The following is a 288,358-nucleotide window of genomic DNA, read 5'->3' on the forward strand; positions in this document are numbered from 1 at the left end:
AGTAGAGAGAATAAAAATGCTAGACTCTGCTTTGTTGAGGAGCATGTTGTGTAAACAGAGGATCCGATGGGAAAAATTCAGTTCGTCGACAAACTGGAAAAGACTGAATGCAAAGAATTCAACAAAAGGTGGTTGACGAAGTGTTCTGGTTTGGGGATTCTTTCCTGCAGCAGGAGTTGGACCATTCATACAGTTACATGGCAGAGTGAATGCAAGTGTGTATCAGAATCTTCTTCTACAACACATGGTTCCTCCACTAAACCTTCTACCACAACACATGGTTTTTCAATTGATCACCCAGCAATTTTCATGCAAGACAATTTTCATGCAAGTTGTAACACAGCAAAACAGGTAAAGCAGAAACCTACCACAGTCACAGAACTGTGGAAGAGACTGGAAGAAGAATGGACCAAAATCACACCAGAGCAGTGAGAGAGAGATAGGGGGTCATTTACTAAGGGCCCGATTCATGTTTTTCCGGTGGGTTACTCAAATTTTTCCGTTTTGCACCGGGTTTTCCCTAAATTGCCCCAGGATTTTGACGCACGCGATCGGATTGTGTCGCATCGGCGCCGGCATGCATGCGTGCGTCAGAAATCGGGGGCATGGCCGTAAAAAACCCGAAGGATTCGGAAAAAACGCTGTATTTTTTTAAAGAAGTGTCGCTGGACACGCGCTTACCTTCACTCGGCCCGGCTTGGTGAACTCCAGTGCATTGAGCGCAGCAGCAACACCTGGTGGACGTCGGAGGGACTGCCTTAGTGAATCCCGGAAGAACCCGAATCCTCCGCAGAGGACACGCTGCTGGATCGCGAATGGAGCGGGTAAGTAAATCTGCCCCATAATGTCCTGTGCACTTCATACTGACTGGTGATTGTTGTAGCCTTCAGAAAATGTCATTATAATCTTTTACTGTGCTACAGTCATTGATGTTCATTACTTAGTATCTTATATGTGGGTATAAACAATTTTTTGTTGGCATACAGCAGGGCACATAGAGCAGCAGCGCCAAACTGTTACAGGATGACACTGCTGTTCCACTTTTCATCATGGTGCTCAATCCCTGGAATTGGACCAACATGTGGTCTGGTTTCAATGGACTGAGCACATTTGTACGCAGCTAACCTAACAATAAGACTTCAATATCTAATTCCTCTACAGCAGCCATTTTGGATTTTGATGTGATTTGAGTGTGCAGACCTTTAACCCTATAGCGATTGGCCTCTGGGGGATCTGGTGAAGCCATAAAAAAGTCAAGTAGGTGAGGGTTTAGCCCACCTGAAGGTACCTGGAGTTTGAGGAGGTTGCTTGAGGAGGTTATAGATCTGCAGTCTCAAATAGGTGGGAAATGTTAGTGATATATTCCTCTGCAGCGGCCATTTTGGACCAAGCCAACCAAACAGACACCATTTTGGAGATCAAGCGGACATTTTAGTTTTAGCTGGGGGTGCTTGATCCTTCTGGACTAGAGATGGGACAATATTGTTCAGTCTTTTAGCGAGGATATCTGTTAGCAACTTATAATCGATATCCAATAGGGAAATAGGTCTATAGTTCTTAGGGGATGTGTGTTTTTTTGGGGGGGTTTGGTGATTACGGTGATATAAACCTCCAGGAAGGTATCTGGGGGCGAATGAACCTCTGTTAACCCCTTCCCACCGCAGCCCTTTTTCGTTTTTGCGTTTTCATTTTTCACTCCCCACATTCAAAAATCTGTAACTTTTTTATTTTTCCATGTACAGAGCTGTGTGACGGCTTATTTTCTGCTTAACAAATTACACTTTAAAATGGTGGTATTTGATATTCCATGCTGTGTACTGGGAAGGGGGGAAAAAATTCCAAATGCAGTGAAATTGGTAAAAAAAAACGCATTTGTGCCGTATTCTTGTGGGCTTGGATTTTATGGATTTCACTGTATGCCCCAAATGGGACGGTACGATTATGGGGATAACAAATTTATATAGGTTTTATGTTTTCATACATTTAAAAAAATTAAAACCTCCTGTACAAAATTTTTTGCCATCTTCTGGCGCAAATAAGTTTTTTATACTTTGGTGTATGGAGCTGTGGGTGGTGCCGTTTTTTGCAGATTTTGATGACGTTTACAATGTTATCATTTTTAGGACTGTACGACCTTTTGATCACTTTTTATAGAATTTTTTATTTTTTTTTAAATGGCAAAAAAGTGCCATTTTCGACTTTGGGCGCGATTTTCCGTTACGGGGTTAAACGTAGTGAAAAACCATTATTATATTTTGATAGATCGGGCATTTTCGGACACGGCGATACCTAATGTGTTTATGATTTTTACTATTTATTTATATTTATATCAGTTCTAAGGAAAGGGGGTGATTTGAATTTTTAGCGGGGGGGGGGGGGTTATAATTTTTTTTTAAACTTAGACTTTAACCCTAGGTTGTCTGTGCGATCCTATCATATACTGCCATACTACAGTATAGCAGTATATGGGGTTTTTACTCCTCATACATTATAATGTGCTGATAGCACACTGTAATGAATGGGTTAACCTGAAGTAGCTTCGGGTCTTTGTGAGACCCGACGCTACCATGGCGACGAATCTCCGCTCCCCGATGGCGTCACGGGGAGCGACGATCCTCGGAAAGATGGCGGCGCCCATCTGCCACCAACTTTTTGAAGGTGCCGGCACCGATCGCGGGTGTTACCGGTAAGCCTTTGCTGCAATTTCGGCCTGCGAGCCCTCTCCATGCACCGGGACCCGGCATGTGACGTACTAATAAGTCACATATCGGTAAGGGGTTAAAGCAGGGAAGGTTTTCTGCAAGGGCTTTAACTGAGGGAACTTTTTATAGTAGAGGGCAATGGGCCAATCAGGGCCTGGGGCCTTGCCCAATTTGAGTTGAGAGACCACCAGTTCTACCTAAGGAGATGGGAGGGTTTAGGGTCTGGAGTTGGTTTCCAGTGACCTTTGGGCGTGATGCTTGGGCCAAGAAGGGAGAAATAGTAGAGGGTACAGCAACTGGAGACTCAGAATACAATTTTGTGTAGTAGCCAGCAAAAATATTATTTATTTTAGTAGGATGCCATGAGTATGGCATGAACAATACTAAAAGCTTGGGTGCTACACAGTTTCCTAGCCAAAAATTTGTCCACTGAAGTTGCCTCTCAGTCCGCTGAGAGCAAGTCTAGTTGAAGCTGAGTATCTGCCATCAGTTTACCTAGGGTCCTAGAGGGGGAAATCTGGTTTGCAATGTTCAAGTTTTTTAAGCACCTCTCTAATTGCAGCAACTGTGCCAATTTTGTTTTATTGCGGTGGGCTGAAAGTTTAATTAGTCTGTCTTTGATAACCAATTTGTCATCCAAACCCACACAGGATCAGAGCCCAGGTGATCATTTTCTGCAAAGAAGGTGCTCAACTCCCAAGCAATTTGTGACTTGGCCAACCACAAGGTTTAAGGCAACAAAAGGAACTGGGCCAGCAGCATGTCATTGTCTGACCAAGGACGAGGGATGTATCTTGTTTGAACCAGGTTGTATTGATTAGGAGCAAGTCTATTCTTGTATATGTGTTTTGGGCAACTGAGCAGTAAGAATATCCTCTCCAGACCTCATAAAACTCCCTCCACACCTCAGCTAAACCCAGGTCACGCAATGTTGTGGTTGTGTATGTTCTATTAGCGGCATTCAATCTATCAGACGTAGGGTGAGATCTATGAAGTTTCGGGCCAGTACCAAGTTAAAATCCCCATTCAAAAAATCCTATCCACAGATAATACCATTAGGTCTCTGGCAATCAGTCGGAAGGTGCTGACTGGCCTATCTGGCGTTGCATAGGAGTTGATCAGGACAATTTTAGAGCCTCTGAGTTCACCTGTGAGGATCACAAACCTACCATGGGGGTTACAGGTGGCTGAGGTCACCTGAAATGGCAAGAAATCAGGAGGGAGTATTACTACTCCTCTGTGTTTTTTAGGGGTGAAAGAAATCTTTTATATTGTGGGTGCATGTATGCTGGTGAAGAGAAGTTCAAAAATGTGATTCCTGTAAACACAATATAGATGGTTTATGTTGGAGGTATGCCTTCCTCCTTTTAGAGGGGGAATTAAAACCCCTTACATTATGGGACAATATCTGTATGTTATTTAATAATGACCCTGATCACAGCAAGTTTGGAGTGAAGAGACGGGGGAAGGGAAAGTAAACAAGGAATAAGGGCACACAGAAAGAAACAAGACTGGGGATGATAGAAAGACTAAACAGATACAGAGGAAACCAAAGGACGAGTTAAGTGAATTTAAAGACAACTGTTACAAGTGTTCACCCTGTGACCCAGGCTCATCTTGAATCCAGGTGTGGAAAGTCACCAGTACCTCACCTACTGGACTTGAGAAGAGAGAGGCAACAAGTGGTAGGTTGATTAGATTGTGAGCCCCATTGGGTACAGTGACCTATTTGGCATTTATTATTGCTCAGTTCTGGCCTGGACTGATCGGATCATTAAAAAAGCATGAAGAGTACCCAACTGGATCTGCAATCAGGACTCAATCAGCGTTATCCATTCAAGGGATTTCCAGATCAGGAGGTGAACGCCGACCTCGATTTTGCTCTCGTTGCTGTCGCTGATGTACGGGAGCATCCTCAGCAACAATTCCCTCCACTTCTAGAATACATTTCCCTTCTTCCAGAATACAGATGACATGGTTCCGGTTCCTCAGTGAGAACAGAAGAGAGAAGGGGTAGCCCCACCTGTAGTGGACCTCTGCATGCTGGAGGGCCAAGGTTAGAGGATGCAGGGAGCGTCGCTTCATTACTGTGGAAGGTGCTAGAATACCGAATAGTTGAACCGATGAAGGCACCCCAGGTAGATGATCTAGATTATGTGCCACTTGCAGAAGAGAGTCTAGCATGGTCGAATAATGCATTTTCAGCACAACTTCTCTAGGCAGGAAAGGTTCGCCAGTTTCGTATACGATCAGTTGGAGAGACTTATGGTAAGAGAGCCGAGAAAATATTTAAGCCAGCTTCACGAATGTTGGTTATTGCTTCCAAGAGTCCCCATATATAGAGATTGCCTCTCCTATTGTGATTTTCAAGATCTTCACATTTAGCCTATAATTAATCTAGTTTGTCCTGCAGAGCATTAGTTCACCTCTGAAACGTCACATAGGACTATCCGGGCGTTAGCGTCTCAGTGAACGGCCATGGCCTCCTAGTGTGCAACTCTCTCGTAGACAATTGGCACATCTCGCCGAAGGCTTGGTGATGTAAATGTGTTTTATGTCACTGAATGTTTTTGATATATTGCATTTTTTGAGTCCGGTTATCTGTTCAAAGACATTAGTTCTTCCTCACTATGTCTCTAAAGAGGCAGTCAGTTTGTCTGTGCATTGCTCAAGATCTGATGTACGATGGCTAACGTCCTGAAGCTGCCCTGTGATGCTTGTAACCGTTGCTGCTAGTTCAGTCCTGAACATGTCCTGAATCTTATCAAACAGCCGTATTTCAGCATGAGGGGTGATGTCATCTTGAGTAGGTTGAGTGGTGGAAGCCTATACAGGAGAACTGTCTGTGGCAGGTGAGGCGGGGGGCTGTTCAGGTGTGCCATCTTGCGCACTGCTAAAGATCTGGTTTTTGAGAACAGGTCTGGGATGGAGCCCCAAGGTGGTGTTTCTTGCTACTTGGCTGGTTTACCCTGGCATCCAGACATCTTTTGGGCTCGATGCAGGGTCCACCGATTAACACTATATTCACACTCCGCTATTAATAGCCAGTATCAGGCCAGGAGGGCGCGGAGCTCAGCGGAAGGCAATCATCTTCTTTATTGCCGCGTATGCAGCCCTTTGCAAACTACTTAGGATGGGGGGGTGGGATGGCCTCTGTAGCAATCAAGAAATGTACAGAGAGAGCTGGAGCATACCCAAGCACCTTGGACAGCTGAAGTTGTATGGTGAAGACCTGCTACCAGCCCTGACGACCTATTGGTTGTGTATCAGAGGGGTACGGGAGGTGTGGAAGACCGCTGAGATGTTAGGGCAGGCAGCAGCAGGTGGGTTAAATTTGGTTTGGTGGGCCTCACCCTTCCAAGTCCTGTCCAGGTGACCATAATCTCCAGAATGCCTTGGTGATAGTTGTGGGGGAGATTGGGAAGTCCCCACTAGTCCCCACTCAGCAAAGCCTTGCTAGGAGTAAGCGGTGGGCGGCCCGCAGAGGAGGCTCCTCGGCGGGTGCCATAATCACTTGAGGCCAGAGCTTTTCAGACCTAATAGGCCATAGCTTTTCCAGCATTCCTGATCCAAGCCTTTGATCATGGTCGATCCAGCTGGAAGTGAGAAGGGCTTACGCGATCCAGCGGGGGAGCGTTGACTTCCTATCCAGGTGCACCTTTGGCGGGTACTCCCGCTACTCGAAGTCGGTGATCCGGAGGTTGTGTAGGCCGTGATCTGAGATGTTTGTTCTTGGACCCTATGGCCTCTCCAGGGGTCCTGAAAGTGGTGCGGTGTTCTGGTCAGGCTACAGGGAAGGGAGGCAAGTCCTCCCTGTGCCCAAATGGCTGTGAAGGGGCTCAGGCCTAGGCAGTGTCAGGAGGTCCCGACAGATCTGGGCCTCCAAAACGTACAATTTGGGCCAGCAGGAGCGCGGTGCTCAGCGGAAGGCAATCATCTTCCTCAGTGCCGCATATGCGCCCCTCTGCAAACTACTTAGGATGGCGGGGGGTGGGGTGGCCTCCGTAGCAATCAAGAAACATACAGAGAGAGCGGGAGCGTACCCAAGCACCTTGGACAGCTGAAGTGGTATGGTGAAGACCTGCTACCGACCTCGCCAACCTATTGGTTGTGTATCAGCGACGTACGGGAGGTTGTGGAGGACTCCTGAGATGTTAAGGCTGGCAGCAACAGGTGGGTTAAATTTGGTTTGGAACTCCTCAAGGACTTGCTAGGGTGTCCAGACTTCCGTAACAGTGCCCTGGTTCAGATGGTGGATGTTTAGAGGTTCAGTGGGCACAGATGGTGAGAGATGTAGTTGGATTGAAATGGATTGGGGTTTCAGAGCTCTCCAAACATGTGTCCCGAGCTTCTCCTTTTTTTTTGTCCCCAGAGATTTATATGCCTTTGATTGTGATTTATACCTCTTAGACGCATTCGCTTTATTTCTTTTTATGAGAAGGTTTTGTGAATCTTTAACTGTAATTACCTTCTCCCCTGTGTCCCTTCCCCATCCCTATGTTTTATTGTTTTGACTTTTTTATATTATCTGGATGTATAATTATACATATTATACAATAATATACACATACTTTTACATTGTATCCCCCTGCATAGGGTTATCCTCTAGCCTTGTCCTATTGTAAGGCATTAATTACATTTAAAACAATACAACTTTTGTTGAAACTAAAAGAAACATCAAAACAATGTTTTTGTAGTAATCTAAGCCATTAAATATGAGTTTCACTATAATGTCTCAATATTTGCCAGATTTATCATCCAGCATTAGTCACTATTCTAGATTCAGAATGTCTATCTTCACCAATGTCTTGCACCTTTAAAATACTATAGTCAGCTACACTATTGAGAAACAGAGAATGACCTGTATTCTATGCTTGTGAGATCACGTGTTGCAACAACACAATCTGATAGGCCGATCAAACACTCATATATTCACCTGTGACCCGGATGACACCACCCCCAGACGAAGGCTCATTTGAGCCGAAACGCGCGTCGGGGCTGGAGTCACCAAGGGTACAGACACCAATGCAACCTACAATATGGGTAAGAAAGCATCTTTTGTTTCATTTTGGCTGTCCACACTGATGCACTTTATACAATGAAGCATTGTTAGCTTCAGTTGGTACACTTTATACTGTAAGTAAGTGTGGTCTAAGCCCCTACTAAGTAACATTTAGTGTTTTGGTTTCTGTAATGCCCTGAGGGTTGATTCCCTTGTCCGTGTATCAATACCTGGTGGCTGCACATTTTTATGCTTTGTCAATCAACATTGTTTTTGTATGTTTAATTAATAAAGATTTTCTCACATTATCCTTTCTATGTGATTTATGCTTTGGTCTGTTCACCCTGCGTGGACACAATAGGTTATTTATGCTTGTGAATAGCAGAAATCACATGGCTTACAAAGAAAGAACACGTCAAGCCTCGACATCTAGGCGGTTAGACCCCTTTTACATGCATATATTTCTGATGTTGCATTGGACTCTGACCCAAATTGTACCTCTGCGAAACATTTCCAATTCCACCAAGGAGTGGAGTTTGACTTGTGTCACAGACATGCTACTCTTTTCTCCCCTCCCCATCTGGTGTACCCCTGCCATGATTTCATTGTATTTTTTAATAAACATTTATGAAAACTTAAGAAGAGGGCACTGGAAACATTTCTTTTTTCAATTTTATTAATCTGATGATTAGTCCATTTCTCCGGGCAGCCCACGATAGTTGTGCAAGTCCTGAAGTATTAAGCTAAGCATACATTCATAAGGAATGGAAAGATCACAGAAAATTTCAAGAGCTGAGGAAGAATTAAAGTTATGAAGTAAAATCCCAAAAGTCAATGCACCAATTTCAGGCATCTCAAAGAAAGCATCACTACCTTTTGAAGAAGTAGGATTAGATCTGACGGACAAAAAACAATTAAAAATGAAAATGGTCAAATAAGCAACACAACTTCTGCAAAATAGTCAACTTCATGATCACCGTGTAGCTAGAGGACGCATATTTCCATGATCCAATCCACCAGAAGTTCTCCAGACTAGTAACATATATGAATGGTACTCTTCAACATTTTCAATTTAAAGCTCTGCCTTTTGTATTATGCACAGCCCCAAGAACTTTTACTATGCTGATGGCGAACATGACGGGGTTCTTACAAAACAGAGAAGTCCATACCTAGAGGATTACCCCCTAACAGCGAACTTGGCATCATTACTATTAAATAAATATATTGATCTCTGGAGTAGAAAGTAAACAGAGCCTTATCCCCAACCTGTTAGCCAACAAAAACGCTTTTTAAGCATCATGATGGATATCCAAAAGCAGATGTACTTTTTTACTGGAAGAGAAATTATACTTAACCCCTTAATGACTTGGCCTTTTTTATTTTTTTCACTTCCATTTTTCACTCCCACCTTCAGAAATCTATAACTTTTTATTTTTCCACATAAAGAGCTCTGTTATGGCTTATTTTCTGCGTAACAAATTGCACTTCGTAGTGACGGTATTTAATATTCCATGGCGCGTACTGGGAAGCGGGAAAAAAATTCCAAATGCAGTGAAAATGGTGAAAAAACACATTTGCAACGTTTTCTTGTGAGCTTGGATTTTACAGCTTTCACTGTGCACTTCAAATGACATGTCTACTTTATTCTTTGGGTTGCTACGATTACATGGATACCAAATTTGTATAGGTTTTATAATGTTTTCATACATTTAAAAAAATTAAAACCTCCTGTACAAAAATTTCTTTTTTGATTTTGCCATCTTCTGGCGGCAATAACTTTTTCATACTTTGGTGTACGGAGCTGTGGGTAGTGTCATTTTTTGCGACTTTTGATGGCGTTTTCATTGCTATCATTTTTAGGACTGTACGACCTTTTGATCACTTTTTATTATTTTTTTTATATTTTCCAAAATGGCAAAAAAATGTCATTTTTTAATTTGGACGCTATTTTCCGTTACGGGGTTAAACGCAGTGAAAAACCATTATTATATTTTGATAGATCGGACATTTTCGGACGCGGTGATAACTAATGTGTTTATGATTTTTACTGTTTATTAATATCAGTTCTAGGGAAAGGGGGGTGATTTGAATTTTTAGGTTTTTTTATTATAATTTTTTTTTTAAACTTTTTTTTACTTTTACTATTTTTCAGACTCCCTAGGGTACTTTAACCCTAGGTTGTCTGATCGATCCTACCATATACTGCCATACTGCAATATGGCAGTATATGGGGATTTTACTCCTCATTCATTACAATGCGCTGATAGCACATTGTAATGAATGGGTTAAAAAGAGACAGATTCCGGCCTTCGTGAGACCCGAAGCTGTCATGGCAACGGATCACCGTTCCCCGTGACGTCACGGCGGCGATCGCCATGAAAGTAAAAAGACTTTTATGGGATAAAAATGGGAAGATGATGACTATACCGGGTATCATAAAAGACTGATTATGTCCACACTTCCCGCAGTTCAGTGATTTTGTGACATAAAAAGGTCACCTCTAAAGTCTATCTCAGAATATAGAACACTTTTTTAAGGTTTCTTAGTCAGGGATATCTACAGATAATCACAGTATACCAGCATAAGGATTTAAGAACAAACACTGCCAATCCAAGTGTTGGCACTCAGCACATTTCTGGATACTAGACTGGCAAAAACCCAGTTGTAAAAAAAAAATACCAGACAATTTCCATAGAACTAGCAAGGTAAAAAATGGAAGTGAGAGAGGTCTACAGGCCCTAAACTCACTTACAACTCCTGTCACCTACCTAACCAGCCTCTAAAAATCCTCGTGGTCAGGCACTTCTGGTCGACAGAATGAATGAGTGTGAATGAGTGCACAGAAAATATGACAAGACACAGAGGGGCAAGATTTGAATAACAAGAGAATAGTCAAATAACATACCGTAGTAAGGATCAGATACACAGTGTAGCAAAACAATAGCAAAAGGTTAGAGATACGGACAACAAGTTTTAGAAGACTGAAAATTAACCAGCAATTTGAGATCAGAACAACTGGGCAGAAGCCGCGCCCACTAGCAGACTGGCTCAGCCATCCATCACTCAATCCACAGCTGAAAACAAACTACCGGTAAACTCAAAATGACACACCCAGCTTTCCAAATTAACAGATCCTGAAAGGCAGCTATAGAAAGCAGTCCTCGGAGTGGTTTTCAAGCACAGAATCCTGAAAACCTATCCCATTCAAAGGGTTCTGACATACGGTACTATCTGGAAAACACAAAAAAAAATCCAAAAATCTGAACACCTACTAATACAATTCCAAGGAAAGAACAAGGGGGCTAGTGTGAGCAAGACCACAATAGCCAGGTGGATAAAATCTGCAATCTGAATATCTTACATTCTTGAAGGGAAGTCACCGCTGGAACATGTCACAGTTCCATAAGAGCAGTCGCCATATCATAGGCAAAAGGAGCATGAGCTTTATTAGAGCAGAAATGCAAGGCTGCCCCCTGGAAAATTCCATAAACATCTAGGTCTAGATTTGGACCTATGCTTTGACATGTAGGTGCTCTCAACAGTATTCTGTCTTAATCGGATTACTCCTATGTTACTTCTCCTGTCAGTGCAGTTGTGGAGGTGGTGGGAAAAGATGAAAGTCACGGTTTTCTGTAACCTCCACAATGGTAGATTTTTTCCTGCCCTTTTTTTATATTTTATTTTTTGAAAAACATCTTTTAAATTCATCCTAATACTTAAGGTATAAACATGGGATTTAGGGATTTTCACATTGTTTCCTGTTCCTAGGAGGCAGGGAACTCCTCCTGTCAGTACTGTTGTGGACGTTACAGAAAGTTCAATTACCTGTAACAGTAATTTTCATCTTTAGCATACAATTTAGTGTCCGTTCCTTTCTGACATTTCTTTCCAAAGGTTTCTATAGGTGACCATGATCAGAACTTTGCTTATTCTATGGTCTCCTAATTTGATTTCCATGTTTAAAAATAGCCGTGAACTAATTGGTACTTAAGAATTTGTGTCAAGTACTAAAGAACACTGGTTTCACTCGTCAACAAAAATAGATTAAGAATTCCAGTTACCATAGCAACACAATTACTTGCAATGCAACTATACTTAGTAACTGAAAGAAGACACTGATGATTCTTCAAATTTACAAATTCCTATGAACACCTACGGTGTAAAGAGACAAGAACAGAAAATGTACATGTTAGGCTTCATTAAGACATCCGAAAGATGTGTCTGTGAGCTAGCCGCAAACATGGCAGCTAGCTCACAGCCGCTATAGGGGTGTGTTATGCATGGACACCATGCAGTGAGCACATTAGGGCACATTTACTAAGGGCCGTGAGTTTTCTGCATGTTCTTTTTAGTGCAAACTGCTTGCATGGGTATTTAACCATGTATAGAGCTGTGTGATGGCTTATTTTCTGGGTAACAAATTACACTTCAAAATGGTGGTATTTAATATTCCATGCCGTGTGCTGGGAAACGGGAAAAAAATTCCAAATGCAGTGAAATTGGTAAAAAACTGCATTTTTGTATTCTTGCGGGCTTGGATTTTACGGTGCGCCCCTGATGACAAGTCTTCTTTATTCTTTGGGTTGGTACAATTACTTTGGGTTGATACCAAATTGGTATAGGTTTTATAATGTTTTCATACATTTAAAAAAATTAAAATCTCCTGTATAAAAATTTTTTGGGGGGATTTTGCCTTCTGGCGCTAATAACTTTTTTATACTTTGGTGTACGGAGCTGTGGGTGGTGTCATTTTTTGCGGATTTTGATGACGTTTACAATGTTATCATTTTTAGGACTGGACGATCCTTTTGATCACTTTTTATAAAATTTTTTATTTTTTTTTAAATGGCAAAAAAGTGCCATTTTCGACTTGGGGCACGATTTTCCATTACAGGGTTAAACGCAGTGAAAAACCGTTATCATATTTTGATACTTCGGGCATTTTCGGACGCGACCTAATGTGTTTATGATTTTTACTGTTTATTTATATTTATATCAGTTTTAGGGAAAGGGGGGGACAACCCTAGGTTGTCTGTAAGATCCTACCATATACTGCCATACTACAGTAATGCATGGGTTAAGCCGACGTAGCCTCGGGTCTTCAGAAGACTATGCACCGCTGATTTTAAAAATGTCTTGGTCGGCATTCTGAATCATTCAGTACTTAATAAAACATTATTTCACAATACTTGGCTCCTTGCCAGCATCAGGTGGTGAGTCCCAGGGGTTCAGGGCAGCTCAGTCTATTCATGCTCCTCACCACCAAGAGGGGAGGGAACTGTGTAAGTGTGGAGGAGAGTGGGCTCCAGGCTGCTTCTGCAGCTGCCCAGTTCCACTCCACCCTGGGACTCCCCAATCACTTCTGTCAGGGAGCCAGAAATCAAGTTTTATAAAGAACTGAAATGATTCAGAATGCTGACAGAGGCCGTTTCAAAATCAGCATAGCATAGTATATTGGTACCTGACACCAGGTAAAATGACATTGCCGGTAACGGATTTGGTTTAACTTTATTTAGCTTTAATGTATATTATATGGAACTAGAGTAGGATGAGTTCTCCATTAATTCAAAATTGGTGATAAAACAATGCTTAAAACCCCAACAATCACCTGATTTTGGGTTATTAAGGTCTATCATCTATAACATGATCGAGCTGTGTTAATGTTATGCTGCAGTTATTGGGCTAACCTTAAAGGGAACCTGTGATGAACCTACAGGTATAAGGGAAATTCACAGGCCAGATATTGTCCTGTTCATCAAGCCACCCATATCTCTCACCTCCCCCCAGCCTCAGCTTAATTGGCCTAATTGAGCTAGGTCTTTTATGATCACTCCAGTATACAGCCAGTGACAGGTTCCTATAGAGCTCATTAGCTGACTGACACCCTTACATTCACATGTGACACACTTACATCCACATAAATCACCTTTTATCTTATAATACCTGGCATCAAAAGGGTCTTGTGCTGCTCTGCTGGCCCCTCCCATTTAATCCTCCTCAAGTCTTATGTCTCCTCACTGGTCACAGTTCATGTCATGTGACCAGAGTGACATCATCTCGGGTTCTTTAGCTTCTTCATAATAGCAAACTGTACCCCATGCATGTATCTGACCACATGAAGTTACAACAGCTTCCATGGACTTCTACTCCTCTCCATCCTTTATGGAGGCTGCTGTGTTTTCATGTAATCACATACATGGTGTACAGTTTGCTATTCTTAGAAGGCTGAAGGACCTGCGGTGATGTCACTGGTCACATGTCATGAATGCAACACTAGGCACTGTGTAAAAAAAAATTGACACAAAATTTCCCATCTGTACATAGAGCTTTATATGTCTGTAGTTGAATATTATTAGATGGTCCCTAAGGACAAGGAGGCAGAGCAGTTATTTGAAGAGACACAGAGCTGTCAGTCAGAATAAGGGGGCGTGTGTCAATGCCAGTATGAGAGAGCGATAAGTCAGAGATACCAGAGATGAGTCAGAAAAGCTAATATGCATATCAGAAAAAACATCTGTAATTAAGGTACAGTGCCCCACTGGCAGCTAATTATAATTATTTATCATTTATTTTTTGCCACATGAGATGCACTTTTCTAATTGATGGGATTCTATTAAGTCTTTGTTGGTGGAGGAAATGAAAATCATCAATTTTCGGGAAGATTTTTTTGTTTTTTTTTGGCCGTTCACCACATCATAAAAATAGTATATTATTTTTATTCTATGAGTCACCACAATTAAGAAAATACCTAATTTATATAGATTTTTTTTTATATTTTCCCAATTTTACTGAATAAAAGGTAATTTGGAGAAAATGTTGTCAATTTTAGCATCGCCATCTTTTCAAATGCATAATGTTGGAGCATGTAACATTTTTTAAATCCCTTTTAAGAAGCAATAGTTTTTTTTACAATATGAATTAAAAATTATGTTTTTTCGTAACATTTTTATTTTTTTATTTTTTTGCTGCATTCACTGTGCGGGTCTAATATCAATTCTGTTTAATTATACAGATTGTTATGGATGCGTCAATACCAAATATGTGTGTGTGTGTGTGTGTGTGTGTGTGTGTGTGGGGGGGGTTAATACTTTATTAAGTGTGTTGGAAAGTAACATTTTAGGGGATTATATTTTATTTATTTGTTTTAATATTTTAAACTTTTTTTTTTCTTTCTTTACTTTATAAAAGCTTGATCTTGCAAGGCTCTCATCTCTGGTTCAAGTCAAATACAATGCTCTACAATACTAATGCATTGTAGAGCAGTGTAAACTGCTCACGCATGCTCAGACAGTTTACAGTCCGACCCGAATGGGATCTAACTGTAGGACTGCTCGGGCAGCCCCGGGGCACTCGACGCACCTTGGGGCTGCTCCTATAGGATTCCCCAGTAAGCGGGAAGAAGGGTCCTATCCTTAGGGGGAACATTTTTACACGCCACGTTCATGCTTGATTGTGGCCTGTAAGGGGTTAACACTAGTGATCAGAGAGCGTTGTCAACTGCTTAAAGCCACTGCTTCTTGTGCCGGCTCCATTCATGAGCTGGTGCCACAAGCTGGGCGTATTATCATGTCCTGATGTGGGAAGTATCTTCCCGCAAAGATGTACTATTACGCCTATGTGCACGTAGGGGTTAATCTTTTCTATAATGGAATAGACACTACTAGCAGTGTTATGAACTATGCCTAACAAAGGTGTAATATTATTATATAAAAATGTAAGTATATTTATAATGGTCTGACACATGCATGTATCATAACATTATAATCTGTCCAGTTTATTAAGGTTCTGACAAAAAAAGGGTTCTCCAGCTTTATTTTTTATTTCCCCATTGCTGCAGCACAGAAAAAAAAACTTTAGTGATCCCTTTCCAAAAGTGCAAAAGCAAAGCAGGACCTATAAAATTCAGTAACTATGAACCTTACCTCATATTAGACAGTTTTTTTTTGTTATATTATTATCTTCATTAATACATCTGGTTATTTCACCAGATTTATCAATGAAGATAATAATATAATCAATATCACATTCTTATACATTTTATATACAACATCACATCAAAAAAATACAGATGTCTTAGTCTTAACATATCTTACCCCATAAACACAACCCACCCTCCCACCGACATTGCAAAGGGACTTAGAAAGAAGCGGAGAGAAACGAATAAGAGAAAGAAGAAAAGAAAAATAAACTGTATAACTCTGGCCACTTTAATATAGCACTCTGCAATAAGAAGACCCCATCCATTTCTTCCATCTGTTTTCACATTTTTGTTTACATCCTCTGGCCCCTCACCAAATACCTGACAGCCTGTATAATGATGTGCTTCCTGGTGCTGGCGCCGCCTGCAGTCTGTGTGTGCATAGGAGAGATACAACAGCTCCAGGCAGCCATGTTATAGCAGAACATGTCAGGTAGTTGTGTAGCTGATGTCTGTGTCTCTCACACGTGTGTATTAGGAGGATGCAGCATGTCAGCAGATGCAGCACAGACACTAGCAATGCTTTACTACATGAGCAGGGGGAGGAGAGGGAGAGGTAACAGGGGTGACATCACTGCCTCTGACCATGTGACCAGACTCATTTACATAATAAAGAAAAGATGATTTTACAATGATTAATGTATGAATTGACTAGATTAAGGCAGGGATGGATCCTTGTGAACTGCCCCAACGGGTAGTAGTGACAGGACTAGTGACAGAGATCTGATGACAGGTGTCCTTTAAGGGGCTTTGAACGTCAGGTGCAATTTTTCACAGTTTCATAAAAAAAAGCAAAATCCTGCTATTGAGGGATCTGTTCAGGTTTGAAGTCACTTTGAAAGGCCTAAATACAAGTAAAACCCCATAAATTACTCCATTATAGAAACTACACCCCTCATTCACGTAAAACAACTTTTATAAAGTTTGTTAACCCTTTAATTAGTTTACAGGGGTTAAAACAAAATGCAATTTCAAAATAAAATTTTTTTTGGCTAAATGAATGTGTTTTTCATAAAATGTACAAATTCTCAGTGGATAAAATACTAAAACGCTCCACAAAATTTGATACCCAATCTCTCCCATGTACAACAATACCCCATATGTGGTGGTAACCTGCTGTATGGGCACACGCCAGGACATCGAAGGGAAGCTGCGCCATTCAGAGCAGATTATGTATTGTCACTTTATATTGGCTATACAATGTTTATTTTTTTGGCAATTTGGACATATAAGGGCTTATTTTTTGCGACATGAGATGCACTTTACAAATACTTTATTTTAGTGGGTCTGTAGCTTTTTGATGACATTTTATTAACTCTTTAATGTATGGACGAAAAGAAAATTGTCAATTTTGGGTCTCTTTTTTTTTGTATATTTTGGGGGTACACTAAAAAATACTATAATATTTTTATTCTATAGATCACCACGATTATATATTTTACAATTCCACTGATCGCTTGTTCAAGCTATTCTTCACCTAATACAGTGTAATACAGATGTATTACAGTGTATTATGTGACACACTGTGCTTAGTGTGTCACACCCGGGTCCTGCCAGAAGGCAGGACTCAGCTCCCCGGAAGGAGATCCCGTAGCCCTGGGAAATGGCAGTCCCGGGGCTGTGATCGGAGCCACGGACCCCCCCGGTAAACGCCGTGGGGTGGGGGGGTGGAGTGGTCCCCGATTCCAGTTAAATGCCCCTGACACGCTGCGGTCAGCGCGACCGCGGCGTGTTAGGGGTTAACACCCGCAATCGAGGCGGGTGTCGACTACTACTAGTATGTTGTCAGTGGAATACATTCTAGTTTTTGTTTCTTTCATAGTCTAGTGTGGTAGCATCATCCAGAAAGTCAACTTTTAAGTGAGATGTAAATTTGTTGGGTAAAGTCAAGGAGGCGGAGAGTTTTAAGGACATCTACCAAAAAGACTATATGCAAATTAGCCTGAGGGGCTCCAGGCTCCATTAACACCTATGAATGCATACAGTCATTTATACTGGTGGTAGATGCCCTTTAACTGAAGTCAAGGTGGGGATCTCTGAGCGCCTCCTCCTCTAGGAATGACATCATACATGGGGCTTCAGTAGATATGTTTAGTGAGGTTGCAGGACCTACAAATTACAGTGAAGGGGGCTTTCTGAGGAAGAGATAGCTTGACTTCAGTGTTAAAAAGTCCCACCTCCTTGACTTTATACAACCAATTTACAGCTCACTTTAAAGTTGATTTTCTTGATGATGCCACCACCCTTCGTCATGAAAGAAGCACGATTTTCTAGGTGTTCAGCTACTTGGCAACATGCTGGTAGTGGTTTATTAGATCAATTTCTACTGACAAGTTTTCTTTCAGCTGGAAACAAGCGTCTGTGGTAGGGGTTAAAAGCCACACCAATATTCCTTGGATCTGCATGTAGTGTAGCCTTTAACCCCTTAATGACCGCCCTATCGGGAATCTACGGCGGTCATTAAGGGTACTTCTTCTGATGCGACGCCTTTCTACGGCGCCGCATCAGAAGAAGATTTCAGGACATCGGGTTATTATAGTGCCGGTGTCGGGCTGTGATATCACAGCCCAGACCCGGCACTAACACCCGGGATCGGAAAAACTCCGATCCCGGGTGTTTAACCCCTTACACGCCGCGGTCAAGCATGACCGCGGCGTGCAAGTGTGTCCCCCGTGGATCGGACCCCCCCGGTGTGCTTACCGGGGGATCCGATCCCTCCTGCCGCTGCCCCGGGTCCCGACGAGTGACCCAGGGCTGTCGGCTCCTCTTCTCGCCGGGTTCTGCCTTCCTGGCAGGACCCGGCTGTAAGTAACTGAGCATAAATCACAAAAACACACAAAAAAATGTACATATTTGGTATCACAGCGTCCGTATTAATCTGTACAATAAATCTAAATCAATATTGAACCCGCTCGGTGAACGATGAAAAAAATAACTACGAAAAACTTCCCGTAATATACAATTTTTCATCAAACACTATCACAAAAAATGTTCTAAAAACTGATAAAAAAAAGCTACATTCCCTAATATGATACGACTGAAAAGAACAACTCTTTTCGCAAAAAATAAGCCCTCAACCAGATCTGACTACAGAAAAATACAGAAGTTATGGCCCTAAAAAGTTGTCAATAGTAAAAACAATGCGATATTCTCCAATATTGGTTTTGCTCAGGAAAATTGAGCAAAGATAAGAAAAACTATATAAATGAGGTATCACCGCAATCGTAGTGAACCAGAGAATAAAGATAAAATATTATTTTTACATTACGGTGAACGGGGGGAAAAAAATGCTAAAAATCCAAAATAAAAATTGATGATTTTGTTTGTGTCCCCCTTTAAATAGTTAATAAAATCTCATGAATAAGCTATAGACCCCCTAAATGAATTATCTATACATTGTATCTCATCCCGTAAAAAATAAGCCCTCATATGTTTGTATTACCAAAAAAAAAAAAAATTTATAGGTCGTACAATGTGACAATACAAATCTGCTGTGAATGGCGCCTCCATTCATTCTATACTTGGCCGTGCGCCTGTACAGCAGTTTACCACCACATATGGGGTATCAGTACACTCGGGAGGAATTGGGCATCAAGCGTTGCAGTGCGTTTCATCATTTAATTTATTCTGAAAATGTCAGTTTTGGCCTAAATGAATGTATGTTCCAAAAAAATTCCATAGTTTCTAAATCGCAGGTCCATATTGTTTTAACCCATGTGAAACACTTAAAGGGTTAATGGACTTAATAGAAGTTGTTTTACATACGTTGAGGGGTGAAGTTTCTATAGTGGGGTAATTTTGGGGTTTTACTATTACTTAGGCCTCTCAAAGTCACTTGAAAGCTGAGTTTTCCCTCAAAATGTGAGTTTTGGCAATTTTCATGAAAATGAGAAAAATCGCACCTAAAGTTCTGCACCTCATAACATCCTAGGAAAGTGAGAGGATGCATAAAATATCATCCCAACATAAAGCAGACATCCCGTAAATGTAATTTATCAAGCTTTTTGGGTAGTTTTATTTCCTGTCTGGAAAGCAGAACATTTCAAACTAGGAAAATGAAGAATTTTTACAAACTTTTGCCAAATTTTCACTTTTTTTCAGAACGAATCGCTAAACTTATCACTTAAATTTTATAACTAACATGAAGTACAATGTATCACGAGAAAACATTCTCAAAATCACCGGGATATGTTAAAGCGTTCCGAAGTTATAACCAATTATCGTGAGACATGTCAGATTTGAAAAATCGAGTCTGGTCATTGAGCTGAAAACTAGCGTCGGTGATAAGGGGTTAATGTCACAGCATTGTGGCATGGGGCAGTCCGATTTCAATAAACAAATCAGGTTTTGTGGATTTACTGTCACCCGCTATCGTTGTTAATAAAGAGCTCCTTGAAAGAAAAAAAAAAAGTCAGACTGCGCATGTGTCAAACACACCCAGGGAACGCGGTCCGTAAAGTGCGAGTCCTCTTCCTCTGCTGCAATGAGGGTTGCGGGCGCGTTCCCGGCGTTCATACGTCTTACCCTGATGTTTACCATTCTGTCCACGTGAGCGCGCACGCCACCCCCAACCCTTCCCTCATTCCGTTTGGCGCCTCCGTGCGCGGGACCGCTGACAGCCTCCTCCTCGGTGCTCGCTCCCGGCTGTGGGGGAGAAGGCGAGATTGAATGAGACGGAGGGAGGAAAGAAGGACGCATCGGTGCGGTGGCCTCGTCCCCTGACACAGCAGCCCGGGCGTGTAGCCGAAGCGGTGACCGACGCAGTGGCCGGAGAGGAGGGTGTGACAGCACGGTGTTTGTGACAGGAGGCGGGGGACTTGTGTCGTATTGTGTGTGGCCCGGGGGCGCTCGGGGAGCCGCAGGACATGGAGGACAAGACATTCACCAAGGAGCTGGACCAGTGGATCGAGCAGCTGAACGACTGCAAGCAACTGAACGAGAGCCAAGTGCGCACTCTGTGCGAGAAGGTGAGCGGCCTGTCATAGCGCACCGCAGCGTCATTCACATGGCTCGGCTTCCCACACATCGCACATTGCCGGTATCCCGCTGACTGGTGCCTGTCTTGTTGTGCATATGTGTGCGCGGCCTGCCCCTGTGTCTAGATGTCATCATGGCCAGTGAGAATGGCTTTGGCCCCGAGTCCCGTGCAGTCTGTGTTAGGATTCCAGTTTAGTAACACAAATGCTTCAGCTCTTTATACATGGAGCACCATCGCTCCTCAATGATTGGCTGTAATCCTTGTGTCAGCCAGAGGTCAGGGAGACCTGCTACTAGGCCCTGGCACAACTTTGTTTTATTCCCTTGCAGTGAAAATAGAATAACTTGAAATTCTTCTGAGAATGTGTATGATCTGTGTGGATGTTTAGGGTGGTGAGATGCTATACCCTACCTCCCATTCCTAATTAGTAAGTGACTACTTGTCCAGGGTCACACTCCTTTTGAGCTTAAGAGTAGAGATGAGCGGACCCGAACCTCCCTTTTGGTTGTGACCCGCACACATTGCTGGATTTGCTGCCGAACAGCCAGTCCAAATGGGCGGGGTTGAAGAGGAGTATATTCCCCCCCCCCATCCACGGGAAACGTCTCCTCAGTGTCTCATTTTCAAATCAATATTACTGCCCGTCATCCGCCCTCACCTACTCACGTCCCGCCTGCTTGCCACAACTCTCGCTGACCGCGTCTGGCATTCTCGCGCCTGCACGGTGAGTATTGCTTGTGCTGTGCGCACAGACATGCGCAGATGAAGCAGTGCCGGCCGCAAGATCCCCGAATTCATCTGCGCATGCGCCACACTACCTAGGGTGAGTTGTCGGCATAGTGTGGCGCATGCGCAGATGAATTCGGGGACCTTGCGGCCGGCTCTGCTTCATCTGCGCATGTCTGTGCGCACAGCACAAGCGATGCTGACCGCGCAGGCTCGAGAATGCCAGACACGGTCAGCGAGAGCTGCGGCAAGCAGGCGGGACGTGAGTAGGTGACGTCAACAGTAGGTGAAAGGTTCCCTTTAATGGCCTTGGCAACTAGCCATGTCTGTGATCGGCCAGGTGAGCACCCTTGGCCAATCAAAGCCCTGGCTAGTTGCTATGTCCGTTTATTTGCCAGACTGGCTTTTCGGCAGCAAATCCAGCAATGTGTCCGGGTTGCATGGTGATCTTCTCTATTTAAGAGAGTTGCAGAAAGAGCAGGTTGTTCCCATCTCATACTCTGAGTGATTCTTCTTTATTATTCACCTCAATAAAGTGGGTGTCCTGAAGCACCCTTCCATCTGATGTAGCATCTAATGAATGAGCTATGCACAATACTAGCTGAGTGGTTGCCTTGGCAAATCGACTACAGTTGTGTCTCAATGCCTGATGTCAGATTGGATGTGTGAGTATACAGAAGCTAAGAACTTCATCTAGGAGCAAGTTATTCCCCCTTGGAATGTTTGGGAAAATGAACGGATGGAAATTTGTATGCTCATTGTGACAATGAGCCCTGGTAGCATAATATTAGACTGTTTAGGGGCATATATTATTGTAAAGGTAAAAACAAATAACAACTGTTAATGCATTTTCAAGAGAATTACACCTCTTAGTTCTAAGGAAAATCTTATAGGAAAGAAAATTGTATCCAACAATTACTGACAGGTCTTCTTTATCTCCTAAATAGCTGTTTTTAAGGAAGCTTCTGATGCGCTGGGTTCTATTTCATTGCATCAGAAGAACTTTACAGGAGATCATGTCCTACAGCTTTTTAGCCCTGAATTGACACTTATAAATCATCCATCACTCAAGAACATTTTAAGCCCTTGATTTATTTAAAGAGAACCTGTCACCAGGGAACCCCCTTACAAACCCCACACAATACCTTTTTAGATGTCTTTATACATGTTCCACTAATGGTGGAGGGGGATATTGACTAAATACTGCCTACACATCATGGTGAAGTTTTAACGAATACAAAAAATTCCTTGGAGTGCTGGAGCCAAAAGTTTTTCTTTGCATAGTTGTGAGTTGATCAGGGCTGCTGGGTCTGACATCCGCTCCCACAGGTTGTTTCCCACTGTAACTGGGGCTCATAGATACCTGAGTTCCAAGTGAAAACCAGCAAGAGGAAGAAAAAGTGAAGATGCCCCAGGAGTCTTTAATGAAATCATGGGGGGCATATAAAGTAAAACACACACACACAAAATATTAATAGATCTTTATAAACAAAGATTAGCACCTGCAAACCCAACAATCACGTGACCACAGAGTCTACAGAATGTGGGAGCAGTAGAGACTGCAGCAACACCAAAAGATTTGGGACTCATGCCTGCTGACCTCTTTTGCCAGTGGGTGATTGGGAATGAGTTAATATTAGGTTTAAATTCAACACTTCTGTATTGAGCTGTTGTGGCCATGGGGTGAGAGATTTCCTTAAGGAGACTTCGCCAATTAAGGCTGCCTCCAGGCTTGTGGAGACTTAAACCCATTGATCCTCCACTAGGGGATTTTGAGAAATATTCAAATGTTTTTACGGATGGGATAAGGAATGCCTCTTGGCTACCTTGTTAGCAGCCCCCCTTAACATCAAGCATGACTTTCAAGAAGCCTAATGACATGATGCAGGGTTAAAGCCAAACCAGTTCCAAACTCCACACAGTTCTGTTTTGATGTCTTTGCATCTTGTCAGTACAGTGAAGGGAACTGGTTTAGCTGGGTGGAAGGCTTTTCACTAGGGTCGGGAAGCAAAAGGTCTCCTTATGGAGACTTAGCCTATTAATGCCGCCTCCAGCTAAACGAGTTTCCTAGACTCAGACATTGCAACAGTGCTTTCTAGATTTGGGAATCTGTTCCTTTTGGAATAGATATACTGGCTGTCCCTGGGTAACATAGAAGATAAGAAAAAAAACTACGGAACCCAATGTGAATTTGTATGTAAGCTGGAACAGGTATATTTACTAAGTGTAATTAAAGCCAAATAATTTTTTTTTGTTTCCTGTGACAATGGGATTTGAAACATTTTGGATAACAATAAAGGTTAATTTCAAACACTTTACAGTTGACCTTTGTAGCCTGGGTCCAAATTTCAGTAAATTACTTGCATCCAGAGAGGTCACAGTGGGCAGAGACGTCAGTTTGTAACTAGGGGTTGTTTGTAGGTTGGGTGTCCTTAAGTCGGGAACTGTCTGTACAGGTTTGGCTTTTATCCCGTGCGTGATAAAGCTTCTTGAAAATCATGCTTAATGTTAACCCCTTACCGACATGTGACGTAGTACGTCACATGACTGGTGCGGGAGTATGCCTGTGAGCCCTCTCCATACAAGGTGGCTGTTTGCTGCATACTGCGGTAAACACCCACCGGTGCCACCACTGATCGCAGGCGTTAACCCTTAGATCGCCGGCGGCGATCACTCCCTGTGATGTCATCGGGGAGCGGCAATCTGTTACCATGACAACCTCAGGTCGTACAAGGAGACTGTTTTGTTGTAGCCCATGTATTACAATGTGCAATTTACATATTGATGAGCAAAATCCCCATATAGTGCCTATAGTAGTATGGTAGGATCAAGCAGACAATCTAGGGTTAAAGTACCATAGGGGGTCGGAAAAATCATAAACATGTTAGGTATTGCCACATCCCAAAATGTCCGATCTATCAAAATGTAATAACGGTTAATCACTGTGTTTTTGCCATTTTGCATAATGTAAAAAAAATCAATAAAAAGTGATCAAAAGTACACAAAATCATAGCATTTAAAATGTCATTAAAAGTCACAAGAAATGACACCACACACAGGTACACTAGAGAATCAAAATGTTATTAGCCCCAGAAGATGTCAAAATGAAGATTTTAATTTTCAGGTTTTCATTTTTGTAAATATCTGATATCATTTAAAAACCTATTTTTCAAAACCAGCATATGTCACTTTATCTGGTTATAACTATGGAAGGCTTTAACTTACCCAAGTGTTCTAGCTTTTGTTTTTACGTTACATTTTGAACTTCAAAATAGTGGGAAATTTTGGCTGATATATTTAACATTTTTATGAAAAAAGGTGAATTTTGTAAACTTTTTGAAAAAAATTAGCTATTTTCAAACTGAAAGTCTTACTACCCAAATTAGTTGCTAACATTTACCATATCTTAGCTTTGTTTTGGTGTAATTTTATTATTGTCTTTTTGTTTTATTACAACACTAGAAATATCACAAATCAAACAGCATTCTGTCAAATTTTCAAGAAAGTTTTTGAATCAATTATTTTAGGGACCATTTCATTTCTATGGGGATTTTGGACAGCAGGTAGGAAGCATGTTGACACTTTATGTATTTTACAGAAATTCAAACAAAATGAGGGTTTAATTTGGAATTCACTAATCTTTATCACTAAGACATTCATTTAGCCTCAACATTTACCCACATTAACTGACTAAAAGTAGAAAATGCATCTAGGAATATATTGGGCAGTTTTTTCCGAATAAGAGGAATTTTTATTATGTTTTTTATGTGTCGCGAAACTGCAAAAAAGTGTCGTTTCAGACATTTGCGCGCATTTTTCCGTTACGGGGTTCACCGCAGGGAATAACAGTTTTTGATATTTTTATAGATTGGACATTTTGGGACTTGGTGATACTTAACATGTTTTTTTTTCATAATTTGATATTTTGTGTGTTAGGGGCTTTTAGGACATTTTTCTGAATTTTATTTTTCTTTTAATTTTTTTTTTTCTTATTTTATTTTTACATTACTATCATATGGACCAATTTGGTAAGCTCTGTCCAGCGCTGCGTAATCTGTGTGCGCTATATAAAGGAATTATTATTATTATTATTATTACTAGTGATCACTAGTTCATATTAATGCACTGCAATAACCATGTATTGCAATGCATTAGAAGTGTCAGTCTATGCATCTGGCAGTGAAGACTGCACCCCGTGATCCATCGTGGGATGCTGGGAGGAGAGGGAGGCAGCTCCTTTCCTCTAAAGGTACTTTAATCCCGCGGTCAATGCTGTGAACAGCCGGGTTGGAAGGGAGTTGAAGGTACCTGGCTGTCAGAGAAACTGAGAAACCCATCAACCTTGCTGACCAACGGAGAAATTCATATGGGTTGTCACTAAGAGGTTTATATTCCTTTAAAGTAAAAGGAAATGGGTTGTTTTCATGAACCTATTGAGATAGACTGACAGTGTATTAGCTCTCTAAGCTATATTTCATTCACTTGTACACCTGGATGGTGATGTGATGAGTACAAGGAGATGTGATACAAGGAGATGGATCAGTAATAGGTGTTGGATGAAGGGCTTTCCTTGCTTACTGTGCAACACTGTGGCTCTGCCCTCCCTTGGTTATGCTAACCCAGGCCAGATGAGATCTAGTCACGTATCCTACTGAACTGCGAGATAATACATAGTTGTCCCCAGCTTGAGTCGCTCTTTACTTAGAATAAATGTGATATTGTGTTGCTTTGGCATATTTATAGATTTAGGCAGTCAGTAAGCTCCATGACAACCCATATGCCAGATGCATGTGTGCTCGCTGAGGGTAGTGGCACCACTGAAGCAGCTTTTTATTTGTAGAAATCATTTTTTTAAATTGTCAAGATGGAGTGAAGAAAGAATCAGAGGATAGAAATTATTTTGTACAGTGACTACGTTTGGAGTTGCACAGCTGGATTTTGTATATTGAGGCTTTCACCATTTTGTTGATGGTAATTTATGATACCAAGCTAAAGGTATGAGAAGTTCTCTCCTACTCACACCTGAGCAAGCAAACTGCTTGCTCAGGTATTTAAGAAGCGCAGACACTTCTTAAATACCTAAGCAAGCAGTTTGTGCCTAAAAGAATGTGCAAAGTCCGACAGAAAACTGGCGCACAGCCCTTAGTAAATGTGCCCCAAATGCATGTACCCAATATACTTACACATATATGAAGTGATGTGTACAAAATGCATACAGAAGATAAATGCTGCGGTTTTTCTATATTTTGACATGTTTGCTGTCCATGTTGTACATGTCATTCTGCATCATACATGTCAATCACATGTAAGGGAGGATGGCAGATATAACATGTTAGATGAATGAATGACAGGGCTCTGCAACTTACCAGATGGAGTTCTTGATCTTCTGTTGCAGTGCACTGGCCTCTGTGCCCTAAACTCCTGTCATCAGAGCTGGCAGTGCCCCTGGTGAGCTACAAGGTGATGTCAGACAGGGCCATAGACGACACAGTTTGCTGTCACCATATTGACCACAGAATATGTTACAGTACTGGGCACATTTTTAGATTATAAAGAAACCCTTGTGTTGGGTTGTTATGAAGCCCATATCCCTAATGAGGCCTGTGTAGCAGGATTCTTACATTAAAATGTATATGGCTACCTGCACACAGTTTTTATTTCTGTGGTTTCAAATTACCGCTCTCATGTGGTCAGTGTATCTTTAGTATTTTTCTATTTTTTGAGCTATACGTCCACAAAATCGGGCTGTATGTCATCCATATTTGCAAATCTGCAAAAAACACAGGCTGGTAAATGACAGCTAGGGCGACAAGCACACATCTGCAGCAGGGACCTGAGCGACTGCATTACAAATCTGGGCAGCAAACACACCTGACCCATCTTCAGCGCAACGGATGCCCGGCTGACACCATGTGCTCACCGTGTCTGCGCACTGCTAAGGCACGTGTATGTGAAATCTGTGCGTGAGCCTATAGAAATACATGGGCACATGAGCAAGTCACAAAACCATAGCTGTATCTCCTGAGGAAAATAGGTTTGTGAGCAGGTCGCCTAAATGTTGTAGTGAATCAGCCACATTGAATTTCCCTTATATTGGCTTCTTAGAAATCCATGTGAAGTTTTTTTTTAATCATGACAATGGGATTCCCCCGTGCCCCCATGTTAATCCAGTACAATAGGACAATAATACAATAAGTCTGAATGTAGACACATCATCACTAGTGATGAATAGCTACATGTGCATATTAGCATTGATCTGCCATTAGTAAGGCAAGATCTTATAAGGCTGAAGACTGGCATCAGCTACAAACTTCCATAACATCTGCCATCACATACTGTATGCCTATACACTCACCGGCCACTTTATTAGGTACACCTGTCCAACTGCTCGTTAACACTTAATTTCTAATCAGCCAATCACATGGCCACAACTCAGTGCATTTAGGCATGTAGACATGGTCAAGACAATCTCCTGCAGTTCAAACCGAGCATCAGTATGGGGAAGAAAGGGGATTTGAGTGCCTTTGAACGTGGCATGGTTGTTGGTGCCAGAAGGGCTGGTCTGAGTATTTCAGAAACTGCTGATCTACTGGGATTTTCACGCACAACCATCTCTAGGGTTTACAGACAATGGTCCGAAAAAGAAAAAACATCCAGTGAGCGGCAGTTCTGTGGGCGGAAATGATGCCAGAGGTCAGAGGAGAATGGGCAGACTGGTTCGAGCTGATAGAAAGGCAACAGTGACTCAAATCGCCACCCGTTACAACCAAGGTAGGCAGAAGAGCATTTTCTTGGCACTCTTTGGGCCCCTTGGTACCAATTGAGCATCATTGCAACGCCACAGCCTACCTGAGTATTGTTGCTGACCATGTCCATCCCTTTATGACCACAATGTACCCAACATCTGATGGCTACTTTCAGCAGGATAATGCGCCATGTCATAAAGCTGGAATCATCTCAGACTGGTTTCTTGAACATGACAATGAGTTCACTGTACTCAAATGGCCTCCACAGTCACCAGATCTCAATCCAATAGAGCATCTTTGGGATGTGGTGGAACGGGAGATTCGCATCATGGATGTGCAGCCGACAAATCTGCGGCAACTGTGTGATGCCATCATGTCAATATGGACCAAAATCTCTGAGGAATGCTTCCAGCACCTTGTTGAATCTATGCCACAAAGAATTGAGGCAGTTCTGAAGGCAAAAGGGGGTCCAACCCGTTACTAGCATGGTGTACCTAATAAAGTGGCCGGTGAGTGTATATCATGGGGGTAGTTCACAGCTCGCTGACCTCCAATTATACATATGTGTAAACTCTTCTCAGTATAAAATACCAACGGCAAATGGAGTCATAAGTTGCACCTAAATAATATGTTACTTTAATTCTTTTTATACATTAAGATTGTCCACTATACGAAGTAATAAAAATATCAAGATTCCAACTCTGGTAAGAAACACACTCTTAATGCAAAGTTACCAGTCACTTGTAGTGTATGGATATGCTCAATCTCCAGGTATATAATAGACCATCTCTCCAACCCCATAGCGTGTATATCTCCCAATCCCATCTTATATATATATTTTATCAGATCATCCTTAGCGGGGATGTTCGACTTTGGCAATCTCCATCGGCTTCGTAGAGATGAATGGAGCAGAATGGTCATGCGCGGCTGTATGCTCCATTACTCTCATGAAGAGGGGTTTGACTTGAGGTATTGTGGAACCCCATCAGACCCCTCGTTTTCATGATCTATGGAGGTCTCATCATGGAGACCCCCACCGATAAGCAAGTTAGGCCCTATCATGTGGGCATAGTACATTTAGGGAATACATAGGTGCTGCAGAGAGGAGCAGGGGATGAAAGCAGCTCTTCCCCACCCCTCTCCATAGGCATATACAGCGCACGGCGCCCTATCACATGTCCTATCTTTTTATGGGCTAGTGAGCGGTACGGTGCCGTGAGCCCATAGAAGTGTATGGGGACGTATATACGTCCCCCATACATGTGTGTGAATGTAACCTAAGAATACAACTTGATACAACCAGTGCAGCAATAAATGGGCATGTATAGACTTCAGAGTCCTGCATTATAACTGTGTGACAGAAGCCTTAGCGACTGCTATAGATGTTTGTTTGATAAAAATAAGAAATTTTAGTTTTGGATGGCATTGGGTCTGCATTATCATGGGTGAGTTGGAATACATTGTACTAACTTTTGGAAATGCATAGTAAAAAAAAAATGAGTAGATGGGATTGCATAATTAGATGGTATCCAATAGTGTCAGTAAAAGGCTTCTGTGTCCATTGACAGTAATGACTATGTTGTGATCCTAGAACAGTGGTGGCGAACCTATGGCACGGGTGCCACAGGTGGCACTCGGAGCCCTTTCTGTGGGCACCCAGCACAGAATTTACCAGATAGGACTCAAGGCCAAGACAGTCCAGGACGTGCCATGCTCAGTTCTATTTTAAAGTGATACCTCCTTGGCTACTAGGACTACAGGCAGAGCAAGAAGGTGTGAACAGAGATGGATTACCTTTGGAGCTCCTGCTTAGGGTCCCCTGATTCTTCCTGTTCAGGGGAGCCTGGAGGGAAGCTACAATCCAACTGTCTCCTGTTTTCTATTGTATTGGTGTCCTCAGGATGCCAATATGATTGAAACTTGTGATACAGCAGAGATCAATAGGTTACTGCTCAAATTGTCATGTTGGCACTTTGCAATATAAAAGTGGGTTTTGGTTGTAGTTTGGGCACTCTGTCTCCAAAAGGTTCGCCATCACTGTCCTGGAAGATCCAAGTAGAGAAGCAGCACTCCATAAGTTTCAATCATAAGTGTCATAGAAGCTTATGGAGTGCTGCTTCTCTACTTCGATCTTGTGATATCTGTAGAGGCCTTGAGTCGGACCTCGTGAGCCTGCACCCACAACAGATTGTAATCCTACTTAAACGCACTGTGCCACCTTTTTTTTTCTTGAATTTTATGTTGTGATCCTTATAGAACATGTTCCTTGCTGCAAAGCACATATAATCTCCCCACATACAAGAAGCTAAGTAGTTTTTGCCAGGTCCTACCTTTCTTTTATTCTAATGGTCTGCATTACCTATTTTATGTGCTGCATCCAGCTGAGCTAAAAATGTTAATCACATGGACCCCACCATCCAGTTATTGGAGAATTCATTTACTGGGACTTTTTGCATATAGTGATTTTTAATTATTTTTTAAAGAGGATTACTCTGTACCGTCTGTTATTCTCTTGGCATAGTTTGTGTTTGTCGTCTTAAAGAGGACCTGTCATCTCTTGTGCTGTTCATATTACAAAATATTTCCCATTAATGGGGTTGTCCAGCAGCATAACAAAACCTATTGGCGTCTGGAACGGGGCTGGTTAAAAAAAATATAAACCTTTTTGTGGTCCCTCCCAGCGAACCCGCACTGCTAGCACTCCGTTCCGTGCCCCAAGTAGACAAACCATCCACGAAAGCCATGCGTTCAACCCCCTCCTGGCCACCAATTGTTGTTGTTTTTTTTAATGCAGTCGAACAACCCCTTTAAATAACAATTGTGGAGCATCTGTATGCATTAGTCTTTCATAAAGGGGTGTTACCATTGCTCTGTTTTGGGGCCATGTCACCACACAATCTAATAGTGGCACCTTATTGAACAGTGTCATAGTGTGCAAGAATGCAAGCCTTGCTGGTAACGCCAAAAACAGCAGTGGGTCAGGGGTGTTGCCTAATATATTTATTTCATACGCTGCCCCTCCACCATTAATTCTTTTCTGATGCCCCTCCACCATTAATTCTTTTCTGATGCCCCTCCACCATTAATTCTTTTGTCTGATGCCCCTCCACCATTAATTCTTTTGTCTGATGCCCCTCCACCATTAATTCTTTTGTCTGATGCCCCTCCACCATTAATTCTTTTGTCTGATGCCCCTCCACCATTAATTCTTTTGTCTGATGCCCCTCCACCATTAATTCTTTTGTCTGATGCCCCTCCACCATTAATTCTTTTGTCTGATGCCCCTCCACCATTAATTCTTTTGTCTGATGCCCCTCCACCATTAATTCTTTTGTCTGATGCCCCTCCACCATTAATTCTTTTGTCTGATGCCCCTCCACCATTAATTCTTTTGTCTGATGCCCCTCCACCATTAATTCTTTTGTCTGATGCCCCTCCACCATTAATTCTTTTGTCTGATGCCCCTCCACCATTAATTCTTTTGTCTGATGCCCCTCCACCATTAATTCTTTTGTCTGATGCCCCTCCACCATTAATTCTTTTGTCTGATGCCCCTCCACCATTAATTCTTTTGTCTGATGCCCCTAGCCGCCACAATCTATTTGCTGCTGATAACAAAAAAAATCCTGTGTCTTCATTCTTCTGGCTGCTGCCGAACAGGAAGGGGTGTGCGGCCGCGTGATGACGTCATCACGCGGTCGCGCCTTCAGGTTCAAGGAGCGATGTGCGCCGGGGTTGTCTTCCAGCCACATCCCTCCACCTGCAGTAATAGTGCTTGAGCGGACACATCGGCTGCATCGAGCACTATTCAGTGACGTGCAGGAGCTTACTGTCCGGACGGAGGCTCCTGCCCGACTGCCACGGCGCTCCAAGCCCTGGATGCGGCGGGGGCCGGTAAAAAACGGTCGGCCTGCGGGCCGTAGTTTGGGGACCACTGACCTAGAGGCAACATTAATTCATACAACGCACTGGGAAACTGGAAAAACTTCCAAATAAAACTTTCACACAGAAACACAGTTACGGCCAGAGGTTGCACTAAAGTTTATTTTAGTAGAGCAAAAATACTCTCCTTTTCATGCAGAGAAATATTTGAGGCCAAGAATTCGTACAAAGCAAATATATGCAATATGTATATCCAAATATAATGTTTAAGAGGTCATTATTCATCTCTTTAGAAAGTGGTGACATACTCATTGCACAAAGTCTAATTGTTATGAAGAATTATTCTGGCGTTTCTGGTTTCTACGGCTGCATTGTCTTTCTAGTGGTGCTATTTCTGTAAAATGACAGATACTAGGATAGAACCCAATACGATTTATTATAGGTCTGGCCTAATGAGTTTAGTCATGTGATTTGCCCATCACATCAAATTTTATCTGCTTTTTTTAAATCGGAAAACTGGTGTAAAAATCCGTCATGTGAACTAGCCTTAAAGTCTGTTACACAAATGGCCTTTGAGTTGTGAATGGAAATGTCATTCAACTGATTTAGCAAACTCTGTGTATTGCTGCGTCGTCTGTGTGCGCTATATAAGAGTCATTTTATTATTAACCCCTTAAGGACCAGGCCCTTTTTGTTTTTACTTCTTTATTTTTCACTTCCCACCTTCAAAAATCTATAACTTTTTTTTATTTTTCCATTCAAAGAGCTGTGTATGGGCTTGTTTTTTTGCCATCAATAGTGATAGTATTGAATATTCCATGTCGTATACTGGGAAGTGGGAATAAATTCTGACTGCAGTAAAAATGATGAAAAAACACATTTGCGCCATTTATTGTGGGCTTCGATTTTATGGCTTTCTCTGTGCGCCCCCAATGACAGGTCTACTTAATTCATTGGGTCAATACAATCACGGGGATACCAAATTTGTATAGGTTTTATAATTTTTTTTCATAATTTTCAAATTAAAACCTCCTTTACAAAAAATAATTCTGCATTTTGCTGTATTCTGGCGCAACTAACTTTTTGATACTTCGGTGTACAGAGCTGTGAGGGGTGTCATTTTTTTGTGACTTTTAATGACGTTTTCAATCCTTCTATTTTTAGGACTGTCCGACCTTTTGTTCACTATTTATGGAATTTTTAAATATTTTTCAAAATGGCAAAAATAATGGCATTTGCGACTTTGGGAGCTATTTTCAGTTACGGTGTTAAACGCAGTGAAAAACAGTTATCATATTTTGATCGGGCATTTTCGGACGCGGCGATACCTAATGTGTTTATGATTTTACTGTTCATTTATATGACTTCTGGGGAAAGGGGGGTGATTTGAATTCGTAGGTTTTTTATTATAATTTTTTATTATAATTCAGACGATGGGGATTTTGCACACCAAATCGCACATTGTAATGGATAGCCTAAATCATGATAGCCTTCGATCTTCATGTTACTCGAGGCTGTCATTCATGCTTCATTCGCTGATTATGGGGAGTGGTCAGATATAGCCGTCCTTCCCATAAAATTGAATGAAGCGGCAGGAAAAATGTGGGTGCTGATCTTGTGATCTGTGGGAATCCGAGCAAGATCAGCTTGTTATCGCTTATCCAACGGATAGTCACCTCCTCTTTATTTAGGTATATTTACATAATAATTTGGTTCTTGTTATGCTCTGCCTTTACTTCTTAAAGAGAACCTGTCATGCAAAATAACCCCCCTAAACTAAATATATTTTCATAAACTGCCATTAGAAAGCATTGCCTCTATACCTTCATTGTCCCTCTACATGCCTGTAAACTTAAGCAATGAGGTCCTAAAGCTGTATGCAAATGACCTGTGAAATGTCCAATGAGTCATTAGCATATTCAAGCTGTCCAGCTTATTCATTAGTGGGAGGCACAGCCACACCCCCAATGCTTGACTGACAGCAGCTCCATGTAATGGCTGCTCTATGTGCTATCTGGTGGCCACGCCTCCTGCAGCCTGTGTGTGCGTGTGTGTATAGGAGAGATACAACAGCTCCAGGCAGCCATGTTATCGCAGAACATGTCAGGTAGTTGTGTAGCTGATGTCTGTGTCTCTCACCTGTATATTAGGAGGATGCAGCATGTCAGCAGATGCAGCACACACTAGCCATGCTTTATTATACATTACACACAGACATGAGCAGGGGGAAGAGAGGGGAGGGGGAACAGGAGTGACATCACTGCCTCTGACCATGTGACCAGCCTCATTTCATGATAAAAAATAGAGGATTTTACAATGATTAATGTATGAAATAACTAGCTAAAGGCTGGGATGGGATCCTTGTGAGCTGCTCCAACAGGTAGAGGTGACAGGACAAGTGACACAGACCTGATGACAGGTGTCCTTTAACGGCTTTTTTTTGCAAACTGAATGTGTAAAGAGGGCATCATGTGGAGAATAGCAGAAGACAACCCATTATATGGACAGTGTGAGGAATCCCCCCCTACCACAAAATTTGTGATCTTTGCTGCCTTTTATATGGGCTTTGTAGCCAGAGTGATAGAAGACTAAATGGCAATAGTCGTCATATATTCTGTGTTAATGAACTGAACCCTCAATCACGAGTATCAAGATATTTTGCTCAGTGTCAATATAAAGGAATCCATAAAGGGAACTCTGCTGACTGGTTCCTTCTATGAGAATATATGATGTATTGTAAATCTTACATTAAACTCCATATTTTATGTGTGTGTACGTGCAGGGCTTCACGGATATGAATAGTGCAGACTGGCCGTCTTTATTTATTGTCTATACAGTACTTGTTTATGTGCTGCATTGCTGTCCCCATTGTAAGTTTGTACCATGAAGCTTCTGCTTCTACATTTTAATACATTATGTAGAGGAAGGGAAGAGATTTTGCAGGTTTCAAATAGTCCACTTGTCTTTCTGAATAGTGTCTTATAGAGAATGGTCATATATGATGGCATTTCCCTGACCATAGGATTAATTGGTATGAAACCTACTACTTGATGTGTACTTCAGACCTGGTTCATATAGTTCATACAGGGTATATTTGTGGAGGGATTTAGTGATGTCTGTAAGATTGGCCAGTGGATGTCCCTGGTGATTAGTCCTATTGTAATTGGAGCTTAACTATGGAAGACAGAGGCTGTTCTTTTTGTTTTCAGTAGTTATTAGAAGTTATTACATTCTATAAATCGGACCAATCATGGTTATTTCAATTTTCTTGTGTTACTGTGTACCTATGCCTAATTTTTAATATTTGCTTCTCTATTTGTACTTTATTCAGGCAAAAGAAATCCTTACTAAAGAGTCAAATGTGCAGGATGTCCGCTGCCCTGTCACCGTATGTGGAGATGTCCATGGCCAATTTCATGACCTCATGGAGCTATTCAGAATTGGTGGAAAATCCCCAGACACCAACTACCTGTTTATGGGAGATTATGTGGATCGGGGCTATTACTCTGTGGAGACCGTGACTCTTCTTGTAGCGTTAAAGGTAATGTATAAATATATGTCTTTTCTATGATTGACATTTTTGGTCACAATTTCACTCATTCCAAGTGGGCAGCCCAGATCCTGGTGCAGGTTATACTGCTGACCTGGCTTAGAATTCATTAAGCCATAAGAGCCTCTTAGTATATAACTGGTCTACTCGGCATCCAAGTAGTTTCTGGGGGGAGAGTTTCCCTCTCACACCTTGTTATCTCCAACAAAGCAAAACCAACAAATGCAGGTCCAATATGTTCACAACATACGATATATTAATGCCCCGGGACCGGAAATGAATCTACTGCCCATTCAAACCTCGATCAGAGCAAGAAATGTCATATATATAGAAATTCATTTTAAAAATCTATTTTTATTGACAAAAAATTACACATGAAATTCATCACTAAAATCCTGGTTACAAAAACCCATAGAAAAAGATTAAAACATAACCATACAACAAGCGGACAGTGTGTGGATATCACTGGAAAGGTGAGATGCATATATACGAATAGCAATATTGGCCCTGGCCTCAAATACAGCTTACAGAACATCTACCATCATTTTATTACATATGCAAATTAGCCTGCGGTGCTCTGCAGGACAACACCAGGCTCCACTGTAATATAATATATTCACACCCCGGGTCTGCTGGCTCTGCCCTAAGAGCGTTTTGCGAGTCGGTGATATCACTGGCTCTTTTTAAATCTTGCTATGCGCTGCAGTACAGCTAATGCTAAGGCACTGCCGCCTTGCTGCCCAGCGCTAGACTTGAAAAGAGCCAGTGATGTCACCCCTTCTCAGAACGCTCTCAGGGTGGTGCTAGCTGCCTCTGGGTGGGAAAACTACATTACAGCGCAGCACCACAGGCTAAGTTGCATATGTTATAGAATGATTTTTCTCAGAAATGCGGCTGTACAAAGTTATGAGAAATGTAGCTTGGTGAATGCGGGGACGGGAAGGTAAATAATAATCATCTGCCATCGGGTAAGCTGATGGCAGATGTCCAAAAGCAATTCTTGCCAGAGGATCACTGCATATAAAAATCAATGTATCCCATATACCAATAATTACTGCAAGTACCCTTATAGCTAAAGCCACAAAAATATCCAAGATATTATCCACCAGATTCCATACTCCACAAACCAGTTCAAACAGCACTACTCGCGGTATTTATTCCCACCTGTGTATGTTGTTTAAAATGCCTTGTTGCACATTATCCAGACACCCCCTGACAAAGCAGGATACGAAACGTACATTGGGTTGTTGGACAGTGTGCGACAAGACCTGTTAAACAACATACAGAGGTGGGAATAAATACCGTGAGTAGTGCTGTTCGATGGAGCCTGTCCGGAAGTCTCTTCCGCTCCAGTATCCCACTATCGGTGTCACGGGTCCCACAATGCATTGAAACACTACAAGATCCTAAAAGACACCTCCTGGAAGTAGAGTGGACCCAAACATCCGGTCATGCACACTGCACAGAAAAATCACGACGGCTATTTTGGTAAGGGGCAAGTGAAACTAAAGGCAAAATACTGAATATTTGGGACTATCATAATACAGATATTTACTATATACAAATGTTTAATTTATTTACACGTAGATAAAATTAAATTCTTGTAAATATTCAATCTTCATGCATGTATTCCTAAACACTATCATGTCCCCAAATACTTGCACTTTAATAATATTTACCTGAAATGCAATGTGCATGCAATTCATACGATGTTACCTATAAACAAGTCACTTACTAAAAAGTAGTGAATAAATGGAAATCTCAAAAACGTGCATAAAGAGTATTCTTGTATTTGGGTCAACCATTCCCAAAAAAGTGAAATGATTGCAATCAATAAGTCTTGTGTGCCGAAAGACATTACCAGTGAAAACTATACCTTAACCCCTTACATTTGACGAAGTAATATGTCATGGGCGGTAGGGACTTGCCGCATCGTGACAAACTACTATGTCCCACTTCTGGTGAACTGAAGTTTATTTTGCCGTTATGACTATGTGTTGAAAAGTAGAACATTTTGAATTTCCAAAATCAAGAATTTATGCAAATCTTCACCAAATAGCTGTTTTTTTCCCATAAGTTTTGGTGGTATGTGGTGGTATGTTTTGCATTAATTTATCAACTAACCTGAAGTACAAAGTGTCAAGAGAAAAGTGTTTCAAAATCACTTCTTATGTTAGTGTTCCAAAGTTATGACCACTTGCAGCGACACAGGGCAGATTTAAAAAAAAAAAAAAAAAGGGCTGTATCAGGAAGTTGAAAAGTGGCTTTGGCAGTAAGGGGTTAATATGCAAAAAAAACCAAGCCCTCACAATGCTTCATTGCAAAAATTTAACTCTGAGGTGTAAAAGGGGTCACAATACCAAAAATGTAAAAAGCTTGTTTTTGTTCAGTTCTTGCTGGAAAGAGTTTCTTAAGTGCAAATTAAGTTCTGCAAAATATGTATATATTTTTTTTTCCAGGTCCGTTACCCAGAACGTATCACAATATTGAGAGGAAACCATGAATCCCGACAAATCACTCAAGTTTATGGTTTTTATGATGAGTGTCTACGGAAATATGGAAATGCGAATGTATGGAAGTATTTCACAGATCTCTTTGACTACTTACCATTAACGGCTTTAGTTGATGGCCAAGTAAGTGTTTTATTGCTTTTTCAAAGATAGAAAAGTTGTCACATTCCTCTGGAATGGGAGAAGCTAGACAGCCAACACTGTATGATGCTTAGTAGGACTCTGAGACAGAATCAGTGTCCCTGGAATCAATGCTGCAGCCTTGGCTCTTGGTGACATTCAATGGCAACAGTGGCTGTTATAATAATGATCTTTATTTATATAACGCCATCATATTATGTAGCTCTTTACAACTCCGAGGGGACATATACAGTCATACGTAACAATACAAGCGAGGTCCCTGCCGCAAGAGCTTACAGTCTGAGGATGAGAAGATGACACAAGAGGTCTAATAGCTTGTATAATGGTCCAGCCATTCATTATTAAATTATTTTATTATTGTGTTATCAGTATACAAAATCCAAGATCAGTTGTACTGCAGAGAAGCCAGGAGCTTGGAACAGGATGGGTTAGTGAAGAGAGAGTTGAAAATTCATGTGGTAAGAGAGTGTGGGTTTTAAGAGCACAATTGAAACTTTGGAGGTTGGGTATTCATCTGATATTCCAGAGAATTGGTTCAAATGGATAGAAGTCCTGGAGACATGAGTGAGAGATTCAAATGTACGGAGGTGTAGCATTGTGCAGAGCTTTGTGGCTGAGGGTGATTATTTTAAACTGTAGTCAGAAAGAGAGGGGCAGCCAGTGCAGTGATGGCACAGGCTGGAGGCATCCATGTAGCGTTTGTTCTAAAAGATGAGCCTGGCTGCTGCACTGAGTGGTTTGTAGAGGAGAGAGTTGAGTGAGTGGAAGACTGATTAGTTTGGAGCTACTGTAGTCCAGTCGAGAGTGAATTGGAGCAACAATTAGCATTTTGGAGGTTTCAGTGGTAAGAAATGGGTGGATTCTGGAGAGGTTTCTAAGAAGCGGACCTGAGATGGAGAGGTCAGGGTTGGGTCGCTAAGTTTTGTTGTTTAAAATTTTGCTTGAAAAACCCATAGCATTTTCGTGAATAATAATATTAAACTATTTAAGCTCCATTTTGTGACTTATGCCATTAAGTTTTGTTATATTCATTTATTTATAGCATTATGGAATTTTTTCTCAGACCTTCAAATTCCTGGAATACTTCTTTAAAGGGGTATTCTCACAAAGACAAGATTCTTACATGCACTCAGGATAACAAAATAACACATTCTCTAATTCATTATTATCAAAGGTCCAGAATTTCACAGATCTAATTCCAACCTGTCTCTATTAGTCCTGCTGTACACAATTTCAGTTGCCCCTAGACACGACCCTGTAACTTCGGACTTTAGGGTCGGCTGCCATCTTGCCTGAGGCTTCATAGAGCTTGTCTCTCGGTCTCTGCACTGTAGCTCCGCCCCCTGCAGGCAGCACGGAGCTCACTCACTGCTGCACACTGAGACACAGAATCTGATTTCCTGAGGAGGCAGCAGCATGGGGACAACTACAAACTACACACAGATAATTAGCTTATCAGGGGAGGCACAGCAGATGTATTGTGTAGTGGAATAGCTGAGATCTAGTAGGAGAGCTGACTGTGTCATTAAATAGGCAACTAATGGATCTCCTCATCTCTTATGTCTCCTCCGCTTCTAAACATTGTACTAGTATCTGACACAGAAACAAAATGAAAGTGTATATAAAGCACATTGTCTGCTCACAGAACTAGATGGATTATAATGTGTCTGCTTAGAGAGTCCCCGCCCACACTCTGAAATTTAGCACTGACCAACCTAGGGAGTGATAGGAGCTAAAACAATAAAACTGAGTAAATTGTGAAGTAAAGGGTTAAAATGATCTTTGTGTTAACATCACTAGGGGATTACAATTTGAGAATTTTCCTTCATTGGAAAATCTCTTTAAATTTCAAGAAGAGAGAGGTCATGATGTTTGAGACAGCAGAGAGACCATGTTCTGAAGTAAGGTAGGGGTGTTACGTGCAGCATACAACTGGGTATCATCAGCATAGAGATGATACTGGAAGCCAAATCTGCTGATGGGGCAGTATAGAGGGAAAAGAGAAGAGGGCCTAGGACTGAGCTCTGAGGAACAGTGAGCAGAAGTGTGCCCCAATAGTTAGAGGAAGATGAGAAGAGAAAGATCCAGAGAAGACTACACTGGTAATGTAGTCAGAGACATAGGAAGATGGCTACAGCCTGCTGTAATGGCCTAAAGGACACTGTGTACTCTCTTGGTTTGTTTCCTGACACTACAGTGAAACAAAGGCACTCCTCCAGTCACCGCAGAGCATAGTACATACACTGACAAAGTGTTTTTGTATTAAAAATAGGTTTTACAGAAAAAAAAAGATCTGTTATATTGTACCTTTCATTAGCATGTGCTGTGTGACTAGGCAGTTGCCAAATGGGAGGGGCTGGAAAGGAGAAGTCCCCCCCCCCCCACCTTTTGGGGAACAGCTCCTCCATGTGACCTTTTCAAATATATGAAAACGCCCATCACTGGGCTTAGCGACGCCCCCTGCTCCTCTACAGCCAATCCCGAGTGAGGGGAGTTATTCATATATTTGAAAAGATCACATGTTTCCCAAGGGTGGGGGGGAACTGCTCCTTTCCAGCCCCTCCTATTAGGCAACTGCCTAGTCACACAGCAGATGCTAATGAAAGGTACAATATAACATATCTTTTTTTTTTTCTGTAAAACCAATTTTTTATACAAAAACACTTTGGCAGTGTATGTACTATGCTCTGTGGGGACTGGGGGAGAGCTAAAAATGGGTCTCCTGGTAACAGGTTCCCTTTAATATAAACTATTGCCCATCCATTTTAAGATCTTTATCTACTGTTGTCATTTTGATAAAACTAAGATGTCATGAAGGAAAAAAAGTTTTTTTTTCTTCATTTGCTATAAAGACCTTAGCCCAATACTTGTATAAAAAATAAATAAATAAAAAAGTGGTGCTCAATGTTAATACTGGACTTGTGTTGAATTGGAGAAATCACGGTTTTTTTTCCCCCTTTAGATTTTCTGTCTTCACGGAGGTCTTTCACCATCTATCGATACCCTGGATCATATCCGTGCTTTGGATCGTTTACAGGAAGTTCCACATGAGGTATTACTTTAGGAACCTGTTAAAGGTCTCTAGCAGCAATTACTGCAAAGCATCAGGGTGCATGGGCACATTGGTAACATTGTTCCTAGCAGTTCTCCAACCTGTTGTGTATATGTGCAATAAATAAGTGAGAAGGTTGATAGCTGCAAGATAAAAGGGGAGATTTATCAGGGCGCGTCTCCAGTTTTCTGGCATACAAGCCCTGAAATAATTGTAATTAATGTCACACGGCCAGTAATTGAGATTATTACCCCCTTTATGTCATCTCAACAAGTCGGGATAAATGGGCTTTGGAGAACGAACTAGTCCCCCGCAGGATGCAGACACCAGAGGGGAGAGAGCTATTTGCAGTAAGCAGCTGCAGAAAAGCAAGTGCATGATAAATGTCCCCTAAGGTGTTCATATACCCTTCATAGCTGTTTGCCAAATACTCAATAGCTTACTTTATACCTATGCCTGCTTAGTTCAGCCTAGTGATGCAACATAATCTGTCAGGGAAGACGCGGGAGAGGCCCTCATCCAACTTGCTGCTGGATTTAGAGCTAATGTGTGGAGGGCTCCTTCAACTAGTGAGATACTTGATACTACTAAATGTTTTGTGGTATGCCTGCTAAGAATATGCTATGGATTATTTATCATTTTCAATTTGGTTATTTCACTTCCAAAATTGTCAAATATCTGTTTACCTTATTAACATGTAATGCAACATGCCCAATATAGTGTCTAAGGTAAGTTTCCCTACTGTTTCCATCTCTCATTGGGATTGTATTTGTAAGCTTTTCCATGGTGTGTTGCCTTAACCCCTACGGGACACAGCATCTTTTGGCCTAAAGGACGCGGACCCATTTTTCAAATCTGCCCTGTGTCACTATAAGTGGTTATAGCGTGGGAACGCTATGAGAAATCCAGGGGATTTCGAGATTGTTTTCTCGTGACACATTGTACTTCAAATTAGTTTAAAAATTTGGATGAAATCTTTTGCGTTTAGTTATGAAAAAAAACAAAATTTGGCAAAAAATTGGAAAAATTCTATATTTTCAACGTTCTAAATTCTCTACTTTTGATGCAGATAGTCATAGCACCCAAATAAATTCATAACTTACATTTCCCAAATGTCTGCTTTATGTTGGCATGGTTTTTTAAGATTCCACATATTTTACTAGAATGTTCTGAGGCTCAGAATTTAGGTATCATTTTTCACATTTTTTGTAAAATCACCAAAACCTGTATTTAGATGGACCTGCTCAACTTCTAATTGACACTGAGAGGCCTAAATAATAGCTAGACTCATAAATTACCCCATTGTGGAAACTACACCCCTCAACGTATGAAAAACCACTTTTAAGAAGTTTGTTAACCCTTTAGGTGTTTTATAGGGGTTAAAACAAAACGGAGGTGCAGTCTGAAAATTGTAATATTTTTTCACAATACACTCATTTTGGGTGGAAAATTAAACATTTACAATGGATTAAATTAAAAAAGGCTCCACAAAGTTTGATACCCAATTTCTCCCGAGTACACTGATACCCTATATGTGGTGGTAACCTGCTGTATGGGCGCACGGCTGGGCATAGGAGGGAAGGAGGCGCCATCCAGATCCGATTTGCTATGTCACATTGTACAGGCTATAATTTTTTTCTTTTTTTATTGAGGACCTATAGGGGCTTATTTCTTTTGCCACATGAGATGCACTTTTCTGGTACATAATTTTGGGGCATCTATAGCTAATTGGTGAGATTTAATTAAAGCTTTGTTGGTGGAGGAAATGAAAATCGTCAATTTTTAGGAACATTTTTATGTGTTTTTTTTTTGGCCGTTAACCATACCATAAAAATAGTATATTATTTTTATTCTATGGGTCGCCACGATTACAAAAATACTTCATTTATATATATTTTTTATTTTTTCCCATTTTTACTGAATAAAAAGTAATTTGGCAAAATTGTTGTTAATTTTAGCATCACCGTCTTTCATATGCATAACTTTTTTATTTTTCACCTCACAAATCTGTTTAAGGGCTTATTTTTTGCGAGAAGGATTGTTCTTTTTAGTGGTCTTATTTTAGATTGCGTAACTTTTTTAAATCACTTTTTAGAGCATTTTTAAAGGGCATTAATAAAAAATCATCTTTTTTTCAGAGAGAGTTTTTTGAGGTTGTTTTTTACGGGGTTCACTTTGCGGATCTAATAACGATTCTGTTTTATTATGCAGATTGTTACGGACGCAGGGATACCAAATATGTGGGGGTTTTGTGTATTTTATTCAATTGTACTGAATAAAAACTAATTTGGAGAAAATCTTATTCATTTTAGTATCACCATATTCATATGCATAACTTTTTTATTTTTTGGCTGACAAATCTGGTTAGGGGCTTATTTTTTGCGAGAACAGTTGTTCTTTTTAGTGGGCTTATTTTAGAGTGCATAAAATTTTTTAAATCACTTTTTAGAGCATTTTTTATAGGGTATTAATTAAAAATTATCTTTTTTTCGGAACGTTTTTTGCGTTTTTTTCCTCCGGCGTTTACCGTGCGGGTCCAGTAATGATTCTGTTTTATTATGCAGATTGTTACGGACGCGGCAATACCAAACATGTGTTTTTATGTTTTTTATACTTTATTAAGTGTTTTTATGGGAAAGTGACATTTTAGGGGCTTATATTTTTATGTATTTATTTTTTATTTATTATAATGTGTAGTGTTAAGTGTTTTTGCATAATTTTACTTCTACATACTTGAACTTAAACCAGTGATACTCTGATCACTGGTTTAAGTTCAATACACTGCTCTACAATACTATTTTATTGTAGAGCAGTGTAAACTGTCTAAGCATGCTTGCGCATGCTCAGACAGTTTGCAGTCAGACCCGGAAGGGTTCTGGCTGCCATGGAAACCGGGCAGCTCCGGGGCACATGCCAGTCCTCGGAGCTGCCCAGGAGAGGATCGTATCCCCCGGTAAGCGGCACGGGGGATCCGATCCATAGGGGGAAGACCCTTACACGCCGCGGTCATGCTTGACCGCGGCGTGTAAGGGGTTAACACCCGCGATCGGAGTCGGCTCCGATCGCGGGTGTTAGCGCAGGCTGTCAGCTGTACTAGACAGCTGACAGCCGCTGCTTCTGGTACCGGCTCCGTTCGTGAGCCGGTGCCAGAAGCAGGACGTTATAGTGCGTCCTGGTGCGCTAAGTATCTAGCCACCGGGACGTACTATAACGTCCTGGTGCGCCTAGGGGTTAAAGAGGATTCCAAATAATGAAATGTATTATTACTTTTTTAAGTTTGTATTTTTTTTCCCCTTTAGGGGCCAATGTGTGACCTTTTGTGGTCTGATCCAGATGATCGTGGTGGTTGGGGCATTTCCCCTCGAGGTGCTGGCTACACTTTTGGGCAGGATATTTCTGAAACTTTTAACCACGCCAATGGACTGACTTTGGTGTCACGTGCTCATCAGCTTGTAATGGAGGTATGTTTTCAAGAATATTTGGTTATAATGCTTCCAAACATGTGGAGTAACCCAACTAGTGGGATTGGCAGCAATTATGAGAGAGGGGGTTGTAAAGACCCCTGGTTCAATAGTGGTAGTTCATATACACAGCCATGGCACCCATTCACTTCCATGGCAGATCCTGGTGGTTCCACTGCATTTGTATTTGAGTATTCTAAGCCAAAGTGTACAGTGCCAAAAAAATCATATACCAAGAAAGCGTTTTCTTTCCCAGCATTGACATCACTCCATTCTCTCCCAGGGCTACAACTGGTGTCATGACAGAAATGTGGTGACTATTTTCAGTGCACCTAACTATTGTTATCGTTGTGGAAATCAGGCAGCTATAATGGAACTGGACGATACCCTAAAATACTCCTTGTAAGTAGCTTTATGTAACTTGTCCTGTGTCGGTAATAATAATTTAAAAAAAAAAGTTAAAATGCTTGTAAAGATCAGTTTTTTGCCAAGTACTAACCCAGGTACTTGCTGTATAGCTTAGTCTCTGGATAATAACAGCTGTAAAGTAAGGCTAGCTTCACACAAATGAGTCTTATCCTGTGCAATCCCTGAGATCAGATCATACACAATAATGATGCAAGAACTCCCATCCAGGGATTGGACCAGCATGTGGCTTTTGAAGCGGTCACATTGGGGGGAAGCGGTTTATGACACGGCTGAAAAACTGCCTCACAGAGATGAGGGTGGCTTTAAAGTGGGCAGTGCCTACTGGTTTACAGTCTCAATTTATTACTAAACAATGTTTATACTTCAATAGTATGGGTCTACACTGGCTTAGAGTTAGTGTAAATTTCTGTTTCTGGCAAACAGACTTGCACCATACTACTTAAGAGATCAGTGCATCTTTCAGCAGTGTCCTTCTTAATCCAAGTTGTAATAAATTCCCTCTATCACCTTTTTGTTCTAAATAATTGCTTTTATCTTTTCAGTCTTCAATTTGATCCTGCTCCTCGGCGTGGAGAGCCGCATGTTACTCGACGCACTCCTGACTATTTCCTATAAGCAATCGCCTTCATCTGTGCAATTATACTTGGCATTTTAACACCATACATGTGTCTGTATATAGACAAACCAACAAAAAATACCAAAATAACTTAAACATCAAGGATCTGCTTTTACATCACCTGTCCTTACTGTCCCTGAAGTACACTTTTCATTTCCCCAGTTTATATCCCTAAACAAGCTAAACTACCATCATGGACCAAAATGTGCCATACTGTTGATGAAGCATTTAGCACAATTTGAGACTGGATAAGAATAACACATAGCTAGTCCATTAGTCATTTTGCCTGCTGTATTTGTATAAGTTATGATTCCTACCAAACTGTTGTAAGCAGTTGGTACTGGGGAAGTTGCAAGGCCTTTACCCCCCACACCTGTTGCACCTACTTTGTAAATTTTAGTTGTAGTGATCAGCTGGCATGACAAATACCATTTGGAGTTATTTTTAAGAAAATGCACAAGCAAACATCCACTTTTTTTGTTTTTAAAAAGTACAAATATATTGGACAGATATGACCTGCGTGTTTGCCATAACATTAATGTATGTTTTTCTGTATATTTGTCAAGAAAGTGCTTGCTGCTCCTTTGGTGTATTTGAACAAATAAACTTTCAATTGTAGACCTACAATTCATATTGAGAGGATTTATTAACTTTCAGAAGGGGTGGAGCTAAAACATATGTATCAAATGTTAAACCTTAAAAAGAGGTTGTCCACTTTCTTACACAAACCATATCAATTATTTGCTGAAAGTTATACAATTTTTTCAATATACTATATAAATTCCTCATGGTTTTCCTGATCTCTGCTTGCTGTCCTTCTATATACAAAAGTTGAAAGTTAACTTCCAGTGGATAGAAACCTGTTTATGTGATAAAGCTGGATAACAATAACGGTTCATGCACCTATGTGTCCGATTACTCAATTGCTGTGATATTAACAGCTCCTGCACCTGTGTGACATCACATGATCAAAGACAACATTTTTATCCACTGGAAGTAAACATAGGAGCTTTCTAAAGCAGGAGATCTAGAAAAACCATCCTGCTTGTCCTGCTGTCCTGCTTTAGAAAGCTCCTATGTTTTACTTCCAGTGGATAAAAATGTTGTCTTTGATCATGTGATGTCACACAGGTGCAGGAGCTGTTAATGTCACAGCAATTGAGTAAGATCTAGAAAACCATGAGGAATTGATATACAAAGTATATTGGAAAATTGTAGAACTTTTCCTTACACAAACCATATAGATTATTTGCTGAAGTAAACCTCAGTTACACACAATTCTGTCTGGCAGGATTATGGGGCTCATCCTCTATTCATAATATGCTAAGAGGGTATATTCGTGAGGTATAGTCGGAAAAACGTTTTAATGTACTTGCTGGTGATTTTTTTTTTTTTTACCAAATTAAAACTGTGGCTAGTTGTAGTCTTCTTAGTTTGTAGTAAGGTTATCCCGATGTATACCCTCTGATACAGGCTCTTAACAAGTCAACTGATTATTAGTTGTTTGGAATTCTCTGAACATACAGATATTGTTTGTTCTGAGATTAGAAATCGTCATCAGTTACTTCTTAAAAGTATATAAAAGTAGAACATTTTACCACTCTGGTGTTAATTCTGAAAGTGACGTATTGCAAACAATCTGACTTCATTGAGGGCTCTGCCATCTTGCCACTAGTACTTGTTTGCCTGCTGCTCAGCTAGGCATTCCATGAAAATAGGCATGCATAAATAAATGTGTATAAAAAGTGACCATTGAACTGATCTTTTCTGACATATCTGACTAGAGAAGTCACTGTGGCCATATTCAGGTGTCCTTGCTTTCATCCGGAACCTGCCGTAAGTTGTGGTCACACATTTACAATGTATCTTTTTCTTCAATATTTAAGACTGTGTGCCCTGTGATGCCAATATTTTCCAGTGTTGCATTCTCTTTAAGTTCTAGAGGACATCTTGGAATAGGTGTGCAAATTGTATAAAAGACTGAGTGATAGCCAATTTTCATCATCCAGTCCAGCAATACCTGGTAATAGAAAAAAAAAAGATTCCATAAGGTGCATCCCACTTAAAAATAAACCCAGCTGTTCCCCAGAGCATGATGTACATCCTTCTTGCAACCAGGCAGTTCTAGGGCAGATTTTGCCTGGTGTAGAACAGTGCTATAACCTGCACCAGCGTACAGGGCTGGAACAGAAAACTCATAAACAAGCGGTGATAAATTTATAACTGGAAAAAGTCTCAATTTGACACTCAAGTCTCTGCTTAGAAGTGTCTTTATGAACTATCAGACACACACAAGAAGGCCCCAATCATTGGGATATGCTCAGGTTGGCCATTTCTGCAATAGTTCATGTGCAACATTTTATGTGCACAAAACTTAATACAAACAAAATTCTCTTCCATTCAATTACCGCGTTACCTAAAAGCACTTACAAGAGAATTGAAGGACTTGTAAAATCGTCTTCTATAAACACGACCACTAGGGCACCGTAAGGCAATGGTGACAACCTTAAGAAATAAAAATCAATTAGCTCAGTAAGTCTTTGGAGTTATGAGAACCCAAGCAAACATGGGGAAAACATAAAAACAATTCCATGGACATGGTCTCCAAATTAATTTCCACAGTTATGGTATTTATGGCAGCAGAGAAGTATCTTTCGTCTAAAGCAGAGTGATATTTAGTAAGCCCACAATTCCCAAGATGCAGAAATTTTGCTGTACTTCCAATGAGATTACTACAAGTAAATCCACTCAACGCTGCTTATTATACATGCCATGTAGAAAGTGTCTAGAACAGAAGGTGTATGACTGCTTGAGAGAGAAAGTTCTTTAACACCAGTGAGAGATGCCTCCATCCCAGTCTGTGATGCTAATCTGTTAAATGATGCTATGTGGCCATGACAGCCTGGAGTCCCAAAAATCCTAATCAAATTTAAAAATGGTTATTCCCATTGGTGAACTTCATAAGGGAAAATGGCAACCAAATGGACACCTTTTCTCCATTTTGCAAATCCTAAAAACAAAAAATGGTAGCAATGAAAGCATTTATGGTGCACAATGAAAGCTATAAAAACCTACAAGAAAGTAGCGCAAAGGTGTACTTTCATCAATGTTATTGCATTGATACGGAATGGATACGGAATGGATTATTAAATGCCATCACTAGGAAGTACAATTTACGCATTTAAAATGTATAGCTTTTTATATTTTGTTTGGCAAATATAAGAAGGGGAGTGGCTACACTATTCATTTCTGAATAGGAAAGACAAGGAATGGAAGTTTTCTTTCCATTATAATTTCCAAATTCAATTTGGCCCTTTTTATTTGGGATTTTTCAGAAGTAAATTGAGTAAAGCAAGTTGAAGGCAGATTAAAGATTCAAAGTGATGAACACTGCAAAACCAAAGGTGTCTATAGGTTCCATAGGGCCACAGAGTCACACAGCAACCATGGTTTGTGCCAGTATTGCAGCTCATCTGTATAGAAATGAAGGAGATTGGTTGCGATAACTTTTGAACACTTATCTAAGCGATTATGAGATTTAATTTTTTCCCCCTCACATGTTCTACTTCATTTTAGTGGTAAATGTTGGCTATTTTTTGCATTTATTTACAAAAAAGGAGAAAAAAAAATTATGAATTTTTTGAAAAATGTGCCATTTTCAAAATCATTGCGTTTTCAGGCAGATAGATTTACCACCTAAATAAATTGCTGAACAACATTTCCCATATGTCTACTTTACATTTTCATAATTTTTGGATATTGTCTGGATAATTTATTTTGAGGTCATGTGGCTTACAAATCAAATAATCAATTTTCCGTACTTTCAGAATTTACTATTTTGGGGTAAATACTGTTTTGAATTTTAAGTATTTTGCATTAAAACCCATTTTCAAATCTGCACCCCTCAAACGGCTTTAGGGAAGATTGTTAACCCCTTAAGAGCTTCATAATAATTGAATCAAAATGGAGGTGAAATTTAGAATGATCAAATTTTGGGGGTTATACGTTCATTTAGTCCTAAAATTTACACATTTCCAAAAGATAAAAAGAAAAACTCATCTTTCATGTTTTATGGGTGCACAGAGAGACGCAGGAGGGAAGGAGCACCCTGCAGCTGCCAGGATTTTAGTTTCCTCATTGGCCCCTGTTGTAGGCTAGAAAATATCAATTTTTTGTTATTGGGCCATGTGATGGTATTTATTTTGCGGGATGAGATTTTTTTTAAGGGCAGGAGTAGAAAGTATCAATTCTGTACTGGATTTTTTTCTTTTTTTTTTTTTTTTGGGGGGGGGGGGGGGGGGGTTTCACCGTATAGCCCAGTGGTGGCGAACTCGTGCCGAGTGCCAGAGGTGGCGCCCAGAGCCCTTTCTGTGGACACCCAGGCCATCGCCCCAGCACACCAGACAGGAATCTTTCTGCAGTTCCAAGCAACTTAAAAGATGCTGCTTTCAGTCATATTTTGATACTTACTTTGTTACTAGGGACTGTAGGTAGAGGGAGAATGAATAGACAGGGCTGAATTTTTGGAGGACCTCCTGCTGGCCCCACAATTCTCTGTGTACAGAGGGACACTGGAAAGAAGCTAAAATGATGCAAATTTTTCCATCTTTCTACTGTGTTTCTGTCCTCAGAAACCAATATGATTGAAAGTTGTTGAAGAACATGGATCAATAAGTTACTGCTTTAATTTTTGGTTGGCACCTCGCGATAAATAAGGGGGTTTTGGGTTGCTTTTTGGGCACTCGGCCACTAAAAGGTTTGCCATCACTGGTATAGCCTATTAATCATGTTATCTTTATTCTATGGGTAGATATGACTATGGGGATACCATACATCCGTGGTGGTGAACGTATGGCACAGGTTTTTGGGCACCCAAGCCATCAACATGGCACTCGACAAACAACTCAAAGAATCATCCTGCAGTCCCAGGAGACTCAAGAAATGCTGCTCTCAGTGCTATTTTAAAGCAACAGATTCTTGATTGCTTGGGACTGCAGGAAGAGGTAGACCATGTGGAGGATTATCTTTAGAGCTCCTCTATGCCTCACATTTCTTCCTGTACAGGGGGATCATAGCGAGATGCTACAACAGTCAAAATTTGCCCTTCTTTAAACTGTTTTGTTGTCCCCAAGAGGCCAATATGATTAAAAAATTTGTGGTAGAACAGGTAGCAATAAATTACTACTTAAATTGCCGTGCTGGCAATTTGTTATAAGTGTTTTGGTTGTAGTTTGGGCACCCGGTCTCTAAAAGGTTCGCCACCACTGCCATACACGAATATATTTTCTTAGATTTTTTTTCCCCACATTAGGTTTTATTTGGCAAATTTAGTAAAATCTATCATTTTTGTATCGCCATCTCCCAAGTGACCTAACATTTTAACTTTTTTGGCTACAGAACTCGAAGTCTGCTGCACAACGGGACAAAACAATCATTATTGCACAAAAAGAGATTGTCCAGTTTAATATGACACAATAATTGTGGTTCTAGATGCCAGGGTCATCGACGCACAAGTGTCGAAACACGTTGATCTTTTAAGCTGTAACTGCATGTTGTTCCAGAGATGTGAATGAAGAGGAAGAAATGTATTTAAACCAAACCTGGTGGCTTCATGTGAGTGCCGAGATTCCTTGAACCTTTTGTTACTTCAAAAATGTTATGTATTTCTTTGCAACAATGGAATTTTTTTTTTTTATAAAAATGTTAAGTGGCCAATGTGCTTGTGGCCTAAATTAACTTCTTATTACCCTACAATACTTACATCTTCCTCCGATTCACTTGGTTCATCAGGTAAAACGATCACCTATCAAGACAGATAAAGAAAATATTATAAAAAATATAGTACTGTTTAGTTAGACCATGGCTGGATGGCGAATAACATTTTCTATGACTAAATAAGACAATTCTATTGAAAGGCTGCCTGATCTGAATCATGTCACTGTGCAGGTCCATAACACAGATGCATAGAGTTGCTCATCTGGTACTATTATCTCTATATACCGTATATACTTGAGTATAAGCCGACCCGAGTATAAGCCGAGACCCTTATTTTTACTATCAAAAACTGTGAAAACCTATTGACTAGAGTATAAGCCGACGGTGGGAAATGCATTGATCACAGACCCCCCCCTCCCCCCCCCCCCCCCCCCCCCCAGTATATAGCCAGCCTGCCCCCAGTAGTATACAGCGAGCCCTGCATTAAAAAAAAAATAAAAAAATAAACGTATATACTCACCCTCCGGTGGCCCCGATGCGTAGCGCTGCTCCCCCGATGTCTGCGTGGGTCCTCTTCAGGCGTCCGCGCCCGTCTTCTTTCTTCTGCCGGGCGCCGCCATGTATGACACGTCGCCTAGTATGACACGCCGCTGCTGATGTCATATTACTAGGCGCCGCTAGGGAGAAAAACAATGGCGGCGCCCGGCAGAAGAAAGTAGACGGGCGCGGAAGCCTGAAGAGGACCCGCGCGGACATCGGGGGTGCAGCGCTGCACGTCGGGGCCACCGGAGGGTGAGTATATACGTTATTTTTTTAAAATATTTTTTAAGTATGCATGTTATGTATTGACCCGTGTATAAGCCGAGGGGACGGTTTTCAGCACATTTTTGTGCTGAAAAACTCAGCTTATACACAAGTATATACGGTAATTGTTATTTAATCCAAACTAAATAATGAAAAATACAGCCTAATATCCTAATTGTAAAAGACACCTCTGTATTTCCATCTTTGTGTTAATATAGTATCACAGTGTAATGTATGTTTTGCACCAGTATCTACTAGTGTGGATTGAGGTTCCTCACCTTTACACTGTTCCGATGTCAGTCAATAAATCTATAAACCTCTTTTTCTGTCTGGTTTCAAAAAAACAAAACAAAAAACTACTGATAGGAAGAAAACATGTCTTGTTTTCTCAGCACTAGGTATACAGGATGTTTACCCTTTTAGGTTGTGGCTGCTCACACTGTGGTAAAAGTTTTGTGACACACTCTGGAAGTTTTCTTTTCCTTATGGCTTCTTCATTTGCAGTTTCCACACAATTGTTCACTCCAGTGGAATCATCCTGTTGATCTTCTGTTCCAGGCTGCCAAAAAGAAAATAATAATAAAAGAGAAAAAAAATTTACAAACTGATTTTTCCTTCTCGTCAGGTGTTGTACTGCACCAAATATATGCCCTTAATATGTGCCTGTAAATGAAAATTAAAAAAAACAGCCTATACTTTCCTGTCTCCACCATAAAGAATGGCACTGAGATTAAGCCCTGTGCAGCCAGTATATACGTGCCATTTGGTGGCACGATCCCACGGATTACACGCTGAAAATATAATGCATATGTTCCCTTTGCCGGCTGAACAGCTAATACAGTTTTGGCACGGATGTTCAGCCAGCAGAGGGAACGTCCCTGCATCGTATGTCTAAATAATGCAGGAACTCCCACCCTCTGTTTTGGGTCCAGACCGAGGGATTGTGACACCATACGGCACATATACGCTGGCTGCACATGTTCGTGTGTAACCGGCTTAAGTGTGATGGACCATGGCACTGGAGGTCAGCTCCCGAGAGGGTGCGCATTAGTAGTCATACAACAAGTACTGCAGTCATCCTTAAAGAGGTATTCCGGGAATATAGATATCTGATATAAAACCCCATATTGCTATAAATAAATGGATAACAACATAACTCAATGTCATTAATCACCAAATAAAGCTTAAATATTTTGATTTTATTATTCACAAAATTTCATGGGCTTTCTAAAGTACCGGTAGGTGGATTTATCTCCAAGATGGCCACCACAGGATATTACAGCTCCCATGATCCCTCAGTTCTTAGGAACAGCTCCTACCTCTCATGCTCTACTTCCAGACTGTCTTGCTCTGTTACAATAGTAATGATGTGTGTAACTGCCATCGTTAACATTATCCCACTGAGATGGTGTCTCGCCACAACATTGACCAAGTTTGATTGCATAGCATGGAGAATTAAAATACCGTCACTATGAAGTGCCGTAGAAAAGAAGCCCTCCTACTGCTCTTCATAAGGGGCAATCGTTAAGAGTGCAGTTACAATACAAACCTCTCAGAACAGGGCTCAGAAATCACGAGAAAAAAAATCCTCCCATTGACAACCAGTAAGCTCATAGTCTAGGCAGCAGATGGAGGTGCTGTATCTTTATGGCAGGAAGAGAGAGGAGATTGTGAATTCAAATCCCGGCTGGGCAAAAAAATATTTAATTGAATAAAATGAAATAATTTAGAGCTTTGTGTCAGGGAAGAATTGGAGATATGGACTCCAGCAGAGCATTTCAATTACATTGGCGTCTGGACTATGAAATAAAAAAAATAATAAAAAGGCTGCAATTTAAGTTCACACTTGCATTAGCAGTGGGAAAAAAAAGCATAAAATGTCTGCATTATTTTTTGCAATATAAACAACAGAAACAACCCTCCTGTTAATTTAAATTTATGGGGAATGAAAAGCCTATTGTATTTTATCTTAATCCCCAACACAAGGTCCCCTTATCTTTTGAGGCTACAATGCCTTTGTATATAGTTCATGGCTGACTCAATGAGGGTGATATATGAGCAGAACTGTTCTAGTCGTTCATGGCAACCAGAACAGTTTTGCTTTCAGACATTTCTGATAGCTCTTCCCCAATGACTGTAAGTTGCCCAGGTCCTGTGAATTTTGGCCTAATTTCTGTCAATGCCTTCATGGCAAGGGCATTGTCAGTTTGTTTCTGCTTTTAACTTCCAGTATCCTTTAATCATTATAAATGTGAAATCATTATAAAACAATGCAAGGAGTGCCTGCAAGCCTCTGTGATAACTGTGCTGCACTGAAAACAGGATTACAGTACAGTGTGGTGGTCCCACTGGTCTGTGGGGTTTTCAAATAAAATTGCCAGAATGTGTGTTTTTTAAAATCTGCTCCAGAAACCATTTACTGCAGATATAAACATTCAAATAAGGCACCATTAAAAAATAACATTTTAATTGAAAAAAACAAGCCATTCAACCAATTGTATTTACAGAAATATTCAAGGCTTTAAAATTCAACTGAAAACATGCCAATAAAAAAAACACTGCAGTGCAAAAAAAAAATAGAGAAGGGGTTATTAGGACCCATGACTAAATAGAAACTTAAAAATAAATAAATTACATAAGACTTGATTTTCATGGGGCCACTTTTAGTTTTAACAGTATACCACTGCAATTTTCAAACTGAAAAAAATTGTGCAATACGGAAAACATCTAACCAAATACAAGAAAATATTGTGACCTTTTATATAAAATGATACATATTACCAACTCACTACTTACACCAAGAGCATGGCCTTCAGTTAATTTCCAGGTTTGTCCTGTCATCCTGTAGAAGCGCTCCTCGAGCTTTTTTAATTTTTCTTCTTGACGTGGTTTTAAAACATTCTCACTGTATTCACTTACCTGTCATGGAGAGTAAAGTCTTGTTAATGATAATGGAAAAGGCAAAACTGCTTTTTATTTAAGGGGTTTTCCTCAAAAAAAAAAAAAAACACATCACACTGCATCATAGGCAGGATTTCCTTACTAGAAGTCAGTTACAGATATCGATATAGTGAGTTGCAAAAGTTGTGTTTGTACCCCTCGATGTTTTCCCATTTTTAACTAATGAGGTATTCCCATTACAACAATTGATATTGTTTGAATAATGGAAAGTTATACACATTTCCAATATACTTTCTGTATCAAATCTTCATGATCTCTGCTTGCTGTCCTTCTATAGAAAGCTTCCATATTTACTTCCAGTGGACAGAAATCTGTCCAAGGTCACACAGGTGCACGGCACATTATAACCCACAGCTCTGATTACTCTCTGTGATATAACGAGCCTTTGTGACCATGGTCAGATTTCTGTCCACTGGAAGTAAACATAGGAGATTTCTATACATGACAGGAAGCAGAGCTAGAAAACCACGAGGAATTGATACAGAAAAGTATATTGGAAAATTGTATATTTTTCATCATACAAACAATAACATTAATTTGCCAAAGTGGGAATACCCCTTTAATGCCCTTTCATTTTCCAGTTCATTTTGTGTTTTTACTCCCCACCTCCCAAATGGCAAAACTTTCTTACTTTTAGGAATTTAGGAGACTGGAAATAAGTCCATTGTGGTGAAATTCATGAAAAAAATGCATTTGCTCCATTTTCTTACAGGCTGTGTTTTTATGATTGGATCTTTTCCATTGGGCTTTCACCAGATGGGATAATTATTTTAATATTCTGACAGACTGGAATTTACCCAAAATGTTTCAAGTTACATTCTTGGGTAGGGTGTTTCAAAGAACTTATCTAAATTTATAGGTGACCTGAGGGGGAGGACTGTAAAGAATAAATAAACTTCTGCTTACCTTCTCCAATGCTCCCATTGCCCTCACGCCTAATACTCATCTAAACTAATCCTGTATCAGACATGGGGATGGGTGGGCATGCTAGGCAGGTGAAAGTAGTCTGCCTCGGTAAACAAACAAGAACGACGGCACAAACATACGGCACAGGATAACAGGAGCGCCAGAGGCAAGCATGATTTATTTTTTTCACAGCCCCCACCCCTAGGTCACTTATAAATGTTTAAACTCTTCGACAACCTCTTGAGGTGTTTAGGATTTTTTCTGATTATTTTAGGACCCTTTAAAGGAAACCTACCACTTTGGATAGGGCTTATAAGCAGGACATGCCGTGCACCAGCCAGCTCAGGGTGAGCTGGTGCCGGCGCTTATCTCCGTTATTTTTTTTAAACTGTTTTAAAGTGTTTTAACAGTTTATTAACGTTTATATCCTTACTAGCTTCCCCGCACGGAGGTCCGTGCTCGGCGCACCATGCACGCGACCGTGTGTGCATCTGAATAGGAAGTGGTAGCACACATGGTGTGCCGAGTGCGGGGAAGCTATTAAGGATATAAACATTAATAAACTGTTAAAACACTTTAAAAACATAACGGAGATAAGCGCCGGCACCAGCTCACCCTGAGCTGGTGCACAGCATGTGCTGCTTATAAGCCCTATCCGAAGTGGTAGGTTTCCTTTAAGTGCTTTAACTTAAGGTCATCCGGTTGTTCTAAATTATGACTGGGCCATTTTACAACATGATTATTCTCAACATGGGTACAGAAAGTATTCAGACCCCTTTAAATTTGTTTCATAGCACTTTGTTTCATAGCAGCCAAGTAGCAAGATTAAAAAAAAAAAAGTTTCTTTCCTCCTTTATGTACACTCTGCACCCCATTTTGACAGTAATGTAGAGATTTTTGCTAATTTATTAAGCAAGAAAAACTGAATTATCTCATGGTCAAAAGTATTCAGACCCTTTGCTCAGTATAGAGTAGAAGCAACTTTTGAGCTAGTACAGCCATGAGTCTTCTTACACTTGGATTTAGGGAATCTTCTGCCATTCTTCCTTGCAGATCCTAGTTCCCCCAGGTTGGATGATGAACGTTGGTGGAAGCCATTTTCAAGTCTCTCCAGAGATGCTCAATTGGGTCTAGGTTGGGGCTCTGGCTGGGCCAGTCAGTAATGGTCATAATTGTTCTGAAGCCCCTGCTTTGTTATTTTAGCTGTGTGCTTAGGGTCACTGTCTTGTTGGGAGGTGAACCTTCAGCCCAGTCTGAGGTCCAGAGTGCTCTGGAAGAAGGTTTCAACCAGTCGTACTGTCTCTGCATATGAAAAACACCCCCATAGCATGGTGCTGCCACCATGTTTCGCTGCTGGGATTTGGCAGGTGATAAGCAGTGCCTGGTTTTCTCCGCATATACTACTTAAACCAAAAAAGTTCAAATCTTCATCTCATCAGACCCCAGAATCTTATTTCTCATAGTCTGGGAGTCCTTCATGTGTTTCTTTTTTGCAAATGTATCAGGCCTTCATATGCCTTGTACTGAGGAGAGGCTTCCGACATGCCCACTCTGCCATAAAGGCCTGGAATGGTGGATGGCTATAGTGATGGGAAAAAGTTTCAATAAGAGAACCATCTCCCAACTGAGTCACAGTGATCTTGGGGTTTTTCTTTAACGCTCTCAACAAGGCTCTTCTCCCACGATTGCTTAGTTTGGTTTAACGACCAGGTCGAGGAAGATTTGTGGTTGTCCCAAACTTTTTTCATTTTAAGGATTATGGAGGCCACCACTGTGCTTTTAGGAACCTTGAATGCTGCAAAATTTTTTCAATTTTTTTTCAACAATTCTGTTGAAAATTCAGTTGAGTTCATTGGGCAGTTCCTTAGACCACATGATTCAAAGCGCTCTGACATGCACTGTGAGGTCTTATATAGACAGGTGTGTGCGCCTTTCCTAATCAACTCCAATTGGTTTTATTCAAACACAACTGGACTCCGATAAAGTAGTAGAACCATCTCAAGGAGGATCAGAAGGAAATGGACAGCGTGTGAGATAGGACAAAGGGTCTGAATACTTATGAACATGTAATATTTCAGTTTTTCTTGTTAAATAAATTAGCAAAAATATTACATTTTTTTCTGTCAAGATGGGTTGCAGAGTGTACAATAATGAGCAAAAAAAAAAAAAAAAAAGTATTTGTAACAACCTTAATCCAGCCCTGCTCTTTCATAAAGGGCAGATTTATGAAGTGCATGACTAATAGTTATCCTGTAGACATACTTTCCCACATGAGCTGTGGGCGGTTAAGTTTAGGTAGATGAACAGTTGTGCCATGTTCTTGCCATTCTATTATCTTGATCCTCAAATTCCCATGTCCATGTTCTAATCAAATCATATTCTGTTATTACAAGCTACTTTCTGCCAGTGCTAGTTTCTGCCTACTTTCTCTTATTGGAGTAGTATAGGGAGTATATGTGATGAATGACACAGCACAGCTTAAGCAATTCAGGGAATATTTCTCGAATAGGTCTTCTTTATTGCAATGTAAAAGGCATACAGCAAGTATAGAGCAAATCTGAAAATCTATAGTTGCTGTATGACTTTTAGATAAAAAAGATCTTGTTGTCTGTTTGGCTCAAGCTGTGCAGGTCATTCATCACATCTATGGGATAAGTAGGTGTTGTGTTTCTTATTACTCCAGCCCCCTGAGGGTTTCAAATTCATAGGAAACCCATTGGAAGCAACAGTAGCAAAAAGTCATCAATCTGTCAAGTAGCATGCTCAGTATACTGAGTAGAGTGTAGAAAATACAAGAGTATGTAAACACTCCTATCCATGAGGAAGGCATGTGGTGGTCAGTGGGTATGAAGCACAACTGCAGAGAACTATCCTTAGACAGCCAACTGGTACATATTCATGACTGCAAATTCAGGTCATGGTGGACCAGCAAAGTTCATTGTAAGCTGTAAGTATTGAAATCTATGATTTAACTACCATTTTAAAATGTGCTCCTAACCACTTTATAGGAATTCAGGAGGGCACATCACAAACTTGTCCAAAGATAGGACATGTCCTATAATTTACCTTATGGTTGCACAGCGCTGCAGTGGCCAATAAGGCCATTCCAATAAATTACCACATTGCCATTTAAAGTAAATGTGGAAAGGCAACGTGCTACCAGTATTAAAACGGATTGCACATGAGCGAACATAAAAAAAATTACTTAGTACTGCATCAATAAAAAGAAACTTGGGGCACTGAAATATACTCACCTCCTTGCTAAAAAGTTCCTGCTGTTCCTTCCTTACCATTTCTTGATGCCGCTCATTGTCTTTTTGTGGCACTACGGAAACATGAAATCAAATGCATGTGTCAGCAAGAAAAACAAAAAGCATTTAACACATTCACTGGCACAGGTTTCAGGACATTTTGGAGCTCCATTAGCAAGAGCATTTTTTCCATTGTAGACATGTACAAAACAAAATTACGGCTTAAAGGCCATGTACACCTTTGTCAGGGCTCATCCACACTCCCGAGTCACATGCTATCCCCTTCCATCTCAAAGCACTGCCACTCTCTCTCACCTCTCAGCAAAGTCAGTTAGGAAAGTTACATATGTACTGAGCAAGAATATATAAATAAGCAAAAAAAAGGGAGAGAGGTATGTGTGTATGTTAAATCCTATGTGATGACTTTTGTAAGAAAAATGTGACCACCACCACCACCACCTTAAGGACCAGGCCCTTTTTTGTTTTTGCGTTTTCATCTTTCCCTTCCGATCTTCAAAAATCTATAACTTTTAATTCTCCATGTAGAGAGCTGTGTATGGGCTTGTTTTCTGAGTAACAAATTGCACTTCATAGTGATGGTACTGAATATTCCATGCCGTGTGCTGGGAAGCGGGAATAAAAATTCTGAATGCAGCGAAAATGATGAAAAAACACATTTTCTCCATTTTCGTGTGGGCCTGGATTTTACTGCTTTCACTATGCGCCCCAAATAACATGTCTACTTTAATCTTTGGATCAGTACGATCATGGAGATAATAAATTTGTATGTTTTATAATGTTTTCATACATTTACAAAAATGAAAACCTCCTGTATAAAAAAACAAAATTTTTCATTTTACCGTCTTCCGGCGCTAATAACTTTTTCATACTTTGGTGTACGGAGCTGTGGGTGGTGTCATTTTTAAGACTTTTGATGATATTTTCAATGCTATCATTTTTAGGACTGTACAACCTTTTTATCACTATTTATTGAATTTCTTTAAATTTTTCGAAATGGCAAAAAATGCCTTTTGCGAATTTGGGTGCTATTTTCCGTTACAGGGTTAAGCGCAGTGAAAAACCATTATTATATTTTGATAGAACGGACATTTTCAAATGCGCGATATCTAATGTGTTTATGATTTTTACTGTTTATTTATATTTATATGACTTCTAAGGAAAGGGGAGTAATTTGAATTTTTATTTTTTTTTAATACAATTTTTTTTACCAGACCCCTATGGTACTTTAGCCCTTGGTTGTCTGATGCGAGTGTTAGCGATGGGTGTTTTGCTTTTAAAATATTGTTAAAACAATAAAATGCTACGCGTTTCTGCTCCGTACCGGAGCCTTCGTCAGGATACCTGACGAAGGCTCCGGTACGGAGCAGAAACGCATGGCATTTTATTGTTTTAACAATCTTTTAAAAGAAATATCTTTTATTTTGTAAAATAAAAAAGTATTCTTTTTGAGCCATTTATACTTACCTCCATTCGGGTTTTTCTACAATGATCCTCTTCAGCCTCGGAGCCTGGTCCGAGTGCTGCTGATCTACAGGAGACCACCGGCTGCTGGTATTACACTTTACATATGCATTATGCCTATGTAAATAGGTGAGTGACCAATTTACCCATCCATCCTTCCCCTTGTGCATTACTGTCTTCACAAGGTTGCGCTTTCTCTTTTTCTTCTCTCCTCTATTACACACCGATTGGATATCTTCTGACGATGTGTATATAGAAATCCCAGTCTCAAGCAGATGCACAAGACTGAAACACTGGAAAATCAAAATAACCCTATATATTTTGTGAAAGCAGAGAATCAGACATGTATTTTTCAGACTGTAAGAAGCATTTTTTCAGCAAGAAAAAAAATCTTGCTGAAAAGTGCCTGGGTCTTATAGTCCCAAGGTCAGGATAAACCAGCACTCCCAGACCGCTGTCCTGGAGATTGGGGGAAGCAATCACAGATGGCTTCTCTCTATCTCCGGGAAAGCACTGCCTTTGCAGACTGGTCTCTTGATCTGATCTCTTCTTTACCATCCTACAATCTACTTATATGACTATGTGTGGTAATATTGTGTGGTGTTTTTGACACCTCTAGACTGTATTCTGTATAGAACATTATTCTATATTGTGTGTTATACCTCCTTTTAACCACATCATTCTAGCCTCTGCTACACAAAAGAGACTAACTCCAGGAATAGGGCCTACTTCTGGTAACTCCATTCTAGCCGGCTCCTGTATATGGTGAATATCATATTACCTCACATACTTCACATCTTACCGCACACCTAAGACTGCATTCACATGTTGCATTTTGTGTGTGTTAACGCATGTGTTTTGAAACACATCACAACAGTTGAGAAGAGGAGATTTGCCCAATTACATTGCTGTCAACATTGCGTTAATGCAATGCTAACACGTTTTGAAAATTCAATGTTGACAACAATGTAAGTAACGCTAACAAAACACAGCGTGTGAACATAGTCTAAGCTGTATTATATTCATTGCCTATGGAAACCTATTAAAGCTTACAGCTCATATTAATGTACATGGTAGTTAATAAGTGGATTTGGAAATAGTGGGGTGAAAATTTTGGCTCAAAACCTGGTATAAGACGGTTTCCCCGAGTCACAAAGAGCAGCTGTGCAAAATTTGGTGACTGTAAATGCGACGGTACGGATTCCTTTAGTGGACATACATACACAAACACATACACTCAGCTTTATATATTAGATATATTAACATTATATTAATTACATTATCAATTTCTCACACTTTAACAACTTAAAATTATTTACTTAAAGGAAACCTACCACCATGGATCCACCTATTAAGGTAGATCCGTTGGTAGGTGCATGTAATGTATGTAAGGAAAGCCCTTTTTAGGGCTAATCCTTTACTCCACTATATCTTTTATTATCTTTAATCTGGGAATATGCAAATTTCCAAAAGAGGCTACTGTGGCATGGAGTAGCTGAAGCTACACGCCCCAGTAGCCTCTTTGATTCTCCTACCAGATAGCTTCAGCGCGCATCTACGAGGAGCACATACTCGCCTGCAAAACTGGAGTTCTGCACAATCTCAGCTCTGAAGCCTGAGCTACTGCACATGCGCAGAACTCCGTTTTTTGTGGACGAGTGCATGCAGCTCATCATAGCTGGGCACTAAAGCTATCTGGTAGGAGGATCAAAGAGGCTACTGGGGCGTGGAGTAGCCGCGCCGTGTAGCCTCTTTAATCAGGGAATATGTAAATTATCTAAAGATAATAAAAAAAACCCTAAAAAGGGCTATCCTTACATACATTACATGCCCCTACCACCGGATCTCCCTTAATAAGTAGATCCGTGGTGGTAGGTTTCCTTTAATTATTGGCATCATAAACAAGTGTCCTACTTCTGGTAACATCACTCTAGCCTTTTCTATCGTGAACAGACTAGAATACCGACTCCATAATAAGACCTCATCCTGGTAATTCCATTCTAGTCTCAATCCCTAGCGGCTTCAACTAAAAAACTGAAAGATGATGTAATTCGGTCATGTGATTCTCAATCATATGTCCTGGAGCTGAGACTTTCAATACACCATAAGGAACGGTCTGTGTCTAGCAGCTAGATGGAGAAAGTGAGTAGCTGTAGGGCTGGGTTGCTGGAGGAGATGTAATGGAAGGATATACAGAGAAGAAGTTGAAGGGATTGTTATACACAAGAGAAGAAGAGCTGTAGGGTCATTAATTCTAAATGTTTGATAGCTAAAGGGTATGTGGAAGGTGCTGGTAAACTGAGGGAATATGGAGCTGATTGTTTATGGTTGCACATCACACGGTGTGTAAAAAGTAGTAATACACACTACCACCTTCATGTAGCAAACAATGGTAAGATGCAACTATTCTCATGAACCCTTGGGGACTGTAGTGTTCCAACTGCCAGGGTTCAGTCACTTACTCCTTGTCCTGCAGATACAAGATAAAATGTATATAGTGGTACATTTTTTAACAGAATTTTGGTGGGCCATCTAGAAAACAGTACCCAGATGGTGAAAGCCCTTCTTACCTTCTTGATAGCTGCCAGAGAGATGAACTGTATTAAAGTAAGGAGTCACTACGGACACAATGAACGTAATAAGAGCAAGGATCAAGATAAATCTTCCCATCCAGAAAGCAATCTCTTTCAAACCTAATATAAAAAAGGGGGGAAAAAAGTGACAAACATTTCAACTACCGGTAATTTGTACAAGTGTTTTACCAGCAGAGAAGCTCAGGTTAAATCAATCAGCATCAGAGACACAACAGAACCATCAATACTGATCTAATCTACATGAAAGGAAACCTCAATTACTGCTGCTAGGATTTGCTGTTCCTAATCAGTAGTCTTTTCTGTTAAAGTTTGTAGCTATTTATAGCTTTTAAATATAAAACAATAGTATTAAAACTGGTCCATGTGGTAGCATGAATTGTCCATGCTAATGCTATAGCAAGATTGAAAAATATGTAAATGCTTCTACTAAAGTCAAGGGAAGCTGTCATCTGGTTGGTTTATGTTGCCCACAGCACATGCAGCATGAAAACAAAACAGCATCCCTCAAGACAGAGAGCTATGATTTATAATGGACAGTGCAGCATTTCAAAGAACACATGCTTTAAAGCATAACTAAACCTTTAAAGCCAATTTTATTCAGAAATTAATAAGACGGGTCATATGTGCTTCATTAAAGTGGAAAGCTTGTCTATATGATTTTTGCCCCTTTCTTCTGTAGCGAGCCTTATTTATCAGCTGTCACTATGAGGGCAGGAGGGAAAGCCGATTCTTACATATTGTGAAAAGAAGAAAAAAAAAACTTCTTTAAGGGTTCATTCACACGGTATCCGTGTGCTGGAGAGGTGATCCCTCCTCCCTCCATAGGAAACAGCATGCTCTATCTTTTCCCCGTGTAACATGTGGCACCGTACCGCCGCCAAGCGCCCCCTGCCGTCTTTGGGGACGTAGATGCGGCTGCATATACATCCCCCCCCAGACGGCCATGTGAATGTACCCTAATAAAGTATATTACAGGGTTCATTGTTATAATAAGAACTACTGATTTATGCAACCTGGCTTAAAAATGTAGTTATGCTTTCAAAATAAGTTTCTCCAGGGTAAGATATGCTACAAGATTGAGAATTCTCTGAAATACTGCAGTGTTGTACACCAAGACATAGCTTGATATCCCGAGAGATAGTGGTTTGTGGTTCATGCTGACCAAACTGTGATGGCCCAAACCACAAACAGCCTGAATCCTGAGATTGTATATCACACGTTGCAAGCTTCCACCCTTAATGGGTGTTGACCCTTTGATCGCTACCGCCATCATGGCTGTGATTGTCGCTCTCAATCACAGCCTCAGGTCTTTAAAAGACCCAAAGCTGTGTAGTTTCACATGGCACAGTGTAATAGATGATGTGTAAAATCTCCATTACTGCCCTACTGTATTAGGGCAGTATATGGTAACATCAATCAGACAACCTAGTGTTAAAATACCCTATGTGGTCTGAAAAATAGTTAAAACATTTAAAAAAAAAACAACAAATCACCATTCTTTCCCTAGAACTCACTAGTAGTAAAAATTTTAAACATGTTAGGTATGACAGCGTCCTGAACTGCCCGATCTATCAAAATATAATAACGGCGAGATTCTGCATGGTGCCCCAGATCGATGTCAAGTGACAGTCGTTTTGTATTTTCTTACCAATGGACCAACAGTTGTCTCCTCCTCATCCTGTATCTTACTTATGGTTTTGTAGCCCATTACAGCCTTGTGCAGGTTTATAATCTTGTCCCCGACATCCATAGAAAGCTCTCTGGTCTGCCCGTGTTTTATAGGTTAGGCCTGATGCACATGTCCATAGCAGTAGACGTGCTCCGCGAGCCACAAGCTGGCCAGAGAAGGAGGGGGTGAGCGCAGATGAGTGGCTCTATGTTTTGCGGCGCAGACACAGACACAGTGCAGTGAGACAAAAATGTGATTGCTGACGGTTTTGCTGGTGAAGTACCCTAGAAAAGTGTTCCCCAAACTTTTTGTATCTGGGGACCGGCTGAACCCAAAAAATTGTGTGCCACGCAAATAGTCTATATCTAACCCCAACCCATATAATGTCCCATTTCCTGCAGTGCCTACCCTTTTCTGTAGCCATCTTTTAATCCCTTAAAGACCAGGCCCTTTTTTGTGTTTTCATTTTTCACTCATCACATTCAAAAATCCATAAATTTTTATTTTTCCATATAAAAAGAGCTGTGTCAGGTTGTTTTCTGTGTAACAAATTTCACTTTATAGTGACTTCATATTAAATACTAATATTCCATGCCGTGTACTGGGAAGCAAGAAAAAAAAATTCCAAATGCAGGGAAATTGGTGAAAAAATGCATTTGCACGTTTGTGGACTTGGATTTTACGGCTTTCACTGTGCACTCTAAATGACCTGTCTACTTTATTCTTTGGGTAGGTGCGATCACAGGAATACCAAATTTATATAGGTTTTATAATGTTTTCATACATTTACAAAAATGTAAACCTCCTGTACAAAAAAAATTATTTTGCCATGTTCTGGCGCTAATAACTTTTTCATATTTCAGTGTATAGAGCTGTGGGTGTTGTCATTTTTTTGCAACTTTTGATGACATTTTTAATACTACCATTTTGAGGACTGTATGGCCTTTTGATCACTTTTTTATGGAATTTCATATATTTTTCAAAATAGCAAAATAGTGGCACTTTTGACTTTAGGTGCTATTTTCCGTTACGGGGGTTAAACGTTGGAAATAACACAGTTGTTATATTTTGATAGATGGCACGTTTTGGGACGCAATGATATCCATTACAGGCGGTCCCCTACTTAAGAACACTCGACTTACATACGACCCCTAGTTATAAACGGACCACTGGATATTGGTAATTTATTGTACTTTAGTCCTAGGCTACAATAAACAGCTGTAACAGTTATCACAGGTGTCTGTAATGAAGCTTTAGTGTTAATATTGATTCTTATGACAACCCAACATTTTTAAAATCCAATTGTCACAGAGACCAAAAAAGTTCTGGCTGGGATTACAATAATAAAGTATACAGTTCCGACTTACATACAAATTCAACTTAAGAACAAACCTACAGTCCCTATCTTGTATGTAACCCGGGGACTGCCTGTACTATTTTTTCATATATTTAAATTTTTTTTTTTTACAATTTTTTCAGACCAAGATGGCAGCGGCCAGGTTAACTGCCGCAATCGGTGCCAGCACCGACCGCGGCAGTAACAGGCGGACATCAGCTGTATATGGAGAGAGGTCAGCCCGAGAGCTCTCTCCATATACCCCTCACAGCACAAGGACGATATAGTACATCCTGGTCCACGGAGGTGTTAATTGATAAGAAGACAGCAACAGAATAGGAGACATTATAATACCCCCAGAGATCGCATTAACCCCTCCACAAGCGTCATAGTGCTTCCAAATACAGTATTACTCTTTAAAAAGTCCCCCATACGTCTAAACACGCACTGACTTTTCCCTGTGACTGGGGAGGCTGCTGCTGTGGAGTTATTATGGAGGTGCAGGTGACCTGTTCTGTGTGTGAGCCCGAGCAGTGCAGCAGCGGGACACAGCCCCTCCCTGACCCCATGCTGTTTCTCTATAGCCGGGGCAAAGTAGGCGGGGCTACTGGAAGCCACACCCACTCCTTGCCGATGTCTCTGTGTGATAGTTGTGGCAGATATTAAAGGCTGGGGCTGTACCAGAGGAAAAGGTGACAACAGATCAACCAGGGAGCTGACTCCATAGTGAGTATTCACATCAGTGTAACACCTGCAGCAGCCTGATGCCCAGGCAGGGTTATACATGGAGGGGCATATATCATGTATACAATGTGTAAAGGCAGCCTTACATTTTAGGTGATAGTGGCTTACTACTTTCAGTCAGTTTCTGAGACCATAATGATTTTTGCTGGATATGGCCACCCCTGGCCAATCACAGTCACAGCTAGTTGCAAGAAGCTTCAATTTGCTGCATTGTAGTTCGGGCTGTTTGGGTCCGGGACTCGTGGTAGAACCAGAACGCAGACATCGTGACCGCTTATCTCTAGCGGCCAGCGTTGTCCACAATCCGGTCTGAATGACCAGCATCACCACCCATGCGTGACCAGGGGTGGTCTGTGGCGTCATCCATGGTCTGGAGGGGGTGTTAGGGGTCATCTATGGTCTGGACAGAGGGAGTCTTGGGTGTCAGCCATGGTCTGGATGGGCGGGGGGGGGGGGGGGGGGGGTTCTGGGCTGTTAGCCATGGTCTGGATGGGGGTGAGGGGTCTGGGGTGTCAGCCACGGTCTGGACAGGGGTGGGGGAGGTCTACGGTGTGAGACAAGGTCTGGACAGGGGGGGGTGGGTATTTGGGGTGTCAGCTGAGGTCTGGATGGGGGGGGGGTTAGGGGTGTGGGCTGAGGTGTCGGCCAAGGTCTGGACATGGAGGCTGGGGTGTCAGCCGAGGTCTGGAAAAGCGGGGGGGGGGGGGGGGGTGGAGAGGGGCTGGGGCATCAGCCATGGTCTGGAAAGGAAGGGGGGGGTGGCGGCCATAGTCTGGTCTGTAGGTTGAAATAATTTGAGACAAAAGGAGCTTATGCTCCATTATTTAATGCATGATGTGAAATTGATATAATTGTCTCAATTGGCTATAAGCGCACACAAAACACTGGCTACAAGTATTTATTTATATGTATTACTGAAAATGTCATACTCCTCCTCGCCTAAAAATACTCCTCAAAAATGGTGAGAGGAGTATTATTACCCTTCTGGAAAAATGTTAGTGTGACCTCTGAATACCCCTTTTTCTATAGCAACCCCCACAAACCTATAAATACACATACCATATATTGGTAAGTATAAGCTGACTTAAGTGTAAACTGAGGTACCTAATTTTACTACACAAAAAACCCTAAAAAACTTGAGTATAAGTCTACGGTGGGAAATGCAGCTGCTACTCTTTAATGAAATGTCCACAGCAGGGCTCGCCCCATTGAAATGCCCCTAGAAGTGCTCCTCTCGCCCCCACTAATGATATGCCCATAGCAGTGCTCCCCCATAAAAATAAAAAACACCTATCTCCAACGCTCCTCTTCACCCAGCGGCCTCTTCTGTTGTCAGCTCCCCAGCACTGCAGACAGAGGCACATCTATGCTCTCTACCTGCACGCACCCGCTATGATGCCGCCGTGTCACTGGCTGATAACATTATAGCGGGAGCATAGATGTTCCTCTATCCGCAGTGCTGGGAAGCTGAGGACAGAAGAAGGTGTGAGGCGAAGAGGAGCGCCGGAGGCAAGTATCTTTTTTTTCTCTCCAAGTTTAAGTTTTAAGCCGCAGCCTGGGACCGAGTGTTCCACGCCCAGTGGTTGAAGAAAATAGTTAAAAAAAAATTATTCAAAGCAATTTCTTACGCAGAAAACAAGCCCTCATACAGCTCTTTACTTTAAAAAAATAAAAAATGTATAAATTTTTTAAGGTGGGGAGTAAAAAATGGAAATACAAAAAGTAAAATGGCCCTGGTGGTTTAGGGCAGTGGTGGCGAACCCATGGCACTGGTGCCAGAGGTGGCACTCAGAGCCATTTCTGTGGGCACTGCAGGACAGAGTTCACCAAATAGGACAAAATCCAACTGCAGTCCCAGGCAACTTAAGAGTTGTTGCTCTCAGCGCTATTTTAAAGCAACATTTCATTGCCTGTTTGGAACTGCGGGAAAATTCATCTGAATTTGCCCCTTTCTTTCAACTGTATTGGTGGCCTCAGATAAAATTGAAAGATGAGGAAGGAACAGGTAGTTACTTCTAAAAATGCCCTGTTGGCACTTCACGGTAAATAAGTGGATTTTGGCTGTAGTTTAGGCACTCGGTCTCCAAAAGGTTCGCCATCACTGGTTTAGGGGATTAAAGCTGCTTGGTTCGGAACATATGATCCATATTTGGACTGGATACAATCGCAAAAGAGCCTGTATCTCCCTGTTAAGAAACCATCTTGAGAGGAGTTGCATATGACTAATATTGATCCAAAAAACTGGGACAGTGTTACTGAGCATTGACTAGAGCAGTAATTGTAAATCTGATCACTCCATGGACTGAGCTGTGTGCCCGGATGTAAGGGAATTGTGGTAAAGCACAATATATAAGGAATGACACCTGAGGGCAGCCGGCAGGGGGTGACTGGCATTGAGGGTTTGCCTCATTTTCTAGTTTGGGCTCTCGTCATAGCTACAGGTAGGCCTAAAGGGGTTTGCCCACTAGACAAAATCATCTCCTATTTACCACACAAGTCTCTCCCTGGCAGCCTGCACGGCCATTGCTTCATCCAGAGACAGGCTAACAGCAGTGTGAACACAGACATATGTGATTATCGGTACACACAGAGCATGCCTGCACAATACCTAGCGGGTGACTCCTCAGGTACAGGAGGATGAAGAAGGAGACGAGCAGAAGGCACAGCACCGGCGCCCGACCCCTTGCTGCCATGTCTCGGGTCAGGACGCGCCTGTGTGTACACGTGACCGGAACTACCGCAATGTATACAGCGCTCTGCTATGCGCCTGCCTGTGTACAGGTGTGACGCGCCATCACTACCCACAATGCATCTAACGCCAAGTATCCAGGGATCGTCCTCGGCCTCCCCAGTCACGGGACTTAGCCGGTCTGCACGAGCTGTCTGTTCCCTATTACTGGGAAGGAACTATTCGCCCCCTAGTGGAGAAGTCCGAAATAGTTCTAGTATTGGCAGTTTCCCGTAACTTAGAAGGACTAAGCTCTGTAGCAGCTTCTGGAGGGACCATTTATTCCCTTATTGATCTTGACTTGTATCGATCATAGCTTTAACCCTTTAAGGACCTCGCTTTTTTTGTTTTTTTATTTTTCACTACCCGCAATCAAAAATCTATAACTTTTTTTTTCACTTAAAGAGCTGTGTGACTGCCTGTTTTCTGCGTAACAAATTACACTTCATAATGGTGGTATTGAATATTCCGTGCCGCGTTCTGAGAAGCAGGAAAAAAATTCAAAATGCGGTATAAATTGGTGAAAAAATGCATTTGCGCCGTTTTCTTGGGGGCTTGGAATTTACGGCTTTCACTGTGTGCCCCAAATGACATGTCTACTTTATTCTTTGGGTCGGTGTGATCACGGGGATACCAAATTTGTATATGTTTTATAATGTTTTTATACATTTACAAAAATTAAAAACATGTGTAGAATTTTTTTTTTAATTTTGTCATCTTCTGGCACCAATAACTTTTTTATACTTAGATGTACGGATCCGTCTATGGTATTTTTTATGCAACTTTTGATGAATTTTTAAGACCGTACGACCTTTTGATCACTTTTTGACTCTGAACGCTATTTTCCGTTACAGGGTTAAATGCAGTGAAAAAACGTTATTATATTTTTAAAGATCGGATGCGGCGATACCTAATGTGTTTATGATTTTTACTATTTATTTATATCAGTTCTGGGGAACGGGGGGGGTGATTTGAATTTTTAGGTTTTTTTATTATAATTTAAAAAAAAAACTTCTTAAAATTTTTACTTTTACTTCTACTAACCCTAGGTTGTCTGATTGATCCTACCATATACTGCCATACTACTGTGTGTCAGTATATGGGGATTTTCCTCCTCATTCATTACAATGTGCAAATTGCACATTGTAATGAATGGATTGAAAAGAGACAGCCTCGGGTCTTCGGAAGACCCGAGGCTGTCATGGCAATGGATCGCCGCTCCCCGATGACGTCACGGGGAGCGACGATCTCCAAAAAGATGGTGGCGCATTGGCTTTGCTGGCGGCGATGTGCGGGTTAACACTCGCGGGTGTTACCGGTAAGTCCTTGCTGCGATATGCAGCCCGTGTGCCCTCTCCAAGCACCCGCAGCCGACCCATGACGTAATGGCACGTCATGGGTCGTGAAAGGATTAAGCTTCTTCACAGAGAATTGCCTAAATCTGATCCTTCATAAGCAGCTTAATATTGCAATGACCTTTTTAATCGTATTTGGTTGCATTTACAATATCGACTAAGGCCACGATCACACATGGCGTTTATTCGGTTTCAGTTTAGTAGTACAAAATCTTTTGTACAAAAAAAAAAAGACATTGCCTTTTTGCCCAATTCTGAGGCCAATCATTTTTTCACACTGGTGTACTGAGCTGTGTAAGGTGTAATTTTTGGCGGTACACACTGGTATTTAAATTTATATAAATTTGGGACCTACATGATTGCTTGATTATTTTTTATTCCAATAGTTATGGATGGAAAAATGGCAAAAAAGTGTCGATTTGGACATTTCGGCACTTTGAGCACTATTTGCTCACTGCCAGAAATAATTTTTTTTTTTTACGTTTTGATAGAGAAAGTATTTTGGGAAGTGGCAATGCCTAACATGTTTATGATTTTTACATGTGTTCTAAGGACATGGGGGTGAACTAAAGCGTAACTGTAAAGTTACTAGACAAAAAAATGGCTCTAACACAGCTGGAGAGAGCCTTTGGTAACAATTCCAATTGATACCTGTATCATGTTGCTGGCTTCTTCCTGGGCTTAGATATATACAGGGCCGGCTCTGGGTTTCAGTAGACCCCCAGGCAACAGAGCCCCTTTGCAGTGAACTCATGTGGCATTAAAAATTCATAAACTAAAACAGTCTCCTGCAAAATATTCCTTATTTTATCATACCAAACAGCCCCTTCCTGCTTATTTTATATACAGCCCCCTTATGGCTACTTTATATAAAGCCCCTTCACCCTCGTGGATTCCTTATATTCAGCCTTATGTGGGCACTCCCAGCCGCTTTGGGCCTGGGACTTGCCCAGCAATGCCCAGTCCTGTTGTCAGCCTTGGATATATCTTGTTATATTTATCATTCTTTTCTGTAAAATGCACTCAGCTTTTCCTGATGGGGGCAGGCGTGGTAACATCAGCTCTGGGCAGTACAGTCACAGTAACTCCTGGCACCACATGAATGAGCACAATGAGCTCGGCCTATATATATACATTACGGGTCAGAGAGCAGAGGATAATCGATATAAATTGTTGGTACGAAGCCCAGATCCTAGTATTTCTTATACAACTCCTCCCCTTGTAGCATGGGGTACATAATGTCAAATACCTCCTTCATGTTATTTCTTTAAAGTTTCCAGGTATTAGATGGTGCTCTTTTTAGAGTTGGTGGGGGGAATTTATTATGCCCTGTGTGCCAGTTTTATGGCTTACAAGGCATGAACAATTCCGAATGCACTGCCTGGCAATTGTGACTTTTTGAGGGTTTTATAGCCCAAAGGCCTTAGCCAGCCAAATTAACTATAGCCTGTGCCAGATTACAGGTGCAGGTTATAACTTAAATCATTTCATTCCAGTGCACAAGGGAATTATGCAGAGGTTGGAACTGCTGCATAATTTGCCAGTATTAAAAACCCCACATCCATCCATTTAATCTTGTTTCTTCTTACTAGACTAGGCCAGAAACGAGATGTAAGGAGGAGGTCCTCTTTGTGGATCAATAATCTAGTCTCTTCTGTGTATAGGAGGCTAAAATGGAGTGTAATGTCGTCTGTTCTCCAGAATGTGTTGCTTTTAGGTAACATACCTAATTAGGGAATGTTTTAAAAAGCTTAGAATCTGAAGTTAGGACAGGGGGGAAATACATTTTTTTCAACTTTTTTTTTTTTTTTTTTTTTTTACATGTCCCACTTGTAGCTCCAAGCCTGCTGCATGGCACACAATGGTTGCCGTCTACTATCTGCCTCAGAGGTGTTTACCTGAGGTGAGTATAAGGCTGTAGTAGTGAAGTTACCTCCATGGCACAAGACTGCTGCAGTCTTCTACTCACCTCAGAGGTGTTTACCTGAGGTGAAAATGAGGCTGCAGTGGCATCAACACATTCTATAGTCCAGTGATGGCAAACCTTTTACAACCAAAATCCACATACCCAAACTACAACCAAAATCCACATATTTTTTGCAACGTGCCAATGCAACAATTTAAGCAGTAACTTATTACGCCCTTCTCTTTCACAGGTTTAAGTTGTAATGGTACCTGAAGACACCAATACAGTAGAAAGAAGGAGAGGAATTTTGGCTTATCATTGTAGCTTCCTTCCAGGGTCTTGGGCTGCCTGGGACTGCAAGATGCCTAGAGCCCTGTCTGCTGAGCTCTGCACTGGGGTGATGGCAAGGGTGCCCATAGAGAGGGCTCTGAGTGCAACCTCTGGCACCCGTGCCATAGGTTCGCCACCACCACTATAGCTTCTGTTTGCAAACAGAAACCGTGAGGCGCACGCAGAATGAGCAGAATGCACAATAGGTTGTTTTCCCACAGGATAGCAATCTGATTGCTGGTCACGGAACGCTGGGTCCAGTTCGAGAATGGAGAGTAGTATTCCATTCAACACTATGGAAGAGTGGGAAATTGACAAGCACAGCACTGGTTATCTCTGGTTCTCGTGCGATTCTCTATGACAGTGCCAGAGATAGTCAAGTGATGGGCTTGGCAATGTCTGGTACATCCATAGACACATGGCTGACCTGCCACTCCATTCATTTAGGACAGCGGTTCCTATAAGTGGGGTCCCAGCATCCAGCCTGCACCGATTAGATTGCTATCCTCTATCCTGCGCATAGGGTGAAACAAGGCGTGACAAATGCCTTCTAAAAAGGACCTTTTACCATGTTAAACATGTTTAACAGAACACACAATCCTGTAAGTACATTCAGGGGCATCTCAAATTTTGATTCTAGCCCTGTGATATCAGTTCTGGTATATGATTATTCTAACCCTCTCTACTGTCAGAGAGGAGGGCCTTCATTTATAAAAATCTTTTTGTGGCTAAGTATATTTGATGCTGGGCTTTTGAGAATAGTTCTATTTGTCAGACATGCTGTTTTGCATTTTCTACATACTAGACAGTAATCAAAGGACATTAACCCCTAGGGGACACAGCCTATTTTGGCCTTAAGGACGCGGCCCCATTCTTCAAATCTGACCTGTGTCACTATAAGTGGTTATAGTTTTGGAACGCTATGAGATATCCAGGGGATTTTGAGATTGTTTTCTCGTGACACATTGTACTTCAAATTAGTTTAAAAATTTGGATGATATCTTTTGTGTTTAGTTATGAAAAAAAACAAAATTTGGCAAAAATTTGGAAAAATTCTTTATTTTCAACGTTCTAAATTCTCTACTTTTGATGTAGATAGTCATAGCTCCCAAATAAATTCATAACTTACATTTCCCAAATGTATGCTTTATGTTGGCATGGTTTTTTAAGATTCCACATATTTTACTAGAATGTTATGAGGCTCAGAATTTAGGTATCATTTTTCAAATTTTTTGTAAAATCACCAAAACCTGTATTTAGATGGACCTGCTCAACTTCTAATTGACACTGAGAGGCCTAAATAATAGTGGGACTCGTAAAATACCCCATTGTGGAAACTACACACCTCAACGTATGAAAAACCACTTTTAAGAAGTTTGTTAACGCTTTACGTGTTTTATAGGGGTTAAAACAAAATGGAGGTGCAGTCTGCAAATTGTAATATTTTTTCCCAATACACTCATTTTGGGTGGAAAATTAAACATTTACAATGGATTAAATGAATAAAGGCTCCACAAAGTTTGTTACCCAATTTCTCCCGAGTACAGGGATACTCTATATGTGGTGGTAACCTGCTGTATGGGCGCACGGCCGGGCATAGAAGGGAAGGAGGCGCCATCCAGATCAGATTTGCTATGTCACATTGTACAGGCTATAATTTTTTTCTTTTTTTAATGTGGACCTATAGGGGCTTATTTCTTTTGCCACATGAGATGCACTTTTCTGGTACGTAATTTGGGGGAATCTATAGGCTAATTGGTGAGATTTTATTAACTCTTTGTTGGTGGAGGAAATGAAAATCATCACTTTTCAGGAAGATTTTTATGGGGTTTTTTTTTTGGCTGTTTACCACACCATAAAAATAGTATATTATTTTTATTCTATGGGTCGCCACGATTACAAAAAGACCTCATTTATATAGATTTTTTATTTTTTTTCCCATTTTTAGTGCATAAAAAGTAATTTGGCAAAAATGTTGTTACTTTTAGCATCTCCGTCTTTCATATGCATAACTTTTTTATTTTTCGCCTCACAAATCTGTTTAAGGGCTTATTTTTTGCGAGAAGGATTGTTCTTTTTAGTGGTCTTATTTTAGAGTGCATAACATTTTTTAAATCCCTTTTTAGAGCATTTTTATAGGGTATTAATTGAAAATGATCTTTTTTCTGGAGCTTTTTTTTGTTTTGTTTTTTACGGGGTTAACTTTGCGGATCTAATAACGATTCTGTTTTATTATGCAGATTGTTACGGACGCAGGGATACCAAATATGTGGGGGTTTTGTGTATTTTATTCAATTGTACTGAATAAAAACCAATTTGGAGAAAATCTTGTTCATTTTAGCATCATCATCTTTTCATATGCATAACTTTTTTATTTTTCGGCTGACAAATCTGGTTATGGGCTTATTTTTTGCGAGAAGAGTTGTTCTTTTTAGTGGGCTTATTTTGGAGTGCATAACATTTTTTAAATTACTTTTTAGAGCATTTTTTTATAGGGTATTAATTAAAAATTATCTTTTTTCTGAACGTTTTTGCGTTTTTTTTCTACGGCGTGTACCGTGCGGGTCCAGTAACGATTCTGTTTTATTATACAGATTGTTACGGACGCGGCAATACCAAATATGCAGGGTTTTTTGTGGTTTTGTGTTTTTTATACTTTATTAAGTGTTTTTATGGGAAAGTGACATTTTAGGGGCTTATATTTTTATGTATTTATTTTTTATTTATTATAATGTGTAGTGTTAAGTGTTTTTGCATATTTTTACTTATACATACTTGAACTTGAACCAGTGATGCTCTGATCACTGGTTTAAGTTCAATACACTGCTCTACAATACTATTTTATTGTAGAGCAGTGTAAACTGTCTGAGCAAGCTTGCGCATGCTCAGACAGTTTACAGTCAGACCCGGAAGGGGTCTGACTGCCATGGAGACCGGGCAGCTCCGGGGCACATGCCAGTCCTCGGAGCTGCCCAGAAGTGGATCGGATCCCCCGGTAAGCGGCACGGGGGATCCGATCCACAGCGCAAACACCCTTACACGCCGCGGTCATGTTTGACCGCGGCGTGTAAGGGGTTAACACCCGCGATCGGAGCCGGCTCCGATCGCGGGTGTTAGCGCAGGCTGTCAGCTGTACTAGACAGCTGACAGCCGCTGCTTCTGGTACCGGCTCCGTTCGTGAGCCGGTGCCAGAAGCAGGACGTTATAGAACGTCCCCGTGCGCTAAGCATCTAGCCCCGGGGACGTACTATAACGTCCTGGTGCGCCTAGGGGTTAAAAAAAGTTAAAACAGCATGAATATTATTTCCAACAAGATTGTGATAAACAGACTAAAACAGGCGTGACAAGAGAGCTCTGGCTCTTATCTGCTAGTGGCCTCTAGGTCAAGAACTGATGAAGTCTCTGGCCTGTTTCCACCACATATAGGCCTGCGGTTGGACACTATTCACACATAATCAGGTACACCACAGTGGAAGACCTGCAGGGAAATGTCCCCTTGATATTGTGGACATTGAGGTACCTGCTGTGATTCTGGTGTAGGTACATGGTCACTTGTGTGAATCTGCCAACACATTTTGCACCTATTTTCCAGGCAGGGTGATGTGCCATTTTCTGATGGAGGCCTCACAGCACTCCAGACAACAAGTTGTTTCAGGTTTGTGAGTTTGTGAGTAAGGTACAAGATCTCCCCTGTTCATTATCAGTTTCTCCATCCTAGTCTGTGATTCTAAAGAACTTTCTCTGTCTTTCTCTTCTCCTCATGCTGCAGCCCTTCCCCCAGCTTGTATCAACACTATAAGCTCTGTAAATGGAAGTAGTAATAGGAAGTCCGACTTTTCTTAATGAGCTGGATCATTAGGCTCTGCTCACTAAGAAGAACCGGCTCTTCTGGCTCCTGAATGGCTCCCTGCCGGTCGCGAACGACCCATCGGTACAGGGTAGCTATTAACCCTTATTGCTCACACAGCACAGGCTATACACTTCATGTAACTAGTTTATTTATGATTTCTTCCAATTATTCCATGATCCATGCTCCTCCATGTAATGGAAACTGCCAGGCAAGTCACCATATACATCCTGTATGTACAATATCCAGATCTGTGGATTTACTTGTGAGAATCTATATTACTGAAGAAGAGAACACAAGGCATCATGGGATCTGTGGGCAGATTGCATTGGAATCAACTTCAAAGCAAGTACAGGAAGATGTTAGTTTCCTCCCTATTTGCCTCTGGTGAGAAAGATTCTTGTCAAACACTTTCAGAACAAAAAATGCCATAACTTTGGAATCAAAAGGACAAGCAGCAGACTATGGGTATCCTTCTGTTTGTTTTTAAAGGGAGAATTGCATATGATAACTTGGTAAAATCGTTATAACTTTACAGATATGCTTTAATGTGCATGGTGGCATTGTGTTATTGACACTTTGACGGAAAACCTCCTGAAACCAGATATGTGTCCCCACAATGGCCATCTGAATGCAACCTCAATGGGAAAAAACACAGATAAGAGCCAGAGCTCTCTTGTCATGCCCCACAGGTTTTTAGTGTGTTTAAAACCATTCTGTTGTAAATAAGATGTCTGTATTAATATATATTTCTGCTGGTTTAAATTTTTTTTAATGTCCTTTGATGATCACCTATAAAATGCTGTGAATGTTCTGTTTCATGCATCATGTCTGTAAACCCCTAAGGAAGTCACATAGTGTGACGATACGCATGGGGTCCGTGTCCCCCCCCTCCTATTTTCGCCATACTCTATGCTGGATCTGCTTTTCACATCATGCATTGATTCCTATGGGGGCAATATATGGTAATGCTGAACTTTATGCACATTTTTCCTCATTTTGTACCATATGTCCTCTTTTTAGGCTTTATACCTCTTTGTATAATCTATTGTTTACATTGGCTTGCACTTTAGAGGAGGGGTTTCTGGACTTTGCCCAGAGATTATTCTCACAGCCATTACTGTGTGTTTTTAAGTGTGTTTTATGTGTTTTTGGTGTGTCCTTTGTATAGATGTCATTGTCAATAAAGATCATTTGTTTTCATTATATTTTTGGGTCAGTTTTTGCACATCCACCTGTCCTTTTGTTTTCTTGGCATATTGTTTTTGGATGCGTTGAACACCTCACCTTTAGTAGTACCCACCACTCTTCCCTATATTTCAAATATTCCTGAAATAGTATAGCATTCTTGAATGCTATTCATTCAAGGCAGTGTTTCTCTCACTTCATGTCTGCTCTGCCCTTCCCTTCTGCAGAAGATGACTCATCATCCCAAGGGAGGTGGAGGAGGACTTGCCATCAGACATGAGGGGAGAGACTCACTGACTTACATGAATAGCACACGCCCTTGGGACACCCTGCTCCATCTGGCAGGGTGACAGGTAGGCTTACAAACTTCATTTTCTTGCAACAGGAACCATTCATTTTTTACACAATGTGGGCACAAATTAGTATAGTGCTATGGGAACTTGTTATTAAGCTTATTAGTGAATCAATTGACAGGTTCCCTTTAAAGTATGGTGGACATTACGTCAATGTAAATGGAAAGCCATAATGCCCATTAAAATCAATGTGGCCGTATACTACTCATATAACAATTGTAAGGAATGGGTAGCATGTGGCCATTTTCATAAGTTTGTGTGAAAGAGGCCTAACCCAGTACAAATCTTCATTACTGACACTGTCCAATCAATGGCATTAGGTGTTATAGAAAATACTGAAGCCAATGCATATGCACAGTGTGATCTTGCTATCCTACAGCCATCTAGACCACACTGCCTTTTGCTGCTGCACGTTCTTGGCAGACAGCAGCATCTCTTCGCACACAGACATCACGCTGTGATGCTAACAGGAGAGGAGGGAAAGAGCTGCAGAGAGGAAAATATAAATATTAAAAGCCCCTATTCAACAAGCAGGTTCTACACACTAATGTGGTACAGCTTTAGTAACCCTAGGCAATGAGCATTTTCTCTTGGCAATAAGGTTACATAGTATAAGCCCCGTGGCAATGAGTATTTTCCCTTGGCAACAAGCATTTTATATAGCTCCCGCTCTAGGCAACGTGCATGTTAATATTTTTCTAAAAAAGATCTGTGTATGCAGTGGATTTCTTTAGATTCAGGGGCTCCATCCAGCAAAGCAAGATCACACTGCTCATACACAATGGGGCATATTTACTAAGAATGGTGCAAACTGCACTTGGCTGTGTATAATGCAGGGTGCGCCGGATTCATGATGTCTGGCGCACGTTCCTCATGAATCTGGTGCTTCCTGAACTGGCCCGACAGAGTGCACCACTTTTTTCTGGTCCATCTTTAACATGGGCCATGCGTCACACTTCTGTCGGATGTTGTGATAAATGTGATCCTCCTCAAGACCCCCACTTTTCCCCCAGCCTCCGCTTAATTAGCCTACTAGAGCTAGCTATTATTACCTAGCACAGCAGGTGTCCGAGCTTCAAAAGACCTCTACAGCCAAATTGTCTACATGCATCCCAGTCCCCATTCTCAAACAGACAGAGTCATAAAATCTCTTAAACTGAATAGGGGCAGTTATGGCGTTATGGTTCATCTCGCCCCAAGAACAAACACATTTTTGGATTGGTTATCTTCAGGAGATCGCAGTGTTGCGATTTCCGTGGCTCTACCACCCTTTGGGTTTAAAGATATCAATATCTCTGGATAGGACCATAGCAAATGGGTCAGGTTTGGTATCAAGCATGGGAAACATGTTTTTGTATCCATTTATTTATATGTGTTTTAGGTAAGGGGGTGATTACATTTTTTAGGTTTTTACAATTTTATTTTAGTATTTTTTTTAGTAGAGCTCATGCAATATGCTCCTTCCTGCGGGGTCTAACCTTCTGTGTCAGTTTTGGGAGTTTCAGAGAGCTTCAAAGAACAGATTGCCACTCCCGTGACCTCAACAATAAAATCCATGCACACATGAACTGCCATCATTTAAATTTAGTGGTCACGTTTTCTTGGAGCACTTAAAAGTTTAACAACCAGAATACGGAAGATATCTGCGCTGCATGGAAAGGGCTCAGTTTGTTAGCCTCCTCCATAGAGCCTTAACGAAGCTGCTCCATACTATTATGGCGAGCATCATTAAGGGGTTAACAATAGCAGGCAGGCAGCATAATTTACATTGCAATTTGATTTAGTTGGTGATAAGGGAGAATGAAAGTCCAACCGTTATATTTACTCTTCATCCTAAATGTTTTAAAAATTAAGATTGAAGATATCATTGGCAATGTCAGAGTTGTTGGTTTCTTTCAGGGCTCTCTGCAGAGTCTTCACCTGTGCTTGCTTGCCAATGGCATCTCTCCACACATGCAGCATGTCTAGGATCTAGGAACAAGAACAAGAAATTCCCAGTCAGATGATTTGCATGTGTGCATAACAAAAATGTTTTTCTTCACTTAGATAAAAACATTGTGAAATGTTACAAATTATTTTAATCTTCCACACCCACACAAAACAGCATGTCAGTTATTTGAACTACAGTCATGGCCAAAAGTTTTGAGAATGATACAAATGTTAATTTTTACAAAGTCTACTGCATCAGGTTTTATAATGGCAATTTGCATATACTCCAGAATGTTATGAAGAGTGATCAGATTAACAGCAATTAATTGCAAAGTCAATATTTGCCTAGAAAATGAACGTTTTCCCCCAAAACACATTTCAACTTCCTTGCAGGCCTGCTCCATTAACACAGGTGTGGGTGTTGATGTGGACAGGGCTGGAGATCAATCTGTCATGATTAAGTAAGAATCACACCACTGGACACTTTAAAAGGAGGCTGGTGCTTGGCATCATTATTTCTCTTCTTTTAACCATGGTTATCTCTAAATAAACAGGTGCAGTCATCATTGCAGTGCACAAAACTGGCCTAACAGGGAAGAGTATCCCAGTTAGAAAGATTGCACCTCCGTCCACAATATATGGCATCATCAAGGAATTCAAGGAGAGAGGTTCCATTGTCTCCACAAAGGCTCCAGGGCGCCCAAGAAGGACCAGCAAGCGCCAGGACCGTCTCTTAAAAGTGTTTCAGCTTTGGGTTTGTGCTACCAGCAGTGCAGAGCTTGCTCAGAAATGGCAGCAGGCAGGTGTGAGTGCATCTGCGCGCACTGTGAGGCGTAGACTCTTGGAGCTAGGTCTGGTGTCAAGGAGGGCAGCAAAGAAGCCACTTCTCTCCAGAAAAAAACATCAGGGACAGACTGATATTCTGCAAAAGGTACAGGGAGTGGACTGCTGAGGACTGGGGTAAAGTCATTTTCTCTGATGAATCCCCTTTCTAGTTGTTTGGAACATCTGTAAAACAGCTTGTTCGGAGAAGTCAAGGTGAGCGATACCACCAGTCTTGTCTCATGCCAACTGTAAAGCATCCTGCAACCTTTCATGTGTGGGGTTGCTTCTCAGCCAAGGGAATCGTCTCTCTCACAGTCTTGCCTAAAAACACATCCATGAATAAAGAATGGTACCAGAATGTCCTCCAAGAGCAACTTCTCCCAACCGTCCAAGTGCAGTTTGGTGACCAACAATGCCTTTTTCCAGCATGATGGAGCACCTTGCCATAAAGCAAATGTGATAAAAACAGAGTTTGGGTCCATGGCCTGGAAACTCCCCATATCTTTCATCCCATTGAGAACTTCGGGTCAATCATCAAGAGAAGGGTGGACAAACAAAAACCAACAAATTGTGACAAAATGCAAGCATTGATTGTGCAGGAATGGACTGCTATCAGTCAGGATTTGGTCCAGAAGTTGATTGAGAGCATGCCAGGGAGAATTGCAGAGGTCCTGAAGAAGAAGGGTCAACACTAGAGATGAGCGAGCACTAAAATGCCCGAGTGCTTGTTATTCGAGACTAACTTTTCCAGATGCTCGAGTGCTCGTCTCGAATAACGAGCCCCTTTGAAGTCAATGGGAGACTCAAGCATTTTTCAAAGGGACCATGGTTCAGGAACAAAATGTGTTAATTGAAAAAGAATGTCTTCTCACAAGTTAGCAGATGTATGCAATCATCTGCAATCTATTTTTTACTGCTCCGCGCGTATATTACCTCCCGACAAGTTAGCAGATGTGAAGAACAGTGAAGAATAGAATAAAAACAGTGAACACAGGATCATTTAAGTGAAAAACGCAGTGAAAAACACAGTGAAGAATAGATTGCAGATGTTCGGCACATCTGCTTACTTGTCGGGAGATACGCTGTCCCGGGATCCGCTCCTCTTCTTTCACCGAAGTCTCCCTGATCTCTCTGCCGCTGCCCCGAAGTCTCCCTGATCTCTCTGCCGCTGCCCCGAAGTCTCCCTGATCTCTCTGCCGCTGCCCCGGGATCCGCTCCTCTTCTTTCACCGAAGTCTCCCTGATCTCTCTGCCGCTGCCCCGAAGTCTCCCTGATCTCTCTGCCGCTGCCCCGAAGTCTCCCTGATCTCTCTGCCGCTGCCCCGAAGTCTCCCTGATCTCTCTGCCGCTGCCCCGAAGTCTCCCTGATCTCTCTGCCGCTGCCCCGAAGTCTCCCTGATCTCTCTGCCGCTGCCCCGAAGTCTCCCTGATCTCTCTGCCGCTGCCCCGAAGTCTCCCTGATCTCTCTGCCGCTGCCCCGAAGTCTCCCTGATCTCTCTGCCGCTGCCCCGAAGTCTCCCTGATCTCTCTGCCGCTGCCCCGAAGTCTCCCTGATCTCTCTGCCGCTGCCCCGAAGTCTCCCTGATCTCTCTGCCGCTGCCCCGAAGTCTCCCTGATCTCTCTGCCGCTGCCCCGAAGTCTCCCTGATCTCTCTGCCGCTGCCCCGAAGTCTCCCTGATCTCTCTGCCGCTGCCCCGAAGTCTCCCTGATCTCTCTGCCGCTGCCCCGAAGTCTCCCTGATCTCTCTGCCGCTGCCCCGAAGTCTCCCTGATCTCTCTGCCGCTGCCCCGAAGTCTCCCTGATCTCTCTGCCGCTGCCCCGAAGTCTCCCTGATCTCTCTGCCGCTGCCCCGAAGTCTCCCTGATCTCTCTGCCGCTGCCCCGAAGTCTCCCTGATCTCTCTGCCGCTGCCCCGAAGTCTCCCTGATCTCTCTGCCGCTGCCCCGAAGTCTCCCTGATCTCTCTGCCGCTGCCCCGAAGTCTCCCTGATCTCTCTGCCGCTGCCCCGAAGTCTCCCTGATCTCTCTGCCGCTGCCCCGAAGTCTCCCTGATCTCTCTGCCGCTGCCCCGAAGTCTCCCTGATCTCTCTGCCGCTGCCCCGAAGTCTCCCTGATCTCTCTGCCGCTGCCCCGAAGTCTCCCTGATCTCTCTGCCGCTGCCCCGAAGTCTCCCTGATCTCTCTGCCGCTGCCCCGAAGTCTCCGTGCTGCCGCTGCCCCGAAGTCTCCGTGCTGCCGCTGCCCTTGCCCCGAAGTCTCTGTCCTGCTCACCGTGTTCTTCAATGTGTTCTTCACACACATATATATATATATATATATTGTTCTTCACATACTATTTTGTTCGCACCGTTTCGCGTGTATCTTCCGACAAGTAAGCAGATGTGCCGAACATCTGTAATCTATTCTTCACTGTGTTTTTCACTGTGTATTTCACTTAAATGTGTTCACTGTGTTCACTGTTTTTATTCTATTCTTCATTGTTCTTCACTGTGTTTTTTTAATTAAATGCTCGATCTCGAGCAGGGGAAATACTCGTCCGAGCAACGAGCCGTTTCGAGTACCTTAATACTCGAACGAGCATCAAGCTTGGACGAGTATACTCGCTCATCTCTAGTCAACAGGGCAAATATTGACTTGCTGCTTTAACTCATTCTAACTGTCAATAAAAGCTGTTGTTACTCATAATATGATTGCACTTGTATTTCTGTATGTGATAAAAACATCTGACAAACACACATAAAAACCAGAGGGCAACAGATCATGTGAAAATACAATATTTGTGTCATTCTCAAAGCTTATGGCCATGACTGTATGCAACTTTGATACAGTAATATAAATATATAGTTTGATTCCCTATAGATGAAAAGAAATTGTGGTGTAACTAATACTGTTAAATGCTGATTCTACTAGTGTAATGTATAAAGAGAATATTTAATGTTATTATAAACATCAGATTGTGTATGCTAAAAGGCCGCCCACATGTTATGAACAACATGTAGGATTGTTCTTTATTTAATCTGCATATAAGTTGGGACAGGTATTTTTATACCAGTCTGCAACACCAGACAATTTTTTTCTGTCCCTGTAACAATTTTGGGTTGTCATGGAAACATGAAATAACAATAAAGCTCTTTTGCAGACACCTCTGATAACTCTTACATGAGAAAAACCATTGCAGTCCAAGGCTGAAGTTCTGTATCAGCATCCAGAGAACTTCACCACAGTGAGCAGAGAGCTACATTTGTAACTAGGAGTTGTCTAGAAGTAGTTTCTTCTTTTTTTGAAATCTTCTATGAAGAATTTCCTATCAGATCTGATGGTAAATTTCTCCTCCCTGCCTCTGCCTTAGTCTTTTTGAGGCTAACTGTGTATATTAGATGGTGAGCTTTCCAGAATAATAGTTGATTTTGTTAGTCAGGATGTTATATAACATCATGTCTGATGAAGAGAATTAGTATTCTCGAAAGCTCGCCATCTAATATACTCAGTTCACATCAAAAAGGCATTGCTTAATTTATTTACTCTTCTTCTCCATTCTATGTCTAACATAGTACAGATCTAAACTCTGCCCTAGTCTATAGTTCAATAATAGTGGAACCTTACTTAACTTGCTAAACATGTATTTGTAGAGCACCATTAATTCCATAATTCCATTTGATTTCATAACACAAGCACAAATAAGTCCAAAGATAAGGATGGCATCAGTGAAGCAGTAGCTGTAAAGGTAAGCTGGCAGAATGTGACATGCTCACTTTAAAGGAGTTTTCTCATCTAAAAATTGTGATGAGATTGCTAGTATGTGCAATCACTTTCTGACTAGTGGTAAGCCAGCTACCGTACTGATCCTGAAAATGAAGGTGCTACAAATTTAAAAAATAGATTGATCACTCTGGACATTGTGAACACATTTAAAAAAAATCTATTTATTCCATAAGCATTCCATAACATATGCAATATAGTGAAACAACAGTAAATCAGAAAATAAATGAATAAAACAAAAAAACAACAGCAAATGTGGGAGTTAATACAATCTAAACACCTAAAGCATGGTGAGTGAAACCTTAGAAACAAAAGACAAAACCTAAAAATTATCCACAATTCAGGAGGTGAGAAAAGCAGTGGGGGAGGAAACACATAGGGGCAGATTTATCAAGCTGTCTGAAAGACAGAATATTTCTAGTTACCCATGGCAACAGCTCCCCTTTAAAATGTTCATGAACACTGGTAAAATGAAAGCTGAGCTGTGATTGGTTGCCACGGGCAACTATAAATATTCTGACTTTCACACAGCTTGATAAATCTGCCCCATATTCGCAAACTTTTCCATACATGGTCCCCAGAGGGTATTAAATTTGTCTACAGTATCAGACATTAAATAGGTGAAATAAATCAGTTGTTATAATGCACAATAATTGTCATCATCACCATATTGGTCCACCAAAATGCAACCACTAATTTAGCAGACATAAAGAAAAATTGTTAGATGATGTGATTTAAATATCCAGTAATGATCCATCTAACAGTATGGTCAATGCACCACCTACCTCCAACCTACCAGTGAATACCTTAACTTATACATTTTAGCAGATTTAATTTAACAATCACACAACTTTAGTACTACTATATTTTGGAGGAATTAAAGTGTAACCCTCATTCTGAGCAAAGAAAAAAAAAGAAAAATACATAATTCTGCTCCAGGTGTCCCTAGGAATCATTTCTCAAAGTATTTAGCCTCTCGGTCCTCATTTAGTACCTTTTTGGTCCCATAGCAACCATGGTTTCCAGCTCTCAAAAAAACTACAATCAGCAAGATGGAGGTGCGGGGCCTGCCTCCTGTCACCTCATCACAAGCACCGGCTGCTGGCCAATGAGACCAGAGCTATCTTACATCTATCTATCTATCCATCTATGTATCTCCTATCTATCCATCTATGATTCTCCTATCTATCCATCTATGATTCTCCTATCTATCCATCTATCTATCCATCTAACTAACTATCATCTATCTATCTAACTAACTATCATCTATCTATCTATCTATCTATCATCTATTTATCTATCTATCTATCTATCTCATATCTATCTATCTATTTATCTATCCCAAATCTATCTATCCCATATGTATCTATCTATGTATGTAGCTATCTAAGTAATACTCCAGCAAAGCACATGACAGGACTGATTGCAGTCTTGGAGAGTGTCTCCTGCCACTTCCTTGTGTGAGGTGAATGGGAGAGGGGGAAGGGCCTACAGTTTCTGTCTGAGTGGATTATTTCTTTAGACAGTATACAGGTGTAGGGAAAGCTGAGGAGAAATAAGTGTAGGTGTTTGGTTATTACATTAGTCAGTGTTCCTGTCAGCACGTGACTGAGTGCTGGAGTGGTGACACATGACTGCTGCAGCACTGAGCCATGAGGTAATCAGCTGTGAGCAGGGAGACAGGAGGTAATCAGCTGTGAGCAGGCAGGGGGATGGGGGCATGTCTCCTGCCCGTAGTCTTCTTTATGAAGGCGGAATGTCCATAGTAACAGCTATTTGAGCAGTCACTGCCATCTAGGAGAAGTCTGCAGAATACAAGAGGAAGGAACTTTTGATATGTTGTAGGGCAGGTAATTTTAATCCCTTTTGCAATTGGATTAGTTACCTTACTAATCCAATTGCAAAAGGGATTAAAATTACTTGCCCTACAACATATCAAAAGTTTTTTGAAATGACGGTTACACTTGAAATAAAATGTGATCTTTTTCATAAAGATATTACACTTTACAGATATTACCTGTAATTTCACTTACTTTGTCTCTCATTTCTGCATGATTCTGCTCAAAGAACACGCAGTCTTTCTCCAAGAATCCCAATTTATTAGCTAATAATCTCCAATCCCTTTTTCTTTTCTCTATTAAAGACGCCACTTGCTGAAGCTGGTCATCTCGTATTCTCCACTTGTCTTCCAAGCCAATATTTGTCTAAAACGGAAAATACCATTTTTTAAAGTTTTCTCCAGTCACTGTAGACTATATTACTGACTTATAATATGTCCTGTATTTGTACTACTCATCTAAACTTAAACATGTTCTCCTAGTTAAGAAATAGGCAATAATCAATACTGGATTTTGCAGTTTGGTCTTTGCCTCTAATACAAAATCTAGGAAAATTAAGACTAATTTTGAAAGGATAGAAGGCTGACTTATGCTTGTTAAGATTATCTTCCTATATAATTTAACTGCCCCTTCCACTGTAAACATAGAATACAATACCAAATGTATTGATCCCATAGGATTTGTACATTACAACCATGGCCGTTACAGACATGGGGGACAAGGGATGCCTTTTATCTAATATCACATGCACAGTTTCTTGTTGTACATAGAGTATTGGGCATTAGAAACTAGTGTCTTAAATATGCAATTATTGAGAAGGTTGATGTAATCAATTGGTGAAATGAAAATGTATATTTTTACTCCTGGACTGCTGCTGCACTGTGGATCGCTTCCTGGTCCCTAGAGTGTTGTTCCTAGGCTGTGGGATCCCATTCATATTGATCTTATATATACCTAAATTACTGTACTTACTGGAAGTGAATTCAACTCTCTGATGTCGGCAGATGTCACTTCTAATGGTATTATTGGGAAGTGTAATGTGGACTTAACTTGCTCTTGAGGCATTTTAAGAACCCAGGTTACAAACTGTTCTTCATTAATTGTCCCTTCGTGTAATTGTAGTCAGGTTTGCAAAAACAAAATAGACAGAAAAGTCATGTATTAGATTTTACTATAAAGTTCCTCATAAAAAAGAAGAAATATGGTGCATGTATTGTACAGTAGATAGGTGCCCTTTCCACCCTTTTTATTGGGTTAAAACAAACACTTTGTAAATGGTCTTGAGGGAGTCAAGAGGAACTATCACTGCATGACCAGAACATGAAAGAAACCATCTTCATCCATGGGTCCATGGACAGGAACATTTCTTATAATCAGACAAAGACCTAGTACCAACGTGAGTCTCCTAGTAGCCTCCATAAAATCCAATCTAACGTGCTGGTTATAACAGTGTGTCTTATGAGAGCCACAAGATGACAGGCACCAATCAAAATATTACATCCAGGGTACAGTTATAAGAAAAGGGAAAGAAAAGTATAACCAAAAAGAAGCACACCATTAATAAACACAAGATGTGGAGTACAAATACTTTATTGAACATTGGAAACAAACACTATGATGGTTAAAAAGAATTATAAACAAGCAAATAAGACAATGGGAAGGTCTGTGAGGCTCCAGCCTGCCAACCACTATACCCACTAGAAATTATGGGGTGTGTATCTCACTTAGAAGAATGATATATGGTAAAAACTGTTAAGGGTGACCCCACGATCCATGTCTCACATCGCTGGTGCACCCATGTTCCTCTTTGTTGCGCAGCCCCGACCCTTTGTCACGGGTTCCCCCGCAATCCATGTTGCAGATCGAGGGTACACCCGTGCTCCGATATGTGCTATCCCGTCCCCGGCCCATACTTCTCCAGGGTCCAGGCTGTGGTTCCGTCCAACCGACTAGGCCACGCGCTCCCGCTGCTAGGGAGCGCATGCGATGACTCTCCAAGAATTTAAAGGGCCAGCGTCCACCTAATTGGTGGAGTCTCCACCGGCCTTCCCAGAGGCCGCTCCAGAGTCTCCTCCGGTCTTCCCAGAGGCCGCTCCAGAGTCTCCTCCGGCCATCCCGAGGTCCTGCCTTCCCGAGTTCCTGCCTTCCCGAGGTCCTGTCTACCCTGTGCATCTACCTTGGCTGCCATCACGGGCCTAGTCGCACCCATGGAGTGACCTGGTGGCTCCCGACCGCAGCAAGACCATCCCGCTTTGCAGCGGGCTCTGGCGAAGACCAGGGGTCCACATAGACTCCACTCTCGGGTTGCGGCTAGTACCATCATCTCCCGCGGTGGTCCAGGGAGTCCACTGACTTTAGCCTCAAGAGACTCTTCCCACACCTCTGTGCGTGACAAAAATATATATGATAACAACGTATATATATTATGATTGAATAAACAGTTCAATAGAGATCAATGCATGCAAGTATTTTTAAATTGTCCTGATAAGAGAAATGCATGTGACTATATCAAAGTCCATAATAAACACACGTGAAGATACAGTATTAGAACAATGACATGCATGCAAATGATCCTGAGTGAACCCTACTAAAGAGAAACGTGAATATCTATGTCAAAATACCTGCTGAATGGCAGCAAGGGTTAACAGATCAAAATGTATAATAATTAATATAATTCTTTATTTATATAGTGCACACAGATTACGCAGCACTGCGCAGAGTTTGCCAATTCGGTCCCTGTCCCCAATGGGGCTCACAATCTAATCAGCCTACTATTATGGTTTTTTTTTTTTGGACTGTGGGAGGAAACCGGAGGACCCGGAGGAAACCCAGCAAACACGGAGAGAACATACAAACTCTTTGCAGATGTTGACCCTGGGACTTGAACCCATGTCCCTAGTGCTGCAAGGCTGTAATGCTAACCACTAAGCCACCGTGCTGCCCAAAATGTCTAAAAAAAAGAGAGATACACAAACACATATTAAAAAACATGCATGTGTATGAAATAAAAATCCATGTCTGACAAAACCCAAGGGGTCAGAGTCCTGCACTTGAGAAACATGAGCAAAACACTCCTGTTAAAAATACTTGTGTGAAAGGGGCCTTAGACAAATATATGTAAGAGTTGTATATGCATTTGGCTAAGAAACTGAATTCTTACTATCCAAATATAACACTTAAATGCTTAAAACAGCATGCTGGAATTATATCCAGATGAGGTTCAAAGACTAAATAAATCTGGATGATATCTCTTATGGCAGGTCACACAATGCTGCATTAAACAGCATGTCCCTCTTCTGGGAACATGACAGGGAGCTGCCAGGAAAGCAGTATGATTTATGCTGAGGTCACTAGAGTATAGATATAAATTACTGTAGATTGGTACAAACTGTATGTGATGGACTTGACAACTGTATTAAAGTTGTTCCTAAATGGATTATCTGGTATTATTACATTAATGCGCAATGGTTTGACCTCATGCATACAAAAAGTCATACACATTTCTATATGATTATCTACGGACTATAGAAATAATAATTTTTAGTTTACGTAAAAAAAAGAGTACCCTCTGCCTGATTTTAGGATTAACATTTGAAACTGAATTTTCAGCTTGTTTGAATCCCTCTCTAAACCAGGGTCGTAACTACAGTAGTAGCACCACTATGGGTCACGCAGTATAAAGGGGCCCCATCATCTGACCTGACACTAAACAATCGAGGATATGCATCAATATATACATATTGTGTACCTCACTATATATATATATATGTGTGTGATGTTTACATGCTTTATTAATTTATATGTGTGTATCTGTAATGTGTATATGCTGTATGTATATATGTGTCTGCCTATGACTGAAGAACTGTATGTTTATGTATATAGGTCCCTACAGAGGGAGCGGGCGAGGTGCCAAAGTTGTTGCACAGCCTGTGACAAGTATCCATTAGATACCCATTAGATCTCTATTAGATGCTATAATGAAATGTACAAACATACGTACACACAATGTGGGTCACATGCCATATTTTGTCTTGTTCATCAGGACATCAATAACACTCACTTCCCTGCTAGCCTTATCTTGTATTATTAATGAGATCTCTGGACTGGCACGACTACAAAGAGTGACTCTGGCTCTTTCTTGGGGTAGCTATCAACTAACACCTCTGTAGCCAAAGCGACTCCAGACCTTCCTTCTGGGTTCACTCCACATTTAGACAAAGGATCATGTAAATTCCATGGGCCTGTATGACCAATATGTCAGTTAGGGACAATTATGATCCATGCCAGCCCAAGGCCAAATACATATATTGCATACCTGTGTATAAATTGGTTGTATCATTCTTGGACACAGAGATATAAATATATCTGAATGGGAGCATAGTAAATAGGTTATGTCTAGTATCAATGTAATCCAGGGATTCATCCGGATCCAATGAGACCTGAAACCTGACCCTATAACTTTCCATTGAGAAGCTGGAACTCCTCCAATATTCTGAATCTGATACCATGTAGGAGCGTTCCTAGAGCCCTCCTATGGGTGTGAAGGGGTGTGTCTAAACCTATTATAATCAGAGCACCAGAGTTGTTCCCAGGGTCTTTGCCTGGGGGAATTTTATAACATCACCAAGCGCAGGAAGGATCTTCAAGTGTGGACTATGCATCCCCATTAGGTCCACACAAGGTAACAAAATTGCTTTTATTTGTAATCCTACACCCGTACTCTGTACTATGCTAACTATATATATCTACTGTATGTACTGTTTGTCTAGTGTGCCATTAAGGCAACTAAATATGAAATTTAACCTACATTGCTATTTTATCTCGATCCACCAATTCTCACATCCATGTTCGGCTACACAGTTGACTCTAGCCTTATACCGGGCTTATATCAAATGAGAGTTGGTGGCAGTGTACTGTACACAGGCTGTGAGCTGGGTTTTGTGAACAGATCTAACTCATTAAAATTACCGTATATACTCGAGTATAAGCCGACCCGAGTATAAGCCGAGACCCCTAATTTTACCACCAAAAACGGGGAAAACTGATTGACTCGAGTATAAGCCGAGGGTGAGAAATGCATTGGTCACAGACCCTCCCAGTATATATCCAGCCAGCCCCCTATAGTATACAGCCTGCCCAGCTTGCCCCCAGTAGTATACAGCCAGCCCCGCCTGCCTCCAGTAGTATACAGGCTGTCCCCAGTAGTATACAGCCACCCCAGCTTGCCCCCAGTAGTATACAGCCAGCCCTGCCTGCCCCCAGTAGTATACAGCCTGCCCCCAGTAGTATACAGCCAGTCCTGCCTGCCCCCAGTAGTATACAGCCTGCCCCCAGTAGTATACAGCCACCCCTGCCTGCCCCCAGTAGTATACAGCCTGCCTCCAGTAGTATACAGCTAGGGCAGCCTGCCCCCAGTAGTATACAGCTAGGGCAGCCTGCCCCCAGTAGTATACAGCCTGCCCCCAGTAGTATACTGCCTTCCCAGCTTGCCCCCAGTAGTATACAGCCTGCCCAGCTTGCCCCCAGTATTATACAGCCTGTCCAGCTTGCCCCCAGTATTATACAGCCTGTCCAGCTTGCCCCTAGTATTATACAGCCTGCCCAGCTTGCCCCCAGTATTATACAGCCTGCTCAGCTTGCCCCCAGTATTATACAGCCTGCCCAGCTTGTCCCCAGTAGTATACAGCCAGCCCAGCTTGCCCGCAGTAGTATACAGCCTGCCCAGCTTGCCCGCAGTAGTATACAGCCTGCCCAGCTTGCCCGCAGTAGTATACAGCCTGCCCAGCTTGCCCGCAGTAGTATACAGCCTGCCCAGCTTGCCCCCAGTAGTATACAGCCTGCCCCCAGTAGTATACAGCCACCCCAGCCTGCCCCCAGTAGTGTACAGCCACTTCAGCCTGCCCCCAGTAGTATACAGCCATCCCAGAATTAAACAAAAAAGTTATATACTCACCCTCCGGTGGCCCCGATGTGCAGCGCTGCTCCCACGATGTCCGCGCAGGTTCCCTTCTGGCTTCCGCGCCGGTCTTCTGTAAGATCGTGCAGGGCGCCGCCATTGTCCTCTCCCGGGCGGCGGGCGCATAGTATGTAGGGAGAAGAACATGACGGCGCCCAGCACGATCTTACAGAAGACAGGCGCGAAAGCTAGAAGAGGACCCGCGCGGACAATTTTTTAAGTCCATTTTTAAGTCCAAGTATTGACTCGTGTATAAGCCGAGGGGACGTTTTCAGCACATTTTTTTGCTGAAAAACTCGGCTTATACACGAGTATATACGGTAATTGACCTTGCGTACCCCTCAGAGGTCCAGAACCGTCGTATACGTTAACGCCACTTGTGAACGTACCCTAACAGGCATCTGTGACTAAATATGTTTTTAAACCCTTCACAACAGCTGAGAAGAAAAGATTTGCCTAATTAGATTACTGTAAGCATTGTGTTTACAAAAACGCAAGCTTTAATGTGATGAAACTACTTTTCTCCTCCTTAAAAACAAGACCCAATACAGTTATAATGACCAAAAATATAACACTTATAGCTTGTGTAAGGAATTGACGATAAAAACCTAAAAAATGTCCAGAGAGTTAATGTGGAAAACAGGTCCAGAGATAAGGGGGATAAGTAAATTTTCCACAAGACATATTCAATAAATATCAGCCAAAAGCATAAAATTACACTTACCTTCATTCTTTTCATCTATTTCAAGAAGTAAAAGGTGACAAAGGTTATCTATATCTTTAGATGTTTCACTTGGATATAGAATGGACAGCAGCATTTTAAGAGACTCTTTAGTCAGTGTACTGGAGGTTAATGTTTGAAAAAATCCTGAAAATCAATTAAAGAAAATTAATAATGTTTTATTCTGCATCATAGTTGTCATTAATATGTTTTATAAAATATCCTTTAATGCTTTTACTATTTAGTTCCCAATATTTCTTCATTGTAAAGCCATAGACACAACAGAGATCGTCCCATGCATCAACCAGTTTGTTGCCGCTATTTTTTGGGGAAGAAGCAACTCCTTGCAACATATAATTATGACTTTTATACAAGTACTAGCTGTAGATCCTGGCACTGCCCGGGATAGGAAATAACTGCTCTTAGCTATAACAAAATATAATGGGATAACAAAAAATATTTTATATGCATCTAACTCTGTCTTTGACCGTTTTTTTTCAGCGTCCGTCTCTTTCAGCGTCCGTCTCTTTCAGCGTCCGTCTCTTTCAGCGTCCGTCTCTTTCAGCGTCCGTCTCTTTCAGCGTCCGTCTCTTTCAGCGTCCGTCTCTTTCAGCGTCCGTCTCTTTCAGCGTCCGTCTCTTTCAGCGTCCGTCTCTTTCAGCGTCCGTCTCTTTCAGCGTCCGTCTCTTGGTAACATTGGTGGGGTGAACTACTATAATGTAGAGCACTATTCAAGTAAATTGGGTCATCTGCAGCTTCCTGTATTTAAGGTCTTACTGTTAGGATTGGGTACACAAAAGACAGGGGATAGTGTGCCCTGAGCTTGCCCCAGCCTCTGTCCCTTCCTATAGCCCCCCCACGCTAAACCGTGGGGCGACTACTTGAAGACTCGGAATACTCTGGTTAAAGTGTGGAAGGGAAATACAAACAGACTGACAAACATAAAACACAAAAGAATCGTAAACTAGCCGGAGTCACAACGGGAGGGTACGTCAATAGCAAAGTCAGAAAGCAAAGAGTCAATGTCAAAAACTAGCCGAGGTAACAACAATACAGATACAGAGCAATACAACCTAGTGCAGCAAGCGAGTGGAGAAAGAGATTTCAAACACTGGCACAGGTGACTAGTGAAGCTGCAATTTATGCAGCCAGAACTCCACCTCCAGAACCTGATAGGAGCTGGACAGCATCTGGGAATTAACCCCTCACGGTGCAGAACAACAGGCACCAAGCAGAGGTTCAAGGTCCCAGCCATTCCTAGACAGCGCGAGATCTTAGCAGCCGCTGCCCAGGACGAGAGGTGGAGTTTGCGCGGACACGCGCCGGGGTTCGGAGAACGCTTCTGGTACCACCAGAAGAACCGGAAGTCCCAGCAATCTCCCTAGCGAACCTGACAGTACCCCCCCCCTGACGGGGGGCCTTCGGACCCCTAGATCTTAAAGATGGCTTCTGAGGGTAGGTCTGATGAAACAACCTGAGTAACCGTGGAGCATGAACATCTCTAGCCGGAACCCAAGACCTATCCTCAGGACCAAAACCTTTCCAATGAACCAGGTACTGCAGGGAGTTACCTACCCATCTGGAATTCACAATTTTTTCTACCTCAAATTCCAGATTCCCCTCCACAATAGATGGAGAAGGAGGGTCAGAAAGAGGCAAAACAGGCTCAACATAGCGCTTCAGAAGACTCTTATGGAAGGTGTCATGGACCCGCCACCCTGCTGGAAGTGTAATCTTGAAGGAAACCGGGTTAACAATATGCGTAACAACAAACGGACCCACAAACCTGGGCGCAAACTTCAAAGAGGGGACCTTCAATTTAAGGTTTTTCGTGGATAACCACACTTTATCCCCCACCACAAACGTATCGGAGTTAGTGCGCCTTCTTTCAGTTTGTTGGACCATAGAATTTTGTGCCCTCTGAATATTCCCCCGAACCTGTGACCAGAGTGAGCGCAACTTGGATGTAACAGCTTCCGCTCGAGGAATATTAGAGACAGGCACAGATGAAAAAGAGAAACGAGGATGAAAACCATAATTGCAGAAAAACGGAGATACCTGTGTGGACGAACTACTGTGGTTATTAATAGCAAATTCTGCCAACGGAAGGAATTTCACCCACTGGTCCTGACTGTCCGAGACAAAGAGTCGCAGATATTGAATCATCTCCTGATTCATCCTCTCGGACTGACCATTAGACTCAGGGTGAAACGCCGACGAGAACGACAAATTAACTTCCAGTCTAGAACAAAATGCTCGCCAAAATTTGGAAACAAATTGTACGCCCCTATCTGACACAATATCATCTGGTATACCATGGAGGCGTACAATATTCTGTATAAACAATTCAGCTAATTCTTCAGCTGAAGGTAACTTTTTTAATGGAACAAAGTGTCCCATTTTAGAGAAACGGTCCACTACTCCCCAAACCACTGTACAGCCTTGAGACGCTGGCAGATCAGTGACAAAGTCCATAGACACTTTAGACCACGGCCTGGTGGGAACTGGAAGCGGAAGAAGAGGCCCCTCAGGACGTCTCCTGGGAGTCTTTCCTCGCGCACAGACCTGACAGGCTTGGACAAATGCGTGCACATCCTTAGTCATGTGAGGCCACCAGTAACTTCTCTTCAAGAGATCCAAGGTACTCCGCATTCCCGGATGACCTGCCAACACCGAGCAATGCGTCTCCTCCAACACTCTCAAACGACAAGAAAGAGGAACAAATAATTTGCCTTCCGGAAGGTCTTTAGGTGCAGATCTTTGTCCTGCTAAAATTTGAGAGGAGAGGTGGGAGGAGACAGCTGCCAGCACAACCCCTGGAGACAAAATATTCCTGTCAGTAGCCTCTGGAAGCTCAGGAGTCCCGAAGCTACGGGACAAGGCATCAGCCTTCACATTTTTTGACCCAGGTCGGTAGGTGACCACAAAATTGAAGCGAGAGAAAAACAAGGCCCACCTAGCCTGACGTGAGTTCAAGCGTTTAGCAGTATCCAAATATACTAAGTTCTTATGATCCGTGAGCACAGTGATCGGATGAAGAGCTCCCTCCAAAAAGTGTCGCCAGACTTCAAATGCCCACTTAATGGCAAGGAGCTCTCGATTACCAATATCATAATTCCTCTCACAAGAGGAAAACTTTCTAGAGAAATATGCACAGGGCCTAAGTCTGGTGAGAGTGGAGGACCCCTGAGACAACACTGCACCAACTCCTACCTCGGAGGCATCCACCTCCACAACAAACGGTAGAGAGAGGTCAGGTTGAATCAAGACTGGGGCTGACGAGAATGCCGCTTTTAAAGTTTCAAACGCTGAGCAAGCGGCAGGGGACCAATTGTTCGGATCAGCACCCTTACGGGTTAGATCCGTGAGGGGTTTGGCGATCACGGAAAAGTTCTTTATAAAGTTCCGATAATAGTTAGCGAAACCTAAAAAACGTTGTAGGGCCTTAAGATTGGTAGGCCGAACCCAGTCCGTGAGCGCCTGAACCTTACTCGGATCCATCTGTACATCAGAGGGAGTCACAACATAACCTAAGAAGGAAACCTTCTGGACGCAAAAAACACACTTTTCCAGCTTAGCGAAGAGGTGGTTTTTGCGCAACCTGGTAAGTACTTGGCGGAGGTGTTGCTGGTGAGAAACCATATCAGGAGAGAAAATCAAAATATCGTCTAGATAAACCACCATAAACACACCGATGTAATCATGAAAGATGGAGTTCATAAACCCTTGAAAAACCGCTGGGGCATTACTCAAACCAAAGGGCATAACCAGGTATTCAAAGTGCCCCAAAGGTGTATTAAATGCGGTTTTCCACTCATCCCCTTCCCGGATTCGAATCAGGTTATAAGCCCCTCTGAGATCTAATTTAGAGAAAACTTGGGCCCCAGAAACCTGATTTAAGAGATCCGGGATCAAGGGGAGAGGACCTGAGTTTTTTACCGTTATCTTGTTTAATTCTCGATAATCAATACACGGCCGTAAACCACCATCTTTTTTCTCAACAAAAAAGAACCCGGCCCCAGTGGACGGATATGTCCGATTGCCAAACTCTCATCAATATAACTCTTCAGTGCCTCCCGTTCAGGTACCGACAGGTTATATATACGACCCTTTGGCAATCTAGCATCAGGAAGAAGGTCAATTTTACAATCAAACTCCCTGTGAGGAGGAAGTACTTGGGATAAGGGTTTTGAAAACACATCTGAGTAATCAGAGAGAAAACCTGGAAGACTCTGATCTTCCGCCACTACTGTACATAATGAAACTCTGGACAGGTGATCCTTACAGTGAGGACCCCAATGAACCAGCTCCAGAGTTTCCCAATTAATTACCGGATTATGGATCCGGAGCCAGGGTAGACCAAGAATGACATTTTCAGACAGGTTTTCCATAACTAGGAAAGAACACCATTCTACATGCATAGCTCCTACCATAAGTTTTATCTGCGGGGTTCGGAATTTAATCAACCCTGCCTGTAGAGGGGTCAAATCCGCACCCGACATCTGGATAGGAGTGGACAATGGAATCAATGACATGCGAAACTGAGAGGCAAAATTATAATCGATTAAATTAGACGCAGCACCTGAATCCAAAAAGGCGCGACCAGTGCAGGAAACAGACTGAAACTTAATAGTACAAGGTAAATACATTCTAGACACAACTGGGAGTACCTGAGCTCCTAAGCAGTCCCCCCGACTACTGCTTAGGAGCGGAAGTTTTCCTGCTGCTGCCTCTTGGGACAGGTGTTGACCTGATGATCAGGACTTCCACAGTAGAAACAAAGATGACGTCTCATTCGATGTTGCTTCCGCTGTGCAGGAGAGATGCTATCCAGCTCCATGGATTCCAATTCTGGACTACCCGGAGACAGATTGGCCGCTGGCTGACAGTCAGAGGACACCCGAGGTGATCGCCTGGATCTTAGGCGACGATCAACTCGGATGACCAGAGTCATAGCATCATCTAATGTCTGAGGCTCGGCATAAGCTAAGACTAAATCCTGTACTTGGTCTGACAGTCCGGACATAAATTGGTCTTTTAGGGCGCAGTCATTCCATTGCGAGTCAGTCACATACTGTCTGAACTGGGCACAATAATCTTCTGCTGTCCGTTTTCCCTGACACAGAGATCTAAGGTGGGAAACTGCCAGTGCTCGGCGGTCAGGTTCGTCATAAATCTGGCCTAAAGCAGAAAAAAAAGCGTCTAGAGAAGAACGGGATGGAGAGTCAGGTGGGAGAGAAAAAGCCCAATTTTGCGGATCCCCACGCAACAGGGAAATTACCACGCCCACCCTTTGAATCTCTGTGCCCGATGAACGAGGGCGTAAAGAAAAGTAAAGTTTACAGCCCTCCCGAAATGAAAAAAATTTCTTACGGTCACCAAAAAACACGTCAGGGAGAGGAACCTTAGGTTCAGGCGTGGGTGGCAGTGGATCCTGCGGTGATGTCTGCCGTGGAACCTGCATAGATTCCTGAATTTGGAGACGGGAAGCTAGATCCTGAACAAGCTGAGTTAGGGTCTGGACCTGAGCGACCACAGCTGACAAAGGCTCCATGGAAGGAGAGAATGTAGCAGGTCGGATACAGGATGCAGACCTGTGAGTGGCCAGTGTTTCTGTTAGGATTGGGTACACAAAAGACAGGGGATAGTGTGCCCTGAGCTTGCCCCAGCCTCTGTCCCTTCCTATAGCCCCCCCACGCTAAACCGTGGGGCGACTACTTGAAGACTCGGAATACTCTGGTTAAAGTGTGGAAGGGAAATACAAACAGACTGACAAACATAAAACACAAAAGAATCGTAAACTAGCCGGAGTCACAACGGGAGGGTACGTCAATAGCAAAGTCAGAAAGCAAAGAGTCAATGTCAAAAACTAGCCGAGGTAACAACAATACAGATACAGAGCAATACAACCTAGTGCAGCAAGCGAGTGGAGAAAGAGATTTCAAACACTGGCACAGGTGACTAGTGAAGCTGCAATTTATGCAGCCAGAACTCCACCTCCAGAACCTGATAGGAGCTGGACAGCATCTGGGAATTAACCCCTCACGGTGCAGAACAACAGGCACCAAGCAGAGGTTCAAGGTCCCAGCCATTCCTAGACAGCGCGAGATCTTAGCAGCCGCTGCCCAGGACGAGAGGTGGAGTTTGCGCGGACACGCGCCGGGGTTCGGAGAACGCTTCTGGTACCACCAGAAGAACCGGAAGTCCCAGCAATCTCCCTAGCGAACCTGACACTTACAGCACCAGACCTCCATTATATGAATACTGACATTGCCCATGCCTAAATCTAAAATTTGTCATCTCAAACAACAATTATTTTGATATTTATTATAATTTTAGAGGTACTTTAAGCTACCATAAATTTACTGAATACACTATAAATGACCCCAGCCACTGGTAATGAACATGATGAATAGAATCAATAACATCACCGAGTTTTATGGTTCCAGTTGAATATGTGGTTTTCCAGCTGTGCCCGGAATAATTTGGAAGTGGAATGATTTGTTTAGTGATGAGTTATTTGGCCACCAGGTGGCAGTGACATTTAAGGCACAGCTCTAAGCTTGCAGTAAAAGCAGCAGTTGAAAGCAGCAAATGCAAAAAGGGAAAAGTTTAATGCTGTGGCATTTCTTCAAATGGAACACTGACCTTACTCTGACAGGTATCATGAATAGTGGTAGAAAATCTTGCGTACACAAGTGGATGTGAGACGGTTTATTAGCATGCGTCCTAAGCTGGTATGTGTTGTAGATGTGAGTTTATAGAGCTGTTGTCGGCTGATATCATTGGCCATAAATATTGCAGACATGTATGCTCTCTGTTTTGCAATAATCTTTAATTAAGATGACATCACCAAAGTTTGCTCAAGTTACGTTTTATTTAACCCTTCAGCTTGATAGAACAAAGATGTTTTTGTGCTCTGTTGTCCAGTGCTGAATCTAATTCTTGTTGTGTCCTCAACTCATTGTAACCAGGAAGACACCATAGTACTTGGTCCTACATCCTTTGTTCTGGCAATCCTCTGGTTTATGCATGGTCTTGTAGCCCAGAATAGAGGGGCACAGCAATGGGGGAGGATGTGCAGCATTACTTCATCCTCCATGTAAGACATAAGCTGCTATCTCATGTCTGTCCTGTTTTCCCCTTCCCCTTCTTTATAACAAATAAATGTGTTTTTGATTCCCTTCATCGCACCCCATGGTGGTGGGGGTGAATACAATACATCTGCCAGGTGATAGCTATACCTCACAGATTCATGGACATTGATTTGTGAAGTGGTGCACATTTCCCATGTTGTCTGATCCCGTGTAGGCTGGTGCACATATCAGCTGAGGTACCATCTCATAAGGAGTACAGCGGCATTGGTGGTATATATATAACGACATATATATATTAAATGCACTTGGGTAAGCAAGCGGTGCAAACACTACCGCATAGGAGGAGTTAGTAAAATAATTGGTCTTCTTGGTCGTACATACCTGTGAGTGCTGATACTTAGCAGGATTAAGGCCCCTTGCACACAAACGTGTGCTTGCCCATGCTGTAATCCAGGTAAGCACACAGCCAGGTGCAGGAGAAAGGAGGGGTGAGCTCTTCTAACCCCTCCCCTCTCCATAGAAAGCTGAGTGGCACCATCTGTGAAATGGCAAAATATATTTTGCCAGGCAGATCCGAGTGTGCTCACTGTGACCGTGTGCCATAAACCTCGATGTGGGCTGTGATCACGGTGGTTGTATGCATGAGGCCTAACTCTGTCTTGCACAACAAAAGCCAACACTTTAACCATTCATTCAGGTGCTGCCACATCTATGGGCCCATGGAGCCCATGGACTCCATGTCTGGTTCAGCTTAATGAACATAAATAAGTCCACTTTGCCTGTGAATAGGCAGATCCTCTTGTCAGTGATGACAACCCTGGTGGTACTGAACACACAGGGCTGGATCATAGGGTGGGCTCTCCCTAGCACCTTAGTGCCCCAACCACTTTGCACTTAAAGGGTCCTCCCACCAAATGTGGGCGATTTAGGTATTTGCATGGCCGTCTGAATCACCCACAGTATGTGCAAGTCCGGGCTGCTGCTTTAACAGCCAGTTCAGAGAGGCCTCTTGCTTCCACCTGAGCCCACACCTTGCTACCGTTTCATTTCAGATCGTGCTTGAGGGCGCGGTCCCACGTTGCGTTTGCAAACGCAGACGCAGACCAAACCGCGCCCACCGGGCGGTCCGCGGTCCAATCGCATCGGCGTTTTCAATAGAAACATAGAGAAACGCCGATGCGATTGGACCGCGGACCGCCCGGTGGGCGCGGTTTGGTCTGCGTCTGCGTTTGCAAACGCAACGTGGGACCGCGCCCTGACAAAGGTCGACCTAAACAGGTTAGACCTAAACATCGCAAAAAGAAATCCTGTGATCTGTTGTTACAATATATGATTCTTACAAACGTTTCCTGGAGCTGTAAATATAAACTGTATGATATGAATTAAAAGAAAATCTAAAAAAACAACATAGGATGTGTGCTACATTTTTCTCTACTACATTTGGCTACTGTAGTCTAGAGTAGTTATTTTAAGGCCAATATTGACTGCTGACTGATGATTAATACCCATTGGCATTCACCTATTAAACAGACAAATGCAAAGTGAAGGGCGAAGGAACAATTGTTACAGTGGTTGAACCTGCTTCATGCTGCAGAAAAGTTTTCAATCAGATGACATACAAGCATTTATTCATTTGTGGGCTGGGTAGAAATGCAATTACACAAGTTTTGTGCATATTGACGCACACACAATGGGGGATATTTAACATACACTTTTGTCATATGCTGTGCCGGCATATGACAAAGATGTATGTTAAATACAAATAGATGTATGTTAAAGGCTCTGGCTGCATGGCACATATTCCTATGCCAGGTCCTACCTTGCTTGAACAGTTGGTAATTGTAGAAAGTGCGCAGTCACAGAGCTAACATGCACTTTGCCTGCCCACTCTCCTCCTTCATACTCCCCACGCGCCCTTATCATGGAGATGGCATGAAGGGAAAAATAATGGCAATTCCTGGTGGTTCATTACAATTGCAATTATTTCAGGTCTTCCAAGCCAGTTTACAGGCATAGAAGCCCTGATAAATGTCCTTCCATGTCTGCGTGTCAAGACATACACAATGTCAACGAGCTTACAATGTAGAATTATAATCATTGGACCACAAAGGAGTTTTCTAGGATTAAAGTATTGATTAACTATTGCAGTGCTGCTGAGATGAGCAGTGAATCTGCTTCCCAGGCTTTGTCACTACTTGGCCTGGTTATAACCCAGTCCAACAAGGCGCAACCTGTATTTCCTTTCTTCGTTGTTTCCGTGTCCCAATAATAAGTATTTCTTGGGCCATTGCTAATATTGCAGATGTGTTAACCCCTTAACGCTGAAGCCACTTTTCACCTTTCTGACACGGCCCATTTTTAAAAATCTGACATTTGTCTATTTAAGTTTCATAGTTTCATAGTTTATACGGTTGAAAAAAGACACTTGTCCATCAAGTTCAACCAAGGAAGGGTAGGGATTGGATGAGGAAGGGATTTAGGGAAAACAATCAATGTTATTTAGCTGTAAAAAGGCATCTAGACCCTTCTTGAAGCTATCCGCTGTCCCTGCTGTGACCAGCGCCTGAGGCAGGCTATTCCACAGATTGACCGTTCTCACAGTAAAAAAGCCCTGTCGCCTCCGGTGATTAAACCTTGGTTTCTCCAAACGGAGACAGTGCCCCCTCGTCTTTTGATTTGATTTAATCTGGAACAACTTACCACCATATTTTTTGTATGAACCATTCATATATTTATATAAATTAATCATGTCTCCTCGTAGTCGTCTCTTTTCCAGACTAAATAAATTTAGTTGTTTTAATCTTTCCTCATAACTGAGACCCTCCATACCCCTTATCAGTTTTGTGGCTCTACGTTGAACCCTCTCCAGCTCCAGGGCATCCTTTTTATGGACCGGTGCCCAGAACTGGACAGCATATTCCAGGTGTGGCCGAACCAGTGCCTTGTATAGTGGTAATATTACATCCCTATCACGAGAGTGAAAGTTGTTATAGCTTTGGAACGCTTTAACAAATCCAGTTGATTTTGAGATTGTTTTTTCGTGACACATTGTACTCCCTGTTGGTCGAGAAATTTAATCAATATGTTTAGTATTTATTTATGAAATAAATGGAAATTTGGCAAAAATTTTTGGAAAGTTGGTCATATCACTAAAATAACTTGGCATCATTTTTCAAACATCTTTTCCTTTATTTAGGATGTTAGGAGGCTTATAACTTTAGGTGCAATTTTTCAGATTTTCACGAAAATCATCAAAACCTACTTTTGGAGGGTCAATTTAGTTAGAAGTGACTTTATAAGGCCCACATGACAGAAAACCCCCATAAATGACACCATTTTAGAAACTACACCCCTCAAAATATTCAAAACAACCTTTGGGAATTTTGTTAACCCTATGAGTGTTTCATGAGGGTGAAAGTTAAATGAAAGTGAAATTACAGAAATGTAATTTTATCTTACTATAGATTCATTGAACACTAAAATTTGCACTTTCACAATGGGTTAAATACATTTTACAATGTTTAGGGCAATTCCTCCTGAGCATGCCAATACCCATTTTGTCACTGTACCCTGCTGTATGGGCACAGGGGGGCACTTGGAATGGAAAGAGCGTTGCTTCGTTTTTGGAGGGCAAATATGGCTGAACAAAAGTTTTCATGTGTCAGGATGCATTTGGAGAGACCTAATTGTACCAAAACAGAGGAAAGCCCCAACAAGAGACACCATTCTGGAAAGTACACCCCTTGGAGAGTTTAGCAAGGTGTAATTTGTGTATTTGCCCCAACAGGTGTTTGATTCAATTAGGCCCCAAAAGGGAAAAAAGGTGAAAATGTTCTAAAAAAAAGTCACTTTTACCCCAAATTTTTGCAAGCCACAAGGGATAAAAGATGAAACAACCCCCATAAATGTGTAAAACAATTTCTCCTAAGCACAGAAATGCACCACTTTTGCATATAAAGTGTTGTATGGGTACACAGTAGGGCTCAGAAGGGAAAGAGGGGCTTTGGCCTTTTAGAAACCAGATTTGACAATCATCCTTTACATGTGTCAGGAGAGCCCTAGTGGTACCAAAACAGAGGGGAACCCCAACAAGTGTCACCATTTTGGAAAGTGCACCCTTTGGAGAATTTAACAAGGTGTAATATGTGTATTTTCCCTACAGGTGTTTGCTTCAAAAGATGAACATTTTCCCCAAAAAGTCACTTTTACGGCTAATTTTTGTATCCCATAAGGCATTAAAGATGAAACAACCCCAAAAAATGTGTACTAGCATTTCTCCCGAGTATAAAATTGCCCCACACATGCAAATAAAATGTTGTATGGGTACGCAGTGAAGCGTTAGCCTTTTAGAAGCCAAAATTGACATGTGTCAGGATGCATTTAGAGAGCCGTAGTGGTACCAAATCAGAGGGGAACCCCAACAAGTATCACCATTTTGGAAAGCACACTTCTTAGAGAATTTAGCAAGGTGTAATATGTGTATTTGTCTGTAAAGGAGTTTGATTTAATTAGGACTTAAATAGGAAAAAGGTGAAAATTTTGTTATAAAGGTCATTTTACCCCTAATTTTTTATAGCCACAAAGGATAAAAAATGTACTAACCCCCCAAAATGTGTAAACCTATTTCTCTCGAGTGTAGCAGTACCCCACATGTGTATATAAAATGTTGTATGGGCGCACAGTAAAAGGAAAGGGGGATGTTTGCCTTTTAGAAGTCAAATTTGACAGAAATGTTTGACATGCATTTGGAGAACCCTAGTGGTATAAAACCGATAAGAATCCGAAAAGTGACCCTAATTTTTGAACGCACACCCCTTAGAGAATTTTGCAATGTGTGATATATGTATTTGCCCCTACAGGTGAATGATCCAATTAGGCCCTAAACATTAAAAAGGTGAAAATTTTCCTATAAATGTAACTTTACCCCTAATTTTTGTAAGCCACAAGGGATAATATATTAAATAACCCCAAAAAAGGTGTAAAACTATTTCTCCCGATTGTAGAAGTACCCCACATGTGCATATAAAATACTTTATGGGCGCACAGTAGAGGAAAAGAGGGATGTTTGTCTTTTAGAGGCCAAATTCGACAGAAATCCTTCACATGTGTCATGATTAGAGATGAGCGAACACTAAAATGCTCGGGTACTCGTTATTCGAGACGAACTTTTCCCGATGCTCGAGTGCTCGTCTCGAATAACGAACCCCATTGAAGTCAATGGGAGACTCGAGCATTTTTCAAGGGGACCAAGGCTCTGCACAGGGAAGCTTGGCCAAACACCTGGGAACCTCAGAAAAGCATGGAAACACCACGGAAATGGACAGGAAACAGCAGGGGCAGCATGCATGGATGCCTCTGAGGCTGCATAATCGCACCATTATGCCAAAATTATGGGCAACAGCATGGCCATGACAGAGTGACAGAATGAAGCTAGATAGCATCTAAAACATCCAATAATTGACCCTGACACTATAGGGGACGGCATGCAGAGGCAGCGGCAGCAGGCTAGAGAGTGGCATGGCGACATACCCTAAATGGACTCAGGCTTCAAACCAATGGGTGGCAGAGAGGAACCAAAGGAGGTGAGCAAGAAGCGCTCAAATAATATCGGTACATGATAAAAGTTTGCCAGTATATTTTGTGGATTACACAGCAGGGTGGCGACAAAGTTAACATGGAAGCCATGAAAACAACCCAAAATTCTGCCTGACACAGCTCGTTTGATAAGGGGACCATGTATGGAGGCAGTGAACTAGTAGTAGATTAAAGGTGCTGCAGTTAAAACTATGTTAGTTGGATCTTGGCATGGAGCTGGCGCTCCGCTGCCAGGCGAGCTTTCGCCAATCCAAGCCCCTGTCTCTAGGCTACTCCCCAAACAGCACTTCTAAGAACCTTTTGTATAAGATCAAGTGTAGTAGCGTTCTTATAAGTTTAGGATATGCCGGGTGAGGGGAATGTAAACAGATGCGCAAGAAGCGCTGAAATAATATCCCTAAATGGTAAAAGTTTGCAAGTATATTTTGGGGATTACACAGCAGGGTGGCGACAAAGTTAACAACTTTGATGTGGAATGCCCTGTAATAGCTCTTGGGCGGTGTGCCTTTTATCGCCTAGGCTCAGCAGTTTCAGCACCGCCTGCTGTCGCTTAGCGACGGCACTGCTGCTGTGCCTAGAGCTACCGACTGATGGCGCCATGCCCACGGATGGTGATTCGGAGGAGGAGGAGGTGGAGGAGGGGTGGGAGGAGGTATAGTAGGCCTTTGAGACCTGGACCGAGGTAGGCCCCGCAATTCTCTGCGTCGGCAGTATATGACCAGCCCCAGGGTCAGACTCGGTCCCAGCCTGCACCAAGTTAAGTGTAGTAGCGTTCTTATAAGTTTGGGATATGGCGGGTGAGGGGAATGTAAACAGATGCGCAAGAAGCGCATGATGCGCATGGAGCTGGCGTTCCGCTGCCAGGCGAGCTTTCGCCAATCCAAGCCCCTGTCTCTAGGCTACTCCCCAAACAGCACTTCTAAGAACCTTTTGTATAAGATCAAGTGTAGTAGCGTTCTTATAAGTTTAGGATATGCCGGGTGAGGGGAATGTAAACAGATGCGCAAGAAGCGCTGAAATAATATCCCTAAATGGTAAAAGTTTGCCAGTATATTTTGGGGATTACACAGCAGGGTGGTGACAAAGTTAACAACTTTGATGTGGAATCCATGAAAACAACCCAAATTTCTGCCTGACACACCTCGTTTGATAAAGGGACGATGTATGGAGGCAGCTATATGGACGACTTTTGGAGGTAGCAATGGAGACAACGTGTGGAGGCTGCAATGGAGACAATTTAATTTGGATAGTGCCTGTATGTGGCAGTCCCAAACATTTTTCAAACCAGAGGAGCAGGTAGGTGGCCCTCCAGTAAAATGGGATAGATTGAGTGCCTGTATGTGGCAGTCCCAAAAATGTTTCAAACCAGAGGAGCAGGTAGGTGGCCCTCCAGTAAAATGGAATAGATTGAGTGCCTGTATGTGGCAGTCCCAAAAATTGTTCAAACCAGAGGAGCAGGTAGGTGGCCCTGCAGTAAAATGGAATAGATTGAGTGCCTGTATGTGGCAGTCCCAAAAATTGTTCAAACCAGAGGAGCAGGTAGGTGGCCCTGCAGTAAAATGGAATAGATTGAGTGCCTGTATGTGGCAGTCCCAAAAATTGTTCAAACCAGAGGAGCAGGTAGGTGGCCCTGCAGTAAAATGGAATAGATTGAGTGCCTGTATGTGGCAGTCCCAAAAATGTTTCAAACCAGAGGAGCAGGTAGGTGGCCCTCCAGTAAAATGGAATAGATTGAGTGCCTGTATGTGGCAGTCCCAAAAATTGTTCAAACCAGAGGAGCAGGTAGGTGGCCCTGCAGTAAAATGGAATAGATTGAGTGCCTGTATGTGGCAGTCCCAAAAATTGTTCAAACCAGAGGAGCAGGTAGGTGGCCCTGCAGTAAAATGGAATAGATTGAGTGCCTGTATGTGGCAGTCCCAAAAATGTTTCAAACCAGAGGAGCAGGTAGGTGGCCCTCCAGTAAAATGGAATAGATTGAGTGCCTGTATGTGGCAGTCCCAAAAATTGTTCAAACCAGAGGAGCAGGTAGGTGGCCCTGCAGTAAAATGGAATAGATTGAGTGCCTGTATGTGGCAGTCCCAAAAATTGTTCAAACCAGAGGAGCAGGTAGGTGGCCCTGCAGTAAAATGGAATAGATTGAGTGCCTGTATGTGGCACTCACAAAAATTGTTTCAAACAGAGGACCGGGTAGGTGGCCCTCCAGAAAAATTAAATGCATGAAGTACTATAGCAAGAGCCAGTGGGCCCTGTCAAAAAATAGCCATTTTCCTCTGCTTTACTGTACAAAGAGGAGGAGAAGGAGGAAAATGAGGAGGAGGAGGAGGAGTGGATCAATTATTCAGGTTGAGCTTCCTTCACCTGGTGGAGATTGGAAATTCTGAGAAATCCAGCCTTTATTCATTTTAATAAGCGTCAGCCTGTCAGCGCTGTCAGTCGACAGGCGTGTACGCTTATCGGTGATGATGCCACCAGCTGCACTGAAAACCCGCTCGGACAAGACGCTAGCGGCAGGGCAGGCAAGAACCTCCAAGGCGTACAGCGCCAGTTCGTGCCACATGTCCAGCTTTGAAACCCAGTAGTTGTAGGGAGCTGTGTGATCATTTAGGACGATGGTATGGTCAGCTACGTACTCCCTCACCATCTTTCTGTAAAGATCAGCCCTACTCTGCCGAGACTGGGGACAGGTGACAGTGTCTTGCTGGGGTGACATAAAGCTGGCAAAAGCCTTGTAAAGCGTACCCTTGCCAGTGCTGGACAAGCTGCCTGCTCGCCTACTCTCCCTCGCTACTTGTCCCGCAGAACTACGCACTCTGCCGCTAGCGCTGTCAGAAGGGAAATACTGTTTCAGCTTGTGCACCAGGGCCTGCTGGTATTCATGCATTCTCACACTCCTTTCCTCTCCAGGGATGAGAGTGGGAAGATTTTGCTTGTACCGTGGGTCCAGGAGAGTGAACACCCAGTAATCGGTGCTGGAATAAATTCTTTGAACGCGAGGGTCACGGGATAGGCAGCCTAGCATGAAATCTGCCATATGCGCCAGAGTACCAACGCGTAAGAATTCACTCCCCTCACTGGCCTGACTGTCCATTTCCTCCTCCTCCAACTCCTCCAACTCCTCTTCTTCTGCCCATACACGCTGAACAGTGAAGGACTCAACAATGGTCCCCTCTTGTGTCTCGCCAACATTCTCCTCCTCTTCCTCCTCATCCTCCTCCACCTCCACCTCCTCCGATATGCGCTGAGAAACAGACCTCAGGGTGCTTTGGCTATCAACAAGGGAATATTCTTCCCCTGTCTCTTGTGACGAGCGCAAAGCTTCCGACTTCATGCTGACCAGAGAGTTTTTCAACAGGCCAAGCAGCGGGATGGTGAGGCTGATGATGGCGGCATCGCCACTGACCATCTGTGTTGACTCCTCAAAGTTACTCAGCACCTGACAGATATCAGACATCCACGTCCACTCCTCATTGTAGACTTGAGGAAGCTGACTGACCTGACTACCAGTTCTGGTGGAAGTTGACATCTGGCAGTCTACAATCGCTCTGCGCTGCTGGTAAACTCTGGATAACATGGTCAGTGTTGAATTCCACCTCGTGGGCACGTCGCACAACAGTCGGTGAGCGGGCAGTTGGAGGCGGCGCTGCGCTGCCCTGAGAGTGGCAGCATCTGGGCTGGACTTCCTGAAATGCGCACAGATGCGGCGCACCTTCGTGAGCAAATCAGACAGATTGGGGTATGTCTTGAGGAAACGCCAGGCATGGCACATGTGTCAGTCTGCCGAGTTGCAGAGCCGCCACTAGGTTACGGCCGTTGTCACACACAACCATTCCCGGCTTGAGGTTCAGCGGTGCCAGCCACAGATCAGTCTGCGCCGTGATGCCCTGTAATAGCTCTTGGGCGGTGTGCCTTTTGTCGCCTAGGCTCAGCAGTTTGAGCACCGCCTGCTGTCGCTTAGCGACGGCACTGCTGCTGTGCCTAGAGCTACCGACTGATGGCGCCGTGCCCACGGATGGTAGTTCGGAGGAGGAGGTGGAGGAGGGGTGGGAGGAGGAGGAGGCATAGTAGGCCTGAAACACCTGGACCGAGGTAGGCCCCGCAATCCTCGGCGTCGGCAGTATATGAGCAGCCCCAGGGTCAGACTCGGTCCCAGCCTCCACCAAGTTAACCCAATGTGCCGTCAGCGATATATAGTGGCCCTGCCCGGCAGCACTCGTCCACGTGTCCGTGGTCAGGTGGACCTTGTCAGAAACGGCGTTGGTCAGGGCACGGATGATGTTGTCTGACACGTGCTGGTGCAGGGCTGGGACGGCACATCGGGAAAAGTAGTGGCGGCTGGGGACCGAATACCGAGGGGCGGCCGCCGCCATGAGGTTGCGAAAGGCCTCGGTCTCTACTAGCCTATAGGGCAGCATCTCCAGGCTAAGCAATCTGGAGATGTGCACATTAAGGGCTTGGGCGTGCGGGTGGGTTGCACTATATTTGCGTTTCCGCTCCAGCGTCTGGGGTATGGAGAGCTGAACGCTGGTGGATGCTGTGGAGGATCGTGGAGGCGACGATGGGGTTTTTGTGCCAGGGTCCTGGGCAGGGGGCTGACTAGCAGCTGACACAGGGGAAGGAGCAGTGGTGTGCACGGCCGGAGGTGAACGGGCTTGTTGCCACTGAGTGGGGTGCTTAGCATTCATATGCCTGCGCATACTGGTGGTAGTTAAGCTAGTAGTGGTGGAACCCCTGCTGAGCCTGGTTTGGCAAATGTTGCACACCACAGTCCGTCGGTCATCCGGTGTTTCCTTAAAGAACCTCCACACTTCTGAAGATCTAGCCCTCGCCGCAAGAGCCCTCACCACGGGAGCTTCACTAGTTGACAGTGGCGCTGATGCACCAGCTCTGGCCCTGCCTCTCCGTCTGGCCCCACCACTGCCTCTTCCAACCTGTTCAGGTCGAGGACTCTCCTCCGTCTCAGAAGCACTGTGTTCACCCGGCCTCTCAACCCAGCTTGGGTCTGTCACCTCATCATCCTCCGATCCCTCAGTCTGCTCCCCCCTCGGACTTCCTGCCCTGACAACAACTTCCCCACTGTCTGACAACCGTGTCTCCTCATCGTCGGACACCTCTTTACACACTTCCACTACGTCAAGAAGGTCATCATCACCCACAGACTGTGACTGGTGGAAAACCTGGGCATCGGAAAATTGCTCAGCAGCAACCGGACAAGTGGTTTGTGACTGTGGGAAGGGTCCAGAAAACAGTTCCTCAGAGTATGCCGGTTCAAATGCCAAATTTTCCTGGGAGGGGGCAGACTGGGGGGGAGGAGGCTGAGGTGCAGGAGCTGGAGGAGTGGCGATTTCGGTGACATGGGTGGACTGCGTGGAAGACTGACTGGTGGTGGACAAATTGCTCGAAGCATTGTCAGCAATCCACGACATCACCTGTTCGCACTGTTCTGGCCTCAACAGTGCTCTACCACGAGTCCCAGTAACTTCAGACATGAACCTAGGGAGTGTAGCTCTGCGGCGTTCCCCTGCTCCCTCATCAGCAGGTGGTGTCTCACCCCGCCCAGGACCACGGCCTCTGACCCCTGCAGTAGTTGGACGCCCACGTCCCCGCCCTCGTCCTCTACCCCTAGCCCTCGGGTTAAACATTTTTAAAATGAGAGTTCTAACTTTATTTTTTTTTTTACTTTTTTTTTTTTTTTTTTGTGTTTTTTTTTTTTTTTGAGTTTTTAAAACCAAACAATGCTATCCTATTGCTATGGCTATTTTCTAGCCAAGTATCAAAGGAAGCACAGTACTATGCCAGATGAGATGACACTGAGTTATTGCCTAATAGAAATCCAACCCCTACTGAATTTTGCCACTTCGGCCTTTGCTATGGATATGTGCGCCACTAAGCGCAGAACACAGCGGTCGCAAGTCCCACTACAAATTGCTCAGAATTGGCAAGTACATGCACTGCAGAAACTACAGTCACCAGCAGATCAACCAGAAATCAAATATATAGAACGCTACTGTAGGCTTCAAGAAGCTGTTTGTATTCTCCTATGGCTATTTTCTAGCCAAGTATCAAAGGAAGCACAGTACTATGCCGGATGAGATGACACTGAGTTATTGCCTAATAGAAATCCAACCCCTACTGAATTTTGCCACTTCGGCCTTTGCTATGGATATGTGCGCCACTAAGCGCAGAACACAGCGGTCGCAAGTCCCACTACAAATTGCTCAGAATTGGCAAGTACATGCACTGCAGAAACTACAGTCACCAGCAGATCAACCAGAAATCAAATATATAGAACGCTACTGTAGGCTTCAAGAAGCTGTTTGTATTCTCCTATGGCTATTTTCTAGCCAAGTATCAAAGGAAGCACAGTACTATGCCAGATGAGATGACACTGAGTTATTGCCTAATAGAAATCCAACCCCTACTGAATTTTGCCACTTCAGCCTTTGCTATGGATATGTGCGCCACTAAGCGCAGAACACAGCGGTCGCAAGTCCCACTACAAATTGCTCAGAATTGGCAAGTACATGCACTGCAGAAACTACAGTCACCAGCAGATCAACCAGAAATCAAATATATAGAACGCTACTGTAGGCTTCAAGAAGCTGTTTGTATTCTCCTATGGCTATTTTCTAGCCAAGTATCAAAGGAAGCACAGTACTATGCCAGATGAGATGACACTGAGTTATTGCCTAATAGAAATCCAACCCCTACTGAATTTTGCCACTTCGGCCTTTGCTATGGATATGTGCGCCACTAAGCGCAGAACACAGCGGTCGCAAGTCCCACTACAAATTGCTCAGAATTGGCAAGTACATGCACTGCAGAAACTACAGTCACCAGCAGATCAACCAGAAATCAAATATATAGAACGCTACTGTAGGCTTCAAGAAGCTGTTTGTATTCTCCTATGGCTATTTTCTAGCCAAGTATCAAAGGAAGCACAGTACTATGCCAGATGAGATGACACTGAGTTATTGCCTAATAGAAATCCAACCCCTACTGAATTTTGCCACTTCAGCCTTTGCTATGGATATGTGCGCCACTAAGCGCAGAACACAGCGGTCGCAAGTCCCACTACAAATTGCTCAGAATTGGCAAGTACATGCACTGCAGAAACTACAGTCACCAGCAGATCAACCAGAAATCAAATATATAGAACGCTACTGTAGGCTTCAAGAAGCTGTTTGTATTCTCCTATGGCTATTTTCTAGCCAAGTATCAAAGGAAGCACAGTACTATGCCAGATGAGATGACACTGAGTTATTGCCTAATAGAAATCCAACCCCTACTGAATTTTGCCACTTCGGCCTTTGCTATGGATATGTGCGCCACTAAGCGCAGAACACAGCGGTCGCAAGTCCCACTACAAATTGCTCAGAATTGGCAAGTACATGCACTGCAGAAACTACAGTCACCAGCAGATCAACCAGAAATCAAATATATAGAACGCTACTGTAGGCTTCAAGAAGCTGTTTGTATTCTCCTATGGCTATTTTCTAGCCAAGTATCAAAGGAAGCACAGTACTATGCCGGATGAGATGACACTGAGTTATTGCCTAATAGAAATCCAACCCCTACTGAATTTTGCCACTTCGGCCTTTGCTATGGATATGTGCGCCACTAAGCGCAGAACACAGCGGTCGCAAGTCCCACTACAAATTGCTCAGAATTGGCAAGTACATGCACTGCAGAAACTACAGTCACCAGCAGATCAACCAGAAATCAAATATATAGAACGCTACTGTAGGCTTCAAGAAGCTGTTTGTATTCTCCTATGGCTATTTTCTAGCCAAGTATCAAAGGAAGCACAGTACTATGCCAGATGAGATGACACTGAGTTATTGCCTAATAGAAATCCAACCCCTACTGAATTTTGCCACTTCAGCCTTTGCTATGGATATGTGCGCCACTAAGCGCAGAACACAGCGGTCGCAAGTCCCACTACAAATTGCTCAGAATTGGCAAGTACATGCACTGCAGAAACTACAGTCACCAGCAGATCAACCAGAAATCAAATATATAGAACGCTACTGTAGGCTTCAAGAAGCTGTTTGTATTCGCCTATGGCTATTTTCTAGCCAAGTATCAAAGGAAGCACAGTACTATGCCAGATGAGATGACACTGAGTTATTGCCTAATAGAAATCCAACCCCTACTGAATTTTGCCACTTCAGCCTTTGCTATGGATATGTGCGCCACTAAGCGCAGAACACAGCGGTCGCAAGTCCCACTACAAATTGCTCAGAATTGGCAAGTACATGCACTGCAGAAACTACAGTCACCAGCAGATCAACCAGAAATCAAATATATAGAACGCTACTGTAGGCTTCAAGAAGCTGTTTGTATTCTCCTATGGCTATTTTCTAGCCAAGTATCAAAGGAAGCACAGTACTATGCCAGATGAGATGACACTGAGTTATTGCCTAATAGAAATCCAACCCCTACTGAATTTTCCCACTTCGGTCTTTGCTATGGATATGTGTGCCACTAAGAGCTAAACACAACGGTAGCAAGTCCCCCTGCTAATTCCTCACAAAATGGTAAAAGATGCAAATTAAAATAAAAAAAGTAGAACGTTATTGTAGCCCTAAGAAGGGCTGTTGGGTTCTTTGAGAATCACTCCTGCCTAACAGTAAGCTAATAGAACACCCTAACGCTTTCCCTGAGCAGCAGCAGCTCTCTCCCTAGCGGCATCCAGAGACAGAATGATCCGAGCAGCGCGGCCAGCGGCTAGTCTATCCCAGGGTCACCTGATCTGGCCAGCCAACCACTGCTATCGACGTGTAAGGGTACCACGTCATGCTGGGTGGAGTGCAGAGTCTCCTGGCTTGTGATTGGCTCTGTTTCTGGCCGCCAAAAAGCAAAACGGCGGGAGCTGCCATTTTCTCGAGCGGGCGAAGTATTCGTCCGAGTAACGAGCAGTTTCGAGTACCCTAATGCTCGACCGAGCATCAAGCTCGGACGAGCATGTTCGCTCATCTCTAGTCATGATACATTTGGAGAGCCGTAGTGGTACCAAAACAGAGGAAAATCCAAAAAGTGACCCTAATTGTTGAATGTACACCCCTTGGAGAATTAAGCATGGTGTAATATGTGGTGTAGTGTAATACACTTGGTGAAATGAGAATTTTGAACATATAGGTGGTTTTCAATTATGATGTGCAATGGAGTCCAAGATGGAAATTGCAATTATTTCTGGAAAGTTCAGTGTCCGTTACGTGACGCCCCTTATAAAATAATGGAGGGGTATAGGGAGCAACGTGACCTAACAGTTGTTACAATTATTCATTTTACCGAAATTAATTCACAACAGGTTGGGTGTGAATTGCGAATGTGTTGCGTATAAGGAGGCAGAATATACCAAGGGACCAACTAAACTTTTGTCACTCTGGAGGTGTCGCAGGTCTCTTACCGTAGTAGTATATAGTGTCCATCCTAACTCCTCTTTTTGAACAGACTCTTTATTGAGTCCTACCTTTAGAAGCAGCAGAATTCACCGGGAAAATGCTGTCCTGGCAAAACACAGGAACATCTAATCCAGAGGTACTGGGGCTCCGTCCTTCTTGTCCCAATATCAGTTTCCTAATATCTTCCTATTGAAAACGGAGAAATGATACCGCAGGACCTGCACAATGGAACAGCTCGTAAGAGTTGTACAGCATAATCTGTACAATGTACATGGCCAGCGCTTTTATACCATATCTTCGTTTTCCGTAGGGAAATTATCGCCAAGTGTTGCTCTTATTCACCCTAGCGATGCCTATTGTAACGAATATTGCTGCTTTTGGCTGGACCAAATCGACCAGCCAACAGCGGCAAACATGGACAGAGGGGGGCAACAAAACCCCTCTGTACCGCAAGGCACAATTGGTGGCTGTCAGGAACAGTCGCCACCCTGCCCCGATCACTGTGTCTACAGACATGGTGACCGGTATTACTGACGTCATAAGTAAATTCGCTGCTATTGGCTGGTCTGCATTGATGAGCCAATAGCAGCGATCATGAACTGGGGGTGATGCGGGGACGTAACCCTGCTGTTCCATGGGGCAGGATGGATGGCCGTCAGGAACAGCCGCCATCTTGCCCCGATCACGGTGTCTGAACCGAGTGGGCAAGTCACTACCCGCCGCACCATTCTAAAACAACGCGCGTTGGTAATAGACTATACAATCTTTATTTATTTTTTAAGCAATTTAGACAAATAAGGGCTTATTTTTTGCGAGATGAGATGCACTGTCAAAAAACCTTTATTTTGGTGGGTTTTTAGCTTATTGAAGCAATTTTATTTAGTGTGGAGGAAAATAAAATCATTAATTCTTGTTTTGGATTTTTAGCATTTTTTTTGGGGGGTGTTCACTGTACCATAACAATAATATATTATCTTTATTCTACGGATCACTATGATTATGGTGATACCTCATTTATATACCGTATAATCCGGCGTATAAGACGACCTGGTGTATAAGACGACCCCCCTACTTTCCTGTTAAAATATAGAGTTTAAGATATATTCGCCGTATATATATTCTGGCGCTAATAACTTTTTTATACTGTGGTGTACGGAGCTGTGGGTGATGTCATTTTTTGCGAAATTTGATAATATTTTCAATGATATCATTTTTAGGACTGTACGACCTTTTGATCACTATTTATAGATTTTTTTATATTTTTCAAAATGGCAAAAAAGTGGCATTTTCGAATTTGGGTGCTATTTTCCGTTACAGGGTTAAACGCATTGAAAAACCGCTATCATATTTTGATAGATCGGGCATTTTCGGACGCGTCGATACCTGATGTGTTTATGATTTTTACTGTTTATTTATATTTATGTCAGTTCTAGGGAAAGGGGGGTGATTTGAAATTTTATGGTTTTTTATTATAATTTTTTTTTTTTTAACTTTTTTTAATTTTTACTATTTTTCAGACTCCCTAGGGTACTTTAACCATAGTTTGTCTGATCGATCCTATCATATACTGCCATACTACAGTATGGCAGTATATGGGGATTTTCCTCCTCATTCAGCACATTGTAATGAAGGGGTTAAAACGAAATAGCCTCGGGTCTTCGGAAGACCCGAGGTTACCATGGAGACGGATCGCTGCCCCCGATGATGTCACGGGGAGAGGCGATCCCAGGTAAGATGGGCGCCGTTATCCTTTTGAGGCTACCGGCAGCTTTGCCGGCAGCCATCGCTGTAAAAATACCCGCGATCGGTACTACCGGTGTTACCGGTAAGCCTTTGCTGCAATATGCAGCAAAGACTTACCGGCTATGGAGAGGGCTCAGCCCGTGAGCCCTCTCCATGCAGCGCGACCCGACTGCCGCCGTGAATACACGGCTGGTGGTCGCGAATACCGGCGTATAAGACGACCGCAGACTAGACAGAAAATTTTTTGTCTTCAAAAGTCATCTTATACGCCGGAATATACGGTAGTTTTGTTTATATTTGTCCAATTTTATTGAAGGAAAACTAGAATAGAAAAAAATTGCATTTGTTTTAGTATTGCCATTTTTATAGCGGCATAACTATAGTAATTTTTGGTTGACGGAGCTGGTTGTGAGCTTATTTTTTGCGTGACAAGTTGTTCTTTTCAGTGGTATCATTTTGGTGCTTTTAACTTTTTCGGATCACTTTTTCGAACATTTTTTGTAAAGCAATTTGATAAAAAGTTTTAATTTTTGGCAAGTTTTATTTATTTATTTTTTACCACGTTCACCGAGCGGGTCCAATTAGGATTTATTGTACAGATTGTTACGGACGCGGCGATACCAAATAAGTGTTTTTTTTGTGATTTTGTGTTTTTTATACTTTATTACTTGTGTACAGGGAAATGTGGTGTTTGGGGGGGGACTTTCACTTTCCTTTATCCTGTAATCCTTTATTTATTGTTTTAACTCTTTTTTACAATTACTGACATCTTAGCTTGAACAAGTGATCTTTTGATCACTTGTTCAAGCTCTTTTACAGGTTACACAGTGCAATACAGATGCTGTGCATGCCCAGTGTCTTACAGGCAGGGACCCAGCTTCCGGATGAAGATCGCGCAGCCCCGGGCACTGGCAGCCCGATCGGCTGCGATCGGAGCAACGGACCCCCCGGTAAGCTCCGCGGGGGGGGGGGGGGGGGTCCGATTCCCTTTAACTTTAAATGCCTCTAATGCAGACACCCACAGCTTCTGTCCCCAGATCAGTTCAGGAGCCGGCGCCAGAAGCTTGACGTAATAATACTGCATTTTGCGGGAACGCACCTCCTGCCATGCAGTACTATTACGTCAAATGTCGGGAAGGGGTTAAAGGAGGGATCTGCAATCACATTATACTAGTGGAAGAGAGAAATTCTAGCTGGAAACTTGAGTAAAAAAAATAGGTTGTAATTTCTGTAACTAGCTGAACCATATACTGTGTGTCAGGAGGAATACAGTACATAGGATTTGGTCAAGAAATAGCTAAAATAAAGAATTTGAAAAAAAAAAAAAAAAAAAAAAAAAGAAATAGCTAAAATAGCTTTCTTTTTAGCCTTGAGGTTCGGAAAAAACCTAAGAGTTAAGCTATTTTCCATATTCTTTGGATTTATACTCGGTTGTCAACTTTTCCTAATCTACAAACATGCTCAATAACTTGCTAAGAAGAGTCACACAGCTCCTTGAGGGCTTATGAAATTTGAACAAAGATTCACATTTTGCTTATAGCAGACCATGTTTCTGGGATTAATATGTATTCATCTGAACATATTTGGCTGAAGTTTGCCTTGGGATTCTGCACAAAATAGAAACTGCAAACTAAGAGGGAGTTGGTGCCATCAATAAAACTTATTTCACTACGAGACTCTATACATTTTATTGGTTAAAAATGTAATTTTATGTGATTATTTATGATAAACAATTTTTTCATAAATGCCCATAATTAAGAAAAATATGAACCAACTCTACACTTTGCATATAACTTCTGACAACCTTGCACACAAATATTACATACAAGACATCTTTTTTTGCCTCCTTTCTTTTCCGAGTTCCCTTCCCTGCACCCAACACACGCCCTTCCCCGTATATCTACTTCTGAGTCCTTATCTATTCTAAGCATGTTTGTTCAAAGCTCCGAAATAATGAATCTTATAAATACTTGGGCCCTCTAAGGAAAAATCTGTGTGGAGGAAGATTTGTAAACTGCAAATTTATTAAAGAGAACCTGTCCCCTCTACTACCCCCACAAACAAATGGTACCTGGTCCTGCAGTTTGCAAGTCTGCAAAAGGTGTTTTTATAGTTTCTCAATTGTTTTAACATACCTGTAAAAAGTACTTTTATTCATCCCCTCTCCTCACTATGATGCAGTAAAGGAGGTGGGAAAGCAGTCAAGCATCCCCGCCTCCTGTCGGCTGTTTGCACTTCCCCATCATTGATATAACTCTATTATTCTCCGGGGTACTTGTGCATGTGCATTGCTCCGATGATTTCAGCGACAACCCAGAGCGTATTTGGCGTATTTGACCATCACAGCTGGCAAGCTAAGTGCAGTAGTGTAGGGCAAACACAGTGGGGAATATTTATCATACACCGGCTCAATAGCCCCGCCGCTGCTTTTTCGTACTATGATCCATCAAGAGGCTGAAGCCTCTCTATGTAACCAGCGCGGTTCTGTGCAGCATTTTTTAAAATCATTTGTTTAGAAATAAACGCAGCCGGAGACTTATCACATGTGAAAAGTCGCCGGCTGCAGTGAGTACACAGGCACATGGACAGTAACACCCCGCACCCTCCCCTTTACGCCCCTTCACGCCCCACTGCCGTGATGGTGGTGGATTGGGTCAAATAATCGCAAGTGTTAACAATAAGCTAGCAATTTTGATTATTTCAGGGCTACTATGCACTGAAATGGGGCAGACGCACTGATAAATATGCCCCAGTGTGTTTGTGAAGGAGGACAGGTATACACAAGTATCCATGAGATCAGAGGAGCAGTGCGCATATGCAAGTACTCCGGTGAGCAAGAGAGAGATCTTTACAATAGGGGAATGCAAACAACTTTCAGGAGATGGGGTTGCTTGACAGCTGCCCCATCTCTTTGACTGCAACTTACTGAGGAGAGGGGATGAATAAAAGTTCTTTCTACAGGTATGCTACAACATTGAGAAATTATAAAAATACCTTTTGATGACTTGAAAACTGCAGGACCAGGTACTATTTATGGTTTTGTAGGGATAGTGGAGGTGAAAGGCTCCTTTTAAATGCCTTATATTCTGGCCTGCTACACGAGGGTTATATGCTATCTGGGCCAAAACTATTACCCCAGGGTGCAAAATAGCCTAAGCCAAACTATACCCCTCCAGGCCACAATATACCCCTCTAACGCAGGGCTGGGACGACACGTTTTGGCAGACAAGTAAAATTGGCCGAATTAGAGGCGATCCAAAAGGGAAAAATGAAATGCCCCCCCCCCCCCCATTTAAAATAATAAGAAAGTGGTAAAAAGCCAACTGGTATGGACAAGGAAACATCTACAATAAGGCCTTCCAGTGTGAATATAATGAATTTATGCATGAATATAGCATAAAATAGAAAAATATGTTCCTCCAGTGAAAATACCTGCAATGCTTATACCAAAAAGAATGTAGCAAACACATAAATATATTCCATCAATGAATATATCAAACACATAGGGGCTTATTTACTAAGGGTCGTGCTGCTAACTTTCGTCGGACTGTTGGTTGTTTTCGAGATTTGCTTTGAAAGGTATTTAACAGGTGTTTGCACTTGGATTGTGTCACGCGCAATCGGATTTTGGCGCAGCTGCGCTGGATTTCATGCAACAGAAATTTGGGGGGCGCTGGCTTTCATGCAACAGAAATTCGGGGGGCATGTCATTGATTCGAAAGATTCTGACAGAGCTTGGGATTTAACTTTCAAATTGTGTTTCAAGACAATGCACTTACATGCACCAGAAAGAAGAAGATGAACTCCATCGAACCTGAGCGGGGAAGAGACATATGCAGGATATCAGGCGCACAATCGTAGTAAATCGGGGCACACTGCATTATCGGGGGACAATGCACTTTCTGTGAACTCCAAGGAAGGGGTAAGTAAATGTGCTGCATAGATACCAATGACGTGGGCACCCATATAAATATTTACCATCAATGAATAAACAGCACATAATAATATCCTACACTTACAAATTGTCACGGGTGTCCCTGCGACCCATAACTTGGGTCGCAGGCGCACCAGTGCGCCTTTCTGTGCCCCCGGAGCCTTCTTTCATGTTGACTCACCTCTCCCAGCTCCAGCGGTGGTCTTCTAGCTCCCCGTGGTCTGGCGCGAGTGGCTATGCAAGATTTAAAGGGCTAGTGCACCGATAATTGGCACTGGCTGGCCGCCTGCCAGGATAAATTCCTGCCCCTTCTTGTGTCCCCTTCTGGATCTTTGTGCTTCTATGCCTAAGAGAAAGCTTTGTTCCATGGCCTTTGCGATTATCCTGATTATCCGTTGTGACCTTGATTCCGTCCCTGACTCCAATTCTGTGCTGCCTGTCCTGACCTACCACCATATCCCTGATTCTGATCTTGTGCTGCCTGTCTCAACCTCCTGCCTGTCCGCAACCACGAGTTTGCCTGACGATTCTGTACTATGTCTTGGCCGCCACCGTGGACAAAGTTGCGCCTGTGGAACGACCTGGTGGTACTACGCCACAGCAAGTCCAACCAGCTTTGCGGCAGGCTCTGGTGAAAACCGGGTACCACTTAGACTCAGGTCCCAGGCGTCCACTACCCCTGGTTCCCAACATAAATATAAACCAAAAATGTATTCACTACACACATCAATATATACCAGCATTACATGTACTGCACATCTGGGCTGCATTTGGGCACAGACATCACTTACTGTTCGGCTGCCCCTGTCTCCTTTGTCTGTGTTAGCCTGGTTCATCCCGCTTTTCCTCCTGTAGTATTCTCATTGCTGTCAATCCTTATCTCAGGATAGAAACTTCCCCTAGTTGTGACCCATCTCTGCAGAATTTGCAACCTCGGTGACTGTGGCCTCTGGAGAACATCTCTACACTCCGCTCCTAAAAAACATCACAGTCAATATAGCATCCCCTAGATAACAGCTAAGCGCCCCTTGCATATACAGATAATACACGGTGACCCATCCATATACTATAATATATACTACCATATAATTTCTCCCTCATTAATATGATAGCCCTAGCTCACGTCCCCAGTATATAGCCAGCCAATCCCCTGCTCCCCCAGTATATAGCCAGCATACCCCCTGGTAGTATATATCCATTCTGCCCCCTATAGTATACAGTCAGCCTGCCCCCCTGTAGTATACATTCAGCCTGCCCGCCTGTAGTATACAGTCAGCCTGCCCCCCTGTAGTATACAGTCAGCCTGCCCCCCTGTAGTATACAGTCAGCCTGCCCCCCTGTAGTATACAGTAAGCCTGCCCCCCTGTAGTATACAGTCAGCCTGCCCCTCTGTAGTATACAGTCAGCCTGCCCCTCTGTAGTATACAGTCAGCCTGCCCCTCTGTAGTATACAGTCAGCCTGCCCCCCTGTAGTATACAGTCAGCCTGCCCCCCTGTAGTATACAGTCAGCCTGCCCCCCTGTAGTATACAGTCAGCCTGCCCCATGTAGTATATAGCCAGCCCCATTTAGTATATAGCCATCTAGCGCCCTGTAGTATACAGCCATCCTGCCCCCCTGTCATATATAGCCAGCCCCATTTAGTATATAACCATCCTGCCCTCTGTAGTATACAGCCATCCAGCCCCATGTAGTGGAACCACATGGGCCATCCCGGAGCACCGGCTGTGCACAGCAACCGGTGATATGTGTTAATTAAAGATACACATATAGATGGTTGCTATGGTGGCCGGGATGGCGCCCCAGGATGGGAGGCGAGGGTAGCACCCTAGGTGATTGTCTACCCTCACCTACCCCTCGCCACGGCCCTGCTCTAACGTGGAGCCTGGGTATAGTATGGAACAGGCCCTAGTATACCCCAGGGGATAATCTCTATACCAGAGGGTGTAAAATAACCTATCGACTCTACCCATTCAGGCCATAATGTTATCACTTCACTGGTTTTCTCACCTTTACGCCCTCTTCACACAACCGCAATTATTGCTGTGATCAGCCACTCAGCTTTTAATGTATAGGGGAGGAATGCTCACTCTTTCTCCTTCTCCACCCGGCTGTTTGCTATGGCCAGGATTGGGTCTGGGTGAGAAAACAGCAGTATGAATGAGGCTTTAAAGTTGAAGTGATGAGCAGACCTATTAAAATTTTCTGGATGTGCTGAGAAAAACAAACTAGGCTTATACTTGAGTGTATAAAAGTCTAATAAAAAACTCAATACTCCTTTCCGACGCCCCCTAAATGCTGACACACTGACATCACCGCGTCACTGCCAGAGCACAGTCAGAAAGATGAGAACCTGCGGGGGTGTTGGAAAGGTGAGGTTTTTGTATAGGCTGGGCATGGTCTGGTGGAATGAGGTGGCTGACTATATACTAGGGGGCATGAGATGGCTATATAGTGGAGGGCATGAGCTGGCTTGCTTTATACAGGGGGTCAGGGGAATGATTATATACTGGGGGGCATAAGCTGGCTAGCTATATACTTGGGGGGGGGGGCATGATTGGCTGGCTAAATACTAGGGGATCCGGCTGGCTATATGCCAGGGGGCATGGGCTGGCTGCCTCTATACAAGGGGGCTGGCTGGATATATACTGGGTGGAGGATGTGACCAAAGCATTTCCCATCCTAAGCTTCTACTCAAGATTTTTTTGTGTTAAAATTAGGTACTTTGGCTTAGGTTGGTCTATACTCGAGTACATATACTATATGTATATATAATGTATTACTGGGGGACTGGATGTATATATGTATTCCTGTATTACTATATGTATTACAGAGCTTTGAGGGGCCCACTCCCTTGGATACAGATAGAGATGTATACAGTGACTAGTTCAACCCTGCTCTATTCTTCATGGTACCTATTACAGTCTCCAAATGTCCTTTTTGGTCAGTATAGAACAAAGAGGGAGTGACAGAGCATATGTGAGGGGTAAACAAGTGTTATGTGCATGTCTCCGTGTCTGCCTGTTTGGGGTTTTCTGTTTGTTTGTCTGGTGTTATGTCTTCTTTGTATCTCTTTTCCTAGTTTGGGCATAGCACATCAGAACTGCACCTATCCTACTCTGCATCTACCCTTCATAAGGCTACTGTACAGTACTATTACCCCTATCCTATATACATGAACATAGCACAGTACTACTGCTCAGTACTACTATCTTGTGTATATAGGCACCTCAAAGTACTACTATTCTTATCCTGTATATACAGAAAAAGCATAGTGCACCTATTCATGTCCTGTAGATATGGACACAGCACAATATTATTGAATAATCGCAGGTGGTCCTTAAGTACTGGTAGCAGTGAGACTGAGACCTGTCAATCAGCCATATGGAGGCAGGGCATTGCAGTGAACATTACATACGCAGGATCTCATTAATATCATTGGACTCACATCATCTGAATTGCTTGCAAGTTTACAAACTGCTTTTTTAACATTGAATCCATGTTAAGAAACCATTTAGGTAGAAGGTCAATGGTTTTTTAATTTATTTTGTATTTATTTTGTGTGGGTTAATTTCAGGCTCACACTGGCCCACAGGTGAACAGATGGATTTACCGGTGGGCCCCTGAGTTATGTGGGCCCCCAAGTGGGGGGGGGGGCACAATATGGGGAAGTATGAGAGGGGGCCCACAACATAGGGGGATGTGTGGGCACCCACAATATTAGGGTTATAAGAGTGGGCACACATTATGGGAGCAGAATGAGAGGGGGCCCATAATATGGGGGGGGGGTATGGAGGGGATCTACAATGTGGAATGTATGTGAAGGGGCCCACAATATGGGGGGGGGGGGTATGGAGGGGATCTACAATGTGGGATGTATGTGAAGGAGCCGACCAAATGGGGGGGGGGGTGGAGGGGATCTACAATGTGGAGTTTATGTGAAGGGGCCCACAATATGGGGGGGGGGGTATGGAGGGGATCTACAATGTGGAGTGTATGTGAAGGGGCCCACAATATGGGGGGGTGGTATGAGCAGGGCCCACAGTATGGGGGGATATGAGAGGGTGCCCACATTATGGGGGGATATGAGAAGGGGCCCACAATATGGGTGTATGAGAAGGGGCAACAATATATTGGGTTATGAGAGGGGTCCTGCAATATGGGGGTATGCGTGGGACTACAATAAAAGGGATAGATGAGAGGGGCCACGATATAAGGAGGAGATGAGAAGGGCCAACAATATGAGGAGAAGATGAGAGGGACCAGAATATGAGAAGGAGATGAGAAAGGCCACAATATAAGGAGTCCGCCGGAGTTCACCGAAAGTGCATTGTCCGACAATAATGCACTCTGCCGCGATTCACTACGATTGTGCGCCTGATATCCTGCATGTGTTGCTTCCCTGCTTGGAGTTCCCCTTCTTCTTCGTGGTGTATGTAAGTGCATTGTTTTGTGACACAATTTGAATGTTAAATCCAGTGCTCAGTTCGAATTAGTCAGATCGTCCGACAGCACGCCCCCCAATTTGTGTCGCATGGAAGACAGCGCAGCTGCGCCAAAAAACAATTGTGTGTGACACAATCCCAGTGCAGACACCTGTTAAATACCTGTCAAAGCTGCGCAAATCCCGAAAATGGCGAACTCTCAACAAAAGTGCAATTTGCGTCCCCTAATAAATAAGCCTCAATGAGCGGAGCCACAATAGGAGGAGGGATGAGAGAAGCCACAATATGAGAAGATGAGGGGCAACAATATGAGGGATAGATGAAAGGTTCCACAATATGAGGGGAAGATGAGGGGCCACAATATGAGGGGGGGATAAGAAGGGCCACAATTCAAGGAGGAGATGAGAGGGGCCACAATATGAGGAGGAGATGAAAGGGGCCACACTATGAGGGGGAGATGAGAGGCCACAATATGAGAAGGAGAGGAGCGAAGCCACTATATGAGGAGATGTGGGGCCACAATATTAGGGATAGATGAGAGGGTCCACAATATCTGGAGGAGATGACAGGCCACAATATCAGGGGGAGATGACAGGCCACAAAATGGCCACAAAATGAGCGGGAGCTGAGTGGCCACAATATGAAGGGTAGATGAGAGGTTCCACAATATTAGAAAAATGTAAAAAAAAGTTTAAATCACCCCCTTTCCCTACATCACATATAAAAATAAACAGTAAAAATCATAAACATGATGAGTATTGCCATGTCCCAATCACCATTTTTCCCCATTTTTACATCCATGAATATTTTAATAAATAATGATAAACAGTCATAAAGGTCCCAAAAACAGTCATATAAATTAATACTCCAGTACATACTGTAAAAAATTACACTTTACATAGACCCTTATACCAAGGTGTGACCATGTGTAAAGTATGCGATTGAATAGTGTTTTAAAATGCATTTTGGGTGCATCTGGAAAATCCCATAATGCAGATGTGTTTAGACCTAAATAATTGTAACTTGTAACTTGCTTTGTTGCCACTTACCCAACACAAGCCTTTATTAAAGGGGTATTCCCATCTTGGCATTTAAATTTAATTTAATTCATTTGCCATATATAAACATTTCTTCACTTGGATGTTATTAAAAAAAAAATCTTCCTGTGTGAAGATAATTTCTCATAAATGTAGCCATGTTGTCCCTTAGAAACGAGATGGCTTCCTCGGATATGATCACCTCACATTCTGGCAGCGGTGGCGCTATTGAGTCCTGCCTGACCTCCTGGATACAGCGTTCATTACCACAGGACGGCTGCGGGACATTCAGTAACTCCCAGACATTTCTTATACAAAAGGGACCATATCACTACATTTATGAGAAATTATCTTTACCCAGGTAAATTTTTTTTAATGACCTCTAATTGAAGAAATGTTTATACATGGCAGAAAATAGCCCAGATGAGAATACCCCTTTAAGTCTTAACACGTCTGCTTTCAGGGAGGAGATTCTCCAGATGCACCTAAAATGTAATTCAATCTTGTGAACATAGATGTTGGATCTAGCATTATGTGGTAACCTATTAAATGCATTCAGTTTCTTTAATCTTCCCCTGGGGCCCCTCATTCTCAAATTGTGGCCACTCTCATCTCATTTTCAAATTACGGACTCTCATCTCCTCCTCATATTGTGGCCTCACACTCCCCTCATACAGTGGTCCCTCTTAAAGGAGTATTCTCATCTGGGCATTCACATTCAGTTTTATAAATCTTCCATACATAAACATTTCTTCAATTAGATGTTATTAAAAAAATGTTCCTGTGTGAAGATAATTTCTCATAAATGTAGTGATATGGGCCCTTAGAAACGAAATAGCTTCCTCGGATACGGCCACCTCTGCTGGAGGGATTTCACAAATAAACAAAAAGTTTTTGTATATGAAATGTCCGTGAGTTACTGCAGGTCCTACAGGTGTCCTGTGGTAATGATCGCTGAAGCCAGGGGCTCAGTCAGGACTCAATAGCGCATGTCTGGCCACTGCTGCCCAAAAGTGTGGTGGTCGTAACCGAGGAAGCTCTCTCATTTCTAAGGGACAACATGGCTATGTTTATGGGAAATTATCTTCACACAGGAAAATTTTTTTTAATAACATCAAATTGAAGAAATATTTATATATGGAAGATTAGTGAAACTGAATGTGAATGCCCAGACGAGAATATCCCTTTAACTTCCCCCTCATATTGTGGCCCTCTCATCTACTCCTCATATTGTGGCCCCTCTCATCTATCCCTTATATTGTGACACCCACACATACCCCCCATATTGCAGGCCCCCTCTCATAGCCTTGGTATATTGTTGCCGATATTGTCAGCACTTCTCAGACACCTCATATTGTGGGCCCCCTCTCATATCCCACCATATTGTGGGCTCTCTCTCATATCCCACCATATGGTGGGCCGCCTCTCATACCCCCATATTATGGGCTCCTACTTATATCCCACTATAGTGTGGGCCCCCTCTCATACCATCCCAAATTGTGTCCCTCTCTCGTACTCCCATATTGTGCCCCCCAACTCGTCCTCTTTTCCTTGTTTCAAATAAATTAAGAAACACCAGTGGGCTAGTTCACGGTTGTTTGTTTTTAACAACCTAAAAAATATTTATGCTGGAAGAAAAGTACTGCCTAGAAAGAGTATGTGAGAATTGGGTAACAGTGGGTAGCAGAGGGTTTTTGGATGAGGGTTGAGTTAATGACTGTTCAGTTTTAGTACTGGAGGCTTATCGACTCATGCAGCCAATACTTGCTCTTCTCAGAAGCCTAGACACACTCATCTCACACTTAATGTTAAGTCAGAATAGCAGGAAACTGTATGATTTATTTGTTTTATGATTTGTGTTTATTTTATAAAGGCGATTCATTATTTTTCCTCTAGTATTTGCTTTTATGTTAATATACTGGGAATGGCATATTCTGAGAGTGAGGCATAATCTATCCACGATTGGTGTTGATTTATATTGCATTTAGAGGACAAGTCTCATCAAATTATAAGCCAGTAATATTTACAATATTTATGCACGCTTAATGTAACCATCTGGGAGAATGTTACTGATAATAAAATATATTCACATTGTTCCATTACTGTATTACTTAGTGTTCTTTGGAGAACAGAATAATTGAAATGGATAGCTATAATATTCAAAGTAATAATCTCAGGCACTTGAAATGTGGAAGCATTTTGAGGCTATGGCTCTAATAGATATTACTTACAAAAGAGTTATCAAATAATGTCAAAGAGAGAAGAATATTTTACAGTTAATTTAATTGAATGGAAATTACAGAAAAATATATAAAACTTGATCTTTATCCAAAATTCTTATACATGGCATCAAGGAGATACTTCAGGGTCACCTAGGATATGTATAGAGATATTTCTTGGTCATTATATGATGAATTGTAGACTGACAAAACGAGAGATGAGGGATGGAAACACTCCTGTCACTGGAACTCCCACAGATCCTGAAGGCAGGGGTCTTGTGCCTGCCTCTATGAATGGGGTGGTGGTCAAGCATGTGCCGTTACATTCTATAGTTATCTTAAAAAAACCCTTTTAAGTGCTGCATTACAGACGGCAATGACCATATTATTATATAGAGGAAAAAGTCATATAAATAGTATCTGTTCAAGCATTATTTTATTTTACTTTATCTAGACTATTTATCATGATTTATTCAACTTTATAAAAATAGAATTGTGTGTATGACTCACTAATAATAATAATAATAATTTTTATTTATATAGCACTATCATATTCCGTAGTGTTTTATTAAACAAAATGTATTACTTCAAACTCATGTGAGGCAACTACACACACTGTTGCTTCTTATTGATTAGCTTAAATGATTAGCTTGTTTTGGCCAATCATTTTTTCTTATTTTTTTCCCCCTCATCTTTAAAAAGCCATAATTTTCTAAAGTTTCAATCGTTATAACCATGTTAGGGCTTGTTTGTTTTCTTGTCAATTGAGTTGCAAATAGGAAAAATTCGATTCAATTCTAAAACTTTTTTATGTTTTTAAATTTACAGTGCTCACCATGCAGTATTAATAATAAGATAACTTAATTCTCTTTTGTTTGTAAAGTTTGTCACAACATTTCAATAAGAATTTGATGTTTTTTGCCGATGGGGCTGTGTCTGTTGTTTGGGAGGACCCAATGTCATTTTTTATGGGTTCCATTTTGGGGTTTATGTTTTTTTAAGGTTTATTTTTTTAGTAGCAAATTTTTCTTAAAATGTTTTTCTGTTACTATTACTGTATTACTTTTAGACTCTGACATTGGAAGGGTCTAAAGGAAATGGTGCAACAGATCTAAGGAAATTCATTAAACCCTCAGCTGTCCTGCAATTGTGCTGCAGTCTTTCATATGTTATCAACGAAACACTTACCTATGTTGAACAAATCGTTTCGATGGTGCAGAACACAATTACCACAAGATATGAAGAGTTTACAACCAGCACCGCTCTCCTACCCAACTCTCTTCAAGCTGTCCTGCCTAGTACTAGCAGCAGTTTTGGAGCTGGGAAGAAGATGAATTTCCCCAGAATCAGCCTATTTACATCCTGAAACTGAATCAGTTAATTAGAAGGATAATAGGCAGCACAGTGGGAGCCAGCGGTTTATAAAAAAAGGTTTTCCAACTCATGAAATTTATTTCCTATCCAAAGGATAGTAGTTTAATGGCTGTTTCCATGGTTCCATGATTCCATAAGTAAGGGCACTAACCAGAGTGTAACTTCCCAGGCCTATGATGTTGGTTGGTCATTAGGCTTGGTCTCAGCCACTGTACTGCACTATGCTTGGGTGACAGTGAAAGGATTGCAGTGCTCTTCCAAAAACAGACCCTTCAAACAGTTAGTTACTGGTGTTGTCTGATGTCGGACGCCCCACGGATCTAATATTGAAGCCCTACCTTAAGGAAAGTCATCAATATCTATACCTGGAAATACTGTTTAATAGACTATTCTATCATCATCAAATTCAATTAAGAGCGAATTCACACAAACGTGTGCCTGCCGTACCATAGCACGGCGGGCACATGATGGCACACGGGAGAGGAGGGGGTGTGCGCTGTTCGCCCTTCTCTATAGATATATATTGCGCATGGCGCCGTAATGCGGGAAAAGATGGGACCTGTCCTATCGTTTACGGGTACGGAACGGTACCCAGCCGGCCAATGGGGGACATATACATGGCAGCCGTATATACGTCCCCCAACGGCGGTGTGAATGTAGCCTAGTAATGGATAAACTGTTTTCATTATGTAGTCCAGAAAAATTTGCTTACCTCTGATTTTGCTTTCCTGTGGGGCACTGGACAACCAGGACACAGCGCTACAATATGCTTGAAATGTTACAGACTCATCATTCACAATAGGAATTTGTTGGCATAACTGAAATAAAAGATGATATTTATGTCAGGTTTTCATTTAACTTTTTCAGCCTGTTTTTTAGTTATCTTATTTTATGAATATGACATTTCTATTTCAGCTACATATTGTCCTGCCTAATTTATTCTTGTCCCAAATACATCTCAACAAAATTTTTAAATATTTTTTAACTTTTTATTTCCATTGTACATCTATGCTTTTTTGGATGAATTAGAAGTCTACTAAAGGGGTGGCCCAATTGTCCTTTCTCATCACACATTAGAGAAGCAAATACGGTACTTAACGTTTTGTATGTACCAGGACACAGGATCAAGCTATTTCTGTTCTGACTTTATGTCCTCACAAGTGTCCATCACAAATTTTCTACTACAGCAAATTTTGCCACAATTCTATCTACAGTATATCAGTCAATTTGTGTCATTCTGCTTATCTGTTGAGACTAAAAGAACATTGACTGCTAGATTTCCCACCTAGTACTGAACTGTAAGGGAGTTTATTTTAGCTATTTAGTATTTAATTCAGATCACAACATGACGCTTTTAAGACCCAGAGAGATGTCCGCTACGTAGTAATGATGGCAATTATCTAGAGAGCCCGCAGAAGTTGCTCTGGTAGCACTCAGGTAAACGGTCAGAAATAGACTGCACGAGAATGGCGTGAGGGACCAGCATCCAGTCATTGTTGTCATGTTCAACATTGGTGCCTTGTGCTCTTCACTGATGACAGCAAGTTCACACTGAGATCAGCCTCCTTGTGCTAGGCACAGATGCCCTGTCTACCATTATGTACCAGGATGAGATCTTCGGACCCATAGTGAGACCATATGCAAGTGCAGTGTGTGGACCCTGGGTTCCTTCTGATGCATGATAATGCTACATCTCATATGGCTGTAGTGTGTCAGTAGACCCTGCATGATGAAGGCATTGATGTTGAGGACTGGACTGCCTATTCCCCAGACCTGAATCCAGCTGAGCACATCTAAGAAATCATGTCTCGTTCCAGCAATGCCATGTTTCACCACAGACGGTCCAGTTAACTGATGCTTTTCTTCCTCGTCTAGAAGGAGAAGCCTTAGGAAAACAACCTCCTTCTTATTAGTGGAATACCCTGTCTTTGTAGGGAGAACATACAGGCACGTGGAGGCTACAAACATTACTGAGACTCATGTCCTTCCCTTAAGTCATTTCCACTGAATTTGTGTCAACCTGAAATTTTATGTTGAACTTTCATTTTAAGTATCATTCCACATCCAGACCTACAGGATATTAATTTTGGAATATTTGGAAATTTGAAATATTTAATTTATTTATATCTAGGATGTGATATATTAGTGTTCACTTTATTTATTGAACAATGTATGTACATGGCTCTAGATCTACTCTTGTCTAGATTAATGCATGTAAATAACACCGATCAAACATCAAGAAAATGATTAATTAACAGTTTCAGAAATCTGCTGCATTTTGTATTGAGCCTTTAAAAACCCTACTGCGCGTCTTTTCAGATGATACAATGTAGTCAGGGAATTGGTGGCTCAATTAGGGTTTTGTTTTTAATATTGAAATTAGCAGATGTTTTGTAATTTGTTCACATCTATAGACACAAATCCATTTTTTCATTTTTGTAGTGACACTAAAGCTGCAGAATCCTCTGCTATTGAAAAAGTTATGCTTGTATTGCTGAGGGAAATGTAATGATTAAATCTGACTTCATTAATCCTGACACATATAACATTTATTTGTCCTTGGAGAATTGTTTTGCCAGGAGGTGAAAAATTATTGCTTTTTTTTTACTTAGTTCCCAGCTACCCAGGATTAATAAAATGGGATTTTACACTTGGCAGTGGTTGTAGGGTATATGTCTATAACACTATTAAAGCAGGATGGCTCAGAAATAAACAGCATATTCCCTGTCATCTTTCTAGAAGAGTCCCCAGAGATATATTGCGTACATATAAAGTATTCAACTCCTTGGACATTTTTATTTCATTGTGGAAAAAGTTGGAACAAGAGAAAATTAAATTAGGCGTTTTGACAATGACCATCACAATAGATTTTCAATATCAAAATGTGTACCAAGTAATCTACATTTATTATAGCTATGGAACACAAATGGCTTATTAGTCCTAAACAAATGATTCACAGAAACTTGATGTCGAAGACAACACTCTAAATTCAGAAGAAACTTGTAACGCAGCACATCCATAAAAACTTGAAGCTTTATTAGGAATAAGTTAAAAGCATAGCAGTGTGGGACGGGTTACCGCCTACGCGTTTCGAGCAGTCTCCTGCTCTTAGTCATGGCATGGTAACAATGAATTGGAGTAAAACTTTAAAGGAAAACGTTCACCAATGCGCTTTCTGTGGGGCGTGTACTTACGTCACGTGATGTGAGCGTGTTGCCATGGAGAGACGCCCCGGGACCGGAAATAGCAAGAAAAAATGAATCAAACGTACCGGTTTAAAAATAAGATAAAGGATAATGAACAAATACACGGGAAGATACCTCCAGAGGGACACGCAAAACACACGGAAACTGTAAGTGCACTTAATTTGACAAACAGTCATTCCCTCAATATTATATTTACAATGCTTCTTAGTTGACGAAATACACGGAAGGTTGTGAATCGATGTTATACCAATGGAAAAAGACTTGGGACCACTGAACAGATGAAAAAACATATCTGGATAGTTTCTGGGGGTCACGAAGTACAGGAATAATAACAAAGATAAATACAGTACAATGACTCGTTGGTAATATAAACACGAACACGTATACATGATCAAAAGATCAAAACCCATACACATAAATATGGAAAAGATGCATAACAAGTAAATGCAAATAAGCAGGACGGTATGGTAAAAAATATGTACTGTCTCGTTTGATATCTTAAAAGAAATAAGAAAGATCAGTTCTGGCATTTAAACCTATCGGCACAAGTGTGCCCAAACGAAAAATCCACAGAGCTTCTCTCTGTAAAAGGATTTTTCTTGTGTCTCTCCCCCCTTTTTGGTGGATAGATTTTCTCTATGCCATAGAATTTAAGAGAAGACAAATCTCCAGAGTGTACACTTGAAAAATGCCTGGATGCACCTGACATATTGGGGGTCATTTACTAAGGGCCCGATTTGCGTTTTCCCGACGTGTTACCCGAATATTTCCGATTTGCGCCGATTGTACCTGAATTGCCCCGGGATTGTGGCGCACGCGATCGGATTGTGGCGCATCGGCGCCGGCTTGCGCGCGACGGAAATCGGGGGGCGTGGCCGAACGAAAACCCGACATATTCGGAAAAAACGCCGCATTTAAAAACCGAAAAAGTGTCGCTTGGGAAGCGCTTACCTTCACCTGGTCCGAGGTGGTGCATTCCGGCGCGTTGAGATGATTTTCAGCGCAGCAGCGCCACCTGGTGGACGGCGGAGGAACTACCTTCATAGATCCCGGCCGGACCCGAATCCTGTGAAGAGAACGCGCCGCTGGATCGCGAATGGGCTGGGTAAGTAAATCTGCCCCATTGTGTAAGGGATTTTTTGTGCTATCCCTTAGATGTTCAGCAATCCTGGTTTTTAATTTTCTAGTTGTGCATCCCACATACAAAACATTACAGCTGGTACATGTACATGGTATAACATAAACTACATACGTGGAATCACAATTAATGAAAGATTTTATGTTGTATTTTTTAGAAGCATCTGCTGTTTGGACAAAATCAGTGTGTGTGGTATAAATACAGACATTACAACGGCATGAACCGCAGCGATAAAAGCCCTTTGTACTTAGCCATGTGTTTTTGTTTTTATTATTTTTGTTGATAGATTCACCCCTCGTAAATAAACTGGGTGAAAGTATAGAGCCTAGAGATCTTCCTTTTTTGGATACAAAATTGCATCCCTCTTTTAAAATGGCATAGAGTTTATCATCCTGATAAAGTATAGGCAAATTTTTTTTCAATATGCTTACAACCTGATCATAATCTGTACTGTATCGTGTGGAAAAAGTGACATTCTTTTCTCTCGGAGATGCATTAGATCTATTCGATCTTCTAGATGGTATTTTGTTGGATGAAAGAAGGTCAAGCTGATCCTTCTGATCATTAATTTTGAGGGCTCTGTTTATCATCCATTTGGGATAGTTTCGAGCAGATAATCTAGAACTTAGTGTTATGGTTTGCTGTAAGTAGACTTCCTCTTTTGAGCAAGCTCTCTTTAATCGAGTATATTCACCCACAGGGATCGATTTTATTGTGTGCATGGGATGACTACTTGAGGCATCCAAAATAGTATTTCCTGCTGTGGGTTTCCTATATAAATCTGTGAAAACCTTTTTATCTGTGGGACATGCTTCCAGCGTAACATCAAGAAACGAGATTTTATTTTTCTCCACATAAAAATCTCTAGGCTCTATACTTTCACCCAGTTTATTTACGAGGGGTGAATCTATCAACAAAAATAATAAAAACAAAAACACATGGCTAAGTACAAAGGGCTTTTATCGCTGCGGTTCATGCCGTTGTAATGTCTGTATTTATACCACACACACTGATTTTGTCCAAACAGCAGATGCTTCTAAAAAATACAACATAAAATCTTTCATTAATTGTGATTCCACGTATGTAGTTTATGTTATACCATGTACATGTACCAGCTGTAATGTTTTGTATGTGGGATGCACAACTAGAAAATTAAAAACCAGGATTGCTGAACATCTAAGGGATAGCACAAAAAATCCCTTACACAATATGTCAGGTGCATCCAGGCATTTTTCAAGTGTACACTCTGGAGATTTGTCTTCTCTTAAATTCTATGGCATAGAGAAAATCTATCCACCAAAAAGGGGGGAGAGACACAAGAAAAATCCTTTTACAGAGAGAAGCTCTGTGGATTTTTCATTTGGGCACACGTGTGCCGATAGGTTTAAATGCCAGAACTGATCTTTCTTATTTCTTTTAAGATATCAAACGAGACAGTACATATTTTTTACCATACCGTCCTGCTTATTTGCATTTACTTGTTATGCATCTTTTCCATATTTATGTGTATGGGTTTTGATCTTTTGATCATGTATACGTGTTCGTGTTTATATTACCAACGAGTCATTGTACTGTATTTATCTTTGTTATTATTCCTGTACTTCGTGACCCCCAGAAACTATCCAGATATGTTTTTTCATCCGTTCAGTGGTCCCAAGTCTTTTTCCATTGGTATAACATCGATTCACAACCTTCCGTGTATTTCGTCAACTAAGAAGCATTGTAAATATAATATTGAGGGAATGACTGTTTGTCAAATTAAGTGCACTTACAGTTTCCGTGTGTTTTGCGTGTCCCTCTGGAGGTGTCTTCCCGTGTATTTGTTCATTATCCTTTATCTTATTTTGAAACCGGTACGTTTGATTCATTTTTTCTTGCTATTTCCGGTCCCGGGGCGTCTCTCCATGGCAACACGCTCACATCACGTGACGTAAGTACACGCCCCACAGAAAGCGCATTGGTGAACGTTTTCCTTTAAAGTTTTACTCCAATTCATTGTTACCATGCCATGACTAAGAGCAGGAGACTGCTCGAAACGCGTAGGCGGTAACCCGTCCCACACTGCTATGCTTTTAACTTATTCCTAACAAAGCTTCAAGTTTTTATGGATGTGCTGCGTTACAAGTTTCTTCTGAATTTCCACGTACCATACCTGCAAGCCTGGCAGGCAACGCGATTGCACTCCTACCGTGCCGGATTCAAGGGATTTCCCTGTTGTGTCTCCTTCAAACTTGTGAATATCCAAGACCTTGGAAGGGGTGAGCTGCACATTATTTCCCTTTTTTATCCAACAACACTCTAAATATTTGGTTATGGAAAAGTCCCAGTAAAAATTAGCTGCAACAACCCGTGTAAATTACAGTTTACATCTAGATAGCAATGGTTTCAGTTTCTGGGGGAATAGATCTCCCCCATTGTATTTGAGCCTTTCTGTGCTTAAAGGGATTCTAGGGTGAATCCTAAAACAGGGTCGGGAGTTCTTTCACCAACACTCTTTGCTGGATTGGGAGTTTCAGCTGTTATGGGACCATCAACACTCCTGGTAGTGTTAATAAACTGATTTGTTTTGAGGTGCTGGAAAGTGAATGTTTTCATGTGTAAAACGGCTTATAAATTGGTGATTATGTTATATATGGAAAGGAGGTGGTGTCTTTTGGCTTTGACTGGCCCACTCTGACAGATTTCAGCTCTATCTGTGCCCATGCATTGCTATTAATCTTAAAGTACTTGTGATAGTCCTCCAAAGGTCCGGTTTCTGCAGCAATGGACCAAAGGGAAGACAAAGCACACACGTGAGGTAAATATGTGTTATATATTTGTCTTGGAGTCTGTAACTATTGTTCTAGTTTCTCTATTTTTCTACTGCCACAACCCTACACCAGGCTATAGCACAGCACTACTAATACTCTGCCTATCCAAACCAACTAAAAATGTAAAAACTTTTATAAAAACTAAGAGAGTCTCTGGTGTCAGATTCGCTTTAAACAATCGCACAGGCTGTAAAAATGTTTTAATAGACCACAGACCTGTTGAAAAAAAACTTACGTGAAAAAACATTTAGAAAAAAGGACTCAACTTCTTCTATTGGAGGAAATTTGCAAGTTTCTAAAAGGCTACTTTTGTACTGCATTTGGAAACTTAAAAAGGTATGGTATGTTTAGAAAGCTAGCAAAGTTTCCTACATTATAGTGTTGTAAGAAAATGCTGAAAAAACATTTAAAGGTAAGAATACTTTGTAACTTTCTCTTCTGCCCTGAACACTCTATATGTGATACCACATTATTATCCAGGTCTGTCTGGTACTGCATATTTTTATGCAAGGTTTTACTATATAGACTACCACTAGAGCAGTGATGGCGAACCTTTTAGGGACCGAGTGCCGAAACTAGAAGCAAAAGCCACATATTCTTCACAGCGGGCCAAATGGCATTTTAAAGTAACAGGTTTCAAACGTATTGGCGCCCTGAGGACACCAATACAGGAGAAAGAAGGAGAAACTCGTATTATTATTGTAGTTTCCCTTTAAAGTCCCCTTAACAGGATGAATCGCAGGTCCAGAGAAGGGGCTACAATGATAATCACGCTCAGTCCACACCTCCTTGATTCAGGTTTTGAGTCCTGAATGGAGACCTTTGTGCTGGGTGATGGCCTGGGTGCCCAAAGAGAGGGCTCAGAGTGCCACCTCTGGCACCCGTGCCATAGGTTCGCCACCACTGCACTAGAGGGATGGTTAGATGACACATGAACTGTACTGTTAGACTGCAGTGAATCCACCATTAGAATAGCTGCTGTTTTTTAATTCTGAAACACAATCTACAAGCCGCTTTTTTTTTCTAGGAAGAAAGGAAAAAAGGAAGTAAAAAAGGAAAACTTTCTTTTACTTTTCATAGCCCATATAACTTGTATCTAACAGTCTATATTACTTATATTAAAAGGAAATCTACCACTTGCCTCATTTAGATTTTATGTAAGCATACTTAAAATTTCTTTCTAAAAATATTTAACCAAGGTTTTGGTGCTCCTGTAATCGTCATTCACAACACTCGGTGCTCTCACAGCTTATAGCTTATTGCTGGCGCTTATTTCTGACTTGTCCCTTTCATCACCTCTTGTTCAGGGGAATGGGAGGGAGGAGGAGGGAATAAGTGGCAGCAAGAGGCGTGAATTAGCTGAGAGAGCAGAGGGGCTTGGATGATCACTGGAGAGCTTGATCCTCATTTAAATATTTTTATAAAATTATTTTCTCCAGATTTAATGATTTTGAGCGCTAATGAAGAAAACCGCCTGTATGTTAGATCATTGGCTTGTTTACATTAATTATTCCATCATTCTTTAATTATTTTTTCCTTATGTTACTCATAAGAATGTGTTTTAAGATATAGCATATGCATGTTCAATGTCGTCCCACTGGGAGGACTTGATGGATTAGGGGTAGACGGCTTGAGCGTGGCCTAGTGCTTCACTTGTCATGGTCACTTGGTGCAGGTGGAACATGATGAAGTTTTCCCCTGGATTTATCCCATTATATGCGTAGAGATCCCAAAGTATGCTCCTTGTGTAGAAATGCTGATAACCACCAAGCTAAGAGACACAGACAATCTCTACAAGCCATATATAATGTATGTCTCCTATAATTCAATCTCCTTAGCCAGTGTTATAAATTGTGCAATCTTTGTTATTGCTCAGAAGTATCTTCTCAGGGAACCACAATTTCTCTCGAACTTTTGTTCTGATAATAAAGCCTTTTTCCAGATTGTTGAACATGTACATTTTCTGCCTTAGTGGGGGGAAAGTGGAAGTATGCAGCGCTGGACAATACGTTTCCTCGCCTTATGTCACTCCACAATTCCAATTATGTGCCAAACACAGGTCAAAATGGTGAAAAGTTAATTCAATATGCAGGTGCTGTCAGGCAGTGTATGCTTTACTCACCAGGAATATCTACATTTGTTAACAGAATGTAAACATATTATAAATGAGGAATAATTTGCAGTGTGGTAACAAATGGGTCAGCAAAAGCATATGTTCCTAAATACAATGCTTTCTTACAATTTGAAATATATATATATAATAATAGCAGGGGACCACTTAGAAGCATATGGCTGTTTTAGGAGGTTTTAGGAGCATTTTAAATAATGCTACCACAGAAATTTAACACTCACATTTCATCATCAAGGGACCTTGCCTTACTATACAGCAAAAAGAATCTGCTACGTGAGCGTATCACTTATTTTATTGCAATGCAGAAAAGAAATGACAATGCTTATATTGGGAGCATATAAATAAGATATTTATTTTGCAAATATTCCTAACTAATGTAGGCTCTATTCATATAGCATCTCAGGTTACATTTCTACATTTCTGAATAGACTATATACACTCAGGCTAGTCTCTAGTTAATTTACTCAACAGGGCAAACTTAAAAAAATTTCCCCACCTAGGAAGTCACTAAAATATTTAAATTGTTCCTCATATAAATTTGCATAATAACATTTCCAGTTACCCCTCAAATTAAAATGATTAAATACAGTGCTTGTATTGTAACGTATGTAGTGCCAGTCCGTAAGGGTAGTATACACAGTTCTTCCCCTTATCGACCATATACTGAGACCATCTGCAATGAATATGTACAGTGTCCCTCCAATTAATCTATACTGTTCCACCTGTGTCAATCTATATACTGAACCCCCTGTATTAATAAAGCTATATACTGTGCCACCTGTATTAAAAATTGTTGTAAAAAACCCCCAAAAACTTATACCTACCTCTACCAGTGCTCCCACTATTCAGCACCGCCACCTGTTGTTGCCTGCCCCTGTTTGTTTACAGAGGCAGGCACACTCCACTCCGACAACTACTGCCCATGTGGCACACCCACCCATCCCCTGTCCTGATGCCTGATACAGCATTTCAATGTGTATCTGGCAAGGCGGCAGGGGTCAGGTAAGCATGCCAGACTAGTGGAAGTTGTCAAAGTGGCGTATTCATGTTTCTCTAAAAAAACATGGTATTGCACAGATGGATGGTGGTCCAGGACAATGTGAGTGGTGGAGGAGGTAAACATAAGTTTTTTTTTCACAACCCCCTCCACGTATACTTTTTTATTAACCCCAGGAAAATCCCTTTAATAGAGCTGTAAACTGTGTCCCCTGCATTAATTTATATATATATATATATATATATATATATATATATATATAATGTACCTCCCGTAGCGATCTATATATTGTTCTACCTGTATGATTCTACATATTTTTCGACCTGTATCAATATATATACTGTGCCCCTTGTATTAACAGAGCTAGTTACTGGGGTACATTTACTAAGGATTCCATGGTGCACTTTTGTCAGACCGTGCACGTTCTTCATGGCAAAAACGGCTTGCACAGGAAGTGCCTGCGCTGTGATTGTGTTGCACGTGACCCTTGTGGCTCGGCTAGGCTTGCTTCCAAGCGACACAAATTAGGTGGCGTGCCCTTGGACGGTCCGACCGATTGAGACCGAGCACCATATTTAACTTTCAAATTGTGTCACACGCCCTATGTTTAAGATGGTGAGCTCTGTCGCACCATTGCAGGGAAGTGCCAGATTCATGATTTCTGTCTGGCACACAATCTTAGTGAATTGCCACACACAGTGCGTAGACAATGCACTTTTTGTGAATTCGAGTGACCTTGTAAGTAAATGCCCACTACTATATCTCCCGTGGTAATCTAACTTCTGTATTAATTAGAGCTATATACGGTGTCCCCTGCATTGATATATATATATATATATATATATATATACTGTACCTCCTGTATCAATCTATATAATGTTCCACCTTTATCAATACTTTGTCCCTGTATTAATAGAGCTAGATACTGTACCACCTGTAGTAATCTATATACTGTACCTCTTGTATAAATATATATACTGTTCTCCTGTATTAATACAGCTATATACCTATGCTTGTGCATGGCCAGTCGCTCTAGTGACCAAGGCCTATTTTTCAAAAACACCATGTGTCACTTTATCCAATTGTTTTTGAGTTTGTTTTTCTGTGACATTTTGTACTTCAAGTTATTGGGAAATTCTGGTTGATATATTTTGAATTTATTTATGAAAAAAGGTAAATTTGGTAAACATCTTGAAATAATTAGCTATTTTCAAACTTCAAAATGTTCTGTTTTTCAAACTGGTAACCTATTTGGGTAGTAAGACTAACTAACATTTACCATCTTTCAGCTTTCTGTTGGTATCATTTTAGAAGTGTCCTTTTGTTTTATTACGATGCTAAAAAAAAAAATCACAAATCGAGTAGCATTCTCTCACATTTTTAAGAAAATTTTAGAATAAATTATTTTAGGGACCATTTCATTTCTGTAGCGGTTTTGGAAGTTCTGTTTATAGATACCTACCACATATCCCCCCGTTCTATTAACTTCACCCCTCAAACTATTAAAAAAAAGAAGGTAGGAAGCTTATTAACCCTCTATGTATTTTACAGAATTTTGATTTGGAATTCACTAATGCTTATAATTAATACATTCATTTAGCTGCAGAATTTACCCTCATTAACTGAATCAAAGTAGAAAATGCATCTACGAATATATTGGGCAGTTTTTTCCGAGAGGACACGCCATATGTGGATGTAACCCACTGTCAGGGCACATGGTAGGGCACAGAAGAGCCATTGAGCTTTTGTAGGGCAGAACTCCGGTGGACCTCGGCGCAGCAGCAACACAGGAAGGAACTCGGACACACGATCTTAAATCTGCCCCAATGTTCCCAAATTATGAGATCACTAGTGGAGCCTTTGGATTGTGTTATCAAACGTAACCAAACCTTCATGCCAGAGAATTTGTAAACATTTTTTCATGTAGTATAGGGGTAATTTTAACCCCTTGTCCCTGATAGGCTTTTTCCATTTTACTTTCGGTCCTCACTTTCAAAAAATCAATAACTTTTAAATTTTTCTGTGTACAGAGCCGTGTGAGGGCTTGTTTTCTGCGTAACTAATTGTACCTCCTAGTTGCGGTATTTGATATTCCATGCCATGTACTGGGAAGTGGAAATATAATTTGTGCCATTTTCTTGTGGGCTCTGTTTTTATGTCTTTCACTGTACATTCCAAATAGCATCTCTAATATATTCTTTGGTTCAGTACGATCACAGGGATACAAAATTGATATAGGTTTTATTAGGTGTTAATAGATTGTACCAAACATTAAAACTTTTTGTACCCCCAAAAAATTACTTCACTTTAAATTACTTTACTACGGGGTTCACCCCCAGGAATACCCATTTTTATATTTTTATAAGTTGCGAATTTAGGGAATCGGTGATTTTATATGTTAGGGGCTTTTGGGACATTCTAATGAATTTAATTTTTTATTCATTTTTTGTCGTTTTTCTTATTTCATATATTGCATATATACTATCATAACCATGTATTGCAGTGCATTAGAAGTGTCAGCCTACTCGGTACAGCCATGGCATACCTGGGGACCTTCATTAGGTCCCCAGCTGCGAGGCTGAGAAGAAAGCACCATGCGATCACATCGCGGGTTACCAGGAGGAGAGGGAGGGAGCCGTACGTGGTCACTACAGTGATTGCGGGATCTAACTGGTTAACAGCTGAGGCACTGCTCTTTCTTAGGTTAGGCCGAAAGAGAAACCCATCAGCCTAGCCATGACCGATCGAGAAATCTGTATGGGTGATCATTAAGGGATTAATTTACAAGAAGTATGTTGCAGAAAGGGATTTCATGATTGTTGTGGTTCCCAGCAGTTGGGCTACCACTAATCAGCAATTCATGCTATCTCTTTAAATAGCCAGAATACCACTTTTTGTTTCCATCATTAGCAAATTCAAGTCATCAAGATCTACAGAAGTGAATAAACTGAAAATTTACAATTGGCAAAAATATAATCTTGTGACATAGCATTTAATATGGAAATGTTAATTTGTTGTGACAGTTCATCTTCAGTATGGGCTACTATGCTTTTCACCATCCATTTTAATTATTTTGTAAATTTATTATGAAAAAGGTATGCTGTGCTACTGATTGCTCCTTCCATATGTGTTCTATATTTTGCTTGCTATTGGCAAGTCTTTCTAAAACAACATATGGGCTGTCATACTGTTGCAAGACGCATTGCAATATTATCTGTGTTGCTGGAAAATATCTTGTCATCTGAAGAGATCTGTAATGAAATAGTGGTGCAGATCTTAACCCCTTAATACCAAAGGTATTTCACATATTAAGCTTTTACGGTTTAATAACCGGAAAAAAACTTTACAAAGTTCAAATAGGTTTTTGAAATAATGCTCTACAGAACTGAATTCAAACAATACACCTCTTTCATACTTTGAAAATTGTAGATGGCATTGTATATAGTGAACTGGAAATGTTTTATTTTTATAAATGGAAAGCCTTCAGTCTCAATGTAAAGGTCACCCCCTAGAATACGGAAGCCACTTCTTTTGCCCACGAGCCAGTGCAGTCAGTGAACAGTTCATTGCAGTGATCTGAGGTTCGGGTTGCTAAATTCCTCCAGTGCACCGAGTGATCTTCACTGATTGCTCTCGCTCGTGGGCAAGAGGCCTAATGCAGGTTTTCTTTCTTGAAAGTACCAAGTTTTGTTGGTTTAACCAAACAAGAGGCCAACCACTGGGAGTCCCTTTCTCACTAAAAGATGGAGTGGCAGGATGCAATGCTATGGAGGTGTCAGAAACTGTGAGCTCAACACTAATTTTTGTAGAATGTTATGAGGCCTAGAACTTTAGGTGCAATTTTTATTTTTCATTTTATAAACAAAATCATGAGGGAAAACACAAAATTATGAAGGATCTGTTAAGCTTTGAAGTCACTTTGAGAGGACTAACTAATAGTAAAATCTAATAAATGAGCCCATTTTAGAAACCCCTCAACAATTTTTATGAATTTTGTTAAGTAAAGTATGTTTAAATCCTATGTTGGGAAGGGGTTAAAAAATAAATTATATACTGTATATACACTGTAATGAAGAATTAAAATACTACTGGCCCTTTGATCAGTGTTGATTTCCTCAACACGGAGCAGACACAGGACAGAAGATGCCAATGGTCACAAGTCCACATCACATGTCCTTCACCTGCCTGGACAGGTCATGTGATCACCACTACATTTGGCTGTATTCAGTTGATTGCAGTGCATCCAGTATGCCCAGTGTTGTGGTGAGACTCATCCCAGTGAGGTATTGTGCAGTGATGGCAGTTACATATCATTATTATGGTAGCAGAGCAGGACAGTCTGTTACATCATAACTGGGTGCAGAGCATAAGAGGGAAAAGGAGTGACTGAGTCATCATGGGACTTGAAGTTTCCAGTGGCGTCCATCTTGGTAATAATGCCTACTTTAGAAAACCCATAAGATTTTGTGAATCATAAAATCAAACTATTTAAGCTCCATTTTCTGACTAATGACATTAAGTTTTGTTATATTCACTTATTTATAGCAACATGGATTATTGTATCAGACGTTCATATTCCCGGAATACCCCTTTAAAAATTATGTAATGCAACTGTGTCATCAATGGGAAAAGCAATGACCGGCAAATCTACATACATACTACGCAGTAAAATTAAATATTTCAAAGAATTTGGTGCAGGAATGGGCTCACTCTTGTTTTACTAAGAAACTGGATATTTTCTGGAAGTTTTATTTGCTTTAAAGCCAAAAGGATTTGACCTCGTTTTTACCAGACACTGCAGCTGTGAAGCATGATGTTATCATTGCTTGAGACTGTCTAATATAGATGCAACATTATATTGTATAAAGCTCCGGTTCAATGATGACTCTATGATGCTTTGGATACACTAATTAGTTATTTCCTTGAATTGTGGTTTGGCCGACTGAGAAAAAAAAACGTAATTCTATGTAGTACTATACAGCCAGTAATTTACAGTATTTCTGTATCGTAGTGCAGTATTTATCAAAAGTACTGCAAACTGTACTATGTGCTGTTTGCCTGTGGAGTGTGCCAGATTAATCATCACTGGTGCACGGTCTTCATTAAAGGAGTATTCCAGAAATAACTTAATTCATATACAAATGGGTCCTTAAAATATAAGCTAATGTTATTAGTTGTTTAAAATTGTGCTTCCCTTAGCAGAAAATGCTGTTGAAGTACACTGTAATGAAGAATTAAAATGCTACTGGCCCTTTAAACAGTTCCTTGATTTTCTCAGTGGCAGAAGATGGTCACTGGTCACATATCCCCATCACATGTCTGGGCAGGTCATGTGATCATCACTATGGCTGTAGATGGTTGGTTGCAGTGCCTCCAGTATGGCCAGTGTTGTGGTGAGGCGTGATCTCAATGAGGTAATGTGCAGTGATGGCAGTTTCACATCATTACTATGGTAACAGAACAGACCAGTCTGTTAGATCATCACTGGGAGTAGGGTATAAGAAGGAGGAGGAGTTACTGAGAACTAAAGGATCATGGGACGTGTAGTTTCCAGTGGCGACCATCTTGGTGATAACTCTTCCTACTTTAAAAAGGCAATAAAAATTTGTGAATCCTAAAATCAAACTATTTAAGCTCCATTAAGTGACTAATGTCATTGAGTTTTGTTATATTCATTTTTTTTATAGCATTATGGGTTTTTGTATCAGATGTTCATATTCCTGGAATAGCCCTCTAATCTGGCGCCTCTGCACTGCTCAGGAAATGTGCACCATTTGTTTTCTGGTGCACGTCGGTAATAAATGTAAACAGTCCGATTGTGGAGCAGTCCGATAATGGATCAAGTACAGTGGTGGCTGCATGCTTGATAATGGCTCTATGGAGGAGCTGAAACGTTGCACCTTCTTTTGCCATGGATGAATAAAGATCACCTTTATACTTACTGGAGTGCTGCCTCATTGCATTTTTTTGGATATTGGTAATAAATGTGGTGCAAACTCCAACTCAGCACTTACATGGCCCTTTAGGTGCACATTTTTTAATTTTTTTAGGACACAGTGGGCCACATTCAATAAAAGTAGTGCAATCTGCACAATGTTCAGTTTGCCTGTGAAATGTGCAGAGTGTGCAATATTAATCAAAACTGGTGCACTGTCTTCATTAATCTGGCGCCCCTTGCACTGCTCTGGAAGTGTGCACTATTCCAGTGCACTTTGTTCATGCTGCAAAATGATGGCTCAGACAGGATAGTGTGCAACAAGATTGCCTCTGACTGCAGGATACCGTATGCCAATGGGTACGTTCAGCGTATACGTCAGGAGCTTTCCCAACATATATACTAAGTGTACACTAAAAACGAAGTGTGAACCCAGCCCAAGTCTACTCTTTGTAATTCTCTAGCCTCATACATAATCCATTTTCCAGCTATAGGTGAAGACAAACATATTATCACATTTAATGTAGCAGCTTGAATATGCATACATATTTTTGTTAATGGGGTTAGGGTAAAGATGTGGTCATGTGAAAATTAGATGCGGCTGTATTCCTCTCTCACCTGTTTTAAACAACGTGTTATAGCTATCCTATGTGTGCCAGTGTGAAACTGTGGTTTTAATGTGTCTGTAATAAAAGATGGAATTTTAACCCATTCCTGACATGCACCATAAGTTTTATAAAAAAATTTTAACAATTTTTAAATACTAAAATGTTCTAATTACTCCCTGGTAAAAAAATAAACAGTAAAAACCATAAACACGTTAGGTATCACCAAGTCCTAAAAAAGTCCTATTCTATCAATATATAAATATGGTTTTGCCGGCGGTGAACCCCGTTACGGAAAATAGCACCCAAATGTCCAAAACACCACTTGTTGTGAGTTTGCATCTTAAAAAAATAGAAATATGAAGTGATCAGACGGTTTATGCCAAAATGGGATCAATGTAAATGTCATCACTTCCTGAAAATAGCACATCCTGCGTATTCTCACAAAATTCACCGACTGCAGCAAGTATATGGACAGGAAAGCCTTGTGGCCACGCCCATCCCCAGACCAGCTGCGCCTCACCATCGCGCCTTTCCATGCCCCCTCCCCGTGACGTGGAGGTGGCAGAAAAGGGGAAATAATTTCAGTGCTATAAGCAATAAGTGTCACGGGTACTCCTGCGACCTGTGTCTCAGGCGCACCCATATTCCCACGTGTGTCAGTACCTCTTTCCAGTGGCTGCAGGCATACTCACCCTTCTACACTCCAGCAGCGGCACCTGTGGTCCGGCGTGTGCGTTGGCTCTTTGATATTTAAAGGGCCAGTGTGCCGCTAATTGGCGTTGGCCGTCCGGTGCTCTGCTTCCTATGACTCCTGCCGGATCTTTGTGCCCAGTTGCCTTAGAGAAAGCATTGTTTTGAGACTATTGTGATTTATCAGCTGTGCTTCATTTCCTGACCTTGATTCTCTGCCGCCAGCCTTGACAGTCTGCTTTGCTCCAGACTCCGATCCTGTGCTGCCAGTCCTGACCTCCTGCCTGACTTCAACTTTCACTTTGTTTGCCATCCTTGTACCTCGCCTTGGCCACTACCGCAAGCAAGTTGCACCTGCGGAGCAACTCCAATCCACTTTGCTGCAGGCTCTGGTGAATACCGGGTGCCACTTAGACTCCGCTTCCAGGTGTCGGTTTATTCCATTGCTTGGGGTGGTTCAGTGGGTCCACCACCGCCGATCCTGACAATAAGCTAGCATTTGCCATTATTTCAGCGCTTCTACGCAACTGGTGTGGCGCAGCAGCCCTGATGCAAACCCACAACTGTATCTGCGACCAAGACTAGATTCTAATTTTTGAAGTTTATCAAACAGTTACTATGTTAAGATGGACTCTTTAACCCAAGTGTTATTACAATCTAGAACTCGTGTGTGTAGCTATTATTTTGTCTGCTGATATCAATGATATAGACATGGGATATTCATAAGAAGTAAAATCTTCAGAAACCACACATACAATAAAATGTATACCGGTTGGATGTGAACAAAAACTTGCAGGAAATTACTGACTTTGCAGTAAGATATGTTGAAAAATATGGTTCCTGCTTGTTGTATTATTTTAGAGAGTATATGGATATTTTAAATTTAGTTTGAGTTTTTTACTTTAGTCACAGCAACCTTTGCTACAAAAAATAACAAAACCGGCCATTTCCTCACTGGGTTCATTTACAAGAAAGACTATGCTTTTTCCTAGACAACTAGAGGTCAGCTTTTTAATAGATTTTATATAGAATTACATTTAGTATAAAACATGGACATAATAAATTGTTTATAGAAGATAATGATTTATAAAGTTATAACAAGGCAAACATAGGAGTGAATGACACCAAGAGGATGTTATAAGATTAGATCATTCAATGCTCTACAGCTTTAAATCATAACTCCATCAGGACTTCTTCCTTGCCAGATTGTGTGGGTGGCTGGAAAGTTGGAAACAACTCTCACTGGCTCCCGGTTCTCATCCTTTCTTCAGTGGGATTTTACAGCTTTTAATGACATATCACATGTTGCATATACTTATTTTACAGAGATTAATTATTTCATAAATTCTATGCAGAATATCAATTTTCAGGGTTGCTGAATGTCGCAAAACAACTTCCCATTTCAGAAAGCAATCCAAACATACATGGGCAGTTTTTTTTTGCAGTCTGTGCCGAATTTTGGCATAAATGGCACATAAATACATCTACAAACTGGTTGAACATGTATTAATGAAGTGTCTGCGCTAGTATTGTTGCATGGCTGCACCGTTTGCCACGCCACAATCCCGTGCACAGAAAGGGGAATTCTGGTGCGTACCTGCACCTGCCGCCACTGACTTATGTGAGTTACATATTGTACTGGACTTGTATAAAAAAAATGTACAAATTAAAGCATGGGAGCTGGTAATTATAAAAGTGATGAAAGAGGAAGCAGCCTGAATTATCATTGCTGGAAACAGTACAGAATCTGGGTCGACCTGGGTACCTCACCCAACTATTTTCAGTTTTATTAATGTAGTTCCTTAGATACCTTGAATGCCTAGCAGAATATATGGCCTTGGAGGTCTCGATAAGACTGAAAGGAATTGAAATACAAGTGCAATCTGAGCAATGTAATGCAAGCAGTGGCGGGCAGTGGAATTTAGATTGGGTATAAATATTTTTTACTGACCACCTATGTGCCCTACTGCCTATGTATATGAAATACATAGTTGAGGTTGTCTTGGATGTGGCAATACCAATTATGCTCACTTTTAAGTCATGCTTTTGTCATGTGAGTAACATGAAAGATGTAACCATTATGTCACAACCATAGGCAGACAGCAACAGACAATTACCCCCCAAATAATATAGTGAACCTGGGAGGAGTGGAGGAGGTTCAGAGGAATCAGTCAATTTCTCATTGCATTTTATCACATGACTGCAGACATCATAAGCTGCATAGGCTGCATATGTATGTATTTATTTTATTTATGTTTATGTATAAACTAGTGAGATGCAGGCCATCCTATTGGTTGGTGCACTGTAAATTATAAATATAGACGCAGCCCTGGGGCTCTGACTTACAGTCATGGCCATATGTTTTGAGAATGACACAAATATTATATTTTCACATGATCTGTTGCCCTCTGATTTTTATGTGTGTTTGTCAGATATTTTCATCACATACAGAAATACAAGTGCAATCATATTATGAGTAACAAAAGCTTTTATTGACAGTTAGAATTAGTTAATGCAGGGAGTCAATATTTGCAGTGTTGACCCTTCTTCTTCAGGACCTCTGCAATTCTCCCTGGCAGCTCTCAATCAACTTCCAGACCAAATCCTGACTGATAGCAGTCCATTCTTGCACAATCAATGCTTGCATTTTGTCACAATTTGTTGGTTTTTTTGTGTCCCCCCGCCTCTTGATGATTGTCCACAAGTTCTCAATGGGATTAAGATCTGGGGAGTTTCCAGGCCATGGGCCCAAAATCTCTATGTTTTGTTCCCTGAGCCATTTAGTTATCACCTTTGCTTTATGGCAAGGTGCTCCATCATGCTGGAAAAGGTATTGTTGATCACCAAACTGCTCTTGGACGGTTGAGAGAAGTTGTTCTTGAAGGACATTCTGGTACCATTATTTATTCATGGATGTGTTTTTAGGCAAGACTGTGAGAGAGCCAATTCCCTTGGCTGAGAAGCAACCCCACACATGAAAGATTGCAGGATGCTTTACAGTTGGCATGAGACAAGACTGGTGGTATCGCTCACCTTGTCTTCTCCGAACAAGCTGTTTTCCAGATGTTCCAAACAATTGGAAAGGGGATTCAGCAGAGAAAATATATTTACCAGTCCTCAGCAGTCCACTCCCTGTACCTTTTGCAGAATATCAGTCTGTTCTGGTGTTTTTTTCTGGAGAGAAGTGGCTTCTTTGCTGCCCTCCTTGACACCAGGCCTTGCTCCAAGAGTCTCCCCCTCACAGTTGGCATGAGACAAGACTGGTGGTATCGCTCACCTTGTCTTCTCCGAACAAGCTGTTTTCCAGATGTTCCAAACAATCGGAAAGGGGATTCACCAGAGAAAATGAGTTTACCCCAGTCCTCAGCAGTCCACTCCCTGTACCTTTTGCAGAATATCAGTCTGTTCTGGTGTTTTTTTCTGGAGAGAAGTGGCTTCTTTGCTGCCCTCCTTGACACCAGGCCTTGCTCCAAGAGTCTTCCCCTCACAGTGCGTGCAGATGCACTCACACCTGCCTGCTGCCATTGCTGAGCAAGCTCTGCACTGCTGGTAGCCCGATCCCGAAGTGGAAACACTTTTAAGAGCCGGTCCTGGTGCTTGCTGGTCCTTCTTGGGCGTCCTGGAGCCTTTTTGGCAACAATGGAACCTCTCTCCTTGAATTCCTCAATGATGTGAAAGATTGTTGACTGAGGTGTAATCTTTCTAGCTGCAATGCTCTTCCATGTTAGGCCAGTTTTGTGCAGTGCAATGATGACTGCACATGTTTCTTTAGGGGTAACCATGGTTAACAGAAGAGAAACAATGATGCCAAGCACCAGCCTCCCTTTAAAGTGTCCAGTGGTGTGCTTCTTACTTAATCATGACAGATTGATCTCCAGCCCTGTCCTCATCAACACCCACACCTGTGTTAATGGAGCATTCAAAGAAACAATGTTAGCTGCTCCTTTTAAGGCAGGCCTGCAATGAAGTTGAAATGTGTTTTGGGGGAAAAAGTTCATTTTCTAGGCAAAGTTTGACTTTGCAATGAATTGCTGTTAAGCTGAACACTCTTTATAACATTCTGGAGTATATGCAAATTTCCATTATGATAACCAGATGCAGTAGACTTTGTAAAAAGTTACATTTGTATCATTCTCAAAACTTATGGCCATGACTGTATTTCTGGTGCAGAGAACTTAATGAAGAACACATTACTGATGATTTGTCCTGCCAATGCAGCAGAGCTGATACAGCTCCAAAAAGATTCACCCAACACTACAGACCACTCCTCCATTGCAAAAGACCAGCCCATAGCCTTGCAACAAGGGAAGTTTGTTTTCCACTTAAACCACCCATTGGATACAGCAAGGGACATGTGAGTCTAAAGTGACTAAAGTCACTAAAATCATGGGCCTCTCCTGTTTCATCAACCGGGACCCATTACACACACACCGTGGGTGCCCCAAGGAGAACCTTGTTACCATGCGGCCCCCTCATTTTGCTGCACCCTGCTGATCCTGACCAATAAGAAGAGGCCTACAGCAGAACTGTGCAATTGAGAGATCCTTGGCTAGGTTGCAACCGAGCCCCTGCCTGGAGGGACAACTAGTCCTAACTGGATGGAAGAAAATTTTTCGGCGTAGTTCATGTTTGCTGTGATCTGCTTTGCAGCCACCATCCCATTTGCAGAGTTGAAGTGACAGCATTAAGCAATAACAGGTCTCCTATCAACATCCCTGTGGCCAGTGCATCCATCAGTCATCATCATGGGCTCCACAGAGCCACCGACTAACAAAGGCCAGCCAGTCTGCGGTCTGCCTCCAACTATTAAGCTACTAACAGCAGAAGATGACATGCCAACTGCTGTACCAGTTTCTGAGGAGATCTCTGCATCATCTAACCAGGCTGTGATTTCGTGAATCAATGGTTAATCGTGGGGGTTCCATCTCCACTGGTACTGTCAGTACCAGTGCGTGCAGATTTACCTGCACTTGAAGCAGATGAAAGTGATGCTGTTCCCCTAATGGACTGAAAGCCCATGTCAGGTACTATATTCATTGACTTTTTACCAGGGTGGGATGATGCCCCCATGTTTCTGTCCCACATAAAGTAAACAGTTTTTCACCAAATTTGTTCCATGTGCGAGTCCCTGGCTATCACAGGCCTCCCCTCTATGCATTACACACACTGGGGGTTCGAAGGTGGGCCCCCTTCGTCTAGCTTTAGCCTACTGGCTTGGACAGGTGTGGAAGAAGCCAACAGCGATATCCACAGATAGGTTGAAACCAAGCTATACACTCTCCTGGTATATTTGTGACCTAAAACACTCTTAGGCTCCAGTACAAATGTGGCACAACTACAACACGCAGCAGAGCAGGGAGTAAATAATGAAATGTTCAGTTTGCAGTGCAAGAGGTTACAGTGGCAGTATGTACTTCATCATCGGATACTGTATATGTTGGTGATAGGCATACCTCCCAGCTTTTGGTGAAGAAAAAGAGGACAATGGGGGGGGCACAACAAAATGTGTGTCATAGACCATGCCCATTGCTACACCCTCAAGCATAGTATGCTATTAAGATTAATGGCTCCACACATAGCATAATGCCCCTTCTTGTGGCCAACATCCCTATGGACCCATGTAATAGCTCTTCTTCATCTTACCTGTCCCTTTCTGTGGCCCCATACACTTCTATTGCTCTACGTTTATGAACTTCTGTCCTCCATTTCCCTCATATTGTGACACCTGTTCTCCAATGTTAAAGAGAAGGCTGCAGGAAGCTGATTTCGCCCACCAGTCCCAATGCCTTGACTGCTCTGCAGCTACAGGACCAGGTGGTGGGACAAAGTGTGGCAGTTCTGGACAATCTCCAAATCACCCAAAATGGCTGGTCAGGGAAAGAAGCCACACAGGAGAGGATTTTGATGTGAAGTGAAATGTGCTTTATTATACTAAAGCTTGTATGTCATGCTCTAATTTTTTATGACTGAGCTGCTCTGCAAGAGTAAGCGGAAGGGTAAACAGCCTCATGTGATGTATAGTCCGTTGTAATTTTCTTTTCTCAGAAATGGTGTGAACACTTTTTAAAGTTTAGGTTTCATTTATTTATTTTTTAAACTGGCGTGCTAGGAAAGCCCCTCTAAGCTGCCAGGAATTACACTTTCTAAAGCCCTGGCAGTTGCAACATGAGCTGGCTATTTATTTCTAATGCTCTTATGTTTCTGCAAGAAATTAACTTTGTTTACTCGGTAGTGCTCTGCGTCCGATATATAGGGCATGAGCCCTTCCTGGTTCTTTGATGTCACCCCTTCTTGGGATAGGTAGACAAGTGTTAAGGGCAGGTGGGGATCGCAATGTGACACTTATCCACTGACATCACAGGACCAATTTGATTGGTCCTGCAATGTCCATCGCTGAAACTTGCCAGTCAATGTAGACTGGCCAGTTACAGTGATGTAAGGCATAATAGATGATCTATGTCATGACAAATCGTATTGTAAGTCAGGACAGATCCGCCGCTCCAATGCCATCACTCTGCATTTGGTGGTGTTGGATAGGTAGTTGTTGTGATCTGTCCTGTAGGTAGTGTTGCATAATTACTATTCCAATCCAACATCATCTGTTTTTCCTTGCGTTATTCCCACCACAGTTCGTCTTTCCTTGCGTTATGCCCCCTATTGTCCGTTTTCCCGTCCCATCAAACCGCACTTGTAAGTGTGTTGTGATAGTAGGAGTAGTGCACATGGTGTGTGGAGGAGGTAGTGGTGCATGTAATTTAAAAAACTTGCTACTAAAACCATAAATCTTCTAAAATTTGTAAAAAATAAGCAAATGAAAAAAAAATATGGAAATAGAAAGAAGATGAATAGCAAATGTTTTCTACAAAAAATTTGTGGTATGACTTTTTGTCAAAAAACTAGAACATTTGAAAGTTTTTCCAACAAAGTTGATTTTTTTACCCCAAAAAAACTGACCAATCAGCAAAATTGTACTACTAATATAAACTTCAATGTATGACGAGAAAAAACTCACTGTTTGATAAGTTAAAGTGTTAAAAAGTTATTACGACTCAAAGAGACACTGGTCAGATTAAAAAAAAAACAGGCTGAGCCTTAACGTGCAAACTCACTGGGGGTCATTTACTAAGGGCCCGATTCGCGTTTTCCCGACGTGTTACGCGTATATTTCCGATTTGCGCTGATTTTCCCTGTATTGCCCCAGGATTTTGGCGCACGAACTGCCTTAGTGAATCCCGGCCGGACCCGAATCCACCGCAGAGAATGCGCCGCTGGATCGCAAATGGGCCGGGTAAGTAAATCTGCCCCACTGTGTCCTTAAAGGGTTCAATTATTTTATAGAAGGCTATATTATTTTTACATTATGCTTAAGCCTTTACACACTCATATTCTTCCATTTGTAAACTATGACATCATCCTATACAACTGAAAGATATGTATTTACAACTCCTGCAACGTAAGTAAGGAGCTGGTTCTGTTACTGAAAACCATATACAGTACAAGTATAAAGGCTTTAAATCTAATGTTTAAAGTTTAAATCTTGTTTCCACATGTGGAAAAAAATGTGAGTAATCACAGTTCTTAACTGATCTCACAACTAAGCAATGCAAAAAGTTTTCATGTCAAACATATGTGAGATCTGTGTTTTGCTGCATTTGCAAATGTGTACTACATGAGAACAAATGAATCAGCGCTAATGAATATACCACTGCATTATGGAACACTACATCTTCTAAAACATCTGGCTGCATCCTGTCCAGGCTATGGCTACGGACCAATCGATTGTGCATCTGCAAATCCACTTACAAAGAAAATTGCAGCTGTTCATTTAAGTAATGGTATTGAAGGATGTGAAAATACAAAAGTGCATTAATGCTGATTATTGTATTGCATGGCTATTCACAAAGCAATTGATAAATCACCAGCGGCTACTGACAGCCCTTCACCTGAGTTCACTGTTCTTACAACCACACAAATACTGAACACACGACCCAGATGCTACCATTACATATATAGGATGCAGCAGCTTGATATAACGCTGCCTGTTTCTCTGGCAGGCCTACAGTGAATACACACATTCAGGCAGGACTATTAAACACCTTATTATTATAAAAATGTATAGAATCCATTGAGCAGTGGTGTATCTTGAAGTTGTTGGGCCCCACTGAAAAGTAAGTTGTAGGTCCCCAGCAACAGAAGGGGATTATAATATAGGTGGTTTGGGCTATAGTCGGGAGCCCAAGCCTTCTAGGGGGCCCATGGCCACCCACACTACCCACCAAATTTTATACTGAGAAAGACCCATGAAATTGTTATTCATCTGTTCCTGTTCTCACTACACAACAATGTACACAACAGGGTTTGAAGCTCTTCCAAAGGTCCAGGAAACATATACCAGGACAGATTATACCCCACTGTAAATTAGGGACAGAATAATTGAGAGTCAGATCTGTGCTTTGTACATCCCGGTCATGATCGCTAGCACACACATAGCCCTAACAAAAGTATCAGGTTTCCGCTGGCTGTGTGTGGAGTGGGTCACTCTGCCCTGGTGTCATGTTACAGGGTTGTGTTTTGCTGTCCACAAGCCACCGTCTTAGATGCTGTTTGAGTGGCAGGGAGTACAGCAGCGGCATTGTCTATCACTATAAACTACATTGAGTGTGACCCAGGGCATCAACGCACAAGGGATGTTATGTAATTCGTTGCACACTGTATAGATAAGCTCCTGGCATCCAATGGGTCCCCCATCAGTGCTCCTCATATTTCTCCTGGTCAGTGCAACAAGAAATTCAACAGCAAAGGGGAAATTGTTATGAGCAGTTTAAGGGGGTCCCCTATATTTATTAAGTCCCTATGTAAAAATCACACAAATCTGCAGTGGTGAATATGTTTTAGTGTTCACAGGAACCAATATTGTATAACAATTCAGAGATGTACAGTATATCTCTTTTTAAATATACACCTATTAAAAATGTAATAACATTTTATGACATACTCTGATCTCTCATACTCTCTATACTTTCCCATCCCCCCCCAAGACATGTTGCTTTTACAGTATATTAGAAATGTACTGTGTTATATTTGTAATACAGTATATTTTAGGAGTGATTAAGCCTGAAAAACTAATTAAAAACCCTGCCATAATGGTAAAAGCACCTAAATGTTTCACCACCCATACAAATAAGAATAAAATAATCATAAAGTCATAAAATGGGATCAATAAAAACATTAGCTGGCCCAAAAGTCTCACGTGTCTGCATATGGTGATACAGAGAAATAATTTATTTTCATTTTAAAACACAAGAACTATATACATTTTGTAGTAGAGGAGTTATTTGAACTTTTATTCCAGTGGGCCTGATCGCTCATACTATATGACATACAGTATACCGCAAGAAAACCACACAACTGCCTGCTGCTTCAAGGTGGCGTGCCATGTGGCTTGTGAAAGGTGGTTAGTGAACAACAGAAATTCAAAATAACAAAGAAAAGGACTTAAAGGGGTTAAAATATAAAAACTATATAAATATGGTTTCTCAATTATGTATCAGAAGATGGGGGCAAAACCAACTGATGAGAGAAATAACAATGAACCTAAATTTATTTCCAGGACGACCCAAACATTGCTCATTCTAGCCTTTACACTGCGGAGGAGAAAATTTAAATTATACCCTCACCCCCGAGCAGCCTACCTATGTTCCCCCTACTAGATTTGTCCCACTAAATTTACAGTCAATCAGCGATCCTAGAAGAGAAGTAATGAAAGTAGAAGAGCAAGACCAAAGTAAACACAAAGTAGGAAGTAAGAAGGACATGTCCTTTTCTATCATTTTCTGCTAATTGAATCACATGCGTGAATAATAGCACGCTGGGTTTGGACAGTATATATCAAATAAGTAATAACTGCTACCTAGGTGCCTTCTTTTTTTCCTAAAATTGTTATTACTTTATCATGACCAGCTATTCGCTGTAAGAAACTGATACTTTTAATTAAAGGTTTAACTCACAGATCAATCTATGTATTTATGAAACTGTCCAAAGCTAGCCTGCAGTAGAGATGCAAAGCAACTGATAAGGGACAGCTTGTATAAATTGCTTTAGGAAGCATACATTATTAATATGTTTACTAACAGGTAAAATGCAGTCATCAGAATGCATGCTATAAGAACTTCAACATGCTCAACTTTGATGTCTCGAAATATTTGAGGTTTTCTAAAAATGACAACTTTTTTATAGTTTATGTTGGATAAAAAATTGGGGCGTCTTTTCCCTCAATTTACATTATTTACAGTTTTGTTTACATCATTGACCTTTCACCCCAAAGATGTATTTTAAGTGTGGTGAAAAAAAGCATTTAAGACAAAAGAAATGATTGTGCTGCAAAGTATGCACAACAAAATGAAATTCAAATTCCAGAAGGCTAGCTTAGTAAATCTTTTACAGTGCATACATAGGCAGTGCACATGAACCTTGAAAACACCAAAAGATGCATCACCTCTTTAAGGTGCCTACCAGCAGTTGATTTCAATATTGATATCGAAATAAGATACAAACAGGGTTCATTGACATCCCTGGGGATCTGTGTGACCATAACTTTTTGTGTGTCATTAGTAGCAAGACTATAAAAATGTATTTATATTTCAAGATTCTAGCTGGACTTGGAGCAGTGGAGGAATCCCCACAAATAATAATTCCTTTATTTATATAGTGCACACAGATTACGCAGCGCTGCACAGAGTTTGCCATTTCAGCCCCTGTCCCCATGGGGCTCACAATCTAATCTACTTACCAGTATGGTGAGAACATACAAACTCTTTGCAGATGTTGAACTGGATGGGAGTTTAACCCAGGACCCCAGCACTGCAAGGTGCTAACCAGTGAGCCATCATGCTGTCCTACAAATTGCTGTGTTCTCTGCTTTCAACATTACACTTTCCCAACAGCCACTTCCCTCTTCTGTAATATATAACGAGATGCCTGCTAATCTCCTGCTCAGAGGAGAGGGGCTATGCTGGGAGTGCACCAAGTCTAGCTTCAATCCTGAAATATAAATGCAGTTTTAGAGAAAAGGGCAATAATGACATCCACTGGATTCATAGGTTGCAGAATACTGCAACTGGAATATGGAATATTTTATATATACAAACATTAGCATATATATAGTTCCACACCAAAAACCCACTGCACTGATAAATAGCTGAACCAAGCTGTTTGTATAGCTATATAATAAAACCAGGCCTTTAGAACCAAAAAGTTTACAGGCTGCAATAGTAGCAGAGTAACAGTATCTAAAAATACAAATACACGATGGCCCTCTGCGCCATCCTTGGGGGGGCGTCGATTGTTGTTATGGCAGTGCCATTAAGATGGTGTCTATGATGTCATCTTGAAGGCACAGTGTCAGCCTATGCATGTGCATCTGCCAATACCCTACAATACATTAGTATTGCAGAGTTTTATCACGAACAAGCAATCAGATGATTGCTTGTTCATGTCCCATGGTGGAACTATAAAAAAAGTGAAAAAAATGTTATTCAATAAAAAAAATAAATGAATAAATCAATTAAGTGCCCATAAGCTCCAAAACACATAAAAAGACATAAAATGCACAAAAAAGTCTAAATCATAAGACAAATCCCACATATATAGTATCACCGCGTCCGTAACAACCCGTTGAATAAAAGTAAATACCATATATACTCGAGTATAAGCCGACCCAAGTATAAGCCGAGGCCCCTAATTTTACCACAAAAACCTGGTAATACCTATATATTTTTTACTCGAGTATAAGCCAAGTTTGGGTTTTCAGCACATTTTTTTGTGCTGAAAAACTAGGCTTATACTTGAGTATATATGGTAATTATTGAACCGATACGATGAACGCCATAAAAAAAAAATGTAAAAAATTGGGATTTTTACCTATTTAATCCCACAAAAAATGCAACAAAAAGTGCAACAGTATAATTCTGGTGTACATATGTTTTTTGATCAAAGTACAACATGTCCCGCAAAAATCAAACCATCAACCAGCTCTGTAGCCAAAAAGTAAAAATATTATGCCACTTGGAAGACGGTGATGCAAAAATGATCGATTTTTCCCCACATAAGAGTTTTATTTGGCAAATATAGTAAAACATAAGAAAACATATTCATGCATGGTATCCTTGAAATCATATCCACCCATAGCATAAAGATAACATGATTATTAGGCTATACGGTGAACACCAAAAAAAAAAATCCAGTACAGAATCGATGTTTTTCTACTCCTGACCTCAAAAAAAGTTCATAAATTTTCAACAATAGGGTATACCAACCCGAAAATGGCAACACTGGAAAAAGCATCTCATCCCAATAACGAAAAAGCTAAAATTTTATAGCCTACAAAAGGAGCCAAAAGAGAGAACTAGAATCATGGCAGCTGCAGGTCCCTCCTTCCCTCCTGCGCCTTGCTGTGTGCCCTTAAAATAAGTAACGTCCACGTGTGGGGAGTCTCTGTACTCGGGAGAAATTGCATAACAAATTTTAAGATGGGATTTTTCTTTTTATCTTTTGGAAATGTATAAATTTTAGGGCTAAATGAACGTATAAATGACAAAATCGGACCATTCTAAATTTCACCTCCATTTTAATTCAATTTCTATGAAGATCACAAGGGGTTACCAATCTTCCTAAAAGCTGTTTCTGAGTTTGAGGGGTGCAGATTTGCAAATGGGTTGAATATGTAGGGTTTTACTGCTAAATATTTAAAATTTCATTCAAAACAGTAATTATCCCCAAAAAAGTAAATTCTGAAAATATGGAAAATCGATATTCTATTTGTAAGCCACGTGACATCAAAATGAATTATCCAGATACTTAAAAAATTATGAAAATGTAAAGTAGACATATGGGAAATGTTATTCAGCAACTTATTTAGGTGGTAAATCTATCTGCCTGAAAACGTGATGATTTCGAAAATGGCAAATTTTTCAAAAAAATCATCATAATTTTTTTCCTTTTTTATCTGCCAACATTTACCACTAAAATGAAGCACAACATGTGGGGGGGGAAACAATCTCAGAATCGCTTTGATAAGTAAGTGTTCAAAAGTTACTATATAAAGTGACGCATGTCATAATACAAGAAATGGGGCTGAGTCTTAAGCTATAAAATGGCTGTGTCCTTAAGGGGTTAACAGAAAAACAGCATTCAAACAGTCCCAAAAATCTCTTATCCATTCTCCATCTAAAATATGTGGATCACAGAGATTCAGTTTACCATTGCATATGCTGCATATTGTCAATGCTCAAAGATAATAATTCCTACAACTTCCTACTACTGAAAAGGAAGCATATGTTTATTCCTATTGTTACTTTGTGACTTATAAATAACTAACTTATAAATTACTAATAATAAGTTACATTTAAGCTTAGAGAAAATACTCATTCAATATGTAAATATCTTTCTGATTTGTGAACAATGGAACGTTTCAAGTTTTAGTACTGCTCAATATAATGCAGCTTTGAGAAACCAGAAATAAAAATGATACATATAATTACTTTGTTTTTGGTTAGAGATTTTCAGTTTCATTTGCATGTGTTACTAAACACATGCATGCATATATGGGGCAAATGTCATCAAGTAATTGCTCCATAATCTAAGTAACTCTGAAGGACATCCATATTTCAAATCTGTTATTGTGCGAAAAATCAGTTATGGGGATAATAAAAGGGGAGCTTTATCAATAAGCAGGTATCTTGCACCAGTTTTGGGGAGTGAGTTACAAAGCCTTTAGATGTCTTTTGTACGCCTGGTTTCTAAAAGCCTCCAGAAAGGTGCATAAAGTCTAAACTAGGTTGCAAGTTTTTCCTGCGACACTGAGGGATTAGAATAGATTTGTGTATAAATTTGTGGGCCGCACTTCGTAAATCTGTCTGCCAGATCTGGATACATATGATAAATCTGGAGTAAGTTGATTGAAAATTAAAAGTGGAGGAGGTTGCCTTACACATTTGGCGCAAATTGGCAGATGCAACATTTAGGATAGACTATTGCTGTAGTTGTGCAACATCCTTAAGAGGGCAGACAGCATGCAGGTGCAGCAGGAGACAGCATGAAGGGGAAGAAATGTGGGGAATATTTGTTTTTGCTTTTTTGTATTGGGGTACTGTTACTGTATCTATGTAGTAATTTTCGCTCTGGTCGTTTTCCTGTATCAGTTCCAGTGATATTTATATGCAGTTATCTGTATGTAGCAAGTTTGGTTCTTCTTCTGTATCAAGGTAGTAAGACTCTCCGAATATGATATGCTTAGTCTTGTTACAGTTTCTGTGCAGCAAGTTTTATTTAAGTACTATTTCTATGCAATAAATATCAGATCATTTAAACAAAAGTCTAGATCATTGGGAATGCCAGACTCCCACTCTACAGCCCAGGGCTTTTGCTAGTCCTAAACTTAAACTACAATTCCACCATATTGCATACATACAGTGGTGGCCCTGGATAGTGGAGGAATAAAAGACATGTCAGGATAATGACACAATTCCTCTTTATACAAAACTTGAAGATTTGCAAACTATCGTTCTTGTTTCATTTCAAACATCGTTAGGAAGACTGAAATAATTTTGCCCTCAATATTGTAATTGACTGGATTTATGCATACTATTTTCCATTGTAATTAATTATAAAAGTACCTTCCTTCCAACTTCATCTTTAGTCCTAAAATGACTCATTTTGACAGTTCCACTAAGATCAGGATCAAGTGTAAGAAATCTGCTCCAACATCTTTGTACTTCTGGGATCGTCACTGCAACAGAAAACAAATCAATCATTGCTGACTCCAGACCTAGGTATCCTTTTTCTTAAAATAGCTTTCCAGCTACACTGAAGAAACCCCTTGGCATCCGGGGCTAGCAGAAAAAAATCCAAAATCAAAATGACTTTCTCCAGATCTACATTATCATGCTATTGACTTTAGACCTGGCATATTTCCGACAGGGAAAAGGCACATTATAGAGTAAAGGAAACATTTTATCAGGCTTGAGGTAATTATACACCAGTACATTGATACAGTATGTTACTCTGGTCCCAAATCGTTCAATAGTTAATCTGTCAGTTTTGTGTAAACTTGAGAAATATGTATTTCATAATGTCACGGGTGTCCCCAGCCCTCACTTACCTCTCCATGATCTCGCTCTCGTCCCGGCTAGGCCGCAAATATGCAGGCAGATGGTGTGGTACATTCCAACAAAGTTAAAATTTATTTAGGTTCCTCATAATACAAGAGTCAATTAAAAACGTGCATATCACAATTCAAAATAGCGGGACGCTAGCTTTCTTGTCCGCCCAACCCAGGGTTTCACCAGCAAGGCTTCTTCCGGGGCGTTGCTAGCGTCTCAAACACCCAACCCAAAGTATTAGAAAAATGCTTATCTCTACTTAGGCAAAAGTTTTAAACTTTACAGTTACTCTAAATTTTCAAAAATATATTAGACGCATCTAACACAAAATATACATATATCTATATCTATATATATATGCCTTTTGTATCAACTTCTACAGAAAAAAGTAGTGAAATAGGCAAAATCTTTTCTAAAAATTGGTATATCCTTTCGGATGCCTTGCCGATGATATCTGAATTTAATGTTCTGCCTCTCTATTCTTATCGTCGCACACCAAGCCTCAGGGACAAGTTGGTCAGGACAGATGTAGGCACAAAGAAAAAAGAAAGGCAGACCTTGTTTGCCCCACAGAAAAAGGGTAGTTTTCCCAGTAGGCGATGTGTGACATGCACCATGATGTTAGAAGGAGATAAATTTATACATCCTTCCACAAATGTTACCTATAAGACTAAACATTATCTCACTTGTGATTCTGATCATGTTATTTACATGTTACAATGTACATGTGATCTCTAGTACATTGGGGAAACTACCCTTAATTTTAAAACGCGTATTAATCAGCATCGCAACATCATTAGGGCTGGTAGAAAAGATCTTCCCGTCCCTAAGCATTTTCATGAAAAGAAACACAGAGAGGGCCTAATTGATAGACTCCACTCCTGAGGAGAGGAGGGGATAGGATGAAATTAATGAAAAAACGAGAACTTAAATGGATCTTTAAATTAAATACCTTAAAGGCCAATGGATTAAATGTCGACTTTAAAACAAGAGGTATTATTTGAATACTGGTTAACCTCAGTTTTCAGTCTATATTCAGATTTCACATTTTTTCTTTAATGAAGGATATGGTGTTGTTACCATATGATATTAACTGTATTCTTTTTTCTTTTTAGATCACTCGTATCACTTTGTAACTATTACACAAAGCTAGACACCTTCTGCGGACCCCTCCTATGGCTTTGAACAAAAAGATTTTTTCTTTTTGATATTCTATAGCCAAAATGCTTTTGATAAAGTAATAAAAATAGCCTTGTGAATTGTGAATATAGAACTGGATATATACATTTTCTGAAAATAGTTAGCCTTACTACTACTAATACTACTACTACGAGTTTAGCTGGTTAACCAGAGAGTTGGTTTTCTGGATTTATTGGGGTTATAATAGACCCGTGTTATACTTACCCACGTAGCCATTATACCTATAAGTGTTGGTACATACTGACCAGGGGCTTTGTACTTTTGTCCACTAGTGGGGGAAGGGCCACATGGTGCAAAGTTGGAGATGGGTTCATTTGTGCTCTCTCTATACATGCAGAGTCTACTTTCATAAGTGTACCCAGTGTATTGTGTCCCACATAATTTGGGGCACTTGTTTTCCTATGAATAGAGGATTTTTTAGCGCACATTCTGTGGTCAGTTTTGAGTTACTATAATTTTGAGTACCTTAATGTTTTTTGAGCTATAAGCTTTTTATTAGAATATCTCGTATGGAGATTATATTAGGAGGTATGACATGGAATTATTTTGTGAGCGGTAAGCATAATCATACATATACCACTCTCATATGACAGATCTTATAAAAAATATTTTTCACAAGATTGCCAAATATATAACATATGGGCAAATAATTATACGTCTTAACAAACTTATCCCCAAACTAAGATGGTGTTCCTGGAAACTGAGACATTCTATGCACATGCATGACATGTGCACTAGGGGAGTGATTTCCTATTATATGAGATGAAGACATTACCTTATCCAAGATGGTACCTGTAGGAGCGCTAGGAGGTTATGCGAATGCATAACCATTGCATACTCTCCATTACATTTCACTGTTATGCGCATTAGCACCATAGAGATGCGAACGGTGTCCCAAGTGTTTTATCTGTCCATGAAGAGTATCCCATACAGGTGAATTAGAACTTTAATTCATGCTGAAATGTATTTTATTACATGTTCGATCACATATGTATACCCATGTCACTGATAAATATGTTTATGCACTATCTTCAGATGTCACTATACTGCGACTAATATATCTCTATGTATCATGACACACATTGCTTGACAAAGGCTGAAACATTGCTAGAGGTGGAATAAAACACTATATTTGTTTTCACTACAAGTGGAGTACTGTATATATGTATAACACAATAGTCTGTGTCCTTAAAAAAAACGATATATAATATATGTATGTTGAATTAGAAATGTAATAGTTATTTGATGTTACATAAGGCCATTGCTAAAACTCAGTTGAAAAAATGGCCTGGTAAGGAAGGGGAGTAAACACCGCTATTGAAGTGCTTAAACAAAGCATATATGACACTGTCAGAGTATCACATTTGCTTCAATTAGACTCCGTGGAAGGTATGTTTTACCTTTTCATTTTACTTATAATAACCTTTCAAATTCTAAAATATCTTTGTATTTATGTATGTTCCTAATCAAATATTATCTTGTGATGCTATTTTATGATACAGATATGTGAAAACTTGCACACTTCTAATAGTATACATCTGGGACCAAGCAATAAAGAAAACATTTTTTCAATGAGAAAGATTTATCATATTTTGGCCTATATATTCTGGGCATGATCCATTAGCAGCTGCACTTAGTGTTACAGTATTTAGTAGCTCCCACTAGTACCTAAAGATTTCAGATCCAAGAATCTAACCAAACTTTTCTCTACTCCAAAAATATATATACAACATTTGGCAGTTAGAGAGTGTTCTGGACAGTGTCCCAGAAATAAAAATGATGTCATGCAATATGTTCACCTTTAAAATGTAGTCAAAGTCCATTTTCTAACCTTCGTCTATAAAAAAAAAAAACAGACACTTTTTCCATCAGATAAAAATCAGTTTTTTTTTTGTTGAAAAATGGATCAAAATATGATGCAAAATAGACAAAAAAAAATTACATATTAAACAAATGTTCATGTTGTTGAAAATATATGACATGTGACATCCACAGAAGTGGATAGGTGAAAAATGGACCTTAATCACATGACGTCCAAATCCAATCAATTTATGCTTTTGCCCTATGAAACGCTTTAAATGCACAAATCACACATGAGTAGATCGTGTTGCAATTTTATTGCTATTATCCAGACATGGATGATAAAAAGGGATGTCTAAAAACCCACTGAGAATTATAGATTTGTGTTCAATGCCAATCAGGTCCAATTTAAACTTTGAAGATAGTTGTGCATGAATAATATTCATGTGAATTATTGTGGGGCCCGGAAATTTACTTACTAAAATGCCAAAAATTGCTCTATATGTGCAATAAACAAAGCATCTTTGTCTTTTGTTATGCACATTCAGTCATAGTAGAGATGGTTGAAAAAAGGCAAGACTATATTGCTACAGTACATCACTTAATTTCAGGAAAAGAAAGTGTAATTATGGATCTGTTCCAAGAAGATTTTAAATTTAGCTGAATACAATCACATAGAAACAAAAAAGACACAAAACTAATCCAATGGAATCATTATTTAGATACTAAAATGTAGCTAAATTAGAAAAGCTGTGTAGAAAAACTAAGTACAGCTCACAAATGAAATGCTTGTAGATCAACCTTTAGTAGCTATAATTTGAAGAATTCACTTTCTAAGTGACTTCAATAGTCTCTCAAATTGGTCTAAGGAATTTTATGCTTCTTTAGTTTATTAAGTTTGGGGCATTAGTGTAATGGGACCTCAAGAGGGCTGTGCATAAACAACTTAAATTGAGTTCCGGCCTCAGCTTAACCATTGCATTACATTGATTGTTAGCCATTCTTTCTATTCATAGCCATTTGTATAGTGTGGGTTCATGACCTAGTTTTGGACAGTTTTTGGAAAGGTGGCCTCCCATTTGGTTTCATTTTGGTCACACACATGTTTGGTGCACACAAAAGGTGTGCTATAAAAAAGGGGCATGCTGAAAAATTAATACATCTCCGCAAATGATTGTAGGGTGTCTAGATCATGTGGCTAACCAAGCTTAATGATCAACCGTCCACCAGAGTGGTGAAGTGGCTTGACAGTTGTTATAGGCTTTTTGTAATTATGATGTATTTTATGTGGTCACTGTCCTAAAAGTCTTGTGGATTATTCATATACAACTAAAAGTTAAGCCTAAGAAATAACAATGATTCCAAACAAGCCATACTTGTTCAGTCTTTTCCTAACTGTAATGTCATAAATTTGAACATTTCATATGCTAATTGCAGCCTAAAGAGTCAGATGTAGCTCTTGGGTTTGTTTTGCAATTTCTCTGTGCATTGCATAGTCTGATCCAGAAGGGTGGCCGCCCAGTAATCAAAACTGGTCAGTATGGGAAAACCTGTCCCTTCCTCTCTGCGCCTTAAATGAAGGAATAGAGAAAAATCAGTCCTTCCTCTCACAGCCCATATACAAGGACGGTCATTTACATCCCACCCCCCCCAGCCATGCTTCAGTTACGCCCGTGAGCTACACTCGGTTTCTCCCTGCTCTGAGGAAAACTCCTCCTCTTCCTTCTCCAAAACTGTCCCCTGGCTGGACTGTTGAATGTTGGACCAGCAACCTACCCTGCAAGACATGTGTACCTCCAACTCTTTTTCCTGTTCCACCATTACTTCCCTCCATTATGGCCTGCAGACCTTTTTCAAGCGGGCATAAGATGGGGATGGTAGCCCTGATGCCAGAGTTATCCATATTGGGGGCATTCTGGAAGCAGTGCAGCATGGCACAAATGTCCCTAATGGAGGCCCAGCCTATGGTGGTGAAGTGCTGTTTGTCGCTACTTTTGGAGCTTGAATTCGATTATTGCCTGCTGCTGCTCATATGCTCAATTTAATTCCACTATGTTAGTACATCAAATATGAGACAGCAGTTGCACTGCAAGAGCAGAGAGTGATTGCCAAAATGATGCGCACACATTCCAAACACTTCTGCATAACCAACTTCAACACATGGGCCATGCTTGATAATGCCTTGATCGAATTGGCGAAACGTCGCACTATGTTGGTGGAATAAAACCTCTTTATTCACTGGAAATACCGGAGTGCTGCTTCTCAATTGTCTATTACTTGGGCAAGGAACGGGATGTGCATCAACCTGGCTTGGGAACAAAACTTTTTGTAAATAGTTTCTTTTTGTAAATAGTTTCTGTTTTTCTAAAAAAAAGTTTTGTTTTTTAAAAGTTTCTTTTTTGGTTAGTAGTTTTAGTTTCAGTGGTGTGTGGTGTTATACCCAGAAAGATGAGTTTCAGCATGGCCTGCTGCCACTTCTGTGCTGAAACTGGTAGTGCTGGCCCAACACTGACTATATGAGGAGGAAGGACAAAAGGAAGGACAAAAGGAAGTGGAGGCAAGGAGTGATATCTGGCAATCCTGGGTGGGAGCATGATGTGAGCTAGTGATTATTATTTTCTTTATCAATGAAGTACCATGACTTCATCTGAATATTATAATAATAATCTTTATTTACAGGCAGTCCCCGGGTTACATACAAGATAGGGTCTGGAGGTTTGTTCTTAAGTTGAATTTGTATGTAAGTCGAAACTATATATTTTATAATTGAAGTTCTAGACAAATTTTTTTCTTTTGTCCCAGTGACAATTGGAGTTTCAAAATTTTTGCTGTAATGGGACCAAGGATTATCAATAAAGCTTCATTACAGACACCTTACAGCTGTACATTGCAGTCTGGAACAATAGTAAAGCATCCAGAGAGCTTCACCAGAGGTCACAGTGGGCAGAGGGGTCCGTCTGTAACTATGGGTTGTCTGTAAGTCGGGTGTCCTTAAGTAGGGGACCGCCTGTATATAGTCCTATCTTTTCTTATATTCTTGTACAAGAAGAGAGCACGTAGTATGAAGATTCCAGCATGCTAACTAAGTATACATTTTCAATATATATATTCTCTATGGTTGTAAAAACATGTCCAGACATATGAGAATCAGTTTGAAACATATGAAAAGGGCTAGAAATGAATATTGGGGGAAATTACTCCATAGCCTAACAGACTACTGCAGAGATCAAATGTCAAGCTTGTCTCCGTTTCAAAGGTAGCAGTGATGTGTGTCTATGGGACTCTGAAACATTTATTACATAAAGGGGTATTCCCACAGAGACAAATTTCTTAAATGTACTCAGGATAACAAAATAACACATTCTCTAATTCACTGTTATTAACAAAAATAAAGCATTTCACAGATATAAGTCCAACCTGTCTCTATCAGTCCTGGTGTAGACAATTTCAGTTGCCCCAAAACACGACCCTCTATTTTCTGACTTGGGGGTCGGGGAAGCCATGTTGGATTTTTGTGTGACGGCTGTGCTGCTGAGTTTCTCTCTCCCTGCTCCCTGCACTCTAGTCCCGCCCACTGCTTTCCAGGATGGATCTCTCACTGATACACACTGATCCCTAGACTCTGAGTTCCTGCTGGCAGCAGTATGAGGAGAACTACAAAGTACAGATAGATAAATTCTTTATCTGGGGAGAAACAGCAGATCTGAGGAGAGATGTAGGAGAGCTGACTGTGTCATTGTCATAGGCATCGCATCATCTCCGATTTATCTCATCTTTCTCTTTCTAGGTGTCAGATACTAGTACAATGTTCAGAAGCTAGATAAAAGTCTATATAAACCTGTAACCTGATAATGAAACCACACTGTATCTCACAGAACTAGATGGATCATAACGTGTTCGCTTAAAGAGTCCCCGCCCACACCCTGGAATTTTGCACTGACCAGCCTAGAGAGTGATAGGAGCTAAAACAGCAATGAAACTGATTAAAATTGTGAAGTACAGTAAAATGTATCTTTATTGTGTTAAAATCACTAGGGGATTGTTTAATGGGAAAACCCCTTTAACCCCTTAGCGCTCTGTACCGTAGCTGTACTGCGCTGAGTCCTGTGAACAGCGCTCAGCACAGTACAGCTACTGCGCAAAGACGATGCCGGTTCAGCTCTGTATAGGAGCCGAACCAGCATCGGGGGTTGGGGGAATGTCAGCGGTCTTTCCCCCACGATCAGTGCCCCCGCGCCTTTTTCGGGGGCACCGATCAGATGCCTGAATGCAGTGCCTTTAAGATGGAGTCTGTGACGTCATCTTAAAAGGCACAGTGTCAGCCTATGCATGTGCATAGGCTGACACTGCTAATACCCTACAATACATGAGTATTGCAGAGTATTATCATGAACAAGCAATCAGATGATTGCTTGTTCATGTCCTATAGTGGAAATAGTCAAAAAGTAAAAAAAAAAAGTTTTTCAATAAAAAATAAGTTTATAAATCACTAAAAATGCCCATAAGCCCCAAAACATATAAAGAGACATATAACGCTCAAAAAAGTCTAAATCATAACACAAACCCCACATATATAGTGTCTGTAACAATCCATAGAATAAAATTAAATAAATATTAAGCCCGTACGATGAGCGCCATAAAAAAAAACTTTAAAAACCTTGCCAAAAAATATGATTTTTACCTATTGAATCCCACAAAAAATGCAATAAAAAGTGATATCTACTCCAGAATGATACTGTTGCAAAGTACAACATGTACCATGAAAAACAAGCCATCAACCAGTTCCGTAGCCAAAAACGTAACAATGCCACTTGGAAGACGGCAATGCAAAAATGATAGATTTCCCCCCCCCCAAAAAAGTGCCGTCACATGGCCCCAACCGAAAATTGTATAGCCTACAAAAGGGGCCAATGAGGAAGCTAAAATCCTGGCAGCGGCAGGTCCCTCCTTCCTTTCTGCGCCTTGCTGTGCGCCCATAAAACAAGTCACGTCCACATGTGGGGGGGTCTCTGTACTCGAGAGAGATTTCATAACAAATTGTATGGTGGGTTTTCTCTTTTTATCTTTTGCAAATGTAAATTTTAGGGCTAAATGAATGTATAACAGACACAGTTTGACCATGTTAAATTTCACTTCCATTTTGATGTAATTACTATGAAGATCTCAAGGGGTTAACAATCTTCCTAAAAGCTGTGTCTAATAAATTGAGGGGTGCAGATTCTAAAATGGGTTGGTTATATAGGGGGGTTTCAATGTTGTATATTTTTCAAATATGTAAAATTTCAATCAAAACTGTATTTATTCCCAAAATAGTCAATTCTGAAAATCCGGAAAACCACTATGCGATTTGTAAGAGGCGTAACATCAAAATAAATTATCCAGACATTTCAAAAATTATGAAAATGTAATGTAATGTAATGGCATGTAATGGCATTGTGTTAGCAATGATCGAGACCAACCAAGGCAAGCCGATAATTAATTAAGAGCAGTTGTATTACTTACCTTTCAATCCTATGGAATGCGATGTACTTAATTTTTCGCTATGTTTTGTTAAATAGATAAGGGCACTTTTGGTTAATGTTATGTATGGACTTTATAGGAGGTTACATTTAACTTATTCCAAGATATTCTAAGAATTAGATTTTCTTTTTTGTACTATTATGCCTTGATAAAATTATTCCCTGATATATTCATAAAATTCTGAGAGAATATACTTTATCTTTCTGGTGACTTAATTTTTGAAATTAAGTTAAGTTATTATTGTGTTCTATGATGCGGCAAATAAATACCTACAGACGGCAATTATTTTTTTCTTATCCTTTTTTATTTTGCTTTTTTTTATACTTTTGCTATTTTGGAACTAAAAAAAAAGAGACATAGAAGTAAAATATAGAAATTCTTTCAATGAAAAAGAATGACCAGTTTAAAACTGAGTTTCAATTTTTCATATCTGTCTAATCTGCTTTAGCCTTTTAATTCACTAAACTCTCAGGTCTAATCAGGGGCTTGCAAAAAAATATTAATAAAAAGGAGGACATAAAATGATTGCAGCAGCCATATATTGTCTATAAAAGCAAAACATTTGTTTTCAGTGCCAGAAGCAAAAGCATTTTATATTGTAGGTCTGGTGCAATTGAAAGAGAGGCAAAATAACTTAGGCGTGAAAGCCAATATCTGTGAATAATGAATTTTGCTGAGACTTGGATATTGGAAAAACGATAACCAATTTTATCCTCAATCTAATAATGAGATGACTAATAATAAAAGATACTTATTAAAACTGAGGATGGAGAAACTGATACCTTTTTGCTTATTTTGTTAATGAAATCTCGAGGTTCTTTTTATGACTCTCATGAATTCATGGGAAAAAGTCCAAATGATATTTCTTGGGCTTTTCAACAATATACAGTACCATTTATAAAACTACATGTTTAATGAAAATGTATTTTGATAATATTGTTCAGGTTTGTGCATTTCATTTAGCATTTTCACTGTAATCTTGCATAATCGTATTTACCATAAAAGCTACATGTTATGTGTTTTTGCATAGGTCATCAAAGTAAAAACTTTATTTATTATATGAGTATATTATTTATAACATCTCACAGTAATCTGCAAGTTCAAGACCATTAAAAATAGGGTTGTAATTTGGGGAAACAAAGATAAAAAAGTGAGCCCTGACCCTGATCCCCAAACTAGCACTTCCTGCTTGCCAAAGATTGCCAAAGCTGGGTAACAACAGAGAGGGAAGTGCAGTACAGAATCACAAGACAAAAGGAAGTACCAAGAAAACAAGCCAAAAAGTGAAGATATCATATAGCAAACTAGACAAAGAGCAGATAAGAAAACTTCTTTAAAAGTGTCAAGGTTGGGCAGAACTGATATTTGATCTCAAAGCCCCAGGCTACAAAGTGATTAGGCCAAAGCTCAATGGTCCAGAGAAAACAGAGAAGTGTGGAGCTGTCAATTGCCATGATGCTTTTACAGATATGCATATATAAGGATGAAGAGTCTTCCAAGCTGAAATGTGCTTTGGGGTGGAGTCATGGTGGCAGATCGGATGCACCTTTTCACAGTATGCTTACTATTACCTATAAAACCGCATGTCTTTTAATTAAAACTGTTTGGTTAATGTTCCTTTGGCTATTACTAATTTCCATTACTATATTATTCAGTGCCTGCATGTGTGTCTCATTAATGAACTGCCATCCAGCCACCTTGCAAGCCCCCCTTCACACCCCTCTACACCCACTTGGCGTGGATGTGGCCTAAAGGGGAAGGTCTCATGGCTTGAGTCATGCAAGTCCTAAAAAATCTGCCCTATACACTAATTTGTCCATACTGACACTTCATTATACACTTTACAATCATTCATTTTCTTCCTCCCTCCTTGAAGTTTCCTCCTCCCTTTTCATTCTCTGTAGATGACAAGATCAGCCCTCAAAATTATATAGTGCATTATAGTATTTACATTTCCAAAATGTTCTCCGGACTTGGCAGCCTAGGCTGTAAAAGTCTATAAATTAGGGCTAAAATTACCACATTGGCTCTTTCATTTCTAAGCCCTGTCCTATTTCCAGGCAAAACATTGGGGTCACATTTTCAGTGTTTCTAGAATCAGGAAATAATATATAATAAATAACTAAATAATAACAACTAAAGATTTTTATAGTGACCTGAACCGGGCATAACATATTAAGCACTAAAATTTTGTATTTGTGGAAGATTTAAGATACAAACCTATAGAATACATGAGATACACTGTATATATGGGGAGGCATTCCTCCAGCTGCTTTTCTTAGGTTGTGACTAGAGATGAGCGAGCACTAAAATGTTCGGGTACTCGTTATTCGAGACAAACTTTTCCCGATGCTCGAGTGCTTGTCTCGAATAACGAGCCCCATTGAAGTCAATGGGAGACTCAAGCATTTTTCAAGGGGACCTAGGCTCTGCACAGGGAAGCTTGGCCAAACACCTGGGAACCTCAGAAAAGGATGGAAACACCACGGAAATGGACAGGAAACAGCAGGGGCAGCATGCATGGATGCCTCTGAGGCTGCTTAATCGCACCATTATGCCAAAATTATGGGCAACAGCATGGCGATGACAGAGTGACCGAATGAGGCTAGATAGCATCTAAAACATGCAATAATTGACCCTGACACTATAGGGGATGGCACGCAGAGGCAGCGGCAGGCTAGAGAGTGTCATGGCGACATACCCTAAATGGACTCAGGCTTCACCAATGGAGGTGAGCAAGCAGCGCTGAAATGATTTCCTATGTGAACAAAAGGTTGACGGTATATTTAGTCGATAACACAGCATGGTGGCGACATAGTGACCAAGTTCCATAACGTATCTGGTGAAACACCCGAAAAATGAGCCTGACACAGCTCTTTTGATAAGGGGATGACATGTGGAGGCAGCCATGGAGACGACTTCCATGATTAAGAGCGACAGTATGGGGCATTCATATTGCGCTGCTATGATTGCAACTTCAGGTCTCCAGCATGGCGGCGACAGATGGGCCGAGTTCCACTATGTATCTGGTGAAACACCTGAAAATTCTGCCTGACACAGCTCGTTTGATAAGGGGACGATGTATGGAGGCAGTGAACTAGTAGTAGATTAAAGGTGCTGCAGTTAAAACTATGTTAGTTGGATCTTGGGATGGAGCTGGCGCTCCGCTGCCAGGCGAGCTTTCAACTATCCAAGCCCCTGTCTCTCGGCTACTCCCCAAACAGCACTTCTAAGAACCTTTTGTATAAGATCAAGTGTAGTAGCGTTCTTATAAGTTTGGGATATGGCGGGTGAGCGGGGGAATGTAAACAGATGCGCAAGAAGCGCTGAAATAATATCGGTAAATGATAAAAGTTTGCCAGTATATTTTGTGGATTACACAGCAGGGTGGCAACAAAGTTAACAAGTTTGATGTGGAAGCCATGAAAACAACCCAAAATTCTGCCTGACACAGTTCGTTTGATAAGGAGACCATGTATGGAGGCAGCTATATGGACGACTTTTGGAGGCAGCTATGGCGATGACGTGTGGAGGTAGCAATGGAGACAACGTGTGGAGCCAGCTAAAAAGACGACATGTGGAGGCTGCTATGGAGACAATTTAATTTGGATAGTGTGGCGCACCTTCGTGAGCAAATCAGACAGATTGGGGTATGTCTTGAGGAAACGCTGAACTATGAGATTTAACACATGGGCCAGGCATGGCACATGTGCCAGTCTGCCGAGTTGCAGAGCCGCCACCAGGTTACGGCCATTGTCACACACAACCATGCCTGGCTTCAGGTTCAGCGGTGCCAGCCACAGATCGGTTTGCGCCGTGATGCCCTGTAATAGCTCTTGGGCGGTGTGCCTTTTATCGCCTAGGCTCAGCAGATTGAGCACCGCCTGCTGTCGCTTAGCGACGGCACTGCTGCTGTGCCTAGAGCTACCGACTGATGGCCCACGGATGGTAATTCGGAGGAGGTGGAGGAGGGGTGGGAGGAGGAGGAGGCATAGTAGGCCTGAGAGACCTGGACCGAGGTAGGCCCCGCAATCCTCGGCGTCGGCAGTATATGACCAGCCGCAGGGTCAGACTCGGTCCCAGCCTCCACCAAGTTAACCCAATGTGCCGTCAGCGATATATAGTGGCCCTGCCCGGCAGCACTCGTTCACGTGTCCGTGGTCAGGTGGACCTTGTCAGAAACGGCATTGGTCAGGGCACAGATGATGTTCTCTGACACGTGCTTGTGCAGGGCTGGGACGGCACATTGGGAAAAGTAGTGGCGGCTGGGGACCGAATACCGAGGGGCGGCCGCCGCATGAGGTTTCGAAAGGCCTCGGTCTCTACCAGCCTATAGGTGGATATGCGTGTCACTAAGAGCTAAACACAGCGGTAGCAAGTCTCCCTGCAAATTACTCACAATATGGTACTAGCTGCACTACTAATGGCAGCAAGCCCAGCCACAGGCAAACCAAAAAGAAGTAAAATAAAACCTTGTTGTAGCCCTAAGAAGAGCTGTTGGGTTCTTGTAGAATCACTCCTGCCTAACACTATTCTAATAGAACACCCTAACGCTTTCCCTGACCAGCAGCAGCTCTCTCCCCAGCGGCATCCAGACACAGAATGATCCGAGCAGCGCGGGCAGGAGCTAGTCTATTCCAGGGTCACCTGATCTGGCCAGCCAACCACTGCTATCGACGTGTAAGGGTACCACGTCATGCTGGGTGGAGTGCAGAGTCTCCTGGCTTGTGATTGGCTCTGTTTCTGGCCGCCAAAAATCACAACGGCGGGAGATGCCATTTTCTCGAGCGGGCGAAGTATTCGTCCGAGCAACGAACTGTTTCGAGTACGCTAATGCTCGAACGAGTATGAAGCTCGGACGAGTATGTTCGCTCAACTCTAGTTGTGACACTAACATGTTATTGAAGATCTTTCTTTTAGTGATACACTAAAAGTTAAGTTTGAATACATTTTTTGCCCCTTTATTTTAGTTCTATTATTTCTGAATAATGTTTTCAGTAAAAGTTTGAGTATAACAAAAATATATATTCAGAAAAGTAAAAATTTATATTCAAAATGGTCTACTCTCTATAGTTACACTTTGTTTGAAAATGCCTTGAAGTACTGGTGTATGAAATATCATAAAAAACAAGTAGTACGTGTCGGCACTACCCATCCATCACATGGGGACAATATCCAAACTCATTGTTGGATTGTTCATTATATGAACTTTAGATTATTGGAGACGTCAAACTTGCATGGCTTGCTCTGCCATTTCCGTTCATGCGCGTTGCATCACCCTACACGCCGTATGAACTATACATATGTTGATGCGAAAGATATGTCTCTGGACCAATCATTTTACTTTTTCCTTGGGGCGGGGGCCTCACCTTTTGCTACTTAAACAGGACAGCATCTTGATCTAATCACTTACCCCTGAGGAAGTCACCTGATCGGTGACGATACGCGTGGGGTCTGCTCATTGTAATGAATCACATGTAAAAACTGTAAAAAAATTAATAAAATATTAAAAATTCTAATCACTCTCCTTTCCCTAGAACTGATATAAAATATAATAAACAGTAAAAATCACAAACACATTAGGTATCGCCGCGTCCCAAAATGCTCGATCTATCAAAATATAAAAACGGTTATAACCGGCGGTGATATCGGAGATGGGAAATGGCGCCCAAAATGTGACTTTTACACCTTTTTACATGACATAAAAAATGTAATGAAAAGTGATCAAAATGTCACACAGTCCTCAAAATGATAGCAATATAAACATCGGCTCATTTCGCAAAAAATCTTAAATTTTATACTCCAATCCGTATATATGTAAATAAAACCTGACAGCTTTTGGAACTTAAAAAGTTTGGTTCCTAGAAAGGTTTATTTTGGGATTCCGAAGTGCCGATGCATCGCCTGTGACTCCATTGGATACCTACATTTCGCAAAAAATTACACCTCCCCAGCTTTTTTCCTTTTTCGTACACATTCTTTTAATTTTTGAAAATGTATTAAAACGGAATAAATCCTGTATAAATTTGGTATCACCACGAGCGTACGGAACCAAAGAATAAAGTAGAGGTGTTATTTGGAGTGCACAAAGTCGTAAAAAGTGAGCCCACAAGAACGTGACACACATGTGTTTTTTTAATTTTTCCAGTACATGCTTCCCAGTACATGCATAATAAATAACATCACTGGAAAGGTAAATTTGTTACGCACAAAGTAAGCCCTCACAAAGCTGTGTACACGGAAAAATGAAAAAGTTATGGATTTTTGAAGATGGAGAGCGAGAAATGAGCCAAAAAACCCTGCGTCCTTAAGGGGTTAAACAAATCTTACTGTAGGCAATGATATTTGTGTTCAAAATCTCACACAATCCCGGACTTAACTGAGCCTTAAACTACCAGCTACATTTTGTGTGGAAGAAGCATAATAGCTAGTAACCTGGAAAGGTTAAGTTGTAAGGGAAAATGGAGTGTAGAAGTTTCAAAGATGTATTGCGGTAAGGTTAAAGGTGCCCTTGACTCTAAGACAGTAGCTGGGAGATAAGAAAGAACATTTTAGATGGTGTGAACAAAGGAGCAGGATAACAGTAATATACTCAAGTAGTAGTTTTGGTAAACTCTGCCAAGAAATATTACTGCCAAGAAACAGTAATTCTATTTTGGAAATTGAAGAGTAATAATTATCTAGGAAGAAGGTACTATATTTATAGAAATGCTAACATTTTTTTATTTTTTTGGAATTGAAAGACTGTATACTATACTTCATTTTTTAACAATTGTTTAATTGTTAAATCAGAAGATATTATTTTTTTTATTAGTTGCATATGTATGATAACATAAATTAGGCAATAATAAAAAGAATACTGGGCTAAATACTTTCCCCTTAAAGGAAAGCTACCACCAAAACCAAGTATGAAAATCCAGGAACACTTACTTATAGATCCAGTCACTGTGACTGTGGTAATCTTATATTTATATGGCCTCATTTGATGATATACTTGGTTTTGGGGGTTAATTTGCCTGACGGGTTTTCTTCAAATACCATAATTTTAAAAGTTGATTTTAAAAGGAAGTGCCTGGATATATGAGTAAGTGTCCTCGGTTTATCATGTGTGAGTTTGATGGTAGAGTTCATTTAGTTATAGTTATAAGATAATTATTATAGCTTATGATCTTTGTGCACAAATGGACTATGAAACATAACATAGTTTTGAAGTGGTTCTTTAGAATTTTCTCTACTTCCATATCAGACATGTGTATAGGTAATTTCTTCATAATCATGAGGGTGAGAGAATGACATATTAATGCTATAAAATTGCAAATCAATGGTTGAGTTTTATCCAAAATAACATTACTACATATCCATGGGGACACTGTTACTCATAATTAACTACTTAAGGACGCAGCAATTTTGTAGCTTAAGGCTCAGCCCCATTTTTTGGATTCTGACTTGCGTCGCTTTATATGGTTCTATAAATCAAAATGAAGGTGAAATTTAGAATGGTCAAATTTTGTTGGTTATACGTTCATTTAGCCCTAAAATGTAGAAATTTGCAAAAGATAAAAAGAGAAAACCCATCTTAAAATTTGTTATGCAATTTCTCCCAATTACAGAGACCCCCCACATGTACCCGTTACTTGTTTTATGGCCGCACATTGAGGATGACAGGATTTTAGTTTCCTCATTGGCCCTTTTTGTAGCAGTTGGTATCCCACATTGTTGAAAATGTAGGAACTTTTTTGAGGGCAGAAGTAAAAAAGCATCAATTCTGCCTGCAGGCAGCCCTAGGGTCCTGATCGCCATAGCAACGATTGGCGCCCCCCATAGACAGCACGAGAAGGGGGGGGGGCGATCATGGGAGAAAGACCCACTGAAGGCAGTTCTAATGCTGCAGTCATGCTGACCACGGCATTTAACGGGTTAAACAGCCACAATCGGAGCCCACTCTGACCGCGGGTGTTACACTGGGATGTCAGCTACTGGCTGCAGCCGACATCCAATGTACCCCGATGCCGGCCTGGCTCAGATCTTGAGCTGGGCCGGCATCAGCTCTGCATCTGATATATCAGATGCTGAGCATTAAGTCACTGTGCTCAGCGTCTGATATATCGGACACAGATCGCTAAGAGGTTAATTAGTATATTTATTGATATCTTTCCTGTCAGTCTTTTTCAAGATTTCACATAAGTGATATAGATGGCTTTGTACCTTAGAAAATACTTTAATAGTGAAAAATCAAACATTACAAATAGAGATGAGCGAGCACTAAAATGCTCGGGTGCTCGTTATTCGAGACAAACTTTTCCAGATGCTCGAGTGCTCGTCTCGAATAACAAACCCCATTGAAGTCAATGGGAGACTCGAGCATTTTTCAAGGGGACCAAAGGTCTGCAGAGGGAAGCTTGGCCAAACACCTGGAAACCTCAGAAAATGATGGAAACACCACGGAAATGGACAGGAAACAGGGTCAGCATGCATGGATGCCTCTGAGGCTGCTTAATCGCACCATTATGCCAAAATTATGGGCAACAGCATGGCCATGACAGAGTGAACGAATGAGGCTAGATAGCATCTAAAACATCCAATAATTGACCCTGACACTATAGAAGATGGTATACAGAGGCAGCGGCAGCAGCGGCAGGCTAAAGAGTGGCATGGCGACATACCCCAAATGGACTCAGGCTTCAAACCAATGGGTGGCAGAGAGGAACCAAAGGAGGTGAGCAAGAAGCGCTAAAATGATTTCCTATGTGAACAAAAGGTTGACGGTATATTTAGTCGATAACACAGCATGGTGGCTACATAGTGAGCAAGTTCCATAACGTATCTGGTGAAACACCCGAAAAATTAGCCTGACACAGCTCGTTTGATAAGGGGACGACATGTGGAGGCAGCCATGGAGACGACTTCCATGATTAAGAGCAACAGTATGGGGCATCCATATTGCGCTGCAATGATTGAAACTTCAGGTCTCCAGCATGGCGGCGACAGATGCGCCGAGTTCCATTATGTATCTGGTGAAACACCTGAAAATTCTGCCTGACACAGCTCATTTGCTAAGGGGACGATGTATGGAGGCAGCTATATGGACGACTTTGGGAGGCAGCTATGGAGATGATGTGTGGAGGTAGCAATGGAGACAACGTGTGGAGGCAGCTATAAAGACGACGTGTGGAGGCTGCTATGGAGACAATTAAATTTGGATAGTGCCTGTATGTGGCAGTCCAAAAAAGTTTTCAAACCAGAGGAGCAGGTAGGTGGTCCTCCAGAAAAATTAAATAGATGTGGCAGTCCAAAAAAGTTATAACACCAAATGTTTGAACAAGAGGATACAAAGTAGAGAATGACCGAAATAATTTCTAATGAATATCACAAATGCAATCTTTATTTATCACAATAAAATAACATCGGCGAAACACGTGTCGGGGTCCGTGGCTTGTACTTTTTATCCTGTGGTGTGGTATATGTACTACCTTATCTAGGCTCTAGATTTGGCTGTGTGAACATATAACTTTCTCTTTCATGTTTGTTTCTTCCTCATGCCTCATCTTATTATGGATTGTATAACCTACCTCTAAGCCTCTTATTTCTTGGCTACAACTTTTGTATAAGTCACTTTTTATCCCTTTTTTTTGGTCCACATATATTACTGTATGTATTTATATGTTATTTTATTGTGATAAATAAAGATTGCATTTGTGATATTCTTTAGAAATTATTTCGGTCATTCTCTACTTTGTATCCTCTTGTTCAAACATTTGGTGTTATATACTGTGCTGGTGGTACATAGGCGCCTACCACTACCTCTTGTCTTTTTTTTGTGTGTAGTCCAATAAAAGTTTTCAAACCAGAGGACCGGGTGAGTGGCCCTCCAGAAAAATTAAATACATAGAGTGCTATAGCTAGAGCCAGTTGGCCCTGGCAAAAAATAGCCAGTTTCCTCTGCTTTAGTGTACAAAGAGGAGGAGAAGGAGGAAAATGAGGAGGAGTGCATACATTATTCAGGTTGAGCTTCTTTTACCTGGTGGAGAATGGAAATCCTGAGAAATCCAGGCTTTATTCATCTTGATAAGTGTCAGCCTGTCAGCGCTGTCAGTCGAGAGGCGTGTACGCTTATCGGTGATGATGCCACCAGCTGCACTGAAAACTCGCTCAGACAACACGCTAGCGGCAGGGCAGGCAAGAACCTCCAAGGCGTACAGCGCCAGTTCGTGCCACACGTCCAGCTTTGAAACCAAGTAGTTGTAAGGAGCTGTGTGATCATTTAGGACGATGGTATGGTCAGCTACGTACCTTCTCACCATCTTTCTGTAAAGATCAGCCCTACTCTGCCGAGACTGGGGACAGGTGACAGTGTCTTGCTGGGGTGACATAAAACTGGCAAAGGCCTTGTAAAGCGTACCCCTGCCAGTGCTGGACAAGCTTCCTGCTCGCCTACTCTCCCTTGCTACTTGTCCCGCAGAAGTACGCCCTCTGCCGCTAGTGCTGTCAGAAGGGAAATACTGTTTCAGCTTGTGCACCAGGGCCTGCTGGTATTCATGCATTCTCACACTCCTTTCCTCTCCAGGGATGAGAGAGGAAAGATTTTTCTTGTACCCTGGGTCCAGGAGAGTGAATACCCAGTAATCGTGCTGGAATAAATTCTTTGAATGCGAGGGTCACAGGATAGGCAGCCTAGCATGAAATCTGCCATATGAGTCCCAACGCGCAAGAATTCACTCCCCTCACTGGCCTGACTGTCCATTTCCTCCTCCTCCAACTCCTCTTCTTCTGCCCATACACGCTGAACAGTGAAGGACTGAGCAATGGTCCCCTCTTCTGTCACGCCAACATTCTCCTCATCCTCCTCCACCTCCTCCGATATGCGCTGAGAAACAGACCTGAGGGTGCTTTGGCTATCAACAAGAATTTATAATAATCATGACCATACGGAGTTATTGGCGCCGACAACCTGGAAGACACCACTACTAAAAGATAGGACAAGACGGGGTGAATAATCCTCCACCTCGGTACCCAGGAGGCTGCCGAAAAAACCCAACTAACCATTGCGCTCAAACGTGTTGTACCGCCCGTACAACCTAGAAAGGTGAGCATTACTCTAAAACACCTTGTTGTACTTTAAAACGTTTTTTACACATGTGGCGCCCGTATCGCCTCTCCTGTTTGAATTTATTTTGGCTATCAACAAGGGAATCTTCTTCCCCCGTCTCTTGTGACGAGCGCAAAGCTTCCGACTTCATGCTGACCAGAGAGTTTTTCAACAGGCCAAGCAGCGGGATGGTGAGGCTGATGATGGCGGCATCGCCACTGACCATCTGTGTTGACTCCTCAAAGTTACTCAGCACCTGAAAGATATCAGACATCCACGTCCACTCCTCATTGTAGACTTGAGGAGGCTGACTGACCTGACTACCAGTTCTGGTGGAAGTTGACATCTGGCAGTCTACAATCGCTCTGCGCTGCTGGTAAACTCTGGATAACATGGTTAATGTTGAATTCCACCTCGTGGGCACGTCGCACAACAGTCGGTGAGCGGGCAGTTGGAGGCGGCGCTGCGCTGCCCTGAGAGTGGCAGCATCTGTGCTGGACTTCCTGAAATACGCACAGATGCGGCGCACCTTTGTGAGCAAATCAGACAGATTGGGGTATGTCTTGAGGAACCGCTGAACTATGAGATTTAACACATGGGCCAGGCATGGCACATGTGTCAATCTGCCGAGTTGCAGAGCCGCCACCAGGTTACGGCCGTTGTCACACACAACCATGCCTGGCTTCAGGTTCAGCAGTGCCAGCCACAGATCAGTCTGCGCCGTGATGCCCTGTAATAGCTCTTTGGCGGTGTGCCTTTTATTGCCAAGGCTCAGCAGTTTGAGCACCGCCTGCTGTCGCTTAGCGACGGCACTGCTGCTTTGCCTAGAGCTACCGACTGATGGCGCCATGCCCACGGATGGTAATTCGGAGGAGGAGGTGGAGAAGGGGTGGGAGGAGGAGGAGGCATAGTCGGCCTGAGAGACCTGGACAGAGGCCAGGAGTAGGCCCCGCAATCCTCGGCGTCGGCAGTATATGACCAGCCCCAGGGTCAGACTCGGTCCCAGCCTCCACCAAGTTAACCCAATGTGCCATCAACGATAAATAGTGGCCCTGTCCGGCAGCACTTATCCACGTGTCCGTGGTCAGGTGGACCTTGTCAGAAACGGCGTTGGTCAGGGCGCGGATGATGTTGTCTGACACGTGCTGGTGCAGGGCTGGGACGGCACATCGGGAAAAGTAGTGCCGGCTTGTGGCCAAATACCGAGGGGCGGCCGCCGCCATGAGGTTTGTGAAAGGCCTCGGTCTCTACCAGCCTATTGGGCAGCATCTCCAGGCTAAGTAGTTTGGAGATGTGGACGTTGAGGGCTTGGGCATGTGGGTGGGTTGCACTGTACTTCCTCTTGCGCTCCAGCGTCTGGGGTATGGAGAGCTGAATGCTGCGCATGGAGACATTCACGGGAGCTGTTTGGGCCGGGGTCCTGGGCAGGGGGCTGACTAGCAGAGGCAGCAGGTGACACAGGGGAAGGAGCAGTGGTGTGCCCGGCCGGAGGTGAACGGCCTTGGTTCCATTGAGTGGGGTGTTTAGCATTCATATGCCTGCGCATACTGGTGGTGGTTAAGCTGGTAGTGGTGGAACCTCTGCTGATGCTCGTGTGGCACAGGTTGCACACCACAGTCCATCGGTCTTCTGGTGTTTCTTTAAAGAACCTCCAGACTTCCGAAAATCTAGCCCTCGCCACGGGAGCTTCACTACGTGAAACATTTGGCGCTGATCCACCAGCTCTGGCCCTGCCTCTCCGTCTGGCCCCACCACTTCCAACCTGTTCTGGTATAGGACTTGCCTCCTTCTCAGAAGCACTGTGTTCACCCGGCCTATCAACCCAGCTTGGGTCTGTCACCTCATCATCCTCCGATCCCTCAGTCTGCTCCCTCCTCGGACTTGCTGCCCTGACAACAACTTCACCACTGTCTGACAACCGTGTCTCCTCATCGTCCGACACCTCTTTACATACTTCTTCCACTATGTCAACAATGTCATCATCACCCACAGACTGCGACCGGTGGAAAACCTGGGCATCGGAAAAGAGCTCAGCAGCAACCGGACAAGTGGTTTGTGACTCTGGGAAAGGTCCAGAAAACAGTTCCTCAGAGTATGCCGGTTCAAATGCCAAATTTTCCTGGGAGGGGGCAGACTGGGGGGAAGGAGGCTGAGGTGGAGGAGCTGGAGGAGTGCTGATTTCGGTGACATGGGTGGACTGCGTGGAAGACTGACTGGTGGACAAATGGCTAGAAGCATTGTCCGCAATCCACGCCATCACCTGTTCGCACTGTTCTGGCCTCAACAGTGCTCTACCACGAGTCCCAGTAACTTGAGACATGATGAACCTAGGGAGTGTAGCTCTGCGGTGTCCCCCTGCTCCCTCATCAGCAGGTGGTGTCTCACCCCGCCCAGGACCACGGCCTCTGACCCCTGCAGTAGTGGGACGCCCACGCCCTCGTCCTCTACCCCTAGCCCTCGGGTTCAACATTTTCAAAATTAAAGTGTAAACTGTACATTTTTTTGGTGTTTTTTTGTGTTTTTGTTTTTTTAACAAAACGATGCTATCCTATTGCTATGGCTAGTTTCTAGCCTACACTGACAGCACACAACTGGATTTTGTGCTGTGCCTGATGACTTTAAGTTATAAAAAAAAATAAAAGTCAAAAAAAAAAATTAAATCAAACCCCTAATAAATTGCCATTTTCTCCAGCTGGCGAAGTATTCGTCCGAGCAAGGAGCAGTTTCGAGTACGCTAATGCTCGAACGAGCATCAAGCTCGGACGAGTGTGTTCGCTCATCTCTAATTACAAACATTCTAATATTACATTCAGCTAAGCAACCTTTCTGTTTGATCACATATGTAAATGTTGCTTTCCATTGTTGTAAATACTCCAGATATTTTTTTTTAGCTACGAGTGGAATTTATTCATCAAGTTCTATATTTTATTCTTTCAAAAACTTCTATTTCTGCAATACCTTATTATGACATTGCATTTAAGGGCCCTGTGTGATTTCCCACAGTCATTCTGGATCCGGTGATGTCATTTTCTCAGTCTATACTGTTTAGAGAAGACTAATATACGTTTCCCTGGGTAAGCATTTTTACTTTCTCATTTGCCAGACCCAGAATACTTTGCTGTGTAAGCTTATTGAGCACGCTTCCGTTTTTCTGTGTAAATGTATTGATTTAGAAATACTTCATTCAGTGGTAGCAGCTGCTAATGATTTTGGACATAAAAGCAGTTGATAACGTGTAGACTTTTTACCACTATGTAACTCCTGCTCACAGAGGTATGCCAGACCTCTATTCTCCTTCACAGTTTATTGGCTTACAGAGTCCTCTAATTTGATTGCATTGGAGAGCAGCACCAGAAATTCAAGTCTTTGTCTATAAAAGCACTAGTTTACAGCTTAGTAAATGTGAGCCACTACCATCTTTCCTCATGAGTTCTTGTTATTGGACAGTGAAACAGAGATGAACAGGTTTCTCAGGAAAATGTTAACATTTATCACTTTTTTTAATGTCCCCTTGTTACTTGGTAATTAAGCATCTGATTAGTCATTGCTCTCTCTAAGTGATAAATGTGTGGCTGAAAAACCTCCTTGGCTAAGTGCATCCTCATTCACTGTCACATCATTATTTATCACAGGGAATCAGCCAGCACATTGTTTGATGCTACAGCTTCATTTTGCAGTATTAATTTCTGTCTGGGATTATACAGGAAAATATTATGCAAGTATAATTATGCGAGTATAATAATGCTTAAACTAGCACTACCAGACTTCTTGATTATGTCAAATCAACAACCATTTGAAACTTTAAAATAAGTAAATGTAAATCTGCTGTTTACTACAGTTCCTATGGTTTAAATCAAGATTATTTTTCAACACATGCATGCACACAAAGGGGCAAGTTTATGCGATCCCGTGGTGCCTTGTCCAACGAGGATTCGGGTCCGGCGCGATTCACTAAGATCGTGCGCCCGAGCTCCTGCATGTGTTCACTTTCTTCTTCCTGGTGCATGTGAGTGCTTGATCTTGCGACACAATTCCTTTTTCAAATTTCGCGGTTTATCTGAATCCGTCAGGTTGTCCGACGGCCCACCCCCGATTTCTGTTGCATGCAAGCTGGCGACGTTGCCCCAAAATCTGATCTCGTGCGCTAAAATCCAGGGGCAGTTCAGCGCAAAACGGAAATCGCCGGGAAACTCGACGAAAATGCGTCCGACGGACCCTTAGTAAATGAGCATCAATGACTTCAGTCAGTAGTTCTAGGCAGAGTGCATGAAAACACAGGGTTTTTTTTATCACCACGGGTGGTGTTTTAAAGCCTAGTGCATACTGTGCCAGCAATTAATGTTAACTCCGCCCCACAGGTTGCATCAACCTTTTAGTTTATCGGGTGTCTGACCATGAATCTGAAAAAATTCTATACAAGGCCTTGCTTGACATACCCAAAATCAACAAGCGATTCTAAAATGTATCCAGCATTCCAAAGATTTTGCACAATAAACACATTTGTCAGCCAAGGTGATAAAACTCCACACAGTAAAAGTATTATGAAGGCATGCCAACAAGACACCTATGTCTCAAGAATCACAACAAATGGGTCATACAAGCAGTACACTAAATAGTACACTAGAACACTAAGTAGTTACTCTTATAGTTCAATATAAAATATACATAACACTACTATTGAGGTGGTGAACTAAATACCATGAAGGCATAGATGGTGACGAAGAAGTGACCACTCATCCCGTGGTAAATATTTCTTCTTATGAATTATGTAAACACAAAATTGATGTATTGGGTAAGGGATTACCCTTAGCCCTACAGAACAGATGGACTGGCTTAACTGGATATAGAACTGCATAATTTGTGAAGATCGATTAAATATCCAGGTATGGATATTGACAAAAGTTGTACTAGCAATGTGGGACCAGAATTTTGTCTAAAAAAATGTAATCTGTTCATAAAAAGTAAATTCATCTTCCTTCCTTCCTTTACACATAGTATATACCTTTATAGCCACAGTACACCAGGAGCAATATGAAAAGAATGTGAATTTAACATGCATAATTAACCCTTAGTGAAAGGGAGGCATAAGTCTGTCTATCCAAAAATGACAAGGGCGAAGCTATTGTCGTGACGGATAGGTATAAATACCTTGAAGAGGTGTACAGTAAGTGCAATTATGAAGCAGTCTATAAAAAAGTAGATATGGATCAGAAACATTTTTTTAGGAGACCATTAACGACATTAGAAGGCTCAAAAATTTTTTTTTAGATTATGACTAGATCACCCTATATAATCTACATTGACAACTGTGCAAGAAATGCAATAAACAACATTCTGTGTATTACCAAACCAATTGTTGCCGACAATTATTTAAACTTAGGCTAGATGACTAATATGTCAGTATATAGAGATCAGCTCTAAGAATGATATCCAAACCCAAAAAACACAGAGCTATACGATCCAACAATTAAATTTTTATTCAAATAATTCCATTAAAAAAGCCATACATGATGAACAATACATACAAATAGATCAAAAATAGAACCCCAACTAACTGTATTGCCATCCGGCTAGACAATTCCACCAGGAGTATCTTTTTAATTTATCTAAGTGCATCGTGCATATACATTTACAAATGGAAATTACGTGCATGGACCAATGTCAGCAGCAAAAAAATGATAAAAGAACAGTGTCTATATCCATTTAAACAATTGTAGTGTCCTAAACAGCATATTATTGCACATACCCATTTAGCACTCCTAGATCCAAGCCGGGGTCAGATTAACCCAACGCGTGTTTCGCGTTGCCTCCGCATTGCGTGTATTGTAGTTAATTCCTTTTTACTGATGGAATATTCAGTATTGTCTATTCTTTTAGTGACAGATTTTATAGGTTGGGCAAAAAAACATTTGCAAATATCGGCTCCACATTTATAAAAAAACCTTTCAAGGTAAGCCAAGTAGTTGAAGGGGTAAATTTGGTGATGGTAACCAAGCTTGGGAACAATATACTGCCCAATGTGGGAGCTTTGCTTGCAGAATTGTGCGGAATTAGTGTTTCACTAGTGCAGAGTTTGACTTAATGGACATAAATCAAATATGTGCTAGAAAAAGTTAATTACCTGAACCAAGGCACTTCATTAATGTTTAGCCCAAAGTGGCGCAGTTCAATATCTAGCTTCCCTTTCATAGATAGAATCCCTCCACTCAAAAAGGGGTGGTGATAGGGAATTACTTTTGAAACAGAGGGAACTGTGGATCCATCGCTTGAATGCTTTATATCCACATGGTCTCAACAGATACTAGGTGCGATACAGGAGTTGTTTCTTATTACTATCTCAACATGATTTCTAGTTCACCACTTCAGTAGTAGTTTTATGTCTATTTTATATTGTGGTATTAGCATTTTGGATAATTTGTAACAGAGACATATGGGAAGAGATTTACCCTCCATGACCAACAAGCTCCTCCCCCTTTTCCCTCAATTTTCTTTTTTTAGGCTGTTTGTTCAAAATGGTACATAATGGGGATTGGTTGATGAATCAAGGAGATAACTCTGAAGAATACACTAAGAGGGGGATGCACTATTCGGATGTGCTTAGGAGAGCAGCTATCCCAGAGAGAAATTGGGGGATGTAATTGGTGTTACTATGTATATACCGGTAGTCCCCTTGTTGGAGTTCTATCACATGGTCCCTGTATTTGGGATCCAGGTTGACAGGGACGATCTACTAGTCCATAAGGTCTGATAGACCCATACATATGCAAGTGATTGTAAGTTCCCCCTGTTAGTAAGTCATTATGAAGCACTCATCAAACTAACATGTAACATTTTTCTTGCTTTAAATGTGCCTATGTATTTTTTTTTGATCTGGAGCGAAAAGGGTTAGCTGCTCTCACATAAAATGGCTGCCGCATTCTAGTTTTTATCACTGCACATGTGTATAGAGTACATGGGTTTAGCTACCCATATGCAAGATGGCTGCTGCAGCTAAGATTTTTCTTACTGCACAAGTGCACAGAAGGTAGGGTCATGTGACCAGGGCAGCTCCAGCAATAATATGTGTTTTTTATGCCGGTTAGGAGCAGAGTTAATATGGAGTGATTTTCTTCCCTTTTCAATTGAATAAATTAAACTATTGAATTGTGTTTTAAATAAACTACTGAATCCCAAAGTGATTAGGCACAGTATATCTATGGGAACCTGCAAGATGTGATTTTTGCCCCCCCCCCCTTTTCAACATGTTTTATATAAATCTATTGTCCAAATTCGCTATTTGCACTATGAATGATGGATAATTTTTTTATATTGATCATATGAATGTTAAATATAATCTTGTTTGTAGAATTTGTATATTTATAACTGGAATTGAAAACCTTCACTACTATACTTGATAATGCCTTCATTGAGAAGGTCTGAACAATAGTAGAAGAAAAAACACATTGCTTGAGGTGTGCTCCTTCATCGTATTTTATTGATCTAGTAGATACATTTATGGGATGTTATAATAACAAACATCCATTTGAAGGCATCCATATGGCTGTAGTGGCTCCTTGTGAACGTGAGTTTGACACTCTTTGTGTAATGCATGTCAGTACATCTCATCCATAGCAGAACATTTTCTTAGCACTCAACTTTGACTACAAAATTTAGATCCTGAAAAGAGGACCTCTCTCAGTTAAATTTGTATATTATTTATAGATAATATAAAACTATATTTTCTCAAGTGAATAACACAGTGTAAAATCTAACACAAACTTATACAGTAGTAACAATGTTAAGAAATGACTTACTTTTACAGATTTCAGCATGTTCTGTAATCCAGTTTGATTGAGAAGGATCTGTTGATTCTAGAAGCACTGTGCGCCCACTTTCATGAAATTTGCTGGCATATGCACCCATGGTCACAGTATATTTTACACTAATGAAAATATTTATATGAAATTAATGCTTTCAAGTAGAATAACCAATAACTAAAGTGAAAATGGTAAAATATTCTATATTAGCTATATAACACTTGTGTTGCTTTTAAGTTGTGCATATTGCACTTTATTTGATAAAGTATCAGCTTGAAGGTGGTCATATAAGTTGCTTAGATATTGGTTAGCCTAAGGCCCGTTCCACACTTGTGAGTGTGATGCGATGAACTCGCATCACACTCGCTACGCATTCTGCCCAGATCTCCCAGCCCGAACGCTACAAACCGGAACTCAACTGACATGCTGAGTTCATCGCATCACACTCGCAAGTGTGGAACGGGCCTAAGAGCTAAGCCTGCCAACTCCACCATAAACACTTGAGCAGGCCTGATCCACTTTCTTACCTGATGTCTGCTGCTGAATGGGGTTATTTTCCCACTGGGTTTTACATGTCATTTTGTTTGATAATTGCATATTTTGTTTGATAATTCACTGTAGACGTCAAAGTAAATCAAGGGGGAAATTTACCACATGTGGAGTAATTTTCTCTGAATGAATTGTCATAATTGGCACTAAATTTATCCAGTGCTGCACATTTGATAAATTTGGTACATCTGACCTAAAAGAAATGTCTCACTTCTTGCAATAAGGAGATTCGGGCCATACAGGACTGTTCCATAGCTTTCTCAGAGATTACAACATCTGGAAGAGCCCCAATGTTGTCAATGAAGAAGAAGAGGACTACACCCCTCCTCTCTTTCTCTTCCCAATTTCTGTCTTTTGAATGTGTCTTCAAAAAAAGCTTCTGACCTGTGAACCCCTCTCCACCCCTTCTCATATCACTTTTCTTTAAGGTTTTTTGCTATTGACATGTTTTGGGGCTAAATGCTTAAGCAGGTTTGCTAGAGTAGCATAGGGTGTTAGGTAGATTTAACCTGTACTTTGTGCTGCACTATACTTTGTGGTATGAGTATACCTTAAACTTATTGGGGGACATGTATCATATTTTTTTTCTTTGTGTATATTTGAGACATTTTGTGCCTTATATGTAATCACGTCTTTTTACATGTGATAAATGTTCAGTTTTTCCTATCCTGGCAGGCGCAAATTTTGGCTTCTTTTTGAGACTTTTTGTTGCAAATGTCTCAAATCCACATAGACACAAGCAACGTGAGGGGGTTATATGCAGGAGTGGACACTACTGTAAATTTTGGATTTGAGGCCATGTCCTGCATTTTTAAGTGCTCTAGACATACCCCAGGGAGATGGCGACATATGAGGCTGCGGTCACACATGATGTTAAGTGTGAGGTCACACGATGCGTTGTGGTTGAGTTTTCATTGCGTTTCGACACACATTGCAACCGCTGAGGAGAGGTGATTTGCCTGATTATATTACTGTTAACATCACGTTTACTTTGCGTTTTGTAAACTCAAATTTTAACAGTAATGTAATTAGGCAAATCACCGCTCCTCAGCTGTTGTAATGCGGTCCAAAATGCAAGCAAAATGCCACGTGTGACCTAACCAATAAAAAAAATGTAAATCCAAAAATTATTGAATTTTAAAAACAGGTTAATGTGCGTAATTTTAAACATTTAAAGCATGTGAAATAATTACTATTAATTACTATAATTACTATAATTACTATTACTATTATTAAATGTTAAAACAGGGTCCATGAAAAAAATCCTTCCTTTGCACTCGCCCTGGATCAGGTGCAGATTTGCACCTAAAAAAATATAAATTAGGGTCAGGGCTCGTCTTCATCTGTGAAGGGGAGACATTTTATGAACATTCTTCAGGATAATTTTATGGTGCAGCTTGTAGAAGATCCCACAAGAGGTGACGCATTGTTGGACCTTGTGATTTCTAACAATGTGGAGATTGTCCAAAATGTCAGTATCCGGGAACCCCTTGGGAACAGCGATCATAATATAATTATAGGAGTCAAAGGAAGAAGAGGAAAATCGGGAAACCGGCACTCATGAAAAAAGTCCAAGGGTAAGCGACTATTTAAAAACATGTGGAAGCATTTATTTAGAAAAATATTTTAAAACACTGCTGAATAGCATGGAAAACATGGACACAGCAATAGACAGTGTGACACGGAAAAAAAAAGGGGGGGGGGATAGCAAAGGTAACGCGTTTCGGACTCTATTGGGGGGATCTCAGTCCTTAGTCATACCTAGTTTGCTTGTGGTCCTCACCTAGGTTAAATAGTGTTAGCACAGGTGTGCATGAGTGGATTTCCTGCATGGAACCACGCCTCCACAAAGGTGGGGGGGAGAGATTTTTTCGTGAATGGCAACTTGTATGAGACAATACGTGACATGCCTAGATGTACTAGTAAAAATATAATAGGTCATGTCTGTGATTGAGACCCTTTGGATAACGAGTATCAAGATTTAAGATCCAATATGCTTCTTTTGAAAGGAGAAGTTTCTTCCAATCGCCTCCTCTAGGGGGACGAGAAACTTGTTCCATAGCAATAACTTGCATGCTGCTGGTGTTGCCAGCATGGCAACACCAGCAGCATGCAAGTTATTGCTATGGAACAAGTTTCTCGTCCCCCTAGAGGAGGCGATTGGAAGAAACTTCTCCTTTCAAAAGAAGCATATTGGATCTTAAATCTTGATACTCGTTATCCAAAGGGTCTCAATCACAGACATGACCTATTATATTTTTACTAGTACATCTAGGCATGTCACGTATTGTCTCATACAAGTTGCCATTCACGAAAAAATCTCTCCCCCCCACCTTTGTGGAGGCGTGGTTCCATGCAGGAAATCCACTCATGCACACCTGTGCTAACACTATTTAACCTAGGTGAGGACCACAAGCAAACTAGGTATGACTAAGGACTGAGATCCCCCCAATAGAGTCCGAAACGCGTTACCTTTGCTATCCCCCCCCCTTTTTTTTTCCGTGTCACACTGTCTATTGCTGTGTCCATGTTTTCCATGCTATTCAGCAGTGTTTTAAAATATTTTTCTAAATAAATGCTTCCACATGTTTTTAAATAGTCGCTTACCCTTGGACTTTTTTCATGAGTGCCGGTTTCCCGATTTTCCTCTTCTTCCTTTGACTCCTATGATACACCACTGTGGATTACCGGAACAGTGAATGGGATTATACCGTGCACCTGGCCTTGAATCTCCACTACAACCAACTGCAACAAAAGGGTGAGCCGTTACCAGAATTCTGTTTTTCCTTTTTCTATGCATAATATAATTATGTTCCTCTTAAACTTTAAAAAACAAAAACAGGTGGGGAAATCGAAAACTTTGAATTTTAAGAGGGCTAATTTCCAAAAATTCAGGGCTGCAATACAGGATATAGACTGGGATCAGATACTGTCACATGGTGATACTAATGTTAAATGGGAGAAATTCAAATCTATCCTGGGTCATTATACTTCTAAATTTATTCCAATAGGTAACAAGTATAGACGGGCTAGATTACACCCCTCGTGGCTTACAGCTACAGTTAAAAGGGCAATTAATGAGAAAAAGAGGGCATTTAAAAAATATAAATCTGACGGGTCACCTGAGGCTTTCAATACTTACAAAAAACTTACCAAAATCTGTAAAAAGGAAATCAAATCAGCCAAAATACAAAATGAAAGACAGGTGGCTGAAGATAGCAAAACAAATCCCAAGAAATTTTTTAGGTATATCAATGCAAAAAAAAATGGGTCACAACAGGTTGGACCCCTTTATTCTGAAAATGGGGCATCGGTGACTGGAGACCAAGAGAAGGCGGAGATACTTAATAGGTTTTTTAGCTCCGTTTATACAATAGAAGAGAGAACTTCTGACTTGGGTGGTGCTAGTGCGGGTCATGCACCCTGTAATATAGTAGACTGGCTGAATGTAGGCATTATCCAATCTAAGCTCAATAAAATCAATGTGTACAAATCTCCTGGACCAGATGGGTTACACCCCAGAGTTCTTAAAGAACTCAGTTCTGTTATTGCTGTACCGCTGTCTAAAATCTTCAGGGATTCCGTAATGTCTGGTGTGGTGCCAAGTGACTGGCGCAAGGCAAATGTGGTGCCAATATATAAAAAGGGCTCTACAACTTCGCCAGGCAATTACAGGCCTGTAAGCTTAACTTCCATTGTGGGGAAAGTATTGGAAGGGTTAGTAAAAGACTATATACTGGAGTATGTGACATCAAATAGAATAATAAGTGATAACCAGCATGGGTTTACTAAGAATAGAAGTTGTCAAACTAACCTTATCTGCTTCTATGAAGAGGTGAGCAGGTGCCTGGATGGAGGAGCAGCTGTGGATATTGTGTTCTTGGACTTTGCAAAGGCATTTGACACTGTCCCTCATAGACGCCTGATGGGTAAAATTAGGGCTATTGGTTTGGCAGAAATCATTTGCAATTGGATTGAAAACTGGCTGAAGGATCGTATCCAGAGAGTTGTGGTCAATGATTCCTACTCGGAATGGTCACCAGTTATGAGTGGTGTACCTCAGGGTTCTGTGCTTGGCCCACTACTATTTAATATATTTATTAATGATATAGAGGTAGGAATTAATAGCACTGTGTCTATTTTTGCAGATGACACCAAACTGTGTAGTGTAATACAGTCTATGGAGGATGTTCATAGGCTGCAGGGTGACTTGGACAAACTGAATGTTTGGTCATCCACTTGGCAAATGAGGTTTAATGTGGACAAATGTAATGTTATGCACCTGGGGGCCAATAATCCAAAGGCAAAATATGTCCTTGGGGGAGTAAATCTGGGAGAGTCCCTTGTTGAGAAGGACCTGGGGGTACTAATAGATCATAAATTGTATAACAGCATGCAATGTCAATCAGCTGCCTCTAAAGCTAGTAGGATCATGTCATGTATCAAAAGTGGAATGGACTCTCGTGATAGGGATGTAATATTACCACTATACAAGGCACTGGTTCGGCCACACCTGGAATATGCTGTCCAGTTCTGGGCACCGGTCCATAAAAAGGATGCCCTGGAGCTGGAGAGGGTTCAACGTAGAGCCACAAAACTGATAAGGGGTATGGAGGGTCTTAGTTATGAGGAAAGATTAAAACAACTAGATTTATTTAGTCTGGAAAAGAGACGACTACGAGGGGACATGATTAATTTATATAAATATATGAATGGTCCATACAAAAAATATGGTGGCAAGTTGTTCCAGATTGAATCAAATCAAAAGACGAGGGGGCACTGTCTCCGTTTGGAGAAACCAAGGTTTAATCACCGGAGGCGACAGGGCTTTTTTACTATGAGAACTATAAATCTGTGGAATAGCCTGCCTCAGGCGCTGGTCACAGCAGGGACAGCGGAGAGCTTCAAGAATGGCCTAGATGCCTTTTTACACCTAAATAACATTGATTGTTATGCTATATAGGATTGTTTCCCCTAAATCCCTTCCTCATCCAATCCCTACCCTTCCTCGGTTGAACTTGATGGACAAGTGTCTTTTTTCAACCATATAAACTATGAAGCTATGAAACTATGAAGTAAGTTCTATGCGAAAAGTCGCACAGAACATCTGAAAAATAAAGATACATAAGGCACAAGGTGCAGACTAAGGCGTACTTGAAAAACAACAGCAAAAGACTCAATTTAACTAGCAGAAATAAAGATACATGTCCCCCATTGTGTGCTGTATCTCACACTTCACAGTCATTTATGTGGAAAGGAATAAAAAAAAAACCCAGGTACTGGGGTGAGATTGAAAGTCCATTGGTAAATATGTTGCAAAAAAAAGACCAACAATGCCCACTTTCTCAGGTACTTTTCAAAAGTAGAGCAAAAAGCTTTGCAGTGAATTGATGTGCAGGCCTCTCTCCCTTTTGTGAGACCACACGTATGTGTAATGGTCTAGTTTCTAAAAACTCTCATTGTCTTGATAAATGTAAAATAAAGCATTTTAAACTGGCATTTGGCACAAATAAAGAGATTTTTTGTCTTAAACACATTAATTCCACTAATTTTCATGTGAATGTGGTGCTGGGTGTGTCCACTGGTTGGTGCAAATTGAGATAGATTTCTTGCATTTTGCATAGCTCCCAACCGTCCCAGATTTGGCAAACAGTCCTGGTTTTTCACCTCTGTCTCGCCATCATGGGCAGCTGGGAAATTGTCCTGGATATTCTCTCCAGGTCCCACACTGGCTAGGGTTGTCCCAACTCTGTGTCCTGCCTATTATACTTTCAAAGCCAAAACCTGCAGTACTGAATGACTTCTACAAACATTGGGCAGGGAATCATTTTGAGAGATGTGTCCAGTTAGTGAAGAGCAGGGACCACCTCATCAGGGAGAGATCACCATCTGTCCATACATGGTCTCTACATCTCCCAGGGCTTCCCCAAACACAAGGTCTCTATTTAATTCAATTAAATACATTTTTGCCCAGCCTGGGATTTGAACCCACAACCTCCACACTTCACCTGCCATAGAGAGGCAGAGCCACTAGGATATGGGCTTACTGGCTGTCTATCAGAGGATTTTATATGACGAAGAGCTTCACTGATACACTGTGACACAGGCTCCATGCACTGGTATAAAGAGATACAGGCAGTCCCCGGGTTACATACAAGATAGGGTCCATAGGTTTGTTCTTAAGTCGAATTTGTATGTCAGTCGAAACTGTATATTTTATAATTGTGGATACAGACAAAAAAATTTTTGCCCCAGTGACAATTGGAGTTTCACTTTTTTTTTTGCTGTAATTGGACCAAGGATTATCAATAAAACTTCATTACAGACATCTTACAACTGATCATTGCAGTCTAGAACTAAAGGAAAGCATCCAGGGAGCTTCACCAGAGGTCACAGGGGTCCGTCTTTAATTATGGGTCGTCTGTAAGTCTGGTGTCCTTAACTAGGGGACTGCCTGTACAATAATAATCTCTGAGAAGATATATGTTAGGAAAACTTACGTCTGGAATACTGTACTCCAAACTACCACACAGTCTGAGTGCAGGCTGACAGAACAGAGCAAGAGGGCGAACTAACCCTGCGCTGATCTACCAACTAGACCCTACCAAGGCAGAAACCCCCTTGAAGGTAGGGAGCCTCTGCCGCAGGAACCTCCTAACTACCCTGCAAGGCCCTGGGAGGTGAGAGGAACCAAAATAGGTCTGTCAGCCAGAGTGAGGTGGTACAGACAGAAAACTGCAGTGTGGGAGTTAGGACAGTATTCAGACAGAGGGAAAAAACAGGACGAACAAGGATGAAACAAGCGGGGTTCAAGACAACATAAGAAACAAAAGCAGACACGAGGAAAGAGAACTAAAGATGTACTGACACTGAACATAGAAAGGTAAGCAAAACCGCTGGGTCACACCAGAGGGTATGTCAAGGTCAAACCACTAGACAAGGGAGCGTAACCTAACTGGTTAATATAATACCAGGGTGAAGCAAACAATGCTACAGGAGACCAGGAATCCAGCTAGGCTGTGAGTTCCAGAAGCACAAACACTGGCACATCCAACTTATGCAGCCTGAGATCCGCCCCCAGAATCCCATAGGAGCAGGAATCCAGGCTGATTCCTAAGACAGACAGCTTTAATTTCCCTAAAGCACACGTGTCCTGGATGCCTGCTGCCCCGCGGGTGCAGCAGGGTTAACTCGCTGTGGACAGGAGGCGGAGCCAGCACGGAGACGCGCAGAAACTCGTGGAGGACTGCTAGCATTGTCAGCATGGAGGGTAGAAGGACCAGCAGACGCGGTGTCCCTTTCAGCGGATCTGACAATATAATTATTGACACAATTATTGTTATTATGGATACGATTATTATTATAAAAATAATATTAATAATAATAATAAAAATAATTGTCTCAATGATTACAATAATAATAATCTCTGAGAAGATGTATCTCTATATACCAGCGCATGAAGCCTGTGTCACACTGTATCAGTGAAGCTCTTAGTCACATAAATCTTCCCATAGACAAACCACTAAGCCTATAGCCAATTGGATAGAGGCTTTCTATGTCTATTGCAGGTGGAGTGTGGAGGTTGTGGGTTCAAATCCAAGGTGGGACAAATATTTATTTAAAATTGTTACTATTGAGACGATTATTATTTTCATTATTAATAATAATCCTCTCAATAATAATAATTATTCTAAAAATATTATTATTATTATGGATATGATGATTATTATGGAGATTATTATTAGTAATACAAATTTGGGCTGTGGCCAGGGCATGATTAGGGGTGTAGCTGAGGGGGATCGCTATGCGTGCCGCCATTTTGTCCCTCTTTCTCTTCCAGAAATGTTGGGAGGTATGCATTTTGAGCTTTGTTAAATCCTTCCTTGTCGATAAACATAATGACAACTTTTGTACAGCTCTCTGAAATATGAGGATGTTATCTAAATAAGAAATAAAATAAAATATCTAATTGTGATAACAATTGCCACCATTTTCCATGGGGAAAGGATTGCCTTTTCCTCATATAGCTTTTATTGCATTTGCAAAATAACACTGCCTTTATTTAGTCTTGTTACGATCTAGGTCAGCAGCAAAGAAAGTCTAATGAGAATATAATTTAGAAATGGTAAGAGTCTTAAAGCACACCCATTCCAGAGTGTTTCATCAGAGCTGGAAACACAGAGGATTAGAAATACATAATAGACATTGTTCGTTGTGGCTGTTCTCATTTCCCTAAAAGGATGTTTCTTTTGTTACAAAATGTTATTTCCTATGATTTTGTTTTTGTATTGTGTAAAAGTGATTTCCAAAAATGCAAAGAAACAGTTGAACTATTCCCAAAAGGAATATCATAGAATCTCAGCAACTGGTAAAATCCCTAAAGTTAAAATTAATTAGTTTTAGAAGATTCTACAATCTGTTTTTGTTTAGCTTTGAAAGACTTTGAATTATTGATGCCACTGACTAACAAATGGAGTGTTCTCTGCAATGTCCTACTGGCAGATATACCTTACATCTAATCTAGATTGTATATGTGTTATATTTTGGGGTCTGACTTCTGGAACCCACAAAAATAATTCTTAGAAATAACATTTGTATGCAGCGTGCAACTGGCCTACTGGAGGTCCATAGAATCCATCGGGGGCCTGACACTTGGTTAATACTCGGGGCAGAAGCCAAGTCCTTTGCCCTGTGTCAGCTCTTTTTCGGTGCGGGTGGACACAATGTTGTTACCGCATCCATGCTGAAACACGACCGAGTCAGGGAAAAGGACTAGGCCTTTGCCCTGACACAACACTGTTCTGGCATAGGTGGAAGTGATGACATCGTTGTTACTGTCTTTGGCGACAAGTGAGGACCAATTTTTGCCACCCGCAGCAGTCCTACTGTGTTCAGTTGCGGGCGGCAAAAATTATTTCACTTTCACTCAAACAGGAACAAAGTCGCACGAAAAGCACTTAAGCAAGAGCCAGGGGTAGACGCAGTTGAGTATAATCTTTTTTTTTCTTGACAGGGTAAGGAGGAGGCATGTATTATTCTGGCAACTGGGGCACTGTTATGTGGGTAGCTGTATGAGGGCACAGTTATGTGAGCAGTGTTATGTGGTTAGCTGTGCAAAGGCAATATTGTGAGGATTATAGCTCTATGAGGGCAGTGTTATATTGACGGTGTTAGTTATGTGGGTAGCTGTGAGAGGGCACTCTTATGTGGGTAGCTGTGAGAGGGCACTCTTATGTGGGTAGCTGTGAAAGGGCACTCTTATGTGGGTAGCTGTGAGAGGGCACTCTTATGTGGGTAGCTGTGAGAGGGCACTCTTATGTGGGTAGCTGTGAGAGGGCACTCTTATGTGGGTAGCTGTGAGAGGGCACTCTTATGTGGGTAGCTGTGAGAGGGCACTCTTATGTGGGTAGCTGTGAGAGGGCACTCTTATGTGGGTAGCTGTGAGAGGGCACTCTTATGTGGGTAGTTGTGTGACGGCACTCTTATGTGGGTAGCTGTGTGACGGCACTCTTATGTGGGTAGCTGTGAGAGGGCACTCTTATGTGGGTAGCTGTGAGAGGGCACTCTTATGTGGGTAGCTGTGAGAGGGCACTCTTATGTGGGTAGCTGTGAGAGGGCACTCTTATGTGGGTAGCTGTGAGAGGGCACTCTTATGTGGGTAGCTGTGAAAGGGCACTCTTATGTGGGTAGCTGTGAGAGGGCACTCTTATGTGGGTAGCTGTGAGAGGGCACTCTTATGTGGGTAGCTGTGAGAGGGCACTCTTATGTGGGTAGCTGTGAGAGGGCACTCTTATGTGGGTAGCTGTGAGAGGGCACTCTTATGTGGGTAGCTGTGAGAGGGCACTCTTATGTGGGTAGCTGTGAGAGGGCACTCTTATGTGGGTAGTTGTGTGACGGCACTCTTATGTGGGTAGCTGTGTGACGGCACTGTTATGTGGGTAGCTGTGTGACGGCACTGTTATGTGGGTAGCTGTGTGACGGCAATGTTATGTGGGTAGCTGTGTGACGGCACTGTTATGTGGGTAGCTGTGTGACGGCACTGTTATGTGGGTAGCTGTGTGAGCATGGACTCATACAAGATATATGCAAAAAAAATCTTAAAGAAAAGTGAATACTGTGTATGTTGGCTACTTATTCCTGTGAAACTATTATATATACACACAAAAATCATTACACAAGTATATAATGGGAGAGAAAGTGAGCTTACCTGTGTATCTGGAGACAATCACCTGCTGGCTTTGGTGTGGGCGTTGGGTTGCTAATAAACATTGCTTCCTGAGAACCTGTAGGAGGCGTGAACTAGGAGGAGACCCAAGCCATGCAGATCAGATTTCAGAAGCTCATTGCTTTATGCTAAGAAAGACTGAGCATCCAAAGATTTTTAGTGTTTCTGAAAATCTATCGGATATTTGTTTCTATCTAGTCTTTCGCTGTTATCAACATATATTTAAGAATAATGCTTCACAGTGGCTTGCTTTGCAACTATTTGTTGTCAATGTGGTTGCTTTACTATTAGAGACATAATTAATATTGCTTTATTTTGCATTATATACTCATATATTTTTTATGCGATATTAAAGGAAGGTGCATAGGAATCTGGTAACTGAAGCGGTGGTTTTACTTGATTCAGTGAAGTGAGTTTTGACAAAGTTGATGGCATTACCATGCACTGTAATATTTGGGCACTCATACACAGTGGCCCAGATTTATCAGAAATGAAGTAAACTGCAGTAAGTGTGCGAGGTGCGTCAGAGTACTGAATACTGACACACAGGCCCACATTTATCAAAAACAGTGCAAATTGATCTATTTCAGATTCAGGACTCACATTATTCATGAATCTAGTGCACCCTGCACTGCTATGGAAGTGTCCACCTTTTTTCTTTTGGGGCGCGTTGTTCATGCTGCAGAATTGTGGTGCACTAACACACCCTTTTAGGTGCACATTTTTTCTGTCATGTCGGGCATAGAGCACCTGTGACACAAAGCAGGCAGTTTAGAAATACATGTGCAAGCAGCTTGTACGTTCTTTCTATTGCAAAGCCAGACAAAATACTGGTGGAAACACTTTAATAAATGTGGACCATAGTCTTCAATTATCTGGCACACCCTACTCTTCTCCGTAAGTGTGCATCATTTTTTTAACATACAGGGTGCGACACTTCGGTCAAGCTGCTGTATAAAATATGTTGCAAACTCTGACTAAGCACTAACATGCCCCTTTAGGTACACATTTTTCGGTCTTGTTGGACACATTGCAGCCACGACACAAAACTGGCGCATACACTTCATAAAGCAGATTTGAGCTTATTTTATGTGCAATGTTAGAAAAATGGTGCAGCCAGTTTAATATATTTCGAAGCCAATGTGTGTTATGCATGGATTTTCACACTGGAATTACCACATGGAAAGTTTGAAAGGTTATAATGAAGCAGTGTGGTGTATGGCATTTATCCAGATTATACACTCAATTGAAAAAAAATGTATTGTGGATTAAAGGAAACCTAACACCATGGATCTACCTGTTTAGGTTGTTCCGTTGGCAGGTTGCTCTAACCTGTAGTAGGATAGCCCTTCTTATGGCTAATCCTTTAGTGCCCCAAATCTTTTAGATTTTTTAATGGCCCTTATATGCAAATTTAGAGGCTACTGGGCGGCTACTGGAGTAGCTGGAGCTGAGGCTACACGGCGCACTTACTCCACGCCCCAGTAGCCTCTTGCGATCCACCTACCAATAAATCTTCAGCGCGCAGCCATGAGGAGCTGCATGCACTCATCAGAGAAGCTGAGTTCTGTGCATGTGCAGTAGCTCTGGCTTTGGAGCCGAGATTGCGCAGCCGCTGGCCTGCTCTCTGCTTGCAGAGAACCAGGCTTCACGGACGAGTGTGCACTGCTCCTCCTATCAGTGTTGAAGATGTATTGGTAGGTGGAGCGCAAGAGGCCGTGCCATGTAGCCTTGGCTCCGGCTACTCCACACCCCTCCTATCAATCATATATGACCAACTCTATAAAGAAATATGCAAAACCAAAGCACATAGAGCATAAAGGTCCAACAATTCATTTTTATTGAGAAAAATGTAAAAACGCATCAAAATTGGATACAAAAGCGCATGTTGAAAATAGAACTCCAAATCACAGTATTGCCATAAGATCTTGGATCTATCTAGGAATATATTTCTCATAATATAAGTGCATAGTGCATGTAAACTTAATGAGGGGGTATTACTCTGGGTAACGATATCAGAATATCATAGAAGTCATGCAGGGAGGAACAATGTCCACATCTTGGTCACTCCTGGCTTCCAAATAACACATTAATACATTGCACATACCCATTAAAAAAGTTCTGGATCCTAGTCCTGGTCCTGGTCAATATCACCATCGCCCGTTTCACGTCACCTCCGCTTCCTCAGGGGGTATGAACAAAATTAGTCTTTCCCCACTATATATCTGACATATACTGATAACTCCTCCCATCTACACCTAATACACCCAATGAAACAGACCATGCCTGCTTGCCCATTTCTGGGCTGTGTGTATAACCAGAGAGGCATAGCCCTAATCCAGTCCTTCTGGCTTAAGTGAAAGAACTAACATCGTTCAAATATTGGTGCTGGGACAGAAACACAACAAAAAATGTGCCATCAACAGGTATGTGTCTGCAGTAGGGTTCAATTAAACTTTAATAATAACATGCCAATTTCAATCTCCCAGTGTCAGGACGCATGCTCATCCCCAACAGGGGGTGGGCGTGGCCCGAGTCCACACAACAGAGCACAAGTCTACAAACACGGACAGTGCACAAGCCCCCCGAGGGGAGGGACACATACCCCGAACATCCCCATGGCAACCTGATGCGGCCACTCACTGCTGGCTGAACCTACAGATGCGTCGGCACACCCTCCTTCTATTATACGTGTCATACCAATCTGCCAGTTTTTAAGGGTAAGACAAACCTGTTCCACTGAAGCATCCTTTGAGAGACAATCCGAGGACCTGCGACAACGTTTTCAGGATAGGGGTTATAGCAGGCGCAGTGGGCATATTGACCAGGACTAGGATCCAGAACTTTTTGAATGGGTATGTGCAATGTATTAATGTGTTATTTGGAAGCCGGGAGTGACCAAGATATGGACATTGTTCCTCCCTGCATGACTTCTATGATATACTGATATCGTTACCCAGAGTAATACTCACTCATTAAGTTTACAGGCACTATGCACTTATATTACGAGAAATATGTTCCTAGATAGATCCTAGATCTTATGGCAATACAGTGATTTGGAGTTCTATTTTTAACATGTGTTTTTTATACAATTGTGATGTGTTTTTAAATGGTATTTTCTCTATAAAAATTTAATTGTTGGACCTTTATGCTCTATGTGCTTTGGTTTTGGACATTGCCAAAGTGTTTTATAATAAAACTGTTAGAAAAGTTAGATCAAAGTTTACCTTTCTCTCTGCAGAGCAGTGTCCTGTGTCACATAGGAGTGGCCAGTGAGGAGCAGTCTCCCCCCACTCCCTTTGGAGACCGCTCTGTCATGTGTCTATTTTAAATTTTAAAAAACACCCAAATCCGTATTTGGAAGAGATGCATGATGGAGTTTTCCAAGGGTGGGAGAGAAACCACTTTAAACTGGCCACTCCCATGGGACACGGGACACTGCTCTGCAGAGGGCCTCCCTTTACTAATAAAAACCCCCTAGCGGCCTCCCTTTACTAATTAAGAGCCCCTAGCGGCCTCCCTTTACTAATTAAGAGCCCCTAGCGGCCTCCCTTTACTAATTAAGAGCCCCTAGCAGCCTCCCTTTACTAATTAAGAGCCCCTAGCGGCCTCCCTTTACTAATTAAGAGCCCCTAGCGGCCTCCCTTTACTAATTAAGAGCCCCTAGCGGCCTCCCTTTACTTATTAAGAGCCCCTAGCGGCCCCCCTTTACTAATTAAAAGGCCATAGAGGCCCCCCTTTACTAATTAAAGGGCCCTAGAGGCCCCCCTTTACTAATTAAGAGCCCCTAGCGGCCTCCCTTTACTAATTAAAAGACCCTAGCGGCCCCCCTTTACTAATTAAGAGCCCCTAGCGGCCTCCCTTTACTAATTAAAAGACCCTAGCGGCCCCCCTTTACTAATTAAAAGGCCCTAGAGGCCTCCCTTTACTAATTAAAAGCACCTAGAGGCCCCCCTTTACTAATTAAAAGACCCTAGCGGCCTCCCTTTACTAATTAAAAGGCCCTAGCGGCCTCCCTTTACTAATTAAAAGACCCTAGCGGCCCCCCTTTACTAATTAAAAGGCCCTAGAGGCCTCCCTTTACTAATTAAAAGCACCTAGAGGCCCCCCTTTACTAATTAAAAGACCCTAGCGGCCTCCCTTTACTAATTAAAAGACCCTAGCGGCCCCCCTTTACTAATTAAAAGGCCCTAGAGGCCTCCCTTTACTAATTAAAAGCACCTAGAGGCCCCCTTTACTAATTAAAAGACCCTAGCGGCCTCCCTTTACTAATTAAAAGGCCCTAGAGGGCCCCCTTTACTAATTAAAAGGCCCTAGAGGCCTCCCTTAACTAATAAAAAAAGACCCTAGCTTCCTTTCCATTACAAATAATAACCCTATATACTTACCCTTGATGTTTTCTTCCGCGTACCTTCACTCCTAATGGCTATCCGCCCATCTTTTGTAGCTCCTGCACCGCGCGCCTCTGGTCACACGACTTACGCGACCTGACGTCAGGAGCTACAGAAGATGGGTGGATCGCCGACGCGGGGCTTGTAGGTAAGTATGGGCGCAGAAACACGGGGGCATGGTGGCAGCGCTACACAGGGGCACCATAGTTCGGGGAACTTTCCCCGCGGCACACTCAACCATGTGTCGTGGCACACTAGTGTGCCGCGGCACACAGGTTGAAAATCACTGCCCTAGAGCACATGGCATATATAATGGCCAACATGGTTGACACCATTTTAACATTTCAGTAGTTATGGGTGCATTCTACAGAAATAAAAACAGGATATACCATTTTTTCTTGTAAGAGTTGGGGATAGCAGGACTGTAACAAGTAACTAATAAAGAAATGTAAGTGTTGTGGGGTGATAATTCAGCCTCAAGTACTCTTTGACTTAATATTCTGTAGCAAGACCCAGGTTGGATACTACAGCTTTTACTTAAAGCCAGTGGCAGTACAAACTTATGATGGTCCACTGACCAGCAGGCAACGCTCATCGATCCCCCTCATCAGTAGGGCATGCAAGTCTGAATCTGGGATGCAATCTGTTATATTCTACTCTCATTATTGCTATGAGATTTTGTGGTCATTTATCATACCCCTGACGAGCCTTTATAGGCAAAACATGGCATGTAGGGTACATATTGACCTCATGCTAACACTTCTGGGCATATCTAAGCCTGAGTTTTAGAATCTCTGATCCCTATATGGGAACACTATATATACTCGGTGCTATAGCCTAGGAATAGTTTGGCCGATTCAAGGGCCAGGTTGCGGTCGGGGCGGCAGCTGTTTAGGGCTGCGGCGCTGGGGTTAGGACTTTTATGGCGACCTAGGCCCCAGCCACTACTTTAGGGTCTGTTCAGGTTTCCGACCAACATTATCTGTTCCTATGCACCCCAGAGCTTACATGTTATGCACCTCGCCGTCCTGTCTCTTCTACCCTCTTTTCACCTGACCTTGGCCTACATCACACCTCAGTCTTGAGTATTGTGATACACCTGCACTCCTGGCCTCCTAAACCTTCATGGGCAACGTCGGATATAGCCCACCAGGTATGTGTTCTTACTGGTGATTAGCTGATGCAGCATCAGGTTGGTTGTGCCAGTGCTCAGACAGTTTTCTCTCTTGCTGGTTTGTTGACTGATTTTAGGAACTCATTATTAAAAGTTATGTTTTATGAATTTTGAAGCACCGTTTGTATTTTGGCTTATGAGGTAGCTTAGTAGCAAGATACAAGTACATTTTTTGTACCAACATTATCTATAACTTTTGTCAGATAGGTTTTTAAGGTATTTATCTCATATTTAGGTGTAAATTAATCTTCCATTGTATCCTTGAAGTATTTGGACTCCAAACCACCACAGCTACATGAAATTGTTAAAACTAGAGATGAGCGAGCACTAAAATGCTCGGGTACTCGTTATTCGAGACAAACTTTTCCCAATGCTCGAGTGCTCGTTTCGAGTAACGAGCCCCATTGAAGTCAATGGGAGACTCGAGCATTTTTCAAGGGGACCAAGGCTCTGCACAGGGAAGCTTGGCCAAACACCTGGGAACCTCAGAAAAGGATGGAAACACCACGGAAATGGACAGGAAACAGCAGGGGCAGCATGCATGGATGCCTCTGAGGCTGCTTAATCGCACCATTATGCCAAAATTATGGGCAACAGCATGGCCATGACAGAGTGACCGAATGAGGCTAGATAGCATCTAAAACATCAAATAATTGACCCTGACACTATAGGGGACAGCATGCAGAGGCAGCGGCAGCGGCAGGCTAGAGAGTGTCATGGCAACATACCCTAAATGGACTCAGGCTTCAAACCAATGGGTGGCAGAGAGGAACCAAAGGAGGTGAGCAAGAAGCGCTCAAATAATATCGGTACATGATAAAAGTTTGCCAGTATATTTTGTGGATTACACAGCAGGGTGGCGACAAAGTTAACATGGAAGCCATGAAAACAATCCAAAATTCTGCCTGACACAGCTCGTTTGATAAGGGGACCATGTATGGAGGCAGTGAACTAGTAGTAGATTAAAGGTGCTGCAGTTAAAACTATGTTAGTTGGATCTTGGCATGGAGCTGGCGCCAAGTTTGGGATATGGCGGGTGAGGGGAATGTAAACATCTGCGCAAGAAGCGCTGAAATAATATCCGTAAATGAAAAAAGTTTTCCAGTATATTTTGTGGCTTACACAGCACGGTGGCGACAAAGTTAACAAGTTTGATGTGGAATGCCCTGTAATAGCTCTTGGGCGGTGTGCCTTTTATCACCTAGGCTCAGCAGTTTGAGCACCGCCTGCTGTCGCTTAGCGACGGCACTGCTGCTGTGCCTAGAGCTACCGACTGATGGCGCCATGCCCACGGATGGTAATTCGGAGGAGGAGGAGGTGGAGGAGGGGTGGGAGGAGGAGGAGGCATAGTAGGCCTGAAACACCTGGACCGAGGTAGGCCCCGCAATCCTCTGCGTCGGCAGTATATGACCAGCCCCAGGGTCAGACTCGGTCCCAGCCTCCACCAAGTTAACCCAATGTGCCGTCAGCGATATATAGTGGCCCTGCCCGGCAGCACTCGTCCACGTGTCCGTGGTCAGGTGGACCTTGTCAGAAACGGCGTTTGTCAGGGCACGGATTATGTTGTCTGACACGTGCTGGTGGAGGGCTGGGACGGCACATCGGGAAAAGTAGTGGCGGCTGGGGACCGAATACCGAGGGGCGGCCGCCGCCATGAGGCTGCGAAAGGCCTCGGTCTCTACTAGCCTATAGGGCAGCATCTCCAGGCTTAGCAATCTGGAGATGTGCACATTAAGGGCTTGGGCGTGCGGGTGGGTTGCACTATATTTGCGTTTCCGCTCCAGCGTCTGGGGTATGGAGAGCTGAACGCTGGTGGATGCTGTGGAGGATCGTGGAGGCGACGATGGGGTTTTTGTGGTAGGGTCCTGGGCAGGGGGCTGACTATCAGCTGACACAGGGGAAGGAGCAGTGGTGTGCACGGCCGGAGGTGAACGCGCTTGTTGCCACTGAGTGGGGTGTTTAGCATTCATATGCCTGCGCATACTGGTGGTAGTTAAGCTAGTAGTGGTGGAACCCCTGCTGATCCTGGTTTGGCAAATGTGGCACACCACAGTCCGTCGGTCATCCGTTGTTTCCTTAAAAAACCTCCAGACTTCTGAAAATCTAGCCCTCGCCGCAGGAGCCCTCGCCATGGGAGCTTCACTAGTTGACACATTTGGCGCTGATGCACCAGCTCTGGCCCTGCCTCTCCGTCTGGCCCCACCACTGCCTCTTCCAACCTGTTCTGGTCGAGGACTCTCCTCCGTCTCAGAAGCACTGTGTTCACCCGGCCTCTCAACCCAGCTTGGGTCTGTCACCTCATCATCCTCCGATCCCTCAGTCTGCTACCCCCTCGGACTTTCTGCCCTGACAACAACTTCCCCACTGTCTGACAACCGTGTCTCCTCATCGTCGGACACCTCTTTACACACTTCTTCCACTACGTCAAGAAGGTCATCATCACCCACAGACTGCGACTAGTGGAAAACCTGGGCATCGGAAAATTGCTCATCAGCAACCGGACAAGTGGTTTGTGACTGTGGGAAGGGTCCAGAAAACAGTTCCTCATTGTATGCCGGTTCAAATGGCAAATTTTGCTGGGAGGGGGCAGACTGGGGGGGAGGAGGCTGAGGTGCAGGAGCTGGAGGAGTGCCGATTTCGGTGACATGGGTGGACTGCGTGGAAGACTGACTGGTGGACAAATTGCTCGAAGCATTGTCGGCAATCCACGACATCACCTGTTCGCACTGTTCTGGCCTCAACAGTGCTCTACCACGAGTCCCAGTAACTTCAGACATGAACCTAGGGAGTGTAGCTCTGCGGCGTTCCCCTGCTCCCTCATAAGCAGGTGGTGTCTCACCCCGCCCAGGACCACGGCCTCTGACCCCTGCAGTAGTTGGACGCCCACGTCCCCGCCCTCGTCCTCTACCCCTAGCCCTCGGGTTAAACATTTTGAAAATGAGAGTTATAACTTTAATTTTTTTTTTTACTTTTTTTTGTGTTTTTTTTTTTTTGTGTGTTTTTTAGTTTTTAAAACCAAACGATGCTATCCTATTGCTATGGCTATTTTCTAGCCAAGTATTAAAGCACACTACTATGCCAGATGAGATGACGCTGAGTTATGAAAAAAATAAACGTAAAATAAAAAAGGAAATGGCAGACTGTGCCTAATTGAAATACAACCCCGGGCCCTAATAAATTTTCCCACTTCGGTCTTTGCGATGGATATGTGCGTCACTAAGCGCAAAACACAGTGGTCGCAAGTCTCACTCCAAATTGCTCACAATTTGCTAGTAGATGCACTGCAGCAACTACAGCCACCAGCAGATCAACCAGAAATCAAATATATATAACGCTACTGTAGGCGTAAGTAAGCCGTTTGGATTCTCCTATGGCTATTTTCTAGCCAAGTATTAAAGCACACTACTATGCCAGATGAGATGACGCTGAGTTATGAAAAAAATAAACGTAAAATAAAAAAGGAAATGGCAGACTGTGCCTAATTGAAATCCAACCCCGGGCCCTAATAAATTTTCCCACTTCGGTCTTTGCGATGGATATGTGCGTCACTAAGCGCAAAACACAGTGGTCGCAAGTCTCACTCCAAATTGCTCACAATTTGCTAGTAGATGCACTGCAGCAACTACAGCCACCAGCAGATCAACCAGAAATCAAATATATATAACGCTACTGTAGGCGTAAGTAAGCCGTTTGGATTCTCCTATGGCTATTTTCTAGCCAAGTATTAAAGCACACTACTATGCCAGATAAGATGACGCTGAGTTATGAAAAAAATAAACGTAAAATAAAAAAGGAAATGGCAGACTGTGCCTAATTGAAATCAAACCCCTAATAAATTTTCCCACTTTGGTGTTTGAGGTGGATATGTGTGTCACTAAGAGCTAAACACAACGGTAGCAAGTCCCCCTGCTAATTCCTCACAATATGGTACTAGCTGCACTACTAGTGCCAGCAAGCCCAGCCACAAGCAAATAAAAAAAAAAGGTATAACGTTATTGTAGCCCTAAGAAGGGCTGTTGGGTTGTTGTAGAATCACTCCTGCCTAACAGTAAGCTAATAGAACACCCTAACGCTTTCCCTGACCAGCAGCAGCTCTCTCCCTAGCGGCATCCAGACAGAGAATGATCCGAGCAGCGCGGGCAGCGGCTAGTCTATCCCAGGGTCACCTGATCTGGCCAGCCAACCACTGCTATCGACGTGTAAGGGTACCACGTCATGCTGGGTGGAGTGCAGAGTCTCCTGGCTTGTGATTGGCTCTGTTTCTGGCCGCCAAAAAGCAAAACGGCGGGAGCTGCCATTTTCTCGAGCGGGCGAAATACTCGTCCGAGCAACGAGCAGTTACGAGTACGCTAATGCTCGATCGAGCATCAAGCTCGGACGAGTATGTTCGCTCATCTCTAGTTAAAACGCAATAAATATGTGTCCTTTTGGAAAAATTTATAGTCTTTATTAGCAAGAAAACTATAGACAAGAATTATATCTTTTCTGTCCTTATTGACTTTGAATGGCTTTACATTTATTGTGCATGTTCTAATTTCCATCTGTGATCCAAAACAATCCAAAAGACAGGCTCATGTTGTGCATGTTGGCAGGAAGTTAATTCACATTCATTTAATTGGATATCTTTTTCTTAGGCTTACGTTTACAACTTCCTGCCAAGCCTTCAAGGTTTGAAACCAATTATCAGAATGAGGTTGGCTTGTAACAAGATGGCTCAACTAGTGATCAACATAAAATAAAGTGAAGCAAAGTAACTTTTTACTCCTTTGCATCTGTTACAGTGATAAAACCAGACATTGCTTGAACTGACTTTAATTTCAGTATGACTAAATAATGCTACCCGGCTGCTTGATAAAGTCTATCTATTCTGTTATTTCAAGAACACATACAAAACTTATTTCCAGTGCATTAATGGGAATCCCATAAGAACTTGCTTGTAAAGTTTAGCTGCTGCTTTATTGCTGATGCCATTTGCTACTAATCACGTGAAAAGGTTCTTTAAGCAGTTACAAGTTCAGGTCTTGTATTTGTTTTTATATTCATACTTTTAGTTTCTTTATTATATGTATATATCAATTATTTTTAAGATACACTTCAACTGGAATTACAGTTCCTATTTGCTTTATTATGGTTTAGTGTATTTTATGTGTCAGTCTTCTACTTCTTTTTGTTTCTTTATATGAGTCTATGGAAATGGATGTTTCATTGTGCTACAGATGTCAGCATTTTTTCTTGGTATCAGGGTAGGCTAGAGAGTAGCTTATCACATCTGGCTGCCCGCTTGTGCCATTGGTCTTCAAAAAACATAGAATTTTCAAAATTATTGCAAAAAGTACAAAGGCACTCACCCATGTCCTGTGGAAATCCAACTCCTCTTTATTTAGTTATAAACACCGAAAATCACAAGTGGGACAAAGTAGGGAGGGAGTAAAGTATACAAAAGGAAGGCTTGTGATATTTTCTTGTTTAATAAATTAGCAAAAATATCTACATTACTAAAATTACTAAAAATGAACTTTTTAGATCTTACCAATTGTCTGAAATAAACAAAGGGGTCTGAATACTTTCAATATCCACTGCATATGTACAAAAAATGAAACAATGCAGAACTTAAATGCAAAATTCTGACAAAAGTTCATCCAAAATAGTAAAAAGATATTAAAAAAGATAAAAAAAAAAATACTAAAGTTGTATCTCTAAAATAATGATAACAGTAAAACAAATAAATATGAAAAATACAAATGCCTTTTCTCTTTAACCCCTTAACGCTCTGCGCCGTAGCTCTACAGCGCAGAGGTATAGGGAATGTATGAAGAGGGCTCACGGGCGAGTCCTCTTCATACAAGGGTGGGGGTTTTTGCATATTGCAAGCAACGACCGCGGCTATTAACCTTTTCATTGCTGCCGGCAAAGTCGCCGGCGGCGTTTAAAAGACGGCCATCTTTATTGCGATCGCCGCGTCCCCGAACGTCATCGGGGGGCAGCGATCGGTTGCCATGGTAGCCTCGGGTCTTCGTTTGACACGAGGCTACATGGCTTCTGGAGATTCGTTACAATGAGCCAGTGGCTCATTGTAATGAATGTGCTGCAAAAATGCCATATATTGCAATGCTGAAGTATTGCAGTATATGGTAGGAGTGATCTTACCATCTAGGGTTAATGTACCCTAGATGGTCTAAGAAATAGTGGAAAAAAAAGTGGAAAAAATAAAAAATTTTTATAAAATATTAAAAATTCAAATCACCCCCCTTTCCCTAGAACTGATATAAAACATAATAAACAGTAAAAATCACAAACATATTAGTATCGCCGCGTCCCAAAATGGCCGATCTATCAAAATATAAAAACGGTTATGGCCGGCGGTGACCTCCGAGGCGGGAAATGGCGCCCAAATGTCGAAATGCGACTTTTACACCTTTTTACATCACATAAATATGAAATAAAAAATGATCAAAATATCGCACAGACCTCAGAATGGTAGCAATGAAAATGTCGGCTTATTTGCAAAAAATGACACCTCACACAGCTCCATGCGCCAAAGTATGAAAAAGTTATTAGCGTCAGAAGATGGCAAAAATTTTTTTTCTTTTTTGTACACATTCGTTTAATTTTTGAAAATGTATTAAAACACAATAAAACCTATATAAATTTGGTATCACCGCGATCGCACCGAACCAAAGAATAAAGCTGAGGTGTTATTTTGAGTGCACAGTCAAAGTCGAAAAAAACTGAGCCCACAAGAACGTGACGCACGTTTTTTTTTAAATTTTTCCACATTTGGAATTTTTTTTTTAGCTTCGCAGTATCTGGCATGTTAAAATAAGTAATATTACGGGAAATTAAAATTTGTTACGCACAAAATAAGCCCTCACACAGGTCTGTACACGTAAAAATGAAGAAGTTATGGATTTTTGAAGTTGGAGAGCGAGAAATGAGCGGAAAAACCCTGCGTCCTTAAGGGGTTAAATCTCTATATCACAGATAAAAGGATACAATCAATTAAAACGCTAGAAATGTATTGTAGCCATAATAAATATTTGTGCTGAACTATCCCTCTCCCCTAACAGGTTAGTAAAGCCTGACACTGGTGCTAAAAATACATACCATATATACTCAAGTATAAGCCGACCCGAGTATAAGCCGATTTAGCACCACTGGGAAAACCTATTGACTTGAGTATAAGCCAAGGGTGAGAAATGCATTGGTTCCCAGTATATAGCCAGCCAGCCCCCTGTAGTATATAGCCAGCCATTCCCCCATAGTATATAGCTAAGCTCCTTTAGTATATAGCTAGCCAGCCCCCTGTAGTATATAGCTAGCCCCCTTTAGTATATAACCAGCCCCCTGTAGTATAGCCAGCTCCCTTTAGTGTATAGCCAGCCCTCCCCTTTTAGTATATAGCTAGACCACTTTAGTATATAGCCTGCCAGTCCCCTTTAGTATATAGACAGCACCCTTTACTACATAGCCATCCATCCCCTTTTAGTATATAGCCAGCTTCGTTGGTATATAGCCAGCCAGCCCCTGTGGAGTATATAGCTAGCCAGCCCCCAGTTTGTGCAGCATAAAAAAAATAAACTCAGTACTCATTTTTCTGATGCCACGGGCAGGTCCTTGGATCAGCTCCAGGTCAGCGACTGGTCCATGCACGCAACCAGCCAGCACACACTATGATGTCAGTAGCGGCTGATATTATTGCTGCAGGACGACTGTGCACGGACCTGCCACTGCCGCCAGAGCAAGAGAAGACCTGCAGGGGGTGCTGGAAAGGGGAGTTTTGACTTTATTTTTTTTTTCTTGACTCAAGTATAAGCCAAGTTTGAGTTTTTCAGCACATGTTTTGTGCTGAAAAATTCGGCTTATTCTCAAGTATATATGGTATACGTCTAATCCTTCCGAGATGCCATAAATTGTAAACAAATAATGAGAACCACAATACCATCAGTCACACATCAATGCAATGAAAAAGTATTTAAAGATGTCACCAGAATGTATGAAGGGGGACCGGCTTCCTCATGCTTTCTGCCACCAAGCCACGTGGTTTCCTCATGGGAAGATACACATACTTTGTTGATAGCAGATATATACCCCCGAAGTCTGATTGCTCATTTGAGCATGCACACAGATGCCTGCAAGTCCACTTCCCGTGGCTTGCATTGCGTCCGGGCTGCATATGTGCCAGCCACTCGATAACATGACCTGCCCAATCCTCCTGCCTCCAACTTGGGCCAGTCAAGTCAACATGGCAGGACACACCCACAGGTAAGTTTTGTAAAAATAACAAATAACAACTATTTAGCATACATAATATATGCCATTGTAAGCTTATGGCGAATGTACATTAATAAACCATAGGTGTTCAATGATGAGTCCATGGCTCTTACAATAAATGATTCAAATGGAAACAAAGCCACCAATGTCCTTCTTCTGTGTACCAGTTCAATGCCAAAACATGAAAGCCTACCATGTGCGTTTATCAATAGTTGTGGAGGAAACAACATGTGGAGAAAAAGATGTAAAGACCATCAATTATATCTCCAAACAGTATTCTCTGTGTTTCCAAAACTCTCCAGGGTTTGATTGAATGAATATTTGAGTGAAGACATATGTCTCTACAGAATACCAAGATCCATATTATTTTTATGGTACAGTGAACGTCCCAAAATAAAAATGCAAAAAATCTGAAAACAGAATTGATTATTTTCTTTTCTTCCATATTAAAGTGAACTATTTGTAGCGTACATCTAATCTAGCAGAAAATAAATCCTAATAAAACCAAATTGCCAAATAATAATTGTATAGCATTTAAAAAGTGATAAGCATAATCTGCTCTGAATGGCGCAGCTTCCCTTCGATGCCCTGGCGTGTGCCCATACAGCTGTTTACCACCACATATGGGGGATTGTTATACGTGAGGGATTGGGTAGCATTTTGGTATTTTATCCACTGAAAATGTGTACATTTTTTGAAAAATATATTCATTTAACCCAAAAAGTTAAGTCTCAAAATTGCACCCGATTTTGCTTTAGCCCCTGTAAATCAATTAAATGGTTAACCCACTTCATGGGGTAATTTATGGGGTTTTACTATTAGCTAGGCCTCTCAAAGTGACTTGAAATCTGAGCAGGTTCATTAAAAGTATGATTTAGCGTTTTTTAATGAAAATCTGATAAATCGCACATAAAAGAAAAGTAGAACATTTTCAAAAATAGAGAATTTTGCTCCATTTTAGTTGTGCTCCAACTTTAAGGGGAAAACCCCTTTTAAGGGGTGAAGGTAAAAAAATACCATGTGTCCTCGGAATTTGAGCTTTTCTCTCATGCTTCAGAAAGGCTCCATGTGTTACATGTTAATAATTTTGCTTTACCAAATTCTTGGGTTGCTTTTTACTTTTTTTGGTGGCTGATGTCAAGGTTTTGGGCTGTGCACTCAAGCTTATATAATTTTTCACAAGTGCTGCTCCTCCATATCTTCTGTATATAAATATATATAACAATATATGTGTGTGTGTAATTTAAATTAATGTCTTAAAGGGGTAATTCAAAATGAATCCATATTTTAGCAAGATCCCAGTTCTTGTGTCACTTAAGTCCCTTCCACACTGGCGTTTTTCACGCGCAAGTTCTGCGCGTGCATTTGACGCGCAGAACTTGCATTGCACTCTGTCCCAATGTATTCAATGGGTCTTTCTTCATTAGCGTTGGTTTTCACGCGCGTGCTTGCGTTCGTTTTCACGCACGTCAAAATCGCAGCATGCTCTACTTTTGCGAGTCACGCGCGTTTTTCACGCCCCATTCAAGTCTATGGAGATGCATCAAGAACGCATTGCACTCGCAATCATTGCAAGTGCAATGCGAGTGCAATGCGTTTTAAACGTAAGGGTTGCTAGGTGACCAGAATAACAGTATTTCCCCTGCTCGAGAACGATCATTTAATTAAAAAAACACAATGAAGAACAGTGAAGAATAGAATAAAAACAGTGAACACAGTGAACACAGTGAACACAGGATCATTTAAGTGAAAAACACAGTGCAGAACACAGTGCAGAATAGATTACAGATGTTCGGCACATCTGCTTACTTGTCGGGAGATACGCGCGGAACGGTGCGCCCAAAATAGCATGTGAAGAACAATATATATATGTGTGAAGAACACATTGCAGATGTATTTAAACATCTGCAATTTGTTCTTCACACACATATATATTGTTCTTCACATGCTATTTTGGGCGCACCGTTCCGCGCGTATCTCCCGACAAGTAAGCAGATGTGCCGAACATCTGTAATCTATTCTGCACTGTGTTCTGCACTGTGTTTTTCTCTTAAATGATCCTGTGTTCACTGTGTTCACTGTTTTTATTCTATTCTTCACTGTTCTTCACATCTGCTAACTTGTCGGGAGATAATATACACGGGGAACAGTGAAGAATAGATCGCAGATGTTTGCAACTTATCAGAAGACATTATTTTTCAATTAAATAACACATTTTAATCCCAAACCATGGTCCCTTTGAAAAATGCTCGAGTCTCCCATTGACTCGCGCGTGAAAAATGCGCCGAAAACGCAAAAAAAACGCTAATTACTCCAAGGAAAAATGGAACAAAAACGCAGCCAAAAACGTCAGTTTTTCACACATTGCACCCTGACGTGAAACGCAACGCTAGTGTGGAAGGGGCCTTACCCCTCTCTCTGCTGCTTCAGTCTCTGTACACAGGCTGCTGCAGTGACATCATATTAATAGTACATAAGCCTGTGACTGGCCTCAGCTACTGTCATGAACTGTGATGTCACTGCTGTAACCTGTGTACAATCAGCTCAAAATCCTGCAGTATTAACCCTGTGCTGCGACTCTGTTATCTTCCACAATAATGCGGGAACTTGTGATGTATCATCAAGAATCAGATACTATTATAAATCTGGTGCAGTTAAAAACTTGCTGTCACTCTTTGTTTAATTCTTGCATATGTGTAGAAATCTTGGTCCTGGTGCTGTTTCTATGTATTAATCTTTGTTCTGGTAGCTTATCTATGTAATATGATTACCGTAAATACTCGAGTATAAGCTTACTCCAGCCCTGACATTATGTACAATCTGCTCAGCTGCTCCTTCTCTATAACACACTTTCTGCAAAGAGGACACTATTCACAACTTGCTCAGCAGTTCCTGCTTATTAATATTACGACTGCAGATAAAAAAACTATTGGGGATTTTTGCCTAGTATGCTGGATTAAAAAAGTCGCACATTTTTGAGCAAAAGAAAATTTGCACATTATTTTTGTGACTTCTGTATTTGGACATTCAATATGAGTCCAGGATGTGCTTTATTTATTTTTATTCCAACACCAAGAAACAATACACTGTCCCTTTAAATCACTGCTCAGACCTTCACAGCATTGATTAGATGCAGACACATCAACTTAATATTGTGGTGCTCAGCAGGATAGCGATAGAAGTCATCTGATGAACATAGGCATATAAAGCATGAAGATAACTGCGTCACTCCCCGATTAAAAGTCCACCATCTTTATTCAAAAGTCCTTCATAAAAAAACGCAGCCAATCAGATGTAGTAAGAGCAGTAGGCTCCACAAGCAACAGTATGTTTTGCACTACACAAGCGCTTTGTCTAGTCTGTCATCTTTTTTAGGATTATAATATAAGTTTAAAAAATTAGACATCATTTTATAAACTCAACATATTCTTTATGGTGATACATTTAGTCATAAGTTACAAAATGAAGAAATCTATAGTAAAATAATTGATTTGAACTTTCCTTAACCTCTGTACACATACAGCATATATAGCAACTGTGTGCAGGAAAATAGGAATCTTGGGTTTCTGCTTGTAATAAAATTGTATCATGCAGCAAAAACATTGTTATATCAATACTTGAAAGTATTTAGAATGGTTTGTTTTGCCTTCAGATTGCTTTATGTGGTATAACAATGGTTTCAGCAAAAAGTTCAACTTTAAACTAGAAACAGATGTTAGCAAATAGATTTTCTGGCCCTGTGATGTCACCTGGGCTTTGCTTCATGAGCTGCTTTTAAACAGCTTTCTTATGCCTGCGGGATCCAATATGAGGGATAGAGGCAAAAAGCTCATAGCAATTAGAGTCAGTGTTATAGATTTCAAAAATCTTGCTTGAGGTCTATCCAAAATGCTTATTCCATTATATTACGTAAGTGGCAAGTAGGCGCCATTCCTCCCACTGTCAAAGGCCTCTTATACAGGACGAATAGTATTATAAGTCCTAACAGCACTAAGGAGGGGGCAGGAGTAAAATAATAGGAATTAGGGTTCAATATGTTACAATTAGAGATGAGCGAGCACTAAAATGCTCGGGTACTCGTTATTCGAGACGAACTTTTCCCGATGCTCGAGTGCTCGTCTCGAATAACGAGCCCCATTGAAGTCAATGGGAGACTCGAGCATTTTTCAAGGGGACCAAGGCTCTGCACAGGGAAGCTTGGCCAAACACCTGGAAACCTCAGAAAAGGATGGAAACACCACGGAAATGGACAGGAAACAGCAGGGGCAGCATGCATGGATGCCTCTGAGGCTGCTTAAACGCACCATTATGCCAAAATTATGGGCAACAGCATGGCCATGACAGAGTGACAGAATGAAGCTAGATAGCATCTAAAACATCCAATAATTGACCCTGACACTATAGGGGACGGCATGCAGAGGCAGCGGCAGCAGCGGCAGGCTAGAGAGTGTCTTGGCAACATACCCCAAATGGACTCAGGCTTAAAACCAATGGGTGGCAGAGAGGAACCAAAGGAGGTGAGCAAGAAGCGCTCAAATAATATCGGTAAATGATAAAAGTTTGCCAGTATATTTTGTGGATTACACAGCAGGGTGGCGACAAAGTTAACAAGTTTGATGTGGAAGCCATGAAAACAACCCAAAATTCTGCCTGACACAGCTTGTTTGATAAGGGGACCATGTATGGAGGCAGTGAACTAGTAGTAGATTAAAGGTACTGCAGTTAAAACTATGTTAGTTGGATCTTGGGATGGAGCTGGCGCTCCGCTGCCAGGCGAGCTTTCGCCAATCCAAGCCCCTGTCTCTAGGCTACTCCCCAAACAGCACTTCTAAGAACCTTTTGTATAAGATCAAGTGTAGTAGTGTTCTTATAAGTTTAGGATATGGCGGGTGAGGGGAATGTAAACAGATGCGCAAGAAGCGCTGAAATAATATTGGTAAATGATAAAAGTTTGCCAGTATATTTTGTGGATTACACAGCAGGGTGGCGACAAAGTTAACAAGTTTGTTGTGGAAGCCATGAAAACAACCCAAAATTCTGCCTGACACAGCTCGTTTGATAAGGGGACCATGTATGCCTACAGTTCATGCCAGTCGCTGCACTGGCTGCCAGTCTCCTTTCGAATACAGTTTAAAATAATAACCCTCATCCATAAAGCTCTGTATAATGCTGCACCCCCCTACCTCTCCTCTCTTATCTCAGTCTATCGCCCAACCCGTGCTCTTAGATCCGCCAGTGATCTTAGATTAACCTCTACCCTAGTGCGGACCTCCCACTCGCGTCTCCAAGACTTCTCTAGAGCTGCACCAATTCTATGGAATGCTCTGCCCCGGACTATCAGACTAATACCTAACCTCCAAAGTTTCAAACGTGCTCTTAAAACCCATTTCTTTAGGCAAGCCTATAACACTCATTAACTGCATGAAGTTTTAACTCTTCTACTAACCCGTCCTGTGTCGTCCTCCCATCTGTTATCCAGCAACCAACAGGCACCAGACTTCTCTGCAGTCCAATTCACCCTGGACCTGGTATATAAGATGACGGCTGAGTGGTTCAAGCGACAGCAATTCCATTTATTATATTTTGTTCTATTCCCTAAGAAGAATGGCTTGACCATTAAATATTCCTTTACCTCGTGTTACCCCATCATCTTCATAAACCGTAAGCTCTGGCGAGCAGGGACCTCACTCCTGTTGTTCCATACAAATGTTGTGCTCTGTTACATTACATTTGTATTTGTTTCCTATGATTTGTAAAGCGCTACGGAATATGATGGCGCTATATAAATAAAGATTATTATTATTATTATTATTATGGAGGCAGTGAACTAGTAGTAGATTAAAGGTGCTGCAGTTAAAACTATGTTAGTTGGATCTTGGCATGGAGCTGGCGCTCCGCTTCCAGGCGAGCTTTCGCCAATCCAAGCCCCTGTCTCTAGGCTACTCCCCAAACAGCACTTCTAAGAACCTTTTGTATAAGATCAAGTGTAGTAGCGTTCTTATAAGTTTGGGATATGGCGGGTGAGGGGAATGCAAACAGATGCGCAAGAAGCGCTGAAATAATATCGGTAAATGATAAAAGTTTGCCAGTATATTTTGTGGATTACACAGCAGGGTGGCGACAAAGTTAACAAGTTTGATGTGGAATCCATGAAAACAACCCAAATTTCTGCCTGACACACCTCGTTTGATAAGGGGACGATGTATGGAGGCAGCTATATGGACAACTTTTGGAGGTAGCAATGGAGACAACGTGTGGAGGCTGCTATGGAGACAATTTAATTTGGATAGTGCCTGTATGTGGCAGTCCAAAAAAGTTTTCAAACCAGAGGAGCAGGTAAGTGGCCCTCCAGAAAAATGAAATAGATTGAGTGCCTGTATGTGGCAGTCCAAAAAAGTTTTCAAACCAGAGGAGCAGGTAGGTGGCCCTCCAGAAAAATGAAATAGATTGAGTGCCTGTATGTGGCAGTCCAAAAAAGTTTTCAAACCAGAGGAGCAGGTAGGTGTCCCTCCAGAAAAATTGAATAGATTGAGTGCCTGTATGTGGCACTCCCAAAAATTGTTTAAAACAGAGGACCGGGTAGGTGGCCCTCCAGAAAAATTAAATGCATAAAGTACTATAGCTAGAGCCAATGGGCCCTGTCAAAAAATAGCCAGTTTCCTCTGCTTTAGTGTACAAAGAGGAGGAGAAGGAGGAAAATGATGAGGAGGAATGCATAAATTATTCAGGTTGAGCTTCCTTCACCTGGTGGAGATTGGAAATTATGAGAAATCCAGGCTTTATTCATCTTAATAAGCGTCAGCCTGTCAGCGCTGTCAGTCGACAGGCGTGTACGGTTATCGGTGATGATGCCACCAGCTGCACTGAAAACCCGCTCGGACAACACGCTAGCGGCAGGGCAGGCAAGAACCTCCAAGGCGTACAGCGCCAGTTCGTGCCACATGTCCAGCTTTGAAACCCAGTAGTTGTAGGGAGCTGTGTGATCATTTAGGACGATGGTATGGTCAGCTACGTACTCCCTCACCATCTTTCTGTAAAGATCAGCCCTACTCTGCCGAGACTGGGGACAGGTGACAGTGTCTTGCTGGGGTGACATAAAGCTGGCAAAAGCCTTGTAAAGCGTACCCTTGCCAGTGCTGGACAAGCTGCCTGCTCGCCTACTCTCCCTCGCTACTTGTCCCGCAGAACTACGCACTCTGCCGCTAGAGCTGTCAGAAGGGAAATAGTGTTTCAGCTTGTGCACCAGGGCCTGCTGGTATTCATGCATTCTCACACTCCTTTCCTCTCCAGGGATGAGAGTGGAAAGATTTTGCTTGTACCGTGGGTCCAGGAGAGTGAATACCCAGTAATCGGTGCTGGAATAAATTCTTTGAACGCGAGGGTCACGGGATAGGCAGCCTAGCATGAAATCTGCCATATGCGCCAGAGTACCAACGCGCAAGAATTCACTCCCCTCACTGGCCTGACTGTCCATTTCCTCCTCCTCCAACTCCTCCAACTCCTCTTCTTCTGCCCATACACGCTGAACAGTGAAGGACTGAAAAATGGTCCCCTCTTGTGTTTCGCCAACATTCTCCTCCTCTTCCTCCTCATCCTCCTCCACCTCTACTGATATGCGCTGAGAAACAGACCTAAGGGTGCTTTGGCTATCAACAAGGGAATCTTCTTCCCCCGTCTCTTGTGACGAGCGCAAAGCTTCCGACTTCATGCTGATCAGAGAGTTTTTCAACAGGCCAAGCAGCGGGATGGTGAGGCTGATGATGGCGGCAATGCCACTGACCATTTGTGTTGACTCCTCGAAGTTACTCAGCACCTGACAGATATCAGACATCCACGTCCACTCCTCATTGTAGACTTGAGGAAGCTGACTGACCTGACTACCAGTTCTGGTGGAAGTTGACATCTGGCAGTCTACAATCGCTCTGCGCTGCTGGTAAACTCTGGATAACATGGTTAATGTTGAATTCCACCTCGTGGGCACGTCGCACAACAGTCGGTGAGCGGGCAGTTGGAGGCGGCGCTGCGCTGCCCTGAGAGTGGCAGCATCTGTGCTGGACTTCCTGAAATGCGCACAGACGCGGCGCACCTTCGTGAGCAAATCAGACAGATTGGGGTATGTCTTGAGGAAACGCTAAACTATGAGATTTAACACATGGGCCAGGCATGGCACATGTGTCAGTCTGCCGAGTTGCAGAGCCGCCACCAGGTTACGGCCGTTGTCACACACAACCATGCCTGGCTTCAGGTTCAGCGGTGCCAGCCACAGATCAGTCTGCGCCGTGATGCCCTGTAATAGTTCTTGGGCGGTGTGCCTTTTATCGCCTAGGCTCAGCAGTTTGAGCACCGCCTGCTGTCGCTTAGCGACGGCACTGCTGCTGTGCCTAGAGCTAGCGCTTGATGGTGCCATGCCCACGGATGGTAGTTCGGAGGAGGAGGTGGAGGAGGGGTGGGAGGAGGAGGAGGCATAGTAGGCCTTTGAGACCTGGACCGAGGTAGGCCCCGCAATCCTCGGCGTCGGCAGTATATGACAAGCCGCAGGGTCAGACTCAGTCCCAGCTTCCACCAAGTTAACCCAATGTGCCGTCAGCGATATATAGTGGCCCTGCCCGGCAGCACTCGTCCACGTGTCCGTGGTCAGGTGGACCTTGTCAGAAACGGCGTTGGTCAGGGCACGGATGATGTTGTCTGACACGTGCTGGTGCAGGGCTGGGACGGCACATCGGGAAAAGTAGTGGCGGCTGGGGACCGAATACCGAGGGGCGGCCGCCGCCATGAGGTTGCGAAAGGCCTCGGTCTCTACTAGCCTATAGGGCAGCATCTCCAGGCTGAGCAATCTGGAGATGTGGACATTAAGGGCTTGGGCGTGCGGGTGGGTTGCACTATATTTCCCTTTTCCGCTCCAGCGTCTGGGGTATGGAGAGCTGAACGCTGGTGGATGCTGTGGAGGATCGTGGAGGCGACGATGGGGTTTTTGTGCCAGGGTCCTGGGCAGGGGGCTGACTATCAGCTGAAACAGGGGAAGGAGCAGTGGTGTGCACGGCCGGAGGTGAACGGGCTTGGTGCCACTGAGTGGGGTGTTTAGCATTCATATGCCTGCGCATACTGGTGGTAGTTAAGCTAGTAGTGGTGGAACCCCTGCTGATCCTGGTTTGGCAAAGGTTGCACACCACAGTCCGTCGGTCATCCGGTGTTTCCTTAAAGAACCTCCAGACTTCTGAAAATCTAGCCCTCGCCGCGGGAGCCCTCGCCACGGGAGCTTCACTACGTGACACATTTGGCGCTGATGCACCTGCTCTGGCCCTGCCTCTCCGTCTGGCCCCACCACTGCCTCTTCCAACCTGTTCTGGTCGAGGACTCTCCTCCGTCTCAGAAGCACTGTGTTCACCCGGCCTATCAACCCAGCTTGGGTCTGTCACCTCATCATCCTCCGATCCCTCAGTCTGCTCCCCCCTCGGACTTCCTGCCCTGACAACAACTTCCCCACTGTCTGACAACCGTGTCTCCTCATCGTCGGACACCTCTTTACACACTTCTTCCACTACGTCAAGAAGGTCATCATCACCCACAGACTGCGACTGGTGGAAAACCTGGGCATCGGAAAATTGCTCAGCAGCAACCGGACAAGTGGTTTGTGACTGTGGGAAGGGTCCAGAAAACAGTTCCTCAGAGTATGCCGGTTCAAATGCCAAATTTTCCTGGGAGGGGGCAGACTGGGGGGGAGGAGGCTGAGGTGCAGGAGCTGGAGGAGTGCCGATTTCGGTGACATGGGTGGACTGCGTGGAAGACTGACTGGTGGACAAATTGCTCGAAGCATTGTCGGCAATCCACGACATCACCTGTTCGCACTGTTCTGGCCTCAACAGTGCTCTACCACGAGTCCCAGTAACTTCAGACATGAACCTAGGGAGTGTAGCTCTGCGGCGTTCCCCTGCTCCCTCATAAGCAGGTGGTGTCTCACCCCGCCCAGGACCACGGCCTCTGACCCCTGCAGTAGTTGGACGCCCACGTCCCTGCCCTCGTCCTCTACCCCTAACCCTCGGGTTAAACATTTTGAAAATGAGAGTTATAACTTGAATTTTTTTTTTAACTTTTTTTTGTTTTTTTTGTTTTTTTTTTGGTGTTTTTTAGTTTTTAAAACCAAACGATGCTATCCTATTGCTATGGCTATTTTCTAGCCAAGTATGAAAGCACACTGCTATGCCAGATGAGATGACGCTGAGTTATGAAAAAAATAAACGTAAAATAAAAAAGGAAATGGCAGACTGTGCCTAATTGAAATACAACCCCGGGCCCTAATAAATTTTCCCACTTCGGTCTTTGCGATGGATATGTGCGTCACTAAGCGCAAAACACAGCGGTCGCAAGTCTCACTCCAAATTGCTCACAATTTGCTAGTAGATGCACTGCAGCAAGTACAGCCACCAGCAGATCAACCAGAAATCAAATATATATAATGCTACTGTAGGCGTAAGTAAGCCGTTTGGATTCTCCTATGGCTATTTTCTAGCCAAGTATGAAAGCACACTACTATGCAAGATGAGATGACACTGAGTTATTAAAAAAATAAACGTAAAATAAAAAGAAACTGGCAGACTGTGCCTAATTGAAATCAAACCCCTAATAAATTTTCCCACTTTGGTGTTTGAGGTGGATATGTGTGTCACTAAGAGCTAAACACAACGGTAGCAAGTCCCCCTGCAAATTCCTCACAATATGGTACTAGCTGCACTACTAGTGCCAGCAAGCCCAGCCACAAGCAAATAAAAAAAAAAGTATAACGTTATTGTAGCCCTAAGAAGGGCTGTTGGGTTCTTGTTGAATCACTCCTGCCTAACACTATTCTAATAGAACACCCTATCGCTTTCCCTAACCAGCAGCAGCTCTCTCCCTAGCGGCATCCAGACACAGAATGATCCGAGCAGCGCGGGCAGCGGCTAGTCTATCCCAGGGTCACCTGATCTGGCCAGCCAACCACTGCTATCGACGTGTAAGGGTACCACGTCATGCTGGGTGGAGTGCAGAGTCTCCTGGCTTGTGATTGGCTCTGTTTCTGGCCGCCAAAAAGCAAAACGACGGGAGCTGCCATTTTCTCGAGCGGGCGAAGTATTCGTCCGAGCAACGAGCAGTTACGAGTACGCTAATGCTCGATCGAGCATCAAGCTCGGACGAGTATGTTCGCTCATCTCTAATTGTGATCCCTCACGGGCAGGGTCCTCCTCCTACTTGTCTCCTGAACACTGTAGTTTTGTATTTTGTACTTTTGTACATTTGTTACATTTGTTATTGTCTTAATGTAATGTATGTGAACACCTACTGATTGTACAGCACCATGGAATTAATGGTGCTCTATAAATAAACAATAATAATAATACTAAAAGTTTTTTGCCACCTTCCCAGTACATGGCATGGAACATAAAATAATGTCACTAGGAAGCACAACTTATTATGCAGAAAACAAGTCCTCATAAAGTTCTGTACACAGAAAAGTAAAAAATTTCTGTTTTTTAGAAGTTAGGGAAAGAAACACAAATCTAAAATTAAAATGGCAAAGGGTTAATATTGATGATCTATTCAGTAAGGATTCAACACAGAGATCCGATCAGATCTGAGTTCTCTGATTAGTGACTAGATAGGGTAAGTGCAAGTCAGCTTTCATTAAAGTGAATAATAGCTAAGTTAAAGTTAACATAGCTTAGCCACTACACATCAAAAATCTGCAAAACTCCAGATGACTGGTGACTCTATATACTTTAAGTGTGCTATAATTGTAAAGACCTACAAAATAAAGTTAACATGCCATATGTTATCCACAAATGGTGGCCGAAAATTGACACATAAAAAGACATTGTGAAATTGGCATTTGTTTCATTATTTCATTTAATCAGTAAGTTATATGACGATGCCTTTAAAAACAAAATAAAATCCTGCATAAGACAAGCCCTCAATCAGTTATGTTGGTAGATAAATAAAAAAGTCTCTGAGAAGGCAGTGATAAATGTTTAATAAAGTGGGTTAAATGTTAAGCTAAAAAAAGCTTTTACACACTTTTTTGCAGTATTATTTCAGATTTCTTTTCACACAGTGGGTGAATAAAGCCAATATAAAACATACTGCAAATACTTAATAGAGACTTAATTTTTTGTATGCATGGCGCGTGTGGGGCTTTTGGGGCATTTTAAATTTATGGAATTTTTGCAAGCCAAAAACTGTTTGTTACTGATTGTAAGGTCCATGACCTTACAACCAGACTCTGATCAGACTCTGATGTGATCTGCAATGTAAGTGTTAAAGGGGCCTCAGGTTGACAATATGCGTCTGCTAGGAGTTAGAAGAGTTATTAGTACAGCAATACATTTCATTTTTAATTTTTTGCTTTCATCATTTTACTCTCAATTTTGTAATTTATACTTTTGTTTGGATTAACCCCTTAAGGACCAGGCCCTTTTTCGTTTTTGCGTCTTTATTTTTCACACCCCACCTTCAAAAATCCATAACTTTTTTATTTTTCCATGTAGAGAGCTGTGTCATGGCTTGTTTTCTGCGTAACAAATTGCACTTCATAGTGATGGCATTTAATTGTCTATGCCATATACTGGGAAGCGGGAAAAAAAATCTGAATGCAGTGAAAATGGTGAAAAAACACATTTGCACCGTTTTCTTGTGGGCGTGGATTTTACGTCTTTCACTGTGCGCTCCAAATGACATGTCTAATTTCTTCATTGGGTCAATACGATCACATGGATACCAAATTTGTACAGGTTTTATAATGTTTTCATACATTTACAAAAATTAAAACCTCCTGTACAAAAAAAAAATTCTTCATTTTGCCGTCTTCTTGCGCTAATAACTTTTTCATACTTTGGTGTATGGAGCTGTGGGTGGTGTCATTTTCAATGCTTTTATTTTTAGAATTGTACGACCTTTTGATCACTTTTTATTGAATTTTTTATATTTTTCAAAATGGCAAAAAAATGCCATTTGCGACTTTGGGCACTATTTTCCGTTACGGAGTTAAACGCAGTAAAAAAACATTCTTATATTTTGATAGATCGGGCATTTTCGGACGCGGCGATACCTAATGTGTTTATGATTTTTACTGTTTATTTATATTTATATCAGTTCTAGGGAAAGGGGGGTGATTTGAATTTTTAGGTTTTTTTAATATAATTTGTTATTTTTTATTTTTTTTTATTAAAATTTTTTACTATTTTTCAGACTCCCTAGGGTACTTTAACCCTAGGTTGTCTGATTGATCCTACCATATACTGCAGTATACTACAGTATGGCAGTATATGGGGATTTTGCACACCATTTATTACAATGTGCAGATCGCACATTGTAATAGATGGTCTAAAACATGATAGCCTCGGATCATTGTGGGATCCGAGGCTGTCATGGCAATGGATCGCCGCTCCCCGATGACGTCACGGGGAGCGGCGATCGGAGCCAAGATGGCGGCGCCCACGCGCCGCTGGGTCGTTAATGCCGCCGGCAGCTTTGCCGGCGGCGATGAAAGGGTTAACACCCGCGATCGGTACAAGCACCGATCGCGGGTGTTAGCGACGGGTGCTTGCTTCATTGTGAAGCAAGCACCCGGCGTGTATGAAGAGGGCTCAGCCCGTGAACCCTCTTCATACTACCCCATGCTCAATAAAACGTACAGGTACGTCTTATTGCGCTATGGGGTTAAACTATATAAGATCAGTTGATAAAAGGATAAAAGTCAAGGCACCCTTTTTCTGTTACATTGTAGTATGTGATTACTGCATTCAGTGTACACTATCTTCTGGGAAGTAACACAGTGATTAATGTTTATTATAAATTTCTTCACTTCACTTAGCAATTTCTTCACTTTGCAATATTTAGCTACAGTTTTATTATCTGGTGGTATTATTATTATTAGTCACGATTAGTTCACTATTTGTTCACAATTTCTGATAACATTTTTATATAGATATTCCTTAATGTTTTGATTCAGGCACATGCTGGACACAGTTTATTTTGTTTTTTTTCCCGTAGCCTGGCAGTGGTTAATACTGGTATTGTATACGACTTTCAGGATTTCCTGTGACGTCCCATGTGACTTCCTGTGGACCTCCGGCTGTGTGGCGGCTGTGCACTCAGTGAATCTAGTTATATGTCTGCCAGCCTCTGGATTTTTTTTTTTATCAGCTGATCTGAATAGCAAAATCAGTTATCTATGATTTAGCTTAAATATAGATTAAGATGTCTATAATAAGACATTACTTATTATGTCTGCTACAGTTTTCTTATAACACTTTTAGTGTTCTTTTATTTCATTTAGAATTTATCATAAAAATAAAAGTTAAAGGAAACCTACCTTTGATTTGATGCATTATGAACCAAACATACATTGAGAATGCTGTAGCTACACTGATGCAGAAACATATCTTGTTTAATCCCTGAGCTGAGTGGTTTTGCTGAAAAAACAATCATAAAATTATGATACTGAAGCTCTGTCGCTTCTTTCCTGGGGCTCAGTGCTTCTCCTCTCACATTAGTTATGAGAATAATGTAATCACTGTGTTGTACCTGACAAGCAGAAGTAATCAATTGTTGCACCATCCCCCCAGCTGCTATATTAGTAATCCAGCTTAGGTTGATTAGTCCTGCCTGGACAGTTCAGGAAGCTCTGTGTAACATGCAGGTTGAAGGCAATCCAGATTTCCCAAAATCTCGAATGTTATAATTGTTTTTTCAGCAAAAACACTCAGCTCAGGGATTAAACAATATATAATTCTGCATCAGTGTAGCTATAGCATTCTTAAGGTATGTTTGGTTCATAATGCATCACATCAAATGGTAGATTTCCTTTAAAGCATCAGCATTGCATTAGGACACATCTTAACCAATATTTAAAGCTAGAAAAAAATCTGTACGCTGTCTTCTAATTAATCCTGGCTTTAGGCAGTTGGATTAATTCCTCTTGTCTTCCATAAGAATCTGTCACTTGATCAAGATGTTTCTTCACAAGTAGCTGTCTGTCAATACTTTGTTAGAGATGTTGATGATAACACAGGAAACTAATTAAATGGCTACTCTGCTAATTACAGAATTAGACGGCTTATAAATCTGTCTAATTGTACATATTTTGTGATCATAAATCCTAAGCAAACACTCTTTGCTGCTTTTATCATGGAAAACTCTACAATATTCCACAAAATAAGATGCATTCCTGCATTCTCTGGTTAAATATATGTCCCTCATATACTGTTTATATACTATTTTCAACTTTTTGATCAGTCAAAGTAACATAGATACTGCTTAATTATATGCCATCAACCTGTCCATTCACCTCCATTCTCTACCCCATTCCATATATTCTCACATGAATAAGATTAAAATGGCTGTCTGGCATATTAAAATCTTAGGGCAAGTGCAGGAAATTGTATGGTCATCTTTCCTCTTGGCTGCTACTTCTAACTATGAGCTCCAGTCCAATTTACATGGCTGCAGCAGGGTCAATATCACTGCTGCATTGAATTAGTATGCAATAATTCTTCATGCTGGACCATTAAACCAAAATTATTTATATTTTACCCTAATTTCACACACCAAACCCTATGCCACTGAGACACATATCTCAAAAACTTCAGTATTTACATAGTTTTATTGATTACACTAATGCTTAATGAATTTCATTAATTGAATAAATTATTGATTTTACCATCTCCAGTGCATATCTTACAAACAATACAACTTAGATATTGTGATTTGCTTTTTACCCATTAGTAAGTAAGGACATATTGTAACCCACTGAAATAAGCTAATTATTTACATTGATTTCACATTTAGATGTGAAATATCATGAAAAGGATAAACTAAAATACAACTTATGTATATAAGCAGAAAATAGGTTTTACAAAATATGCAAATGAGCCTTAGGTGCTCTAGGCTCCATAGATGTCATTTGAGTCTGGAGCTCCTCAGACTCATTTGCATACTTTTTGAAATCTTTATTTCTTAAAAACAAGGGTGTCAAGGAAATATTAATCTTGAATGTGTAACATTTGTTTAACTATAGGGCAATTACAAATTTTGTTGAAATATTTGACAATCGGCATCTCTTGAAGTGTCCAGGCAGCTTTTTATGACATCTTGGAGTTTTTACAGCCTGATAAACTCTGACCTGAAGACTCCAAAGGACATGTGGTCACCCCCCCCTTCCCCACCTGCATCAGGATTTGGAAACAAAAAACTGTTTAACCCCTTAACGCTCTGCGCCGTAGCTCTACGGCGCAGAGGTATAAGGAGTGTATGAAGAGGGCTCACGGGCTGAGTCCTCTTCACACAAAGGTGGGGGTTTTAGCATTTTGCAGAAAACCCCCACCGCTAATAACCGCGGTTGAGGCTTGCACCGATCGCGGCTACTAATACTGTTATTGCTGCCGGCAATATCCCCGGCGGCGTATAAAAGACGGCGCACGCGGGCGCCGGCATCTTTTTTGCGATCGTCGCGCCCACGAACGTCATCGGGGGGCGGCAATCGGTTGCCATGGTAGCCTCGGGTCTTCTTTTGACACGAGGCTACATGGCTTCTGGAGATTCGTTACAATCAGCCAGTGGCTCATTGTAATGAATGACCTGCAAAAATGCCATATATTGCAATACAGAAGTATTGCAGTATATGGTAGGAGCGATCTGACCATCTAGGGTTAATGTACCCTAGATGGTCTAAGAAATAGTGGGAAAAAAAGAAAAAAAAAAGTTTAAAAAAATTAAAAAAAATTAATAAAATATTAAAAATTCAAATCACCCCCCTTTCCCTAGAACTGATATAAAACATAATAAACAGTAAAAATCACAAACATATTAGGTATCGCCGCGTCCCAAAATGCCCGATCTATCAAAATATAAAAATGGTTACGGGCGGCGGTGACCTCCGAGGCGGGAAATGGCGCCCAAATGTCCGAAATGCAACTTTTACACCTTTTTACATCACATAAAAAATAAAATAAAAAATGATCAAAATGTCACACAGACCTCAAAATGGTAGCAATGAAAACGTAGCCTCATTTCGCAAAAAATGACACCTCACACATCTCCGTGCACATGAAAAAGTTATTAGTGTCAGAAGATGGCAAAATTTTTTTTTCTTTTTTGTACACATTCGTTTAATTTTTGAAAATGTATTAAAACACAATAAAACCTATATAAATTTGGTATCACCGCGATCGCACCGAACCAAAGAATAAAGCTGAGGTGTTATTTTGAGTGCACAGTCAAAGTCGAAAAAACTGAGCCCACAAATTCCAATTTTTCCACATTTGGAATTTTTTTCAGCTTCGCAGTACACGGCATGTTAAAATAAATAACATTACGTTAAAGTAAAATTTGTTACGCACAAAATAAGCCCTCACACAGGTCTGTACACGTAAAAATGAAAAAGTTATGGATTTTTGAATTTGGAGAGCGAGAAATGAGCGGAAAAACCCTGCGTCCTTAAGGGGTTAAATATTCCAGGACTCTCCTCCTCATTAACACTTTGTCCAATCCTGAATGACCCTGTGGACTAATTAATCAATGGGAGGTTCTGAAACCTGAACTAAACAGAGTGTCAAATGCTTGTAGGGGCGAGCTGTCTGAGTTTCCATGGGAAGAGTCTGTGGACCCTCTAGACCACTGTGGGAGAAGATGATGGTACTAGCCGACACCCGGGACCGGAGTCTAAGTGCCACCTGGTCTTCAGAGCCCGCCACAAAGCGAAATGGTCTTGCTGCGGCAGGGTGCCACTAGGTTGTTCCACGGGTGCCGCCCCGTCCCCGAAAAAACAACATAACGCACTGTTTGGAGAAAAAAGGTGGGGGGTCGGCCACAGCTTTAATAATAACAATATCTAAATTTAAACAGACCTGTGGAGAACCCAGACCAGTTCCCTAAAATTCACCTAAGATGCCTTTGCGGGGGCATGTCCTAGTTGGTCCATCAGGTGATTTCACCTGAGGGTCAAGATTCCATCACAGGCCAAGCTGTGACTGACAACAACAACATAGCATTGAAACAACTAAAAACCAAACAACAGTAAAAAGGACAACCTACATTAGGAATACAACATAGGAATTACAAAAAATATAAATTACAAAAAATATAACTTTAGGGAGGGAGGGTGGGTATCTCTTGAGCGTGGAGCAGTCCAAAGAGGCTGGGCTAGCTCCGCACTCAGGGATAAATATCCTGTGCGAGCACCACTGAGTGGCCAGCTAGATCAGCTGGCCACATGACCGGTGGGACGGGAAGAGGAGGAGGGAGCAGGAGGGGCCTCATTGATGTTAAAGCACGGCCAGTCCTGCAGCTCCCCGACCTGGGCATCCAAGCTGAGCTGAGTGTGCATGTCTAGTGGTGTGACAAGGTGACTGCTTGAGAAGCATGCGTGGATGTAGAGTGGGATACTTATTGGTCCCAGTATAAATGCAATAAGTGGTGACAGCAGATAATATCTGGAGTGCTCATATCTGGAGTGGTGACAGCAGATCACATCTGGAGTGCTGGAGCTGTATGAGGTATGGTTTATGCTCAATTTGTGTCCTGAGTGAAAGGTGAGCGAAAGTTTGAGTAGGCTAAATTAAATTGTACAGTCGCACCACAAGTCATGTGACATGGCAGTGGCTTCCTTGCCGTGACAAAGTGCATAAAAAGGGGGCACACATCAGCCTGTAAGTGTGCTTAGTTTACAATCCTTCATCCTGATGGTAGGTCGTCCTTAAAGGGTACCATCATTTCTTTCCAGGCCTGTTTCATGAGTTTTTCTTTTTTAATTCTGTTGAAGCATGGTTGAAAAGCAAAATGAACAAATGAAAAGCCTTTCATTTATTCATTTTCATTGCTCTGCCAGGAGCTTGATCTTATATTCATGAATACAATTATAAGGTCCTTCCAGGGAGATTGTTCATGGACAGATATAGATCCATCTATATGGTCAGTAATGTCTGTCTTTTGAGGTAAAAGACAGGGAACTTCAATTTACATATCAATAAAATGGTGCAGAACTTTTAATAAATGTATACAGTATTGGTAAATAAACTAATATCCTGGTAAATATGCTGGTACAAAAACATGCGGAAAAGTGGCCAACCTATTTAACCCCTTACTGACGTGCTGCGTAGTAGTACGGCGTGCTTCGGGTCCCTGTGCATGGAGAGGGCTCATGGGCTGAGACCTCTCCATGGCCGCTAGGTCTTTGCTGCATATTGCAGCAAAGACTTACCGGTAACACCCTCAATTGGTGGTTCAATGTCGTCAATCGCTGTAGTATGGTAGTACAGGCAGTCCCCGGGTTACATACAAGATAGGGACTGTAGGTTTGTTCTTAAGTTGAATTTGTATGTAAGTCGGAACTGTATATTTTATAATGGTAGATCCAGACAAAAAAAATTTTTTGCCCCAGTGACAATTGGTGTTTCAAAATTTTTGCTGTAATAGGACCAAGGATTATCAATAAAGCTTCATTACAGACACCTTACAGCTGATCATTGCAGTCTGGGTCTATAATAAGGCATCCAGAGAGCTTCACCAGTGGTCACAGTGGGCAGAGGGGTCCGTCTGTAACTATGGGTCATCTGTAAGTCGAGTGTCCTTAAGTAGGGGACCGCCTGTATATGGAAGGGTCGATCATACAACCTAGGGTAGTACCCTGAAAAATAGTAAAGATAAAATAACCTAAAAATTCCCCCCCTTTCTCTATAACTGATATAAATATATAAATAAACAGCAAAAATCATAAACACATTAGGTATCGCCGCGTCCGAAAATGCCCGATCTATCAAAATATAATAACGTTTTTTCACTGCGTTTAACCCCGTAACGGAAAATAGTGCCGGATAGTCGAAAATGGCATTATTTTGCCATTTTAAAAAATATAAAAAATTCTACATAAAGTGATCGAAAACGTCATCAAAAGTCACAAAAAATTACACCACCCACATCTCCGTACACCGAAGTATGAAAAAGTTATTAGCGCCAGAAGAATAATAATTTTTGTAAATGTATGAAAACATTATAAAACCTATACAAATTTTGTATCCCTGTGATCGCACCGACCCAAAAGAAAAAGTAGACATGTCATTTGGGGCACACAGTGAAAGCCGTAAAATCCAAACCCACAAGAAAACAGCGCAAATGCGTTTTTTCACCGTTTTCACTGTATTTGGAATTTTTTTCCTGCTTCCCAGTACACGACATGTTCTGCAGAAAACAAGCCATCACAGAGCTCTTTATGTGGAAAAATAAAAAAGGGGAATGAGAAATGGAAGTGAACAAACCAAAAAGGGCCAGGTCGTGATGCTGCAATTTTACTCATTTCGGATGATTTTGGGATTTTTATTATGAATCTATCAATTCTGCATATCATAATGTAGTGTTTTACATTAAGGGACATTAAAAGATCAGGTGCTGGATCTACAGAAGTACTTTCAAAATAGTACAACATGTTGCTACAGAGTCCAAAAAGCTTGTTTGAATGTAATGCCCTCAGCTGGAACAGTGGTGCTAAGTACAGGGTACTACAGGTAATGCTAGTTTTGGTTCATTCAGTTACAAAAATATGTGGCTTGTCATTTTAACAGCTAGTATCCCCATGTTGAAGAGCTGTTTCAGTACAGCAGAATCAAATGACTTAATTATCTCAGTAAGCAAAGTAGGATAACAGGATAAACTTCCTTCGAAATATGCACTGTTGCTACTGTGCATGCTGGGTAGATTGTGCTTTTGTGCAATCTTTTCATGCCGGGACTAGGAGGTAATTACAACAGCTGTGTTTATAGTATTCCTTACATCTGCTCAGCATCTCCAAGTACAGGCCGCACCAAACCAGTGACGCACCCTTTAAATCAACTGTTGCTCAGGACTTAACCCTAAAATAGGTCTGCATATTTCTAAGGTTTTTTTAAATACACTGATAACTATGATAACCCAATCTGCCTTTCTCTTCAGGGCTCTGTTTTTATATTTTTTACTTTGTCATCCTAATGAAACATTATACAAGGAGATAACACATTTTACTAGACTTGATATATTTAAAATATTAATCTTTCTTAAAATTTTTTTTAGCTAAATCACCATATTTGGATGCCTTTAATGTTTTCTTATTTTGGTGTACGTAGCTGTGTAGGGTGTCATTTTTTTTGTTTGACCCTTTGATCACTTTCTATAAAAATTTTAAGTATGTTGAAATGACAAAAAAGTGACAGTTCAGACATCTGAGTTTTTTTATTAATACAGTATGCACATGGTGCTCTACATTTTATTCCAAAGGGTGGTTGCTACTGGTCTTTTTATTGATTGGAGGCTTCTGCTGGTCATTTTATTGACTGGAGGCTGCTGCTAATCATTTTATTGTGAGGAGGCTGCTGCTGGACATTTCATTGAGATGTTGCTGGGCATCTTATTAAGGGGGTTGAGGAGGGTTGCATGACAGTATCCAAATAAAGGAGGCTGCTGCTCCACTACATATAAGGGGTATAAGTAAGTGATTATTTGTCGGATAGCATATATGTGTAATTTAAAGTGTAATGTGTTGGACGGGGGTGGCAGCAAGATTTTAGGTATATGGGGACTCTGATACAAAGTTCACATCAGGGCCCACAGGTGTCTTGTTACACCATTGAATGTACTGCATCTGAATTAGACTCTGAAAAACTCTGCAAAAGATCATAGCCCCCCCCCTTATCAATGAAGTCATGAATGCGCTGCCAGCATTTAAGTCCCACGGGTCACTTAACATGAACAATTAGCACTCTCAATCAGTGCTAGAACTGGTGTCAGCTCCCCTTAACGGTGTTGTGCAGTAACAGAACCACACTCAATGTTAAGGTGTCAAAATTTGCCATAAGTTTATTTACTGATAACTTTCAAAGTGACAAGAAGTGTTCCAGTCACTAGATAGATGCCCTATACTGTCATCAAAACTAGAAAGGTGGACATTTTGTTTATAAGAACATCAGCTCCAGATATGCATTAAAATTATCACAAAATGTCGTATAGTGTTTTTAAAGTTGATGTTTTAATACACAAAATTATTCAGTCTCCCGCCTATGCATTATTCACATGGCTTATTTGAAGGCTTTATAGTGTCTTTGCAATTTACCATTGAAACCTCCAAAAATCCCACCTATGTCGTAAATAGACACAAACAGGTTTCTCAATAAGCTAGTATTGAGAATGTAATGTATAATGTATCTATGAGCCAGCTCTTTTAGGTGAATGAGGGAAGCAGGCTCTGATGGCTCAGCTGACTCATGTCCCTTTTGTCCTGCTGAAGAGTGGCATTACTGCCTGAATTGAGACTTTCAATAATGCATTTCACAGAGAGTCATGCAAGAACCAGTAGACCTGGCTCTGTTTATAGAGATAAGCCAAATTATCCTGGTCACTTAAAAAAGTGCCCATAATTTTTTATGTTCTATTGCAACACCTGTGCTTTTTTTTTTTTTTTTACAGTATTTACTGTTTAGCTCGATACAGATGATATTTAAATATTTCAACCAAGTAATACCCTAATTGTATAACTTCTAGAGTATGCAATAGCATCAAGAGTCAAAATGTCTTTTCTTCATTAAAGTGCATTTCCAACAGTGGTGACACATCAGACACAGACCATAAAACAGATCTCTATTAAACAAAATAGCAGCATCAAGGTAATCAGAAGGTACTGTTTTATTTTGTTTTGTTGGATTAAAAGAGCAATTTGACGCAATGCCTCTCTCTTAATTCTAAGTTAATTATTTGGTCCCACATTTATACACCACAAAATGAAAAGAGAAATAAGCAAAATGTGAAGAACTTTTCTTAACTTTTTAGTGATAAGGTCCTTAATAGTACAGTGCAGCAAGACATGACTTCCTTAACAGAACCCTATTGGCACTGTACCATGTAACTTGCTCAAGCATGACATGTAAATCGTCCCTATGGTAGCCCAAACGTGTGATCAAGGACTGGGGGAGGGACTGTTGAGGAGTAAAGTTGTCGCGAAAGAATGAATATCGAAAGAGTGTAAATCGTCCCTATGGTAGCCCAAACGTGTGATCAAGGACTGGGGGAGGGACTGTTGAGGAGTAAAGTTGTCGCGAAAGAATGAATATACCTTGATTTTTTCTTAAAGCCTTTCGTTGTCAAATTGGACTCCTACATCAGGGATTCAATGCATCTCATTAAATATTTGGAATATTTAAATGTGAATCCAAGATCCCTTTTGGTTACGATGGATGTTGAATCATTATGTACCAATATAGTTCATGACATTGGTATATCTTTATGGACAGTCAAATTCAAATCACATGCATGATTCATTTCTCTAGGAACTTCTGGAATTTGCATTGAGCTGTAATCATTTTCTATTTGATAAGGTATACTGTACAGAAATTTCTGGTACGGCAATGCACGCCGCGTTGTGCCACCTCCTAAGTGAACCTATTTTTGGGATGGTGGGAGGAGATACGTGTGCACCAAATGCCAAAGTTTTGTGCCAAAGTCATCAAATGGTACCAATATATAGATGATATTATGTTTCTCTGGGAGGGTTCGAAACAAGAATCATGAACAAAATGATAATGCATTGAAAATCAAACTTGTTCCACAGTGGGATTTTTTGATCTAAAAGTTAGTATGGTGCATTACAAAATAAAGACATTTATACAAACAATATCTTACATTTTGAGAGCTTTCATCCAAAACATCTCAAGAAAGGAAAACCTTATGGACAGTTTCTTAGATTGAAAAGGAATTTGTAAGTATTCAAAAAACATATGCTGGAGAACTTACAACTCGATTGAAAGCACACGCATATCAAAAAAAAAAAAAAAATCTCTCAAGCCTACATGAGGGCCAAACATAACAATTGTGAAGAAATTTTCATCCCAGAAAGGAAACCAAAATTTATATCAAATTCTGAATAAGAACTGGAATATACTTCTGAGTGAGCCAAAATTGCAGAGGTTCATCCATTATCAACCTACACTAACAGCAAGAAGAGCGAAAAATCTTAAAGATCAGTTAACATCTAGACATTTTGTACACCCTAGTTTGGGCACAATAGGAGGACATTGGATTAGTAGCACCTTTGCATGTGGCAAATGCAATGTGTTCCAATACATGACGAACAATGATACCTTCATAAATACTTGGAAAAACAAGTTATAAAGTAAGAGACCAACTGTAAGACTCAAAATGCTATCTATGTCATTCAATGTCCTTGTTCAAAGATCTATGTTGGACAGACGACTAAACAACTCAGGAAACGTATACAACAACATATGTGCACAATAGGGACAGCACGCCAACACTTCAAACAAGATAAAAGCCTAACTTCCGTGGCGACACATTTTTTGAAATTTTGGAAAAAAGTCACTATGAACATAAGAGGAGACGATGTAGTACCCAAGCTTCTGTAAAAGGAATTCAGATGGATTTATGAATTACAATCGATGGCTCCAAAAGGATTAAATGGGGAACTATTATTTACAGGTTTCTACAGGTAAGTACTGTTAGATGATCCAAGAGTCATGAGCACTCATATGTATTAAGTTGTAATTGGTTTTCAGGAACTTACATTTTCAGACATGTATGGTTTCACTTTCTTATAATACTTTTATTACTATTTTCTTTGTTTTCTTCTTTTATAGCACCCACTTGATTCACACTGGATATTTCACCTGAATCTATTCAAAAGAATTTGGGATAAAACATCTCTGATCCACACTCACAATATAAATGGTGGACACTCGACATATAATTCAACCATTAGCAACCATGGATCACAGGTATATTCTTTTTGAAGAAATCGACACTGACACTGTCAATGGAACCACCACAGTGGTACACTATTATCTTACAGGCATCTGTGGAACCAGATCAATAGGATCATTCTTAAATATTAACATATCTCCATCAATACTTACCTATATATCCAGATGATCTATAGAATATAGGTTTCCTTATCTATCCGAATGACATGTTTGGTGGCTTGTACCTATGTCTTCAGAAGCAAGTAACAGGGAATTACAAATATTTGATTGTACATATACATAATTAAAGTCCAGATTATCAAATCAGTGCAATGACGATACTGGTGATTATACCACAAACTAATCAGCACATGGACACTATCCCTTGCATCAATATGCAGCAATTTTCTCATGTAATTCTTATTTAAATATACTTTCCCAAACAACTAGCATGTATCCTGCACATTTATCTGATAATGTCTATGCACAATATGTTCTCAGGACACTGTCCCTGCTTCCCTCTGTGATGAGGGAGATTAGGCTGAGCTGTGGGTGTGCCCAGCTGTGACGTTGCATAACCGGCCCAAGTTGAAGGAAGGAGCATTGGGCCGGTCATGTGACCTTGCGGCGGGCGCATGCGCAGTCCAGCCGATGGAACGCTGTGACACTAATGGATGCAATATAAGCACAGGTGAGCATTTTGCATTATGATATAAATCTGGATCTTACCACCATCCCTTTCATACACCCCTGAAGAAGCCACAAGGCTGGGCGGCGGAACGCATGGGATGCTGGCCCACTCCTTATATTCTGGTGAAATCCTTCTTCTATTACATATATCTACATATATATGTTGAAATTATGGTATAAAGATACATGAATCTTATATATATATATATCATGGCATTTATTGAAACCTTTGCACATCACACTGTTGTTTTTCTATGTTGTCTGTGAAACGTTATGAGGTATAGAGAGGCACAAACGGATGGATCAACTGATATGGAAAAGGGGAGACTCTTTACCACCCCTATTTAAAGGATAATTCTGCATCCACAGCACTGCACAGGCACAGGGATCACCTGCTAGAATAAGAGCCCTGCTGAGAGAAGCATCACATGGTCTTCCTTTTCAGTATTCCTAAATATACAGTGGGTCTGGAAAGTATTCAGAGCTTTTTACATTTTTCACACTTCGTTTCATTGCAGCCACTTGGTAAGATCATAACATTTTTTTTTTGGCTCATAAATATATAGTCCTCACCCCATCTTAACAGAAATAAGCCAGAAATGTAGATATTTTTGCTAATTTATTAAACAAGAACAACTGAAACATAGTCAGACACTCCAGTATGAATATTTAGCATATAAAATATTTACGCTCCCAGTCAGCACCAACAACCCTTCTGCAAAAAACTGAGGGATCAACTGTTAGCAGACTCTCATCTGCATAAAATAGTGGCGGGGGTATTTAATCAAGTCATATCTACCAGGGAGGACCTGTCTGGGCTACAGACAGGTATTACTTGCCGTGGTAGACATGGATCTCTTACTTAAGTGCGTAGGTCTGAGCCTCACAGATACATGGCGATATCTTGACCCTGACAGTAGGGAATACATGCTTTATTCAGCATGTCCTGGTTCTGTCTTGATTATGTATTACCCAGCTCCTCCATGCTTTCCAGGGTTCATACTGCTGAAAAAGAACAAATAGTCATATCTCACCATGCACCAGAAGCAGTGACATTGGAGGATGTAGGCAGAGAAAGGACTCTTTTGGTGCTTCCCAATGAACTTGGCCAAAGATGAAGATTTTAATCAGCTCCTGCGAGCCAGGTGGACTGAATTTGAGTTTTACAACCAAAATTTACAACCAGCCGAACTCCTTAGCAGGCCTATGCCAACTACTTGCAAAATCCCTTCCCCTGAAATATGGAAATGATGCAGAGTTTTTCTGATTCAGAAATAATTCAGGACACTGACTATCAAACCTGGCTAAAAGTACTAAATGTTTTTAAGAGATTATATGAGTCCCCATATTCTAAGACAAACCCTGATACAAGTAAATAGCTGGAGGCTTTCCTATCATCTATATCCCTTCCCACTGTGATCCCAGTGCAATTGATAGCCGCAGATATTACCACAGAAGAAGTAGCTCTAGCAATAGCTGCCCTAGGCTGTAATAATAAACCTGCTGCCGGCCGGGTTCCTGGACAAATTTTATAAGTTTATAATGGCCCTCTTTGCCTGCTGCATATTTCAATGAGATTATGATAGGTGAGCCAATTCCGGCGCAGGACAATCTAGTGTTCATCAAAATCCTGCCTAAATCCAGAAATCCAGACCTACTCTTCCTATCAGCCGATATCATTAGTCAAACAGGAGAGTAAATCTACAAGCTACAGGCAAGATAAGATCTTTATATCAGAGGAAGGAGGCACAGCAGAGCTAACTCTGTGTGTGATATAGCTGAGTTAGCAGTGCTGGGGAGTGGCATTGTGTGTCTCATGGATTTCATCATCTCTCATTTCTAAACTCTCATCTCTCTTTTTCTATGTGTCAGACACTAGTGAATGTTTAGAAGCTAAATGAAAGTGTAGATAAACATGTACCTTGGTAATCTAACCATATTGTTAGCACACAGAATCACACAAATTCCACATTCTGGAATTTTACAACAACCATCCTGGAGTTATAGCAGCCAAAAAAGCAATAAAACTGAGTAAAATTGTAAAGTATGTAGGTAAAAATGATGTTTATTGTGTAAGCATTACTCCTGGGTTAAAATTTGAGAACTTTCTTTCATGGGCAAACCCCTTTAACCCCATAGCGCAATAAGACGTACCTGTACGTTTTATTGCGCATGGGGTAGTATGAAGAGGGTTCACGGGCTGAGCCCTCTTCATACACGCCGGGTGCTTGCTTCACAATGAAGCAAGCACCCGTCGCTAACACCCGCGATCGGTGCTTGTACCGATCGCGAGTGTTAACCCTTTCGTCGCCGCCGGCAAAGTTGCCGGCGGCATTAACGAGCCAGCGGCGCGTGAGCGCCGCCATCTTGGCTCTGATCGCCGCTCCCCGTGACGTCATCGGGAAGCGGCGATCCGTTGCCATGACAGCCTCGGATCACACAATGATCCGAGGCTATCATGTTTTAGGCCATCTATTACAATGTGCGATCTGCACATTGAAATAGATGGTGTGCAAAATCCCCATATACTGCCATACTGTAGTATGGCAGTATATGGTAGGATCAATCAGACAACCTAGGGTTAAAGTACCCTAGGGAGTCTGAAAAATAGTAAAAAATTTAATTAAAAAAATTAAAAATAAAAAATTATATTAAAAAAACCTAAAAATTCAAATCACCCCCCTTTCCCTAGAACTGATATAAATATAAATAAACAGTAAAAATCATAAACACATTAGGTATCGCCGCGTCCGAAAATGCCCGATCTATCAAAATATAACAATGTTTTTTTACTGCGTTTAACCCCGTAACGGACAATAGTGCTCAAAGTCGCAAATGGCATTTTTTTGCCATTTTGAAAAATATAAACAATTCAATAAAAAGTGATCAAAAGGTCGTACAATTTTAAAAATAAAAGCATTGAAAACGTCATCAAAAGTCGCAAAAAATGACACCACCCACAGCTCTGTACACCAAAGTATGAAAAAGTTATTAGCGCAAGAAGACGGCAAAATGAAGAATTTTTTTTTGTACAGGAGGTTTTCATTTTTGTAAATGTATGAAAACATTATAAAACCTATACAAATTTGGTATCCATGTGATCGTATTGACCCAATGAATAAATTAGACATGTCATTTGAAGCGCACAGTGAAAGACGTAAAATCCACGCCCACAAGAAAACGGCGCAAATGCGTTTTTTCACCATTTTCACTGCATTCAGAATTTTTTTCCCGCTTCCCAGTATATGGCATAGACAATTAAATGCCATCACTATGAAGTGCAATTTGTTACGCAGAAAACAAGCCATGACACAGCTCTCTACATGGAAAAATAAAAAAGTTATAGATTTTTGAAGGTGGGGGTGTGAAAAATAAAGACGCAAAAACGAAAAAGGGCCTGGTCCTTAAGGGGTTAAAGTCCTGTACACAATGCAAATGTTGCCAAATCTTCTGAAAAGTCGTGACATATTGGACCAATACAGAGCTTTCATAAAATTTATATGGCAAAGCAAGATAGCAAGAATTTCTCTCCAACAGTAAGAATTCGATAGTAGCGGGTGCAATGGGTCTACCAACTGCCTTGAAAGGGCAATGATCCATCATTACAGTCTGACAGCTATATGGAATACAGGTTTTGCTAAGATGCCGCAAGTAGCAAAACAATCAATTCTCATTTGGGACATTGTAATGGCCTAGAAAGCTGTACGTAAGAAATTTGGTGTCCAAATATTTATCTCTCTAGTTCCACCCAGAGTTTTCAACAGGCTTTACTAGTGCGTTATTTATTATATCAAAAGCTGGTGGGATACATACTCTGGGGCATCTTATTCATGATAAAGAAGCAAAATTGAAGTCATTAGAGGAACTCATGGCCGAGTATTCAGAGGGAAAGATTCTTCTTATCTACAAGTAAAAATGTGGTGAGTAAAATATCCTCTAATAAATTTGAAAGCATGATAGGTCCCTTTGTAGTGCAACAAAGTCAAACTGTTTAAATCCACAATACAGTACACCTTAACACAGCTATATTTTTCTGCCAATGTGTATATTGTCTGCCCTTAAGTTCCTGCCATACACTGTGGGGCACATTTGCTCCAGTTTTCTGTCAGTCTTTTTTCTAGTGCAAACTGCTTGCACACTTTTGTGTCGCACGCCACAATTTATGGCACAGCTGCACTAGTCACAGTTTAGGGGGAGTTCCGGTGTTGAGTCGGACCGGGCGCCTAATAAAACATGCAAAGTCTGTCACATGTCCTATGTCTCACTTAACAACCTGGCCCTTTTTTGTTTTTTCATTTCCATTTTCACTCCCCACCTTCAAAAATCTATAACTCAGTGTCAGCTTGTTTTCTGCGTAACAATTGTACTTCATAGAGATGGTATTGAATATTCCATGCTGTGTACTGGGAAGCAGGAAAAAAAATTCCAAACGCTGTGAAAATGGTGAAAAACGCATTTGCGCCATTTTCTTATGGGCTTGGATTTTACGGCTTTCACTGTGCGCCCCAAATGACATATCTTCTTTATTATTTGGGTCGTTCAAATCACGGGGATACCAAATTTGTATAGGTTTTATAATATTTTTATACATTTACAAAAATTAAAAACTGCACAAAAAAAAACTTTTTGGATTTTGCCATTTTCTGGCATTAATAACTTTTTCATACTTTGGTGTACGGAGCTGTGGGTAGTGTCATTTTGTGCAACTTTTGACAATGTTTTCAATGCTACCATTTTAGGACTGTACAACCTTTTGATCACTTTTCATAGTATTTTTTATATTTTTCAAAATGGCAAAAAAGTGCCATTTTTAACTATTTAAACACAGTGAAAAACTGTTTTTATATTTTGATAGATTGGGCATTTCCAAACAGGGCAATACCTAATATGTTTATGATTTTTGCTGTTTATTTATATTCATATCATAGGGAAAGGGGTGGGGGGTGATTTGAATTTTTATGTTTTTATTATAATTTTCTATTTTATTTTATTTTTACTATTTTTCAGACTCCCTAGGGTACTTTAACCCTAGGTTGTCTGATCAATCCTACCATATGCAGCCACCGTCATGGCAACCGATTGACGGTCCCCGATGACGTCACGGGGAGCGACGATCGTCACCAAGATGGCAGCTCTTTGCAACAAAGACTTACCGGCTATGGAGAGGGCTCAGCCTGTGAGTCCTCTCCATGTACTGGTACCCGACGAGTGCCATACTATTACAGCACACGTCAGTGCGAGGTTAAAGAAGCATCACAAAAAAGTTGGTGATTCATGATTTCTGGTGCCCATTCTTCATGAATATGGCACACCCTGCGCTATAAACAGGTAAACCGCTATTAGTACAGCAAATGTGCCCGGTGTGCTCTGACTTCAGTTATGCAGAAGAGAACTGGGAGCAACATGGTGAGTAATTATCACCTCTAAGTGCCGAGAAAAAGCACATTGTGCAGTGCAGCACAGTAATGGATTTTAAGTTTTTCTGCCACTTTAAAATGAAACCAATAATGGCTAAAAAAAGTCAGTAGAAATAAATCATCTGCTGTTAAAATGTTGTTTTCTTCATTGCCTTTTTTAGCTGCATCAAAAGAGTGTTTTACAAAGTTGTACATTTTGTATCATTTAAATTTAAATCCATTATCCCTTTCAAATACAAGCCAATACCTTGTCAGAAATGTACAGCTTCATCTTGAATAGTAATGTGTATAAGTCATAGTGTATCTATTGACTCCTGCTAAGGGCAAAATCATATAGACATGTTATGTCAGTGTAAATAAGGTCAAGCGGTTTGAAATTTTTCTGGTTTAGAAAGCTCATACAAATTTTGCATTTCATCAATTCGACAAGTTAAGAAAAATATGTAATTCATTTAAGTACTATATCAGTAGTAATGTGTGGTCTGCAACAAAGTACCTCGGTGTTGAAAACACCTTAAAGAGGTTTTCCCACCAAACAAGTTAGGTCCTATGCACATCTTTTATGCCCCCCACTAATTGGTTCCCCCACCACAGGGTGTCTGAAATGGTGAGAAGATCTTAAGTTTCCAGTGATGTAATGTGAAGGAATTGGCACTAGGAGGGGTGGCATCTTGTAGTGAGTACCACTTTTAACCCCTATGACTGTGTACAGAAAGCTTCTGGCTTATTAACCCCTTAACACCGAGGCCCTTTTTCGTTTTGTGTTTCCATTTTTTACTTCCCACCTTCAAAAATCTATAACTTTTTTATTTTTTCATGTAAAGAGCTGTTTGAGGGATTAATAGCTTAATAGTGATGATATTTAATATCCCATGCCATGTACTGGGAAGTAGGAAATAAAATTCCAAATGAAGTGAAATTGGTGAAAAAATGCATCTGCGTCATTTTCTTTTGTGCTTGGATTTTACAGCTTTCACTGTGCGCCCCAAATGACATAACTACTTGGGTCTTTGGGTCAGTGTGATCACGGGGATAACAAATGTGTATATGTTTTATAATGTTTTCATATATTTGCAAAAATTAAAACCTCCTGTACAAAAATAAGAAAATCTTCATTTTGACCTTCTGGCGATAATAACTTTTTCATACTTTGGTGTACAGAGCTATGTGTTGTGTTATTTTTTGTAACTTTTGATGATGTTTTCATTGCTACCATTTTTGGACTGTTTGGTCTTTTGATCACTTTTTATTTCATTTTTAATATTTTTCAAAATGACAGAAAAGTGGCATTTTCGACTTTGGGCACTATTTTCCTGGAATAACCATTATTATATTTTGAAAGATCTGACATTTTGGGACCTAACATGTTTATGATATTTACTGTTTAGTTATATCAGTTCTAGGGAAAGGGGGTTATTTAAATGTTTAGGTTTTTTAAATAAAAATTTTTAAAAACTTTTTTCACATTTTTTTAACTATTTTTCAGACCCCCTAGGGTACTTTTCCCCTAGGTTATCTGATTGATCCTACCATATACTGCCATACTACAGAGGCAGACATACTATTATGTCACATGCTGGTAAGGGGTTAAGTGGCATTATTTATTGTAATATTGCTCCATGAATAACCATTGGTGATCAAACTGCCTTTGTATATCTGGGACTCCATTCACATATTGCAATACAATAATATCTATTATATAACTGGTAACCTTGGATATTCAAATAAAGTCCATGTTGATGGCCCTACAGGGGTTACATACTTTTTAAATTTGGAAACAAGATGGGACATTTTTCATTAAACACTTTTACAGGTTTTTGAGACCTAGGGATATGGTTTGCACCGTCCTATGCCAACATGTTTTTGAGGTGGTGGAAAGAGGATATCTAAAACAAGTAATCTCATTCATTGCCTATATTATTTGTAAATTAAATTAGCATCACTCAACATAACAGAGTTGGGTTAGTGGGTGCAATACATGTGTTTAAAAACATAAAATTTATTAGGTTTTATTTAATATATCTCATAAAGTTTATGTTTTAACTACATCTCTTGGTATCACATCATTATTTCCTGGTCTACATGGCTTCTTTACTTTTTTTGGACTTTACACCATCCTATCTTGTGCTCCAAATGATCCAAAATTTCAAAAGAAAGAAGCCATGGATGGATAGAACTCAATATGTAATCAAGTCTCTTTTTGGATCTCATATTTTTATATGCCAATACTGGAAAGTATCTGTCTAAGCTTTACACATCCGGAACAAGAACAAAACAGTGATTCCTTAAATTAAAAACAACTAGGACTGCACCCTGGAGGCACATCTACAAATGTATTTCTGATGCCTCTTCACATGTTTGGTTTACTAAAACACTCTGTTTTACAAAAGAAGTGACTGCCTTAGAATACAAACCCTGTAGGCAAAGCATAAGTTCAATGGCCCAAGTATCTCACAGTCTAAGGCTACATTCACACACATGTATGGGGGACATATATACGGCCGATATACGTCCCCCATACACTTCTATGGGCTCACAGCCCTGTACGGGAGCGGTACGGTGCAGCACACGTGCGGCACTGTACCGCGCCGTAGCCTGGGAAAAGATAGGACATGTCCTATCTTTTCACGTGATACGGCGCGGTGCGCTGTATCTTCCTATGGAGAGGGGCGGGGATGAGCAGCGCTCATCCCCTGCTCCTTTCCGCAGTGCCGATGTATGCCCGCCGTACTACGGTACGGCGGGCATACATCGTGTGAATGTAGCCTAACTGGCAAAATGAGAGTGGGAGATGTCCCTTCAGGGGTATAGAGGTAATAGGGGCAGAGAATGGTAAGGGAAAATAACAATGAAGGGAGTAATGCCTGATAAGAAAACTAGGATAATCTGATCTCACAAAAGGAATCCCAGTGGATAGTCTGCCTTAATTGTGTTGATCCCAAAGGTTTGAAAAACTTTGCTTCACATTATTTTTATTTTTGTAATGGCTTCTTTATGACCTTATCCCTTTTTACTGTGGGTGGTCTGATTTGAGCGGTTGCCCTCCCTCATCTCTTTTATCCTTCCTCTTCTACTTTAAGAAGCAAGACTAAATATGTAAGCATTCTCCCTTATGGATCCCTGGGTGTGTGGATTATTTTTGTTAGACAAGGGCATATGCATACCATAAGGCTTTGACAGTTGGACTGTGAGATACTTATGCTGAGACAATAATGATGCTGGCAATTACACATGCCAATCTGCAACTGATTATAAAAGTGATTGGGTGGAATCATTCCTCAAATCCGATCACCATAATTTGCTTTCATTAAATCCAAGTGGTGAGTCAACTGGACCCATTGGCCACATATAAGCCATGACAACCACCATGCTGCAACACTGCTGAACCAGCATCATATGTTTGGTGCAATATTTCATCTTACACTAAGTTACCCAGATAGGTAGGCGTGTATGGTTTTCTTCCCCTGAGACACACGCTTACTATGTCTGGAATTTATATTGTCACACCTAGTGTTAGTTTTTATCTAACAATCAGACAGGGACCACTTTTCACCAGCAGGTCTAATTAGGGCTAGTTGGCTTTAGGGACAGGTTTCTGTCAAGGTGGCAGTCGTCTTTTACTGTGGCCCTGAGTTGAGGCTACTAGGATTTCCTAGATCCGTTCTGCAGAGGCACTAGAGATAGGCACCCTGGTCCCGGGGACACTATACCTAATCCCTGTAGCAACACTCCAACCTCATATTACTAATACCTTCTTTTATTCATTACCCTTTACACTGATCAAGTACTAAACAAAAGGGAATGTATCTGGAGTATATCCAAGTACTCATAAAGAAGGATATTGGGAACCTGATTCCCCCCTTTCATCCTTCATCAGACAAAGCACCTATTTATGCGCATATTTATCTTAGCTTTTACTTTATGCATTAGAGGGGTATTCCCATCTGGGCATTCACATTTAATTTCATTCATTTTCCATGTAAACATTTCTTCAATTGGATGTTATTAGAAAAATCTTCCTGTATTAAGATAATTTCTCATAAATGTAGCCATGTTGTCCCTTAGAAACCAGATAGCTTCCTCGGATACAACCACCTCACACTGTAAAAGGAAGATGGAAGAAGGTAAAGTTTAATGCTTAATGGTTCCCATGATGAATACTATAAATTGTTCCAAAAAAAAAGCCAAAGAAAGCTCTGGCAGAATAATTTAATTATCATGGGTCTTAACATAAGGTGACATACAAAATAAATAATGCAAAACAAATAATAAAGAATTAAGACATCATGGCACTTAAAAAATTATTGTCTCCAATGAAAAGTGCGGATGAAAAAAGTGGCCAACATTTCTTGAACATTTAGGTATAAAATAGGCTGGTGGCTAACAGATCGTAACAGGTTCCAGCTTAACAGTAAATATAATCATATAATTTTACTAAATAAGTTAACAGTTGTTAAGTTTCTGGCACAAGAGTAAATTCTGGATAACAATACAGTGCTAATGATATCAGGAAACATGGTTATGTAGTCTATTACACTTTGACTGCTATTTATAAGAAATATGAGATCCCACATCATACTGTATGTCCTCCTGAGATTTTACATACACATCATCCATACCATTTATTAAAAACAAAAATGTTATTAAATGTTATATCTCCTCTACTTCACTTTTTGTGTTCAAGTTTTGTTGTATGGGGCACTGAAAGTTTTATTGAACATTAGGGATGTATTAGTGTAGAAATGCTGAACCTCTTCAAGCTGTTGGGTATTTTATTCTTTAGTATTTCATTACATATTACCCCCAAAGAGACCTAACCCGTGTATCTTTGGTTTTGCAATATAAAAGTTATAAAATGAGAATAGTTTAGAGTACTATTATTCCTCTGAAAGTAATAAAGTTTTATGAATTTTACTTGGAAAAATACTTACATATTGCATGATTTATATACATTTTTCATAGACATTTTATAAGGTATATTTCAAAAATTCAATGCATGTAGTTAATAAACTATATGACGCGTTTACATGAAACAATGTGTAATCCATGAAGCATAACTAGAAGTGAAATAAAGAAGTTTTCACAGTAAGAATGCACTACATTTGTAATTTAGGAGAAATAAAGTAAATTTGCATAAAAGTGGAAAAATTAAATGTAATGCTCAACGTACGTTTAATCCAGAATGCTACCATACTCTAGATTTCTAGGTTAAGTATTTATTCTGGTGGTTGCCTTGTGATAAAGATCATTCCGCTTCATAAACTTTATTCGGGGCCAAATGTCTTCTATTTTGAAGTTATATCAATTATTGAACATTCACACAGGCTCTGATCTCATGGAATGGTCACTAAACAATACTACATTTACCGGGGACTGGCAGCAACATCTGGAATGTGTCTACTTAGATCAAGTTGTTTTAGATCAAATGAAGTTCCTAGAACATACAATCACTATATGATTAGTGGGTTCTAAAGCAGGAAGCCTTACATGTACTGAGAATAAAAGTGTTGAACTCTGCATGAAGCAGCTTTTCCACAGCCTCTCGGGTAGAGTTTTTGCTCATGGAGCTGGAAGCAGAATGCTTCATTCACTGTATACTGGTGTATTGTGGTATACCTTTCAAGTGATTACAAGATGAGCATCAGGTCTCTGGCACTACCATTTTACAATGCACAGAGACTTCCAATTCTGGCTATGTTCACTGCAAAGGTTCCAGGGACCTGGAGGCAGTGATGGAACACTACTGAACAGATGTTATAGACTTAATTTGAGGATAAGAAAACTTCTCATTACACCTCTAGGGGATGGTGGTATTTTCGGCCAGCTGTGTGGAAATATTGCGCATGTGCAGGAAGGAATCCTTGCGCATGTTCGAGATTTGCATACAGCCGGCTGACGTCACCGGCTGTTTGCCAAGAGCAGGCTGAACAGAGGGGTGAATAATTAGTAAACAGCAGAGTGCCTCAGGCTCATTTACATATTTGTATAAGGTTTTTTTCTCTGGAGTCCTGGAACTAGCCAAAAACATTGCCATTATCCCCAAGAGATAACAAGCAGGCTTGTAGGGACAGTCTACCATCAGTAATCTGGTGGTTGATTTCCTTTTATGCATGAATGGAGCTATTTTATTGTTTCCTTTACTGCAGGAAAGCAAAAGGTTAATGCTGGGTGTTGGACTTCCATTCCATCATTCAGGTGATTAGCAGGGATTCCAGGGATATCCCAACCATATGATGTTGCTAGTATGATAGAAATACCTCTTAGGTACTCATATGTCATTTTAAAGAAGTTTAAAGTTAAAGCATAACCACCATGTGAAAGTTTTTAATATTGTGTGTGTGTGTTTGTGGGAAAGAGGGCGTTGTAACATACTTTATTAATAAATTCTGCTTAGTTTGCAATAATTGAGCTTTTGAGCTCCCTCTTGCAGAGATCTGTATTACATCTGTATAGTGTGTGTCTGTGAAAGCTTACTATGAGCTTACAATTCCTATGGGCTGTGAGGATTAACTTCACATTAAGCTTGATGATCGAAAATAATGCTGAAAGAGTTAAAGAATACGTGAAACACTTACGCCAGAGGACCACCAGAGGACCACCAGGCTGCACATTCACTGTGCAGGAGCATTTCTCCCCTCCCACTGTGTGAGATTACTGTAAGATAAGGGAGTGGTGAAATCTCCACATGAAAGCAGAGGGGGAGGTGGAGACAGTCTAACAGCCTGTGAAGCTGTAGCATAGAGGGGATCTGGTGTAACCTTTGGGCTCATTGGTGTAAATGTTGATTTTAGAAGCAAAGAGGCCAAGAATAACAAATATATAAAGATTACCACAGTCATAGTGCCTGGATCTGTGAGTAAGTGTTTCTACTTTATCTGATTTAGCTTGATTTTGATGATGGATTTTCAGCGGAGGTCCACATGCAACCTAGACTGCTGACTGTCTTTTTAGAAACTAAGCAGAAATTTTTAATTAAGTACATTAGAGAAACATTCACAACACCCCCCTGCACAATTTTAAAAACGATCTCAAGTAATAGTTGCTCCTTAAGGGAAACCCCTCTGGACCATGAGGCAAGATAGATGGCTGTTGGGGACTGCCACCATCTTGCCCTGATCACCATGTCCACAGAACATGTCCACAGACTACCAGCATAAGTAAAATTGCTGCTATTGGCTATCAGTATTGACCAGCCAATAGCAGCAATCATGAATCGGGGATGACAACGAAACCTCTCTGGTCCACGAGGCACGATGGATGGGTGTCAGTGGCAGCCGTCATCTTGCCCTGATCTCCGTGTCTGAATCATGTTGGTCACTTCCTGCCTAACCATTATATTAACCGTTATATTATGACGTGCATCGGAAAGCGGTTTAAAGGCTAAACAATCTTTGTTTTATTTGCAATTTGGACAAATAAGGGATCATTTTCTGCGAGACTAGAGGCACTTAAAACACTTCAATTTAATTGATCTTTAGCTTACCGGTGAGATTTTATTCACTTTTTAATGTATGGATAAAAAGTAAATCAGCAACTGTTTCTTATTTTCAGCATTTTTGGGGGGGCTATTAACTGTACCATAAAAATAATATATTATCTTTATTCTATGGATCACTATGATTATGGCAATACCTCATTTATATAGTTTTCTTTATATTTGTCCAATTTTACTGAAGAAAAACTAACATGGAGAAAATCCCATTTGTTTTAGTATCACCACATTTTCAGAGGCATAACTTTAGTATTTTTTGGTTGATGGAGCGGGTAGTGAACATATTTGTTGTGTGCCAAGTTGTTCTTTCAGAGGTACCAGATGGGTCCTGCCAGGAGGCAGGGCTGGCTCCTGAGAACTACGTGCAGCCCAGGGGCAATGGACAGACCCTGGGGCTGCCAATGGAGGAACGGATTCCCCCTTTGGTAAACGGGGGTTACGATCCACATGAGGAACCCCTTACTTGACCGCAGCGTATAAGGGGTTAACAACCAAGAACGGTGGAGTTTCTGGTAGCAGGTGTTACAGAAGGGTGTCAATATTTTACAATTTACAATATATTTACAATATTTACAATACAATAATATTTACAATATATACAACACAGTCAGGGCAAGTACATCCGGTAACCAAGTAGAAGATTCAAGATCAATATCTTTAGTTAGTATAGAAAATTAATAATTATTAGATAATAAGCAGTAATAATAGCAAGGGTTCCTATGTGGGGATGAATGGAAAGTATATTTAGTCATATAATGGAATAATCAGGTACAGATAACGTGCAAAACAATACGCATAGAAGACAGTCACATGCTAAAAATTGTAAAATTGTATAAATCATAATCACGTCATGTCATACAAGACTTGTGGTACCAGGAGAGGCTTTACCATGTAGCCATTGGTGGAAAAAAAGAAGTCATCAGATGAGCACAGATGTGAAGGGCGCTGTTGTGCCAATAGAAGGTGCTTTATGTTGATGTGTGTGACATAGTGGAAGCCAGGAGCGCGTCCCGGAAGTGCCAAGCATAAGTAACATTCCGGCTGAGGTCACATGACTCGTGTCAGTGAATGACTGGGCTGCAAGCGCAATGCGCCTGCCTTAGCCAGCTTGTGCTGGTGAATTAATGGGCGTATAAGCGATGTGCATCTGCGACAATAAGGTGTGATAGTATATATCAATAGTATATGGAGATAAAATAGTTTAAGCCCCTAATAAATGGCTAAGATATATAGGTCACTGTGCAAAGAGCATATGTAAATCTGTCATGGGCAGTTATATAGGTAGTATGTGAGATCTAACAATGGATAAAATGTTTTGCGTTTTCATTTTTAACTCCCCACCTTCAAAAATCCATAACTTTTTAATTTTTCCATGTAAAGAGCTGTGTTAGGGCCTGTTTTCTGCGTAAAAATTGCAATTCATGGTGACGGTATTAACTATTCCATGCCGTGTTCTGGGAATCAGGAAAAATATTCCAAATGAAGTCAATTGGTGAAAAAATGCATTTGCGCCATATTCTTGTGGGCTTGAATTTTACGGCTTTCACTGTGCACTCCAAACTACATTACTTGGGCCGGTGCAATCATGGGGATACCAAATTTGTTTAGGTTTTATAATGTTTTCATACAAAAATGAAAACCTCCTGTACGAAAAAAAAATTTCTGCATTTTGCCATTTCTGGCGCTAATCACTTTATCATACTTCGGTGTACGGAGCTGTATGTGGTGTCATTTTTTTGCAAATTTTAGAACTGTACAACCTTTTGATCACTATTCATAGAATTTTTTTTTATTTTTCAAAATTGCAACAAAGTGGTATTTTCGACTTTGGGCACTATATTCCGATGGACGACGCGGCAATACCTAACATGTTTATGATTTTTACTGTTCATTTATATTTATATCAGCTCTAGGGAAAGGGGGGGTGATTTGAATTTTTTTAATAATTTTTTCAAACAAGAAGGTGGCACCCATGCGCCGGCAGGATTTATATTAACACCTTGCCGACCGAGGACGATATAGGCAAGGGGTGTGCGGCAAGGGGTGTATGGAGAGAGCTCACGAGCTGAGCTCTCTCCATACACAGCGGGTAACGGCTGTATAAAACAGCCAACACCCGCCTCTCACTGCCACGGCACCTAACTTACCTTTACATGGGCACCGCCATCTTGGATGCCCGATCGCCGCCCCCTGGAACGTCATCGGAGGGCGGCGGTCAGTTGCTATGGCAGCCTAGAGTCTCATTAAGACTTTTTTAAATTTTTTTAAATGTATGAAAACATTATAAAACCTGTACAAATTTGGTATCCTCGTGATCGTACTGAACCAAAGAATAAAATAGACATGTGATTTGGGGCGCTCAGTGAAAACTGTAAAATCCAAGCCCACAAGAAAACGGCACAAATGCGTTTTTTCATCATTTTCACTGCATTCTGAATTTTTTCCCGCTTCCCAGTATACGTTATGGAATAATAAATACTATCACTTTGAAGTTCAATTTGTTACACAGAAAACAAGCCCAAACAGAGCTCTTTAACCCCACGTCCCTAAGGGGTTAAATATAGTTTATTCAAGGAATAATGAAATTTACATACATAAATTCAAAAGGTAAGAACAATTAAAGGGGTATTCCAGGAATCAGCATAATTCATATACAAATGGGTCCTTAAAATATAAGCTAATATGTAATTAGTTGTTATATATGATAAATGCTGATGACATAGACTGTAATGAAGAATTAAAATGCTACTGAGCCTTTAATCAGTCCGTTAATTTCCTCCAGCTTTGCTGGAGGCATTTAAAGGGCTAACACCCACGATCGGGTGCATCAAACGTCCGATCTTGTATGGAGAGGGTTCAGTCTGTGTGTCCTCTCCTTACCCCTGCAGACGGCATGTGACGTAATTCTATGTCACATGTCGGTAAGTGGTTAGTATTTATAAGACTGTACTTTTTGTCTTTCAACCATCTACTAACCGACCCAACCCTGACCTCTCCATTTCTGTCTGTGGTCTGCCTATTTCTTATAATTAAAACCTCTAAAAGGCTAATTGTTGGTTTTATACACTCTCGTCTAGACTACTGTAACAACCTACTAATCAGTCTTCCAGGTCCGTCCCGTTCCGACCCGTTCTTCTGGTGCGCCGGTGACGTGTCTGGTGCTGGGGAGCTCTGTGCTCGTGCTTGAGCCTACCTCCCCGGAGCTGTCTGAGGCTACTCCATGCCTGCAGTAGCCTATGAAATGAATTTTCATATTTCACAATTAAACTTTATTTCGGCAGCTGCTGACAAAATAAAGTTTAATAGTTAAATATGCAAATTCATGCTGCCCATATGGGTATCTATCATGGGGAATATTTCCAAAAGTAGATTCCCCATGGTAGATTTCCTTTAAAATCTACATGGTTCACAAACTAGAGGCAGTAAGAAGAGAAGACTGTAGTATGAGTCCTGCAAATGGCAGAAATTTATTGTCACTCGCATCTCTGATGCTGAAATATGCAGCGGATACCATTGTTCCACACAGAGAACCTCAAGAGAACCTTTTCAGCCCCATTGGTTATTGGTTTGAAGGAAAATTTGAAAGGTTGGGTATCAGGTTATGGGATTATTGCTGCAATTGACTTGCCCGCAAACAGCACATTGAAAGCCTTCTCTGTATGTATAAGTACTTGTTTCTTTACCTCCTTTGAGAGCTTCAGCCTTCCCCTGTTCTCACCATTCTACCTTCTGCATTTATACACAGCTTCCTCTATCTCATTCATTGCAGCCTTCCTCCTGGCATCACTCACTGTCTCTCTCTCTGTGACAGACACAAGAAGAGTGGAGGGGGAGCAGGACGAGTCATGACACTGCTGTTGCAGTCCCCTTCTATTTATTAGTATTCACACATGTAAACAAAGAATCCCAGAGTGTCTACCCACAGTACAGAAGTAAGTAGCAGGAGTGCTGAATGATTATTTTTATTAAGGCATGAAAGGCATATGGGCAGTTATGTAAAAGAGTGTCCAACACCTTTAATTCATAGTATCATAGTTTGTATGGTTAAAAAAAGACACATGTCCATCAAGTTCAACCAAGGAAGGGAAGGGATTGGATAAGGAAGGAATTTAGGGGAAACAATTATATATTACATTACCATAAATGTTATTTAGATGTAAAAAGGCATCTAGGCCCTCTCTGCTGTCCCTCTGAAAAAAAAGGTGACTCATTTGCTTTAAGTCCCAATCCTTTCCATTAAAAATGTTTATAATCCACCCTACATAAGCCATTTTATTTTATATCTTATATTGATGTATTTGTATTTTTTTTTGGGAAAATACTAGATTTTGTAAAAAAGTATTCCTCTAAACCATCACTTAGCTTCACAAGTCTTGTTCCCAGGCATTTTTTACCCAGCTTACGTCATCCAAAATTGTCTGTATTTAATATTTTCTGAACACTTTGTATTACCAAATGGCATATGTCTTTCTATAGCTACACTCTGTGCAGTGAATAAAGATGCTTTTACATTTGTTTTGACTGGTTTCTCACGTAACAAATGCCAGATGTATCCTGCTGTATCAATTTCTGCAGCTGAAAATAAGATTCTTTTGTCAGTGGTCAGTTACTAAATGTTGTCATAACAGAAACATGAGGGAAGATCTGAGTAACTAAGAAAATAGATAGTCTGTAGCATCTATATGCCAAAACTGAGGGAGCCTTACAGTATGTGTAATCTGGTTTACTAAATTATATTACAAGAAATACATTTGATTAAGGTTACAGTAGTATTGGTTGAGATATGTGCAGTGCAGCCAACGTATTCCTCATGAGTCCATGAATAAATGTACACCTGCGTATTAGTCATGACTTGGTGACTTCATACAAGCAGTTAGTCATTTTGTATATTTACTTACCTTCTGTCATTGGGTCTGCATTTTAAATATTGTTAATATCAAAAATAGAGACATTATTTAAAACCTACATGGGGTAAATGTGTCATCACCATCACATCAGTAATATCTGGATTGTATGGAAAACATGACATTAGCATCCTATTGAAGATTCTCATCAGCACAAGGGGATATGATAATCGTCTAAGTTTATTATAAATCTACAGAAAAACACCTTGGTACTATGCTATTAAAAGGTGTACCCCTACTGCATATTTGTCATATTAGTTTATGGTTCTTTTCCTTAAAGAGGACCTGTCATCCATAAAACAGACACTTACTAAAGTAAGCAGCTCCTAGCTCTAGCCTATTTTTAGCAGTGATAAACTTCCAGACCGTGCTCAAAGCGGTATTCATGAGGGGGCGGGACTAGTAGGCTGTGACTGCCGCATGAAGCCTGGCAGTCGCCACCAGCCTATGGCGTGGGAGGGCGGTCCGGGGAAGAGGCAGTGCTTAGGAAGAGCCCCTCTAAATACGCTGTACTGCTTTGAGTGTGGTCTGGCGTTCCTATTGTACTACGTGGCAGTGTCTGCTAGCTTTATCGGATGATTCCAATAAAACTAGCAGTTTATCACTGCTAAAAATGAACTAGTGCTAGAAGCTGCTGACTTTAGTAACAGTGAAAGGTCCTCTTTAACTACAGTGTGAATAATCTCCTGTTGATAACTACCTCCCTGACTTTTATCCTGTAGCCTCCAGGTCCCCTGTGTTTGAGGAACAAGTGGAGAGAGAGAGTTGGTGGACTTGGATGAGGTAAATCCATCTGCCCAGCGCCCTAATCTTACATTGGCAGAATTAAAAGCTGTTTGGGAATCACAACAGAATCCATGTGTAAAGATCAGATCTGCTGACAAGGGGGTCTGAAGTGATCTTAGACAGTGGGTAATACAAAAAATTGTAATTCATAGATATTAACTGACACTGAAACCTACAGACCCCTTTCATCTGACCCTAGCCCTAAGTTTCAGCATCAGTTGTGTTTTTTACTTCACAGGGATTTTAATTATTCGATTCAATGAAAAAGTCATTAATTATTTATATGTTTTAGATCACTCCCACTTTCCACTCCCTACCAATGAAACAGAAATGTTGGTTTCTGTCTCCTTTGTATCCGATTGTGGCTGAAATAGAGCGTCTTGGAGACAGAGTGGGGAACTGCTAGACCATTATCTCTGGTATCTCTCTAGGGCCACTATCAGCTATATTTGAGACACCAAATATAGGGCCACCAGTGATTTTTCTGCTGTGTACCCTTCCATCTCGCACCAAATGGGTTTGTATTTGCTCAAACTGCTCAAAGTATAGCACATACAGTCATTTTTTACAGAGGTACAGATATACTATTTGCAGGCGAGGGAGGCCCCCATTGGGGTTAAGGTTTTCCCCTGACTTGCAAATATTTACATTGCACAATGGGATAGGACATTCATTTTTTTAGATGGGAAACACATTTTCAGCCATATTGACTGGATGGGTCATTATATGGATGACCTTGTGTGGGCATGGAGGATACTGAAGTAGAATTTTTATCAGTTCATGAGTTATTGCAATGACAACAACTGTAAACTTTTTTTTCACAATTTTGGATAACATAGGCCCACACTATGTGCACTAGGGTGTGCCAGATTCATGAATTGTGGCGCACATTCTTCATGAATCTGGCGCTCCCTGCACTGCTCCAATAGAGACCTTTTTTCTTGGTGCAACTTTAACATAGAGAGTGCAACACAATTTTATCAGATACTGGATGAGAAATGTGGCACACAGTCCCACTGTGTAGCGGAATTTTGTGTTGCTTGGGGCATAGTGCTGTCCTGACACAAATCTGTTGCGGACACTTCATTAATACATGTGCAAGCAGTTTGCACTGAAAAGAACCTGCTAAAAATGTTTAAATAGTTTGAGAATGGTTAAATGGGTCAATCAATGTGACAACAAGAAGTTATTATGTGATACAATAATAAAATACAACAGTGAAATGGAGAATGAATGTCTTCCATCAGCTTGCAGTAAGCAATATAACAAGGTCACACACAAAGGAAATATCTGACGATTTTACATCAGTATCCTGTCATATTCAGTATATTGGAGGAGGGAGTTTGCTCCACTCTTGGCTCCAAATTGACCCCCAGCCTTTCTGGGGTAGAAAGGATTACTAAAAGTGAGTATTAATCTAATCTACAGATACAAGGCTCATATAGATATGGACATGCTAGATACATTGCCTGTACACCCACTGGCTGCCATACAATGTTTAGGTCTTAGGTCACGGGTGAGGAATATTCTGTTGCCTCTTACCTCCACTACAATGCTTCTAATGTAGGGTACCTGGCCACATACACAATGTGTGGTGTGTACATCTGGCCCCCGAAGGGCCGTATCAGAAGACACCTATCAGACAACACAAACGGAAGAGTGAATGTATCAGCCTTATCTTTCCATTTTAGAGTGGAAGAGTCTAAATGGACAAAACATTTTCAGTGTAAGGGCTTGGAGAAGGTGGTTTGACCAGTCAGAGGTAGAGATCAGTCTAAGAAGTTACATGCCTGGAAGAACTATTGGATCACATTATCACATTACTGTAGCAGCTTGAATATGCATTCAAAGTGTCCCAGTGCTAAAGGGTTATGACTAGAGCGAGCACTAAAATGCTCGGGTGCTCGTTATTCGAGACAAACTTTTCCCGATGCTCGAGTGCTCGTCTCGAATAACGAACCCCATTGAAGTCAATGGGAGACTTGAGCATTTTTCAAGGGGACCAATGGTCTGCACAGGGAAGCTTGGCCAAACACCTGGAAACCTCAGAAAATGATGGAAACACCACGGAAATGGACAGGAAACAGCAGGGGCAGCATGCATGGATGCCTCTGAGGCTGCTTAATCGCACCATTATGCCAAAATTATGGGCAACAGCATGGCGATGACAGAGTGACCGAATGAGGCTAGATAGCATCTAAAACATCCAATAATTGACCCTGACACTATAGAAGATGGCATGCAGAGGCAGAGGCAGCGGCAGCAGCGGCAGGCTAGAGAGTGTCATGGCGACATACCCTAAATGGACTCAGGCTTCAAACCAATTAAAAAAATTCCTTTTGCCGAGGATAACGTGTAGCACTGTATGTTTCAGTATTTTGACTGGTTAAGGCTGCAGAGAGGAACCAAAGGAGGTGAGCAAGAAGCGCTGAAATGATTTCCTATGTGAACAAAAAGTTGACGGTATATTTAGTCGATAACACAGCATGGTGGCGACATAGTGGCCAAGTTCCATAACGTATCTGGTGAAACACCCCAAAAATGAGCCTTATACAGCTCGTTTGATAAGGGGACGACATGTGGAGGCAGCCATGGAGACGACTTCCATGATTAAGAGTGACAGTATGGGGCATCCATATTGCGCTGCTATGATTGCAACTTCAGATCTCCAGCATGGCGGCGACAGATGGGCCAAGTTCCATTATGTATCTGGTGAAACACCTGAAAATTCTGCCTGACACTGCTTGTTTGATATGGGGATGATGTGCTGTATTTCCTCTCGTGCTCCAGCGTCTGGGGTATAGACAGTTGAAAGTTGCGCATGGAGACATTTGTGGATGCTGTGGAGGATCGTGGAGGATCGTGGAGGCGAAATGGACAGGAAACAGCAGGGGCAGTATGAATGGATGCCTCTGAGGCTGCCTAATCTTGGGATGGAGCTGGTGGTCCGCTGCCAGGCAAGCTTTCGCCTGTCCAAGCCCCTGTCTCTCGGCTCCTCCCCACCCAAAATGGGCCTGGGGGCCAGAAGTGTTAACTTTGAAAAAATTATAATTTTCAAAGCAGGTGGGGTCGTGGGGATGAATATTTCATCTAGGAATAATGGAATAGCATAGCGGTTCTATTTTTAATAGTTTTTTAAGATATGGTTCCATGATTCTATATTGCGCTGCTATGATTGCAACTTCAGGTCTCCAGCATGGCGGCGACAGATGGGCCGTGTTCCATTATGTATCTGGTGAAACACCCGAAAATCCTGCCTGACACAGCTCGTTTGATAAGGGGACGATGTATGGAGGCAGTAAAGTAGTAGTAGATTAAAGGTGCTGCAGTTAAAACTATGTTAGTTAGATCTTGGGATGGAGCTGGAGGTCCGCTGCCAGGCGAGCTTTCTCCTGTCCAAGCCCCTGCCTCTCGGCTCCTCCCCACCCAAAATGGGCCATGGGGCCAGAAGCGTTTACTTTGAAAAAATTATAATTTTCAAAGCAGGCGGGGGCTACAATCAGCACTTCTAAGAACTTTTTGTATAAGATCAAGTGTAATACTGTTCTTATAAGTAATTGGCTTGGTTATGGCGGGTGAGGGGAATGTAAACAGATGCGCAAGGAGCGCTGAAATAATATCGGTAAATGATAAGAGTTTGCCAGTATATTTTGTGGATAACACAGCAGGGTGGCGACAAAGTTAACAAGTTTGATGTGGAAGCCATGAAAACAACCCAAAATTCTGCCTGACACAGCTCGTTTGCTAAGGGGACGATGTATGGAGGCAGCTATATGGACGACTTTGGGAGGCAGCTATGGAGATAATGTGTGGAGGTAGCAATGGAGACAACGTGTGGAGGCAGCTATAAAGACGACGTGTGGAGGCTGCTATGGAGACAATTAAATTTGGATAGTGCCTGTATGTGGCAGTCCAAAAAAGTTTTCAAACCAGAGGAGCAGGTAGGTGGTCCTCCAGAAAAATTAAATAGATTGAGTGCCTGTATGTGGCAGCCAAAAAAGTTTTCAAACCAGAGGACCGGGTGGGTGGCCCTCCAGAAAAATTAAATACATAGAGTACTATAGCTAGAGCCAGTTGGCCCTGGCAAAAAATAGCCAGTTTCCTCTGCTTTAGTGTACAAAGAGGAGGAGAAGGAGGAAAATGAGGAGGAGGAGTGCATACATTATTCAGTTTGAGCTTCTTTCACCTGGTGGAGAATGGAAATCCTGAGAAATCCAGGCTTTATTCATCTTTATAAGCGTCAGCCTGTCAGCGCTGTCAGTCGACAGGCGTGTACGCTTATCGGTGATGATGCCACCAGCTGCACTGAAAACCCGCTCAGACAACACGCTAGTGGCAGGGCAGGCAAGAACCTCCAAGGCGTACAGCGCCAGTTCGTACCACATGTCCAGCTTTGAAACCCAGTAGTTGTAGGGAGCTGTGTGATCATTTAGGACGATGGTATGGTCAGCTACGTACTCCCTCACCATCTTTCTGTAAAGATCAGCCCTACTCTGCCGAGACTGGGGACAGGTGACAGTGTCTTGCTGGGGTGACATAAAACTGGCAAAGGCCTTGTAAAGCGTACCCCTGCCAGTGCTGGACAAGCTGCCTGCTCGCCTACTCTGTTGTCTGACACATGCTGGTGCAGGGCTGGGACGGCACATCTAGAAAAGTAGTGGCGGCTGGGGACCGAATACCCAGGGGCGGCCGCCGCCATGAGGTTGCGAAAGGCCTTGGTCTTTACCAGCCTATAGGGCAGCATCTCCAGGCTCAGTAATTTGGAGATGTGGACGTTGAGGGCTTGGGCGTGTGGGTGAGTTGCACTGTATTTCCTCTTGCGCCCCAGCGTCTGGGGTATGGAGAGCTGGAGACATTGGTGGATACTGTGGAGGATCGTGGAGGCGGAGGTGTGGTTTTCGCACGGGAGGTGTTTGGGCCGGGGTTCTGGGCATGGGGCTGACTCAGCAGATTCAGCAGATGACACAGGGGAAGGAGCAGTGGTGTGCCCGGCCGGAGGTGAACGGCCTTGGTTCCATTGAGTGGGGTGTTTAGCATTCATATGCCTGCGCATACTGGTGGTGGTTAAGCTGGTAGTGGTGAAACCCCTGCTGATCCTGGTGTGGCACAGGTTGCACACCAGAGTCCGTCGGTCATCCGGTGTTTCTTTAAAGAACCTCCAGACTTCCGAAAATCTAGCCCTGGCCACGGGAGCTTCATTACATGAAACATTTGGCGTTGATGCACCAGCTCTGGCCCTGCCTCTCCGTCTGGCCCCACCACTGCCTCTTCCAACCTGTTCTTGTCGAGGACTCGCCTCCGTCTCAGAAGCACTGTGTTCACCCGGCCTATCAACCCAGCTTGGGTCTGTCACCTCATCATCCTCCGATCCCTCAGTCTGCTCCCCCCTCGGACTTCCTGCCCTGACAACAACTTCACCACTGTCTGACAACCGTGTCTCCTCATCGTCCGACACCTCTTTACACACTTCTTCCACTACGTCAACAATGTCATCATCACCCACAGACTGCGACCGGTGGAAAACCTGGGCATCCGGAAAGAGCTCAGCAGCAACCGGACAAGTGGTTTGTGACTGTGGGAAGGGTCCAGAAAACAGTTCCTCAGAGTATGCTGGTTCAAATGCCAAATTTTCCTGGGAGGGGAGAGACTGGGGGGAAAGAGGCTGAGGTGGAGGAGTGCTGATTTCGGTGACATGGGTGGACTGCGTGGAAGACTGACTGGTGGACAAATGGCTGGAATCATTGTCTGCAATCCACGACATAACCTGTTCGCACTGTTCTGGCCTCAACAGTGCTCTACCAGTCCCAGTAACTTCAGAAATGAACCTAGGGAGTGTAGCTCTGCGGCGTTCCCCTGCTCCCTCATCAGCAGGTGGTGTCTCACCCCGCCCAGGACCACGGCCTCTGACCCCTTCAGTATTAGACACCCACGCCCTCGTCCTCTACCCCTACCCCTTGCCCTCGGGTTCAACATTTTCAAAATTAAAGTGTAAACTGTACATTTTTTTTGTTTTTTTTAAATGTTTTTTTGTGTGTTTTTTTGTTTTTTTTTTAAACAAAACAATCAGAAGATATCACACAGCAACCACAAAAGATGATGATGATTGTTATGGCTAGTTTCTAACCTACACTGACAGCACACAACTGGATTTTGTGGTGTGCTCGTTACTTTAAGTTTTGAAAAAAAAAAAAATCGGCAGAGCGTGCCTAATTCAATCAAACCCCTAATAAATTGTCCCACTTAGGTGTTGGAGATGGATATGTGTGTCACTAAGAGCTAAATAGAACGTTCGCAAGTCTCCCTGCAAATTCGTCACAATATGGTACTAGCTGCACTACTAGTGCCAGCAAGACCAGCCACAAGCAAATCAACAAAATATATATATAACGCTATTGTAGCCCTAAGAAAGCCGGTTGGGTTCTTGTATGCCTAGTTTCTAACCTACACTGACAGCACACAACTGAATTTTGTGGTGTGCCTGTCACTAAGTTTTGAAAAAAAAAAAATCGGCAGACTGTGCCTAATTCAATCAAACCCCTAATAAATTGTCCCACTTAGGTGTTTGAGATGGATATGTGTGTCACTAAGAGCTAAATAGAACGTTCGCAAGTCTCCCTGCAAATTCGTCACAATATGGTACTAGCTGCACTACTAGTGCTAGCAAGGCCAGCCACAAGCAAATCAACAAAATATATATATAATGCTTTTGTAGCCCTAAGAAAGCTGGTTGGGTTCTTGTATGCCTAGTTTCTAACCTACACTGACAGCACACAACTGGATTTTGTGGTGTGCCTGTCACTTTAAGTTTTGAAAAAAAAAAAAATCGGCAGACTGTGCCTAATTCAATCAAACCCCTAATAAATTGTCCCACTTAGGTGTTTGAGATGGATATGTGTGTCACTAAGAGCTAAATAGAACGTTTGCAAGTCTCCCTGCAAATTCGTAACAATATGGTACTAGCTGCACTACTAGTGCCAGCAAGGCCAGAAACAAGCAAATCAACAAAATATATATATATCGCCATTGTAGCCCTAAGAAAGCCGGTTGGGTTCTTGTATGCCTAGTTTCTAACCTACACTGACAGCACAAAACTGGATTTTGTGGTGTGCCTTTCACTTTAAGTTTTGAAAAAAAAAAAAATCGGCAGACTGTGCCTAATTCAATCAAACCCCTAATAAATTGTCCCACTTAGGTGTTTGAGATGGATATGTGTGTCACTAAGAGCTAAATAGAACGTTCGCAAGTCTCCCTGCAAATTCGTCACAATATGGTACTAGCTGCACTACTAGTGCCAGCAAGCCCAGCCACAAGCAAAGAAAAAAAAATATTCTAGCCCTAACAAGGGCTGTTGGGTTCTTGTAGACTCACTCCTGCCTAACAGTAAACTAATATAACACCCCAACGCTATCCCTGCAGCAGCAGCAGCTCTCTCCCTAACGGCATCCAGACAGAGAATGATGCGAGCAGCGCGGGTAGGGGCTAGTCTATTCCAGGGTCACCTGATCAGGCCAGCCAACCACTGCTATCGACGTGTACCACGTCATGCTGGGTGGAGTGCAGAGTCTCCTGGCTTGTGATTGGCTCTGTTTCTGGCCGCCAAAAGTCAAAACGACGGGAGATGCCATTTTCTCGACCTGGCGAAGTATTCGTCCGAGCAATGAGCAGTTACGAGTACGCTAATGCTCGAACGAACATCAAGCTCGGACGAGTGTGTTCGCTCATCTCTAGTTAGGACTAAAAATGTCCCACAATCTGGAATTGAAATGTTGGTCAATATCCTAGAACAATGGGGAGTTGAGTTCTTTATATTTATTGTAATTGTGTATTGCACAGCACTAAATATATTGCGTTACTTTATTTTTTTATTTATTGTATTTATTAACGTTTTCTTTGATCCTTGCAGTTGCCCATGTATTTTATCTCTGCTTCCATGAGCATATATTAGATATATTAGAATAATTGTAACCAATGAGAGAGAATGAACCAAATATAAAACATGATATAGGGTTAATTTGTGTAGTGTTAAATAATGAGTTACAAATTAGTAGATCTCATATAACAGCAAAATAGATGTTAGTAAAACCACTTATGATACTGTACCATTGCCCTTTATATATTTAATTCTCTATTTCTAAATATACAGTAATATGTTAATGGTTTCCTGACAATGGAAGATGAAGAGCAAGGTCAGATTTGTGACATTGCTGCAGCTTATTGTCCCATGTGCTTATTGCAACATTTCCAGTTTGTCGCTTCAGGTTTCCATATACACGATATAAGAGTTGGAGAACACTGTGCTGTTTACACGTGGCTGATCACAAACAATGGTTTGGGATTTACCTTTGTGATTGTCTCTATGTAGCCTGGAGTAATAGTACAATACAGGAAACTCAACATTGCTAGTGAGCCTATATGGCTTGCTTTACTAAGCATATGACCCTATGCAAGGCTGTCTGTTATCAACTTACTAAAAACCAAAAAAGCAAGTGTTTGTGAACATAAAACGAATATAAAAACAATAACTATATTCAGCCCCCAGTAATCACTATATACAGCCCCCAGTATTTACTATATACATACCCCCAGCATTAAATAGGTACAGTCCCCAGAAATAACTATATACAGCCCACACTAATCACTTTATACAGCCTCCTAATAATAACTATATACAGGCCCCAGCAATAACTATATATAGCCCCCAGTAATTACTATATACAGACCCCTGGAATTAAATAGGTACAGCTGCCAGCAAAAACTATATACAGCCCCCTAACAATAACTATATACAGCCCCCCCACAATAACTATAGACAGCCCCCCACATTAACTATATACAGCCCCCCACATTAACTATATATAGCCCCCCTTGGCATGAACTTTATACAGTCCCCCAGCAATAACTACATACAGCTTCCAGTAAACACTATATACAGCCCCCCAGCAATAACTATATACAGCCCCCCCATATTAACTATATACAGCCCCCCCCAATTTTGGGACAGTTACCAATTTTTTCCTGCTCCGTTGACTTTTGGGACATTTACTGGTGACATGACAACACATTAAGAGTGCTTCCTTACTGCTCTAACGGTATTATAGCATCTTTACATGTACAATTAAAAGTTCCCAATTCCCTGCTATACTATTCTATTGTAGTGACATATTTTTTTCCTAGAGTTCTCCATGTAATTATGTCTGGAAAAACGTATAGGTCTTACTGTAAAAAATATGCAAACAGACTTAAGGTACTATACAACACCAGACCTAACTAATGGCTTTCCAATGATAGATTCTAGCAAATGTCGCCAAAATCATTCATAAAGTAGCAATGCTGACAAATTATTTTTCTAATGGCGAGCTTACGTGTAGGCATGAATGGACTCATCATGTGCAAGTGTCAAAAACCCAATGAAAGAATGCAGTAATATTTTAAAAAGGATAAATCCCCCTTAGGGTCTTGTAATTAATAACTTGCTATGGAGAGGCAAGCAGCATCTGCCAATGTTGTTTTTGTATGTGCCTGTGTTTAATGAAGTACAAGGGTTGCAGATGCCACACTTTATCTTCTATAATCCTACATCTTAGTGCAGAATTTATTATTGACTTTATAAAAGATTTAGCAAAATCAGAAAGTCTCTTTGTTAAAATGATTTATCCCTTCCATTGCAGATATGTTACTGATTATAGCTAGTCAGCCTCTTTTCAGATTCTCAGGGATGAAGAAATAATCACTTCTGCCAGAAAATTAATAACAAGTGACAACAGCTTCAGTATAGTCTGCCTATCAATGGAGTATTGGAAAGCTGGGTAAGAATCCATTTGGAGCTTTAATGGAAACATTAGTAAATCAGTCAGAATTGTTGGTTGACATTCACAAGATAACTGCAGGGTAAGGTTATCTAATAATCTGTTTTGCAAAAAATATTTTCCTATAATCTTTTTCTCAAAGAACTTTTATTGTAGCTCCAAACACAATTATATACCATATTTTTGGACTATGAGACATACCCCAGATTTAATCATCTAAAAAAGAATAATATATTTAACTCTTATTAACAATTCTCTTTGTCACACACAAGCACAGCACACACATCTCTTTTACATCCTCTCTCAACTCTACTACATCCATACTACATCAATTCATTCAATCAATTCACTCAGCCCTGACACATACATTTATTCACAAAGCCCTGCTACATCCATTTACACACACAGCTCATTCAGGTCTGCAATATTCATTTACTCACAATAAGACACTAAACACTGCTATATACAAATACAGCAACACACACAGCACTTCTATACACACAGCAACACACCCAGCATTCCTATAAAAATACACCAACACACCAAGGATTGCTATAAGCACAGTGACACACACAGAACTGCTATACACAGACAGCAACACACCTCACACTGCTATACACACATCAACACACATAGCATTGCTATACATACAGACAGCAACACACCCAGGACTGCAATTTACAAACACACCAAGCACTGTTATACACACACACAAAAACACATCCAGCAATGTTATACACATACACTTTGTTAATTTACTCACAATAACACCTCAGCACTGCTATATATACATGCAGCAACACACCCAACACGGCTATATGCACACAGAAACAGACCAAGGGCTGCCATAAACACATAGCAACAAACTCAACACTGTTAAACACACATACAGAACTGATATACACATACACAACACACCCAGCACTGTTTTACACACACATCAACATACCAAGCACTGCTATTTACACACAAAAACATACACAGCACTGCTATACATACACCGCAATCCACACAGCACTGCTATACACACAGCAACACACCCAGGATTGCTATACACACACAGCAACAAACCCATGATTTATTTACACAGCTACAAACAGAACTGCTATACACACAGCAACACACCTTCACTGCTATACATACAGACAACAACACACCCACTACATTTATACACACACAGAAAGACACCCTCAAACTTCTTTTTACTCAGTCTCAGCCAGCAGCATGATGCGGGAAGCATGTGATCAGTCACATGCTTCTAAAATGACTCATGTTCCTGTTGGGATGGCAGAGAGAGCAGTGCAGAGATCGGGTGAAATGCTTTATCAGCGCTTCACTTGATCTCCAGTACAGTGGTCAGGAGGGTCTGGAAGTGCTAGATCCTCCTGTCCTATGGACTATAAGACACAGGCACTTTTTTTAGCAAGATGTTCTAAAAATATTGCTAAACAGTGCTTCTTATTGTCCAAAAAATATGGTAATTTAAAGGAAATTTACCATAAAAATCAGAATGATTATTGAGGGGGCATTTATATTTGTTATCAATCTTGTTCATTTTAAAATCAACTTTTAAAAGAGCTCTGGGAGGTTTTACCAGGAGCCCTCCGTGATGCAGATCCATAGGCTGTGAGGCCTGGCTCATTAGCATCATTTTTAAAGTTGATTTTAGATGGAATAAGCCCACTGATACCACAGTCATGGTGTCTGAAACTATGAGTAAGTGTCCATGGTTTATAATGCTTGATTATTATGGTAGATTGCCTTCTCCATCTTATCCACATATCCATATTTCCTCTTTCAGCAACATGCCCTCCCTGTGTGGCTTAACACAAACACATCTTATCTTATTCAGTTTCCTCTTGTCCCTACATCTCGGTCCCTCAAGCAGTGTCCTGTTGCTGCCCATAAAACTTGTATCAGTATACAAATAATGCTTCCTAGTATAACACACTGTGAAATTCCCCCCATTCCAGGCCCTACGCCGTAAAAAGCCCTCTTTACGATTCCTGAGCTGTATAATACCCCCTTCCTATATGTGGCCCCCACAGTTTATAAGGCGGTACATTGTGGCAGTATACTGTCCTGATTTTGGCTCCCAAACTGAGTAATCAAATTCCACATTCACGTTTAGACACTGTACGTTAGCCACATTTCATAATAAAATGTATAATGTCCTAGTATATGGTCCCATACATTACATTATCCCTCTCTCTTGTGTCACTTGCACTTAATAATGACACCCATTGTGCCACCCACCCAATAAATTTTACATAAATGTGGCCTGACTATGTGCTATAATGCCCCCATATAAAGTAATGTCTTCATAAACTAATGCCCCCAATCTACAGTAATGCCCCCAGTCTACAGTAATGCCCTCATATAAAGTAATGTCCCCAGTCTACAATAATGCCCCCATATAACGTAATGCCCCAGTCTACAGTAATGCCCCCATATAAAGTAATGTCCCCAGTCTACAGTAATGCCCCCATAAAAAGTAATGTTCCCAATCTACAGTAATGCCCCCCCCCCAGTCTACAGCAATTCCCCCATATAAAGTAATGCCCCCAGTCTACAGTAATGGCCCCATATAAAGTAATTTCCCCAGTCCACATAATGCCCCATTATAAAGATATGCCAACACTGTTTACTAATAAACATAAAAAAATCTCTAATACTCACCACTGTCTTCTGCTCCTTATTCTGTCTTTTGTGCAGGATGATTGGTGGTGACGTCATCACATTACGTCTCCGGCTCCTGGCTGCTGTATTGAGTTGCATGAAGCAGGTGACGCGATGTAGTGGCATTGTCGTGTCTCTTGCACCGTGTAGTGCTGCGGGGAGCTGACGGCTTCATGCACCATTACATCACCCATCTCTATTTGTGTCCTGATGACACAGGTAGGGATGAGAGTGGAAAAATCCCCCTGGACAGCGGGACCAGTGACCAGGGAGATCCAGGGCTCCGCCCAAAAGATTTGGTGCACAGGCCGCAAAACTTTTGACCTAGCGACGCCCATGATGGCCACACACCTTTTGTCATACTGGTTCACATTGACCTCATGCACATAAATGTATGCTGGCCTGGGACGTAGCCATTCACAGTGTGGTGAGCTCACTGCACCGTGACCACTTTTTATTAAACTCTGTGGGGGCTGTGATCCGCCACAAATTGTGCAGCTGGATCACGGTCCCCCATACCTTTGTGTGCAAGACACTTTAATATAACGTGGTCTCCAGCCAGAAACTTGTCCACAAGATTTCAAAATCTGTCTTCTGCAAATTACAGAAAATCTTGCAAGTTTTTTTGGATTATGGGTTTTCTTTTTTGCATTGTTTTTAAGGTTTAGAGTCCCTTTAACAAATAAGCCCTGCTAGTTTCTTAAGAAGTCAAATAATCCACATCTTTGTAATGACACTATTAAGTGTATTCTGACTTCTAAAGTGACCTTTGCTAACACTGGCAGATTATCACTTGAACAGCAATGATTTTAAGGTCATTCACAAATGGTTCATGGTAATTGGAATGTCATTCAATCGGACACATCCCTATTTTCTGTAGTTTGGTTATATAGATCATCTCATTGATAACATCAGATGAACTTAAATGGGTTAGAGATATCGCACTTCACATTAAGGAACCTCTACTTTTAAAATATATCTTGTTCATTATAGGCTTTGGCTTTACTATGGTACCTTAATGAGAGGTCGAAAGCTCTTGAAATCCTATTTGCAGCAAGAATACTTTAGGTAAAATATTCTTTAGCATAACTTTGAACCCTATTTTTTAATTCAACAGCTTTATTTCCAATTTTTAATACAAACATGAAGCATATACAACATACAACAGAGGTAAAACCAGGTCATCTCATACATCAAATTTACAGAAAAATCGCACTCTTCCTATTTAGGTCTGTCTCTCTCACTCTACCATATCTCCCTAACCATGTATTCTTGCCAGCTCCCTTATTAAGGTTACCTGCACAACCCTGCAGTAACCAGCTATGCAAGAGCCATACATATTCTATGGTTTAACCAACCAATGGATAGCTATAAGTTTCTGGATGTGATACTTAACTCCTTAAGGATGTAGACTGTTTGTAAGTTAAATGGGTATTCTCATCTGGGCATTCACATTCTGTTTCATTAATCTGCCATATATATACATTTCTTCAATTAGATTTTATTAAAAAAAATTACCTATGTGAAGATAATTTCTCATAAATGTAGTCATATGGTCCGTTAGAAACAAGACTGTATATGCCCCCCTCTGCTGCAGAGATTGCACAAAGAAACAAAAAGTTTATGTATATGAAATGTCCGGGAGTTACTGCATGTCCCACAGCCGTCCTGTGGAAATGATCGCTGTAGCCAGGTGGTCAGGCAGGGCTCAATAGCGCATGTCTTGGCACCACTGCCTAAATGTGAGGTGGTCATGTTCGAGGAAGCTATCTCGTTTCTCAGGGTCAACATGACTACATTTATGAGAAATTATCTTCACACGGGAACATCCAATTGAAGAAATGTTTACATATGGAAAATGAATTAAATTAAATGGGAATGGGAATGCCCCTTTAAGTCTCAGCCCTTTTTTAAAAAAAATGTGTCTATTCTAGAGATGAAAAACAAAAAAAGTCCAAGGCAGCACAACCCAACGGCCTGGGTGCAAAAATCTGGATGTCCGTGGCAAGGACCAAATGGTATATACAAGGAAGGCAGCAGCACTCCAGTTGGTAGAATAAATCAGGGTGATCTTTATTTCAGATGCGACGTTTCGGTGTATCCACCTTTTTCACCTTTACTGTAAAAAAAAATGTGTTCAACTCAAATTCTTCCCAAAACTGAATGTCTTATCCAACCTTATATACAAATGAGCAATCTAGACAACCCCTAACCCTCTCCAACTCTGCATCCATTCTAACATTAATACTTCACTAAGAATTGGATTTTGCCACAGCAAGGTATGACCATTTACACCCAACAGTTGTTTGTATATTTTTTATTTTCTTTTGTAAATTTTTTCTTTTTTCAATTTTTCATAATATTGTCAGGGAGACAGAAGAAAGAAAAAAGAAAAAAGGAAAGTAGGAAAACATATAGGCCCAGATTTATCGAACTGATTGCACCAGTTTTCTGGCAGTCTTTCCACATAAATACATGAGCAAACTGCTTGCATATGTATTTATGTAATGTTTGCGCCAGTTTTGTATTGCAGCTGCACTGTGTCCACCGCAACACAAAACTCTGCACCTAAAGGGGTGTTTCATTGCAGATTTACAGCGGGTGCCACATTCATGTTGGAAGCACAACATAATTGTGGCGCCTGTCTATTAAAATAAAGCCACCCGAAAAAAAAACTGGTGTGTTTAAGCGCTATTGGCACGTGCAGGGTGCACCACATTATTGAAGACCATGTGCCAGTCTTCAATAATGTGGGACACTCTGCACTAATGATAAATCTGGGCCATAGTTCACACAATACATTCACATATTACTGGTATTAACATTAATTATCAACAGTATGAACAATATAAATGATTCTGTACCTACATCATATGAAGAAAGAAGGAGGAGGTAGGGGGCGGGGTAGAAAAGACATGGGTCCCATTAGACAGCTTTAAATTGGATTTCAATGTAATGATCATGGGCAAAGAGAAAAAAAAATGAATTCGCTTATGTGTTTAGGTGTTCTCATGAACAAATAAATTTGCAGAGTTCTCAGTGCAGGTCTCCCAATCTGACCCATTTTTCTTTAATTTAAGTTGTGTTGTATATAAGTTTCTCAAAGGTATTATTTATTGTTTTAACCTCTTTAACCAATCAATAATTTTGGGAGAGTTGGAGTCTAGCCATACTCTGTTGATAAGACCAGCAAAAACTTCCAGATTCATTAAAATTAGTCTGAAATCTGAAATGTGGTGTTAAAGAATTCGTTTTTGTTAATATATTTTCTACACCTTGTGGATCGGTAAAAATGGTAAAATCATAGTCAATATAATGTCCTCTAGATAACAACTATGTGCATCTCAAAATTACCACATGCAACATGCATGCATAGATAATACACTGTGACCAGTAATATATTCTAATATATACTACTGTATAGTTTCCCCCTTATTGATGAATATTTTACACCAGCACCTCCTCATTAATTTAGATAGCAAAGCAACCCCAGCATATGTGAAGTCCAGCACATTCCTCCGGTACAAATGTAGCCCAGCACACCCCCCTAGCATTTATATGTTCATGCCCCCAGTATATATTTAACCCAGCACATATATATATTTAGCACTGCAGAAAATTTTTAAAAAATGTATACTCACCTACCCATACTCCCTACAACTACTTCCCCAGCCCCGCACTTCTTATCCTAAAGGATGCCAACATCCTCTCTATGACTTGACCTCACCACCATTAAAAACAACTAGGACCCTAATTTTTAAACCCAAAATGGCTGTAAAATAGGGGTAGCAAGTGGTAGAGGGCTGCAAAATGGGAATAATTTTTGTCCTGCCAAAAATTGGCTTAGGAAAGTATTTAAATTAATAACATGGCCCCAGTATGTATGTAGCCTGACACATGCCCCAGAATATATGTAGTCCAGCACACACCACTAGTATATTTGTAACCCAGCACATACCCCCAGTATTTATGTAGCTCAGCATATGCCCCCAGTATATATGTAGTCCAGCATATGCCACCAGTATATAAGTAGCCAGCACAGCCGTAAATAAAAGAAAATGTATGTATACTCACCTACCCACACTTCTTATAGCTTCTTATAGGCCCTGCATTTCTCCACAAGGATGTCGGCAGTGTGATGCCACTGCTGACCAAATCTATTCTGTGACACAGGTTTGTACCAGGACTTGACCAGAACTTTGACCTGAACCCTGGGAATTTTAACACCTAAAATGGTGTAAATTGGGGGTATTGAAAGGTAGAGGGCTGCACAGGGGTAATAAAATTTTGTTAATGTCACTGCGTTTAAAGGCGCTGTGGGTTGTCAGATGCAGTTATTCTTTCTGTGGAAAAGGAAGCAATGGGAAAGCCACATACGCTTCCTCTCACTGTGGTTAAAATACAGCTAATTCGATATTTGATGGTTTTCAAGTTGGCATGAAGCTATCGTGGTATATGACAGATTTGTTACTGCTGCTTTTGACAATTTGTAACAGTACTGTATGATGTAAAAAAGTACTAAGACTGGTACTGTAATGTAGTACTGTATAATGCAGATATTACAAATGCTGGTACAGTAATAATAATACTAGTAATATTAGTAATAATAATACTAGTAATAATAGTAGTAGGCATTCTAGTGCAAAATGCCATTCTATTTGTGAGTAAGTAACAATATGCGACGGAATGTGCGGGATGCTCTGTGGTGCTTCCTATCAGTTTCCTGTCCTGACTGGGACATTGTGGGTGACTTATTATGTTTTGTATTGATGCTTTTGTTGGATTTATAAAGTATTCTTTGCTTACCAGTCTGTTCATTATCTACTGAATATTGTCCTGTGCATGCTCTCTCTCTCTTTCATAGTATATTTCAGGCAGGTTTTGACTAGAGTGGTACTTGGGAGCTGGTTGGTTGGATTACCTTGCCCATACCAGAATAAGTTATCTATCATCTACTTGTACTTTTGATTGGTTTTAAATGTAGGTCTTTTTGTGTTTTTATAATAATGTAATAAAGTTTTAATAAATTTTTACTTTTTATTTCCATTTTTACCTTCTACTTTTTTTTTTGGGGGGGGGGGTTCCTACCATTTGTTAGAAGTGGTCCCTCGCTTCCTCATGTAACAGATGTCTCCCATTCCAACAACCTCCTCTCCACAGCAGTAGTCCTCCTTGCATCATTTTGCAATATTTTCCTTCAAACCTTGGCAGTGAACTTAATCAGAGTACTGTGAAAGTATGTTGCTGCAGAGCATTCATACCATTAACTAGAATGGCCTCTTTACACTTTAAGCCTAGAGTACTGGCAAATCTTCCCAGCTGCACTGTTAAGTCTGTGAATATCTGGACGCCATTTTGGGAGCAGCATTTCCCTGGCTTCTACACTGCCCAGCGTATCCTGGGGCCTGTAATCACATCAAATGACCTGGAAATGGATCTCAGGGACCCTCTATCACCAAAATATATACGAGCTGGTACTCAATACTATGCAGGCACACTGGATTAGTGCAGGAGAATAAGAGCAGAGTACTGTCTCTGTACGGCTGGTTACATCAAGCTGAAATCTTTGATCCCAAATTCCTATATGCAACATTGAAAATATTATCATCAAATTTTTAAAGAAGGAAAACTTTTGCCAATCAATGGCTGTATCAAAATTGAACTTTAAGTTGGTCATAAGTAAAGTTATAAGCCTTATAATAAACATCTTTCTCAATTATAATTTTTAATATTTGAAGATTCCCTGAGGACTGGTTCTGTCCTGTGCTAAAAATGTGGGCACATATCTTCATGTGTCATATAAAAAGATGTTAAATTCAACATATAACTAGAGATGAGCGAACATACTCGTCCGAGTTTGATGCTCGTTCGAGCATTAGCGTACTCGAAACTGCTCGTTGCTCGGACGAATACTTCGCCCGCTCGAGAAAATGGCATCTCCCGCCGTTTTGCTTTTTGGCGTCCAGAAACAGAGCCAATCACAAGCCAGGAGAATCTGCACTCCACCCAGCATGACGTGGTACCCTTACACGTCGATAGCAGTGGTTGGCTGGCCAGATCAGGTGACCCTGGAATAGACTAGCCCCTGCCTGCGCTGCTCGGATCATTCTGTGTCTGGATGCCGCTAGGGAGAGAGCTGCTGCTGGTCAGGGAAAGCGTTAGGGTGTTCTATTAGAATAGTGTTAGGCAGGAGTGATTCTACAAGAACCCAACAGCCCTTCTTAGGGCTACAATAACGTTATACATTTTTTTTTTTATTTGCAGCTAGTACCATATTGTGAGGAATTTGCAGGGGGACTTGCTACCGTTGTGTTTAGCTCTTAGTGACACACATATTATTTTACGTTTATTTTTTCATAACTCAGCGTCATCTCATCTGGCATAGCAGTGTGCTTTCATACTTGGCTAGAAAATAGCCATAGGAGAATCCAAACGGCTTACTTAGGCCTACAATAGCGTTATATCTTTTATTTCTGGTTGATCTGCTGGTGGCTGGCCTTGCTATAGTGCATCTACTACCATATTGTGAGGAATTTGCAGTGAGACTTGCGACCGTTGTGTTTAGCGATTAGTGACGCACATATCCATCGCAAAGACCAAAGTGGGACAATTTATTAGGGGTTGGATTGAAATTAGGCACAGTCTGCCATTTACTTTTTATTTTACGTTTATTTTTTCATAACTCAGCGTCATCATCTCATCTGGCATAGCAGTGTGCTTTCATACTTGGCTAGAAAATAGCCATAGGAGAATCCAAACGGCTTACTTAGGCCTACAATAGCGTTATATATTTTATTTCTGGTTGATCTGCTGGTGGCTGGCCTTGCTATAGTGCATCTACTACCATATTGTGAGGAATTTTCAGTGAGACTTGCGACCGTTGTGTTTAGCGCTTAGTGACGCACATATCCATCGCAAAGACCGAAGTGGGACAATTTATTAGGGGTTGGATTTCAATTAGGCACAGTCTGCCACTTACTTTTTATTTTACGTTTATTTTTTCATAACTCAGCGTCATCATCTCATCTGGCATAGCAGTGTGCTTTCATACTTGGCTAGAAAATAGCCATAGGAGAATCCAAACGGCTTACTTAGGCCTACAATAGCGTTATATATTTTATTTCTGGTTGAGCTGCTGGTGGCTGGCCTTGCTGTAGTGCATCTACTACCATATTGTGAGGAATTTGCAGGGAGACTTGCGACCGTTGTGTTTAGCGCTTAGTGACGCACATATCCATCGCAAAGACCGAAGTGGGACAATTTATTAGGGGTTGGATTGAAATTAGGCACAGTCTGCCATTTACTTTTTATTTTACGTTTATTTTTTCATAACTCAGCGTCATCTCATCTGGCATAGCAGTGTGCTTTCATAGTTGGCTAGAAAATAGCCATAGCAATAGGATAGCATCGTTTGGTTTTAAAAACTAAAAAACACAAAAAAAAACTAAAAAACACAAAAAAAAAGTAAAAAAAAAATTAAAGTTATAACTTTCATTTTCAAAATGTTTAACCCGAGGGCTAGGGGTAGAGGACGAGGGCGGGGACGTGGGCGTCCAACTACTGCAGGGGTCAGAGGCCGTGGTCCTGGGCGGGGTGAGACACCACCTGCTGATGAGGGAGCAGGGGAACGCCGCAGAGCTACACTCCCTAGGTTCATGTCTGAAGTTACTGGGACTCGTGGTAGAGCACTGTTGAGGCCAGAACAGTGCGAACAGGTGATGTCGTGGATTGCTGACAATGCTTCGAGCAATTTGTCCACCACCAGTCAGTCTTCCACGCAGTCCACCCATGTCACCGAAATCGCCACTCCTCCAGCTCCTGCACCTCAGCCTCCTCCCCCCCAGTCTGCCCCCTCCCAGGAAAATTTGGCATTTGAACCGGCATACTCTGAGGAACTGTTTTCTGGACCCTTCCCACAGTCACAAACCACTTGTCCGGTTGCTGCTGAGCAATTTTCCGATGCCCAGGTTTTCCAACAGTCACAGTCTGTGGGTGATGATGACCTTCTTGACGTAGTGGAAGTGTGTAAAGAGGTGTCCGACGATGAGGAGACACGGTTGTCAGACAGTGGGGAAGTTGTTGTCAGGGCAGGAAGTCCGAGGGGGGAGCAGACTGAGGGATCGGAGGATGATGAGGTGACAGACCCAAGCTGGGTTGAGAGGCCGGGTGAACACAGTGCTTCTGAGACGGAGGAGAGTCCTCGACCAGAACAGGTTGGAAGAGGCAGTGGTGGGGCCAGACGGAGAGGCAGGGCCAGAGCTGGTGCATCAGCGCCAAATGTGTCAACTAGCGAAGCTCCCGTGGCGAGGGCTCCTGCGGCGAGGGCTAGATCTTCAGAAGTCTGGAGGTTCTTTAAGGAAACACCGGATGACCGACGGACTGTGGTGTGCAACATTTGGCAAACCAGGCTCAGCAGGGGTTCCACCACTACTAGCTTAACTACCACCAGTATGCGCAGGCATATGAATGCTAAACACCCCACTCAGTGGCAACAAGCCCGTTCACCTCCGGCCGTGCACACCACTGCTCCTTCCCCTGTGTCAGCTGCTAGTCAGCCCCCTGCCCAGGACCCTGCCACAAAAACCCCATCGTCGCCTCCACGATCCTCCACAGCATCCACCAGCGTTCAGCTCTCCATACCCCAGACGCTGGAGCGGAAACGCAAATATAGTGCAACCCACCCGCACGCCCAAGCCCTTAATGTGCACATCTCCAGATTGCTTAGCCTGGAGATGCTGCCCTATAGGCTAGTAGAGACCGAGGCCTTTCGCAACCTCATGGCGGCGGCCGCCCCTCGGTATTCGGTCCCCAGCCGCCACTACTTTTCCCGATGTGCCGTCCCAGCCCTGCACCAGCACGTGTCAGACAACATCATCCGTGCCCTGACCAACGCCGTTTCTGACAAGGTCCACCTGACCACGGACACGTGGACGAGTGCTGCCGGGCAGGGCCACTATATATCTCTGACGGCACATTGGGTTAACTTGGTGGAGGCTGGGACCGAGTCTGACACTGGGGCTGCTCATATACTGCCGACGCCGAGGATTGCGGGGCCTACCTCGGTCCAGGTGTTTCAGGCCTACTATGCCTCCTCCTCCTCCCACCCCTCCTCCACCTCCTCCTCCGAACTACCATCCGTGGGCACGGCGCCATCAGTCGGTAGCTCTAGGCACAGCAGCAGTGCCGTCGCTAAGCGACAGCAGGCGGTGCTCAAACTGCTGAGCCTAGGCGACAAAAGGCACACCGCCCAAGAGCTATTACAGGGCATCACGGCGCAGACTGATCTGTGGCTGGCACCGCTGAACCTCAAGCCGGGAATGGTTGTGTGTGACAACGGCCGTAACCTGGTGGCGGCTCTGCAACTCGGCAGACTGACACATGTGCCATGCCTGGCCCATGTGTTAAATCTGATAGTTCAGCGTTTCCTCAAGACATACCCCAATCTGTCTGATTTGCTCACGAAGGTGCGCCGCATCTGTGCGCATTTCAGGAAGTCCAGCCCAGATGCTGCCACTCTCAGGGCAGCGCAGCGCCGCCTCCAACTGCCCGCTCACCGACTGTTGTGCGACGTGCCCACGAGGTGGAATTCAACACTGACCATGTTATCCAGAGTTTACCAGCAGCGCAGAGCGATTGTAGACTGCCAGATGTCAACTTCCACCAGAACTGGTAGTCAGGTCAGTCAGCTTCCTCAAGTCTACAATGAGGAGTGGACGTGGATGTCTGATATCTGTCAGGTGCTGAGTAACTTTGAGGAGTCAACACAGATGGTCAGTGGCGATGCCGCCATCATCAGCCTCACCATCCCGCTGCTTGGCCTGTTGAAAAACTCTCTGGTCAGCATGAAGTCGGAAGCTTTGCGCTCGTCACAAGAGACAGGGGAAGAATATTCCCTTGTTGATAGCCAAAGCACCCTCAGGTCTGTTTCTCAGCGCATATCGGAGGAGGTGGAGGTGGAGGAGGATGAGGAGGAAGAGGAGGAGAATGTTGGTGAGACACAAGAGGGGACCATTGTTGAGTCCTTTACTGTTCAGCGTGTATGGGCAGAAGAAGAGGAGTTGGAGGAGTTGGAGGAGGAGGAAATGGACAGTCAGGCCAGTGAGGGGAGTGAATTCTTACGCGTTGGTACTCTGGCGCATATGGCAGATTTCATGCTAGGCTGCCTATCCCGTGACCCTCGCGTTCAAAGAATTTATTCCAGCACCGATTACTGGGTGTTCACTCTCCTGGACCCACGGTACAAGCAAAATCTTTCCACTCTCATCCCTGCAGAGGAAAGGAGTGTGAGAATGCATGAATACCAGCAGGCCCTGGTGCACAAGCTGAAACAGTATTTCCCTTCTGACAGCGCTAGCGGCAGAGTGCGTAGTTCTGCGGGACAAGTAGCGAGGGAGAGTAGGCGAGCAGGCAGCTTGTCCAGCACTGGCAAGGGTACGCTTTACAAGGCTTTTGCCAGCTTTATGTCACCCCAGCAAGACACTGTCACCTGTCCCCAGTCTCGGCAGAGTAGGGCTGATCTTTACAGAAAGATGGTGAGGGAGTACGTAGCTGACCATACCATCGTCCTAAATGATCACACAGCTCCCTACAACTACTGGGTTTCAAAGCTGGACATGTGGCACGAACTGGCGCTGTACGCCTTGGAGGTTCTTGCCTGCCCTGCCGCTAGCGTCTTGTCCGAGCGGGTTTTCAGTGCAGCTGGTGGCATCATCACCGATAAGCGTACACGCCTGTCGACTGACAGCGCTGACAGGCTGACGCTTATTAAAATGAATAAAGGCTGGATTTCTCAGAATTTCCAATCTCCACCAGGTGAAGGAAGCTCAACCTGAATAATTGATCCACTCCTCCTCCTCATTTTCCTCCTTCTCCTCCTCTTTGTACAGTAAAGCAGAGGAAAATGGCTATTTTTTGACAGGGCCCACTGGCTCTTGCTATAGTACTTCATGCATTTAATTTTTCTGGAGGGCCACCTACCCGGTCCTCTGTTTGAAACAATTTTTGTGAGTGCCACATACAGGCACTCAATCTATTCCATTTTACTGCAGGGCCACCTACCTGCTCCTCTGGTTTGAAACATTTTTGGGACTGCCACATACAGGCACTCAATCTATTCCATTTTACTGGAGGGCCACCTACCTGCTCCTCTGGTTTGAAAAATTTTTGGGACTGCCACATACAGGCACTCAATCTATTCCATTTTACTGCAGGGCCACCTACCTGCTCCTCTGGTTTGAAACATTTTTGGGACTGCCACATACAGGCACTCAATCTATTCCATTTTACTGCAGGGCCACCTACCTGCTCCTCTGGTTTGAAACATTTTTGGGACTGCCACATACAGGCACTCAATCTATTCCATTTTACTGGAGGGCCACCTACCTGCTCCTCTGGTTTGAAAAATTTTTGGGACTGCCACATACAGGCACTCAATCTATTCCATTTTACTGCAGGGCCACCTACCTGCTCCTCTGGTTTGAAACATTTTTGGGACTGCCACATACAGGCACTCAATCTATTCCATTTTACTGGAGGGCCACCTACCTGCTCCTCTGGTTTGAAAAATGTTTGGGACTGCCACATACAGGCACTATCCAAATTAAATTGTCTCCATAGCAGCCTCCACACGTTGTCTCCATTGCTACCTCCAAAAGTCGTCCATATAGCTGCCTCCATACATCGTCCCTTTATCAAACGAGGTGTGTCAGGCAGAAATTTGGGTTGTTTTCATGGATTCCACATCAAAGTTGTTAACTTTGTCGCCACCCTGCTGTGTTATCCACAAAATATACTGGCAAACTTTTACCATTTAGGGATATTATTTCAGCGCTTCTTGCGCATCTGTTTACATTCCCCTCACCCGGCATATCCTAAACTTATAAGAACGCTACTACACTTGATCTTATACAAAAGGTTCTTAGAAGTGCTGTTTGGGGAGTAGCCTAGAGACAGGGGCTTGAATTGGCGAAAGCTCGCCTGGCAGCGGAGCGCCAGCTCCATGCGCATCATGCGCTTCTTGCGCATCTGTTTACATTCCCCTCACCCGGCATATCCTAAACTTATAAGAACGCTACTACACTTGATCTTATACAAAAGGTTCTTAGAAGTGCTGTTTGGGGAGTAGCCTAGAGACAGGGGCTTGAATTGGCGAAAGCTCGCCTGGCAGCGGAGCGCCAGCTCCATGCGCATCATGCGCTTCTTGCGCATCTGTTTACATTCCCCTCACCCGCCATATCCTAAACTTATAAGAACGCTACTACACTTGATCTTATACAAAAGGTTCTTAGAAGTGCTGTTTGGGGAGTAGCCTAGAGACAGGGGCTTGAATTGGCGAAAGCTCGCCTGGCAGCGGAGCGCCAGCTCCATGCGCATCATGCGCTTCTTGCGCATCTGTTTACATTCCCCTCACCCGCCATATCCCAAACTTATAAGAACGCTACTACACTTAACTTGGTGCAGGCTGGGACCGAGTCTGACCCTGGGGCTGGTCATATACTGCCGACGCAGAGAATTGCGGGGCCTACCTCGGTCCAGGTCTCAAAGGCCTACTATACCTCCTCCCACCCCTCCTCCACCTCCTCCTCCTCCGAATTACCATCCGTGGGCATGGCGCCATCAGTCGGTAGCTCTAGGCACAGCAGCAGTGCCGTCGCTAAGCGACAGCAGGCGGTGCTGAAACTGCTGAGCCTAGGCGATAAAAGGCACACCGCCCAAGAGCTATTACAGGGCATTCCACATCAAAGTTGTTAACTTTGTCGCCACCCTGCTGTGTAATCCACAAAATATACTTGCAAACTTTTACCATTTAGGGATATTATTTCAGCGCTTCTTGCGCATCTGTTTACATTCCCCTCACCCGCCATATCCTAAACTTATAAGAACGCTACTACACTTGATCTTATACAAAAGGTTCTTAGAAGTGCTGTTTGGGGAGTAGCCTAGAGACAGGGGCTTGGATTGGCAAAAGCTCGCCTGGCTGCAGAGCGCCAGCTCCATCCCAAGATCCAACTAACATAGTTGCAGCACCTTTAATCTACTACTAGTTCACTGCCTCCATAATAATAATAATAATCTTTATTTATATAGCGCCATCATATTCCGTAGCGCTTTACAAATCATAGGAAACAAATACAAATGTATTGTAACAGAGCACAACATTTGTATGGAACAACAGGAGTGAGGTCCCTGCTCGCCAGAGCTTACGGTTTATGAAGATGATGGGGTAACACGAGGTAAAAGAATATTTAACGGTCAAGCCATTCTTCTTAGGGAATAGAACAAAATATAATAAATGGAATTGCTGTCGCTTGAACCACTCAGCCGTCATCTTATATACCAGGTCCAGGGTGAATGGGACTGCAGAGAAGTCTGGTGCCTGTTGGTTGCTGGATAACAGATGGGAGGACGACACAGGACGGGTTAGTAGAAGAGTTAAAACTTCATGCAGTTAATGAGTGTTATAGGCTTGCCTAAAGAAATGGGTTTTAAGAGCACGTTTGAAACTTTGGAGGTTAGGTATTAGTCTGATAGTCCAGGGCAGAGCATTCCATAGAATTGGTGCAGCTCTAGAGAAGTCTTGGAGACGCGAGTGGGAGGTCCGCACTAGGGTAGAGGTTAATCTAAGATCACTGGCGGATCTAAGAGCACGGGTTGGGCGATAGACTGAGATAAGAGAGGAGAGGTAGGGGGGTGCAGCATTATACAGAGCTTTATGGATGAGGGTTATTATTATTTTAAACTGTATTCGAAAGGAGACTGGCAGCCAGTGCAGCGACTGGCATGAACTGTAAGCATACATGGTCCCCTTATCAAACGAGCTGTGTCAGGCAGAATTTTGGGTTGTTTTCATGGCTTCCATGTTAACTTTGTCGCCACCCTGCTGTGTAATCCACAAAATATACTGGCAAACTTTTATCATGTACCGATATTATTTGAGCGCTTCTTGCTCACCTCCTTTGGTTCCTCTCTGACACCCATTGGTTTGAAGCCTGAGTCCAATTAGGGTATGTCGCCATGCCACTCTCTAGCCTGCTGCCGCTGCCTCTGCCTCTGCATGCCGTCCCCTATAGTGTCAGGGTCAATTATTGGATGTTTTACATGCTATCTAGCTTCATTCTGTCACTCTGTCATGGCCATGCTGTTGCCCATAATTTCGGCATAATGGTGCGATTAAGCAGCCTCAGAGGCATCCATGCATGCTGCCCCTGCTGTTTCCTGTCCATTTCCGTGGTGTTTCCATCCTTTTCTGAGGTTCCCAGGTGTTTGGCCAAGCTTCCCTGTGCAGAGCCTTGGTCCCCTTGAAAAATGCTCGAGTCTCCCATTGACTTCAATGGGGTTCGTTATTCGAGACGAGCACTCGAGCATCGGGAAAAGTTCGTCTCGAATAACGAGTACCCGAGCATTTTAGTGTTCGCTCATCTCTATTCATAATATATTGTAGGTTATAGTGAGTCAGAGAACAATGTACAGAGGCAGCTATGTTAGGTACTATAGGGGCAGTTTTTCTTCTTTTGTAAAAATAATTAGCATGGTTCTGTTACGCTTCTCCAGTTATATTTCCTTGTTATTGTTAAGCACAACGATACATGGTACAAATATTATATATCTCTCCAAGTCTGCTAACATCTGCTTTTCTAGCATGATACTTTATATATGTCAATGTGATGAAAGTTGGCAGGAACTAGAGAAAATGTGTGACAACATGGCAGATATTTCCCAGGATCTAGACATGCGAAGAACTTAAGGTTTGAGAGATAATTAAAGTAGATTTTGCAGAAGGCTGGTTAAATTTGTATGTCAATCGTAAAACAGAAACATTTGGCAAGTACCAGGTCAAACCCCTTGTGAAAGGTATGAAAAGGCTTTAATGACTGGGGCATTTTTAGCTACCATATATACTCGAGTATAAGCCTAGTTTTTCAGCACAAAAAAATGGACTGAAAACCCAAACTCGGCTTATACTCGAGTAAAAATATATATATATCAAAACTTACCTTTCCGGCTTCCCCCGCTTCTGGCTATATCCTGGGGCAGGGGGCTAGCTATATACTGGGGCAGGGGGCTGGCTATATACTGGGGGATATTGGCTGGCAGGCTATATACTGGGGGGCAGGTTCTGGCTAAATACTATGGGGCAGGGTCCGGCAGGCTATATAATGGGGAGGCTGTGACCAATGCATTTCCCACCCTCGGCTTATACTGGAATCAATAGGTTTTCCCAGGTTTTTGTGGTAAAATTAGGGGCCTCAGCTTATACTTGGGTCGGCTTATACTCGAGTATATACGGTAATTATTTTTGCATACTACCTTAAACATTTTTGCAGCATTTCTTTTGTGACACATATGGCTAGTTAAAAATTAAAAAAAGTTTAAGGATTACTTTTTTCATTTTTAGTACTTTTGGGGTTTCAAGATACAAATTGCAGAATTTTTTTGCAATGTATAGTTTATATATTTTTTACATTTTTAAACTAACCCTAAGTAACCAAAAATTAATTCCCTAGTGTGTGATGGTCACGTATATGCATTATATGCATGCTCTTGGGCCAACGGGATGACTATGGCAATGTTTTTTATAGTGTATTTCACTTTTTTTTTATTTTAATGGGAAGTATTTGTGTTTATTTCAAAATATTTATTAATAATTTATGTGAGTGTTTTTTAACTTTATTGTCCCAAAAGCCCCTAACGCATATAAAACAATAAATAATAAAAAAAAGTTGCAAAGTAAAAAAACCCCCACAAATATTAGCACCGTGTCCCAAAATTCCCAATCTATAAAAATGTAGAAACGGTTATTCTTGGCAGTAAACCCCGTAAGGGAAAATTGTGCTCAAATTTGCCCTTTCGCAACAAATAAAAAAAGGTAATAAAAACTGATCTAACGGTCGCACAGTCCCAAAAATTGTAGCAATAAAAACAACAGCTCGTCTTGGAAAAAATGACACTTTAGCCAACTCTGTACTCCTAAGTATGAAGTTTGAAAATAGCAAATTTTTTAACCCCTTAACGCTCTGCGCCGTAGCTCTATGGGCTGAGTCCTCTTCATACAAGGGTGGGGGTTTTTTGCATATTGCAGAAAACCCCCACCGCTAATAACTGCGGTCAGTGCTTGCACCGATCGCGGCTATTAACCCTTTCATTGCCGCCAGCAAAGTCGCCGGCGACGTTTAAAAGACGGACACAAGGCTACATGGCTTCTGCAGATTCGTTACAATGAGCCAGTGGCTCATTGTAATGAATGTGCTTCAAAAATGCCATATATTGCAATACAGAAGTATTGCAGTATATGGTAGGAGCAATCTGACCATCTAGGGTTAATGTACCCTGGATGGTCTAAGAAATAGTGG

General features: G+C 41.7%; 3 protein-coding genes across 4 annotated transcripts; 1 reads left to right on the forward strand and 2 right to left on the reverse strand.

Annotated features, from left to right (window-relative positions):
* The first annotated feature begins 20,178 nt into the window (after positions 1-20,178).
* PPP2CB (protein phosphatase 2 catalytic subunit beta) lies at positions 20,179-46,400 on the forward strand. The gene is made up of 7 exons (XM_072114025.1): positions 20,179-20,649; positions 35,346-35,555; positions 38,024-38,197; positions 41,178-41,267; positions 44,567-44,728; positions 45,012-45,130; positions 45,700-46,400. The coding sequence occupies exons 1-7, from the start codon at positions 20,548-20,550 to the stop codon at positions 45,770-45,772; spliced, it is 930 nt and encodes a 309-aa protein (XP_071970126.1). The 5' UTR covers positions 20,179-20,547; the 3' UTR covers positions 45,773-46,400.
* A 697-nt stretch (positions 46,401-47,097) lies between these two features.
* Positions 47,098-70,112, reverse strand: UBXN8 (UBX domain protein 8). 2 transcript variants are annotated; one of them, XM_072114036.1, is made up of 8 exons: positions 69,844-70,109; positions 63,463-63,585; positions 59,414-59,484; positions 55,089-55,211; positions 52,708-52,851; positions 51,535-51,576; positions 48,204-48,278; positions 47,098-47,793 (listed from the first exon to the last, which is right to left on the reverse strand). In XM_072114036.1, the coding sequence occupies exons 1-8, from the start codon at positions 69,926-69,928 to the stop codon at positions 47,629-47,631; spliced, it is 828 nt and encodes a 275-aa protein (XP_071970137.1). In that variant the 5' UTR covers positions 69,929-70,109; the 3' UTR covers positions 47,098-47,628. The 2 variants fall into 2 exon arrangements, with proteins under 2 accessions (XP_071970137.1, XP_071970143.1); XM_072114042.1 differs by lacking the exons at positions 47,098-47,793; positions 48,204-48,278 and adding an exon at positions 48,303-48,783 and having other exon boundaries at positions 69,844-70,112.
* Positions 70,113-79,993: 9,881 nt separating this feature from the next.
* Positions 79,994-201,716, reverse strand: LOC140098491 (uncharacterized). Its single transcript, XM_072126588.1, has 8 exons — positions 201,645-201,716; positions 190,886-191,013; positions 163,001-163,113; positions 131,526-131,631; positions 93,970-94,113; positions 88,262-88,395; positions 87,485-87,655; positions 79,994-80,913 (listed from the first exon to the last, which is right to left on the reverse strand). Exons 1-8 carry the CDS (start codon positions 201,704-201,706, stop codon positions 80,785-80,787), a joined length of 987 nt encoding a protein of 328 aa, XP_071982689.1. The 5' UTR covers positions 201,707-201,716; the 3' UTR covers positions 79,994-80,784.
* Between the last annotated feature and the right edge of the window lie 86,642 nt (positions 201,717-288,358).

The sequence above is a fragment of the Engystomops pustulosus genome, chromosome 1, assembly GCF_040894005.1.
Source record: "Engystomops pustulosus chromosome 1, aEngPut4.maternal, whole genome shotgun sequence".
Lineage (NCBI taxonomy): Eukaryota > Metazoa > Chordata > Amphibia > Anura > Leptodactylidae > Engystomops > Engystomops pustulosus.

What these genes read in the sequence shown, in the direction of transcription:
- LOC140098491 (XM_072126588.1), bottom strand. Translation starts at nt 201,706, where the DNA reads ATGTTTATTAGCAACCCAACGCCCACACCAAAGCCAGCAGGTGATTGT. An exon ending in ACATGCTGAAATCTGTAAAA is followed by an intron (nt 163,114 to 190,885) that starts GTAAGTCATTTC and finishes TTTCTGTTGCAG; the next exon opens with TGACGATCCCAGAAGTACAA. An exon ending in AATAGATGAAAAGAATGAAG is followed by an intron (nt 88,396 to 93,969) that starts GTAAGTGTAATT and finishes AATTACACGAAG; the next exon opens with GGACAATTAATGAAGAACAG.
- PPP2CB (XM_072114025.1), top strand. Translation starts at nt 20,548, where the DNA reads ATGGAGGACAAGACATTCACCAAGGAGCTGGACCAGTGGATCGAGCAG. An exon ending in CTCTTCTTGTAGCGTTAAAG is followed by an intron (nt 35,556 to 38,023) that starts GTAATGTATAAA and finishes TTTTTTTTCCAG; the next exon opens with GTCCGTTACCCAGAACGTAT. An exon ending in CGGCTTTAGTTGATGGCCAA is followed by an intron (nt 38,198 to 41,177) that starts GTAAGTGTTTTA and finishes TTCCCCCTTTAG; the next exon opens with ATTTTCTGTCTTCACGGAGG.
- UBXN8 (XM_072114036.1), bottom strand. Translation starts at nt 69,928, where the DNA reads ATGGCAGCAAGGGGTCGGGCGCCGGTGCTGTGCCTTCTGCTCGTCTCC. An exon ending in CCTGAGGAGTCACCCGCTAG is followed by an intron (nt 63,586 to 69,843) that starts GTATTGTGCAGG and finishes TTTTTATATTAG; the next exon opens with GTTTGAAAGAGATTGCTTTC. An exon ending in AGGAACTTTTTAGCAAGGAG is followed by an intron (nt 55,212 to 59,413) that starts GTGAGTATATTT and finishes TCTCCATGACAG; the next exon opens with GTAAGTGAATACAGTGAGAA.